The 218,484-nt window shown below is 39.2% G+C and overlaps 1 protein-coding gene and 2 pseudogenes across 4 annotated transcripts; 1 reads left to right on the top strand and 2 right to left on the bottom strand.

Moving 5' to 3' along the window:
- Positions 1–12,979: 12,979 nt before the first annotated feature.
- On the bottom strand, positions 12,980–16,911 carry LOC150002947 (protein AMN1 homolog; annotated as a pseudogene).
- Positions 16,912–80,613: 63,702 nt separating this feature from the next.
- Positions 80,614–217,647, top strand: PTPN2 (protein tyrosine phosphatase non-receptor type 2). Of its 4 annotated transcripts, XR_016512732.1 has the most exons (11): positions 80,614–80,799; positions 131,739–131,829; positions 161,386–161,486; positions 167,835–167,933; positions 177,069–177,206; positions 184,134–184,343; positions 185,240–185,392; positions 196,088–196,269; positions 209,726–209,827; positions 212,644–212,725; positions 217,285–217,647. XR_016512732.1 is itself a non-coding variant. In XM_090285852.1 (10 exons), exons 1-10 carry the CDS (start codon positions 80,731–80,733, stop codon positions 217,304–217,306), a joined length of 1,167 nt encoding a protein of 388 aa, XP_090141978.1. In that variant the 5' UTR covers positions 80,617–80,730; the 3' UTR covers positions 217,307–217,647. The 4 variants fall into 4 exon arrangements, 3 of the variants coding, with proteins under 3 accessions (XP_090141977.1, XP_090141979.1, XP_090141978.1); XM_090285852.1 differs by lacking the exon at positions 212,644–212,725 and having other exon boundaries at positions 80,617–80,799; XM_090285851.1 differs by lacking the exons at positions 212,644–212,725; positions 217,285–217,647 and having other exon boundaries at positions 209,726–210,162.
- On the bottom strand, positions 95,069–95,376 carry LOC150002946 (non-histone chromosomal protein HMG-14 pseudogene; annotated as a pseudogene).
- Positions 217,648–218,484: the final 837 nt, after the last annotated feature.

The following is a 218,484-nucleotide window of genomic DNA, read 5'->3' as shown; positions in this document are numbered from 1 at the left end:
TTTATTGGGGTGTCATTGGTTAACAAATTATCCAGGTTTCAGATGCACAATTCTACAACACACCATCTGTATACTCTATTGTGTTCACCATCTTAGTCAAGTCTCTGTTCATTAACATTTATCATCCTATACCCTCCTCCTCACCACCCCTTGGCTACCACCATACTGTTGTCCATGTCTATGAGGTTTTTCTCTTTTTTGCTTATTCCCTCCATCCCCAAGCTATGTAGTGATTTTAAAACACGGCCACAAAATCTTTGACACTCCTTCAACAGAAATGGTCTCTTCCTGCTGGAGCTGGGCAGTCTGGTGACTGCTTCACATTGCGGAATTGTGGAATTGTGCAAATGATACTATTTAGACCAAATTGTGTCCCCTAAATTCATATGTTGAAGTCCTAACCCTTATGTGATTATATTTGGAAAGAGGGCCTTTAGGGAGGTAATTAAAGTTAAATGAGGTCACTAGGGAAGGGCCCTAATCCAAGTAATGCTGGTATCCTTATAAGAAGAGGAAAAGAGCCTAGGGCTCTCTCTCTTTCTCTGTACACACACAGAAGAAATGCCATGTGAAAGAACACAGTGAGAAGGAGGACATCTGCAAGCTAGGAGGACTGTCCTCACCAAACACCAACCCTTGATCTTGGACTTACCAGCCTCTAGAACTGTGAGAACATAAATATCTATAGTATAAGCCCCCCAGTCTGTGGAGTTTTGTTACGGCAACAGTAGCATACTCATATAAACATTATGATGCTTGTGAAGCTATAATTTAAAAGGCCATGAAGCTTCCGAAAGCTGGGAAGTTCTCTGGGAACACTAGCCTTAGAACTCTGAGCTCCCCTGGCAGAAATCTGCTACCCTGAGACTACCATGCCAGAAGGGTTACTGTAGACATTGTGGTTGAACATACCCATCAGGTCTGGACTTCAACCTCATAGCTCAGAGGCCAGAGATGAGTGAGTGAGCCATTTGGGGATGGCTGTGTCAGACACTGGCCATGGTGGGGCTGAGAGAAGCTGCCCACTGTGCTCCTCAATTCCTGAGTATAGAATCTGTGAACATGAAAAATGGTGGCTGTAAGCCACTGACTTTGGGGTATTTTTTAGTCACACTGCATAGCTAGAACAATACTGTTATGGGCATTCTTGGAGAAGACTTTTTTTTTTTTTTTTTAACCTATTTATTCCTTTCTCTCAAGTACATTGGAGTAGAATTGCTAGGTTAAAGATTAGATGTGTTTTGACTTCCTATAAATTTTTCACAGTTCTACAATATAGTTGTACTATTTTACATACCCAAAACAGCTATATATGAGGGTTTTAGTTGTTCTACATTTTGTGAACGTTGGTGTTATCAGTCTTTTTGATGTTAGCCACTTTAGTGGGTATAAAAGGACATCCATTAGTTCTTTTATCTTCAGTCCTCTGTTATTAATGATGTTGAAGACATTTTCATGTGCTTATTGACCACTCCTAGATCTTCATTTTGAAGCATCTAAGTCTGTTTAAGTCTTTCATCTAGTTTTAAACACTGGGTTATTTGTCTTTTTATTGTTCATTTGTGAAAATTCATATTAAATTCTAGATACATGTCTTGTGTCAGATAAATGTACTGTGAATATTTTTTCCAAATATATGTGACAGAATTCTTTGGGGGGGGGCAGGTGATGATTCTATGGGCAGGTTTCACTTGGACTTCCTAGGCACTGGACCTGCTGAACCTCGAAATTGCCTCCCCTTGGTTTCCATGTCGCTTTTACCCTTTGTTTTTTCCCATCTTATACTAGGTTGAATAGAGTCTCCATTCCTCAAGTTCATATTCACCTAGAACCTCAAAATGTGACCTTATTTTAAAACAGTATTTGTAGATGTAATTAGTTAAGATGACTTCAGTAGTTAGATGGATGAGGCCCTAAATCCAGTGATTGGTGTTCTTATAAGAAGCCCATGTGAAGACATGGAGAAATAAAGAACAAGTGATGACAAGGAATCACAAAGATTGCAAGCAACCACCAAAGCTGGGACAGATTATCCCTCAGAAACTACAAGGAACCAAATGTGCTGCCACCTTGATTTTAGATCTCTAGTATCCTGAACTGAGACAATAAATTTCTGTTGTTTTAATCCACCTAGTTTGTGGTAATGTGTTACGTGACAGAATTCTTTAAAGCTCCCTTCATGTAGCCAAGGTTGAGACCACTGACCTAGTTCTTATTTCCTTCTTTTTTCAGAAAACAAAATTGGGGTTCACTGTGCAGGATATGGAGTCAGACTGCCTGATGTTGATATGGATTCAACAGTTGCCTACTGAGTGACCTTGGACAAGTCATGTTAAAAGATAAGATATGGCATATTAAAATTTTCAAGAGTGTATTTGAGCAAACATCTATTCAAATTGGGTCAAAACAAATGTAGTCAAAGTGCTCTATGGCAGGAGCCAGGGTAAAAAGTTTTTATAGACAAGATGCAGAATCAAAGCAAGGAAATTATTGATTAACTACAGCTTGAGTGGTTGCCTTATTTGAGAAAGCCTAGGTGGCTGTTTGTGATTGGCTGTTCTTAAGTTGCTGTTGTTATTTTTAATTTATTGATTTTGGAGAGAGAGAGAGAGGAAGAAAGAAACACAATGATTTGTTGTTCCACTAATTTATGCATTCATTGGTTGCTTCTTGTATGTGCCCTGAACAGAGACTGAGCCTTCAACCTTGGCGTATCAGTGTATCAAGATGATGGTCTAACCAACTGAGCTACCAGACCAGAGCAGTTGTTTTTAAGTTTAATTTTCTGGGATTCAAGTACATTGTCTCTGGCTTGGGTTTTAGTTTGCTTATGTAAGCTACCAAGGCATGAGAGCAACCCCAGTCTAACAGCCTCCTTGTTCCATTACTTTACCAGTCACGTTATAGCTCTGTACCTCATTTTATTATCTCTAAAATAGAGTTAATAATTGTACAATGAAGAGTGTTGTAATAATTAAAGGACATTAGGTAAAGAACTGATAGTATGGTAACTGACACTACACGCACTATATACAGGCCTGTGTAAGGTTTTAAAATTAAAATTTCTCATATATATATAGAATCTTCTATTTTAGATAAAATTTTCAGGTGACCAATATTTGTCCTGTATAAAAGACCAATGTGCTAAAAGGACAGTTATGCATATAATGTTTTAGACATACAAGGAAATCCTTGGAAACACTGGGTATTTGTTTATTTATTTACTTTTAATATCTTGTGCCTCAGATGGTCTCCAGTTAACAAAGGAAGGAGGTAGGAGAGAGGAAATAGAGGATGAGTGACATTGGCTGACAGTAACACGGAGTCTGGCACTGCAGGTTTTTGAAATGCAAAATTTGAGACTGAAATTGGCACTAGGTATGTCAGCTATTGAGTAGTGCTAAACAGTTCACTCTCATACATGGCTTCTTGTGTGATCAAAGCTCACATCAACAAGGCAACTGTCTAAGCCTATGATAACACACAGTCCTACGTAACAGATCAGCATGGAAATGTAATCCATGTTAAAGGCAGCCTGGCTTTACTATCATAGTGCTTTATTCAGAGTGATGTACAGTTTACAAAAAGCTTTTATTTATGTATTTTAGGTTAATTTGCCTTATAATAATCTTGTGAGGAAAAAATGGAAGAGATGAAGAGCTGGGATTTGGAACTTGCACAGCTGCTAAAACTCAGCAGTGGCCCAAGACACCACATTTTCAGCTCCAAGCCCAGGGCCTTACCTACTACACCAGGGCTTCTCAAACTCTAATGTGTGTCACCTGGGGAATCTGTAAAAATGTAGATTCTGACTCAGTAGGTCTGGATTGGAGCTAAGCCCATGTATTTCTGATAAGCTTGTAGATAATGCGGATACTGACCCATGGACCATACAGCAGGTCCTTGAACAACATCATTCCATTCAATGTCATTTCCTTATAATGTTGATGAGATGCTGTAGAAACTTAACTCTTGTTTATATCAATTACTCTGTGATAAAATTGGTTTTATTACACATCCTTTTGCTTAAAGTTGCAGACCTTATCAAAGATGTTAAGTGAGGACTTACTGTACCTTGAATGGCCAGGCACTACACCACATTCCATTTTAATGCATGAACCAGTCTTAGGCTCCAGTCTACAATATTTGTGCAGTGTTATGCACTACTGACCTCTGAATAAAATCATGTAGAAGTTGGCTTTCAGCAAGGACCACCATACAAGGGTAAGCTTAACTAATCAGCTAAACCACAGGTGTTTTTTTTTAAGATGTGCTCCTCCTTCCCTAGGATTATCTAGAGTTAAGTATAGCAGAAGAATGCATCCTTCTGCCTGAAAGCATCTTACCCTAACCTTTGTCAGTGAATAATACTCACTCTGCACAGGAGTTCTGTCTGAGAGGAAACAAGAAATGATAGAAAAAAATGTGATTGCTGACCTGGAAATAAGGCATGGTTATGTACTGTAGATTACCATTCTTGTTCTGCAATCGATCTATAAATATGAGTATGTATGTCATATGTTAGTGTCATAATGGGCAGTGATTGAAAAGATGAAAACAAAGTGAAAAAGTATTAGACTTCCCTAAAGACAAAGGACATAACTTTTCCACACTAAGAAGACTCCACAGAGGAGGAAATACCATGCATACTTGTAGCTGGATGTGTGAGTTCCCAGATTCCCAAAATCTTCCCAGTACACACAGCTGCCAACTAAAATTCCCTTACAGAAGAAGGTATTGCCAGGCCTAGGGAACAACCGCTGGACAGTCTAAGGGGGGTTCACACCCTCTTTACTCCTCCTGCCTGTTTCTAGAAACTGTGCCTGCCAGGGGCACATGTACAGAACAAGCCAGCAACCTTTCCTGCCTGTTCACTGCCAGCCAGGGAGTTCAGATCCTAGGAGTCCCTGAGGGCCCATCCCACCAGTGTGTCCAAGGTTTGTGTGTGTGTGTCCTGTCTCTCTTTTTCATACTCCTTTCTTCTTATTTCTCCTGTCATCTTCCTTGAGGCTCTTCCTGTCCTGTTATTTGTCCAGATCAGAACACTGCTTCCACATTTCTTTCCGTACTCCATGTCTTCTGAAGTGTCCTGGTTACTCTTTTGTACATAGAAATACAATCAATGAGCTGGGTGGATGGGGACTTAAGGAGGTGGGTCGGGGTTTCAGCAGGACTGATCATTAGCTGTGAAACCCCAGTTCAGCCAGCTGACAGGAATCTATCTGTTCTCATTCATCAGTACACTTGCTGTCCTAGCCTTTTCATATTCGTAATATCTTTCCTAGGTTTGAAGGTGCAGAATTGCAAGCAGCTCCTGTGTGAAACTAGGGAGTTCATGTTGACCACCGGATTTGCAGACAGTACTGTAATCTAGGATGCTCCTGCAACGGGGTGCCCTGCTCCTCATCTGCCCACTGTCTGTCTTGCTGCACGTGAAGGGTTAGGCTTCAAGTGCAACAGTGACGTGGGAGCAGATGGAGAGCCAGGATGGCTAAACTGAGCTAATTTAATGTCTAATTTATGGAGAGAGTAAGGAGTCTGGGCTTCTTTCCTTATGGCCCATCTTTAGAAAAGAAAGGCTGTTGCTTATTCAATTCAGCTTTTACTGTGTCAATATGCTCCTAATATAATAAGAATAGCATTGAGCCATTAAAGAATAACTTGCCAGGCAATTATTAAGTGTTTTCCGGAAGTGATGTTGCTTTGCAAAACATTTTAAAATAAATTGAATGTGCGCTTCCACTCAGAGATAAAGAAAAGCCAATCATTTGGTTTTATTTAATAATAATTCAGATGATGGTAATATGAGCAAGTAAGTTTAAATTAAATTATTGATTCTCATGATTATGAGTTACAAGTCCAATAAGAATTAAACGACACATTTTTCTTCTGTCTGAGTAAATTCTAATTCTTAGAAAGTTTCCTGAAAAACACATATTAGCCACTATCTGTGATACATGGTTATGCTGACATTGTTATTTATAAGGTCCTTGTGCAGTGCAGACCTTTGCAATAAATTAATGCATAGTCATTTCTCTCCAGTGATGCTGAGGACAATGTAAAGGGTTCTTCTGCACAACATCTCTCCCTGCCATTTAGTGGTTGCACCACATAGTGATGGATGTTTTCCAGGCAACTGATAGAACTTGCTAATAATAACTCAATGTTCATTGAGTAATCTGCACTAACAATCAAATTAAATTCAATAATAAACTTCAGTCTACATATATTTTTGTGATTCATCCATCATCATATTGATTCCATTCTCACATTACATCTCATCAAGAGTGTTTTTTAGTATGTTTTATTGATTATGCTATTACAGTCGTCCCAATTTCTTTTACTTTTCTCCTCTCCACCCATTACTCTCCCTACCCTCCAGCAATCCCACTCCCCTTGGTTCATGTCCGCAGGTCATACATATAAGTTCTTTGCCTTCACCATTTCCTGTACTGTTCTTAACATCCCTCTGTGTATTTTGAGCCTACCAATTATTCTTCTTTATCCCTGCACCATTTTCCCATTTCTCCTTCTCCCCGCTCTCAGCAGATAACCCTTCAAATGCTCTCCACATCTATGATTCTGTTCCTATTCTGGTTGTTTGCTTTGTTTGTTTTTGTTTTTATTTTTTAGATTCTGTTGTTGATAGTTGTGAGTTTGTTGTCATTTTAATGTTCATAGTATTTTTTAATTTAATTTAATTTTATTGATTATGCTATTACAGTTGTCCCAATTTTTCTTCCCCCTGCTCCTCTCCACCCTGTGATCCCCCTCCCTCCAAATGTCTCCCCCCCCCTTAATCCATGCCCATTGGTTGTACATATAGTTCTTCTCAATATCTTCCTGTCTACTCCACTCCCTCCTACTATGCCTCTTAATTCTTGCATCATCTCCCTTCCTTTCCCTCTTCCCCCTCCCCGCTGACCTCCCCCCAATATGTTCCCCTTACCTATAATTCTTTTTCCACTCTCATTACCTACTTAGTTTGCCTTCGTTTCGATTACCTAGTTCCTGTTGTTGGTTGTTTTCATTTCATTTTAATGTTCATAGTTTTGAACCTCATTCTTCTAAACAAGTCCCTTTAACATTTCACTTAACAGTGGTTTGGACCTAACAAACTCCTTCAGTTTTACTTCTGGAAACACTTTCTCTTCCCTTCTATACTGAATCACAGCTTCACTGGATAGAGTAATCGTGGTTGTAGGTTTTTGATTTTCATTACTTTGAATATTTCTTGCCAGTCCCTTCTTGCCTATAAAGTCACCTTTGAGAAATCCGCTGATAGTCTAATTTGGACCCCTTTGTACATAATTCTTCTCTTATCTCTTGCTGCTTTTAACATTCTCTCTTTATCTTTAATTTTTGACATTTTGATGATAATGTGTCTTGGTGTGGTCCTCCCAGGGTCCAGTCTATCTGAAACACTCTGTGCTTCCTGGACCTGTAAGTTCATTTCCTTCCCCAAGTTAGTGAAGTTCTGCTTCATTATTTTTTCACATAATTTTTCAATATCTAGTTCCTCTTCTTCACCCTCTGGCAATCCTATAATCAGAATGTTCGTTCTCTTATAGTTGTCCCAGAGGTTTCTGAACCTCTCCTCATATTCTTCATTTTTTGTTTCCTCTTTCTGCACTAGTTGATTGTTTGTTCCCTCCCTATGTTCCGATTTGTTATCCCTCACCACTTCTCTTGTAAGTATTTTTGTTCATTTCAGCAGGACTAGCCTTCATTCCTTCCCTGTCTTGATTCAGCCCCGCTGTTAGGTCTGTAAGCTGCCTCATGACTATAGCTCTGAACTGAGCCTCAGAAGGATTCGCTATTTCTTCATCGGTCAAGGCCTTTATTTGTTTTTTCGTTAGCTGTGTGATTGGTATTTCAATCATTAATTCTGCCATTCCGACCGTTTTGTTTATCTTTCCTTCTTGGGCCGGGCGCTGTCATTCCTCCTACACTATATTGGGCGGAGCCCTGTGCACTTGTCACAATCTGGCGACCTTTCTCACCACACTGTGGTACTCTGCGTGGGGGCGGGGCTCCAAGACGGATTCCTGCTGTTACTCTGCGCTGAGGAACCAGAGCCTCCTACATCCCCACGGTCTGAGACAATGGGGTCTGCCTTCCCCGGCTTTGGAATCGGGAGCTGACAGGTCTGGTCTGCAGCCAGGACTGGCTCCCAGACACTTCTCTCCTCCCCACAAATACGGGTGTCTGCTTACCGGGTCCCGCTGTTTGCTGCTATGGCTGCTGCCTTCAGCACAGTTCGATCATTCAGCTGTGGTTTTGCCCTTCCTACCCGTCCAGACAAGTACCACTTGTTTATGACTTTATATGTTGGACTTCCATGTAGATTTATTTTCTAAGACTTCTTATTATCTTTGGTTTTGCAGGAGTTGTAGTCCTTCTTAGTTGTGGAGGGACACAGAGCGTGTTGGTCTATGCCTCCATCTTAGCCCTATCCCTTAATGTTCATAGTTTTGATCTTCTTTTTCTTAAATAAGTCCCTTTAATATTTCATATAATAATAGCTTGGTGATGATGAACTCCTTTAGCTTAACTTTGCCTGGGAAGCACTTTAACTACCCTTCAATTCTAAATGATAGCTTTTCTGGATAGGGTACTCTTGGTTATAGGTCCTTGCTTTTTATCACTTTGAATTTTTTTTTTGGTTTTTCAATTACAATTGTCCCATTTTCCCCCATTGCTCCCTCCCACCCAGTCCACCCCTTCTCTGACAATTATATCCCTCCCCGTTGTTTATGTGCATGAGTCATTTTTACACGTTCTTTGACTAAACCCTTCCTTTACTTATACACCTTCTCTCCCTCCCCCCTATTGACTACTATTCTGCTCCTTGTCTGATTTAGTTCATTTGTTTATGTTGTTCTTTAGTTTCCTGTATTAGGTGATATCATATGGTATTTATCTTTCTTTGCCTGGCTTATTTCACTAAGCATAATTCTCTCTAGTTCCATCCATGTTGTTGCAAATGGCAAGAGTTCCTTCTTTCTCTCTGCTACATAGTACTCCATTGTGTAAAGGTACCACAGATTTTTGATCCACTCATCTATAGATGGGCACTTAGCCTGTTTCCAGCACTTAGCTATTGTAAACAGTGCTGCTTTGAACATAGGGGTGCATAAGTTCTTTTGAATTAGGGTTTTAGGATTTTTCGGGTATAATCCTAGTAGTGGAATCGCTGGTTCAAAAGGCAGTTCTATTTTTAGTTTTTTGAGGTAATTCCATACTGTTTTCCATAGTGCCTACACCAGTCTGCATTCCCATCAACAGTGGAGTAGGGTTACCATTTCTCAACATCCTCGCCAGCACAAGTTGTTTGTTAATTTGTTGATGATGGCCATTCTGACTGATGTAAAGTGGTATCTCATTGTGGTTTTTATTTGCATCTCTCTGAAGGCTAGTGATGTTGAGCATTTTTTCATGTGTCTATGGACCTTCCGTATGTCCTCTTCAGAGAAGGGTTTGTTCAGTTCCTTTGCCCATTTTTTAATTGGGTTGTCTGTTTTCTTGATGTTGAGTTGTAGAAGCTCTTTATATATTTTGGAGATCAGTCCCCTGTCTGAGACATCATTGGCAAATATGTTTTCTCATATGGTTGGTTTCCTTTTCATCTTGCTGATGTTTTTCTTTTGTTGAGCAGAAACTCTTTAGTTTGATGTAATCCCATTTGTTTATTTTTTCCTTTATTTCTCTTGCCTTAGGAGATGTATTCGTGAAAATATTGTTACGTGGGATACCTGAAATTTTCCTGCCTATGTTTTCCTCTAGGACTTTTATGATGTCATGGCTTACATTTAAGTCTTTCATCCATCTTGAGTTTATTCTGGTGTGTGGGGTAAGTTGATGGTCTAGTTCCATTTTTTTGCACATCCCTGTCCCGTTCTCCCAGCACCATTTGTTAAAGAGGCTCTTCTTACTCCACTTTATGTTCCTTCCTCTTCTATCAAATATTAATTGACCGTATGTTTCTGGATTTCTTTCTGGCCTCTTTATTCTGTTCCACTGATCTATATGTCTGTTCTTATGCCAGTACCAGACTGTTTTAATCACAGTGGCTTTGTATTGTTTGATATCTAGTATTGTGATTCCTCCTGCTGTTTTCTCTGTCTCAAGATTGCTTTTGTTATTAGGGGACTTTTTTGGTTCCACATGAATTTTTGGAGTATTTGTTCTAGGTCTGTGAAATATATCATTGGTATTTTAATAGGGATTTCATTGAATCTATAAATTGCTTTGGGTAGTATGGACACATTGATGATGTTGATTCTTCCCATCCAAGAACATGGTATTTGCTTCCATTTATTTGTATTTTCCTTAATTTCTTTCTTCAATGTTACGTAATTTTCAGAGTACAGTTCTTTTATCTTTTTGGTTAAGTTTATTCCTGGGTACTTTATTTTTCTTGTTGCTATAGTAAATGGTATTTTCTTTTTTTGTCTCTGTATCTGATATTTTATTCTCGATGTAGAGAAATGCCTTAGATTTCTGTATATTTATTTTGTACCCTGCTTTTTTGCCAAATTCATTTATTATATCAAGTAGTCTTTTAGCGGAGTTTATAGGGTTTTCTATGTATACTATCATGTCATCTGCATATAATGATAGTTTTACTTCTTCTCTTCCTATTTTGATGCCTTTTATTTCTTTTTATTGTCTGATTGCTGTGGCTAGGACTTCCAACACTATATTGAATAGGAGTGCTGAGAGTGGGCCGCCTTGTCTTGTTCCTGATTTCAGGGGGAATGCTTTCAGTTTTTGTCCATTGAGTATGAGGTTGGCTTCAGGTTTCTCATATATAGCCTTAATTATGTTGAGGTATGCTCCCTCTATTCCCATTTTGCTGAGTGTTTTCATCATAAATGGGTGTTGTTCTTTATCAAATGCTTTTTCAGCATCTATTGATATGACCATGTGATTTTTGTCTTTCATTTTGTTTAGGTGATGTATTATATTTATTGATTTGTGAATATTAAACCATTCTTGCATCCCTGGGTTGAATCCAACTTGATCGTGGTGTATGATCTTTTTGATGTATTGCTGAATCCTGTTTGCCAATATTTTATTGAGGATTTTAGCATCTATGTTCATCAGTGATATTGGCCTGTAGTTTTCTTTCTTTGTTGTGTCTTGACCTGGTTTTGGGATTAGGGTAATACTGGCTTCATGGAAAGAGTTTGGGAATCCTCCCTCTTCTTGGATTTTTTGGAATAGTTTGAGGAGGGTAGGAGTTAGTTCTTCCCTAAATGTTTTGTAAAATTGACTTGTGAAGCCATCCGGTCCAGGGCTTTTGTGTGCCGGGAGATTTTTGATTACTGTTTCAATTTCCTTCTTTGTTATTGGCCTGTTGAGACTTTCTACTTCTTGATTCAGTTTTGGAAGGTTATATGTTTCCAGAAATTTGTCCATTTCTTCTAGGTTGTCAAATTTCTTGCCATACAGTTGTCTGTAGTAATTTCTTACAATCATTTGTATTTCTGTGGAATCAGTCATGATTTCTCCTCTTTCATTTCTGATTTTGTTTATTTGGGTCTTCTCTCTTTTTTTCTTGATGAGCTTGGCTAAAGGCTTGTTGATTTTGTTTATGTTTTCGAAGAACCAGCTCCTAGTTTTGTTGATCTTTTGAATTGTTTGTTTGGTCTGTATGTCATTGAATTCTGCTCTGATCTTGATGATTTTTTTCCTTCTACTTGATCTGGGCTTTGTTTGTTGTTGTTGTTCTTGTTCTTGTAGCTTTAGGCTTAGATTTTTTATTTGAGATTCTTCTATCCTTTTCAGATATGCCTGTATTGGTATGAACTTCCCTCTTAGGACTGCTTTTGCTGTGTCCCATAGGTTTTGGGCTGTTGTATATTCATTATCATTAGTTTCCAGAAATTTCTTGATTTCTTCTTTGATGTCATTGTTAACCCATTTGTTATTTAATAGCATGTTATTCATTCTCCATGAGTTTGGGTGTCTTTGATTTTTTTCTAGAGGTTGATTTTTAGTTTCAAGGCATTGTGGTCTGAAAAGGTGCTTGATATGATTTCAATTTTCTTGAATTTGTCGAGGCTTGTTTTGTGTCCTAACATGTGGTCTATCTTTGAAAATGTCCCATGTGCATTTGAAAAGAATGTATATTTTGCTTCTTTGGGGTAAATAGTTCTATATATATTAGTTAAGTCCCTGTGGTTTAGTGTGTTGTTCAATGCCTGTATATCCTTGGTGTTTCTTTGCTTTGAAGATCTGTCTATTGTTGATAATGGAGTGTTAAAGTCCCCTTCTATGAGTGTATTATTCTTAATATCCTTCTTGTGGTCTTCTAGTATTTTCTTTATGTATTTGGGTGCTCCTATGTTGGTTACATGTATGTTTATCAGTGTTATATCTTCTTGTTGGATTGTTCCCTTAAGTATTATGAAATGTCCTTCTTTGTCTCTTTTTTTGCCCTTGCTTTGAAATCCATTTTGTCTGATATGAATATTGCTACCCCAGCTTCTTTTTCATGTCCGTTTGCTTGGAATACTTTTTTATATCCCTTTACTTTCAGTCTGTGTAAATCGTTTGTTTTGAGGTGTGTTTCTTGTAGACAGCAAATGTAAGTCCTGTTTTCTTATCCATTCCATTACCCTATGTCTTTCTTTTTTTTTTTTTTTATGCTTTTAGAAATACCTTATTTAAGAATTTATTCATATTGGTACATTTCTTTTACAAAAACTCAAGTGTCTAGATAGGAAAAGGAAATCTCCAGAGAAAACAGGTAGTTTACAAACTTTGTTATTTAAGAAGCAAACACAGTGCCCTCACCCCCACCACCCCAAATCCAATAGTAATCCATACGGTTACTATTCAAAAACAATGACTCATCAAACACACACAGAATAATAGCACTACTGAAACATTTAAGAGTCTGGTAAATGACAAACCATATTACACGTTGGAAAGTCAGTCTCCAAGACCAACATTTCCTGATAGTGTGGAGAACGTAGCTTTGATAAGCATCAATAAACAGTCCACGTCACTTGCTTTAATTTGCTTGGGCCTCCTAATTACTCCAAGACCTCTCGTGAATGATCTGTTAACAGGGGGCATCCATGAAACAGTAATATACGTATCTGAGGACAGTGAGTAATGACAGCTTCTATAGACTCATCAGTCAGATTCACACAATGTTCCATATGCATCTCCTCTAATTTATTGGCACAAGGTCCACTGACGAGTGCAACCACGCCATTGTCAGATACCTGAGTAGCTGAAATACCAACATATTGCAAAAATAAGCAGTTTTCTCCTAATGCACGTAAGGACACATCAGTAATACATAAGCAGCCACCTAAATCGATGATCTTTAGCAGTCGGCAGTTGTGTGCAGGAGCAAGGACTCCTTCGTCAGTGAGATTGCAGCATCTTTTCAGACGAGCCTCATAGAGGTATGAACAAGATGAAGCCACAGCTTTTATTCCTTTTGAGGTTACAGAAACTGTTCTCTTTTGAGGAATTTAAATTTAATTCCTTCAGTTTTCTGCAGTTACACATGTGCAGGAGAGCAGTATCCAAAATACCCCAGGTCTGTAGATACAGAGTTTGGACTTCAGGATGTGAAATCTCAGGTATATTTGAATCTGTAATCTGCCCCTTCACGCTCATTATTCTTATTAGTCTATCTTTTATGTCAGGAGGCAAAAACTTAATGTCTGTGATATATCTGGAAATATTCTTCGTAAAGTACCAAAGGCATCTAGTTCACTGATGGTTCAGTTCAGTTGAAAGCTGATGGGGTTCACTGGGTGTCCAGCTGAATCAGAATTTTTGAAGACAGACAGCAGTACGGGAGACCAGGAGCTTATGGACCCGCCGCATTGCGGCGGTCCGGAAGAGCCTCTTCCGTGGTTCCAGGGCTGCCAGAACCCAGCCAGAGACTCTACCCTATGTCTTTTAATTGGAGCATTTAATCCATTTACATTTAAGGTTACTATTGACATGTATTTATTAATTTCCCTTTGTACCTGTGTTCTTCTCCTCTTTTTTTCTTCTTTTTCTTAAAACATTCCCTTTAGCATCTCTTGCAATGCTGGTTTGGTGGAGATGTATTCTTTTAGTCTTCCTTTGTATGGGAAACTCCTTTTTCTATCTTACATTTTGAACGAGAGCCTTGCTGGGTAGAGTATTCTTGGTTGTAGACCTTTGTTTTTTATTGCTTGAAATATTTTTGACCTTTTCCTTCTGGCTTGTAGTGTTTCTCTTGAGAAATCGATTGATAGCCGTATCGGAGCTCCCTTGTATATTATTTGCTGTTTTTCTCTTACTACTTTTAGGATTCTCTCTTTGTCTTTGAATGTTGCCATTTTAATTATGATGTGCCTTGGAGTGGGTTTTGGGGGGTTATTTTTCATTAGGTCTTTCTGTGCTTCTTGAACTTGCATAACTTTTTCTCTCATCAGGTTGAGAAAATTTTCTGTCCATACTTCTCTTATCAGCTTTTCTATTCCACGCTCCTCTTCTTCTCCTTCTCTTATTCCAATGATGTTGATATTATTTCTTATCATGCTATCCTGTAATTCCCTTACATCTTGTTCATATTTTTTCAATCTTTTTTCATTTTGTTGTATTGTCTGGGAACTTTTTTCTACATTGTCCTCTAACTCACTGATCCAGTCCTCTGCTTCGTTTAGCCTGCTTTTGATTGATTCTACTGTGTTTTTCAGTTCAGAGATTGTGTTCTTCATTTCTTCCTGGTTCTTGTTAATAGTTTCTATGTCCTTTTTTATGCTGGTGCAAGTTCCCTGTAATTTTCTTGGAGTTGCTGGTAACTTCCTTGGAGGTTGTTGCAGTTGTTTGGGAGGTTGTCGAGTATATTGAGCTTCCTCACCACCGCTGTTTTGAATTCCATGTCTGACATTTGGGCTATGTCTATTCCATCCATCTTTCTTTCTGGGGATTTTTCTTTTCTTTCTATTGAGAGGTTGTTTTTGCATCTTACCATGTTGGATTATTCTTTTTTGTTTTTGTTTTTTGGATTTGTCTGCTTTGACTTCCCACCTTTGTGGTATGAGATTTTTTATAGGAGATCTGTGGGTTTCAGTGGTGAAGTCTCTTTGATCTCCTGAGCCTGATGTTCTTGGGATACCCTTTATGTCATTTGTCTATGCTTTCTGGTTATATTTCAGATGCTCTTTGGTAGGATCTTCCCTCTGACTAGTTGATTGAGAGTCACTCTGTCCACTTTGTCTTGAGTTCTTTTGTGGAGATGTTGTTAAAAACATACACACACAGCCCAGGCAGGAAACCCACACCCTCAAAAATATCCCCCACCCTCTATCCCGCTATCGTCAGCCAATGAGCCAATATTAATATAAATATAGAGATATTAGGGCTTTTATACATAGGAAGAATAGATAAGAGCTGTTTTTAAAGAGGAAAAATATTATTTTTGAGAGAGGGGATGATAGATTAATAATAGTAGCAAGTAGTGTCGAGACTATGCAAGACAGTAGGTAATATTTACATTGTATGTTAATAATAATAAAAGAAAAAGAGGGAAGAATTCAGAGTATAGTAAGAAAGTGGAATTGTATGGTATTAGATTTATATAGTAGTTATATTCTATTTATTTAGTGTGAAAGGAAGGCTAAACTAGACAGACAAACAAGTAAACCAAAATTAAAGAGGAAGGATGAGAAGGAGAGATGGTATGAAACAAATTAAAGAGATATATTTTTTAAGAAAAAAAATTTTTTAAGAAGTAAAAATTAAAATTAAAAATAAGAAATTAAAAAATTAAAATCAAATAAAATACAAATAAAAAAACTAAAGTAGAAATAAAAATTTAAAAAATATATAAAAGAAAAGTTTTTACTCGGTTCAGCCTTTGTGTGTCATCTTTTTCAGAATCCACAGCTTGTCTAATGAGGCAGGCCAAAGGTTCCTGTTCCTTGCAGCAGCTGTGTGAGCCCGCGGTGGCCGGTGTTCCTTTGACGCCTTTTGGAGTCGGCCGGGGTGCTTGTGCGCGCATGCAAGGTGGCCTTCAAGTTAGCCTCAGGCCTGCCGAACCGTGCCCTGGGAGTTGTCTCTCGCCCCTTGAGGCGGGGCCCCAGACACTTGTGCACAGTGGAAGTTAGTGTCTGTGAGTCACCCACTGCCAGATGTTTCCGAACTGCAGCTGCCCTCAGTTCCCACACCCACCTAGGGCACGAGCAGAGCCCACGCAAGTGGTCTGTACTCCGGCCTGGTGCCCACTGGAGCTGGCCAGGGGTGTCTGCGCACGGCCTTCTGCATGCCCAGCGGGCCCTCCCTGCGCCCTTTGGGGCACTGATCTTATGTCCGTTTGGGTGTGTCCAAGGGGCACCTGGACGTGCAGCCCCGTGCACCTGGGCCAGTGAATGAGGGCACTTCCCTGTGCACACCCGCGGGACCCAAGGGGAGGGTTGGGGAGTGGGCGAGCGCACTTCTGCGCTCCTCAAGAATGTCCTATCACCCCCGACATTTCCTCTCCTCTCCGCAGTTCACAAGGGGAAAATATAAAGGAAAATCACATTCTCACATGCACAGCAGTATGCTGTTTCTTGTCTTTCAGTGCCAGATGCCACCTGACCCAGTCCTGTCTCTGACAGCAGCAGAGATCCGCTCTCCTCTGGATTCCTCTCTGGGGAAGCCTGTGGTCACCAAAAAGCCTTTGTGTACTTCCAGTCGCAGCTCAGGGTGCCAACCCAGTCAGAAACCCAGTCTTGTCCCTTTTTCCTCCACTATCCTCACTAAATAGGTTGTTCCCAGATGGTTTTCTCTAATCCAGCAGTGCCAAAGCTCAACTCTTGCCAGTGTCCAGCTGCTCACTGAGATGTTCTGTCTGCAATTAGTCCGAACTACAGACAAGTCTCGGGAGCCAGAAAGCGCAGCCTCCCCTCACTCCTCCGCCATCGTCCCCCCCGCACCCGATAGGTATTGTTCTGAATACTTCTTACCAGCCCCTTCTTGCCTGCAAAGTTTCTTTGCAGAAATCTGCTGATAATCTTATAGGCACCCCTTTGTAGGTAACTCTTCTCTTTCTGCTTTTAGGATTCTCTCTTTATCTTAAAACTTTGGTATTTTAATTATAATGTGTCTTTGTGTGGTCCTACTTGGGTCTAGCTTGTTTGGGACTCTCTGCGCTTCCTGGACTATTTCATTTGCCAAATTTGGGAAGTTTTCTTGTATTCTTTTTTCACATAATTTTTCAATTTCTTGCTCTTCCTCTTCTCTTTCTGACATCCATATGATTCAGATGTGGGCACATTTAAAGTTGTCCCAGAGGTTCCTAAGCCTCTCCTCATTTTTTTCAATTCTTGTTTCCTTCTTCTGTACTGGTTGACTGCTTATTTATTCCTTATGTTCCAAATCATTGATTTGAACTCTGGTTTCCTCCCCTTCACCACTGGTCTCATGTGGATCTTCCTTCGTTTCACTTAGTATAGCCTTCATTTCTTCCCTGTCATACTTAATCTTGTCTGTCAAGTCTGTGAGCATCCTTATCACCAGCATTTTGAACTGTGTATCTGTTAGGTTGGCTATCTCCTCGTCACTCAGTTCTCCCACTGGAACCTTGATCTGCTTCCTCCTTTGGGCCATACTTCTCTGCCTCCTTAACCTCATAGCCTTCTGTGTTTGCCTCTGTGTCTTGGGTAAGGCTATAGCATATGTTACATTATATAGGGCAGAGCCTTAGGTATTTGTCAGTGTTGGGGTGACCTGTTTCCCCACATTGTGGTGCTGTATATGAAGAAGGAGTCTGAGAGGGAACAATACCACCTGCTAAGCACTTGCCCCTTTTCCACCAAACAAAGGAACTCTGCTGAAGGACCAGAATCTCCATCCACTGCCCCAACCCAACTGGTTTTCAATCAGAAGCAATGTGGCTTTATTTTCCCCCTATGTTGGTGCCATGAGCTGCCCTGTCTGGCTTGGCACTGTGATAGTTTTCTTCCTAACATTTCCAATGTGTGGGAGCACTTTCCACCAGCCAGCCCCAGCCACTGCTGCTGGTGTTGCTGCTGCTGGTACGGGTGCTGATGCCTCTGGGGCTGCTGCCAGTGTCACCACTCCAGTGCCACTGGAGTTGCCGCTAGTGCTGCTGCTGCTGCCGCAGGTGTATCACCCTGTTTCCTCTCCACCCCGGCTCCAGCCCTCCCACCTGTCTGGATGAGTATTTTCTCTATTTCTTAGTTGGACTTCCTTTCCGTTTGATTTTCTGGAACTTCTGATTGATTTTTATAATTTTTGAGGTAGATGTATTCCTTATTAGTTGTGAAAGGAGACACAGTGTGTCTACCTTTGCCTCCATCTTGGCTGGAAGTCCTCAAGAGTGTAGGACTTTCTATTTATATATGGGTGAAAGATGAGTGTGAGAAGGAAAAATTTTCATCCGCTGAAGTTTACTTGCAGTGAGAGGTATAGAATAAGAAACTCTTATCTATAAACAATTTTCCCATCTCTGGGAATCATGAAAGCAATTTCTGTCAGTTTTTTATTACTCCTTGTGTCTAGATCATACTTTTTTCTGCCTAGAATACATTTTGACAAATGCATTTGTTCAAATCATAAATGAATGAAAGTCAGCTTCATATATTATTTCATGTTAACATTTTACATTGTATTCAAATATATGGGCAATTTATACAGTTTATGTCTATAAGACAGAGACTTCTAAGACTCATGAAAAGTCCTAAATTATACTAAAAATATTCCTGGGATTCTCATTAACTAAATGAGTCTCCCAGGCTCTTGGACTATTTATAGTCTGGAATTTAACTTAAATACTACCCTCTTTACCTTTGTGGACTCACCCATTGTCCAGATACCATAGAGACCTGGAACAAGTTTCAGATCCAGGTCAACAGCTGCCAGACATCTCTGCTGTTCTCCATGTGATTGTATATCTGGTTCTAGCAACCTCTTTAGGGATCACCTACACATGTTCAGTTGACCTCGTTCAGGTGCAACTGAACAGCACTTGGCCTCTGTCATCTCCCTTTGCCTCCTGCCCAAGGTTCTAAGTTGATAATGAGCTAGGGAGGAGTGGACTCACCCCCTCAGTGCATATGCACACAAAACTCAGAAGTATAAGGGGCTATAACTCCCTGTCAGGTAAACTTCTGTTCCATAGGATGGAACTGGTGGACATTTGCTGCCCCTGTCTGTCTGTAGATTCAGTTATACAGCAGCTTCAAGGACTGTCCCACAGACAATCACCTGTACTCAGCAATTCCAACTCAAAAACCATTATCTCAAACTGGCTCTTCATTCTCTGTGTGGCTCCACTTAGCCTTTTCTACTGCTCCTGGGACTGCACTTCCTAATAAAAGAGAGCACGTCATGTTTGCCCAGGCTCTGCTTTCTTAGCCTTTCAGGAGAAAACAAATACATTCCTTTGATTAAGGCTTGGCTTCCCCACTTTCAAAATGAGCTAGTAACATCTACCTCATAATGTTACTTTGAAGATTAAGTACATTTTATTTAGATGACAGTACTTTGTGAAGTTTAATATTACTGTATATGACTGTTCTTCCCACTAGCTCTCTCTTTCAGGCCCAATTTTGAATAATACAATTGGCAGGGTTTTCCTACTACCTATGATGTTCTAAACCCCAGGAAAGAACTCCTCTTGCTTGTCTTGGACCAATTGTGTTTCTGCAATTTTCTTTCTTCATTTTCCTACTTAGCTGATCCACTGAAACTAAACCAATATGTCTGCCACCAATCCAGTGCATCTCATTGTCATTTATGTACCTTTATTCATGTTGAGAAATACTTGGGATACTCTCTCATTTGAAACCTATAATGTCTGAGAAGTCTTTCTAATTACAATGTTCCATTCTGACACCCTTGTCAAATAATGTGATCTCATTTTATTTCCAAGTCACCTGATGAACTGAAGTGGGATTTGGTATATCAGCAAATGACTAAGTGAATTCAAAAGCTGTACATTTATAATTAAACTAGAACTTAAATAAAATACTAATTTTTTTTTACCACATTTAATGTATATATCCATCAGGTTTTTTGGTTGCAATCTTAAACATAGGCAAAATTTAGTGGAGAGACAGTGAAGTTCACAGAATCAGTAGAAGGCTGGAAGATCTGACTTGGAAAATAGGTTGCTAAAGCAACTTAGAAGACATGTGTTGATGTGACTGAGCCACAGGATATAAGTGGACTGAATACCTGAGTCCCTACATTAAAAAGAGATGTCCTAGGTAGCTGCTAAACCTGAAGAAGACTAAGTAAGCAAGAAATATATAGTCTTGTGTTGAGTCACTGAGATCCTGATTTCTAATATCATTCTCAAAGGACACAGGAAGAGCTCCCATGGCCAAAGCTGGAACAATTAGAGAGATAAAGCGAGTAAATTAGTATTAAATTATAACCCAAAGCATAAAATTCAAGCATCATACCAATATTCTTTAAGTATTAAAAAATAAATAAATAAGCCATGAGTGGTGTGGTTCAATTGGTTGGGCATCATCTTGCAAAGCGAAAGGTCACTGATTCTAAACCCAGTCAGGGCACATGCCTGGGTTGCATGTTCAGCCCCCAATTGTGGCACATATGAGAGTAGGAGAGGCAACCAATAGATGTCTCTCTCTCACATCAATGTATCTCTCCCTCTATTTCTTTCTCCCTGCCCCTCTCTAAAAATAAATAATCAAATATTATATTAAAAGAATAAAAGAAAAGTAAGTATATAAGCGAGGATAGACAACTCTTATGTGCAGAATTCCAAATAATTTATGTAGATACTCCATCCTCATAAAGGTAGAGCACAACTTTCCAAACCTTAACTGAAGGCGGCATGTGGTGACTTCCTTTAAAAGAGTGCAATATAGCAGTGAGGGAAAAAGCAACTTTATAGAGGAGAAACATGACAAACACTACCTCAGCCAGGTGATCAAAGCTGACATCAATGATGTCATGTTGGTAGGATGTAGCCTTGATATGATACAATGAGAATAGCACTTTACCTCTGTGGTCTTCCTACCCAAAACACATAACCCCAGTCTACATATGGAAAAAATATCAATCTGGCTATCATTAATCTCCCTGCCCAACCTAATTTTCAGGCCCAGCAAAACTGTTTCTAGTGGCTTTTCTATACCAATGGCCTATCTTGGCTCATGCTTCAGACTTCCTTATAATTTCTCAAACAAATAACATCTGGCCTCCATATGCCCTATATCTCTCACTAAGGGGTCCCAGGCTTGACAGCCAGTTTTGACTTGTAGCTTGGCTTTTCCTGGGCACCTCCAAGTTCAGCACTAGTATTAGCCATCTGCAGATCACTTTGTAGCTTTTCCTGAGAGACTCCAGGCAGAACACAGGCAGCAGGTGACCTTGGCCTGCATCTCTTAGAGGTTCCAGAGCCAGAGAACAGCTTCAGAATACATCAAAACACCACCCAACCATCTCCACAAGTGACACACTCAAGGGGCAGACTCAGTGGACACCAGAGCCCAGCTGAAATAAGTCTCTGCGCAACTGATCCTACAGAGTGGGTGCAGCCACTCCTGGACGCCAAATGGCCTGGGTTTAAATGCTTCCCACTGACATGTCAATAGTAATCAGGGCTCAGGGCTCACCTACAACAGGAGGTTGCATAGAGCCCACATGGGGTTAGGGGTGCACACATGGAGTGCCTAACTTGGGTGAACAAAGAGGCTGTGCAATTGGACCCTACAGGACACGTACTACATTAGGCCATTCTACCAAGTTCTATCTAATACACAAAAACAAACACTTCAGGGAGGCTGCTGAGGTGAGGAGAAAAAACCACCTCCGAAATGAAAGAACAGAAAAAAACTCCAGAAAGAGAACTAAACAAGATTGAATGAAACTAGACCATCAACTTACACTATACACCAGAATAAACTCAAGATGGATCAAAAAATTAAATGTAAGCTGTCACACCATAAAAATCCTAGAGGAAAACAGAGGCAGTAAAATTTCATCTATCCCATACAACAATATTTTCACCGATGTATCTCCTAGGGAAAGTGAAATAAAGGAAAAAAATAAACAAATGGGATTACATCAAACTAAAAAGTTTCTGATCAGCTAAAGAAAACATCAGCAAAATAAAAAGGGAACCAGTCATATGGAAAAACATATTTGCCAATGATACCTGGGACAAGCATTTGATCTCAAAAATACATAAAGGGCTTATATGACTCAACACCAAGAAGACAGAAAATCCAATCAAAAAATGAGATAAGGACATGAACAGACACTTCTCCAAGGACTACCTACAGAGGGCCCATAGGCATACGAAAGGATGTTCAAGATCACTAGCAATCAGCAAGATGCAAATTAAAACCACAATGATATACACCTCACACCAGTGAGAATGGCCATCATTAAAAAATCAACAGACAAGGAACTGATCTCCAAAATATATAAAGAGCTTATATGACTCAACATCAAGAAAACAGACAACACTAATTGGGCAAAGGACCTGAACATCTCCAGATATATATATATAAAAAACTTATACAACTCAACATCAAGAAGACAGACAACCCAATTAAAAAATGGGCAAAGGACCTGAACAAACAATTCTCCAAAGAGGACATACAGTGGGTCCATAGGAATAGGAAAGGATGCTCAACATCACTAACTATCGGAGAGATCCAAATTAAAAAGACAATGAGATACCACCTCACACCATTAAGAATGGCCATCATCAACAAATCAACAAACAACAAGTGCTGGCGAGGATGCGGAGAAAAGGGAACCCTGTTGTACTGCTGCTGGGAATGCAGACTGTTGCATCCACTATGTAAAACAGTATGGAATTTCCTCAAAAAACTAAAAATGGAACTGCCTTTTGATCCAGTAATTCCATTGCTAGGATTATACCCAAAGAATCTTGAAATACCAATTCAAAGAAACCTATGCACCCTTATGTTCATAGCAGCGCTATTAACAATAGCCAAATGCTGGAAACAGCCTAAGTGCCCATCTGTAAATGAGTGGATTAAAAAACTGTGGTACATTTACACAATGGAATACCATTTGCGACAATATGGATGGAACTAGAGAGAATTATGCTTAGAGAACTAAGCCAGGCAATGAAAAACAAATACCATATGATATCACCTAGTACAGGAAACTAATGAACAACACAAACAAAAGAGCAAAACTGAACCAGAGTCATGTAAACAAGGAGCAGACTAACAATTACTTGGGGGGCAGGGAGGAGTGGGTTAAATAAGGGAAGGCTCTAGTCAAGGAACTAGTATAAGTGACCCAGGGACCTGGAAAACAGGGTGGGGATTGACTGTGGGAGAAGGGGTAGGCTGGGTGTGGGGGAACAATGAGGGGAAAAGTGGGCCAAGTGTAATAGAAAAACAATAAATAAATAAATAAATAAATATAAATATAGAGAGAATATATATATATTGCATATATTTGTTTCAGCTTGTTCTATACATATCAAATGATTATGCCTTCACTTTTACCATGTTTGTGGTAATGAAGAAATTTTTAATTTTTACCTATTAAAACTTATGATGTTTTTATTTTATGAATTCTATGTTTGGTTCATACAACAGAAATGGCATCTCTATTCTAAAGCTAGAAAACCATTTTTCTTCATACCTTGGTGAATTTATCTATTTGCATTAAAATTTTAGAACCATTTGAAACCTTATTTTGATTTAAAAAATAAAATAATAATTTTATTTTATTTTTTCTAGAGGGCCTCACTGTATCAAAATCATAAACTGATTCTTCCCCTACTGAGTAAATGGACAGTGTAAAAAAAAAAAAAAAGAATTCTCAAGAAAATTAGTGAGGACCACAACAGCATAAAAATGATCTAGTCAGAAACAAAGGTTATACTAAACGAAATAAAGAACAAGTTACAGAGAAACAACAATAGAATCAACAAAACCAAGAGTCACATCAATGTGTTGGAACATAAGGAAGCAAAAAAACAACCAAAGAGGACAACGAGAAGAAAACAGAATCCAAAAAAATGAGGATAGTGTAAGCAGCCTCTGGGACAACTTCAAGCATTTTAACATTTACATCATAAGTGTGCATAAGAGAAAAAGCAATAAATTGGAAATTTACTAGAAAATGCAATGAAAGAAAACTTCCCTAATTTGATGAAAGGAATAGACATGGAAGTCCAGGGTGCATGGATAGTCCTAAACAAAATAGATGCAAAGAGACCCACTCCAAGACACATCATAATTGAAATGCCAAATATTAAAGATAAAGAGAGAATCTTAGAATCAGCAAGAGAAAAGCAGTTAGTTACCTACAGGAGAGTTCCCATAAGAACTTCAGCTGATTTCTCAAAAGAAGCTTTGCAGGCTAGAAGGGATTGGCAAGAAATAGTCAAACTCTTGAAAAGTGAGGACCAGAATCAAAAGGCAGATAAAGAACTTCCCAAATAAGAAAAAACTAAACGAGTTCATCATCACCAAACCATTATTATATGAAATGTTAAAGGGACTTATTTAAGAAAAAGAAGATCAAAACTATGAGCAATAAAATGGCAATAAATACATATCTATCAACAATTAAATTCTAATAGATGGGAGGGTGTGTAGGTGAATGGGTGAAGTGGTGAAGGGATTAAGAAGTAAAAATAGGTAATTACAATATGGCCATGGGGATGTAAAATCGGCGGCGGCGGCAGCTGTCCGTCTCGAGAGACGATGGTGTAGCTTCTTAAGAGTCTATCTGCACCGCCGAGAATGGCTGTGCAGTCCGACTCGGGAGTGACACGGTATCTGTCTCCTCCCGTGTTGAATCGACATCTTGCGATGACGCTGGAGTGTCCTCTCCAGTGAAGCTGAAGCTACAGAGCCTGGGCAGGGTGATATGGAGGGTCTGCTGTTGCCCATGCAGCAGACCACCCCCTCTCTTCGCAGCTGAAGGGTCCAAGGGAAAGACGGAGTCAATACAGCTTGGCTTCAGGTGCGCCGCAGGAGTTGCCGGTGTTGACTACAACGTCAAACCGCCTTAGGGACTCCGGCTCCGGATTTTCTGTTGGGGTTTACTCCCCTAGCCTTTCCCCTGAAGAGGTATGTCGCAAGGCAGCGGAGGTTTTTTGGAGTCAGAGTTTTCCTTCTCTGATGTGCCCTGACTGGAAGATTGAACCAGCGACACTTAGCTCGCAGGCCGATGCTCAATCCACTGAGCCAAACCAGCCAGGGGGGGATGTAAAATACAGTATAGGAAATGATGTAGCCAAAGAACTTACATGCATAACCAATGAACAATGGTGTGAGGATTGCCTGAAAAAGAGTGGAGCGTGCTGGGTGGAGGGGGACAAAAGGGAAAGATTGGGACAACTATAATGGCATAATAAATAAAATATAACTTAAAAAATAAAGTATCAGTGAGCTCTATACAATATTAAACGATTCAACATACATGTTATTGGTATCCCAGAGAGAGAAGAGAAAAAGAACAGGGCAGAACATTTTTAAAGAAATGATCATCAGGCTTTTGGCAAGATGGAGGTGTACTTTGACATGCTTCACCTCCTCCCACAAACATAAGAAGGATTACGACTACCTCAAAACAAAAAACAACCAGAACTGGCAGAAAATTCAACTGTATGAAAGTCTGACAACCAAGGAATTAATAAGAAATAATCATCCAGATGGGTACAAGGGGCAGAGATACGGAGCCAGGACACGGAGAATGTAGTGTGGCAGAGATAAGGTGATTGTGGCAAGGAAGCGACTGCACTGGCACACTGAGGAGTCCCCATCCTGCATTCACATGTGGTGGATAAAAGCTAGGAAGGACACCTGCAGAGTGATCCCAGTCCCATACTAGACCATGCAGCTCACAGTTCCAGCACCAGGAAAATAAAGTCTCATTGCTTCTTGCTGTGAAAACAAGTAGGGGTTGGGATGACAGAATAAACTGCCCATCTCTCAGGAGAGTTCATTTAGAGGGCCCCCATGGTCCTAGAATATATGCAAACCAACCCACCCTGTGAGCCATCACCGGGGCAACAGCTAGAAGTCATCAGTCACATATGGGAAGTGAGTGAAGAGACTTGTAAAAGGGCGAGTGCCAAGCAAGTGGCATTGTTCCCTCTCTGACCCCTCCCGCACAAACAGTGCCAAAAGGCAGTGAAACATATTGCCCTGCACCTACAAATACCTAAGGCTCCACTCCTTAGAACATAACAGGTGCAATGGCTCTAACTAAGATACAGAAGCAAACTAGGGAGGCTGTCAAATTTAGGAGACAAATACATATGGCCCAAATAAAAGATCAAAAACACAGAAAAAGAACTAAGCAAAAAGGAGATAACCCCAAACTCAGATATAGAGTTCAAAACACTGATGATCAGAATGCTCACAGAAATGATTGAGTATGGCCACAAAATAAAGGAAGAAGTGAAGGTTATACAAAGTGAAACAAAGAAAAATATACAGAGAACCAACAGTGATGGGAAGGAAGCCAAGACTCAAATAAATGATTTGGAACAAAAGGAAGAAATAAACATTCCCCCAGAACAGAAAGAAGAAATAAGAACTGCAAAAAATAAGGAGAAGATTAGAAAACTCTGGGAAAACTTGAAATGTAACAAAATCCAAATCATAAGGGTGCCAGGAAAAGAGAAAGAGCAAGAAATTGAAAACTTATTTGAAAAACATAATGTTGGAAAACTTCCCTCATCTGGTGAAGAAACAAACGTACAAGTCCAGGAAGCACAAAGAGTCTCAAACAAGTTGGATTCAAAGAGGACCACACCAAGATACAGTACATCATAATTAAAATGCCAAAGGCTAAAGATGAAGAGAGAATCTTAAAAACAGTAAGAGAAAAGCAGAGTTGTCTACAAAGGAGTTGCCATAAGACTATCAGTTGATTTCTCAAAAAAAAAAACTTGACAGGCAAGAAGAGACTGGCAAGAAGTATTCAAAGTGATGAAAAGCAAGGACCTACAACAAAGATTACTCTATCCAGCAAAGCTATCATTTAGAATCAAGGTGCAGAAAAGTGCTTCCCACACAAGATAAAGCTAAAGGAGTTCATCATCATCAAGCCATTATTATATGAAATGTTAAAGGGACTTATTTAAGAAAAATAAGAACAAAACTATGAACATTTAAATGGCAATACATTCACAACTATCAACAATTGAATCTAAAAAACAAACTAAGCAAACAAGCAGAACAGAAGGGAGGGGGACCTAATTGCGTTAGGGTGGGGGAGCTAATGACATTAGTATAAAAGAAGTTTTCTTTGTCTACTTCACGCACATGCCCCTGGCTGGCTGTACACCTGACTCTGCAGGCTCATGAATAAACGCATCACTTTGCTGCTCCTGTGTCCTGTGTCCTGGTGTTTTATTGTGAGCATTTCTCACAGTTTCATTTAGAAGTACTCATTTTGTTGTTGAGCATGTATGTTAGCATCAGAATACATGTAATTGCAGATCCACATAAGGGGGCACATTGTATCGAGCAACACACTATGATAAAGGGCAAAACAGGTTTTAGCACAATTGACAAAAGGTGCACACTCTCCAGCTGGGGCTACATTAGTGACTTTTAAGGAAAACGTTTCCCTGTCTTTTAGAATTACCACAGATTCTCAACAATAAATATTGGAGTAGGTTATTTAAGCAAATAAAGTATAATTCCAGGGGAGTACAAACACCTATAAGACATGTAGTGAAAGTTTGTTCAACATATGTTTCTTCTGCAAGACAAAATTCAGAGATATTTAGAATACTTTTGCTAAATATCCCCAAATATTTTCATCTCATTTGAAAGGAACAAGTTCTCGATAACATGGGGCTAAACAAAAGTAAAAAGAAGAATATGTCATTGTTTTTGAAAGATGACTTTCCAGTCTTCTTGACACTCGGTGGTCCATTGTTCCTCCAGTGCTCTCTTTACTCTGATGCAATGAATCCAAAGCTTTATTCTTGCCAACTTCATCACGGTGGGAGTGGTCAGGAGTACATCCCAAGGTCCAGCCCACTTTTTTTCTAGTTGGATTTCTGGAAATCCTGTCTTCCAGGTCTTGAACAGTACCTTATCTCCAGGCTCAAAGAAATGTAGCGAACCTGTACGGGGGAGAGGCCTCTAGTACAAGCAAGGTCATTAGTTATAGCTAAGATCTGACTTAAATGTTGTACATTTTCATTACCTTCATTTCTTGATCTACATACATATCTCCCACTGCAATCATAGCCTGAAATGGTCACCCATACACAATTTCAATTGAGTCCCACTTCAAGTAGCCACCCTTATCCTAAGCAGAGCAATAGGTAAAGCTTGATTCCAATGGAGATGAGTTTCTTAGCACAACTTGGCTATATTTTTCTTCAAGATGTGATTCATCTTCTCTACCTTTCTAGAAGCCTAAGGTCTCTATGCTGTGTAGAGTCTCCACTTGATTCCTAAAAATTTGCTAACCTTCCGTGTAATTTCTGAAACAAAAGCAGGGCTATTATCACTCTGTATACTGCCAAGGAGAAAAAAGCGAGGGATTATTTCCTACAGTAAGGCTTTCACTACCTCTGAGGATTTCTCAGTTCAAGTAGGATAGGCTTCCTGAAAAGATGTCAACAAAGACTAGCAAATATTTCCATCCTCAGGCTCTTGGCATCTGGGTAAAGTCTATTTGCCAGTCTGCAAGAGGACACTGACCTTGGTATTGTTCCCTTCTTTGTTTTTTTTTTAAGTATATTTTATTGATTATGTTGTTATAGTAGTCCCAATTTTTCCCCTTTGCTCCCCTCTGCCCAATACCCCCATTCCCTCCAGCAATCCTGCCCTTCTTAGTACATGTCCATGAGATGTACATATAAGTTCTTTGGCTTCACCCTTTCCTATATTGTTCTTAACTTACCCCTGTCTACTTTGTACCAACCAATTACACTTCTTAATCCCTGAACCATTTCCCATTTCTCCCCTTTCCCCATTCCAGCTGATAACCCTTCAAATGATCCCTATACCTATGATTATGTTACTATTCTGGTTTGCTTAGTTGGATTTTGTTTCTGTTTTTTAGATTCAGTTGTTGATAGTTGTGAGTTTGTTGTCATTTCAATGTTCATAGTATTGATCTTTTTCTTAAGTAGGTCCCTTTGACATTTTGTATAATAATGGTTTGGTGATGATGAACTCTTAGCTTTACCTTGTCTGGGAAGCACTTTATCTGTCCTTCCATTCTCAATGATAGCTTTGCTGAATAGAGTAATCTTGGTTGTAGGTCCTTGCTTTTCATCACTTTGAATACTTCTTGCCAGCTTCTTCTTGCCTGCAAAGTGTCTTTTGATAAATCAACTGATAGTCTTATAGGCACCCCTTTGTAGGTAAAACTCTGCTTTTCTGTTGCTGCTTTTAAGATTCTCTCTTTATCTTTAACCTTTGGCATTTTAATGATGATGTGTCCTCTTTGGGTCTAGCTTGTTTGTGACTCTCTGTGCTTCCTGGACTTGTATGTCTATTTCCTTTATCAAATTTGCGAAGTCTTCCTTCATTATTTTTTCACATAAGATTTCAATTTCTTGCTCTTCCTCTTCTCCTTCTAGCACCCTTATGATTCAGATGTTGGTATGTTTAAAGTTGTCCCAGAGGTTCCTAAGCCTCTCCTCATTTTTTTCAATTCTTGTTTCCTCATTCTGTATTGGTTGACTATTTTTTTCTTCCTTATGTTCCAAATCATTAATTTGAACCCCAGTTTCCTTCCCTTCACCATTGGTTTTGTGTGGATTTTCCTCCATTCCATTTAGCACAGCCTTCCCTTCTTCCTTTATGCATTTCCCATACTTAAGCATATCTGTTGAGCCTGTGAGTATCTTTATCATCAGTGTTTTAAACTATATCTGTTAGGTTGGCTCTCTCCTCATCGCTTAGTTCTCCCACTGGAACCTTTATCTGTTCTCTCTTTTGGGCCATACTTCTCTCTCTCCGTAACTTGACAGGCTTCTGTGTTTTGTTTGCCTCTGTGGCTTAGGTAGAACTGTCGCACCTGTTATGTCTAAGGGGTGGAGCCTTAGGTATGCATCAGTGTGGGCAACCCATTTCACCACGTTGTGGTACTGTATGTGGGGGGGGGGGTTCTGAGAGGGAACAATGCCACTTGATCAGCATTAGCTCCTTTTCCAGGTACTTCTTCCATTTCTGTATGGGACTGGCACCTCTCTAGCTGTTGCCCTGGCCATAGTTCCCAAGTGGGTGGGTTTGAGGATATTCTAGGACCCTGGGGGCCCTTTCAACAAGGGTACTCAACTTAAACCATCAGTTTCTTCCTCTACCCCAAACCCCACTTGTTTGCACAGTCAGAAGCAATGAGGCTTTATTTTCCCCATCTCCGGAACTGTTGGCTGCGTGGTCTGGTCTGGTGCCGGGAGCACTGCCCAGGTGTCCCTATCTACTTTTAAATATGTGTGACTGCACTTTCCACTGCCCTGCCACTGCCACTGCTGCTTCTGCCACCACATCACGTCCTCACCACCCTGGCTCCTCCCCTCCTACCTGTCTGGATAAGTATTTCTTCTTTACATCTTTGTTTGTTGGTCTTACATGAAGCTCAATTTTTTGGAACTTCTAGTTGTCTCTAGTTTTGAGGTAGTTGTATTCCTTCTTAGTTGTGGAGGGAGACGCCGTGAGTCACCTACATCGCCATCTTGGCTGGAAGTCTAACATCATAGTCCCCCCTTCTTTGTTTTGATGGGGATCTGTCTTGGAGTTGTTCTTCTGGCACAAAACACATATAGCAATTATTTCTCATATGGCTTTAGAAATTCCAGGACTTGTGAGCCACAGTTTAATATATGTGGTTAATGAGTCCCTTACATAGTGAGGGACTGGCTCTATTAAATGTTCAGCAAGTAATATAACTCCTTTCTTATTCCTTCTTCATCTACTATCAGCTCCTTCTTCATCAAAATCCCTGCTGTCAGCTTTCTCTAAGTCTGTAGTCAAATATTCAGGACCAAATTGTGTCAAGTCTAGAACAGGTACCAAAGGCATTATAAACATTCCTTTAGCAGCCTCCTTTGCTGACTGATCAGCCAGATTGTTTCCCCTAGCCACTTCAACATCTTCTTTCTGATGTCTAGGGCAGTGTATAACTGCCATCTATAAAGGTACCTGAACAGTTTCTAATAATCTTAATTTCTGCTACATGCTTAATATCCTTTTTATTGGATGTTAACAGTTCTTTTTCCTTCAAAATGGAACCATATAATTGCAAAATTAGGAAAGCTTACCTTGAATTAATATACACATCCACTTTCTTTTGTGCAACAATTCCAATGCCCTCATCAATGCAATCAGTTTGGCTTTCTGAGCAGAGGTTCCCAGCAATAAGGCTTTGGCCTCTACTACTCCTTCAAGAGCCACAACTGCATACCCAGCCTTTTTATTTCCTTCATCCATATAACTGCTTCCATCTGCATAAAGAGTCCAGTCTGCCACTTCTAGAGGATGGTCCTGTAAATCAATTCTGCTAAAATAAACCTCATCAATTACCTCAGCACAGTCATGTATTACCACAGCCAAATCAAGTTCTAGGAGAATAGAGTCAGGATTTAACTTACTGTTTTCAGGGAGATGGTGTGGTTGTCGAGAATAATGGCTTGGTTCCTGCCCTCCACTTCCAGCAGTGAGCCACAAATTTCCCTTTTGCTCCAGCAGGCTCAACACTTGGTGGGGTGCATAAATGGTGATAGGCTGTCCCAAGGAAGCTTTTCAGCTTCCTTGTAAGAGCTTGCATGTGGCCGCCACAGCTCTCAAGCAGACTGGCCATCACTGGGCAGTGTGATCTAGTTTCTTTGACAAATAAGTGATGGGTTCTGAAATGTCACTAAGCATTTGGGTGAGAACTCCTAGGGCAATGTCCTGCCTTTCGTGAAGGTATAACTGAGAGGGCTTTAGTAGGTCTGGTAGCCTCAAGGCTGTTGTAGAAGCCAGTTGTAACTTCAGGGACTTCAAAGCCTGAGTGCACTCCTTTATCCATTCTAAAGAGATATACTCCCTTCTTTTTAGAGTTTTTCCAGTTTAACAGATCTGATTTACAAAATATAGTATATGCCTGATAATATCCAGTGGTCTGCTCTCTGGCCCTTCTCCCCCTGGAAGTTTTCACAAAAGGTATTGCCCTGCCCTGGTAGGGGCTTTTCCTGCACTGAATTTGGTTCCCTGAAGGATTCAAGACCACTTCAGGCTCATTTTCCCCAGTTCCCTCAGTCAAGTAAGGAGGAAGTTCCCCCTGGCTGGAGTGGCCACTGGAACCCTGATCATGCTTGTCATGGCCATAAAATCTAGATATTCCTTGTCCCTTTCCTCTGAGTTTTGGCTATCTGTCACAGGCAAATTCCCTTCCCTCTGTACCATTAACTTATTTTCTTTAATCATGCATCTTTATTATGTAAATTCATAAAAGCTTCTATGTAAGGCATTTCATCCAACTTCCCTGATCTTTGACACAACAACTCTAATTGCAGTATAGTATAGTATAGTAGTTTAAAGACCCATTCAGCAGACATGAGTCTAGAGTATACATAAGCCACGAGTCTAGATTATACATAAGCCAAACAGTGTTACAGTAAAAACGCATTTGCTTTTTAGTCATAGGTTTATAAGCATAGGTTGACCAATCAGCCAAAATTCACCCCAAAGGGCTGCTTTCTGGAATGGATACTCCCTGACCCTCCCCCCATTATACAAGATGGAGCTATGTAATACCACAAAAACCAGATAGCACCTTTAACCAGACAGAGTTCTGTGAACCAGATGGCACCTCACGGCACCGGAAGATGACTTTTAAATAGATAGGGCTCTGTAAACCAGGTGGTAACTTATAGCACCAGAAGATGCATTTTAAACAGACAGAGCTCTCGAAACCAGACAGCACCTCATGGCACCTAAAATCAGGAGATGTATTTTTACCTAACAATCTTAGTTATGACCCAGGATTGTAACGTGAACCAGAAAGTGCAGTGATTCAATCAAAATCAATCAAAGATGAAGATGATGGGAGGTGCCGAGAATTGGAGGAAGAGAGACCCCAAGAGAAATCACTTGGCAGTTGCTAGGGAGTCTCCAAATCTGCACCTCGGCAGCCAATGGGACTCTCCTCCAAATACTCAGACTTACCAGAGAGTCCCAAATTCTGTCCAGACAGAATTGACAAAATATGAAACCAGAAATGCCACTGTTTGTGCTGCCTGTCATCTACCAGACTCAATAAGCAGAGATAGGGATTGAATATTTTGGGTGCTTTATTCACATGGTTGGCAATCTGAGAAGACAGAGGGTTTGTACCCGAACAGACTGTCCTAAATCCCACTATAAATGGGCCCTTTTTATGAGAAGAGTAGGTAAGGAGTTTGGAATTCAGGAAAAAGGTTTATTGGATAAAAGCTGCAGCATTCTTTCATCTGTGCCCTGGGTAGTAGCACTTGTGCCCTGGGTGGTGGTCTTTGTGTCCTGGGGTGGTCACCCTGGAGTACAATGGCTCGGATACCATCTTGATTGCCTGCAGCAAGTTGGGTTATACCTCCAGTTCCTGAAACAATAGCTTTTTACAGACATTGCTTATTAAGCTATTAGTTGTTACCTGAAACTAAAATTTTCCAACAATTGAGTTCCCCATCAATTCCACACCCCAGGCAGAGACACTGTGCCCCTGCATGTGGCTAGAAAACTTTCCTACCCACTTCTGGATCATGGAGGCTGGAGGAAGGGCAGAGACACCATGTAGGTTGAAATAAGTGGAGGATGCCAGCTGAAATTGTCTGGGTATTTGGGTACTTCCACCTCACCTGGGTTTTTGAGGCAAAAGATTTAAAACTGAGGGCAAACAGAAACTCCACTGTTTTCATTTTATTTTATTTTTAATATGTTTTATTGATTATGCTATTACAGTTGTCCCAATTTCTTTTCCCTTTGTTCCTCTCCACCCAGTGACCCTCCTCCTTCCAGTTGCCCCCCGCCTTAGTCCATGCCCATTGGTTGTGCATATAGTTCTTCTCAACATCTTCCTGTCTACTCCATTCCCTCCTATTATGCTTCTTAATTCCTGCACCATCTTTCTCCCTTTCTCCCCTGCCCTCTTCCTACTGATCTCCTCCCATAATGTTCCCCATACCTATAATTATTTTTCCACTCTCGTTGCCTACTTAGTTTGTCTTTGTTTTGATTCCCTAGCTTCTGTTGTTGGTTGTTGTGATACAGTTTTCACTTTATGTTCGTAGTTTTGATCCTCCTTCTCCTAAACAAGTCCCTTTAACATCTCATATAACAGTGGTTTGGACCTAATGAACTTCTTCAATTTTACTTTGTCCTGGAAACACTTTTTCTGCCCTTCTATTCTGAATCACAGCTTTGCTGGATAGAGTAATTGTGGCTGTAGGTTTTTGCTTTCATTACTTCGAATATTTCTGGCCAATCCCTTGTTGACTGCAGAGCCTCCTTTGAGAAATCAGCTGACAGTCTTATTGGGACCCCTTTGTACATAATTCTCTTCTCTCTTGCTGCTTTTAAGATTCTCTCTTTATTCTTAATTTTTGACATTTTGATTATAATGTGTCTTGGTGTGGTTCTCGCTCAGTCCTGTTTTTTTTTTTTTTGAACGCTCTGTGCTTCCTGGACCTATAATTTCATTTCCTTCCTCAAGTTAGGGAAGTTCTGCTTCATTATTTTTTCACATAACTTTTCAATTTCTAGTTCTTCTTCTTCACCTTCTTGCAACCCTATGATTTGGATGTTGGCCCACTTATAGCTGCTCCATAGGTTTCTGAGCCTCTCCTCATTTTCCTCACTTTTCACTTCCTCTTTCTGAAGTGGTTCACTGCTTGTTCCTTCCCTATGTTCCAATTTCTTATTTGATCCCTGGTTTTCCTTCCCTCAACATTTGTTTTGTATGTGTTTTCATTAATTTTAGCAGGACTAGCCTTCATTTCTTCCCCGCCTTGTTTAAGATCCTCTGTTAAATCTGTAAACTTTCTTATAACTATAGCTCTGAACTGAGCCTCAGAAAGATTATCTATCTGCTAGTCCAATAGATCATATATTTGCTGTTTGGTCAGCTGTGTGATTGGGAGCTCTATCATGATCCCTGCCATCCTGACAGTTTTGTGTTTACCTTTCCTTCTTGAGCAAGGCTGTCACACCTCTTACGCTATAGGGGGCAGAGCCCCATGCACTCGTCACTATCAGGCGACCCTTCTCACCACGCTGTGGTGGTTTTTTTTTGGGGGGGGGGGCGGGGTCCAAGATGGATTCTCTCCATTTACTCTCCACCGAGAGAACAGGAGATTCTTCCTCCATCCCCACCACCTCTGGCCTTCAAAGTCCAAGGCAATGGGGGTCTTCCTTCCCCGGCATTGGAATCGTGAGCTGAGGGATCTGGTCTGCAGCCAGGGGTGCTCCCCTGGTGCTTCTCACCTCCCCTTAAATATGGGTGTCTCTGCTTACTGCCATCCTGCCCCCATTGCTGCTGCTGCCGTTGCCAGCACAGCTTAACTTCTCCGCCCCAGCTTCGCCCTTCCTACGTGTTCAGACAAGCACCACTTATTTATAACTTCATATGTTGGACTTCCATGTAACTTTATTTTCTGGAACTTTGCTATTTCTTGTTCTGCAGTAGTTGTATTCCTTCTTAGTTGTGGAGGGAGACAGAGTGTGTCAGTCTAGGCCTCCATCTTGGCCAGAAGTCAACTCCACCCTTTTCTTTGTGATCCTTTCCCCACACCCAATCAGGTGGACTGGGCATTAGTGGGACCTGGCAGATGCTAGGCTCTGGTCATGGCTCTTGCCTTGCCTATGCCCTGCTGGAATTGTTGGGAGCAGGCTCGTGGTGGATGTGCACCTCACTTGTGGCAGTCAGTGGGACACTGCAGTCCCAAGCCACATGGCACAGGTCCTGGACCACTCCCATTTTCTTGCTCTGAGCATTGCACAGACATGTGTGCTGGGAAAGTTCACCAGCCCTGGGACATGAGCAGCCTTGAACACCAGAGCCACATGGCCCCATGGCATGACTGGCTGCAGTGATCTGGCAGTGCACTCCAGCCCCAGGAGAGGGAAGAAGCTGCAGCAGGGCAATGGAGGTGCTGGCCCCATGAGTGTGTGAGAGAGAGAGAGAGAGAAGAGGGAGAGAAGAGAAGAGAAGAGAATGTTACAGAAACACGGGTGTCCAAAAACAAACCCCAGAGTTTGAGGCTGGGGGATGGGGAAAAGGAAGCAGCTTTAAAGATGCCTTTTCATGCCTGGGGCTAGTTGCTAGTGTCTTTGTTATGCAAAATGGCTTTGATACTTCCAAGGCCCAAGAAGATAGGAGGAGTCTTGAACTGTGGAATGGTGCAGAAGGAGCCTACAGAGCCTGCATAGGGTTCTGTGAATGGTAAGAACTGGTTGCAACACCCACTCAGTCAGAGGACACAGTCGGGGATATATAAGCAGCTGCGGACATTTTAGCTGGCTCTCTGTCTCACGCTCTCCCTCTCTCTCTCGATTGTGCCCCCTCCATGCAGCTTGGTGAAGGGGACTTCTCCATGCAGTTTGGAGAAGCTAGGTTCTCCCTGCAGATTAAAGAAGCTGAGTTCTCCATGCGGTTTTGAGAGGGCTCTCCAGGCTGCTTTAAGGGGCTCTTGACATGCAATTTTGAGAAGGAGAGGAGATCCACGCAGTTTGCAGGAAGAAGGCAGTTTACAGGAGTCTGAGAATCCATGCGGTTCTGCATTAAAAGATGGAGGGCACCACAGCACAGAAAGGACCTCCCCAATCAGATTTGAGTGATTGGCAGCTACTGGTAAAGCTGAACTGTGCCTAGGAAGTAGAAAAATGGTGTTTCCAACTTTTCTAAGGCTGGCCTGGTTTGGTAGGGGGAGGCAGAACTATGTGTTTGTGGGTATTTTAAAGAACACCAGACTCAACAACAGAAATCTGCAAATAATCTAAATCTATTTAACTGTTAAATAAACAATTCTTTTCCTTTTCACTAAACTCTACTATTGAGAGTTGTAACTCTGGCAGTGGGCAATCGGGCCCCTATCTAAACGACCTGTGGGTTCTGTTTCAATCGGAGCAGCCCAAAGGTTCTGTTACAAGAAGAGAAGAGAAGAGAAGAGAAGAGAAGAGAAGAGAAGAGAAGAGAAGAGAAGAGAAGAGAAGAGAGAAGAGAAGGGGAGGGGAGGGGAGAGGAGGGGAGGGGAGAAGAGAAGAGAACGGAGAGAGGAGAGGAAGAAAGAGAAAGAGAGAGCCTGGATCTAGAGAGATGGAGAACTAATCTTGTAGCAGCCTTGGACTCCAAAAGGGCAGATAAAAATTGAGGCAGTCCTCTGGGCATGGATTTGAATTTCAGTCTTTTTGTGAACAGAAGAGAATGTCTCTGCTCCCCCACATTGGGTACTGTGTTAATAAAAACCTTTTTCTTTCCCTACCAATTATTGTATTATACTTGTGTATGGTGGCAGGTGGCTGAATCCCACTTTGCCTGATAACAGAACTTTTGCTGATCTACGATCTATCACAAGATTTTTCCAAGAAATATTGTAAATTAAAGTATATTACATGTAGATCAAAGCATTTAATCTAGTCGTCGGCAGCCGTCCATCTCGAGAGACGATGGTGTAGCTTCTTAAGAGTCTATCTGCACCGCCGAGAATGGCTGTGCAGTCTGACTCGGGAGTGACACGGTATCTGTCTCCTCCCGTGTTAAATCAACATCTTGCGATGACGCTGGAGTGTCCTCTCCAATGAAGCTGAAGCTACAGAGCCTGGGCAAGGTGATATGGAGGGTCTGCTGTTGCCCATGCCCGTCCGTCTCGAGAGGCGATGGTGTAGCTTCTTAAAAGTCTATCTGCACCGCCGAGAATGGCTGTGCAGTCCGACTCGGGAGTGACACGGTATCTGTCTCCTCCCGTGTTGAATCGACATCTTACATCTCTCTATTTAATCTAGTAGGCATGTAAAATTTGCAGTGTCTTTGGATATCTGAATGAAGATGTCCACTAGGCAGTTGGATATGTGAGTCTGTAGTTCAGAGGAGAGGGCAGTTGTAGGAGATAGAAATGTGAGTGTTAATAGCATAAATAGTATCTAAAAGCATGCATTTAAATGAAATCACTAAGGGATTAAGTGTAGAGAGAGATAAAAAAAAAAAAAAAAAAAAACAGGGCCCAAAACTGGCCCTGAGGTCATTTAGAGATTTAAAATGAGTAATATTAGTATTGAAGCTGGAAGAAATCCAGGACAGTGTAATATAACAATAAAAATATTATATAATCTGACTTCCGGCCAAGAAGGAGGCCTAGACTGACACGCCCTGTCTCCCTCCACAACGAAGAAGTGCTACAACTACTGCAAAACCAGAGATAACCAGAAGTTCCAGAAAATAAAGCTACATGGAAGTCCAACGTATGAAGTTATAAAGAAGTGGTGCTCATCCGGATGAGTAGGAGGGGCGAAGCCGGGGCGCAGAGGTCAAGATGTGCTGGTCGCAGCAGCTGCAGTAAGCGCAGACACCCATATTTAAGGGAAAGTGAGAAGCACCTGGGGAGCACCCCTGGCTGAGACCAAACCCGTTAGCTCGCGATTCCAACGCTGGGGAAAAAAGACACCCATTACTTCAGACTGTGAGGCCCAGAGGGTGTGGGGACAGAGGAGGACGCTCCTGGTCTCTCAGCGGAGAGTGAACGGCAGGAATCCATCTTGGACCCCCGCCTCCACACAAAGCGCCACAGTATGGTGAGAAGGGTCCCCTGGCAGTGACAAATGCACAGAGCTCTGCCCCCTATAGCGTAGGAGTGGTGACAGCCCTTCCCAAGAAGGAAAGGTAAAAAAAAATTGTCAGGAGGGCGGGGATCATGATAGAGATCCTACTTATTATCTTAAAATGTTGTGTGTCACAGAAATAACCAAATTTCCTTGTCAATTTCACTGTAATCAACTCAAAAGATCTTTAATGATGGGCTTTTTAAAAATTTAATCTTTATTGTATTTTTTTCCATTACCATTTAGTCCCCTTATGTCCCCCTCCCCCCAGCAATCACCACACTGTTGCCCATGTCCATGAGTCCCTTTTCCTTTTTGCTTTATCCCTCCACCCCTAACCTTCCCCACACCTAGTTGTTATACCATGGGTATTTTGAAGTCTTGTCATTTACAGAGAGTTACTGTCTTACTCTGATGTTTCTGTAAAAGTAATACTCAAAGAAAAAAACCTTACCAAATGCCCCGACCCCTAACACTGCTGCAAAATGACAACTTCAATACATATTTCTCGACTAAAACAGGCTCCGTATGACATCTGGTTCTGTGCAAATGCAGGAAACCTCTGAAACAATTAACTAGGAAGAGAAGTAGTTGCCATCACGGTAGACTACTTTCACAAAAGACATTGAATGTGGACTTCATAGCTTAACTAAACACAAAATCCTTCCATTCTTTCTTTCCTTTACTGGCATTGGCCTGGAAAGATAATGTCATCTTTGTAAAGATTTTATTTTATTTTTCCATTTTTTAAATTGTTGTTCTGTTACAGTTGTCCTATTTTTCCCCCATTGCTCTCTCCTGCCCCACCCATCTCCCCCCTCTCCCACAGTCAATCCCCACCCTGTAGTCCATGTCCATGGGTCATTTATATTAATCCCATGACTAGACACTTCCACTTATTTCCCCCCTTCTCCCTCTCCCCACGCCCCTCTGGTCACTGTTAGTCTGTTCCTTGTTTTCATGCCTCTGCTTCTATTTTGCTCATTTGTTTCTTTTGTTCATTAGATTCCTGTATTAGATGAGATCAGATGGTATTTTTCTTTCACTGCATGGCTTATTTAACTAGGCAAAATTCTAACTTTTATTTCAGGCTAGAATATTTATTTCCTGAGTGTGCTAAAAACCTAACTGACCCATGGCTTGAGTGGGCAAATACAATAATCTTTATGAATGAGTGCATTAATAATGCCACCTTAGTGGAAGTAACTTGTGCCACAACATAATTTATCTTTGTGATGGTTATCATTCTTCTTGGGACTATGAATGCCCCGGTGGCTGGCACATAATCAGATAATGCCTCTGAAACTATCAAACTGTACTGATAGTTGGTCACAAATGAACTAAGACACCTCATTTGTCAAGTCCCTTGGGTTTATATCATCAAGTTAGAAAGGACCTACCAAGAAGGCATTCATGATTAAGGATTTACTTCCTTTGACAGATCTCTATTTCCATGGTTAGGAATGAGAACAAATGAGGCTATAATCAGGAATGTCTCCATAACTCTGGCAAGTATTGTGGAATCTGTTGCTAAAGCAATAGACTCCCAAATTTCTTTTCTTTAATTTTTATTGTAATTTTTCTATTACTATTTATATCTCTTATACTCTTTTCCACCTCCACCCAGTTCAGTCCCCCATCAACCAAATTCCTTACACTCTCTAGCCAAAGTTATTCTTAATAATAGGATAGCTCTTAACTACCTTTTAGCTTAATAAGAAGGTAGTGCACAACTTGATGCACCTGGATTAACACTTCTAGGGAATTTAAAACCCAGTTAATGAGATTACTTAACAAGTCACTTGGCTTAAATGAGTGGTTCATTCAATGAGGTTTTTCTATATTTTTTTTTTATTTATTTATTTTATTTTGGTTTTTCAATTACAGTTATCCCCTTTTCCCCCAATTTCTCTCTCCCACCCAGCCCACCCCCTCTCCCGCAATCATATCCCTCCCCGTTGTCTATGTCCATGAGTCTTTTATACAGGCTCTTTAATTAAACCCTTCCCTTACTTATCCCCCTTCTCTCCCTCTCCCCTCCCCCCTATTGACTTCTATTCTGCTCTTTGTTCTATTTAGTTCCTTTGTTTGTGTTGTTCTTTAGTTTCCTGTATTAGGTGATATCATATGGTATTTTTCTTTCTTTGCCTGGCTTATTTCACTAAGCATAATTCTCTCTAGTTCCATCCATGTTGTTGCAAATTGACGTTTGATTTTGATGAGTTTAGTTCTTGAGGACCATAGCTCCAAAATGCACTCCAGACATTGGAAATTATCCTGTTGATAATAATCACAATAGTCTGTATACTCTCAAAACATTTTTTAATTTGATTTTTATTGTTTTTCTATTACAATTGTCCCACTTTTTCCCTCAATGCTACCCGCCACCCAGCCCACCCCTTCTCCCACAGTCAATCCCAACTCTGTTGTCCGTGTTCATAGGTTATTTATGTTAGTTTCTTTACTAAACCCTTACCCTACTTAACCATTTCCCTCCCTCCCTCCTCCCCCCTAATAACTGTTACTCTAATCCTTGTTCAGTTTTGTTCATTTGTTTGTGTTGCTCATTAGACTCCTGTATTAGGTGATATCATATGGTATTTTTCTTTCACTGCCTGGCTTATTTCACTAAGCATAATTCTTTCTAGTTCCATTCATGTGGTTACAAATGGCAGAAGTTCCTTCTTTCTTTCTGCTGCATAATATTCCATTGTGTAAATGTACCATAGTTTTTTAATCCACTCATCTACAGATGGGCACTTAGTTTGTTTCCAGCACTTGGCTATTGTAAACAAAGTTGCTATGAACATAAGGCTGCATAGGTTCTTTTGAATTGGTGTTTCAGGATTCTTCAGGTATAATCCTAGCAGTGGAGTTACTGTATCAAAAGGCAGTTTTATTTTTAGTTTTTTGAGGAAATTCCATACTGTTTTCCATAGTGACAGCAGCAGTCTACATTCCCACCAACAGTGCAGTAGGTTTCCCATTACTCCAAATCCTCGCCAGCACTTGTTTGTTGATTCGTCAGTGATGGCCATTCTGACTAGTGTAAAGTGGTGTCTCATTGCGGTTTTTATTTGGATCGCTCTGATGGCTAGTGATGTTGAGCATTGTTTTATATGCCTATGAGTCCTCTGTATATCCTCCTTGAAGAAGTGTTTGTTTAGGTCCTTTGCCCATTTTTAAAATGTGCTGTCTGTCTTCTTGGTGTTGAGATGTGTAAGTTCTTTATATATCTTGGAGACCAATCCCTTATCTGATGTATCATTGGCAAATATGTTTTCCCTTATGGTTGGTTCCCTTTTCATCCTGCTGATGTTTTCTTTTGTTGAGCAGAAACTCTTTAGTTTGATGTAGTCCCATCCATTTATTTTTCCCTCTGTTTCCCTTGCCTTAGGAGACATATCAGTGAATATATTGTTACATGGGCTATCTGAAATTTTCCTGCCTATGTTTTTCTCTAGGATTTTTATGGTGTCATGTCTTACATTTAAGACTTTGATCCATCTTGAGTTTATTCTGGTGTGTGGCATCAGTCGGTGGTCTAGTTTCATTTTGTTGCACATCCCTGTCCAATTCTCCCAGCACCATTTGTTGAAGAAGCTCTTCTCATTCCATTTTATGTTCCTTGCCCCTTTGTCAAATATTAGTTGACCATATAGACCTGGATTTATTTCTGGCCTCTCTATTCTGTTCCATTGATCTATATGCCTGTTCTTATGCCAGTACCAGGCGGTTTTGATTACAGTAGCCTTGTAGTATAGTTTGATGTCAGGTATTGAGATTCCTACTATAGCATTCTTCTGTCTCAAGATTGTTGTGGTTATTCAGGGTCTTTTTTTGTTCCATATAAATTTTTGAAGTATTTGTTCTAGGTCTGTGAAGTACGTCGCTGGTATTTTAATAGGGATTGCACTGAAGCTATAAATTGCTTTGGGTAGTATGGACATTTTAATTATGTTAATTCTTCCAATCCATGAACATGGTATATGCTTCCCTTTATTTGTATCTTTCTTAATTTCTTTCTTTGGTATTATGTAGTTTTCCGAGTACAGGTCTTTTACCTCTTTGGTTAAATTTATTTCTAGGTACTTTATTATTCTTGTTGCTATAGTAAATGGGATTTTCTTGAGTTTCTATCTTTGACAATTTACTGTTGGTGTACAGAAATGGCTTCTATTTCTGAATATTGACTTTGTACCCTGCTATTTTGCCAAATTTACTTATTAGGTTGAGTAGTTTTTTTCGTGGAGGTGTTACGGCTACATAGGTGAGATTGAACACTCTGAAGCGGTGTATAAAGTTAAGCAAAGGATTTTTAATAATGGCCAGGAGTTGGGCAGACCCTGAGCAGGTCTCTAACATGCTCCAACCTACAATGGAGTCTAAACGCTGGGTTTTTATACTGGTGCAGTCTCTTTGTTTCTTCTTTGGTGGGAAACAGCCTTAGGAAGAGGGGGCTGGGCAGGACTGCAGGAATGTCTTGGCAGTAACAGGAACAGAAATTCGCAAGGCTAAAGGTTATCTTCGACAGCAGCATAGCTCTTCAGCCAGGGACGAACTCCCTGTGAAGCAATTTATTTTCAAAGGGCTAGACATTCTGCAAAGCACAACCTTTACAAATGTTATAAACCAGACACAAGCAAGCAAATGGGAGGTAATAGAGGCTGAAGTCCTTTTAGCTTGTAAATCACTAATTGCTATAACACTCCTTCTTACATTCCTTTTTCCAAGGCCTTTTAGCAAGTCCTTGCTACTTCTTACAAAGAACATTTAAAGCCCTTATGTTCTTACATATTGAAACTTTTTACAGGGACTATTTGGTGTCCCTACAGAGCCTATAGGGTTTTCTATGTATACTATCATGTCATTAGCAAATAATGACAGTTTTACTTCTTCTTTTCCAATTTGGATGCCTTTTACTTATTTTTCTTGTCTGATTGCTATGGCTATAACTTCCAATACTGTGTTGAATAGGAGTGGATAGAGTCGACATCCTTGTCTTGTTACTTATCTCAGGGGGAATGCTTTCAGTTTTTGTCCATTTATTATGATTTTGGCTTCAGGTCTCTCATATATGGCCTCTATTATGTTGAGGTATGCTCCCTCTATTCCCATTTTGCTGAGTGTTTGGTACTTTACCAAATGCCTTTCAGCATTTATTTATATGATCATGTGATTTTTGTTTTTCATTTTGTTTATGTGGTGTATTAGATTTATTGATTTGTGAATATTAAACCATCCTTGCATCCCTGGGTTGAATCTCACTTGATCATGATGTATGATCTTTTTAATGTGTTGCTGTATCCGATTTGCCAATATTTTGTTGAGGATTTTATCACCTATGTTCATCAGCGATATTGGCCTGTAGTTTTCTTTCTTTGCTGTATCTTGACCTGGTTTTGGAATTAGGGTAGTACTGGACTCATAGAAAGAGTTTGGGAGTCCTCCCTCTTCTTGGATTTTTTGGAATACTTTGAGAAGGGTAGGCATTAGTTCTTCCCTAAATGTTTTGTAAAATTTGCCTGTGAAGCCACCTGGTCCAGGGCTTTTGTGTGCCAGGAATTTTTTGATTACTGTTTCAACTTCACTCTTTGTTAGCAGTCTGTTCACACTTTCTGCTTCTCCTTGATTTAGTTTTGGAAGATGATGTGTTTCTAGAAATCTGTCCATTTCATCTAGTTTGTCAAGTTTCTAGCCATCTAGTTGTTTGTAGTAATTCCATACAATCCTTTGTATTTCTGTGATAATGGTTATGATTTCTCCTCTTTCATTTCTGATTTTATTTATTTGGGTCCTCTCTCTTTTTTTCTTGCTGAGCCTGGCTAAAGGCTTGTTGATTTTGTTTATGTTTTCAAAGAACCAGCTCCTACTTTTGTTGATCTTTTGAATTGTTTGTTTAGTCACTATGTCATTTAATTCTGCTCTGATCTTGATGATTTCCTTCCTTCTTCTTGCCCTAGGTTTTGTTTATTGTTGTTGTTCTAGTTCTTGTAGCTGTAGGGTTAGGTTTTTTATTTGAGATTCTTCTGTCCTTTTTAGGTAGGCCTATATTGTTATGAACTTTCCACTCAGGACTGCTTTAACTGTGTCCCATAGGTTTGGGGCTGTTGTGTGTTCATTATAATTTGTTTCCAGAAACTTCTTGACTTTTTCCTTGATGTCATTGTTAACCCATTCATTATTTAATAGCATGTGATTCATTCTCCATGAGTTTAAATGTCTTTGGTTTTTTCCTTGAGCTTGATTTCCAGTTCGAAGGCATTGTGATCTGAGAAGATGCTTGATATAATTTCAATTTTCTTGAATTTGTTAAGGCCTGTTTTGTGTCCTACCATGTGGTCTGTCTTTGAAAATGTCCCATGTGCATTTGAAAAGAATGTATACTTTGCTTCTTTGGGGTGAAAAATTCTTCATATATCAATTAAGTTCCTTTGATCTAGAGTGTTATTTTAATGCCTCAATATCCTTGGTGTTTCTTTTCTTCAAAGATCTGTTCATTGTTGACAATGGGGTGTTAAAATCCCCTACTATGAGTGTGTTGCTGTTGATATCTTTTTTGTAGTCTTCCAATATTTTACTTATATTTGGGTGCACCTATGTTCAGTGCAAATATGTTTATCAGGGTTATAGCTTCTTGATGGATTGTTCCCTTAAGTATTATAAAATATCCTTCTTTGTCTCTTTTTATGGCCTTTGCTATGAAATCTGTTTCATCTGATGTAAGTATTGCTACGCCAGCTTTGTTTTCATGTCCATTTTCTTGGAATAGTTCTATCCCTTCACTTTCAGTCTGTGTAACTCTTTTGTTTTGATGTGTGTCTCTTGTAGACAGCATGTATGTGTGTCTCTTGTAGACAGCATGTATGTGGGTCATGTTTTTGTATCCATTTCGCTACCCTATGTCTTTTGATTGGAGCACTTAATCCATTTAAATTTAATGTTATTATTGACAGGCATTTATTCATTTCCCTCTGTACCTATGTTCCTCTTCCTCTCTCTTTTTCTTCTTTTTATTACAGCATTCCCTTTAGCATCTCTTGCAATGCTGGTTTGGTGGAGATGTATTCTTTTAGTCTTCCTTTGTCTAAGAAACTCCTTATTTCACCTTCCATTTTGAAAGAGAGCCTTGCTGGGTAGAGTATTCTTGGTTGTAGGCCTTTGTTTTTCATTGTTTGAAATATTTTTTGCCATTCCCTTCTGGTTTGTAGTGTTTCTGTTGAAAAATCAATTGATAAGTCTATCAGAGATCTCTTGTATGTTATTTGCTTTTTTCTCCTGCTGCTTTTAGGATTCTCTCTTTATCTTTGAATGTTGTCATTTTAATTATGATGTGCCTTGGAGTGGGCCTTTTTGGGTTCATCTGCATTGGGACACCCTGTGCTTCCTGGACTTACATGACTTTTTCTCTCAGCAAGTTAGGAAAAATTTCTGTCATTACTTTTTCAATCAGGTTTTCTATCCCATGCTCTTCTTCTCCTTCTTTTATCCCTATGATACAGATATTGTTTCATTTCATGTTGTCCTGCAGTTATCATAAACCCTCTTCATTCTTTTTAAGCCTTTTTTCATTTTGTTGCATTGTTTGGGAATTTTTTTCTACGTTGTCCTCTAACTCACTGATCTGATCCTCTGCTTTATTTAGCCTGCTGTTGATGGATTCTACTATGTTCTTCAGTTCAGAATTTGTATTCTTCATTTCTTCTTGGTTCTTATTGATAGTTTCTATGTCCTTTTTTATGCTAGTTTAGTTCTCAGTAAGTTCCTTGTAGCTTTATTGGAGTTCTTTGTACTTTCCTTGGAGTTCTTTGTAGTCCCCTGGAGTCCATTGTAGTTTTCTTTGAGTTTGTTGAGTTCCTTGAGCTTCCTCATTACTGTTGTTTTGAATTCCATGTCTGATAACTTGCTTGTTTCTATTTCATCTATCCCTTCTTCTGGGAATTCCTTCTTTCTTTTTGGTAGAGTGTTGTTTCTGTTTGGTGGGGTGTTATTCTGCCTCCCCATTTTGTGCAGTCGTCTTGTTTCTGCTCCTTAGATTAATCTGCTTTCATTTTCTGACTTCATGGTATGACCTTCTTATATATAGTTGTTGAGCTACTGCCTCCAGCTGACACCACTTAGAAGGGAACAGTCTGCATAAGTGATTTCTCCCGTAGCACTTGGGATGATTCTGTACTCAGACCTAGTCCGCTGCTCTCCTAGCTCTTTCTTGAGAGCCAGCACTCAAAATTTATTACAAAGTACCTCTAGCTCATTTCAGTGTCCTTTGGCCTCAGCTAGAGGCCAGTGCATTCCCTCACATAGGCCAGGGGCGGGTTGACCAGTTGTGCACTGCGGCAGGCAGATTTCAGGCAGACTAGTTGCTTTCCTGTTCTGATGGAGGGGGAGGCCTCTGCAGGCAGATAGGCAGATTTGTTGTGGGCCTATTGGGGTAGTCTGCATGACGGTTTCACGGCTGTTGGGGAGGGGCCACAGGCACCTGTGTGCGGAGGCATTGGGCGCCTTTGTGCGGGGGCGGCCCGCTGGTCTTGGGCCCCATGGGGCGTGGCCAGGTAGCGCCTGGGCACCACAGCTGGCTTATTGGCTTGGCACCTATTGGGGCTGGCCAGGGATGCCTCGGCGCAGTTTGGCGTGTGCCTTGGTGGCGGCATCCGGCCAGTTGGTTTTGCGCCCGTTAGGGCAGGGCCACAGGCACCTGTGCGAGGTGAAGGTGGGTGTCTATGCGCAGTGGCTGGCTTGCTGTTCTTGCGTCCACTGGGGCGTGTCCAGGAAGTACCTGCGCGCAGCGGCCAGCGCATTGGTTTGGCGCCTATTAGGGCGGTCCAGGGGTGCCTGCGCGCGGCGGTCTGCAAGCTAGCCTCGCTCCTGCTGGGGCGCGCCCAGGTGGCGCCCATGCACTGCGGTCCACGAGTTGGTTTTGTGCCCGTTTGGGCAGAGCCACAGGCACCTGTGTGCGGCAGAGGTGGACGCCTGTGCCTGGTAGTCAGCGCATTGGTCTTGTGCCCATTGGGGGTCTCAAAAATTTTTAATACGTGTTCACAGCCACTAACCATCAAGTAAATGATCTCCCTGAGACTGGAATGTTAAAAAAAAAAAAAAAAATGAGAACAATCTCTAAAAATGTGTGCCTTAAGTGGTGACCTGTAAATACCAGAGCAATTCAAACAAAAACAGCATGACTTGAATAGCACACAGAGAATCAGCACAAACTGTGAGAAGTTGGGAGTGATAGCTAATAGTGATGCTAATGCCTTCAATTTTGATCACGTATATTAGTTAAGATGAGAATCTGATCAAAATAAAGAATTGTTTTTAAAAAGAAACTATCCCTGGCTGGTGTGGCTTAGTGGATTGAGCACTGGCCTGGGAACCAAAGGGTCACCAGTTCCATTCTCAATCAGGGCTTATGCCTGGGTTGCAGGCCAGGTTCCCAGTTGGGGGCACTCAAGAGGCAACCATACATTGATATTTTTATTTTTCTTCTTCTCTTTCTCTCTCCCTTCCCCTCTCTAAAAATAAATAAACTTTAAAAAAATAAAAAGATGAAAAAGAGACTAGCTCAAAATGGAGTTACTTGTGCTAAGACTTAATACCAAACACAATTAGAGTTTTAGCCTGTTCCAGAAATGCAGTCTTAACCAGTTGACTGAAATTACCTGATCAGCACAAGTGAGATAATCTGCCTGAGATCCACACTGTCCCCCAAGGAAGGTGCTTTTGCTAGAATAAATTTCTTGTCCTGCCTTCTTCTTCCTACAAGTCTTCCATTTTGTCCAGGTTGTCAAAGCCCCTTTCTGTTTGCTAGATGGGGTACTGTACAATTCATGAATGTTGAATTAAATTAATTATATCTTTAAGTTTATTCAGTTGAAATATTTTAACAGGGAAGTATTAAACAAAAAAATAGGCCCAAAATGGTATCACTTGTGCTAAAGTCTATTATACAAAATGTATATTTTAAACCCAACCTAAGCACTGTCTTAATCTCTCCCAGAAACAATCTTATGCAACCAGCCTATAATTTTCTGGTCAATACCAATGAAGTAAACTGCCAAGTGGGCCTTCTCTATCCTCCATAAGAAGAGGAACTCTGCACAATAAAAACCCTTTTATTCTCTTTTCCCCCCAAAATAAGATGTTCTAGGCCCCAAATAATTTTTTTTTTCTAATAGTTTCTTTGCCCCACCCTTTTTTTCTTTAAGAATCCCTTTTTGTGCAACCTTTTGGAGCATTCTCCTAGTTGCTAGATGGGATGCTGTTCAATTCATGAATGACTTAATAAAGCCAATTAAATCTTCATATTAATTTGGTAGAATTACATTTTTTAACAGATTTGTTGGCAGAGTTGAAACCAAAGCAAACTTCTGATGGCATTTGGGGATAAGCAGAAACACAGGTGTGGCACTCATGAACCTCATTTTGAGTTCACTGTCTTTCTTGCTGTTTAAGATGACCCTTAGTTTAGTTAGTGTAGGCACTAGATGTTAATAAAGGAATGAAACAAAGGAAATTGAATATTGTTAAACATAATCAACTGGGGAGCATGAGCCTGCTTGCTTCACCAAGAAGCTATAGCATTTATAGACTCATTCACACACTCCAGGAAATTACTGCAGAGAATACAATTCTTGGAGCAATCAGAAAATCTCCCAATGAACACTGCCCACCCTCCAGTACCAGATTGTGGGGTAGGGGGGAGCAAAAGGGGATAAGCACATGCACAGTAGAAGTCAAAATTGTACAGGGGAGGTGCTTGACCATACAGGCCTGTCAGTCTAAACTGGGAAAGGGATCAATTGGCTATGTGGTGGACCCATCAGAAGCCTTGTCATTCCCAAGCCCAAGAAAATATAACCCATCTTAACCAAGAAACTCTCTCTCTTTTTATCTCTGTTTCTCAAACTTTGGAAGATGCACTCTCCCCATTCTTTCACGTGTTCTGTCCATAGCAACCATGTGGGGCTAACATCCAGCAACCTCCAAACACAGGCTTTTGGTGGGAGCCTGGGATTCCAAAGCAAAACCAGAAATAGTGCTGAGCTTCCAGACTGGGAACTGAGATGGCTGATGCCAGAACACTAAAATAGAAACTGTAGACAATGGCCTTTGTTTTGGCCTTGCTGAAGACATAATTGAACTTTTTCTATGGTAGGACAAATGGAGATGGGACACAAGGGCAGCCTTCCATATCAACCTGAGTAAATCTTGCCACACTACAATTGCCTGTTTGGATTCATGAAATGCTTTTCTCCCAATCCCATGGAAGAGCCCCATTTCCACCAGCAACAGCTGCAGCTCTGTTCTGTCTTTGTGTTCAACCTCCTACCATAATTGGCTTTCCTTTACAGAGCATGTTAGTTTGAACTGGCAGAAATGATACCGAGAGCTAAATGAGTGGGTAGAGAATTTTATCCAGAGACAATTGTGCTGGGAGAGAATCTTGCCTCGGCCAATTAAGCTTGCAGGTGATCTACTAGGAGCCAGACCTTTAGCCTTTCAGACTGCAATTTCTGGGTGGAAACCCTAGCCCTTAGCTCTGTTCCTGGATTCTACATTGGGAACTGCTGACAGTTACGCCTGCAGTTTTCCATTTGTTTGGAATCAGCATGTAGATCCCATGTTAAAAACTGATGGCAGCTGTAGTTCTCCATTTTGTTTGGAATCAGTTGGTTATCCTCATTCACTGGGGATTCAATCCTTTTCTCAATCCAAGGTTTCATGGAAATTGATGGTTACTGGTGAGGTTATACTGGGTCAAACTTGAGAACCAGACTGATTCTGAATTAAGAACTGAACTAGATTTGATGGAGGAACATGACTGGGGCCAGCATCAGCCTGGGTCTAATTTGAGCTGGACTATGTCCAGCAGGAAAGCCTCATATGAAATTTAAGAAATGAGATTGTCCTGGCTGGTGTGGCTGGTGTGGCTCAGTGGATTGAGTGCTGACCTGCAAACCAAAAGGTTGCCGGTTCGATTCCCAGTCAAGGCACATGCCAGTTTGGGGTGTTGTAATAGAACCCATGGGCTACCTTGATTGAAACAGAACCCATGGGCTGTTCAGTTATGAGGGGCCCGATTGCCCACTGCTAGAAACATAACTCTCAATAACAGAGTTTGGTGAAAAGAATTATTTATTTAAAGGTTATGCAGATTTAGATTATTGATGGATTTCTGCTGTTAAGTTTTATTTTCTTTAAAACACCCACAAACACATAGTTCTGCCTCCCCCGGCCAAACCAGGCTAATTTTAGAAAAGTCAGAGATACAGTTTTCCTACTTCCCAGACACAGTTCAGATTTACCAGCAGGCCCCAATCATTCAAGCCCGATTGGGTAGGTTTTGCCTGTGTAGTGGTGCTCTCCAGCTCTTAATTCAGTACCACGTAGAGTTCCCAGCCTCCCTGTAAACTGCATGGAGTTGTCCCTTCCCTTTCAAAGCTGCATGGATCTCCTCTTCTACATCCTTGCAAATGCATGGTTCTCCTCTCCACAAGCCACATGGTTCTCCCTACTCTACCTCCTTGTAAACTATGTAGAACTCTCTGCAAAATGGCTGCCACCTTACTCTTAAATCCCTGACTGCATCCTGTGATACAGTGGGCAGGGTGACTGGTTCTGACCTTTCACAGAGCCTTGCGCAGGCCCTGTATGCTCTTTCCTCACCATTCTATGGTCAAAACCCTTCTCATCTCCTTGGGATTTTGGAAGAATAAAAGCCATTTGTATAACCAAGACACTAGCTACCAGCCATAGATATGCAAAAGCATCTTGAAAGCTGTTCCCTTCCCCATGCCCAACCACAGGCTCTGGGGATCTTGGGGGACCTGCTCTGTAACAAGGTAAGGGAGGCAATGGATCGATGTATCTCTCTCATATGGATGTTTCTCTCCCTTTCTTTCTCCTTCCCTTCTACTCTCTCTAAAAAATAAATAAATACATAAAATCTTTAAAAAAAAGAAAGAAAGAAAGAAATGAGGTTTTTGCCCTGGCCAGGTTGCTTGGTTGGTTGGAGCACCATCCCATACAACAAAAGGTTGCTGGTTTGATCTTTAGTGAGAGCACATACCTAGATTGAGGGTTAAATTCCCAGTCATGGTGCATATGGGAGGTAACTGATCAATGTTTCTTTTTCACATCAATGTCTGTCTGCCTGGTCTCTCTCTCTCTCTCCCTCTTTAGCCCACTCTCTGTCTCCCCCTTCCCCTTTCTCTAAAAACAATAAATATATTCTTGGGCGAGGATTAAAAAGAAAGAAAGAAACAGGATTCTTCATTTTTTGGCAGGGGGGCATGCTAATATTTTCTGTATTATTTAATTTTTAATATACATGCTGCCAAAGTAAGCAGAAAGCAGTATTCTCTATATCCAAAGAATTGAGTACAACACCTTTTGGCATACCTATTTATTTTATGTTTAAGAACCAGAGTCCTGGAAGCTGAATATATTTGCAAAAGAGGCAAAATCTTGCTGGATACATCCTAGAGTTGCTTGGCCAGTGTAAGAAGTATTTCAGTTAGATAAAATCATTTAAGATGTGCACTTGAAATTAAGGGTGTTCAAATTTAGCAAACAGAATGAGACACCTGCCTCAATTGCCATGCAGAAGCATATAAAAGATTTCAAAATTCGGAAGTAACTTTATTGAAAAATTCATTGCAAGAAGCTAATAAAAAATTAAGGAAATAAAAGGTCCCTAAAACCAAATATTATAAAACTGACTAGTAAGACTAAAATAACTCCTACTGCTCCCCTCTATCTTCCTTTATTTGAGTACTCATTCTAGTAATCCTTTGTTTCAACTGCTTTTCCATTATGCAAATATTATGAACAGTTACCATCTTAAAATAAAACCTTTGAACCTACTGCCAATTTTTTTCAGGTATCTTTCACTAGGTCAGAGACTAATCTAAGGGCCACATGAAAAAATTTCTTGAACTCAGGGAGGATTGTCAAAAGTTTTTGTAAATGAATTACCTCCTGAGGCCAGTGAGAGGGGGAAGTAAAATTTCATATTCTCTTTTTCTTTCCAATTCCAGATAAATTGTTTATTGATTCTTTCTTTGCCAGGGATAGCTATGGCCTTGTTGCTTTTCTCATCTTCTGTATTAAAAACTTGGCTTTCTGCTTTCCTGGAACATGCAGTCTGTCAGTTCTTTCTTTTTTCCCGCCTAACCTCTGGTTCAATTGTAATGTGTTCAGCTCCACATAACCTGTACTGCATCTGGGACTTTCCCCTCAAAACTCAAAAAATATTATGGTCTTCTAATTGAGAGAATTTTATTTTTGTTTCTGCGTATCTCATGGTTTATTGTCAGACTCACGAATTGATACTGTGAGAAATGCTCACAATAAAAACCGGGACACAGGACTTGAGCATCAAAGTGAGGCATTTATTCATGAGTCTACAGAGTTGGACACACCCTCAGCCAAGAGAATGTGTGCCCCAGGTAGACAAAGAAAACTGGTTTTATAGTAATGCGTTTATCTCCCCCTGCCTAACCGATTAGCTCCCTGATCCCCTCTCCTTCTCCCCCATTTCCCCATTACTGGTTACTCCAGAGTTACAATATAACAAGATTATCTAAATGCCCCTTTGTGTTTTGTACATATGCTACTACTGTCAACTACCTTCTCCCATTTTCCCTTTGTCTGGTGATGATTATCTTTCCCCCTTCAGGATGCCCTTTTTGTGATTTGTAAATATGCTAATGCTGTCAACTTCCTTCTCAGAGATCCTCTAATTACATTGGCCCTTGAGACCCTCTGATTACATTTGCCCTTTGTTACTAATGATTTTCTATGGATTTGGGAGTCACTATTTCCTTGTTTCTTATAATACTTCACTAAATGGTTCTCCAGAGCAACTGTGTCAGTTTTCGTTGTTGTTTTTTTAATGGCCATCTTTGTGAGTGATTGGGGATCTTAGGAAAGTAGTAACATTTGCACCCTCTTGCATTCATGTGGTGGTTAATACTGCTAAAGAATTTACTGTTTATCTCAGCTGTAAACTGACAAGATAGTTTAAAGGATTTAATAATTTTTTGTTCAGACATTTAGGCAAATCGGAGGCTAATATCAGAGTCTGGTAGGATTTTTTTCCCTTTTAGGCCTTCTCCCCTAGGTTAAAATTGTTACAGAGTGGGGGTCCTCAAAAATCCCCAGAGCCTATGGATTGGGGGATGGGGAGAAGGGAGCAGCTTTTAAGATGCCTTTGCATAACTATGGCTGGTACCTAGTGTCTTAGTAGCAAATGGCTTTGGTTCTTCCAAGGCCCCAAGGCAATGGGAGGGGTCTTGACCATGGAATAGTGAGGAAAGAGCTTACAGAGCCTGTGCAAGTTCTTGTGAATGGTCAGAACAGGTTACCATGCCCACTGTGTCATAGGCCATGGTCAGAGATTGAAAAATAAGGCGGTAACGATTTTAGGAAGAGGAGAAGAGAGGCACGCAGTTTGGAGAGAGAGTAGGGAGTACGATATGGTTTACAAGGAGGGCAGAAGGAATACCATGCAGCTTTGAAAAGGCAAAGAAAGAACCATGCATAATCCAGTGCAACATGGCACATGATTTCCTGAACTGTTATATGGAGGCTGATGACATTGTACCCGATTCTGAAGGAGACAGCTAACAGATGAGGAATGGGGAACTTCCGTGCATGGTTTTGGCTTCTAGCCTTTTGGGGAGAAAGGAAAGTGCTGGGTCCCATGGGAGAACACAGATCTGAGCTGAAGTGCTCACTGCCCTCCCCAGGTTGGAATATTGTAAATAAAGACTTGTTTTTCTCAATACTAGTTGTTGGGTTTTAAACCAAGGCGCCACGTGAAAGAACCCCCTTTCACTCTGTAACAAAATGAAACAACTAAATAAAGGATTTACTAAGAGAGAAAGAGAAAGATAATGTAGTTAGTTGAATGGATAAACCTATAAGGTAATTTAGGTGGCAACTCAATTCTTTAGGTATTAAAAACAGATGTTCTTGTTTTACAATTCCAGGTTTTACAAGACCAAAGATGTGCTTCAGAAACAATTCAAAGGTCATCAATATTTTTTATCATCAAAAATCTCCCCCTATTCACCTCAAAAGGTTTGTGAATATTGTTAGGAAACCAAAGTACTTCTAGGAGGAGCTTGCATTTCTTTTCCTATTCTTTTGGGAGGAAATATACGGTCTCACTTAGGAACTCATATCTAGGCTATCTTTTAAAATGGAAATTTCAGTTTTTATGCCAGTGTTACAGAGTAGGTACCCCCCCCCAAAAAAAAATCTCCAGAGTCTGTGGTTGAGGGATGGAGAAAGGGAGCAGCTTTCAAGATTCCTCTGCATATCTATGGCTGGTAGCTAATGTCTTAATTATGCAAATAACTTTGGTTCTTCCTAGGACCCAAAGAGATGGGAGGGGTTTTGACGATAGAACGATGAGGAAAGAGCATACAGGGCCTGTGCAGGATTCTGTGAATGGTCAGAACCCGTTACCACGCCCACTGTGTCACAGGCCATGATGAAGGATTTAAAAATAAGGCAGCAGCCATTTTGGGGGGGAGAGAGGGAAGAGAGAGTTCCATGTGGTTTGCAGAGATAAGAGATCCATACGGCTTTGAAAGGGCAGAGAGAGAGAACCATGTGTGATCCAGTACAACACAACACATGTTTTTCTGGACTGTTGTACAGAGGCTGATGACATCGTACCCCAGATCCTGAAGGAGAGAGCTGACAGATAAGGGATGGGGAACCTCTGGGCATGGTTTTGGCTTCTAGCCTTTTGGAAAGCAAGGGAAGTGCTGGGTCCCATATGAGAACAGAGTTGTGAGCTGAAGTGTGCTCACTGCCCTCCCCAGGTTCGAATGTTGTAGATAAACACCTGTTTTGCTCAACACTAGTTATTGGTTTTTATACCAAGGCACCACGTGAAAGAACCCCCTTTTGCCCTGTAATACCAGTACCATGCTGTTTTAATGATTATGGCCTTAAGTATAGTTTGATATTAGGTACTGTGTGTTAGGTTTCAGGGGGTCAGCATGTTACAGAACCCCTGGGCTGCTCCAGTTGAAAACAAACCCACGGGCTCTTTAGTTAGGGGCCCGATTGCCCGCCACCAAAATTATAACTCTCAATACCAGAGTTTGGTGAAAAGAAAAAGAATTGTTTATTTAACAGTTATATAGATTTAGTTATTTGCGGATTTCTGTTGTTAAGTCTTATGCTCTTTAAAATACCCACAAACACATATCCTTGCCTCCCCCCCTTCCAAACCAGGCTAGTTTTCGGAAAGTCAGAGAAACTGTTTCCCTACTTTCCCAACACAGTTCAGCTTTACCAGCAGCTGCCAATCATTCAATCTGATTGGGGAGGTCCTTTCTGTGCTGTGGTGCCCTCCAGCTCTCAATGCAGAACCACCTGGATTCTCAGCCTCCTTGCAAACTGCCTTCTTTCTGCAAACCGCGTGGATCTTCTCTCCTTCTCAAAACTGCATGGCGAGAGCCTCTTAAAGCAGCCTGGAGACCCCTTCTCCAAGCCACATGGAGAAGGCCCCTTCACCAAGCCACGTGGAGGGAGCACACGAGAGCGAGAGCGAGACCCCGAGAGCGAGCGTGCGAGAGAGCGCGCGAGCCAGAGCCAGAGCGCCAGTGAGAGCCAGAGCCTGAACGAGAGCTTGAGAGAGTCAGAGAGTCAGAGTGAGAGCACGAGTGAGAGCCAGAGAGAGTCAGAGCGCCAGTGAGAGCCAGAGCCGGAACGAGAGCTTGAGAGACCCCGCTAAAATGTCTGCAGCTGCTTATATATCCCTGACTGCGTCATCTGACGCAGTGGGCGTTGCAAACAGTTCTGACCATTCACAGACCCTTACGTAGGCTCTGTGTGCTTTCCATACCATCCCCTGGTTCAAGACTCCTCCCATCTGCCTGAGGCTTTGGATGCATTAAAGCCATTTGCATAAGAAAGACAGTAGCCACCAGCCTCAGGCATGTGGAAGCATTTGAAAAGCTGCTTACTTCTCCCCATCCCCCAGCAGCAAACTCTGGGGATTTTTGGACTCCCCTGTTTCTGTAACAAGCAGAGGTAGAGAAGGCCAGCAACCAAATGCTGAATAAGAGTATGCAACACAGTGGGCTGAGGTTGGGGCAGACACCAGCAGTGAGGGTCAGGGCAGAGTACGTTTTTAAGGAGTTCTGAGACTTGGGATACATAAGCAGTACAGGACAGGCTAAGTTGCCCCATTGTACAGCCAGCAGTTGTTGGCTGGACAGTTGCCATCTCCTCAATCACCTGAGTCTAGGGCAGCTAGGAGAACGGGGAGTTGAAGGGGCTTTCTGCAGATAGCTCAGATGGAGGAGCCAAAGTTGATTCTGAAAACAGAGAAGTTGCTGAATTCCTGTCTATAGATAAGGATACCTATGAAGGACATAGGCAGTCACTGGTGTTAGGGGCAGTCGTCGGCAGCCGTCCGTCTTGAGAGATGATGGTGTAACTTCTTAAGAGTCTATCTGCACCGCCGAGAATGGCTGTGCAGTCTGACTCGGGAGTGACATCGTATCTGTCTCCTCCCGTGTTGAATCGACATCTTGCGATGACGCTGAAGCTACAGAGCCTGGGCAGGGTGATATGGAGGGTCTGCTGTTGCCCATGCAGCAGACCCCCCCCTCTCTTCGCAGCTGAAGGGTCCAAGGGAAAGACGGAGTCAATACAGCTTGGTTTCAGGTGCGCCGCAGGAGTTGCCGGTGTTGACTACAACGTCAAACCGCCTTAGGGACTCCGGCTCCGGATTTTCTGTCGGGGTTTACTCCCTTAGCCTTTCCCCTGAAGAGGTATGCCGCAAGGCAGCGGAGGTTTTTTGGAGTCAGAGTTTTCCTTCTCTGATGTACCCTGACTGGAAGATCGAACCAGCGACACTTAGCTCGCAGGCCGACGCTCAATCCACTGAGCTAAACCAGCCAGGGCCAGTAGATTAGGGGCAGTAGATTTACCTATTAAGGGGTTAGACAGCCCATGACACCAGCAGTTACTGTAGGGGCTTGCTAAAACCAGGCCTGGATTCCCAGAATCCAGGTCTTATGCCTAAGACTGTGATTCCTCCAACTTTTTTCTTCTTTCTCAGGATCACTTTTGCTACGTGGGGCCTTTCATGGTTCCATGTAAATTTTTGAAATATTTGTTCTAGGGCAGCAGTTCTCAACCTGGGGTCTCCTGAGACCATTAAAAAACACATATATAATTACATATTGTTTTTATGATTAATCACTATGTTTTAATTATGTTCAATGTGTAACAATGAAAATATATCCTGCATATCAGATATTTACATTACAATTCATAACAGTAGCAAAATTACAGTTATGAAGTAGCAACAAAAATAATTTTATGGTTGGGGGTCACCATAACACGAGGAGCTGTATTAAAGGATCGCGGCAGTAGGAAGGTTGAGAACCACTGTTCTAGGGTAACCAAAATGCAGAGTCTGCTGCCTGCTGCTATGAAAACCAACACTTGAGAGGCAGGTGCTAATGTAAAGGAATGTGGTTTATTTGCAGATTCTGGCCATCTGGAAGATGGGGGACATCTTAAAGCACATCCCCTGGAAAAAGGGGACTCATGTCACAAAGCCCATTACCTCAGTGGAGGTGGAAGATTTTTGTAAGGAGTGAGAGAGGAATAGAACAGAAAGATCACTGGAAGGGGTTGCAAAGTTCTCTATGTGCAGACCAGCACAGTTCATTTGATAACGCAAGTGAAGGTCTGGTGTGTATCATTCTGGCTTAGTCATCCTGGCTGCACATCATCCTCATTTTATGTCATCCTGGTTCCATGGTTGAAGGTCAGCAAATCTCCCAGAGCTGGGAAGCCTGAAGGTCAGCATCTGTATCTAGGATTCTTATACAAACATGCTGTTCATCTACAAGTTACATATTAGTCAGAGTCAGCAGTTGCAGAAACAATGTCAAAAGAATGGTGGGGTGGGTTACAATTTCCCACCTTTACAATTTTCCGGTGTTACACTAGTTCTGTGGAATGCATTGGGTTTCTCAACAGAAATTGTGTTGAATCTATGGATTGCTTTGGGTAGTATGGACATTTTAAATTATTAATTCTTCCTATCTGTGAACAAAGTATATGCTTCCACTTATTTGTCACTTCTTTAATTTCTTTCTTCTGTGTCTTATAAATTTCCAAGTACAGGTCTTTTACATCATGGTTAGATTTATTCCAAATTTTTATTCTTTTTGAAGCATTGTAAGTGGTATTGTTTTCTTAATTTCCCTGATAGTTCACTATTGGCATATAAAATGCAACTGGTTTCTGGGTATTAATTTTGTATCCTGCTACTTTGCCCAATTCCTTTATCAGTTCTAGCAGTTTCTTTTTTTAAAAGTATATTTTATTGATTACACTATTACAGTTGTCCCAATTTTTTCCCTTCTGCCACCCTCTGCCTGGCACCTCTCTTCTCCTCACCAATCCCCCCTCAATTAATTCATGTCCATGGGTCATGCATATAGGTTCTTTGGCTTATCCATTTCCTATATTATTTTTAATGTCCCCCTGTTTATTATGTACCTAGCAGGTATGCTTCTTGATCCCTGTACCTTTTCCGCCATCCTCCCCCTTACCCCACCCCAATGACAACCCTCCATATGATCTCCATATCTGTGGTTCTGTTCTTGTTCTAGTTATTTGTTTAGTTTGTCTTTTTTTTTAGATTCATTTGTTGATAGCTATGAGTTTGTTTTAATTTTAACATTCATAGTTTCGATCTTTTTTAAAAAATGTGTCCCCTTAACATTTCATATAATAAGGGCTTGGTGGTAATGAACTTCTTTATCTTTACCTTGTCTGGGAAGCACTTTATCTGCCCTTCCATTCTAAATGGTAGCTTTGATGGATAGAGTTTGGTTGTAGGCCCTTGCTTTTTATCACTTTGAATACTTTGTGCCAGTTTCTTCTTGCCTTCGAAGTTTCTTTTGAGAAATCAGCTGACAGTCTTATCGGAACTCCTTTGTAGGTAACTCTCTGCTTTTCTCTTGCTGCTTTTAAGATTCTCTCTTTATCTTGAACCTTTGACATTTGAATTATGATGTGTCTTGGTGTGGTCCTGTTTGGGTCTAGTTTCTTTGGGACTCTCTGTATTTCCTGGACTTGTATGTCTATTTCCTTTGCCAAATTAGGAAAGTTTTTCTTTATTGTTTTTTCACATACGTTTTCAATGTCTTGCTCTTCCTCTTCTCCTTCTGGCACCCCTGTGGTTTGGAAGTTGGCATGTTTAAAGTTGTCCCAGAGGTTCCTAAACCTCTCCTAATTTTTTCAATTTTTGTTTCTTCATTCTGTACTGGTTGACTGTTTATTTCTTCCTTATGTTCCAAATCACTGATTTGAACCCCAACTTCCTTCCCTTCACCATTGGTTTCATGTGGATTTTTTTTTTCATTTCACTTAGTATAGCCTTCACTTCTTCCCTTATGCGTTTACCATACTTAATCATGTCTGTCAAGTCTGTGAGCATCACTATCACCAGTGGTTTTTCTTAGGTTCAGTAAGAGCCTCAAAAACCCCTGCTCAATAAGTTGATTAGCAGGAAGTAAAAACCACAAACAATGACTATTGAGAAGTCTAGTGAAAAGTTCCTCAAATTTTGCAAAACACCAGTAGGAGGTAGAAAATTTTTTTACTCCCTTATTCTATTCTTCTCCCCAGCAACATGCCCAAAAATCACCAAGTACCTTCTCCCGAACAACATACCCAACAAAACACCAAGTACCTCGTTGTTCCCACCATTGTTCACGCCGTTACCCCCAGACTCAACCCATTGTTCCTGCCATTACCCCCAGGCCAAACCAATCACTAGGCGCCTTGATACCCTGTTCCAGTCATCCCCTATCCCTCCCTTTAAAACCTTGTCAGCCTGTACGCCAGCTGCTGTTCTCTCCTTTGAGACAGCCCGGCAGGTTCCTCTTAATAAATCTTGCATCTCAGCTTCCTTGATTTCGGTTTTTACTATTGCTAACAGTTTGAACTCTTCATCTGTTAGGTTGACTATCACTTTGTCACTTAATTCTCCGACTGGAGCCTTGATCTGCTCCCTCTCTTGGGCCATACTTTTCTGTTTCCTCACTTGACTGTCTCCTGTGTTTGCCTCTCTGTCTTAGGTAGAGTTGTCACCCCTGTTACTTTGTAAGGGACAGATCCTTAGGTATTCCTCAGTGTGGGGAGACCCCTTTCACCATATTGTGGCACTGTACATGGGGGTGGGGTCAGAGGGGGAACAATTCCACTTGCTCAGCACTTGCCCCTTTTCCTGTCACTTCACCTGCTTCCCATATGTGACTGGAACTGCTGTTGCCCTGGTGATGGTTCCCAGACTGGTTGGGTTTATGAATGTTCTAGGACCATGGGGCTTCTGAACACTCTCATGAGAGACAGGCACTTACTTCCACCACCCTAGCCCCCACTGGTTTTCACAGTCAGAAGCAATATGACTTTATTTTCCTGGCTCTGGGACTGTGAGCTGTGCAGTCTGGCTTGGGACTGGGATCACTTCCCAGGTGTGTCCCCTCTCCCCAGCTTTTATAACATGTGACTGCTCTTTCCAATGGCAAGCCACAGCCACTGCCTTGCTGTCACCACTGCTGCCACCACCACAGCTGCCACACTGGGTCCCCTCTGCTCTGGGCCTGCCTCTTCTACCTGCTGGATGAGTATTGTTTCTTTACCTTTTTGTTTGCTGGACTGCCATGAAGTTCAATTTACTGGTAGTTCTATTTGCTTTTTTGTTTTGAGGTAGATGTAATCCTTCTTATGATTGTGGAAGGAGGCAAAGCATGTCTGCCTATGCCTCTATCTTGGCCAGAAGTCCTCAGAGGGGCTCTAGCAGTTTCTTTTCTTTTCTTAAAGATTTTAGCTATTTATTTTTAGAGAGAGGGAAATTGAGGGAGAGAGGGAGAAACATCGATGTGCAAGAGGAACTATCAGTTGCTTCTCACATGCCCCCAGCTTCGGATCCGGCCTGCAACCCAGGCATGTGCCCTAATCAGGAATCAAACCAGTGACCTTTTGGCTCACAGGCCAGTACTCAATCCACTGAGCCATACCAGCCAGGACCTAGCAGTTTCTTAATGAAATCTTTAGGGTTCTCTATGCACAGTATCATGTCATCTGTAAATAAAGATAGTTTTTTTTTTTCCTTTCCAACTTGGATGCCTTTTATTTCTTATTATTGTTTGATTGCTATAGCTAGGACTTTCAGTACTATGTTGAATAAGAGAGGTGAAAGCAGACATCCCTGTCTTATTCCCAATCTTAAGGGGAATGCTTGTAGTTTTTGCCCATTGCGTATGATGCTGGCAGTGGCTTTGTCATATATGGCCTTTATTATATTTAGGAATGTTCTTTCTATTCCTACTTTGCTGAGAGTTTTTATCATAAATGGGTGCTGGCATAAAAAACAGACACACAAATAAATGGAACAAAATAAAGAGACCAGAAATAGACCCACACCTGTATAGGCAATTATCATTTGATAGAGAAAGAAAGCACATATAATGGGCTAAAGATAGTTTACTCAATAAGTGGTGTTGAGAAAATTGAACAAATACATGCAGAAAAGTTAAACTAGTTCACCTTCTTATGCCACACACAATAATAAAATTAAAATGGATTAAATATGTAAATGTTAGACCCCAAATCATAAAAATCTTTGAAAAAAACATAAGCAGCAAAATCTCAGACATTGCTTGTAGCAATATTTTTTCTGATATATCTGTTCAAGCAAGGGAAACAAAAAGAAAAATAAACAAATGAGACTACCTCAAACAACAAAGCTTTTTAACAATGAAGGAAATAATCAACAAAATAAAAAGACAACCCAATGAATGGGAGAACACATTTGCTGATACATCTGATGAGGGTTTAAATATTCAAAATTTATAATGAACCCATAAAACTCAGCACCAGAATAACAAACAATCCAACTAATAAGTGAGCAAAGGGCTTGAATAGAGACTTCTCCAAAGAGGACATACAGATGACCAATAGATATATGAAAAGATGCTCAATGCCACTAACCATCAGAGAAATGCAAATTAAAACCACAATGAGATATCACTTCACAGTAGTCAGAATGGCTCTCATCAATAAATTAGCAAACAACAAGTGTTGGTGAGGTTGTAGGAAAAGGTGAACCCTTTTGCACTATTGGTGGGAATGCAGATTGGTGCAGCCAATGTGGAAAGCAGTATGAAGTCCCCCCCTCCAAATTAGAAATAGATCTGCCTTATGACTCAGTGACTCCACTTCTGGGAATTACCCAAAAAACCTAAAACACTAATTTAAAAGAACACAAGCACATTACTGTGTTATTTGCAATCACTATGATCTGGAAGCAGTGCGAGTGACCATCAGTAGATGAGTGGATAAAACAACTATGGTACATATACACAATGAAATACTATTTGGCCATAAAAGAAAAGAAAATTTTACCGTTTGTGAGAGCATGATGGATCTGGAGAACATGCTAAATGAAATAAGCCAGTCAGAGAAAGACAAATACTATATGATTTCACTCATATGTGGAATCTAATAAACAAACTGAACTAACAAGCAAAGTAGAAACAGACTCATAGATAGAGAGCAGGCTCACAGTTGGGGGCTAGGATGGGGGTCATTAAGGGATAGAGGGATTGATAAAAAAGGAAAAAGGACTCATGGACATTGGCAACAGTGTGGTGATTGCAGAGGCAGGGAACAGGGAGTATAAGGGGAATAAATGGTAATGAAAAAATAGAATAAAAAATGCAAATTTCAGGAAGATAATACTTATTAAAAGAAAAAAAAGAGGGGAGATTAATTTTGGAACTTGACTTGTCAAAGACAAATACAGATCTACAATGTCCTCTTCACATGTATCAGTAAAAGCCTTAGCCATCTAAGCAGATAAAGTATTTCAACCACCAAATAAGTGTTGACTTCAATTGCTCTTTGATAAACTAGTTTTTTATTTTTGTGCCTGTCTCATGGCCAGAAGTTCTCTATTTGAGTCTCTCTGTGTGCGTCTTTATATGTATGTTGTAAATGTGAGCTATTTTTCTACTTCTGGATGGTGTTAAAATTAACATAATAAATTAAAATTAATTGTTTTGAAGGCAAGTGCTTGTTAGGATTTGGTATTCTAAAATTTAGAAATATAGAGTCTAACCCAAATATTTTTTATTTACTTGATCTAGGATTAATTATTGATAAATAAAAGCTAGTTTAAGTCTGTTAGTTTAATTAAAATAGATATGTATTTATATTTAGAGTTAACAACATAGAATATAATGGAGATAAAAAACTTTAAACTCTGGGGTTTACTAGTCAAATAAGTTCTTGTTCTCTTTTTAAAAAATTATCAGAAAAATAACTTTGCATGACGTGTAGACAAAAAAGGGGGTGTTCTATGGAAAGCAACTTCACAGGGTGATGTGATCATAAATTCCTAACTGAGCAGATCATGGTGGGTAGTCATGTCCCAGTCCTAAAACTTCTTCAGTGAAAGATTTTAAGCCAGCCCTGTTCATTGTTCTTGTGCATCTAAGTTAACACAGCTTTCAAATGCCAGAAATAATACCCCTTGAAAAGAGTACATATCCTGAAGGGAGCACATAATCTTGTTAACTATCCTGTAATCCAGTCTCCACCTTGCTTTCTCCCACCTCCAAGTAATCTTCCTTATGTTCACGTCTTAATTCCAAATTTATAAAAGAAGTTGCAGAACTGTTATTCTCTGCAACATTTGAGATTTTGTTACAGAATGGAGGTGCCCAAAACCCCTAGAGCTTGTGGCTAGGGGAAGGGGAAAAGGAAGCAGCTTTTAAGATGCCTTTGCATGCCTGGGGCTAGTGGCTAGTGTCTTTCTTATGCAAATGGCTTTGATGCTTCCAAGGCCCAAGAAGATAGGAGGGGTCTTGGATCATGGGATGGTACTGAAAGAGCTTACAGAGCCTGCATAATGTTCTGTGAATGGTCAAAACTGGTTGTCACGCCCACTGCATCAGAGGATGCAGTCAGGGATTTTAAAAAGCAGCTGCAGACATTTTAGCGAGGCTTTTCTCCATGCAGATTAAAAGAAGCTGGGCTCTCTCTGTGAGGCTTGGTGAAGGGGCTCTCTCCATGTGCTTTTGAGAAGCTAGTTTCTCCATTCGGATTAAAGAAGCTGAGTTCTCCATGCAGTTTTGAAAAGGTTCTCCATGCTGTTTTGAGAGGGAAACACCACGTGGCTTTGAGAAGGCAGTTTACAAGGAGGCTGAGAATCCACGGGGTTTTGGATTGAAAGCTGGTAGGCACCACAACACAGAAAGACCTCCCCAGTCAGAACTGAATGATTGGCAGCTACCAGTAAAGCTGAACTGTGTCTAGGAAGTAGGGAAACAGTATCTCTAACTTTTCTAAAACTAGCCTGGTTTGGTAGGGGGTGGCAGAACTATGTATTTGTGGGTGTTTTAAAGAACATAAGACTTAATGGCAGAAATCTGCAAATAACCTAAATCTATATAACTAGTAAATAAACAGTTCTTTTTCTTTTCACTAAACTCTGGTATTGAGAGTTATAATTCTGGCAGCGGGCAATTGGGCCCCTAACTAAACAGCCTGTGGGTTCTGTTTCAAATTAGAGCAGCCCAGGGGTTCTGTTACAATTTTACTCCCCAGCATGTCATCAGTTTAGCTCAAATGACTTCATAAAAATTCTATACAGCTTTGTATATTTTTTACATCAACAGGTAAAATTTTCATAAGTAATCTAGATATAATTTAAAAACAAGTAAATTAAATAAATATATGTAGAATAAAATGTTATAGCTCAACTTTTCAATAATTTTCAAGTATTTTTGGTAACTTAAAGCCTTAAAGATTTGCTAAATTAAATAATAAAAATGTACTAAATATCTATATCATTTTTAAATGAGAAAATACTGAAACACTAATTATTATATTCATCATAGGATTATCTACTTTGGGCTTCTTATTGCAGAAGAACTACAAAATAAATTTGGGCTTATTAATAAATGTTTTATGCCATGATGAAAAATTTTTACCAAAAAACACATTTCTATAAATTATAAAATATATTCATAAATTTTACAAAATATATGAATGCTAATGTAAAAGACAGTTCATAGTTGTTTATTTCTTAGTCATCACTAGAAGTTAAGGTTTCTAGTGATTAAGGTTTCCAGTTAAAATTTCAGTTAATATGGAAGGGAATCAATATATATTTTGGTTTTTAAAAAAGGTATGAGACCTAGAGATGCATTTCATTAAAGGGAATGACAGTAAAGCTGTGTAGTTAAGCTGGCTAAAGTTAAATTGTTATTATAAGGGTTTTTATAAGAGTTTTTAGAAACAATTAATTTTTAATATTAATGGTATGCTTCTGTAAAGCTAAAACTTAATTTTCTTTAATCTGCTGAAAGGATTTTCTTTTCAAGTCATCTGCCAAGAAAGCAAAGATTCTGTGTTTTTACAAAATTACTTATTGTGTTTCATGTTGCTGTAATCAGATCTTTTATTTAAAAATACTGAATCTTTTCAGAGAAAGATCTACTCTTCTGTATTTTTCTTTGAAATCTTTTATTGTTACTTTGGTCAAATAAGTAAGTATTGCTTCATAATAATCTATGGTAGTATTTAGTCTAGTGTCCAAACATTAAGCCTTCTTTATGTTATGTCTGTATAAGTATATTTTATAACTGTCCAGAAATTGTGTGAAGTTCATGGAAGTCTGATATATTCTGGTATAAAATGTTGTCTCTCATCAAAATTGAGGCTTACTCTAAAAGGACTGAACCTGAGTATCAGGGGAATATTTTAGCTGATTTTCATGCAAAGCCAGAAACAACAGAACCTATAACGATTGTGACACATGTGGATGAAGTCCATTCTTTTGCAAAAATGGCCCCTCATTGCCAGACTTACGCTATACAGATGTCCTTGTAATATGGCAACAGTCTGCTCCTAAATTAGAAAAACTAAGATAGGTAAACAATGGCTAAAAGTAAATCAATAATTGGCAATAGAAAACCCAAGGCAGATTCTTGGCTTTTCATGGATCCCTGACAAACCCCATTTTTCTATTTTTTCTTTTTTCTTTTTCATCCAGTATCGTGCATTTAAGCTAGACTTCATCCAATTGTCACTTAGTATGAGCTACCAATATGTTCTTGTTGTATGTTTTCCTGAGGAGTTGAAGGCTTCCCCTGCTGCAATGCCAATGCCCTCGCAGAGGTAAAGAAACCGTTAGAGAATGTGTTTCTCACTTGGAGTATATCTTCTACAATCTCTACTGATTGATTCACCCACTTCACTGGGCAAATCATAGGAGCTTTAACAGAAAGCCTTGCCAGCTTCTTGGAATTATCTCTGTCCCTATCACCCTCATCATCAGGCAAGGTCAAGCAAACTAATGGAAAAACTGGATTCAAGCAGAACAAGTCTTAATCACGCGGGGCTGAATGAACTGAGGAGGATGTTCTAATGCTATATTTTTTCTTATTTACAGAAATCTTTTCTCTTAAGATATCAATAATTTGGTAAGATACCTTTATGAACAAAGATGAAACATTTACTTTTCTCCTTACTTGATCCCTCCAGAATATAGAAACCCTCAGTGATTATTCTTATTTTTATGATAATATATTTATTTTTATAAGTCTATTAAGAAACTGTTCTACTTGTAACAGGACACAAGTCGAAATATTGTCTATATTACCAAGGCTTGGATTGGAATGTAATATTTAAGAGAAATGTTCATTGACTCAGATTACAACCAGAACGTGCTTACAAGATTCTAGCAAAGGAGTCTTAAAAAGAACTTACATGTTCAATCACTGTTCTTGCTACACTTATATAAATAATCAAGCCAAGTTTAATGCAAAATTTTTCTTTTACATGATTATCTTGGATTAATGAAAATGAGGACAATTGCAGAGAAAAAACTTAAATTTGTACCTTTGTCTGTATTACATTCTAATCTTGTTAATTGCTTTTAGTTTTTTTTTTTTAATTATCAGAAAAAGTTTATTTAGAAAGTTAACAGAGGTAGTAGAAGTGAGTTAGCTGGGCTGTGCAGATTCAGGAAACAGGTTACAGAAGCAAAAGAAGGGCCCTTGAAGCTTAGGATGTGCAGAGGCATAAGTAACATACTTGGGGGATAGAAGAGGAGAATGGGAAAGGCACAGGTGTGCTCATCTGTTTTATTATGCACCTGTGAGTGGACTAGTTTTCTTAAATATCTGGCTACAACTCTCCAAAATAACATTTCCAATTTTCTCCCAACCTTTTGAATGGGAATCACTAAGCTTTTTAAGTGAACTATACAAGGTCCTCTTCATCACTCAGATGGCAGCCAGACTTCCGGGACTTGAACTTTGGGTATACATATCACAAGTGATGAAGACCTTATCTGACACCTGATCCCGCACAAACACTATTGACCTTCAACTCAATTTGACTGAGAAAAGTAGCTGACATCACTGTAGACTGCTTCCTCCCAACGCACTGAATCAAGACTTTCTAACCCTGACCGATGTGATTCAGTTGGTTGGGTGTCATCCCGCAAAGTGAAAGGTCACCAGTTTGATTGCTGGACAGGGCATATGCCTGGGTTGTGGGTTTGGTTCCTGTTTGGGGTGTGTGCAGGAGGCAATTGATCAATGTTTCTCTTTCACATTGACGTTTCTCTCCCTCTTTTTCTCCCTCCCTTCCCCTCTCTCCAAAATAAATAAATAAAATCTTTAAAAAAAAAACAACTTTCTATTTTACCTAAACATAAAACCCTTTCTTCTTTCTTTTCCTTTCCTCTGGCATTGGCCTGGAAAGATAACACCATTAACCATATTTCCTAGAACATTGCTAAGGAGGTAACCTCTGAAATTTAAAACAACTTTTATTCCAAAAATGAAAAAATCTAACTGACCCCTGCATTGAATACACAATTGTGCCCCAACAGGATTTATTTTTGTCTGCAGTGGTTATTATTTTCCTTGGGTCTATGAATTCCTGTATGGCTGGCTTACAGCCAGGCTTTGTCTCTTAGATTATCTAACTGTGCTTCTAATTATTCTCAAAAGGATCTACCAGGAGACATTCATAATTTAGGAATTGCTTCCTGTGGCAGGCCTATATTTTCCTGGTTAGGAATAAATACAAATGGAATATAATCAGAAACCTCTTCTCAACTCTTGGAGACATTGTAGATTCCATTGCTAAGGTATTAGTTGTCCAGCAAAGATCTCTAGAATCAGACCAAAGTTGTTTCTAATAGAAGAGCCCTTCATTACCTTTAGCTGAGCAAAGAGGTGTTTATGTTATGGTCAACAAAGAGGTGTTGGGGCTATGATCCTACTGTACCTGAATTAACACTCCTACGGAAGTTGAAACTCAGTCACAGAAGATCATTGATAAGCCATTCAGTTTAAAAGGATGACTTTTTCCATGAGGTCTTTCTTTGATTGATTTGGATTCTGGCAACTATGACTTCAAAGTGCACTCCAAATATTGGCAATTATCCTGCTTATAGTTATCATACTAATTTCCTGGTATTATAACTTCTCAAAAGCTTTAAATTCACCCTAGCTGGTGGGGCTCAGTGGATTGAGTGCTGGCCTGTGAATCAAAGGGTTGCCAGTTCCATTCGTTGTTGGGGCACATGCTTGGGCTGTGAACCAGGTCCCCAGTTGGGGGCATGTGAGAGGCAACTGGTTGATGTATTGCTCACACATTGATGTTTCTCTCTGTCTCTTTCTCCCTCCCTTCCCCTCTCTCTAAAAATATAGAAGTAAAATATATTTTTAAAAGCTTTAAATTCATGTTTGCCATCACTTTCTGCCAAGCAAAATGATCCCTCTAAGACTGGATCATCAAAAAGGGAACAAAAAGAATTACTCATTTAAGGATTATAAACCTAGAACTGTGAATTTAAAAAAAATGCTTTATTGATTATGCTGTTACAGTTGTCCCTATTTCCTTTCCCTTTTTTCCTCCACCCAATGACCCCACCTCCAGTTGTCCCCACCTTAGTCCATGCCCATTGGCTGTGCATATAATTCTTCTCCAAATCTTCCTATCTACTCCACTCCCTCCTACTATGCTTCTTAATTCCTGCACCGTCTCCCTCCCTTTCCCACCTTCCCTCTCCCTGCTGACCTCCCTCAAAAATGTTCTCCATACCTATAATTCTTTTCCACTCTCGTTGCCTACTTAGTTTGCCTTTGTTTCGGTTCCCTAGCTTCTGTTGTTGGTTGTTGTGATACAGATTTCATTTTAATGTTCATAGTTTTGATCCTCTTTCTCCTAAACAAGTCCTTTTAACATTTCATATAACAGCAGTTTGGATCTGATGAACTCCTTCAGTTTTACTTTGTCCTGGAAGCACTTTCTCTGCCCTTCTATCCTGAATGACAGCTTTTCTGGATAGAGTAATCGTGGTGGTAGGTTTTTGCTTTTCATTACTTTGAATATTTCTTGCCAGTCCCTTCTTGCCTGCAGAGTCTCCTTTGAGAAATCAGCTGATAGTCTTATTGGGACCCCTTTGTACAGAACTCTCTTCTTCTCTCTGGCTGCTTTTAAGATTCTCTCTATTTTTTTTTTAAAAATAATTTATTTATTTGTTTGTTTTTTATATTTTTATTTTTATTTTTAGAGAGGGGAAAGGAGAAAGAGAGAGAGAAACATCACTGTGTGGTTGCCTCTCACTCGAACCCCCAACTGGGGACCTGATGTGCAACCTAGTTGTGTGCCCTGACTGGGAATCGAACCAGCGACACTTGGTTCGCAGGCCGACGCTCAGTCAACTGAGCCAGAGCAACCAGGGCCTCTTTCTTTATTCTTAATTTTTGACATTTTGATTATAATGTGTCTTGGTGTGGTTCTCACTCAGTCCTGTTTTTTTGGAATTCTCTGTGCTTCCTGGACATGTAATTCCATTTCCTTCCCCAACTTAGGGAAGTTCTGCTTCATTATCTTTTCACGTAATTTTTCTATTCCTAGTTCTTCTTCTTCACCTTCTGGCAACTCTATGATTCGGATATTGGCCCACTTATAGCAATCCCATAGGTTTCTGAGCCTCTCCTCATTTTCCTCACTTTTTGTTTCCTCTTTCTGCACTGGTTGACTGTTTGTTCCTTCCCTATGTTCCAATTTGTTGATTTGATCCCTGGTTTTCCTTCCCTCACCATTTGTTTCATATGTGTTTTCATTTATTTCAGCAAGACTAGCCTTCATTCCTTCCCTGTCTTGTTTAAGATCCACTGTTAGGTCTGTAAGCTTTCTTATAACCAGAGCTCTGAACTGAGCCTCAGAAAGATTATCTATCTGCTAGTCCAATAGATCATGTATTTGCTGTCTGGTCAGCTGTGTGATTGGGATCTCTATCATAATCCCTGCTGTCTTGACAGTTTTTTGTTTACTTTTGCTTCCTGGGCGGGGCTGTCACCCCACCTACGCTATAGGGGGTGGAGCCCAGTGCACTCATCACTACTGGGCGACCTTTCTTACCACACTGTGGCGCTTTGTGTTGGGGGGGCGGGTCCAAGATAGATTCTTGCCGTTCACGCTTCACTGAGAGACCAGGAGCCTCCTCCTCTGTCTGTCCCCACACCCTCTGGGCCTCACTGTCTGAGGCAATGGGGGTCTGCCTTCCCCAGCGTCGGAATCGCAAGCTGATGAGTTTGGTCTGAAGGCAGGGGTGCTCCCCAGGCACTTCTCACCTCCCCTTAAATACAGATGTCTGTGCTTATCTCTGTCCCACTGCTGTTGCCAAGGCTGCCTCTGTCAGCACAACCTTACCTCTCCATCCCAGCTTTGCCCCTCCTACCTGTCTGGACGAACACCACTTGTTTATAACTTCATATGTTGGACTTCCATGTAACTTTATTTTCTGGAACTTCTGGTTATTTCTGGTTTTGCGTTAGTTTTAGTCCTTCTTAGTTGTGGAAGGAGACAGAGCATGTCAGTCTAGGCCTCCATCTTGGCCGGAAATAATTTTTTTTTGTTTTTAAGAATTCATTTTTACTTTTAGATGAAACATTTGGGGGAAAAAAAAAAAACCAGCTACTTCCTACGTCTCTACTACCACTGGGGAGAGCCCAGAAAGCGGTTTAATTGTCTTACGAAACAATTAATCCTTATGACTAAAAATGAACATTTCCACTCATTTCCTGGAATAGAAAATGTGTACAGAGAAGTAACTTTCTCCACATCTCACTGCTCAGTCTCACTGCTCACAAGTCCTGGAGCTCAGAATTCAAGCTCAGAACTGTATGAGTCGAGAAGTTTATTTATTTATTTATTTATTTATTTATTTATTTATTTATTTATTTATTTAATTTTAGAGAGAGGGGGAGGGAAGGAAAAAGACAGGGAGAAAACCATTGATGTGCAAGTGATACATAGATCGGTTGCTTCTTGCACACCCCGAAATGGGAACGTGGCCTGAAACCCAGGCCATGTGCCCTGGCTGGGAATTGAACTGTCGACGTTTTGGTTCACAGGCTGGCACTCAATCCACTGAGCTACACCAGCCAGGGCGAGAGGTTTTTTTTTTTTTTTTTGGGTGGGGTGGTTCCCCGATCTGGGACTATGAATTTAAACGTCACAGAGATTAAGCAAAAACATCATGACACAATGAGCATCAGCAGACCTCCGGAGTGGTAGCTAACAGTGACACTACAACCTTAAGTTTTAAAATTACAATTGACATTTAATATAACTTTATATTAGTTTCAGGTATTCATCACAGTGGTTAGACATTTATATAATTTACAAAGTGATCCCCTCCCAATAAGTGTAGTACCCACTATTGTCTTAATTTTTGATCATACATCTCAGTTACACTGTATGATCAAAAGGAAGAATTGTTAAAGAAGAAAAACCACAGGCTTAAAATAGCCTCACTTGTGCTGATGTATGATACAAAACCTAGATGTAATGCCTGACGTAATTGCTGTTTCAACCTCTCCCAAAAAACATAGTCTGGAATGTTCTGGTAAATACCACGGAGGTAATCTGTCAAGTTGGCCCTCTTCATATTCCAAAGAAGAAAGAGGTAATATTGATGATAAAAACCCTTCCCCTTTTTCAAAATAACTTTTTCTTTTCTTTTGTTAATAACTGTTTTGCCCACTCTTCTTATAAAAACCTTCTATTCCGTACAACCCCTTGGATTGCCCTTCTAATTGTTAAATAGGATGCTGCCTCAGTGAATCTCTCAGTGAAGCCAATTTGATCTTCAAATTTATTAAGTTGAATATTGTTTTTTCACAGTAGTGAGTAGAGTTTGCCCTGAAAAAGGTATACATTACTGATGTTATTCATTTATAGAAGGAGGAGCTTCTTAGATATAAAAGTTGTTTATTTTTTTTCAGTAAAAGAAGGGATTCTAAACTCTTGGTATGTCTCATTTCCTTTGGTCTAGATTAATGGTTCCAACCAGTAGACTGCAGAACCTGAGGGGGCCAAGACATTGCTATAAATTTGAATAACCAATCTGTTAGCAGTGGTGTTAGACCTCAGTCCTTTTATTTATTTTTATTTTTTAAGTATATTTTATGTTGTTACAGCAGTCACAATTTTTTTCCCTTTGCTCCCTTCTGCACAGTAGCCCCCTTCCCTCCAACAATCCCACCCCCCTTAGTTCATGTCCATGGGTCACCCTTTCCTATGTTATTCTTAACTTCCCCGTCTATTTTGTACCAACCAAGTATGCTTCTTAATCCTTGCACCATATCCCCATTTCTCCCCCTTCCCCATCCCAGCCGATAACCCTCCAAATTATACCCATATCTCTGATTCTGTTCCTATTTTGGTTTGCTTAGTTAGATTTTGTTTTTATTTTTTAGATTCAGTTGTTGATAGGTGTGAGTTTGTTGTCATTTTAATGCTCATAATGTTGATCTTTTTTCTTAAATAAGTCCCTTTGACATTTCATATAATAATGTCTTGGTGATGATGAACTCCTTTAGCTTTACCTTGTCTGGGAAGCACTTTATCTGCCCTTCCATGATAAAAGACAGCTTGGCTGGATAGAGTAGTCTTGCTTGCAGGGCCTTCCTTTCCATCACATTGAATACTTCTTGACAGTCCCTTCTTGCCTTCAGTTTCTTTTGAGAAATCAGCTGATAGTCTTATAGGCACCCCTTTGTAGATAACTCTCTGCTTTTCTCTGGCTGCTTTTAAGATTCTCTCTTTATCTTTAAACTTTGGCATTTTAATTATGATGTGTCTTGGTACGGTCCTCTTTGGGTCTAGCTTATTTGGGACTCTCTGTGCTCCTGGACTTGTATGTCTATTTCCTTCGCCAAATTGGGGAAGTTTCCTTCATTATTTTTTCACTTAAGCTTTCTATTTCTTGCTCTTCTTCTTCTCCTTCTGGCACTGCTATGATTCAGATATTGGCACATTTAAATCGTCCCAGAGGTTCCTAAGCCTCTCCTCATCTTTTTGAATTCTTGTATTCTCCTCCTGTACTGGTTATTTTTTTCTTCCTTATATTCCAAATCATTGATTTGAAGTCCAGTTTCCTTCTCTTCACCATTGGTTTTGTGTGGATTTTCCTTCGTTTGATTTAGCCTTCACTTCGTCCCTTATGTGTTTGCAATACTTAAGCATATCTGTCAAGCCTGTGAAAATTTTTATCACCAATATTTTGAACTCCTTATCTGTTAGGTTGTCTATCTCCTCATCACTTTGTTCTCCCACTAGAACCTTGATTTGTTCCCTCTTTTGAGCCATACTTCTGTCTCCTCATTTTGACAGGCTCCTGTGTTTGTCTGCCTCTGTTTTAGGTAGAGCTGCCACACCTGTTACATTGTAAGGGGTGGAGCCTTAGGTATTCATCAGTACGAGTGACCTGTTTCATCACATTGTGGTGCTGTATGTCAGGGAGAACAATGCCACTTGCCCAGCACTTGCCCCTTTTCTAGGCCCCTCTCCCAATTCCATATGGGCCTGGCACCTCTCTAGCTATTGCCCTGGCCGTTGTTCCCACAGTGGGTGGGTCTGGGGATGTTCTAGGACTCTAGGGGCCTTTTAAACAAGCAGACTCTGCTGAGAGACCAGCAGTTTCTGCCCCCACCGCAACCCCCACTGGTTTGCATAGTTAGAAGCAATGAGGATTTATTGTCCTTGGTGCTGGAACCATAAGCTGTGTAGTCTGGTGCTGGGAGTGCTCCCCAGGTGTCCCTCTCGACTTTTTTAAATGTTTGACTATTTTCTGCTGGCCTGTCACTGCCACCACTGCTGCCGCCACCACACCATGTCCTTTCCGCTCCGGCTCTGCCCCTCCTACTTGTCTGGATGAGTATTTCTTCTTTATATCTTTGTTTGACTTCCATACAGCTCGATTTTCTGGAACTTCTGATTGTCTCTAATTTTGAGGTAGTTGTATTCCTTCTTAGTTGTGGAGGGAGATGCAGAGTGTCTGGCTAGGCCTCCATCTTGGTCGGAAGTTCCTAGACCTCAGTTCTTGAATTTAGCAAATAAAGGATCCAGAGCTAAGAACACTAACGAAAGAAAATTATTTAGCTTTTTAAATATTTTCATTTATTTATTTTTAGAGTGAGGGGAAGGGAGGGAGAGAAACATCAACGTGCAACCCAGGCAGGTGTCCTGAGAATCGAACTGGCACACTTTACAGTTTGCAGGCTGCCACTCAATCCACTGGGCCATACCAGCCAGGGCTTACTTAGCTTTTTAAAAAGAAAGTCATCGAGGCAAAAGAAGTGAGCCAGCTGGGCTGCACAGACTAAGGAAACATGTTACAGAGGCAAAGAAAGGGCCCACTGAGCTTAAAAGAAAGAAAGCAAAAGCACATGCCTAAGGAAAGCACAAGGCAAGGGTGTCCTCCAGAGGGAGAGTGAACATGCTGGGTTCATTGTCTTAAGGGTTTTTATTTGTTCTCTAAAGGTGGGATTTTTAGGGGCGATGTCAGGGGAGAATCTCAGTAAAACATTCATCAGTTTTCTAGGTGCTCTCCCTTGGGAGCACTCCTGCTTCTTTCCTGTACCCCTCTTCACCCCAGGGACATTACGTTTTCATTTTTCTCCTCTAAGTTGCAAGGGCCCTTCTTTCGCTTCTGTAGCTTATTTCTTGAGACTGAAAAAAAAAATGTTTCAGAGAATCAGTTTCCAGCTTTTATGCATTTGGAATTACGGAGGGAATATAAGAAAGATTACATGAAGGTGGGAGAAAGCAAGGCAGGTACTGAGTTACAGGACAGTTAACAAGATTATGTGTTAGCTCTAAAGGGTTGTTTAGCTCCTGAGGTATCTGAAAAAGGCATGTCAAAGGTATGTTAATCCAGATGCACAGAAACAATGGAGGCCCTGGCTGGGTAGCTCAGGTGGTTAAAGAATCTTCCTGATACACCCTGGTCAAGACACATACAATAATCAACCGATGAATGCATAAATAAATAAGTGGAACAACAAGTCAATGTTTCTCTCTCCCTTCGCTCTCTCTAAAATCAATATGTTAAAAATAAGATTAAACAAACAAAGAAACAATGGACAGGGCTTTCTTAAGATAAAACTAAACCATTTACTAATGAAGTTAGACATATGTCTGGGCCATGCTTACCCACCATGACCTGCCCACTTAGAAATTTGTGATCAGATCACCTGTGAGCTTTCTTGCCATAGAAATTTTTTTTTACTCACAGGGGCAAATCTTGAAAACTTTTGATCTTGACTTCTAACTGGGCAAAGATCTACATTTAGTGTTTTTTTGAAATGCAAGGTAAGGACTAATTGTGGAGAGTATAAGCTATATCTTTTAATTAGATATATAGAAGTCACCTCTGAGCTTTAGGAAAAGCCTTGTATACCTATTCTTCTAGAGCAATAGTTTTCAAACTTTAACATCCATAAGAATCCCATGGAGAGCTTGTTAATGCCATTTCCTGGACTCTTATCAACAAAGGTCCTGATTCAATAAGTTGGTGCGGGGTCTAAAATTTACATTTCTAACAAGCTAACAGTTCTGCACATGATGCTGGTGTGAGAACCAGGGCCTTAGAATCTCAGTTGTACTCAGAAACTAGGACAAACTTAGTGAGTTAAGCACTATTTCCCCAACCGGGGAGGTTCACAAGGGAACTCTAAAAAGATGGTGAATATCTGGTGAAAAGAATTGTTGCTTTGAGATCAAGGGCTAGTCTTAGAGGAAATGAATTGATTTTAAGGTGGCAAATGAGTTTCCTTTCTTTCATAAAATAGTATATATTTTCAGGTTGAAAAGCAATCTGATAAACTTATTGACGCCAACAATCATGGAGTAACCTGAGAGATACCATGCCTCTAATCTAAATACAGTGTGGGGCAAAAGGTAGATTGAGTTGTGAATATGAAAAAGTTTATTCTTTTATTATTTATTAATTATTGTATTTTTTCACATAAACTGTACACCTACTTTTACCCCGTCCTCTGATCAGTTTTGTTAAAGAAAACCACAGGCCCAAAATTGTGTCATTCATACTAAAAGCTCATGATACCAAAACTAGATTTAATACCTGATCTAATTATAATTTCAACCTCTCCCAGAAACAATCTTAATTATTCAGTATGAAATTTTCTGGTCAAGCACAAGTTGGATAATCTGCCCCAATGGCCCTCTTCATCCTTCATAGAAAGAAGATTCAATCCACATAATAAAAATTCTTTCTCTTCCCCCAAAGAAAAGATGTCTTTGCCCCCAAACAATCCACTTTTCTTTCACTAACTGCTCTCTGGTCCCACCTTTCTTCCTATAAATTTCTTGCATTTTGTATAATTTCTCTAAATGCCTTTCTGTTTGCTAAATGAAATGCTGCCCAATTCATAGATCAATTTTAAAAGCCAATTAGATCTTCAAATATACTGTTGAATTTTTTTTTTTTAATTTACTTATTGATTTTTGAGAGAGAAACTTCAGTCTGTTGTTTCACCCATTCATGAACCCACTGGCTGATTCTTGCATGTGCCCTGACTGGGGACTGAACCTGCAACTTTGGCATATCAAGACAATGCTCCAACCAACTGAGCTACCTGGCTAGGGCTCAGTTGAATTTTTTAACAGTTTCAATGACAGAATTTCAGAAACCAGGACAATTAGATTATGGAGTATTTCTGGAGGGAGTGTTCATATTTAGTAAGTCCTCACTTAGCATCTTCAACTTCAAGCAAAACAACATATAACAAAACCAATTTTACCATAGGCTACTTGATATAAATAAGAGTTAAGTTCCTATGGCATTTCATCAACCTTATAACAAAACAACATTGAACAAAATATTATTCAAGGACTTGCTTTATTCTTAAATTTTACTATTTAAGTAGAAAGGCTAGTTGACTGTTAATATCCTATTACTATTATTTCTTCTAGTGCCCATACCTGACTGTTTTTTCTGATCAATGTTTTCATTATTTTATATGTAGAGGGATATTTTCCCCAAAATTTTAATCCTCTCAGGCAGTTCTGTCCCACAGAACTTCAATGATAGAAATGTGTATGCTGCCATACATTAACCACCAGCCCAAAGTGGCTACTGAGCATTTAAAATATAGCTAGTGTTGCCATCAGAAACCTCAAAACCTGTAGAAATTTTCTGGGTTTATTTGAAGCAAACTGATGGCATGTTAGGAAGCAAGATCTCACATTTTCTAAGAATGACAGTTTCTTTTACACATTTGAAATTACGGAGAGAACCTAAGAAAGATTACGTGTTAACAATATTATGTGCCCCCTTGTGGGTGGTGCAGGGGTTCAGAATGAGCCACCCCAAGATATACCTCAGTGGTGTGTAGTAGGACATAAGCCCCCTTTTCATGCCCTCTTTCCTAGCACTAGCTGAACCCCATAAAGCATCAGTGACCCTAACTGTTTTATGAATAACCTTAGGACTAGGATATTACTGGAAGCGCCCTGAAGGTGCAGAGGCTCCAGGAACTTACAAAACCAAAATAGGACATACCAGACCACAACGACCCAGACCGGTACCCTGCACCCAAAGATAACATTGAAACAGGTTGCAGCCCAACTGAAACATCCTGCTCTACAATCACCCAATTGCCTGATAAAAGCTCAAAGCCCTAATACTGGTGCATATCTCCACACCTAGCCCTTTCCTTCTCTTGGGAAAGTAAAACAAAAACTTTGCTCTCTGCATTTTCTCTTCGTGAATTCTTTTCCAGTCCACATCACAGACCACAACAATCCCCAAACATATGTATTAAATTTGTTTTTTTCTTTTAATTTATCTCATGTCTATTTGATTATTAACATGTTGTGTACCGGGGAATTTAAATGCCTTTTAGAAATTACGAGAATTCTTGCCACCCGTACGCAATGTGTTAAAACCAGCCAGAAGAAGCTGGAGGGTAGAGGAAAGTTTGTTTCACCCTCACAGTGGTTCCGACTGTGATGGATCTGAAAAACAGGATTACTTTGGCATTTCAAAGGTCTGTTAACCTAGAAACACAAGAACAATGGATAGGGCTTGGTTAAGGCAAAGATAAACCTTTCTGTAGGCTGGAAAGTGACTATCCACCGTGACCTACCCAGTTAGGAATTTTATGACAGATCATTCTACGAATTAACTTTCGGTTGGATTTATTACAGAACCCCTTTATTGTTCACACTAGAGCAACTAAGGAACTAAAATTTTAATTTGTTAAAGAAAAAAATTATTCATGATGATGCCTTTTGAGGATAATGAGGCGAGAAAGACTTTAACTGTTGGGAGAACTACTGTGATAGGTATAGCGAATGCTGCAATGAGTCTTGTAGTGGGAGTGAGACTGGGCTTGCTAAAGAAACAATTTAACAAACAAAATTCAACAACTCATAGACTCAGCAAACAGATTGGTGGCTGACAGAGGGAAAAGGGGTTGGGGGGCTGGGTGAAAATTTTACAAAATGGTGTCACTTGTGCCAAGACCTAAGATACCAAACTCAGTTTTAATATCTGACCCAATTGCTCTCTCGACCTCTTCCAGAAACATAACCAACTGGTCAGCAATTTTATGACCACTATCAATGAGAAAATTCGTCAAGTGGTCCCTCTTCATTCCCCTCAACCCCCAGAAGCGATCTGCATATAAACTTATTCTCCCCACCAGCACCCCACCATCCCAACCCCATGACTCCAGAAAAACGTCCTAAGTGCGAAAATAATCTTTTAATAGTTCCATCACTTTCCTTTCTTTTCTAAAAACCCACCATTTTGTACAATCCCGAAGACCACCGTTCTAATTGCTAGATGGAACGATGCTCCAATTCATTGTTTAATAAAGCCAACTTAGATCTTCAAACATACTAGCTTGTTTTTTAACCCTTATTTTTAATGGAGATATGATAACATCATATGCACATAACTTTACCAACAAGTAACACTAACTTTTAAATTGTGTAACACAACCTATATTCTAACTCCTGGACAGGTGGCCTCTCTGTGCTACAGAGATTTGTCACAATTCCCCCAGGCATCAAGGCTCATTCAAGTCTCCAAGAAGGCTGAATAATTTCTTCCCATCGCCACTAAACTGACCTAGATTATGTTTAAAATAAAAGTAAGGGGAAACGTAGAACGAAGGTCTTAAAGAGAACTTTCTTGGCCTGCTGCATTCATGTGACTCCCGCGGTACTCCACCTCTGTCCAGGGACCATTCCTCCCAAGTCCAGGCGGGCCACCTTCTACCCAAATATCCTAAAGGCAGGCTACGGGTGGTCGCTCGGCCCCACCCCTCTCCACCTGGGTCCCCTCTAGATCACGCGTCCCCTGTAAGCCCCGCCCCGCCAGCCGACCCTGCAACGTGCCACTCGGCGCGCTGACGTCGGACGTTCCAGGTACTTTCCCCAGCCGCCGGTCAAGCTAGGCATGGGGGCGGGGCGGGGCGCGAAGTGCGCATGCGCCACAGCGCCAGCACTCTCCCCGAATCGTGCGGGGCCTGAGCCTCTCCGCCGGCACAGGCTCCGCTCGCGCTAGCTCGCTCCAGCGGCCATGTCTGCTACCATCGAGAAGGAGTTTGAGGAGCTGGATTCTCAAAATCGTTGGCAGCAGATGTACTTGGTGAGTTGATGGATCGCGCAGGAGGCGCCGTACTCTTCCATGGACCCAGGTTCGCGCCCGCTGGCTCCCTCCCGCCTCCCCCGCCTCTCGTTCAGGGCGGAAGTGGTGGCGCGCGAGCCACGTCACGGCTGCGCCTGCGCAGACGGACTCTTCGGGCCCTTCTGATAAAAAATTTTAAATGAGGGGGCTGTCCTGCTTAAGCGTAATAGTTGAGTCAGTTCTAGAAGGCGGCGGCGCCACAGCGGCCCCTTGTGGCAGGCATGGAAGCATTTCTCCGCCACCAGTTGGGAGGGGTGGTTTGGGGGACCTGTGTGGCCGGCGTCCCGTTGGTAGTTGGGTCAGTCCGAGAGGCTGCCGGGGCCGGCGACGCTGCCAGTAACAGTGGGGAGGGCTGGGGGCGGGTTGCCAGGCCTTGGGAGCTGGCAGCGGGGGGAGGCTGCGGCTTCGGACTGGGCTTCGCCGTTGCTTGCCCTCATTTACCTGGTTCTGTTCGCGGACACGTTTTCCGCTGGCCAGGTGTTCCGTGGCCGAGTTGGCAGAGGCCGGCCGTAACGCCCATTTCTGAAGGTGTCGCTGGCCCTTGCCTCGTTTGTGTGGATGTTACCTGGGCCTCGAAATGGTAGTGCCTAAACTGTAGTGGTGGCGAGAGGTCCTGGTGATCAGTAGTGTTCATTTCCTCAGCAAGCCCAAGGTCTCACCGTGTGGGTAGTCCTCCACAGAGGTTCCAGAAACGAAAATAGACTTTGGTTGCAAATAGAAATAAGGATGTCTTTCTCTTTAGAGTTTTATTTACTGAGGCACACTTTACATAATAGTTAAATACACATGTATGTAGTTAAACGAGTTTCATAAATGTATAAACCTGTGGAAGAACCATTCAAATCAAAATAACCTTTTCAGCACCTCAGAAGGTGCTGTCTGCTTCCTCCCCCACCGCATAGGCCCCCACTGTGCTGATCTCTTACTACTATGAGTTAAAATAACCTTGCCTGTTCTCGAACTCAAGGAAGTGGACTCACATAATTGAACTCTTTAGTAATTAGCTTCTCTAGCTCAAATAGAACTTGATTTTGTCTCTTTTAAAATTACTTAATTGCCTGTGCTCTACTGTTTAATTTTTAGCATATTATTCCCAAGATTGAATTGGGTGGTTGTGAGTTAAATGCTGCTCCTGCTGGTGGTTCACTATGTGTACAGTAAAAGAAGAAAAAAAAAAAAGCTTTACTGTAAATCTTGATGGTCCTGGGTTTTCCCCCATTCCATTTAATTAGATGACAGTAAAAAAAAATTTTGTTTGTCATTATGTTCATAATGTAACATTTTCCTCTTGAATACAGTAGCGAGAAGTGTAGTAAATATCCTGATTCATATGGGTACAGAGTATGTTAGGGTAGGGCACTAACTTCAAACAATTCTGGTAAGGACTTTCCCAAATATAGAAAATTTTAACTGCAAATTCTAGTAGAAATCCATGTGAGGGCCTGCCAGCTGTGTCTTCTCCAGTTACATTTGTTTTAGCAGAGCCTGCTCGCTCCAAGTTGCTAGTCATATATCAATACAGATTTGGGAAGAGAAAGGTGAATGCTACAAGTTAATTCAGCTTAACATTTTGGTTAAGCATACATACACACACACACACACACACACACATAAATTGAAAATTCAGTGAAGATTGTAATCCCTCTGATCAGAAAAATGCAATTATATCCACTGAAAATTTCACACTTAGTTTCAAGGCATTCAGGACACCCTTCTGTGGATTCCTGCCTAGGTGTTCTTTAGTTTATTGGGTTGGTCAATACTATTATTATTATTATTATTATTTTCGTAATGTAGAACAACAGTATTAGTTTGGTCAGGAGAAATCATTGAATACACACTGGTGTTACAGTAAAAGTAGATCTCAAACTGAGAAAGTTAGCAATGTAGAGCAAGCCTAGAAAGAGTTTAGTGTTTTCCTTGGGCTCTCTATTAAACCATTCTACCAATATGTGCTGAGCACCAGTGGCATTCCAGCCCCTGCTTTGGGCCTTGGAGATTCAGCAGAGAATGCCTCTGAAATAGTTCCTGTTACATTCTAGGATTTGTTCTCTTGAGGGCCTCATTGCAATTCCATATTTTCATTCATTCACTTACAACACATCTGTTATGTGTCAGTGTTAGACTGAGTCCCTGCTCTTAAGTATGCAACCTAGCGGAGAGTACTAAATAGGTAAGCAGACAAAAATGTGAAAGTAGTAAGTGCAAAAGCTGGTGTTAAGCACAGGGTGCTATGTATTTCCCAACGGGGTGCACTGGGAGTTCTGGTGAAACTTCCTGGAGGAGGGAGGGACTTACCTAAGTCTTGAAGGACAAGTTGGCCAAGTGAAGAGAATAAGGGAGGGGGAGAGAATTAGTGTTCCAGAAAAGGAAGGAAGATGTGCAAAGGTACAGAGCATAGAATGCCAAGAGAACCACTAACAATTTAGCCTGATGAGGAGTGTGGTATGAATTTGAGGTGCCCACCAGTAAGAGCCTAAGAAGCTCTTGTAAATCAGACTAAAGAATTTGAGCTAGTTGATAGGTATTGCTGAGGAATTTTAAGCCTGGAAGTCCCATGGTCATATTATATTTACTTATTAGCAAGATCATTCTACCAGTGAGTCGAATGGGACTAAGTGTAGGTAGGTAGCACAGGGAAGTAGTAGTCCGTTGGAGTAAACCTGGAGAGAAATGTTGAGCTCCTGAACTAAGGCAGTGGTAGTAGGAATGGAGGAGACAGATTTGAAATGGTATTTGGTTTTGAAACTGTTAAATTTGAAGTACTTGTAAGACATAGAAATGCAAATAGCTTCATATATAAATTTGGAGTTCAGGAGAGATCTGAGCTGTAAATATGATTTTGGAATTCTTGAGCACAAAGGTAGTCTTTGAGGTCCTAGATGTGGGTGAGTTTACCTAGGGAAAATATGGGGGGTTTGGAAATGCTGAAGGCCAAGGACAGAATCTTGACAGGCAACATTTAAGGGCATAGGTAGAAAAAAATATGTTTGCAAAAAAAGACTGGAGAGAAATAGCCATAGAAGTGGGGAGAAAATCTGTGGCTGAGTTTGGAGGGAGTTGATGGTCAGCAGGACCACATGCTGCAGATGGGACAACTAAGGTCAAAACTGAAAGGGCCTATTGAATTAATGACTAGGAGATCAACAGATACCTTAAAGAGCAATTTCAGTGGAGTACAGAAGTCAGATGCCAGGCATTGAAAAGAGAAGGTGGGAAAAAGTACAAATGAGCAAGTGAAAACTGCTATTTTAAGAAGCCCAACTTAATGAGATGGAGTTGGGAAAGGCAGCTAAAATGAAGCATGATTATGTGAATTCTCTACCTAAAAACTTTAATGGTTTCCATTGCTTGTAATATAAAATTCAGATCACATGTCCTTCCTCTCAATATGACTTTCTTTTCTCTTCCACTAGGTTCTGTTCCTTTTAATGTACATGTCTGTTCTCCCATTGGGCCTTTATAAACGTAGTTCTCTTTGCATTAGCACAACTTTTGCCCCTTCCCTTTTTGCTTAACTACCTCCTACTCATCCCTGAAGTCTCACTTCCTTATGGGGTGTCTTCATAACCCTCCCATGAAGTGTATGATCTCCTATTAAATAGTTCTGTAGCATCCTAGGACTTCCCTTTTCATAGCAGTGCATTGGATCTGTGCAGTAGCAGATTATTTAGGGAACATAATTTGCATTTAGCAAACCATTTTTGCTTGAGTAGGGAAAGGGTGTTTAAGTGGGTTTTCTGCTTTGTATGGCACAACAGTGGGTGATATTTATAATAATGCTTCAGGAGAGTTGTACTGTTTTGCCAATGCTAGCTGAATGAGGAAAAGAAAGGCTTTACTCTTTCTTTTTTACTTTAATATTTTATTTTCTTTTTTTTTTTTAAATTTAACTTATTTTTTCTAGTTTTTTTCTTTTTTCTTTTCTTTATGGAGCCAAAGAATGTGTTCCCGTGACCTGTGGGAATATTTGTCAAATGTCTGAGAACCTGGTAAATAAACGCGAAGGAACCAGTGTTTCTAGAAATGAATATTAATGACTGAATTTGATAACAGGGCAAGGGTCCCTATTGTTTGTGGAGCACTTTCTGGAAACTGGCTGTGGGCAGAGGAGCCCTGTATATGTCTTCGTCCACAGGACCCTCAGAACTATTCTGGAAGGCAGGTGTCCCTATTTTACAGGTGAGTAATTGTGGCTTGCCCAAGGTCACAGGCCTGGATTTCGGAGTGGCTATCCCCTTCACCCATGAGACTGCCACTAAGAGATAGGAGGGGAGGGGGATGGGGACTGGAAAGCATCTGCAGTTACAGCTTGTGTAAGGGGAAGGGGCCCTGGAGACTGAGTAGGTACTTCCCAGAGAGACACAGAATCCTTGATGCTTAGGGACTGACACCAAGGACATGACCAAATGCCATCCTTTCCACTTGAGGCTGTCCTTATTTGAGAATAATTTTTTATTTTCAATTGCAGTTGACTATAATATCAAATTAGTTTTCGGTATACAACCCAGTGATTAGACATTTATTGTATAACTTAGGAAGTGATCACCGTTATAAATCTAGTACCCATGTAACACTATATGTAGTTTCGACAATATTATTGAAGATATTCCCTGTGCTGTACTTCATACACTCACACCCCTCTGACTATTCTGTAACTATGAATTTGTACCTTTTAATCTCTACTTTTTTCATCAATCCCCCCAACCCCTCTTTTGACTGGCAACTGTCAAAATGTTCTCTGTATCTATGAGTCTGTTTCTGGTCTACTTCTTTGTTTATTTTTTTAGATTCTACATATAAGTGAAATCATGGCATTTGTCTTCCTCTGTCTGACTTATTTCACTCAGCACAATACCCTCTAGGTCCATTCATGTTGTAAATGGCAAGATTTCATTCTTTTTTATGGCTGAGTCATACTCATTGTATATGTGCACCTCTTCATTCATCTGTTGATGGATGCTTAGGTTGCTTGCATATCTTGGCTATTGTAAATAGTGCTGCAATGAACATACGGATGTTTACATCTTCTTGATTTAGGGTTTTGAGTTTCTTCAGATAAATACCCCAAAATGGAATTGTTGGGTCCCTCTTTGCCTCTTGTTATATAGCCTTTGTTTTAAAGTCTATTTTGTCTGGTATAAATATTGCTACCTCAGTTTCTTGTCTGTTTTCCTTTACATGAAATACCTTTTTCCATCTCTCTCTCTTTCTCTCTTTTTAAAGATTTAATTTATTTACTTCTACAGAGAGGGAAAGGGAGGGTGAAAGGGAGATAAACATTAGTGTGTGAGAAATACATTGATCGGTTGCCTCTCCTATGCCCCCAACTGGGGGCATGCCCTGAAACCCTGACTGGGAATCAAATCGGCAGCCTTTTTGGTTTGTAGGCTGGTACACAATCCACTGAGCCACACTAGCCAGGGCTCCATTTCTTTTACTTTTAGTCTATATGTGTCTTTTGATGTGAAGTGAGTCTCTTGTAGACAGCATAAGTAAGAGTCTTATTTTGTTATCCATTCAGCCTCTATATGTCTTTTGATTAAAGCATTTAATCCATTTGCACTTAAAGTAATTGTTGGTACATATGTATTTATTGCTATTATAGTCATGTTCTTTATTTATTTATTTTTCTTAAAGAGACCCTCTAACATTTCTTGTAATACTGGTTTGGATGAACTCCTGGAGTTTTCAGATATCTGAGCAGCTCTTTATCAGTCCTTCCGTTCTAAATAATAGCTTTGTTTGGTAGGATAATTATGGTTGTAGGTCCTTGCTTTTATCACTTTGAATATTTTTTGCTAATCTTTTCTGGCCTGCAAAGTTTCTGTGGAGAAACCAGCTGACAGTCTTATGGGAACTCCCTTGTAAGTAACTAACTGCTTTTCTTTTGTTGCTTTTAAGGTTCTCTGTGTCTGTAACTATTGGCATTTAAATTATGATGTGTGTTGGTGTGGGTCTCTTTGTATGCATCTTGTTTGGGACTCTCTATGCTTCTTGGACTTGTCTGTCTGTTCTTTCACCGGGTTAGGGAAGTTTTCTCTCTTTTTTAGAGAGTTTTTATTTATCTTTAGAGAGAGGAGAAGGAGTGGGAGAGAAACATTGACGTGAGAGAGAATCATCAATTGGTTCCTCTCCTATGTGCCCTGACTGGGGACTGAACCTACAACCTAGGTGTGTGTCGTCCTGCCTGGGAATTGAACTGGTGACCTTTTGGTTTGTGAGATGATGTCCAACCAATGGGGCCACACTGGTTAGGACTACATTATTTTTTTTCCACACAGGTTTTTAATTCCTTGCTCTCTGTCTTCTTCTGGCACCCTTCATGATACAAATGTTGGTATGCTGGAAGTCCCAGAGGCTTCTTATACTATCCTAACTTCTTAAATTTTTTTGCTATTCTGATTGTTTTTTGCTTCCTTATCTTCCATATCTCTAATTCAGTCCTCTGCTTCATCTGCTCTGCTGTTGATTCCCTGTAATGTATTCTTCATTCAGTTAATCTATTTATTTCTGACTAGTTTCTTTTAATGTTTTCTATCTCCATTTAAATATTTTCTATCCCTTTGTTGATGTTCTGAGTTTATCTACTCTTCCTCTTAGTTCATTGAGCATCTTTGTAACCAGTGGTTTGAACTCTGCATCTAGTAGATTGCTTGTTTCTATTTTGTTTAGTTTTTTTTTCTAGAGTTTTGTTCTCTTCTTTCATTTGTGACATGATTCTCTGTCTCCTCATTTGGCTGCCTCCCTGTGTTTGTTTCTATATATTAGGTATAGATGCTATATCTTCCAGGCAGTAGAGTGGCCTTATGCAGTAGGAGTCCTGTAGGGTCTAGTGGTATAGCCTCTCCAATCACTGAGCTGGGCACTCCAGGTGTGCCCCTGTGTGGGCTCAGTACACCCTCCTATTGTACCCTCCTGAGCCTTGATTGCTGTTAGCACCTCAATGGGAAATATTTACCCCCAGGCCAATTGGCTCTGAGCATTTACTGTGAGCATTGGCTGCCACCACTGTGGAGGATCAGCTGTGTAGGGCCTGACACTACAGTGCAGTACTTACCTCAGCAGGTCTCTGGTGGTCAATGAGTTTGCCCCTTGAGTGTGTCACTGTGGAGGTGGGAAAGGCTTTACTCTTGAGTAAAAAGTAAATGTAACTAAAAGCTGGACCTGCTTTGTGGTATGAGAACTATTGCTATATACTTTTATTATTGAATGGCTTGCAGGAAAAACTGAATTATTATTTTGAGTCTGAAACTCTCTGGCTCCTTAGTCCTTTTTACCTCTTTTGAACAGTTTCTTTTGTAACAACTTTTGATAATAGGTTTTTTGGGAGTGAATTATTGGGCTGAAGAAGAACAGATAATTTGTTTATCTTTACATGATTAGGGGAAATAAGCCTAAAGAGAGAGGTTGGAGGTTGAAGAAATAGAAAGGGATGATTGTTGAAGCCAGAAACCTTGGAATGCAAGCACTGGCAGGAGCAAGGGCACACAGGTAGAAGAATTGGCTTTGGAAGGAAACAGTTGGCAGAAATGAGATTGCTGGAAAAGTCTAATTTGGTCTCACTGACAAAATAATATTAGTGTCATCAGGAGTTATTTTAGGCTTTTTGGGAAATACTCATGATCATTTTTTTTACCTCTAGTCACTACTGATTGCTGTGTGAATCAGGCTGGGGCATGAGATGGGCAGAGAAAAGGAATGGAGTTTTGTGAACCTGTTGGAACTCTATGGAAATGGCAAAAACTAAATCATGGAATGTTTTTTGTAAGTGGTGGCTCAGAAAGAATTTGGTTGGTTAATTAGTTTCAAAACCACGGAACTCTTAACGGGTCATTTTTCTTTTAAAAAAAATTTTAATAGTGTTTTTCCTCATTCTTCTTTATTAGAAATTAGTAGTTCAAATATTGTCAGAGTAAGATCATATGATTTCACTCATATGGAATCTAATGAACAAACTGAACTAACGGAAAATGAGGACAGACTTGTATATGGAAAGCAGGATGACAGCTAAGGTTGGGGGTAGGTGGTGGAGGGATTGAGCAAAAAAAGTAAAAGGACTCAAGGACATGGACAACAGTGTGGTGATTGCTGGGGGGCGGGGTATAAGGGGACTAAATGGTAATGGGGGAAAAAAAGGTTAAATAAAAAAAATAATACCAAAAATATTTTATTGTATATTTGGTAATTCTTCTTCATTAGAAATTAGTAGTTCAAATATTGTCAGAGTAAGATCAGTTTTATCATTTGTGAGTCAGCTACTTTTTATTTAAGTTTTATTGATTTTTTTTTCTTTTTTAGAGAAAGAGAGGAAGGGAAAGAGAGAAACATCAATTTGTTCCATTTATTTATGCATTTGTTGATTATGTGCCCTGACCAGGGATCGAACCTGCAACCTTGGCATTTTGGGATGATGCTCTAACCAACTGAAGTACCTGGTTAGGGCTATCAGCTACTTTTTAGAAGGTATCAAGCAAACTCTATTCTAGTACTTAACCATGGGTAGATAATTAGGCAGAGTAAATCAAAGCTGTCTTATTCTAAATACTTCCCTTCCAATATCTATTGCACATTTCCTAGTATTGGTTATTCTTAGTGCTAATTGCTTTTACATGGTTGCACAGTCTTATGTGTCGAACACCTTGACTTCCCTTGAAAATCATCTGCTTTCTCACACCTTGGAATCTGCACATGTAGGATATATTCTGCCCACCTTATCTATCTGGGAAACATCTTCAAGACTAAACTAAAATCTCCTAGGCAAATTTATATGCTCCTCCCTCTCTGACTCCTGAGCCCTCTATATTCTTTTATAAGAGTATTAATCACATTGTTTTATTACAACTGTCTACTTGTCTGTCTAGCTCCTTGAAGATTGCCTCATTTTTGTTTCCCCACCATCTGCCTGTAGGCCTGAGACATGTTAGATGCTTAAGTATTCATTAAACAAAAGACTACTGTTCCCCTTTTAAAGTATTAGCACCTTGGTTTATTCCAACTCCCTCGTTTACAGCTGAGGATACAGCAGTTTAAAATGAGGTTGTGACTTATGTCAAGTTACCATATCCATTAGTGACACAGCTGGGACCCAAAGCTAGTCCGTGTGATTCTCATTACATTGTTCTTATTTGCCGGTGTGACCATCTACATTGCTTTCTTCTTATGATGTAGTTGAGATTAATGACACTGAGGGAATCATTTTAACTTTTGGTGGCAAAATGGAATGTGTTATAATAGGTAGGGTCATTTTGGACCAGAAGCCTTTAAAACAGTATCTGGGATCCATGGATAAGACAGGATTTCCAAGTCCCCTGAAAAACTATGCTCAAGTGTGTGTATGTGTGTGTATGGATATTTAGTTTCTATGTGATTGCATAGCTTTTGTCAGATTCTTAAATATCTTAAATATCAAAAGATAAGGACCTCTACCTTAAGGGAAAGGAGTCTTGGGAATGGTGCCCCAATAGAGAATATATAACTAGAAATCATACTCTTTTGTCTTTGACATACGAGGTCTATTCAGCAAAAGTCCAGCCATTGTTAATATAATAAGAATGGTTTGCATGACATTGATGTAACCTAGCAGCCAAGGAGAGTGACTGGAATGCACATGAGTGAATCACAACTTCACTATACTAGTCAGTGGGGGTGGTAGACACCATTGAGTGAGCATGTGTACTGTATGGCTGTCACATTAAAAATGAGAAAGTAGAGCAACGAATCTGCATCAAGTTTTGTGTTAAGCTTGAACATTTCTCTATGGAAACTATTCAGGTGATTCAGAAGGCCGCAGCTATGGGCAACTGGTGATTGGCAGCTTCATTTTGACAACAGATCCACTCATGCATCATGTCTCATGCAGTTTTTTGGTGAAACATCAAATCACCCAGGTGACTCAGCCTCCCTGCAGGCCAGAATTGGCACCCTGCAACTTCTGGTTTTTTCAAAACTAAAATCACCTTTGAAGGGGAAGAGATTTCAGATCATCCATGAGATTCAGGAAAATATGATGGGGTAGCTGATGACTATTGGGAGAACTGTGTAAGGTCCCAAGGTGCCTTCTTTGAAGGGGACTGAGGCATCATTGTACTACATACAATGTTTCTTGTATCTTCTTCAATAAATGTCTCAATTTTTCATATTCCATGGCTGGACAGACCTTGTATGTTCTATAGGTTACTGATACTTATAATTATGTAAATCTTCTGCCTGCCTTCTGTTTAAAAGCCCTCTCCCCAAATCTCACAGTGAGCAGAAGCCAATGGGAGTGTCTAGCTTTACAACCACCATGTTCCATGTTGGCCATATTTGCCTTTGCCCCTCTTTTGGCTGCCCTGTTTAGTAATGGGACAAAGTCTTGAACCACGCATGCTCTGTACAAAGTCCGTTCTGCTGAGTCAGGAGCTGCTCTGCTGCCTCCGGCAATCTTAACTTTCCCAGTGGCTCCTCCTTTCTCATGGTAGGGAGAGGCGTTGGTGGGGGGTAAGCTACTTCTAATCATCATTTTGCCTTGAGTTTTCTTCCCTCCTTCTGCCCTGCAATTTGGCCCAACCCCCTGTTACAGTGCTATGTTAAATGTATTTCATGTCATGTTAATTTAGTGCTGTATTTATGGTAGAGTAATAGTAATGGTTATAGATCATAAACATCTCTTGACACCTTTAAGATGAAACCTGTGAAAGAGATAAATGTGCACATACATAAAGTCCTCCAAAATTTACCATGTGATTTCAAGGGTTTTATAGGCACCCTAAAGACTGAGGTTGATGACCTCCAGGAAAGAAATCCTGGTCAAGAAACTGATTTAAGATTATATACTTTTATCTATGGATTTCTGATATCTCTTTCAAGGTGACAGTTCATGTTTGTTTTAACGTGTTCTTTTTATTCTTTCACAATCTAGTATGATTTGATATACTCTTTGTTCTGTCATTTTCATTTGGTTCGTGGCACTGATCATTTGTAACTTAATTTTTTTTTAAAGATTTTATTTACTTGTTTTTAGAAAGAAGGGAGGGAGAAAGGGAGAGAAACATCATTGTGTGAAAGAAACATCGGTTGCCTCTTGTACACCCCCAGCTGGGGACCTGGCCTGCAACCCAGGCATGTGCCCTCACTGGGAATCAAACCAGCAACCTTTTGCTTTGTAGGCTGATGCTCAATCTACTGAGCCACAGCAGCCAGGGCTCATTTTTTTTTTTTTTGTAAGTGTGAATTTATTGGTTGTTTTGAGGATAAGTACACAGACATTTCAATTTGTACACAATTCTTAACATATGTACCAAAAATATAAAGTCGTAGAGTTGTGATTCTTTTCTGGAGTTGTTCCAGTGACCTTTCAACTTAAAATTTGAGGACTCATTTTCTTAATAGAGTATTCAGTACCAATATCTGCAAATGTTGATATGCTGTTACATCAAAATCCAGCTAATTCACAATTTAATATCATATATACTACATAATCAAACTTTCTATCTTTCACTGCATATTAGTAAGTTACTAGGAAAACTGGACTAGCACAACAAAGATTTTACAGAGTGCGCAGAATTCTGTCAAGGGAGAGCCAGGATCAAGGAGTGATTTCCTTTAGGGAACAATTCTACCAAAAACGTGAGAATATAAGTAATTTAAAATGTTCAACACATAGTAAATGCACAATTGACTCCAAATTGCCATTTAGTATACAGAATTCCCTCACTTATCGGGTATTACATTTTAGACCATCCCCCACCCCCGTGATAGGTGAAAATCCTCGAAGTAGGAACCTTACATTTATTTTAGTATTTATATATATTTTAAGGCTTTATAAACACTTCCCACACACTTATAAACCAATCCAAGTCCCTTATTAACCTTTCCCACTCCCTTATTAATCTTTTCCACACTTTCATAAACACTACTTATGTTCTTAAACATATTCTACACTCTTAAACCTACGTAACTTTAACAACATACATCAGTACCACAAAATCCCGTGATATAGTGAAAAATCTGCGATAAATAATGAAATATAATACTTTAAAAAATCTTGCAATACAGTGAGGCCGCGATAAGTGAACCACGATATAGAAAGGGACTACTGTACTTTGTATTATAGGATATAAAAACTACTGAATGTTAAGCCGACACCCAAGACAAAGCCTCCAGTGACCAATATTCCACTGTATTCTGCCTGTACCAAAGAGTAAACAACCAGCAAATGATTTCACCTCTTTAAAAAAGCATGTACACTTTAAAATAAGATGGGATGAGGTGGAATTCCCACCCCCCTTTTTAAATATGCTTTATTGATTATGCTATTACAGTAGTCCCAATTTCCTTTCCCTTTGTTCCCCTCCACCCAGTGACACCCCCCACCCTCCAGTTGTCCGCCCCCCCCTTAGTCCATGCCCATTGGTTGTGCACATAGTTCTTCTCAACATTTTCCTGTCTACTCTGCTTCCTTCTGCTATGCTTCTTAATTCCTGTACCATCTCCCTCCCTTTCCCCCTTTTCCCCTCCCAGCTGACCTCCCCCCAATATTTTCCCCATACCAATACTTTTCCAACTCTCGTTGCCTACTTAGTTTGCCTTTGTTTTGATTCCCTAGCTTCTGTTGTTTTTGTTGTGATACAGTTTTCATTTTAATGTTCATAGTCTTGATCCTCTTTCTCCTAAACCAGTCTCTTTAACATTTCATATAACAGTGGTTTGGATCTGATGAACTCCTTCAGTTTTACTTTGTACTGGAAGCACTTTCTCTGCCCTTCTATTCTGAATGACAGCTTCACTGGATAGAGTAATCGTGGTTGTAGGTTTTTGATTTTCATTACTTTGAATATTTCTTGCCAGTCCCTTCTTGCCTTCAGAGTTTCTTTTGAGAAATCAGGTGACAGTCTTATTGGGACTCCTCTGTACATAATTCTCTTCTTCTCTCTTGCTGCTTTTAAGATTCTCTCTTTATCTTTAATTTTTGACAATTTGATTATAATGTGTCTTGGTGTCGTTCTCCTGGGTCCAGTTTTTTTGGAACTCTCCGTGCTTCCTGGACATGTAAGTCTATTTCTTTCTCCAAGTTAGGGAAGTTCTGCTTCAGTATTTTTTCATATAATTTTTCAATTTCTCCTTCTTTTTCTTCACCTTCTGGCAACCTTATGGTTCGGATGTTGGCCTGGTTATAGCTGCCCCATATGTTTCTGATCCTCTCCTCATTTTCCTCACTTTTTGTTTTCCTCTTTCTGCACTGGGTGACTGTTTGTTCCTTCCCTTTGTTCCCATTTGTTGATTTGATCCCTGGTTTTCCTTCCCTCACCACTTGTTTCATATGTGTTTTTGTTCATTTCAGCAGGACTAGCCTTCATTCCTTCCCCGTCTTGTTTAATATCTGCTGTTACGCCTGTAAGCTTTCTTGTAACCAAGCTCTGAACTGTGTGTACCTCAGAAAGATTTCCTGTCTGCTGGTCTGTTAGATCATATATTTGCTGTCTGGTCAGCTGTATCACCAGGATCTCTATCATGATCTGTGCCATCCTGACAGTTTTGTGTTTACCTTTGCTTCCTGGGTGGGGCTGTCACACCTCCTACGCTATAGGGGGCAGAGCCCTGTGCACTCATCACAACCGGGTGACCTTTCTCACCATGCTGTGGCGTTTTGTGTATGGGGGCGGGGGTCCAAGATGGATTCTTGCCATTTACTCTCCACTGAGAGACCAGGAGATTCTTCCTCTGTCCCCACCACCTCTGGCCTTCACAGTCCGAGGCAATGGGGGTCTGCCTTCCTTGGCGTTGGAATCATGAGCTGAGGCGTCTGGTCTGAAGGCAGGGGTGCTCCCCAGGCACTTCTTGCCTCCCCTTAAATACAGGTGTCTGTGTTTACCGCTGTCCTGCTGCCGTTGCTGCAGCTGCCTCCCCCAGCACAGCTTGACCTCTCCGCCCCAGCTTCGCACCTCCTACCCGTCCGGACGAGCACCACTTATTTATAACTTCATACATTGGACTTCCATGTCACTTTATTTTCTGGAACTTCTTGTTATTTCTGGTTTTGCAGTGGTTGTATTCCTTCTTAGTTGTGGAGGGAGACAGAGCGTGTCAGTCTAGGCCTTCATCTTGGCTGGAAGTCTGAATTCCTTTCTTCTTAAAAGTGTTTCTAGCGTTACTAAAAAAACTTGCATTCACAAAAGTTGATAAAAATATTCCTCTGGAATGTTCAAGAAGGAAGACAGGGACCACTGAGAAGATGTAATATATGATATTAATCATGCTCGGCTACTTTTTCTTCTGCTTCATCTGAGGCTGGACTTGCCTCATATTTAGTTTCTCCATTTTCCCCAGTTAGATCTTGGTTAGGTTCCTGGCTAGCCCCTTTGGCCTGTTTCCCTTTGCTCCCCTCTTCCCTTTCATTTACACTTTTTTTTTTTTTGTCTGCAGATTCATCCTTTCCTATAGCCTTTTTTGGCTTGGTCTCCACTTTTACAGGAGTAGGTTTAGCTTCTCTGATCTCCTCTTGGGCTCCTACTTCACCACACCCTAAGTGGAGCTGACCTTCCTCTTGGGCATCATGGTGGCAGGACCGGTGTGTGCAGTTTCCTTGAAGGCCCCGGCACACTGATAACCTTTGAAAACGTGAATTGCCTGGCCACTGCCACTTCTCCTGCCTAATGTGTAACTTCAATTCAAACTGCTTTTATTCCTCTGAAGAAAATCTCATACTGAATTATTTTGTTTCTCTTTCACTATATTTGATCAGTTTCATACTCTGAAAACTATCAGTTTCTCTTAACAGTTTACTTAATAGTGCTTCTAGGAATTTCTTAGGTGGGTTAGAGTAAGGTCATAGGCTGCTTGTTCTTAGTTAAGGGCTGGTATGCTGGGGTAACCTTAGAAATTGTTGTCACTCCATGACGATAGGAATTACTTCTGTGCTAATTTATGTCTTAACCAGTGAAGTTATAAAACAGGTTCACATTTCAAGTCTTAAAGTTTCTATTCTTTAAATCTCTATTACTGTAACTTAATTTCCATCATTGTTAGGGTGAAATAGTTATTTCATAATGCTTTATTACATAATATTGAATAATATTTTTGTACTTGGTACATATCTTTGTTCTATATAGTGCACAGAAAACGTTATATCCTTGTATTGGGGAGTATTCTATCTTGAACTGTTGTGATGGAGCAGCAAATAAGAATTAAGATATTGGAAAAGGGTAATCTATTAATTTTATAAGAAAAAATGGGACTTTAAGATAATCTTGAATTGGTAGATTTTTCTACTTATGGGAGAACATAACTAAATTTTTTTCTTTATACTTACGGTCTGTTAAGTGAATTCTGAATTATATGGTGGTTAGATGTTCACTTTATTTAGTCAAATGTTTTTGCATACACTCTATCTAAAGATATTGTGGTGGAACTCAAGTATGAAGCTAAATATCTTGCATACTTCAAAAACCATTATTTTATTAGTGTTCAGGCTTGGTTATGGCCCTTAATATGTCTTAATATGCTTATCGCTGGTTGAGGAGATAAGATTCCTGATGCATCACACTTCTCTTTGAGAAGTTCTCCTCTTTGTGGAAGAAAGTTTAGCCAGGATAAAATAACTAATCTTGACTGAGCTCCTAATATGTATTATGCATATGCCATATACTTTATGTGGATTATTTAAGAAGTGTATACAATTGATAAAACTGAGGATTAATTTTTCCAAAATTGTACTGTAGTTGAGTGGTAGATTCAGATAGGAATCCAGGACTCAACTTTAGAGTACTTGCTTGAAGAAATAAATAAGTAATTTGGTTAGGATTACATGAACATGGCAAAAATTAAACAATACAAAAGGGTATTAGGTAGTGGAAAAGTAAGTCACTGCCCCTGTTCTCCCTAGTTCCTTTTCTATAGGCAATTACTATAACTAGTTTTCTTGTGTATCTTCCCAGAGATACTTTATCCTTATAAAAGTGAGCTGCCGCCTGCTTGCCTCCCTTTCTCCCTATCTACCCCACCCGTGTGAAATAAATATTAGCATACTCTTTTGTGCCTTGCTTTTTTCACTTAATATATCTCAGAACTCCTTCTATACATATCTCATGTGTTTGTTTTAACAGTTAAATAGTGTTCATTAACTACTCATTTATAATGGACATGTATTTTATTTCTACATGTGCATTAGCTATTATAAACAATGCTGTAATTAATAACTTTCCAAAGAAGTTGTACCAATGTACATACATTTCCATCAATAGTTTAAGAAAGCGCCTGTTTCCCTATACCTTCATCTACCCAGTTATATTATCAAACTTTTGATCTGTGTCTGACAGACAAAAAAATAGTCTTACTGTAATTATAACTTGTAATTCTGTCATTAAGTTGAACAGTTTTTCTTATTTTTAAAAGCCATTCATATTTTTTTTGATATGCAGGATATCCTTACATATTGTGGACGTTAAGCATTTGCTTATATTGCAAATACTATTTCAGTTTATTGACTATATTTGGACATGGTTTATGGTATATTTTCCTGAAGAAAATTAAAATTTTAATGAAATAAAGATTTAGGCCTGGCTGGTGTGGCTCAGTGGATTGAGCGCTGGTCTGTAAACCAAAGGGTCGGTGGTTAAATTCCCAGTCAGGGCACATGCCTGGGTGCGGGCCAGGACCCTGGTTTGTGGTGAGTGAGGGGCAACCACACACTCATGTTTCTCTCCCTCTTTCTCCCTCCTTCCCCTTTCTTTAAAAATAAATAAATAAAATCTTAAAAAAAAAATTTATCAGCCATTTCTAGTTTTTTTGTGTCATGGCTTAGAAAAGCCTTCTGTATTCTTTGAGTACAAAAATTATTCTACAGTGTTTTCTTATACAATTTCGTGGTTTCATTTCTTTTATGTTGAAATCATTGCTCAAACAGAACTTTATTTTAGTATGAGGAACGAAGTAGATATTCAGTTAAATTTGTTTGTGGTAAAATATATATAACAAAGCCTGACATTTTTTAAGAGTACTATATAATGTCATTTATTCCATTTACAGTGTTGTGAAACCATCACCACTATTTCCAAAACCCTTTCAGCACCTCACACAGAAACTCTGTACCCATTAAACAATAAATCCCTATTTCTCCCTACCCCTAGTCCCTGGTAATCTTTATATCTTGAATTTGCCTATTCTAAATACCTCATACAAGTGGAGTTATATAGTATTTGTCTCTTTGTCTCTGGATTATTTGACTTACCATAATGTTGTCAAGGTTGAACCATGTTTTAGCCTATATCAACTTCATTCCTATTTATGACTGATTAATATTTCTTGGTATATATGTACCACACACATTTTGTTTATCTATTCACCTGTTAACAGGCATGGGTTATTTCTGCCTTTTGGTTATTGTGAATAATGCTGCTGCTGTGAACATTGGTGTGCAAATACCTATTGGAGTCCCTGTTTTTAATTCTTTTGTATTTGGACGTAGAAGTGGAATTGCTGGATAATATGGTAATTCTATGTTTTGCTTTTTGAGAAACTGCTAAACTGTTTCCCACAGTGGCTGCAACATTGTACCTTCCCACCAGCAATGTGCAAGTGAACCTGAAAAGTCAGTGTTCATGCTGCCTGTTGTTACCAGAACTAATAAGCAGAGACAAAGATTGAATCTTTACAGGAACTCTATTCAGATGCTGGCGATCTGAAAAGATGGCGAGTGATGACCTTAAGAAACCATTTTAAAATCTCATCTCAAGCTGACCTTTTTTTATAAGGAGAAGGAAAGGATCAGTAAGGGGCTTTGAATTCAGGTAAAAGGTTAGTCAGATAAAAGTTGCAGTGCAGTGATTTCCCTAGCATCCCTTCATCTGCTGACTAGTGATTCTTTATGTGGGTCCTGGTTAGCAAACATTCTTTTCCTGGAGCACAGTGGCTCAGATACCATCTTGATGGTTGCAGTCCTCCTGGGACACAAAGGATGAATTGCTTGCAGGCCTCCAGGAGTCAGGGTAGGGCCAGTCATGGATTCCAGTTCCTGGAACAGCTTTCTACATGCATTAATCACTAACACTATTGACTATAACTAAAGCTAAAAAATTTTTAACTCAAGTACCCCCCCCATCACAAGGATTCCTGTTTCTTCACATCCTCATTAATAATTGTTATTTTCCATTTTTAAAATTATAGTCAGGGCCTGTGTGGCTCTGAGTGGGGCTGCCTATGGCCAACTGGTAGTGTGTGGATTCTTGATTTCATATAGGAAAGATTTTACAGCATGAGTCCAGATGACTATGAGGGTACATTTATTAAAGCTGGTGACGGAAAACGAGGAAGGGCTTAGCTCACCTGGGAAGTCAGAGAAAAGGGGGACAGGTTCAGGGGATTAGCTTGGGACGAGCTGCTGTTGCCTATTGCTCCCGATTGCAAGTCTCTGGGTCCTTTAGAGTTCAGGAGATGCATGCCTGAGGAGGATAAGAGGGAAAAGGGAATGGCGCAGGCTGCTCCCCAGTGGGCTGAGTTCTTTGTCTTGAGTCTCTCTCTCTCTCTCTCTTACTCTCTCCCTCTCTCTCCCTCTCTCCCCCTCCCTCCCCCTCCCTCCCCACCCCTCCCTTAGAGGAGGCCCTAGGAGAGGGTTTCAGCAGAATATTCATCCGTTTTCCAGGCGTGCTCTTTCAGCGTCATGGTCCTTACTGATCGGTCAGTTCTAGGCAGGGGTTGTTAGTCATTGCAGCTGTTCTTGGCATTGCCCACCTGGTTCTGCTGTTTCTGGGCCTGGAGCAGAGGCCTGGATGTTATGTCTAGGGAGGTGACCTTCTGTATCTGGCTGGAAATTGCTCAGCCATTTTGTTCAGCTGCCTTGTCTAAGTTCCCCTATTGCAATTGTCCTGGTTTACTGGCCTGTCTCAATGCCAGAAGGTAGGAACTGCTTTCTTATGTTTTAATTTGCATTTCCCTAATGATTAAGGGTGTTGACCATCTTTTTCATATGCTTATTGACCATTTATAACTTTAGAGAAATGTCTATTCAAGTTATTTACCTTTTTTAAAAAAGTTAAGACTTTAGCAAATGCTTGCTAGTTTGATCCCTGGTCAGGGCACATGCCTGGGTTGTGGGCGTGGCCCCCAGTTTGGGTACATGTGAGAGGCAACCGATTGATGTTCCTCTCCCTCTCTTTCTAAAAATAAATAAATAAAATCTTTAAAAAATATAAAATTCAATTAAAACTTTTTTTTTAAACAATACAGCAGTTGTAGGTTCACAGCAAAATTGAAGGAAAGATACAGAAATTTCCCATATACCCCCAGCCCCGACACATGCATAGCCTCCCCCATTATCAGAATCCCCCACCAGAATGGTATATTTGTTATAATGAATGAACCTGCATTGACACATCAAAATCACCCAATGTACATAGATTACCTTAGGGTTTACTCTTGGTGGTATACATTCTGTGGTTCAAGCAAATGTATACATATCCATCATTATGGCATCATGCAGAGTATTTCCACTGCACTAAAAATCCTCTATAGTCTGCCTATTCATTTCTCCCTCCTACCTGCAAACCCCTGATCTTTTAATTGTCTTCATACTACATATTTGCCTTTTCCAGAATGTCATATAGTTGGAACCCTACAGTAGGTTCCTTTTCACATTGGCTTATTTTACTTAGTTGTATGCATTTAAGTTTTCTTCATATCTTTTCATGGCTTGATAACTCATTTCTTTTTAGCACTGAAAATGAAACCAGAAAAGCTGGTGTTCGTGCTGCCTGTCATCTACCAGACCCAATAAGCAGACAGGGATTGAATCTTTATGGCACTTTATTCAGATGGTTGGCGATCTGAGAAGATGGCTGGTTTCTGCCCTAACAGACCATCTTAAATTCCATTATAAACAGACCCTTTTAAAAACAAATTTATTTATTTGTCTGTTTATTTTATTTTTAGAGAGAGGGGAAAGGAGAAAGAGAGGGAGAGAAACATCACTGTGTGGTTGCCTCTCACTGGCGCCCCCAACTGGGGACCTGATGTGCAACCTAGTAATGTGCCCTGACTTGGAATCAAACCAGCGACACTTGGCTCGCAGGCCGACACTCAATCCACTGAGCCAAAGCAGCCAGGGCATAAAGAGACCCTTTTTATAAGGAGAAGAAAAGTGTAAGTAAGGGGTTTGGAATTCAGGGAAAAGGTTAATCAGATAAAAGCTGCAGCATTCTTTCATCTGTGTCCTGGGCAGTGGTTGCCTCACCCTGGAGTACAGTGGCTCAGATACCATCTTGAATTGCTTGCAGTTCTCCTGAGGCACAAACGTGGAACTCCTTATGGTCTCCTGGAGTCAAGGTGGGTCATACCTTCAGTTCCTAAAACAATAGCTTTTTACATACATTGATTACTAAGCTTATTAGCTATTACTTAAAACTAAAATTTTTTCTCCATTTGAGTCCTTTATCACTTCTCTACTGTTAATTTAAACTATCTTATTTCTATGAGATCAGTTTAATTTGGAAGTACTCATTTTGTTTTTGAGCACATATCTTAGCATTAGGAATGCATGTAATTGCAGATCCACATAAGGGGGCACATTGTATGCAACAACACACTATGATAAAGCACGAAATGGTTTTAGCACAGTTGACAAAAGGTGCACACTTTCCAGCTGGGGCTACATTAGTGATTTTTAAGGAAAACGTTTCCCTGTCTTTCAGAGTTACCGCAGATTCCCAATTATAAATATCAGAGTAGGTTATTTTCATATTGATATGCTTAAATAAAGTATAATTTTGAAGGGTTTCCAGGGGAGTACAAACACACCTATAAGACATATAGTGAAAGTTTGTTCAAAGTAAGTTCTCCCTACAAGACAAAATTCAGAGATATTTAGAACATTTTTCTAAATATACCCAAATATTTTCATCTCATTTAAAAGGAACAAGTTCTCAATAACATGGGGTTAAACAAAAAGTAATCAAAAGACTATCAATTTTTTTGAAAGATGACTTTCAGTTCTTGAGGCTCAGTGTTCCGTTGTTCCACCAATGCTTTCTTTACTCCAGTGTGATGAGTCCAAGGTTTTGTTTCTGCCAGCTTCACCACAGTCGGGGTGGTGAGGAGTACGTCTCAAGATTCAGCCCACTTTTCTTCTAGTTGGCTTTCTGGAAACCCTATCTTCCAGGTCTTGAGTAGCTTATCTCCAGGCTCAAAGAAATGTAGGGGACCTGTAAGGGAAAGGTCTCTAATATAAGCATGGTCATTAATTTTAGCTAAGATCTGATTTAAATGTACATTTTCATTACCTTCACTTTTTGATCTATGTACATATCTCCCACTCCAATCTTAGCCTGAAATGCTCACCCATACTCAAATTCATAAGGACTCAATTGAATCCCACTTTGAGGAGCCATCCTTATCCTGAGCAGGGCAATAGGTAAAACATGATCCCAGTGGAGATGAGTTTCTTGGTTATATATCTTGGCTATATTTTTCTTCAGGGTGTGATTCATCTTCTTTACCTCCCCAGAAGCCTGAGGTCTCCATGCCATGTGTAGTCTCCACTTGATTCTTAAAATTTACTAGCCTTCTTTGTAATTTCTGAAACAAAAACAGGTTCATTATCACTCTGGATACCTCTGGATAGGCCAAAATGAGGAATTACTTCTTTCAGTATGTCTTTCACTACCTCGAGGATTCCTCCATTCTAGTAGAATAGGCTTCTCCCTATCCTGAAAAGGTGTCAACAAAGACTAGTAAGTATTTCTACTCTTGGACCTTTGGCATCTGGGTAAAGTCTATTTGCCAGTCCTCAGATGGGCTCTGTCCTTGGTATTGTTTCCCCTTGTTTTGATGGTGATCTGTCTTGGGGTTGTTCTTCTGGCACACAACACATCAGCAATTACTTTTCACACAGCTTTAGAAATTCCAGGACTTGTGAGCCTCAGTTTAATATACGTGGTTAATGAGTCCCTTACATAGTGAGTGACCTCATGGAAATGTACCATGACTGGCTCTACTAAATGTTCAGGAAGTAGCATAACTCCTTTCTTATTCCTTCTTTATCCACTGTCAGCACCTTCTTCATCAAGACCTCAGCTCTCAGTTTTCTCTAAGTCTGCAGTCAAATATTCGGGGTCAAATTGTGACAAGTCTACAGTAGGTACCAAAGGCATTATAAACGTTCCTTTAGAATCTTTTCTTCGCTGTTCTATGAGCCAAATTGTTTCCTCTAGCTACTTCATGTCTTCTTTGTGATGCCCAGGGCAGTGCATAACTGCCACCTGTAAAGGTACCTGAACAGCCTCTAATAATTTTAAAACTTCTACTGCATGCTCAATCTCCTTTTTATTGGAGGTTAATGGTTCTTTTTCCTTCCAGTAGGAACCGTGTGATTGCAAAATTAGGAAAGCTTACCTTGAGTCAATATACACATCCACTTTCTTTTGTGCAACAATTCCAGTGCTCTCATCAGTGCAATCAGATCAGCTTTCTGAGCAGAGGTTCCCAGCAGCAAGGCCTTGGCCTTTACTGCTCCTTCAAGTCACAACTGCATACCCAGCCTTTTTATTTCCTTCATCCATATAACTGCTTCCATCTGCATAAAGAGTCCAGTCTGCCACTTCTAGAGGATGGTCCTGTAAATCAATTCTGCTAAAATAAACCTCATCAATTACCTCAGCACAGTCATGTATTACCACAGCCAAATCAAGTTCTAGGAGAATAGAGTCAGGATTTAACTTACTGTTTTCAGGGAGATGGTGTGGTTGTCGAGAATAATGGCTTGGTTCCTGCCCTCCACTTCCAGCAGTGAGCCACAAATTTCCCTTTTGCTCCAGCAGGCTCAACACTTGGTGGGGTGCATAAATGGTGATAGGCTGTCCCAAGGAAGCTTTGCAGCTTCCTTGTAAGAGCTTGCATGTGGCCGCCACAGCTCTCAAGCAGGCTGGCCATCACTGGACAGCGTGATCTATTTTCCTTGACAAATAAGTGATGGGTTGCAAAATGTCTCTTACCATTTGGGTAAAATATCCTAAGGGAACGCCCTGCCTTTCATGAAGATATAACTGATAGGGCTTTAGTAGGTTCAGAAGCCCTAAGACTGTTGTAGAAACTCGGTGTGCCTTCAGGGTGCACTCCGTCCATTCTACAGGGATGTACTCTGGTCCTTTCACAGTTTTCCAGTTTAACATATCTGATTTACAAAATGGAGGATGTGCTCAATAATATCCAGCAGGCTGCCCTCTGCTCCTACTCTCACTGGAAGTTTTCACAAAGGGTATTGCCCTGTCTTGGTAGGGGCTTTTTCTCCAACAAATTTGGTTCTCTGAAGGGTTCAAAACCAGTTCAGGCTCACTTTCCCTAGTTCTCTCAGCCAAGTAAGGAGGAAGGTCCCCCAGGGCTGCAGCAGTTGTGGGGAACCCTGACCATGCTCTCAGCAGACATAATATCTAGATCTTCCTGACCCCTCTGAGCTTCTGCTATATGTCTCAGGCAAATTCCCTTTTCTCTGTACCATTAATTTATTTTTCTTTAATCCTGCATGTTTATTATGCTAACTCATGAAAGTTTCTAGGTAAGATATTTTGTCTAACTTCCCCAATATTTGACAAAACAATTCTAGTTACAGTCTAATACAGTAATTTAAAGACCCATTCAGCGGCCAGTGCTCTGAGTCTAGATTATACTATACATAAGCCAAACAGTATTACAGTACAAAAGCATTTTCTTTTTAGTCATACATTTATAAGCATAGGTTAGCCAATCAGCCAAAATTCGCCCCAAAGAGCTACTCCCTGGAACAGAGGCTTCCCCACCCCATTCTACCAGGCAGAGCTCTTGTAATATCTCAAAAACCAGAAGGCACCTTTAACCAGACAGAACTCTGTAAACCAGAGGGCACCTAATGGCACCTAAAACCAGAAGAGGCCTTTTTACCTAATGATCTTAGTCATGACCTGGGATTGTAACTTAAACTAGAAAGCGCAGTGAGTGATTCAATCAAAATCAGTCAAAAATGAAGACGACGGGAGGTGCCGAGAGTAGGAAAAAGAGTCCCCAAGTAAAATCACTTGGCAGCTGCTAGGGAATCTCCAAATCTGCACCCCAGGCCCCCCCAGTCCAGGCAGCCAGTGGGACTCCCCGCCAAATACCCAGACTTACCAGAGTCCCAGAGTCTGCTCGGCAGAGGCACCAAAATATGAAACCAGGAAAGCCACTGTTTGTGCTGCCTGTCATCTACCAGACCCAATAAGCAGAGACAGATTGAATCTTGTTGGGCACTTTACACATATTCAGATGGTCAGCGATTGGAGAAGATGTAGAGTTTGTACCCTAACAGACTGTCTTTAGTTCCATTATAAACAGACCCTTTTTATAAGAAGAAAAGTGTAGGTAAGGGGTTTGAAATTCAGGGAAAAGTTAATCAGATAAAAGCTGCAGCGTTCTTTTATCTGTGTCCTGGGGAGTGATCTTTGTGCCGTGGTGGTCTTTATCTTTGTCCTGGGTGGTGGTGTTCTCAACCTGGAGTATGATGGCTTAGGTACCATCTTGCATTGCTTGCAGTCCTTATGAGGCAGAAAGGTGGAACTGTTTATGGTCTCCTGGAATCAAGGTGGGTCATTCTTTCAGTTCCTGAAACAATAATTTTTTACATACATTGATTACTAAGCTTATTAGCTATTACCTGAACCTAAAGTTTTTCCTTCATTTGAGTCCCCCATCAAAAGTAGTTTACTGTCTGCATGTACCACAGACCATCCATTTCCCTACTGAAGGGCATCTTGGTTATTCCCAAGTTTTGGCAGTTATCAATACAGTTGGTATAAACATTCATGTGCAGGTTTTTGTGTGGACACGTTTTAACCTCCTTTGAGTAAATACCAAGGAGCATGATTGCTGGATCACATATGCTAAGAATGTGTTTAGTTTTGTAAAAGCTGCCAAACTGTCTTCCAAAGTGGTTGTACCATTTTCTATTACCACCAGCAGTAAAGGAGGATTACTGTTGCTGTATATTCTGGTCAGTATTTGGTGTTGTAACTGTTCTGGATCATGGCCATTCTAATAAATGTCTTTGCTTATTTTTTAATTAAAAAATTTTTTTGTTATTCTGTTACTGTTCTACCAATTTTTCCCCCTTTGCCCTCATCTGCTCCCCTCCCCCCGCTGTCAGTTCCCACACCATTGTCCCTGTCCTCCATTGGTCATTCATACATGTTTTTTACTAGTCCCTTCCCCTTCTTTCTACCATTATCCCCCTCCGGCCAGTGTGAGTCTCTCTCTCTCTCTCTCTCTCTCTCTCTCTCTCTCTCTCTCTCTCTCTCTCTCTCTTAATTTTATTTTTATTGTTTTTCTATTAAAATTGTCCCACTTTTTCCCTCATTGCTACCCCCAACCCAGCCCACCCTTTATCCCACAGTCAATCCACACCTCATTGTCTGTGTTCATGGGTTATTTATATTAGTTCCTTTACTAAACCCTTCCCCTACTTAACCACCGTGCCCCCACGAAAACTTACTCTGTTCCTTGTTCAGTTTTGTTCATTTGTTTCTGTTGTTCATTGGTCTCCTGTATCAGGTGATATCATAGGGTATTATTCTTTCCTTCCCTGGCTTATTTCACTAAGCATAATTCTCTCTAGTTCCATCCATGTTGTCGCAAATGGCAGGAGTTCCTTCTTTCTTTCTGCTGCATAGTATTCCATTGTGTAAATGTACTGCAGTTTTTTAATCCACTTATCTACAGATGGGCACTTAGGTTGTTTGTAGCACTTGGGTGTTGTAAACAGCACTGCTATGAAGATAAGGGTGCATAGTTTCCTTTGAATTGGTGTTTCAGGATTCTTTGGGTATAATCCTAGCAGTGGAATAGCTGGTTCAAAAGGCAATTCCAATTTTAGTTGTTTGAGGAAATTCCATACTGTTTTCCATAGTGGATGCACCAGTCTTCATTTTCACCAACAGTGCGCCAGGGTTCCCATTTCACCACATCCTCTCCAGCACTTGTTGTTTGTTGATTTGTTCATGATGACCATTCTGAAAGGTGTAAAGTTGTATCTCACTGTGGTTTTTACTTGCATCTCTCTGATGGCTAGTGATGTTGAGCATTGTTTCATATTCCTATGGATCCTCTGTATATTCTCCTTGGAGAAGTGTTTGTTCAGGTCCTTAGCCCATTTTTTAATTGGGCTGTCTGTCTTCTTTGTGCTGATATATATAAGTTCTTTATATACTTTGGAGATCAGTCCCTTAACTGCTATATCGTTGGCAAATATGTTTTCCCATATGGTTGGTTCCCTTTTCATATTGCTGAGGTTTTCTTTTGCTGAGCAGAAACTCTTTAGTTTGGTGTAGTGCCATTTGTTTATTCTTTCCTCTATTTCCCTTGCCTTAGGAGACGTATCAGTGAAAATATTGTTACGTGGGCTATCTGAAATTTTCCTGCCTATGTTTTTCTCTAGGATTTTCATGGTGTCACATCTTACATTTAAGTCTTTGATCCATTTTGAGTTTATTCTGATGCGTGGTGTAAGTTGGTGGTCTAGTTTCAGTTTTTTGAACGTCCCTAACCAGTTCTCCCAGCACCATTTGTTGAAGAAGCTGTTATCATTTCATTTTATGTTCCTCCCCTCTTTTTTGAATATTAGTTGACCATAGAGGCCTGGGTTCATTTCTGGGCTCTCTATTCTGTTCCATTGATCTATATGTCTGTTCTTATGCTAGTACCAGGCAGTTTTGATTACAGTGGCCTTGTAATATAGTTTGATGTCAGGTATTGTGATTCCTCCTATTGCGCTGTTCTGTCTAAAGATTGCTGTGGCTATGAAGGGTCTTTTTTGGTTCCATATAAACTTTTGAAGTATTTGTTCTAGGTCTGTGAAATACGTCGCTGGTATTTTAATAGGGATTGCATTGAATCTATAAATTGCTTTGGGTAGTATGGACATTTTAATGATGTTGATTCTTCCAATCCATGAACATGGTATATGCTTCCATTTATTTGTATCTTCCTTAATTGCTTTCTTCAGAGTTATGTAGTTTTCCGAGTACAGGTCTTTTACCTCTTTGGTTAAATTTATTTCTAGGTACTTGATTTTTTTTTTGTTGCTATGGTATAGGGGATTTTTTTTATAGTTTCTATCTCTGATATTTTATTGTTGGTGTACAGAAATGCCTTTGATTTCTGAATATTGACTTTGTACCCTGCTGTTTTGCCAAATTCAATTATTAGGTTGAGTAGTTTTTTTCGTGGAGCCTATAGGGTTTTCTATGTATACTATCATGTCATCTGCAAATAATGACAGTTTTACTTCTTCTTTTCCAATTTGGATGTCTTTTAATTTTTTTTTCTTGTCTTATTGCTGTGGCTAGAACTTCCAATACTATTTTGAATAGGAGTGGAGAAAGTGGACATCCTTGTCTTGTTCCTCATCTCAAGGGGAATTCTTTCAGTTTTTGTCCATTATGATTTTGACTTCAGGTTTCTCATATATGACGTATATTATGTTGAGGTATGCTCATTCTGTTCCCATTTGGCTGAGTGTTTTCATCATAAATGGGTGCTCTACTTTATCATATGCCTTTTCATCATCTATTGATATGATCATGTGATTTTTGTGTTTCATTTTGTTTATGTGGTTTATTACATATATTGATTTGCGAATATTAAACCATCCTTGCATACCTAGGATGAATCCCACTAGATCGTGGTGTATGATCTTTCTAATGTGTTGCTGGATCCAGTTTGCCAATATTTTGTTGAGGATTTTAGCATTTATGTTCATCAGCGATATTGGCCTGTAGTTTTCTTTCTTTGTTGTATCTTGACCTGGTTTTGGAATTAGGGTAATACTGGCTTCATAGAAAGAGTTTGAGAATATTCCCTCTCTTGGATTTTTTGGAATAGTTGAGAAGGGTAGACATTAGTTCTTCCCTAAATGTGAAGCCATCCAGTCCAGGCCTTTTGTGTTCCGGGAGTTTTTGATTATTGTTTCAATTTCACTCTCTGTTATTGGTCTGTTCAGGCTTTCTGCTTCTTATTGATTTAGTTTTGGAAGATTACATGTTTCTAGAAACTTGTCCATTTCATCTAGGTTGTCAAGTTTCTTGCCATCTAGTTTTTTGTAGGAATTGCATACAATCCTTTGTATTTCTGTGATATTGGTTGTGATCTCTCCTCTTTCATTTCTGATTTTATTTATTTGGGTCCTCTCTTTTCTTCTTGATGAGCCTGGCTAAAGGCTTGTTGATTTTCTTTATCTTTTCAAAGAACCATCTCATACTTTTGTTGATCTTTTGAATTGTTTGTTTAGTCTCTATGTCATTTAATTCTGCCTGATCTTGATGATTTCCTTCATTCTACTTGCTCTGGGCTTTGTTTGTTGTTGTTGTTCTAGTTCTTGTAGCTGTAGGGTTAGATTGTTTTATTTGAGGTTCTTCTATCCTTTTTAGGTTGGCCTGTATTGCTATGAATTTTCCTCTCAGGACAGCTTATGCTGTGTCCCATAGGTTTTGGGCTGTTGTGCGCTCAATATCATTAGTTTCTAGAAACTTGCTGGTTTCCTCTTGATGTTATTGCTAACCCATTCATTATTTTTTCCATGCCTTCACTTTCAGTCTGTGTAAATCTGTTGTTTTGAGGTGTGTCTTTTGTAGACAGCATGTATGTGAGTCATGTTTATATCCATTCCACTACCATATATATTTTGATTGGAGTATTTAATCGATTTACATTTAAGGTTATTACTGACAGGTATTTATTCATTTCCCTCTGTACCTGTGTTTCTCTTCCTCTCTCTTTTTCTTCTTTTTCTTACAGCATTCCCTTTAGCATCTCTTGCAATGCTGGTTTGGTGGAGATGTATTCTTTTAGTCTTCCTTTGTCTGAGAAACTCCCTATTGCACCTTACATTTTGAAAGAAAGCCTTGCTGGGTAGAGTATTCTTGGTTGTAGGCCTTTGTTTTTCATTGTTTGAAATATTTTTTGCCATTCCCTTCTGACTTGTGTTTCTGTTGAGAAATCAGTCGATAAGTCTTATCAGAGCTCTCTTGTATGTTATTTGCTTTTTTCTCTTGCTGCTTTTAGGATTCTCTCTTTGTCTTTGAATGTTGCCATTTTAATTATGATGTGCCTTGGAGTGGGCCTTTTTGGGTTCATCTGCATTGGAACCCTCTGTGTTTCCTGGACTTGCATGACTTTTTCTCTCATCAAGTTAGGAAAATTTTCTGTCATTACTTTTTCAATCAGGTTTTCTGTCCCATGCTCCTCTTCTCCTTCTTTTATCCCTGTGATACGGATATTGTTTCATTTCATGTTGTCCTGAAGTTCTCTTAAACACTTTTCATTCTTTTTAAGCCTTTTTTCATTTTGTTGCATTGTTTGGAAATTTTTTTCTACTTTGTCCTTTAACTCACTGATCCGATCCTCTGCTTTTGATGGATTCTATTGTGTTCTTCAGTTTAGAAATTGTATTCTTCATTTCTTCTTGGTTCATATTGATAGTTTCTGTGTCCTTTTTTATGCTGGTTTAGTTCTCAGTAAGTTCCTTGTAGCTTCCCTGGAGTTCTTTGTACTTTCCCAAGGAGTTCGTTGTAGTTTTCTTTGAGTTTGTTGAGTTCCCTGAGCTTCCTCATTACTATTGTTTTGAATTCCATGTCTGATAGCTTGCTTGCTTCTATTTCATGTATCCCTCCTTCTGGGAATTTCTCTTTTCTTTTTGGTGGAGTGTTGTTAGTGTTTGGCTGAGTCTCTTTTTTTGTGTGTTTGTGCACTTGGGGCTCGTTGAGTCTAGCTGAGAAAATCTGAGAGAATTTATGAAGTTGTGAAGCAGGAGCCAAGACCAGGTATTCATATGGAAAACTAGCTTAGGTGGGCCTGTACGTTGGGTGAGGTGGAGTCTCTGGGGATCTCTAAGGCAGGTTAAGCAGTATTAGCAAGGTTGATGTAGTCTTCAGATATGGCACTAGCTTGCTGATTCTGTGGGGGGAGTATTTAGAAAAGGGACAATGGCCTCTGCTGCTCTTGATGCCAGACACTTCAGTTTCTCTCTGTATAAGACTGGTACCTTTCAAGCTGCTACTCCAGTGCTTGGTGCCAAAACTCAGAAGGAGTGTTTCTTGAATAGGTGATTCCTTGTGTGGGTTCTTTAAGAGGAACTACTTGGGCCTCCATCGACTCAATACCCGCAGGTTTTTGCAACCTGAAGTTGTAGGGACTTAATCCTCCTGTCCCTGGAACCCTGGGCTGAGGGACCTGGACTGGGATTGGAAGTCCTCACTCCAGAGATATCCCTCCTGAATTTTTATCCACTGCACATGTGTGAGGGAACAGCCCATTCATTCCACATTTGTGCCACTCCTATCAGTCTGAATGGATGTGATTTCTTTAATTCCATAGTTGTGAGACTTCCATTCAACTCGATTTCTGATGATTTTGAGTAATGGTTGTTCTATATTTTGGTTGTAATTTTGATGTGGTTGTGCAAAGAGGCAAGCCATGTCTGCCTATGCTGCCGCCTTGACCAGAAATCTCTGGCTTCTTTTTAAAATTGTTTTGTTGTTGTTGTTGAATTGTAGAAATTCTTTATATATTCTGGTTATTAATGTTTTGTCAGATATATGATATGCAAATTGTGTTCCCAATATGGTTTTTTCAATCTGTGGTTTATTTGATACACACAAGAAAATTTTTTTTAAATCGACTTTTCAGAGAGGAGAAAGGGAGAATGAGAGACATTGATTTATTGCTTAACTTATTTAGATGCACCAAAGTTTTTGATTTGATGATGTTCAATTTATTTTCCAAGGGCATGATCTTTGTTTTGTTGTTTTTTGGGTATCTTAATTTGAGAAATCATTGCTAAATCCAAGATTATGAAGATTTTCAGTCCTGTGTTTTATTTTTTAAAAAGATTTTATTTATTTATTTTTAGAGAGAGGGGAAAAGAGGGAGAGAGGAAACATTGATGTGCTAGAGATACATTGGTTGGTCGCCTCTTGCACGCTCCCAAGTGGGGACCTGGCCCACAACGCAGGCATATGCCCTAGCTGGGAATCAAACTGGTGACCTTTGGTTCACAGGCTGGTGTGAGGTAGAAGCCCACCATTTTGAAGCCTGCCATTCTAAACAAAAGCCATCCAAAAGCCCTCAGTTTGAAACAAAAGCCCACCAAGAAGCAGCTCACTCCCTACACTGCCCCACACCCAGCTGCCCTAGACTCAGGCAGCTATCAGGAGGTTGCAGCTGGGCTAGTTGCCAACCTGCTGGCCATATAGGGAGGCAGTTTAGCCTATTCTGTGCTGTTTCTGCACACCAAGCATCAGAACTCCTTAAAACTCACCCCACCCTAACTCTGGCTGCTGGTGCGTTACTCCCAAGACTCCAGCCTGCTGTGTTGGCTCTTGGCTTTCTCTATTTCCGTTGATCCCCGGAAACCTAACAGCCGGCACTGAATCCACTGAGCCACATCAGCCAGAGCCCTGTGTTTTCTTTTATAGTTTAGATCTTTGATCCATTTTTTGTTAATTTGTGGTAAAGGTCCAACTTAATTCTCTTGCATGTAGATTTCCAGTTTCCCCAACACCATTTGTTGAAAGTACTCCTTTTCACATAGAATGGTCTTGACCTCCTTGTTGAAAATCAGTTGCTCAAAGATGTGAGGATTCATGTCTGAGCCCTATGCTGTTCCATTGATCTCTGTCTTTTTGCCATACCACACTGATTGGATTATTGTAGCTTTATATTATAGTAAGTTTTATAATCAGGAATTGTGAATCTTGAGTCCTTCAAGATTGTTTTGACTATTCGGGATCCCTCGAAATTGCATATTAATTTTGGGATGAGTTTTTCTTTTCTGTCCAAATTTTCATTGGAATTTTGATAGGGATTTCATTGAATCAACATATAGCTTTGGGTAGCTTTATTATCTTCATATTAAGTCTTCAGTCTACAAACACAAGCTATCTTTATGTTTGTTTAGGTTGTCTTTATTTTCAGCAATGTCTTTCACTTTCATGTCTAGTTTATTAAGTATTTTATTCTTCTTGATTCTATTGTAAATGGTGTTACAGAGCAAAAGGGGTTCTTTCACGTGGCGCCTTGGTGTAAAACCCAACAACTAGTCTTGAGCAAAACAGGTCTTTATTTACAATATTGCAACCTAGGAAGGGCAGTGAGCACGTCAGCTCAGAACCCTGTTCTCCCATGGGACCCAGCACTTCCCTTGCTCCCCAAAAGGCTATAAACCAAAACCATGCCTAGAAGTTCCCCATCCCTTATCTGTCAGCTCTCTCCTTCAGGATCTGGGGTACGATGTCATCAGCCTCCATATAACAGTCCAGGAAAACATGTGCCGTGTTGCACTGGGTCATGCCTGGCTCTCTTTGCCCTTTCAAAGCCTCATGGATCTCTCTTCTCTCTGCAAACTGTGTGGTTCTCCCTACTCTACCTGCTTGTAAACCATGTGGAACTCTCTATTCTCTCTTTGCAAACCATGTGGAGTTCCCTCTACTCTCTGCAAAAATGGCTGCTGCCTTATTTTTAAATCCCTGACCATGGCTTGTGACGCAGTGGGCATGGTAACTGGTTCTGACCATTCACAGAACCTTGCGCACCCTGTATTCTCTTTCCTCACCATTCCATGGTCAAAACCCCTCCCATCTCCTTGAGTCCTTGGAAGAACCAAAGCCATTTGCATAATTAAGACACTAGCTACCAGCCATAGATATGCAAAGGTATCCTGAAAGCGGCCCCCTTCCTCCATCCCTCAACCACAGGCTCTGTGGATTTTGGGGGGTGGGGGTGGGGCTGCTTTGTAACAATGGGATTGTTTGCTTAATTTCCTTTTTTGGATTGTTCATTGCTAGAGTATAGAAATACAACTGATTTTTGCGTGTTGATTTTTGTTTTGCAACTTTGGTGAATTTGTTTATTAGCTCTAACAGGTTTTTTGTGTATCTTTAGATTCTTTATAGTTTTCTGCATGTAGGTCATGCTGTTTGTGAATAGAGATAGTTTAACAACTTTTTTTCCAATTTGGATCCTAGTATTTCTTTTTTTTGCCAAATTGCTTTGGCTAGAACTTCAGTACTATATTGAATAGAACTGCTAAAAGTGGGAATCCTTTTCTTGTTCCTGACCAATTGATTTTTTTCTAAATACCTGCTTGTTTTTATCATATTGTTTTTTGAATAATCCATCCCTTCTTCCCCCGTCTCACCACCCCCCAATTTGCAATGCCATATTTATAATTTGCAGAATTCTTATATGTGCATTGGGTGAACAAAGCATAAACAAATTCCTGCATAACGGGATCGCTCTCCCTGTTTATCCCCATTTCTTGCATTTCACTCTCTCGTGTACTACGGGTCTTGTTGCTTATAATTCTTGCAAGACATCAGTTATTCTTTCTTTATTGTTTTATGTATTCTTACATCTCTGTGACTTCGTATAAGTTTTTTTTTTTTTTCATGCTTGAACCTGTCTTTTCCAACCTGTTTACATGGAATACTCCTGCTCAGTCGCCAGGTCTATTTATGCAGCGTGCTCTTCTTTCACTCCCTTAGGCAAAAATAAATCCTCTTCCTGCATTTTCTGTAAATGTGACCATACTTTTCTGATGGCACTTAATTAGACTGGTTTCTTGATGGTCTCTAGGAAAATTCAAAGGTCTTATTTTGCAAAGAGAGAGAGAGAGAAAGTTGTCAGACACAAATGCACAAATAGCAGTAAAAATGACTATAAAGGCAGTTATAGAAAATGATAAATGGATATAATTTTCCAGGTCCTTAATCCCATGCAGTAGGAGCTTTTTTAGTGTTCTTACTTATCATTGAAATGTTTAAAACCATGATAAGAAAAGATTTGCATTACTATTTAACGTATTTGGGATTTGGAGGATTTCGACAGTAACGGTGTGACGGTGTGACATACACGAAAGCCAGGCTGAGGGCTGATGCCTGCGGCTTCGTTTTGTAAAGATGAGCCAACCAGTGTTGGCCATGAAAGAACTTCAGCACTGCAAGAAAGTGGGATTAATCGGATCATTTACAGCATGTGAAACAGTATAAGAAATGGAGAAAACTGGAATTCAGAGTCTCAGAATTAACAAGAGCAGGTTTAAAAATAAACTGAGATAGGAAAGCATTCTTAAAGTTATAAAACCTAGTTAAAAAATTCAGGACTCACTAACAAAATAGGGCAGAACCAAGTTAGCTTGAGAAAAATCAGAATTCAGGAAAAAGATTTTAAAACTGAATATTATAAAAGAACATTCAAAACACATGGCAGTCTCAAATCTCTGTGATAACAATTACTGAGAGCACAGAGGACTAAGGTGAATTAGTGGAAGACTATCTCTGAGCTGAAGAAAGCGTTGAAGTTCAAGATCAAAGTGGAATATATTTTAAAAGCATAAAACCTGAGGTTTGTCCTGATGAATTTTCTAAGTATTCAGGACAAAGAATAAACACTGCAAGGTAGAAAAAGAGAACAAATCAATTGTATCAGACTTAGGTTCTCTTGTAACCTAATAGCAAGTGGGGTTCTACTGCCTGCTGCCCAATAGGCAAACTCTTGAGGCAGACGTTTGGTGAAAAAAGAAAGGGGCAGTTTATTCAAGAGTAACACAGTTTTGGAAAAATGACAGGCTTCTGCCTCAGAGCCATTCCCTCTAAAGCACCCGAAGACAAATATCCTCACCACCCTTTGCCAGATTAGCTCAAAGCTGCGCCTGGAATTCCTTCTCCCATTTAAAATGCTTCAGGCGTCTTTTGGAGTCTGTGTGCGCAGGCTGCTGCAGGCTGCTGGAGTTCTGCTTCTTGTGTGCTGCCCTTCCCTATGCTCCTGCCTGCAGGCACAGCACCTGAGCCTTGTCCCTCAGGCTGTTGGTTCACCAGTGTGTCCTTGCACCTGGCTGAGCCGTACCACAAAGTGCAGTGCCAGTCGCCCATGCTACCCTTACTTCTTGTGCCTGGAGGGGACCCCAGGAATGCTGCTTGACCACACGGTCTCCAGGGCCCACTGGGTGAGTGAGGGGAACCAGAGGGCAAATGGGTGGTCCGTGTGGGGCAGACTTCAGTGTCCTGCGGGCCACCATGGTGAGGCATCTGTCCCGAGGGTACAGACAATGCATTGGACTTGGCCTCTGCGTGAGCCATGTCCCCCACAGACACACATCGGTTGAGCAAGAGGACACAGAGTCAAAAAGACTGAATTCTCCACCTGCCCTCCATTTAAAAATCCTCGCCCAAAGTCCTATGTGCTCCCAAAGCAAGTAGAAGGAAGGGCCTTTTCTCTGTCCAGACATTTCACTAAACCTGACACAGGTCATGTGCAGGGGCCTTCTCCTACACACTGTGCTGCAGCCTTTTCAGCCCCTGTGCAGACTTTCTCCTGTGGTGTCCTGAGTCTTGCTAGTTTTTTTCCCCCCTACCCAGAGGTAGGGAAATCTCAGAGCCTACTTCCCTGCTGCTGCCTCTGGCACTTCCTGACCACACCCTTCTCTGGGAAAGGCAGGTTCTTCTGCGTTGCTTCAGGGTTCTTGGCGGATCCCCCCTATAACACTCTGACATTGGATGCCTATAGATAATGGAGAAATGCCACCCAAATGCTGAGAGAAATGGAATAGGTATGGGAAGTAAGTTATGGCAATGAATGTATAGTTAACTAAATAATTATAATTCTAGTTGTGAACCTTACTGCAAATGTTAAAGAAATTTTTTTGAAATAATAGAAAAAGTAAAATAATTGGATCCAAAGTTCTAGATTATTTTAAGAAAATATGAAAGATTGGTCTGTAAGAAGAGGAAAGTAAAATCTATTGTCCAATTTCCATATTGATAGATGCTTTTACAGTAGCAGAAAAATACAAGTTCAAATACTGTTTTACAAGTTTAAAAATTTCTTTTATTTATTGATTTGGGAGGGCAGGGGAGAGAGAAACATTGATTTGTTGTTCCACTTATTTAGATAGTCATTGGTTGATTTTTGTATGTTCCCTGACAGGGGACTGAACCCACAACCTTGGCATATTGGGATGATGCTCTAACCAACTGAGCTGCATTGCCAGGGCCTTACAAAATTTTAAAGCTAATCTCCAGTGAAATAGAAAATGTTATTTTTACTTCTAAATTACTAGAGAGAAAGAGAAACAAGAAAACTTGATTCATACAGCAAGAAAAAAGAGGTGGGGAGGAAATAAGGAAGTATAATGTATAGAAAACTGCAATCTTTACTGATCACTTTTGCGTCAAAGAAGAAATCAATGTGTACTGCCATTAGAGACTCTGAAAATAATGAGATGACAGCATTCTCAACTTAAGAGGATTTAGCCAGTTTTTACAACCAGAGAAAAGAATATTAATGAATTAAGCATTTCATTCCAGCTAAAAAAATATCAGTAAAATGAAACAAAGCTTTAGAAGGACCTATTGAATACAAACAAAAGGCAGAAATAAATGAGTGACCACCTTTCTCCCCTATTCTAATAGGCAGTTCAATTTGACCTATGATTAGAGTCCCAAAATTCTAATATATCGTTAGTGGATATTATCTAGAAATAATAGTATAAAACACCATTCTCAAATTTATTCTGGGAATAGAAAGATGCTCAATATGACGGAGTGTAATACTACAAGGCGGGGCAAAAATAGGTTTGCAGTTGTTCATATGTAAAATAATACAATAATAAATAATAATACAAAAATAAACTGTTTTGCATGCTCAAAACTTTAAACCTACTTTTGTCCCACCTTGTATAGTTGTCTTATTGTTTAAAGGAGAAAAGACATATAACATGATATCGGTCAAAATAGCAACAGAAATTTTTAAGTACTTAAGAATAAACAAGAAATGTGTCTGGTTTATTTAAATTAAAAAGCAACAAGGAAGATTTAAATGGATAGGAATACCCATTATCTAATGGAAGAGTTGGTATTTTAAAGATGTCAGTTTTCACCCTGGCTCGTGTGGCTCAGCGCTAGCCTGTGAACCAAAGGGTTGCCAGTTCGATTTCCAGGCAGGGCACATGCCTGGGTTGTGGGCCAGGTCCCCAGCTGGAGATGTGAGAAAGGCAACCACACATTCATGTTTTTCTCCTTCTCTTTCTCTCTTCCTTCCCTTCTCTCTAAAACTAAGTAAATAAATCTTTAAAAAGAATGTCAGTTTTCAATAAAGAAAAAGAGAAGAAAAAAAAAGATGTTAGTTCTCCCTCAATTGACATATATATGTAATATATATTTATATATATGTGTGTGTATTTTTTAAAAAAAATCAGCCTGAAGATTTATGTTTAAGGGTATCTGAAAGAGTAAATACCCTAGAAAAATCAAGACAAGTTATTTTTTTGTTTGTTTTGTTTTGTTGTTTTTCTATAACAGTTGTCTCACTTTTTACCCCATTGCTTCCCGCCTGCCCCACCCACCCCTTCTCCCACAGTCAATCCCCACCCCATTGTGCATGTCCATGGGTCATTTATACTAGTTCCTTGAAGCACAAATTTTGATGACAAAGATAGGACTTTAGTTCAACTAGTGTTGAGAATGAGGCAAAGCCTCACCCCTAACCTTTCTTGAGAAATATTGGCAAAATATGCTCTTGATATAAGAGTTCCATTTTTAGGAGGTTATCAAGAAATGCTTTGAAATTTCTGTAAAGTCATACTTAAGGATATTTATCACATTGTTTTTTTTGTTTGTATTTTATTGATTATGCTATTACAGTTGTCCCAATTTCTTTGCCCTTTGCTCCCCTCCACTCAGCAACCCCCTTACCTCAGCAGACCCACCCTCCTTAGTCCCTGTCCATGGGTCATGCATATAAGCTCTTTGACTTTACCCTTTCCTGTACTATTCTTAACATCCCCCTGTCTATTCTACACCCTCCTACTATGCTTCTTAATCCCTGCACCATTTTCCTTTTTCTCCCCCCTACCCCCTCCCAGCTGACACCCCTCCACATGCTCCCCATACATATGATTCTGTTCCCACTCTGGTTGTCTGCTTAGTTTGTTTTTGTTTTTATTTTTTAGATTCTGTTATTGATAGTTGTGATTTTGCTGTCATTTTAATTTTCATAGTTTTGATCTTCCTCTTCTTAAATAAGTCCCTTTGACATTTCATGTAATAATGGCTTGGTGATGATGTACTCCTTTAGCTTTACCTTGTCTGGGAAGCACTTTATCTGCCCTTCCATTCTAAATGATAGCTTTGCTGGATAGAGTAATCTTGGTTGTAGGTCCTTGTCTCTCATCTCTTTGAATACTTCTTGCCAGTCCCTACTTGCCTGCAAAGTTTCTTTTGAGAAATCAGTTGATAGTCTTATAGGTTCCCCTTTGTAGATAATTCTTTTCTTTTCTCTTGCTGCTTTTAAGATTCTCTCTTTATCATTAATCTGTAGCATTTTAATTATCATGTGTCTTGGCGTGGTCCTCCCTGAGTCTAGTTTGTTTGGGACTCTCTGTGCTTCCTGGAACTCTATGTCCATTTCCTTCTCCAAATTAGGGAAGTTTTCCTTCATTATTTTTTATCATAATTTTTCAATTTCTTGCTCTTCCTCTTCTGGCACCCCTAATGTTTTGGATGTTGGCATGTTTAAAACTATCTCAGAGGTTTCTAAGCCTCTCCTCATTTTTAAAAATTCTTGTTTATTCCTTCTGTACTGGTTGACTGTTTATTTCTTTGTTGATTTGAACCCTGGTTTCCTTTTCTTCACCACTAGTTTCGTGTGTATTTTCCTTCATTTCAGTTAGTATAGCCTTAATTTCTTCCCTGTCATGCTTAATGTTTTCTATCAAGTCTGGGAGCATCTTTATCACCAGTACTTTGAACTGTGCATCTGTTAAGTTGGCTATCTTGTCATCTGTTAGGTTGGCTGTCTCCTTGTTGCTTAGTTCTCCCACTGGAACCTTGATCTGCCCCTCTGCTTTGGACTATACTTCTCTGTCTCCGTCTCCTCATCTTGACAGCTTTCTGTGTTTGCCTCTATGTCTTAGGTAGAGCTCTCACACCTGTTACATTGTAAGAGGTGGAGCCTTAGGTATTCGTCAGGGCTGCTGACCCATTTCACTACGTTGTGGTGCTGTATGTGGGGGAAGGTCTGAGAGGGAACAATGCTGCTTGCCCCACAGTCGCCCGTTTTCCAGGCACTTCTCCCCCTTCCCATTCTAGACAAGCTGGCTCGGTTAAGAGACCAGTAGTTTATTCCTCCCCAATCCTCTGCTGGTTTTCATAGTCAGAAGTAATGTGGCTCTATTTTCCCCAGTGCTGGAACTGCAAGCTATGTATGCAGTCCATGGTTTGGGGCTGGGATCGCTTCCCAGTTTTAAAATGGATGACTACGCTTATTGCAGTGGCTACAGTCCCTGGGCCGCTGCCACTTGCCGCCACCAAGCACCGCCCCCACAGCTGCTGCCTTGGCACCGCACCTCATTTCCTCTGTCCGGGATCCATCTCTCCTACCTTTCTGGCTGAATATTTCTTCCTTATTTCTTTGTTGAACTTCCATGTAGTTTCAGTTTTCTGGATTTTCTGGGTGTTTTTAGTTTTGAAGTGGTTGTGAGGGAGTTGTAGCATGTCTACCTATGCCTCCATCTTGGCCAGAAGACCACATCATTTTTAATAATCGTGAAGTTTTGGAAATCTAATTGTTGAGGGCAAATAAATTATGGTGTATATAACAAAAGGTTCTGCCTTAGGTAGTTGTTTAAAATGATGGTGGAGGTGTATTGTCAGGGGAAAAATACGCTATTTTAAGGGATTAAAGCAGCTATATAAATAGTATGTCTGTATAGTCTATTTTATTTAACATTTTAAAAATTACATATTAATGTCTACTTATCTGTAAATTCCAAAAAATTTAGATTACCTCTGAATTGTGTGGCAGTGGATAATTTTCTCTTTTGCTGATTTGTCGAGCCTTAAGTTCTGACAATGAACATATTAAAATATTTTTTTCTCTTCTAGCAATTCACATATAAAAACTTTATGTAAAGCACTCTGTAGCCACTTAGTACAGACAGCTGTATTTACTTAGATAATCCTCTGAGGCTGTAATTGTGTTATTGCCCAGTAAATTAATATGTGTAATGACTCATTAAAAGGTTAATTGACATTTTGTATATTCATTGTTTCAGGAGAAAAACAGGTAATGCATTTTAGAAATATTTTCATTAAAACTTAAATATTTTGAACTTTTAAAAATAAGTATCAGTTATTGGAAATTTTACTTATTTATAAAATTGTTTTTCATTTATTTTATTCTATTGTTGTTTAATTACAGTTGTCCCAATTTTCCCCCTCATTGTTCTCCCCTGCCCTGCACCCTGCCTCTGCTCCCTGCCTCTGCTCCCCCAGTCAATCCCCACCCTGTACATGTCCATGGATCCTTTATGCTTGTTCCTTGCTAGACACTTCCCATTTTTTCTCATTATCCCCCTCTCCCCTCCACTCTGGTCCCTGTCAGTTTGTTCCTTATTTCCATGTCACTGGTTCTGTTTTGCTCCTTTGTTTTGTTCATTAGGTTCCACTTATAGGTGAGATCATATGGTATTTGTCTTTTACCACCTGGCTTATTTCACTTAGCAAAAAATTTACTTTTGAAAGAATATCTGATAAGGCTAGATGAATGAAATCTTAGCTCATTAGGGCTTACAAGGGTGAAGAGGAACTCTGGCTAGTGTGGCTCACCAGCCTGCAGACTTAAAGGTTGCTGGTTTGATTTTCAGTCAGGGCACATGCCTGGGATATGGTCCAATTCCTCCGTTGAGGGCCTGGGAGAGGCAACCTGTTGATGTTTCTATTGCATATTAATGTTTTTCTCCCTGCCCCCCTCTCTAAAAATAAATAAGATATTTTTAAAAAAGATTGAAGAGGAAATTGTCACTCACTTGAAGAGACTAACATTTTTCTAGGCATATCCATTTAAAACTAAATGTTTGCATTTTAAAATATATAGCTTATATTAGAGATAGTAAGCATAAAATATTTATTTCACCTCCAGTAATTATTTGTAGTATATTTTTTTCAAAGTTTGTAGTTCAGATCATTTGTAATGTAGTTAGTTTACAAGAGCTATTTCCAGAAGTAATAAGTGTATAATAAATACTGCTTGGTCTTACATTAAAAAAATTCTCACTCTCCTATTCTTAATTTTACAAAATAAATAATTTTAAAACCATTTTTCCCTTTTTGTCCAAAACATGTTGCTGCTTTATATCCAGTAAAGTAAACTTGGATTTGGCTAAATAATTTCTTGTGAGTCTTATATAAACTCTTCATTCAAGCTTCTCTCAAAATATAAGCCATAGTTTACTATTCATTGCTATGATTGGCATTCAAAGATACGTGAGGAATAGGCATATGAAATGAAGAGTAGGTGCATGTTAAAAAGAAAGTGTCTTATTGTTGAATTTCAGCCTAGTATTTTTTGAGCCCCAGCAAATTTGTTTCTCTAGTAGAGTCAGTTTATCATCTTACTTCAAACCATATGTCAAAATAAACTTTTAAGAGAGATTAAATATTATGTGTATAAAAATATTAAAGAGATGAGATAGTAGTAGAGAGTAGAAACATGGAAAATAAATATGTTCAGATTTAAAATTATAATCTTTCTGGAAATAATTATAAGGCCATTGGTTGGAGTGGACCATTTTATAATTTCTAACAATAAGGCTTCTTAAATTATTTTAAATAAAAAATAAAAATTAGCTACCTAATATATAGAAACAGGCACAAGGAGGCTTCCAAAATTAGGAGACAAAGAAACATGGCCCAAATGAAAGAATAGGTCAAAACTCTAGAAAAAGAACTAAACAAAATGGAGAGAAGCAATCTATCAGATGCAGAGTTCAAAACATTGGTTATAAGGATGCTCGAGGAACTTAATGAGAATGTCAAAGCATATAAAAGATCCAGTCTGAAACAAAGGATACACTAATTGAAATAAAGAACAATTTACAGGGAAACAACAATAGAGTGGATGAAGCTGGGAATCAAATCAATGATTTGGAACATAAGGAAGCAAATGACAACCAGTCAGAACAGCAAGAAGAAAAAGCAATCCAAAAGAAAATGAGGACAATGTACGCAGCCTCTGGGACAACCTCAGGAGGTCCAACATTCGTCTCATAGGGGTGCCAGGAGAAGAGAAAGAGCAAGAAATTGGAAATCTATTTGAAAAAATAATGAAAGAGAACTTCCCTAATTTGGTGAAGGAAATAGACATGCAAGGCTGGGAAGCACAGAGTGTCCCAAACAAGATCGATGCAAAGAGGCCCACTCCAAGACACATCATAATTCAAATGCCAAATGTTAAAGATAAAGGGAGAATCTGAAAAGCAGCAAGAGAAAAGCAGATAGTTACCTTTAGGGGAGTTCCCGTAAGACCCCCAAATGATTTTTCAAAAGAAACTTTGCAGGCTAGAAGGGATTAGCAAGAAATATTCAGTTATGAAGAGTGGGGACTTACAGTCAAGATTGCTCTACCCAGCAAAGCCATCATTTAGAATCAAAGGGCAGATAAAGAGGCTCCCAGACAAGAGAAAACTAAAGGAGTTCTTCATTACCAGACCATCATTATAGGAAATGTAAAAGGGTCTTACTTAAGAAAAAGAAGATCAAAACTGTGAACAATAAAATGGCAATAAATCACATCTATCAACAATTGAATAATCTAAAAAACAGACTAAGCAAATAGGAAGAACAGAGACAGATCATGGATACAAATAGCATTTTGATGCTTGCCAGACGGAAGGAGAGTGTGGGGGAATGCGTGAAGAGGTGAGGGGATTAAGAAGTACAAATAGGTAGTTATACAGCAGCCATGGGGATATAAAGTACAGTATAGGAAATGGAATAGGCAAAGAACTTATAGGCATGACCCTTGTACATGAACAATGGTGTGGGGGTTGCCTGTTGGAGTGGGGGGTGCTGGGTTGAGGGGGCAAAGGGGGAAAAATTGGGACAACTATAATAGTATAATCAATAAAATATATTTAAAAATAGGCTTCTTTGAAAAGGAGGTGATGGGCAATCTTATTCTAGTTAACTCAAATGTATATATAAATTTCAAATATGTACAGCTAAGGAGCTTAATCGTCCCAAGTAGCAAATAGTGGCTCAGTTCAGTTTATTGATTTGTTACTCCTCTGTATTTATTATATAGTATCAGTCTAAGAGACAATGAACTGATGCTACTGCTGACATGCTATAAGTACTTGTTTTTTAAATGGCTCCATCATATTTACTGGGATGTATTACAATTTCTTTCACTAGTCTTTTCCCTGTCACTGGATATTTACATTATATCTTGTCTTGCCACATTTATATGAATTACCTATATTTTGGTTCATTGCCACTAGAAAAGAAATAAGTAGTGAATTAATTAATTACACCGGGGAACACAATTTTTGTTGAGTTAGACCTGACACTTGTTTTTGACTAACTTGGCATCTGAATTGAAAAATAACCCCAGTTTTTCTATATCACATCAACTTTCCAAGGTACAGGATACCCTCCCTTTGTCCCAAAAATCATACAAAATGTACATACAAAGGGAAATAAAGAAAACATTACCTGAATAACTGTTTATTTAGAGTTATTTAGTCATATAAAAGCTATATATTGTTACTGTAAGTCAAACTGTGTAGAAGTAGTAAAGTTGTGCTACCAAACATACATTAAGGTATTTTGTCTTTTCAAATGACAGGCCAGGAAATGCCAAAATGAGATACTTGAAACAGTTTCCCTCAGTTGGCAGAGCTTTAACAAATTGCTTCATGAGACCCAGTTTTATGTGCAGAGGTAAGAGTATAATGTTCTTTCTGTCAACAAGTGGCTCATGTAGAATGTTTGGATCACCAAGTTTGAGGTCAGGTCTTGGAGGCCAATTTGACTCCACCAAATGCTTCTCACAAGCCCTGCTGTCCCACATACTCAGAAAACAGGGATACTTGGTGTTTCCGTGTTGCTGACGAAGAAGGAAGCAGACCATTTTAAGGTCAACACAGATGATCCAATTATGCTTGTGATATTGCAACAGACCAATGACTCTCTTTATGTCTTAATATTCTTCACAAAAACAAACTGAATGGCCAACTGGGACTGCACCAAATAAATTGCCATTGTGGAGGAGGACACACTCCAAGCTCTGCTTTGAGTTCTCGTTGAACAGTTGCCATTCAGTTGCGTTATAGATTGGAATTCCCAATTACTCCATTAAACCGTGTATGTTATGGCAATATACAAAGCCACCATCACTTCGAAAGTACTGCAGAAATGCACTTTCTCTTGATTGAAAGTAGAATACCTTCACTCCTTTTTCAAGCAAGTTTTTCTCGTGCAATCTTGGTGCTATGAGTTCTGAAGCCTTTTTGGATAGTCCCAAATCTCGTGCCAAATCATTCAATTCATGCTGATCAAATCCCTTACAAACTGAGTCATCTTCAATTTCAAAATCTTTATCATTGGTGTCACTTAGTTCTTCACCATACTCCTGTTTTTTGAAAGAGGGTAGTTCAATGAAAACTGGCACTAGGATTTCAACTGAATGAGGCACTGGGCGTATAGCTGATGGTAGTCTAGGATACTCTATTTTACATTTATTTTTCTTGTTATATCCTGGCGTTTTCCCTATACAAAAGTAACAGTCACTTGAATGATCTCTGGGCTCTCGCCAAACCATAGGCATACCAAATGGTGATTTATTATGTGTTCCTTTCGTCCACATCCATAAACTCTCGACACACTGCTTGCACACCTTGTGAGGGGCCCAAGATCACCAAGTTTTACTTTAAAATATGCAGAATAGGCTTGCCTGACAAATGTGCTGATGTTTGTACTTTGGGAATGGTGAAACTGCCACAGATATAACAATGAATCAGGATTGTTTAGGCACTTATGACAAGAAATAGCAGAGGCAGACATGATCTGAAAGAAAGGAAATAAGTACATATGTAAATAAAAAAAAAATTCTGCTAACTCCTCATATACAATATTCCCTCATTTATCACTGGTATTACGTTCTAGACCCCCCCTGTGATAGGTGAAAATCCTTGAAGTAGGAATCTTACATTTATTTTAGTATTTATATATATTTGAAGGCTTTATAAACCCCACACACTTATAAACCATTCCCAGTGCCTTACTAACCTTTCCTACTCCCTTATTAACCTTTTCCACAATTTTATAAACACTACTTATGTTCTTAAACATATTCTACACTCTTAAACGTATGTAACAAACAACATACATATACAATACTGCTAAATCCCGCGATATAGCGAAAAATCCACGATAAATAATTAAATATAATATTTTTTAAAATCTCGCACTATAGTGAGGCCACGATAAGTGAACTGTGATGTAGAGAGGGACTACTGTACAGACAAGAACTCGGACTATACTTCAGAATACGATTCACTATATAGAGCGGCACACAACCTCTCACTACACTGTCTCATGTGTAACTGAATAGCCTAGACGAGTATGAACCTGTTTCTGGTCTCCAAGGTTGTCCCCCACCCCTCCCCACTCAAGGGAGGTTTGCTCTCAGCCAGTAGGAGAGCATTAGTGCTTCTCTCGATCCAGGCTCAATCCAGCCTAGAGTGGTTGCATTAAGATAAGCTGAAAAAACTTGATGTGATAGAAGAAAACTAACTGCAGTTTTGAAATCAGCATACCTATTAAGTCTAAAACAGCTGAAAAATTGAACTCAACAGGTATTATGTTAAAAATTGTTCCCCTGTGTTATTCCTAGATTTGTTTGAGCAAAAATCATATAAAAATAAATTTTTTAAATTTGCTTAAATTATCCTTTAAAAATAAAGATAACTTCTCACTTAAATTTAGCTTTCATTAAAACAAGTTGGTATTAGATTAGAACTGTGTGTTGGTGGTGTATATTTGTGGTAAATTTTGCTGTCCAGGGACATTTGGAAATTCCTGGAGAGCCTTTGAGTGGTCATAGTTGAGAGGAGGGATGTTATTGATGTCTAATGAGTAGAGGCCAGAGATGCTACCCCTAAACATCCTGTAATGCACAGAGCAGTCCCCAAAACAAAGAATTATCCTGCCTGTAATATCAGTAGTGCTGAGTTGAGAAGCCTTGGATTAGCAGGTTTTACTGCTGACAGAAAACATTTTTGATGCAGTATTTAGGGCCTATGTAGACTGAGTCCTCTCTGCTGGGAATGTTTTAGCATTAGAACATCAGTAAAGGTTGATTTTGACAAATATGATAGACCTAGTGAATAGTTCAATGCCTGCCTTACCATTACCATTTTGAGAAACACTATGTATTTTATTGCTTACATAAAGTGCTTATAAAATTTTTTATTTCTATGTCTTGGGTATTACTGAAAATGCTTTATCAATGTCAGATCTATTTTTTGTTGAGATTTGGCTGTATTGTGTGTGTTAGAGACCTGCATCTAGCTTCATGGGAAAAAATCAAGCTTAGTATCTGACTTAACAAATAGAGACTTAATTTTCTCATGTAATGATAATTCTGGAGGTAGGAGTCCAGAACTGTTACTGTGGCTTGTGATGTCATTGATTACTCATTCTCTTCTATTTCTGCTTAGCCTTCCTTAGAACATGCGTTTTATCTTGTGGTCACAGACCTATTCTCACCTCTCATCTCTCCACATTAAAACCTGTACTGTGGCAGGCAGAAGTGAGAATGACAGGGGTCAACTTAGCCAGTCCTTTCTATAAAAGTTTTCTTGCAACCAAACCCAGTGATTTCTGCTTATTCCTATTGGCCAGAACTGTTCCACGGCTATTCTTAGCTGCCCAGGAGTCTGGGCGATACAGGTTTTTAGTTGGGGTTATTGTAAGTCAGAAAATAAAACCAAAGACCTTTAGTTAGAATGAATCAATATTGGAATAGGCAACTAATATGTACCTCTGGAGCTGCTTTTTAAAGTACAGGGAGTTCTTGTGTTCCTAAATGCACTGAAATTAAAGAAAGGTTAATGAGAACAAAGAGTAATACTGGAGATTTGAGAGAATGGACTCTCCAAGAGTTTTTTTGTTTTGATAATTAATTGAGAAAACAAAATGTATTTCTTAACTCCAACTAGTTGGCTGTTTTAAGGTGTTTTATAAGTTAAAATCTCTTCCTTACTCCTATACTTGGGCCCTATTCAATTTTATGTTGCCCTGGCTGGTATAGCTCAGTGGATTGAGCGTCGGCCTGCGAGCTAAGTGTCGCTGGTTCGATCTTCCAGTCAGGGTACATCAGAGAAGGAAAACTCTGACTCCAAAAAACCTCCGCTGCCTTGCGGCATACCTCTTCAGGGGAAAGGCTAAGGGAGTAAACCCCGACAGAAAATCCGGAGCCGGAGTCCCTAAGGCGGTTTGACGTTGTAGTCAATACCGGCAACTCCTGCGGCGCACCTGAACCCAAGCTGTATCGACTCCGTCTTTCCCTTGGACCCTTCAGCTGCGAAGAGAGGGGGGGTCTGCTGCATGGGCAACAGCAGACCCTCCATATCACCCTGCCCAGGCTCTGTAGCTTCAGCGTCATCGCAAGATGTCGATTCAACACGGGAGGAGACAGATACCATGTCACTCCCGAGTCGGACTGCACAGCCATTCTCGGCGGTGCAGATAGACTCTTAAGAAGCTACACCATCGTCTCTCGAGACGGACGGCTGCCGACGATTCAATTTTATGTTATTTTTTGCAACATCAATTATGATTTGTTTATAATGTACACAAATAAGTGTGTTTCTTTAGGCTAAAAACTGGAATCAGCTGACATAGACTTAACTTGGAAAATGGGTGTATATGCATAACAGGAGTATTGAAAAAGTGTTGGCATACTAGAGTTCTAACCTCCTTGCCCATTGTTAATTATTTTAATTAAAAATTATATATTCTGGATATTGATTTTTTTATCAGGTACTTGATTTGGTCTGTGTTCCCTTCTCTTGCTTCTTGGAAGTCCCAATGAATGAAAACATGAACAAAAAAGTTAACTGTCCTAGGGCTGGTAGGGGTGGTAGCAGGCAAGAGGGTATGGAACCCACAGTAAGAATTTTCATCAATAAATGGCTTGAATAATTTATTTATGCTTAATTTATAGAACTACATGGTGCCTAACTTTTCAAATGCTTTTTCACACATGTGGTAGTGTAAGCAAAAACCCAAATTAATTTTTGCTGTTAATGCACGCTTTTTTGGAACATATCTGTTTTTACTTGAATTCTTAGAATTATATTTCACATGGGGGGGGAAAAACTGCTGATGTTGGATACAAGTAGCTGAGTGCCTGATGCAAGCATATCCTCACAGAATTTCTTCCATAGTGGAATACAGAGAATGATAAGGGTCATAAAATGAGCCTCAGGCCATGTGGTTGTTGCTAAGCACTTACCGCTTTAGAAATAAAATTTGGAACTTTGGGCCAAAATAGAGGTGGAGACAGACACGCTGTGTCTCCCTCCACATCTAAGAAGGAATACAACTACCTCAAAACTAGAAACAACCAGAAGTTCCAGAAAATCAAACTGCATGGAAGTCCAGACAGGTAGGAGGGGCGGAGCTGGGGTGGAGAGGATGCGGTGTGGTGGCGGCAACAGTGGCAGTAGTGGTAGGCCGGCAGAAGGCACAGTCACACGTTTTAAAAAGTCAGGACAGACACCTGGGGAGCGTTCCCAGATCCACACCAGACCTCGAAACCCAAGGTCCCAGCACTGGGGAAAATCAAGCCTCATTGCTTCTGACTGTGCAGACCAGTGGGGGTTGGGGTGGAGGCAGAAACTGCCGGTCTCAGCAGAGTCTGCTTGTTTGAAGGGCCCCCATGGTCCTAGAACGTCTGCAGACCCACCCACTCTGGGAACGACGGCCAGGGCAGCAGCTAGAGGGGTGCCAGTCAGGTGCAGAAGTGTGAGAGGTGCCTGGAAAAGGGGCGAGTGCTGGGCAGGAGGCATTGTTCCCTCTCAGACCCCTCTCCCACATACAGCACCACAACGTGGTGAAACAGGTCGCCCTGTACTGACAAATCCCTAAGGCTCTGCCCCTTATAACAGGAGCAACAGTTCTACCTGGGACGTGGAGGCAAACAAACACAGGAGCCTGTCAGAATGAGGAGACAAGAGAACTATGACCCAAAAGGGGAAGTGGATCAAGGTGCCAGTGGGAGAACTAAGCGATGAGGAGATAGCCAACCTAACAGATGAGGAGGTAGACAACCTAACAGTTCCAGAATTCAAAACACTGGTAATAAAGATGACTACAGGCTTGACAGATATGCTTGAATACGGCAAACGCATAAGAGAAGTAGTGAAGGCTATGCTAAGTGAAACGAAGGAAAATCCACACAAAACCAATGGTGAAGGGAAGGAAACCGGGGTTCAAATCAATGATTTGGAACGTAAGGAAGAAAAAAACAGTCAACCAGTGCAGAATGAAGAAGCAAGAATTTAAAAAAATGAAGAAAACTTCCCAAATTTTGTGAAGGAGATAGATATGCAGGTCTGGGAAGCACGGAGGGTCCCAGGTGAGCTGTACCCAGAGGGCACCACACCAGGACTCGTCATGACTGAGATGCCAACGGTGAAAGATAAAGACAAGAGTCCTGGGAACAGCAAGAGAGACGTGGAGAGTTGCCTACAGGGGGCTGCCTATAGGACTATCAGCTGATTTCTCAGAGGACACTTTGCAGGCAGGAAGGGGCCGACAGGAAGTATTCAATGTGATGAAAAGCAACCTGCAACCAAGACTACTCTATCCAGCAAAGCTATCATTTAGAATGGAAGCACAGATGAAGTGCTTTCCAGACAAGGTAAAGCTAAAGGAGTTCATCACCAAGCCATTATTATATGAAATGTTAAAGGGACTTACTTCAGAAAAAGAAGATCAAAACTATGAACACTAAAATGACAACAAACTCACAACTATCAGCAACTGAATCTAAAAATAAAAACAAACCAAGTGTTGCTGGTTCGATTCCCAGTCAGGGTACATTACTAGGTGGCACGTTAGGTTGCCAACTGGGGGCGTGTGAGAGGCAACCATACTGTGATATTTCTCTCCTTCTCTTTCTCCTTTACCCTCTCTCTAATAAACAAACAAACAAACAAACAAGTAAATAAATAACATATAAACAATTATAAAAAAAATAAAAAATAACAAAATTCCACTAAGCAAAACAGAATAGGAACAGAATCATAGGTGTGGGGATCATTTGGAGGGTTATCAGCTGGTAGTGGGGAGGAGGAGAAATGGGGAAATGGTGCAGGGACTAAGAAGCGTAATTGGTTGTTACAAAATAGACAGGGGGATGATAAGAATAATATAGGAAAGAGTGAAGCCAAAGAACTTATATGCACAACCCATGGACATGAACTAAGGAGGGTGGGGTTGCTGGAGGGAAGTGGGGTACTGGGCAGAGGGGAGCAAAGGGGAAAAAATTGAAATTACTGTAATAATATAATATACTTTTAAAAATATATAATTTGAGGATATTTCTGGACTTCAAGTAAAAGTTATGTGGCATAAAGATGAATAGATTAAAATTTTAAGAAAGAAACTCTGAAATATAGGTAGATGTTACCAAGAAAATTTAGTCAGAAATTTGAGTATGATGTAATCTTAGATACCTTCATTGCATTAATTCTGTGTGACATACAGTGTTTAATGTTGCCTTGTAAATGTTGAATATAGTGTGACAGTAAATAAACATATCAAGAGCAAAGACTTGTGATAGACTTTGGTTCAGTCCTGGAGTCTGCCACTTATTAGCTTTGTGACCTTTGGCAGGTTGTTTAAGACTGTCATCCCGCACATATAATTTTGTGAGAATTGAATGAGATAATGTAGATAGTGGGCTTTGCACAGTACTTAGCATATCATAAGTGTTCAATAAATGTTATTTTATACTGGTTAGGAAAGTATTTGTTTTGCTATATAAAATTTAAGAGGCATATTAAAATTTTTTTTGTTTATTTTAAGGAAATTCGCAATGAATCCCATGACTATCCTCATAGAGTGGCCAAGTTTCCAGAAAACAGAAATCGAAACAGATACAGAGATGTAAGCCCATGTAAGTACCTGTTGGTTTGTGTGCATATTTATGTTTGTTGGTTTGTTTCAGGAGGCAGGATACTGTGAAAAAGAAGGTTTGGGGTCAGAGTTGATAAATACAGTGATTTTTTTAAATATTAACACAATACACATTCAAGGCATAGAATATTACAAGGAAGAAAATTGCCTATAATTATTTCATCCACACAACCACCATTATTTTGATGTATATTCTACCAATCTTTTTTCTTATGCATAATTTTCCTTTCTTTAAAATAATTGTAATTTTATGTGTGTGTGTGTTCATATATACATACTTTCTTCTCGTATTATTCCATAGACTTTATTAGTATTACTTAAAATATTAATTGGTGTAGTTTGTTTCTTTCCCCCCAAAGTACTAAAGTAGTATGTACTTACTATAGAAAACTTTTAAAACACAGAAATGTATGAAGGAAAAACTTCACAGTCTAAAAATAAAACCTTTTAGGTTTATATTATTTTGATTTTTTTCTGTATAAACATATGTATATTCTCTTAAATTCACAATTATAATCTTTCACATACTAATCATAGCTCTTTTTGTACTTAAACATTTTCCTATCATAAACACAGTCTTTTCAATGGCTCCCGTAGAGACTTTTGATATGCCATTCTTTCACCTAACAGTCCCCCATGGGTCATCATTTAGATTCTGATAAATACACATACACGAACACCCACAACTTTGTGAACAATTGTAATACCAGGGTTTTAGAAATATGTTCATCATTAGGTTATTTTTTGTTCTGATTGATACCACTTGCTCAGATATTAAATTAGTTGTCTTACCACTCCAAAATGTTTCTCCATGTTTGATTTTAGTGGGTCAGACTTAACTATTCTGTTTTAGGGCTGCTTGTTAGTAGGGACTTTAAAAAATAAACTGAGGACAACGCACACAGGAGACTTCCGGCCAAGATGGAGGTCAGACTGACATGCTCCATCTCCCTCCACAACTAAGAAGGAGTACAACTATCGCAAAACCATAAATAACCAGAAGTTCCTGAAAATAAATGGAAGTCCAACATATGAACTCAAAAAGAAGTGGTGCTTGTCCAGACGGGTAGGAAGGGTGAAGCTGGGGCAGGAGGTCAAGCTGTGCTGTCAGCAGCATCAGCAGCGGCAATGGCGGCGGGATGGCTGTAAGCACAGATATCTATATTTAAGGGGAGGTGAGAAGTGCCTGGGGAGCACCCCTAGCTGCAGACCAGACCTGTCAGCTTGCGATTCCAAAGCAGGGAAAGGCAGACCTCCATTGCTTTGGACTGTGAGGCCTGGAGGGGGTAGGGGTGGAGGAGGAGGCTCTCGGTCTCTCAGCGGAGTGTGAAGGGCAGAAACCCATCTTGGACCCCCATCCCCACAGGAAACGCCACAGCATGGTGAGAAGGGTCGCCCGGTTGTGACGAATGCATGGGGCTCTGCCCCCTATAACATAGGAGGTGTGACAGCCCTTTCCAGGAAGCAAAGCTAAATACAAAACTGTCAGAATGGCACAGATCATGATAGAGATCCTGGTGACGCAGCTGACCATACAGCAAATACATGATGTAACGGACCAGCAGATAGATAAACTTTCTGAGGCTCAGTTCAGAGCTTTGGTTATAAAATAGCTTACAGACATAACAGCAGATCTTAAACAAGACAGGGAAGGAATGAAGGCTAGTCCTGCTGAAATGAACAAAAACACATATGAAACTAGTGGTGAGGGAAAGAAAATCAGAGATCAAATCAACAAATTGTAACATAGGGAAGAAACAAACTATCAATCAGTGCAGAAAGAGGAAACAAAAAGGAAAATGAGGAGAGGCTCAGAAACTTATCGGACAGCTATAAGTGGGCCAACATCCTAATCATAGGATTGCCAGAAGTTGAAGAAGAAAATCTCGAAATTGAAAAATTATGTGAAAAAATAATGAAGCAGGACTTCCCTAACTTGGGGAAAGAAATAGACTTACAGGTCCAGGAAGCACAGAGAGTTCCAAAAAAACTGGACCCAGGGAGAACCACACCAAGACACATTATAATCAAAATGTTAAAAATTAAAGATAAAGAGAGAATCTTAAAAGCAGCAAGAGAGAAGAAGAGAATTATGTACAAAGGGAAGAAGAGAATTATGTACAAAGGGGTCCCAATAAGTTTATAAGCTGATTTCTCAAAAGAAACTGCAGGCAAGAAGGGACTGGCAAGAAATGTTCAAAGTAGTGAAAAGCAAAAACCTACAACCACGATTACTCTATCCAGCAAAGCTGTCATTCAGAATAGAAGGGCAGAGAAAGCGCTTCCAGGACAAAGTAAAACTGAAGGGGTTCATCAGATCCAAAACACTGTTATATGAAATGTTAAAGGAACTTGTTTAGGAGAAAGAGGATCAAAACTATGAACATTAAAATGAAAACTGTATCACAACAACCAACAACAGAAGCTAGGGAATCGAAACAAAGGCAAACTAAGTAGGCAACGAGAGTGGGAAAAGAATTATAGGTATGGGGAACATTGGGGGGGGCAGGTCAGTAGGGAGGGGGAAGGGGGGGAAGGGAGGGAGGTGCTACAGGAATTAAGAAGCATAGTAGGAGGGAGTGGAGTTGTCAGGAAAATGTTGAGAACTATATGTACAACCAATGGGCATGGACTAAGGCGGGGGACAACTGGGGAGAGAGGTGTCATTGGGTGGAGGGGAACAAAGACAAAAGAAATTGGGACAACTATAACAGCATAATCAATAAAGCATATTAATAAATAAATAAATAAATAGAATCTTTTGCATTTTAGTTTCAGCTTATTTGTGTTTTAGTCCCTTCCTCTAGTAGGCAAGGGTTTGGTGTTAGTGTGCCAAGGCCTCCTACATAGGCTTAGTATACTCACTCTACTCAAGGCCATAGATTGTATACCTTTATAGATGATGTATTCCTTCTTGGTGGGTATGGGTATACCACTGAAAATCTATCAGATACTGGGGGCAAGGGGATATGTTTATTTTTATATGAACAGAATGTTTATCTTTATGTTAATTATAAATTTTCTCATTATATATTATGTTTCTCTTACATGTTTTTCCCTTGCCAGTTAGATGTGTTTGTAACGTAGCTGGGGGAGAGTAGTTTTCCACTCTTCTTCAGTGTCAGCACACTTGAAGATTTGACAGTTTTCCTCCAGAACCTGTGGCTCACTAACAACTGTTCTGGTGTGAGTGTATGTTCAGGGAATGGGGGTAAAGGCAGTAGTTCTGACATTTAGGTACTCCTTTACCCTCTCCAGATTTCTGGTTGAGAATCACTGAGCTGGAGACCAATTCTCTTGAGTTTACTATGAGTTTTGAAGACAATATTTTTCAGTTGTACACCTTGCTTTGTTGCTTTTAATTAGAAAGTAAAACTTCTTATTTTGATAATTGTAAATTTTCATTCAGTTGTAAGAAGTAATACTCAGATTCTGTATACTCTTCATCCAATTTCCCCCAGTGGTAACATGTTGCATAACTGTAGTAAAATAGTACAACCAGGACATTGACATTAAAACAACCCATCCAGTTTTACATGCACTCATTTGTGCATGTCGTTAGTTCTGTGCAGTTATATCACATGTGTAGATCCATGTGATCTCCACCCTAGTCCAAATATAGACCAGAGGAACAGTTCCATCAGAGGTCCCACTTGCCACCTTTGTGCAACCACAGCCACCTTCCTCCCCCCATGTCCCATGTTGCCTTTAATTTTTATTTATCTATTATAATTGCAATCATTGGTTGTGATAAGCTAGATTTGAATCCCCTCATTAGTTTTATCAAATTGATCTAAATGGAAGAATTTTTAAAAATTGTAACTGAGACATTGTTTTTAAGTAAAACATTTGCAATTTAAATTACTCTAAAGTATACAAGTCAATAAAATTCTTGTGATTTTTCTCCTAAGCATTAGATTTATATATCCAACTGCCTGTTGGACATCTCCAGTTGAAGGTTGCAAGGAGACCTGTTTTACTTTATACTTATCAACCCTGCCTCCATTAGCTCAGACTCTTCTTCCTGTATGTATGCCTTTTTAGGAAGAGAGCCATTCACCTCGTGTTTGTACCTAGTATTAGGAAGAGACATTTCTTTCTTTGAGGAGATGATGCTGGGTGCCTCCTCCGGCCACATGGCCTCCCCTGCTGCTTTTATTCCACTATGTCCCCTGGAGCTACACACTGCTGTGAGCATGGCAGGCAGTGAATCCTCTACCCAGTTCATGCTAGTCGAAACCTGCCTCTCGCCTTAGTAAACTATCTTTCTGTCTCTCAGGTGGGGGCTGCTCGTTCTTGCTTCCCACATAACCACAGAGTTTCCTAGTCTAAGCCATTACTTTTCAACTTGCAAATTAAAATTATTTCCTCCAAGGCTCTTGCTGCCCAGACATGTCACATTACTGCTATTATATCTATCCTCTCCTGACTTCATAGTTAGTTCCTGTCTCATAGCCTCTTCTCACACATTTACAGAAGGTGTGTCAGGGATGCCATTTACTGTCTTTCTTGTTGTCCTCCTCTTTTCCCAGTACCTTTTTCATTCTGGGTGACATCATGTCTCTGGGAAAGAGCCATATGACATGATAGTCTTATTGTTCTCCACCTGTTCAGCCCTCAATCTTAAGTCATCTTCGCCCTGAAATATTACACCAACTGCTGCCTTGAGGGCTACTTTCTGTCTTTCTAGCTCTTTGACTTCATAAGATCTTTAGTTCTTTGACCTTTTTCCTTTATTGTAGTGTATTTCTTCCGTACCCTACTTATTATTTAGTAACTTTCTTACTGTTTTTATATATTAAAAAATAATTTCTGTGGATCTTTAATTCTACCCACCCTGTGAGACCCCAACCTTGGACTAATCAGCATTTAACTTCTCTAACCTTTGGGCTACGGTGTGTGTGCCTTGGATATACTCCTGTATTAACTGGGCCTAGTGTGCCTTGCTGTCCTTGCTAATCCCACTGCCATTTACTCTGGACCTTCCCTGAATTAACCATCACTCAGACTCCACCCTCTCCCTCTCATCACTCAAAATATGATCTTGCCTTCAATTCTGCGGAAAAAAGTTTAAATTAGAAAATAACTCTTCAAATTCATGTTCTGCCGCCTGGAAACTTATTTCTGTTTGCACTCATCTTTTGCTGAAATCTCAGGAGAAAAGTCTTTGCCCCTCCTGTTTTAGGTTTGTATCCCAGTTCCTCTTTTCCTTCTCATGGACCTTACTTTCTGTTATCACCACTCTTCAGGTCTTTAGCCTCTTTCTCTGTAAACTCTTTTCCATTATTATTTAAATGTGTTTCAGTTTTTTTCTATCAACCCTCATATCTCACTCACCTCAGACTCCACTTTATTGCCTACATGGATATATGTACTTGCAAGTGCATGCATATAACATATGAACAAACAGAATCTTGAAAGAATACACCATACTGTTTCTTCCCGTCTTTATTACCTATGTATTCTTTAGCCTGAGGTTCTTCCCCAGACTCCCCACTTGAACTTTTATTCTTAAGTACTAATAGCTTTCCAGTTTTCAGATGCAATGAGGGACTCCCCAACTGGTTTCTTTACTTATTCCTCTGACCTTTGACGTTGTTAGCCGTGCCTTCCTTCCATAATGTTCTTAAAATCTTGCTATTGCTTCTCTGGCTGGTCACCCATTCTCAGAGCTTCTTTTCCTAAGTTTGCCTTTGTCTTCTTTAGGTCCATAGGTCCATACTACTTCTTTCCTGGGTTATTATGGCAGCCTTCTAACTAGTCTCTTTGTTTCTACTCTATTCCCACCCACTTCAATCCATTCTCCATTCAGTATCCAGAGTAATCTTTCTATAATGCAAGTGTGTTTTCCACTCCCTTCTCCAGCAGTGTTTCACGGGTTTTATGAAAAGTTAAGGTTGTTTAGCATTATCGTACAAGGTTTTTAGCAGACTGATCCTTTACACATCCCTCAAGTTTTTTTTCTAGCCATTTTCCTATAAATTATTCATTTTTGGTAAAACTAAATCACTTAAGAGTTCTTGCATCATGACTAGTTTTTGATACCTCGGTGTCTTTAAATATGTCATTCCCTTTTTGGTATCTTTTCTCTCTGACCAACTTCAATCAAAGTCCTCTTCCTCTAGATATCATCTCAACTACCACTCTCACATACATGTTATTCTCACACAGTAGAGGAGGTCATGGAGGTGGTGACTCTTTTTACTAAATCCAGATAGGCCCAGGAAAGTGTGTTTTTTAAAAGGTCCCATGATGATACCTTTCCTAATAGATAGTCATTATATCATTTAAAAATGTATTTTCATACATAGAACTTTACAGCAATCATGACCAATAATGGGGCATATCACATTGAAATCCTGAACCACCGATAGAATGCACTGAGCATGGAGCAAAAATGGGAAACCTGAACTCATTCATGGGGAAATATCAGACAACTCATATAGATTGATGCTCTTTAAAAGGTTATAAAAATCTTTCCCAGATAAGGCTGAGGAATGGTTTCAGGTTGAAAGAGACTAAAGAAATATGACATCTAAATGCAACATGTGATCCTGTATTGGATCCTTTTGTTTAAAGGACATTATTAGAACAATTGGTGAAACTTAAATGGTGTCTGGATTAATAAAGTGTCACTGTAAATTTTATGATTTTGATGGCTGTACTGTAGTTAAGTAGGATTGAGTACTCATTTGTAGAAAATACAAAAATATTCAGAGATAATCAGGTATCACGTTTGCAACTTCCTGATATAATTTAGGGAAAAAGATTCTTTGTACTTTTCTTGGAATTTTCGTTAGTTTTGAAATATTTCAAAATACAAACTTAAAAAAATGTATTTAAAATTATTTTAACCCACACATGAAGGCAAGAAAAGGAAATAAAAGGCATACAGATTTGAAAGGAAAAAGTAACACTGTCCATATTTGCAGATAACATGATAGCCTACAGAGGAAATCCCAAAGAATTGACCAAAAAATCTCCTAGAACTAATAAGTGAGTTACACTCGGTGTCTGGAGATAACATATAAACATTAATTATCTTTCTATATGCTAGCAAAAGAACAGGTGGAAACCAAGATGAAAAATACAGTGCCATTTCGAAGCAAAGAATAAAGCCTCTGCCCTTTCCAAAGCCAAAGCTAAAGCAGTGGCTTTGAAGGCAAAGAAATTAGTGCTGAAAGACGTCCACAGCCACACACATGTGCACACACGCACACACACACACACACACACACCCAGATCCCCATGTCATCCACCTACCAACAAGCTGGAGACACTGCGGCTCTGAAGGCGGCCTAAATATCCTCAGGAGAGCACCCCCAGGTGAAATGAGCTTGGCTACTGTGTCATCAAGTTCCCCCTGACTGCTGAGTCAGCCATGAAGAAGATAGAGGACTACAGTGCACTTGTGTTTATTGTGGATGTCAAGGCCAACAAACACCAGATCAGACAGGCTATGAAGAAGCTCTGTGACATTCACATGGCAAAGGTCAACACGCTGATCATGCCTGTTAGAGACAAGAAAGCATATATGTATGTTCTACTAGTTCCTGATTATGATGCTTTGGATGTTATCAACAAAATTGGGATCATTTAAACTGACTCCAGCTAGCTGATTCTAAATATAAAAATTTTACACTGTAGAAAAGAAAAAAGAACACAGTGCCATTTTATAATTTATCTAAAAAAAATTAAATCTTTTGGAATAAATCTTACAAAGCATGTATAGGATATATATGGTGAAAACAACAAAACACTAATAAAAGAAATCAAAAACAATAAAAGAAATCAAAGAAGATCTAAATAAATGGGAAGACATATCATATTCATGGATTGGAAGACTCAACATAGTATAATAATAAAGATGCCAGTTCTCTGCAGATCTATAGATTTAACACTTTTTTTTTTTTTACTTGGAGAGAACTGATTTACCACAGTTCCTGGCACATATTGAGCCTACAGTAAGGTTAGTGTTACCATTCCTCCTCCACCCCCACCCCCAAAGATTTTAGTTATTTATTTTTAGAGATAGGGGATAGGAGGGAGAAAGAAGGAAAGAAACATCAATGTGTGGTTGCCTCTCACTCGCCCCCAGCCAGGGACCTGGCCCACAACCCAGGCATGTGCCCTGATTGGGAATAGAACTGGTGACCCTTTGGTTTGCAGACTCGCATGCAGTCCACTGAGCCACCCTAGCCAGAGCTGTTTAACACATTTTCTATCAAAATTTCAGGAAGATTTTTTTGTAGATGTAAACAAGCTTATTCTTAAACTTATGTGAAAAGGCAAAGGAACTAAGATAAAATAGCTAAAACAATTTTGAAAAAGAAGAATAAGGTGAGGAGGAATCAATCCCCAATTTTAAGACTTACAGTTGACCCTGAAACAACACAAGTTTGAACTGCACAGACCACTTATACATGATTTTTTTCTAATAAATATTGTAAATATATTTTTCTTATGCTTTTCTCAGCATTTTCTTTTCTCTAGACTACCTTATTGTAATACAGCATAATATCAAAATATGTGTTGATCAATTGTTTGTGTTATCAATATGGCTTTCGATCAACAGTAGGATATTAGTAATTAGGTTTTGGGGGAGTCAAAAGTTATATGCAATGGGTGAAAAAAGTGAAGGAATTGAGATGTATGGTTCTAGTTAGGTATTGGAAATATCAGGGTGAACACTTTGTAAAGTATATGATTGTATAACCACTGTGCTGTACCCCTGAAACTAATACAAAATAACATTGAAAGTAAACTGTAATTGAAAAAGAATTAGAAAAAAAAATTATATGCAGGTTTTCAACCATGTGGGAGAATCAACACCCCTAAGCCCTTCGTTGTTCAAGGGTCATTTGCACTGTATGACTATAGTTATCGAGACAATGTGGTATTGGTAGGAGGATAGAAACATAGTTGGTGAAATTGAGAACCCAGAAATAGACTCACAAGTACAGTGAACTGATTTTTGACAACGGTACAAAGCAATTTAATGGAAGAAGGATAATCTTTTCAACAGTTGGCATTGGAGCATATGGACATCTATAGGGGGGAAAATGAATATCAACCTAAACCTCACACCATAAAAATTAACTTAAAGTGGATCATAAACTTAAATGTAAAATGTAAGGTATAGGCATTAGTGAAAGTAGGTTTACAGTGTACAAATAAATAATACAGTAATTAATAAATATTAATACAAGAAAATAAATTATGTGTTTTACGTACTCACAACTGTAAACCTACTTTTGCCCACCCCTGTATAAAAGTTTTAGAGGAAAATAGAAAATTAAGAACCTAACACTAGGTGAAGAGTTCTTATTCTTAACATGACATCAAAAGCACAATCCCAAAAAGAAAAAGATGAATAAACTGGGCTAAACCCAAATTAAAAACTCATGGTCTGTTAAAGACCTTGTTAAGAGGATAAAAAGACAAGGACAGACTGGGAGAAAATATTTATAAACCACAAAAAAGTCATAGCTAGAATATATATAGAACTTCCAAAATTGGTCAGTTAAAAAAACAGTTAATGAGGAAATGAGCAAAAGATTATAAACACAGAAGACAGATAAGCACATAGCATGTGAAAAATGTCATTAACCATTAGGGAAACATCCTTAACTGCTAGGGAAATGCAAATTAAAACCTTGGTGGTGAGATATCACTACACATCTTCTGGAACAGCTAAAATAATGGTGCTCCAGTACTCATATAAGGATCTGAGAATGCAGAGAAACTGGATCTTATGCAAAGCTAGTCAAAACCTAAAATGGTGTGGCCACTTTGGAAAATAGTTTGGCAGTTCCTTCCTTCCTCCCTTCCTTCCTTCCTTCCTTCCTTCCTTTCTTTTTCTTTCCTTCCTTCCTTCCTTTCTTTTTCTTTCCTTCCTTCTTTCTTTCTTTTTCTTTCTCTTTTCTTTCTTTCTTTCTTTCTTTCTTTCTGTCTGTCTTTCTTTCTGTCTTTCTTTTTGGTCTCACCTGAGGACATGCTTATTCATTTTAAATATTTTATTTATTTTTAGAGAGAGGAAGGGAGTGAGAGAGGAGAGAAAAATTGATGTAAGAAAGAAACATTGATCAGTTGCCCCTTGCATGTGCCCCAACTGGGGACCTAACTTGTAGCTCAGGCAAGTGCTGTAACTCAAACCCATGACCCTTCAATTTATGGGACAATGCCCAACCAACTGAGCCACACTGGCCAGTGCAGTTTAGCCGTTTCTTAAAATACTAAGTATAGATTTACCTTATACTACCCAGCCGTTGTACTCCTGGACATTTATCACAGAGAATGGCAATCTTATGTCTACACAGGAATGTATACAGATTTATTTGTAATAGCCCCAAATTGGAGACAGCTCAAATGTCCTTCAATAGGTAAGAGGTTAACAAACTGCAGTATATTCCTACCACAGGAAACTATTCAGAAATGAAGGCGTAAACTATTGATATATTCAACAGCTTGGATGTATCTTAGAGGACTCATGCTGAGTTAAAAAAAATTAGTATCAAAAGATTATATACCATGATTCCATTTATATAGCTTTTATTTTTTAATATCTTCAAAGGATTTTTTTTTTTCATTGTTTTTAGAGAGAGAGAGTGGGAGAGGGAGAGAGAAGGAAACATTGATCGTTTGCCTCTCGTACATGCCCCTTCCAGGGGTCGAACACGCAACCTAGGCATGTACTCTGAACAGGCATCAAACCCACAACCTTTAGGTCTATGAGACAACATTCCAGTACTATGGCCATTTATATAGCATTCTTGAAATGATAAAATTGTGAGATGGAGAACATGACTATAAAGGGCTTGCACAGAGGATCTTTGTGGTGATAGAACATGTCTGTATCTTGATTGTGGTAGTTACATTGATCTATATATGTGATAAAATTACATACACAAACGCACAGATGAGTGCCTATAAAACAAGAATTTGGAATATCTAGGTTATACAAGAGTCTTTCTAGGTTTCTGAATTTGATGGCCTTCTTGAATTGGGGACTGGACATAGCACTGTGCCAGGTAGTGGGAATATGTGGTGAACATGACAGGTCCCTGGCCACAAAATGTTTAACCCTAAGAAAGAAGGCTGCAAATGGGTGGAGGACTGAATGCTGCTGCCACCCATGGGCTAGGTGTGTCAAAATCTTGCCATAACAATAAGCAGCCTTTTAACAGAGACCCCTAGTGTAGGTACTGCTCATTATTTTGAAAGCTCTGTTGTAAATTACTTATACTGGGGACTAGAGGAAGGAGGAACAGAGTATACTGGGAGGGTCATGGGGAATACATCGCACATCTTCCAGGACCATCAGAATTGAGGAAGTGGGAAGTTTGTCTATATATTAAAATACAGAGAGATAATGCAGTAGAATTTTAAAATAAAGTAAAATTTTAAGATAAAATAGGACTTTTCAAAGAATTTGCACTTGATACCTTTATGGTATTAATGAGAGTCAGTCAGTAAAAATAATAGAGAAGGACTAGTCCAGTCTACTCATTTTATTTTATAGACAAGAACACAGAGATCCCCATGAGTACTAATGACTTGGCTGTTATCACAGGTCGTAGTGTTTAAGTAGCTTGGATACTAACATTTCTCAAGTAGTAGGTTTTGTTTTTTTTTTAAGTATATTTTATTGGTTATGTTATTACAGTAGTCCCAATTTCTTTTCCCTTTGCTCCCCTCTGCTCAGCAACATCCCTCCCTCCCGCAATCTCCAGCCCCTAGCTCATGTCCATGGGTCATGCATATAAGTTCTTTGGCTTCACCCTTTCCTATATTATTCTTAATATCCCCCTGTCTATTTTGTACCAACCAATTATGCTTCTTAGTCCTTGCACCATTTCCCCATTTCTCCCCCTCCCCCCTCCCAGCTGATAACCTTCCAAATGATCCCCATACCTATGATTCTGTTCCTATTCTGGTTTGCTTAGTTGGATTTTGTTTTTATTTTTTTGATTCAGTTATTGATAGTTGTGAGTTTGTTGTCATTTTAGTGTTCATAGTTTTGATCTTCTTTTTCTTAAGTAAGTCCCTTTGACATTTCATACAATAATGGCTTGGTGTTGATGAACTCCTTCGGCTTTACCTTGTCTGGGAAGCACTTTATCTGCCCTTCGATTCTAAATTATAGCTTTGCTGGATAGAGTAATCTTGGTAGTATGCCCTTGCTTTTCATCACCTTGGTTACTTCTTTCCTGCAAAGTGTCTTGAGAAGTCAGCTGATAGTCTTATAGGTACCCCTTTGTAGGTAACTCCCTGCTTTTCTCTTGCTGCTTTTAAGATTGTCTCTTTATCTTGAACCTTTGGCATTTTAATTATGATGTGTTTTGATGTGGTCCTCTTTGGGTCTAGCTTGTTTGGGACTCTCTGTGCTTCCTGGACTTGTATATCTATTTCCTTCACCAAATTTGGTGAGTTTTCTTTTATTATTTTCTCACATAAGCTTTCAATTTCTTGTTCTTTCTCTTCTCCTTCTGGCACCCCTATGGTTTGGATAATGGCACGTTTAAAGCTGTCCTGGAGTTTCCTAAGCCTCTCCTCGTTTTTTTTAATTCTTATTTCCTCATTCTGTACTGGTTGACTGTTTTTTTCTTCCTTATGTTCCAAATCATTGATTTGAACCCTTGTTTCCTTCCCTTCCCATTGGTTTTGTGTGAATTTTCCTTCGTTTCATTTAGCATAGCCTTCACTTCTTCCCTTATGTATTTATCGTACTCAAGCATATCTGTCAAGCTTGTAAGCATCTTTATCACCAGTGTTTTGAACTCTTCATCTGTTAGGTTGGCTATCTCCTCGTCTGTGAGGTTGACTATCTCTTCATCATTTAGTTCTCCCACTGGAACCTTGATCCATTCCCCCTTTTGGGTCATACTTCTCTCTCTCCTCATCTTGACAGGCTCCTGTATTCATTTGCCTGTGTTTTAGGTAGAGCTGTCGCACCTGTCATATTGTAAGGAACGAAGCCTTGGGTATTCGTTAGTACAGGGCGACCTGTTTCACCACATTTTGGTGCTGTATGTGGTGGAGGGGTCTGAGAGGGAACAATGCCGCTTGCTCAGCACTTGGCCCTTTTCCAGGCACTCCTCCCACTTCCATATGGGACTGGCGGCTCTCTAGCTGTTGCCCTGGTTGTCGTTCCCAGAGTGGGTGGTTCTGCGGATGCTCTAGGATTGTGGGGGCCCTTTAAACAAGCGGACTCTGCTAAGAGACTGGCATTTTCTTCCTCCGCCCCAACCCCCACTGGTTTGCACAGTCAGAAGCAATGAGGCTTTATTTTCCACGGCAATGGAACCGTGAGCTGTGCGGTCTGGTCTGGTGCTGGGAGCACTCCCCAGGTGTCCCTCCCAACTTTTTAAAACATGTGACTGCAATTACCACCAGCCTGCCGCTGCCGCCGCCACCGTTGCCGCCACCCCACCATGTCCTCTCAGCCCTTCCTACCTGTCTGGATATTTCTTCTTTATATCTTTGTTTGTTGGACTTTCATTCAGCTTCATTTTCTGGAACTTCTGGTTGTCTCTAGTTTTGAGGCAGTTGTATTCCTTCTTAGCTGTGGAGTGAGACGCAGCATGATTGGTTGTCTTGTCTTCCTTATGTTCCAGATCATTGATTTGATTCTCAGCTTCATCCATTCTACTGTTGATTCTATTTAAATTGTTCTTTATTTTAATTAGTGTATCTTTTGTTTCTGACTGGATCTTTTTTATGCTGTTGAGATCCTCACTGAGTTCCTTGAGCATCCTTATAAGTAGTGATTTGAACTCTGCATCTGATAGATTGCTTATTTCCATTTTGTTTAGTTCTTTTTCTAGAGTTTTGATCTGTTCTTTCATACGGTCCATGTTTCTTTGTCTCCTCATTTTGGCAGCCTCTCTGTGTTTGTTTCTATGTATTAGGTAGAGCTGCCAGCATGGTCTAATGTAGTAGATGTCCTATTGGGTCCAGTGGCTGAGTCTCCCCATTACTGAGCCTGGGTACTCAAGCTCGGCCCTCCATGTGGGCTGTGAACACCCTCCTCTTGTAGTTGAACCTTGGTTGTTGTTGGAAGATCAATAGGAGGAGTTTACCCAGGCCAGTCAGCTGCAAGGTTTGGCTGTGACCACTGACCTCCAACCTCTGTCCTCTATGGAGGATTAGCTGTATAGGGGCAGGGTCGTGGTTTTCTGACATGGTCTGTAGCAGTCCACTGGATGTACAGGCCCTGGGGTTTCCCAGATGGTGCAGGTCAAGGTCAGCCCCAACCTGTGTTTTGCCTGGGGCACCCTGCCTGAGTTATAAAGGAATCTGAGATGGCTGCTACTTGTGCTGGGCTTGGAGATTCCCAGGTGAAGCCAAGCTGTGAATCTAGACTGGCTGCTGCCAGTGCTAGGCCTGAGGCCACTTAGCAAGAGGTATGGAGGCTGAAGGCTCACTGAGGCTGGCTGTTGCTTATTTGAGAGGATTTAGGAAGTGTTAAAACATGAGCCAAGACCAGCCATTCATATGGAAAAGTCACTGTTAACAGCTTTACATTGGGTGGAATAGAGCCTCAGCTGATCTCTGTGGTGGTTGGGCACACATTGTGAGCCAGGTTAGGTTGTTGGAGTCTCAGAAATGGCACCTGCCTGCCAGCTCTGTGGCTCTGTCGGGGGAAAGGTTCAGAAAAGGGGCAATGGCCTCTGCCCACCTTTCTGTCTGGGAGAAAGCTGTCTCCCAGCTCTCACCTTGATGCCAGACAATTCAGTTTCTTCCCATATGCCACTGGTACCTTTCAAGCTACTACCCCTGTGTTGGAGCGCAGAGGGAGTGAGTCTGAGTAAGTTTGTGTGTGAATTCTTTAAGAGGAACTGCTGGGGATCCTGCAGTTTCTTGCACCAACTCAATCCCCTCTGCTTTTTGCACCTAGATGTTATGGGGTCTTATATTCCTGGCTCTGGAATCCTGGGTTTGGGCAGCCTGGTGTAGGGCTCGAACCCCTTGCTCCCAAGATATCCCTCCTGAATTTTTATCCACCTATGTGGGTGTAGGAACAGCCCTTTCCACATCTCCATGTCTCCATCCCTTCTACCAGTCTGGATGGATGTGGTTTCTTTAGTTCTGTAGTTGTTGGACATCCATTCAACTTGATCTCTGATGGTTCTGAGTGATGGTTGTTCTTTATCTAAGTTGTAATTGTGATGTGGTTGTGCAAGAAAATGAGTGTTGTTTACCTATGCTGCCATCTTGACTGGAAGTGATGACTCCTTTTTGGAGACCGTGATCTTTGCAAGAGTATGAATGGGTTCCAAATGACTAGAACAGTGGTAGAAGGTATTTATTTAATAAATATTTGATGTACCTTGTTTCATGGTGTCCATGGACTTTTGGATATAAGGAAAGTAACATTCTTTCCCTCACCTCTCTCTATCCTTAATTTTTTAGACTCTGTCTAGTCTAAAAGGAGAGGTTCTGGGTTCAGAGAATGGTGAGATGCTTACTGATTATATTAACCCGAAGTTTAGTATGTCTTATTTTGTACAATCCATCAAAGAGAAAAGGTATCCATGTTCCACATTACATTAATGAGTTTTACCTAATTTGTAAGGATACTACCAGGTGTTCTTTCCATTGCAGAGATTCTTGAGGTTAGATTAAAGAGGCCCTTTTCAACTTGGAGATGTATGGAAGCAGAATTGACATTGTCTTATGAAGTTTAGGAACTGAAATCATGATGGATTGAAAGAGGTTGAAGTCATCGGAAAATGTTCAACCTACTAGATGATTCCAAAACAACATATGCGTATACTTTATTAGCAAGTCCACGATTGCTTGTGCCTGGGAAATGCTTCATTTGTAACACTTTTCATTCTCACTACCACTGCCTGGTTCAGTACCCATTGCCTCTTGATTAAACCGTTAGTGCATCAGTGTATCATCTTCCTCCTTATTTCAGTCTGTCCCCTATATCGCTAGTAGTTATTTTCTTGAAAAGCAAGTGTGCTTGTCTCTGAGGCTGCCTGTGCCTCTGGCACACCACACAAGGCCCTTCAGAATTTGGCCTCAACATGTTTGGAACCTTGCTCATCTACCCAGATATTCAGCCTTCCTGAATTTGCGAGTACTATGTGATCTTCCATTTCCTTTTATTCTTCTTTATGTGTGCTCCTTCTGCTGGAATTTATCCTTTTCTTCACCTATGTAGCGAAGCCTGCTCATCTCACTAGGCCTACTCAAGCAGGCTTCAGTTGGTCAGCTTCCTACAACACAGTGCAACAAAGTACTGGGAGTTATAACAATATTTTTTTTTATTGTAAAACGTTTTAAAGATACAATGTTTATGTCCGAGTTGCCTGGTTCCTAAAATATATTTGTTGACTGAAAATTCTATATGAATTTTGAAGGTATTAAATATAAAGACAGACCATCACGAATTTGTCTGACCTAACTAATGGCTCAGCGATCCCTTCCTTTCTTCCCTGTGGTGAAGCCATCCCTTCCTCAGCCTGGAAGGGACCATCATCTGAGGCTGCAGACACATAGGATAAGGGTGGGGTGAGAGGTGACTCCTGTCACTCTCTGCTCCCCAGCTTCAGTTTCATACATGGTGTGACAGAATTCCTTGTTGCTTGGTCTCCAATGCCTTATTACTGTACAGTACTTACCTTATGCGTTAGTTCACAGTGGATGCCTCTGCCCCCTGGAGTCAGGCCCATGTAGGACTCTGGAGACTGTGCTTTGACATTGTAATAGAGACTTACAGAACCAAAGGCCCCTGGCTTTGCTTATTAACAGAATGCCCCTTGAGGCCAGTGTGTGAGCCGACTCTGGGCAGCTGGACAAGGAAGAGGATCACAGCTTATTGTCTTCCTAGCCTTTCTAAACCAAAGTTCTGCCATTCCAACCAGCCCATTCTTGCTGCTGGTTTTTTTCTTTTGTTTGGGTATTTGCACTATTTGGGGAGCAGGTTTTTCTATGCAGGAGCTACTTTTTTGTATAAGGAGTAAGTTGGGGTTTTTTAGGGAACCCTATTTGGTGCCTCCTCCCTTATTATCTTTCCTCAGTCTCTGCAGGCTACTCTGGCTGCTATCATCTCCTGGGATGCCAGAGCGCTGCCATGTCAGCTGTTTGCCCCAGGGCTGTAAAGCCTCCTAGAGGAAGGGGGCACAGGAGTTCTCTAGCATGGCCCGAGGTATGGGTGAGGTATAGGTGTGCAAGCTTGGTGGAGGGTAGGGGGAGGTAGGGAGAACTCATTGTCCCTTGATGCTTGTTAAGGAGGGTTAGGCTTAGGGCTTAGAAAGTGCTGCTTCTGGCAGATTTGGAAATTTTCAAATAAAGTCTTGTTTATTGTTGGTTAAAATAAAAACGGGCCATCACAGTGGGGTTCCATCAAAGGAGCTATATAGAAAAAATAGGTCACAGGCTGAATCTTCAAGGAAGTGAGGTTTATGTGACAGAGATGAAGATGGAAATCATACACAAGGTGAAGAACAACATGAAAGGCAGTGCCAGGGACTACTTAGGGTGTGTGGAAAGGATGGTAAAGGAACCAACTTGGATGTATCTAAGAGACACCATGCTGTGTGGCAGTGTGTAATCTCTTAGGTCATACAAACCTAGGTCTTCTTTTTGCCCATTTTATGTCTTGAGCTCTGCTTTGGTGTAAGCTGTTGAGGGTAGCTATGATGAATGTGAGTCCTCCATCCTATTTGACATGGTAGACTTTGCAAAAGGAGATGTCTTTACAATAATGATAAACTAGGTGAAACTGGAGGAGGGGGGTGTTTTGTTTTTGTTTGTTTTGTTTTAAGCTTATTATGACAGTATTGAAAGAGGAAGCAAATCTCTTTTGTCAGCTCAGACCATGGCTAGAGCTAGTCATTTCTTGATAGATGAAACCATTTCTCAGAAAACATGTGTTTGAGGGTAGGAGGTGAGGGAATCTTCATCAGAAATATGTTTAATTTTTATCCAACTTATAAGGTACAGTTCTGTTTGGGTTTGAATTTCTTCATACACTTAGTGACAAGAATTAAGTATATGTTCTTGATAGTTATGCTCTTGGTGTTATTAGATGTTGAGAAACAGGATTTCCTTTGAAGTGTGGTTTGTTGCTCTTGTGGTGTATCACAATATGGTTTGAACTATCTTCATTTTTCTTCCTTTATTGGATCCTTTAAAAGATAGGAAAGAAGAAGGTAACAATATACTTAAATAACGATAAAATACTGTGGGCCTTGGGGCTTATTTATAGCCCAGAGATTATAGGACTCTGTCATTTTAATAATCTCATTTCAGAGGTTCCTGGGCAGAAAAAAAAAAATGAGAGAGAAGAAAGAATGTAACTTTGTGGGTTTTTTTTTTTCTTTCTAATTCAGAAGTCAAAAGTTTGATTTCAAGTAAACAGTTCACAGATTTGGGGCTGACTGATAGTAAAGGGGCAGGGAAAGCAGACATCTGACTCCAAGGTTGTAAGAGGACAACCATGTCCAATCTCACAGATGTTTTAAACCATGCATTATGTGACTCTTAATTGGAGAAGAGGCACTGTTCCTTTTTGCTATCTTTGCTAGAAAATATAATTTATAAAGTTACAATTTCTCATGAAAAAGGTTTCACAAATATGTATACTTACTATCTTTGTAGATAATTTTAGTGATATATTTAATATCAGAATCTCTCACTTTTTCTCTACACAGATTCTCATCTGAATCAAAACGTTACATGCAATTTTATTTTTATTAATTTTCTTAAGTATATTTTATTGATTATGTTGTTACAGTAGTTCTAATTTTTTCCCCTTTGCTGCCCTCTGCCCAGTACCCCACCCCCGTTAGTTCATGTCCATGGGTCGTGCCTATAACTTCTTCAGCTTCACCCTTTCCTATATTATTCTTAATATCCCCCTATCTATTTTGTACCAACCAATAATGCTTCTTAGTCCCTGTACCATATCCCCATTTCTCCCCTTCCCCCTTCCCCTTCCCAGCTGATAACCTTCCAAATGATCCCCACACCTATGATTCTGTTCCTATTCTGGTTTGCTTAGTTGGATTTTGTTTTTATTTTTTAGATTCAGTTGTTAATAGTTGTGAGTTTGTTGTCATTTTAGTGTTCATAGTTTTGATCTTCTTTTTCTTAAGTAAGTCCCTTTGACATTTCATATAATAATGGCTTGGTGATGATGAACTCCTTTAGCTTCACCTTGTCTGGAAAGCATTTCATCTGCCCTTCCCATTCCAAATGATAGCCTTCCTGGATAGAGTAGTCCTGGTTGCAGGTTGCCTTTCATCACATTGAATACTGCTTGCCATTCCCTTCCTGCCTGCAAAATGTCTTCCAAGAAATCAGCTGATAGTCCTATAAAGTTCCCCCTGTAGGCAACTCTTTGCCTCTCTCTTCCTGCTCCCAGGGCTCTCTCTTTATCTTTCACCTTTGGCATCTCAGTCATGATGCATCCTGGTGTGGTCCCCTCTGGGTCCAGCTCGCCTGGGACCCTCTGTGCTTTCAGGACCTGTATGTCCATCTCCTTCGCAAAATTTGGGAAGTTTCTCTCAATTTTTTCAATTCTTGCTTCCTCATTCTGCACTGGTTGACTGTTTTTTTCTTATGTTCCAAATCTTTGATTTGAACCGCGGTTTCCTTCCCTTCACCATTGGTTTTGTGTGGATTTTCCTTCATTTCACTTAGCATAGCCTTCACTACTTCTTTTATGCGTTTGCCATACTCAAGCATATCTGTCAAGCTTGTGAGCATCTTTATCAGCAGCGTTTTTAATTCTGCGTCTCTTAGGTTGTCTACCTCCTCGTTTGTTAGGTTGGCTATTTCCTTGTCGCTTAGTTCTCCCACTGGAACCTTGATATATTCCCCCTTTTGGGCCATACTTCTCTGTCTCCTCATTCTGACAGACTTCTGTGTTTGTTTGCCTCTGCGTTCCAGGTCTTTATTCATTTTCTTAATAAAACATAATTAAAATAAATATCTAATGATGTAAGTGTGTTTCAAAGTTTTGTTTTTAATCAGTCATGAAGAAAATATACAGGCTTAGCTAACATTTATGGACAGTTATAAATAGCCATACAGTTCTCCAAAGGATTATCCTTTTTTGTCTTCTCTGCTAACAATATTTTCTAAAAGAAACTTTCCCCTAGAAAATTCAGTGTTGCTTTGCCTTTGCTGACTCTATATAAATATTAGAGGGAAGCAGGGCCACTGCCTGGGGACAGGCTCTGCATGACCCTGGGTGCCTTTCATGTGGCCCCTGCTCCCCATTGGTCAGACACCTGAGGCTCCAAGGAATAGATCTGTTCTTTAATGGTATGTGATTCTGGTGTTTTGAATGAACTGGAGTGATACCTGGTGTAGATTCTAAAGCTAGAGTGAAAATAACAGTCCTGTGTCAGGGTGTCCAGTACTTAAAGACCACTGACAGTCTTTCTCTAGGCTTTTTTTCCCTCCAAAGCTGTCGAAGGTTCTGAGATGGTGACATGCAGGATAACCGAATTCCCAGCACCCTCAAGAGGAACCTTCCCAGTTTTTATGGATTCTTGCATCTGTTGGCCAAATTGTTTTTGTTGTTGTGCAATAGATATGATTAACTAACTTTGGGGTTTGTGTTCTTTCTATGATTACAACATGACAAAGTGCTTTCCTCTGGTGTTATATTTTAGTGGATCTTCAATTTTAGAGATCATGTAACATTCTAAAAGCATGCATTTTTCCTGATGTACGTTATCTAGGAGATACATGGTCTTTATTTTTTATTAATTAGATAGCTGATCTTTTTACTATCTCGTGTAATACAACAGTTAAAGGGTGACTGTTCAAAAAAAGTGTTTAAAAAAAGTGCTTGCTGACATCATCTTTCTGAGAACACTAGTGTAAGTGATTTACTATAACAAGATTTTAGTTTTTCCTGTTGGCAAATGACATGTAATATTTACAGAGGTCTTGGGTTCAGTCCAGCAAAAACGTCTCAAATAAATTGATGTGTGAAACTAAAATCATTTAATGTTTTCTTTCATGTGGATATAATGTAAATAGTTTTTTGTTTTTTGTTTTTAATTTAAAAGTAGGAAGAGAATGGATGTTTAGTATAGATTTCTTTGGAAACAGTTTATAATAAAATGTGTCCTCCAGAGTGAAAAATCAAATATGTATTCAGTTTCTAATTCAGTTATATGCTTCTGACAGTTGTATAGTTAGGATTATAAATTGTTAATTTTGTTCTTATGCCTGTTTCATGCTTCTTTTCTTTTCCCATTCAAATGATACAATGTAAAGCTTTGTACTCAACATTTAAATTAGCATAAGTTCTAAATCTGTGAGATTTTTTTACTTTTAAAAACTAGAAATACAACAAAAATATTATAACACAACTTAGTAATGAAGCAACTTTGGTTGTCTTTGAAAGAATTGGAATATTACAACTGTATTTAGATATATTTAGCATTTATGGTTGAGTGCTAAAAATTATTTAAATATACAGTCGTCCCCCCTTTTCTGTGATTTCACTTTGAGGTTTCAGTTACTTATGGTCAGGATTGGTCCAAAAATATTAAATGGACAATTAATAGAAATACACTATTCATAAGTTCTAAATTGTGTGCCCTCTTAAGTAGCTTGATGAAATTCCCTATTTCATTCCACCTGGGACAGACTCCTCCCTCTGTCCAATATCTTCATACTATAGATGCTATCCACCCTTTAGTCTCTTAGTAGCCCTCTGGTTATCAAAAAGACACTACTTTCACATAACTTTTATTACAATATATAGTTATAATTGTTCTATTTTATTATTAGTTATTATTGTTAATCTGAGAGAGAATCTGGGTTCATTGGAATGGATGAAGAAACTACTCAAGACACCATCTGAGGAAGGAAGGGAGGGGGTTTTTCTGAGGAAAATCGCCCCTGTTTGTTTATTAGCCAGGGTTTTTATCTACTTTCTACATGGGGAAATGTACAAGAAAAACACATAGCCCTTCACCAAATGGCTGGGAGTAATATCAAAGGGAAATGCATATCAATACAGGGTTGAAACGCCCAGGTATTTTACACAAGTTCAAAAACACTCTTACTTAATCCTTCCATCTTTCACATTCTACTGACAAGAATTTGGGGCTATTCAGAGAAAAACAGAGTAGGTTCCCTTTTCCTTAAAAGCCACTTTGTATTTCTATTCTATCTTTAAAATCCCCTGGAGGGTGGGATTCATAGCAAGCATGAAAGACAAAAAACCAGGCGGTTAAGACCTAGGGCGGGCTCCACACAGCTATCAAAGTCTTTTGAGCCATGCCTGCCCACATTAATCTCTTACTGTGCCTAATGTAGAAATTAAACTTTATCATAGATATGTGTAGACAAAACATCATATACAGATTGTTCAGTACTAGCTAAAGTTTCAGGCATCCACTAGGGGACTTTCAGTATATTCCCAACAGATAAGTAGGGACTAAAATAGTTTAATGCAGGTTTATTAAGGGATGAAGAAAATGAAATGTAGTTACTGTAGAAATCTAGTCTCATCTATTTAAGGCCCATTCCCCCTTCTACCCTTTATTTTGGTAGGTACCCCTATCAAGTCATAGGCACCCAGAACCTAAATGATCCTTTTACTTTTAGGAAAGCAGATGCTTTATTTCTTTTACAATGTTTTACATTTTGGATGATTTTTCTAGTTATAATAGTCAGCAAACAAAAGTTCTTCCAACACCACAGTAACAAACAGAAGAATTACATTTTTGTACTTCCTTTACAAAAAAGGAATAATTTGAAATTTGACTCTACTCTCCTGTGGTGGTAATTTGTTTATTCTTTGTTTCTTATATCACTTTATTATTTTTAAATATTTATTTTTAATTACAGTTCACATCTAAAATTATTTTGTACTAGTTTTAGATATACTGTTACAGAACCCCTGGGCTGCTCCAATTGAAAACAAACCCATGGGCTCTTTAGTTAGGGGTCCGATTGCCCACCGCCAAAATTATAACTCTCAATACCAGAGTTTAGTGAAAAGAAAAAGAATAATTTATTTAACAGTTATATAGATTTAGTTATTTGCGGATTTCTGTTGTTAAGTCTTATGTTCTTTAAAACACCCACAAACACATATCCTTGCCTCCCCCCTACCAAACCAGGCTAGTTTTAGAAAAGTTAGAGAAACCGTTTCCCTACTTTCCAAACACAGTTCAGCTTTACCAGCAGCTGCCAATCACTCAATTCTGATTGGGGTGGTCCTTTCTGTGCTGTGGTGCCCTCCAGCTCTCAATGCAGGACCGCCTGGATTCTCAGCCTCCTTGTAAACTGCCTTCTTCCTGCAAACCGCGTGGATCTTCTCTCCTTCTCAAAACCGCATGGCGAGAGCTTCTTAAAGCAGCCTGGAGACCCCTTCTCCAAGCCACATGGAGAAGACCCCTTCACCAAGCCACGTGGAGGGAGTACACGAGAGAGCGAGAGAGAGAGAGAGAGAGAGAGAGAGAGAGAGAGAGAGAGAGAGAACGAGCGAGAGAGAGAGAGAGAGAGAGAGAGAGAGAGCGCCAGAGAGAGAGAGAGCTAAAATGTCTGCAGCTGCTTATATATCCCTGACTGCGTCCTCTGACGCAGTGGGCGTTGCAAACAGTTCTGACCATTCACAGAACCCCACGTAGGCTCTGTGTGCTTTTTCCATACCGTCCCCTGGTTCAAGAATCCTCCCATCTACCTGAGGCTTTGGATGCATTAAAGCCATTTTGCATATAAAAGACACTAGTCACCAGCCTCAGGCATGTGGAGGCATTCTAAAAGCTGCTTCCTTCTCCCCATCCCCCAGCCACAAACTCCGGGGATTTTTGGAACACCCCGTTTCTGTAACACCTACTTTCCAAACACAGTTCAGCTTTACCAGCAGCTGCCAATCACACAATTCTGATTGGGGAGGTCCTTTCTGTGCTGTGGTGCCCTCCAGCTCTCAATGCAGGACCGCCTGGATTCTCAGACTCCTTGCAAACTGCCTTCTTCCTGCAAACTGCATGGATCTCCTCTCCTTCTCAAAACCGCATGGCGAGAGCCTCTTAAAGCAGCCTGGAGACCCCTTCTCCAAGCCACATGGAGAACTTAGCTTCTTTATTCCACAAGAAGGCCCCTTCACCAAGCTGCATGGAGGGGGCAAGAGAGCGAGAGAGCGAGAACGAGAGAGTGAGAGAGCGAGAGCGAGAGAGCCAGAGCTACAATGTCCACAGCTGCTTATGTATCCCTGACTGCGTCCTGTGACGCAGTGGGCGTTGCAAACAGTTCTTACCATTCACAGAACCTTAGTAGGCTTTGTGTGCTTTTTCCATACTGTGCCCTAGTTCAAGACTCCTCCCATCTACCTGAGGCTTTGGATGCATTAAAGACATTTTGCATAAGAAGGACACCAGCCACCAGCCTCAGGCATGTGGAAGCATTCTAAAAAGATGCTTCCTTCTCCCCATCCCCCAGCCGCCGCAAACTCTGGGGATTTTTGGACTCCCCTGTTTCTGTAACAATACAACACAATAGTTAGACAGTCACATACTTTACTAAGTGTTCCCCCTCATATTTCCAGTACCACCTGGCACCATACATAATTATTTACAGTGTTATTGACTGTATTCCCTATGCTGTACTTTACATCCCCATGACTGTGTTGTAGGTATCAGTTTGTATTTTTTTAATAGCTCATTTTTTATTGTCTTTTTCTATTACCATTTATCCCCATATACCCTCTTCCACCTCCACCCACCCACTCACCCTCCCTACCAATTTTTACTTCTTTTTTAAAAGTATATTTTATTGATTATGTTGTTTCAGTAATCCCAATTTTTTCCCCTTTGCTCCCCTCGCCCCAGTAACCCCCTTCCCTCCAGCAATCCCACCCCCCTTAGTTCATGTCCATGGGTCATCCATATAAGATCTTTGGCTTCACCTTTACTTATATTATTCTTAACTTCCCCGTCTACTTTGTACCAACCAATTATGCTTCTTGTTCACCGCACCGTTTCCCTATTTTCCCCCCTCCCTCCTCCCAGCTGATAACTCTCCAGATGATCTACATACTTATGATTCTGTTCCTATTCTGGTTCACTTAGCTGGATTTTTATTTTTTAGATTCTGTTGTTGATAGTTGTGAGTTTGTTGTCATTTTATTGTTCATAGTTTTGATCTTTTTCTTAAATCAGTCCCTTTAACATTTCATATAGTAATGGCTTGGTGATGATGAACTCTTTTAGCTTTACCTTCTCTGGGAAGCACTTTATCTGCCTTTCCATTCTAAATAATAGCTTTGCTGGATAGAATAATCTTGGTTGTAGGTCTTTGCTTTTCATCACATTGAATACTTCTTGCCAGTCCCTTCTTGCCTGCATAATTTCTTTTGAAAAACAGCTGATAGTCTTATAGGCACCCTTTTGTAGGTAATTCTGCTTTTTTTCTTGCTGCTTTTAAGATTATTTATCTTTCATCGTTGACATTTTAATGATGATGTTTCTTGGTGTGGTCCTCTTTGGGTCTAGCGTATTTGGGACTCTCTGTGCTTCTTGGACTTGTATGTCTATTTCCTTCACCAAATTTGGGAAGTTTTCCTTCATTATTTTTTTACATAAGATTTCAATTTCTTGCTCTTCTTTTCCTTCTGGCACCGTTATGATTCAGATGTTGGCTTGTTTAAAGTTGTCCCAGAGGTTCCTAAGCCTCTCCTCATTTTTTACAATTCTTGTTTCCTCATTCTGTACTGGTTGGCTGTTTTATTCTTCTTTATGTTCCAAATCATTGATTTGAACCTCGGTTTCCTTCCCTTCCCCACTGGTTTCGTGTGGATTTTCTTTTGTTTTATTTAGCATAGCATTCACTTCTTCCCTTATGCATTTGCCATACTTAAGCATAGCTGTCAAGCCTGTGAGCGTCTGTATAATCAGTGCTTTGAACTCTACGTTTGTTAGGTTGGCTATCTCCTCATCGCTTAGTTCTCCCACTGGGAACTTGATCCGTTCCCTCTTTTGGGCCATACTTCTCTGTCTCCTTATCTTGACAGGGTCCTGTGTTTCTTAGCCTCTCTGTCTTAGGTAGAGCTGTTGCACTTGTTACATTGTAAGGGGCAGAGCCTTAGGTATCCTCAGTGTGGGTGGCTATTTCACCACGTGTGGCATTGTATGTGGGAGAGGGGTCCGAGAGGGAACAATGCTGCTTGCTCAGCACTCACCCCTTTTCCAGGCACTTCTCCTGTGGAATTGGAGCCTCTCTAGCTGTTGCCCTGGCTGTGATTCCCAGAGTGGTTGGGTCTGCAGACATTCTAGGACCATGGGGCCCTTTTAACAATTGAACTCTACTGAGAGACCAGCAGTTTCCTCCTCTGCCCCAACCCCCACTGGTTTGCACAGTCAGAAGCAATGAGGCTTTATTTTCCCCAGCACTAGAACCGTGAGCTGTGTGGTTGCTCAGGTGCTGGGAGCTCTCCCCATGTGTCCCTCCCTACTTTTAAAATCATTTGACTGCGATTTTCCTGGCCTGCTGTTGTCACCACCACACCGTGTCCTCTTCGCCCCAGCTACGACCCCATACCTGTCTGGATGAGTATTTCTTCTTTGTATCTTTGTTGGACTTCCATGCAGCTCGGTTTTCTGGAACTTCTGGTTGTCTCTAGTTTTGAGGTAGTTGTATTCCTTCTTAGTTGTTGAGGGAGACACAGCGTGTCTGTCTAACCTCCATCTTAGCTGGAAGTTCCAATTTTTACTTCTTAATCCCTTCACCCTTTTCACATAGCCCCCTAAAGCCCCCTCCACTCTGGCAACTATCAATCTGTGCTCTATATCTATGAATCTGTTTATTTTTTGTTTGTTCATTTATTTTGTTCTTTAGATACCACATATAAGTGAAATCATATAGTATTAGTCTTTCTGTGATGTAGTTAATTTAACATAATACCCTCTGGATCAGCGATTTTCAACCCTTTTCTTCTCATGGCAAACTAATTACTAAAATTCTGCGGCACATCAAGAAATACATTTTTTGCTAGTCTGACAAAATAAAAAAGGTATAATTTTGATTCATTTACACTGGATGGCAGTTGTGTTGGCTCTTGTCATTTTTATATTTGACTGTCTAAGGGAAAAGAGACCAGTGCCCCTGACTAAATAATCAGGTATTGCATGTTTTAAAAATTCTTACAGCACACCAGTTAAAAATCACTGCTCTAGGTCCATCATGCTATTGCAAGTTATAAGATTTCATTCTTTTTGTTATGGCCATATAATATTGAATTGTATATACTAGGTTTGTCTGGAAAAAGTCAAGCCATTTTTAATATAACGAGAATGGTTCATGTGACATCGATGTCACTTAACCAAGGAGAGTGGACTGTAACAATGATGACTTCACTGTACTAGTCAGTGAGGGCAGTAGACGCCATTGAGTGAGCACGTGTACTGTGTGGCCGTGCATTCAAAATGACTGAGCAAGTAGAGCAACGAATCTGCATCAGATTTTGCATTAAAGCTTGAACATTCCTCTGTGAAAACTACTGAGATGATTCAGAAGGCCACAGCTATGGGCCACTGGTGATTGGCAGCTTCATCACGACAACGTGCCCATTCATGCATCATGTCTCGTGCAGTTTTTTTGTGAAACATCAAATCACCCAGCTGACTGAGCCCCCTTACAGCCCAGATTTGGTGCCCTGCGACTTCTGGCTCTTCCCCAAACTAAAGTTACCTTTAAAAGGAAAGAGATTTCAGACCATTGATGAGATTGAGGAAAATATGACTGGGCAACTGATGGGGATTGGGAGAGCTGTGTTTGGTCCCAAAGTGCCTATTTTGATGGGAACTGAGGCATCACTGTCCTATGTACAATGTTTCTTGTGTCGTGTATCTTCTTCAGTAGATGTCTCTTTTTTGTATTACATGGCTGGATACCTTCTGGACAGACCTTGATGTATATATTACTTCTTCTTTATCTGCTCATCTATTGATGGGCACTTGAGCTGCTTCCATATCTTGGCTATTGTAAACAACACTGCAATGACCATAGGGGTGTATATAGTCTTTCAAATTAATGTTTTGGGTTTCTTCAGATATATAACCTGAATTGGAATCACTGTGTCATAAAGCAGTTCTGTTTTAAATTTTTTGATGAATCTTTGTATTTTTTTTCATAGTGAGTATACCATTCTGCATTCCCAACAATGGTGCATGAGGGATCCCTTTTCTCCACATCTTTACCTAACTTGTTGCTTATGGATTTATTGATGGTAGCCATCCTGACAGGTGTGAGGTGATATCTCATTGTGCTTTAAATTTCCATTTCTCTGACAATTAATGATGTTGAGCATCTTTTTATATGTCTAATGGCCCTTGATACCTTCTTGGGACAAGTGTCCATTCAGGCCCTCTGCCCATTTTTTAAATTGGATTGTTTTTTTTTGTGTCTGTGTGTGTGGTTTTTTTGGTGCTAAATAATATGAATTCTTTACAAACTTTGGATATCAACCCTTATCAGATGTGTCATTGGTGAATATCTTCTCCCATTGAGTAGGTTTTCTTTTCATTTTGTTGATGGTTTCCTTTTCTGTGCAAAACTTTTTAGTTAGATGTAGTCCCATTTGTTTATTTTTTTTTCTTTTTTTTCCCTTTCCCCAGAAGATATATCAGAAAAAATATTCTGAAGAGAAATGTCTGAGATTTTACTGCCTATATTTCTTCCAGAAGTTCTATGGTTTCAAGTCTTAACACTTAAGTCTTTACTTCATTGTGACTTTATTATATGGTGAAAGAAGGTGGGCTAGTTTCATTATTTTTGCATGTTTCTGTCCAATTTTCCCAACACCATTTATTGAATAGACTGTCTTAACTCCATTGTACCTTCTTGCCTCCTTTGTCAAATATTAATTGATCATATAGTTGTGGATTTATTTCTGGGCTCTCTATTCTGTTCCCATTAATCTATAATATATGTCTGTTTTTATGCTAGTACCATGCTGTTTTGATTACTATTGCATTGTAGTATAGTTTGATACCAGGTAGCATAATACCTCCAATTTTTTTTTTCAAGATTATTGTGGTTATTCATGGTCTTTTGTGTTTCCATATAAATTTGTGGATTATTTGTTCTAGTTCTGTGAAATACATCATTAATATTTTGATAGGAATAGTGCTGAATCTATTGATTGCATTAGGTGATATGGATGTTTTAATGCTGTTAATTCTTCCTATTCATGAGCATTGTATATGCATTCATTTGTTGTATCTTCTTCAGTTTCTTCAATGTCTTATAATTTTTTAAGTACAGGTCTTTTACCTTCCTGGTTAAATTTACTCATAATTATTTGATGTATTTAGAAATGGGATTATTTGCTTAGTTTCCCTTTCTGATAATTTATTATTGGTATGTAAAAATGCAGTCAATTTTTGAGTATTTATTTTGTATCTTGCTACTTTACTGAATTCATTTACCAGTTCTAGTAGCGTTTTTGTGGAATCTTTAATGTTCTCTTTTTCTTTCGTTTTATAAATACCTAAAACATTAATGACAAGTTGAAGTGACAGTTATGGCTTATCATTCTCTTTTACAGATGATCACAGTCGTGTTAAACTGCAAAATGCTGAAAATGATTATATTAATGCCAGCTTAGTTGACATAGAAGAGGCGCAAAGGAGTTACATCTTAACACAGGCAAGTGGTGTTATGTTGAACAGATATCTGACAATGAAGTTTTTGTGATTGGTCTACTTTAAAATATAGCTAAAAGAATGTTTTGACTTCTTTTGGAAATGAGATGCTATTTCAGTTTTTTTCTGTTTCTGTGTCATGTAATGAGTTATATAAATTATAATCTTGCAGCTTTGTATATTTAAGATAAAAGTAAAGTTAATTTTAATGTTATACATTCTATGAAGAAAAAATGTTTATAATGAAATGGCTCTGGCCAGTTCTTTCAGGCAAATTATCTTCTTTGCTTTGTACTTGATACAAAGCCTTGTTAATCTTCCATTTCTCTTCAGATAGCCTGTATAATAACCAGATATCCTTTGAAAGTTCTTCTGTACTCCTTTCACTGGGATTTATATTTAGAGTATGGACATGCTCTAGATGGCATCTGGTCTTTCTTCAGGGAAGAGAGGGGATGCTGAGACTAGGTGTCCATAGGACTGGCTAGGAGAAAGAATAGAGAGCCTGGGGTTCCCTTTGGGATTCTGCCTGATGGCTTCTTGACACATTGGCCACACCCATATTCAAGTATTGCTTTTCTTTTATTCTGTGATAATAGAAATTATTTTGGTTTATCTGCATCAGCTACCTTTTATTTATCAAATAACAGAGACCTTATTAACAGTAATGTAATTACCTCTAGTTAATGATCTTTAAATACTCCAAAGAAAGTTGTATATTCATAATACTGAGATTTTTAAAAACTCAATTTGGATCAGAATATGGTAAAAAGATGTTAAAATGAACGTAGCTATAAGCTATTATGGGTCTGCTGCATGGGCAACAGCAGACCCTCCATATCACCCTGCCCAGGCTCTGTAGCTTCAGCTTCACTGGAGAGGACACTCCAGCGTCATCACAAGATGTCGATTCAACACGGGAGGAAACAGATACTGTGTCACTCCCGAGTTGGACTGCACAGCCATTCTCGGCGGTGCAGATAGACTCTTAAGAAGCTACACCATCGTCTCTCGAGACGGACAGCTGCCGACGACGACGATAAGCTATTAGACTATTTCTAATGCACAGGAAACTAAAATTAATTTCTTTTGTTCGAAGTAAAACAGTTCCTGTAAATCAAAAAGAAAAGGAAAAACAATCTGTGAAAAACTGCTAAAGAACATAAATTCACAGATCAAAGAAAAAGAGAAAAGTAGGTAATATACATATGAAAAGATCCTCAATTTTTCTAGTAAGGTAATACAAAGTTATCACTTCTTACTTGTCCGAACAGCAGAGACTTAAGAATTTATAATACTCAGTAGTCAAATAAACATATGTGTAAGGGTGTTTATTACAACTTAATTTTAATAGCAAAGGACCAGGAATAATAGACTGAAGTAACCAATAAGGGACTGGCTAAATAAAATACACATAAACCATTAGCTAGTTTCTGGGAATTATGAATAGAGACGTTTATTTGCCATTTTCTACCTTTCTGTAGTATTTTAAGTTTTTTTTATGATCATTAATGACACTTTAAATAAAATCATTTTTAGAGTTAAAAATTTACTATTTGGAAAAACTATAATATTAAAAAATAGAAAAGAATAATTACCCCAGATACATTTAAAAATTATTTTCATGTATTATAGTTAACACACAGTATTATATTATTTTAGATGTACCATGTAGTGATTAGATATTTATATAACTTACAAAGTGATCACCCCAGTAAGTCTAATGTCCATTTGACACCATGCATAGTTATTACAATATTATTGACTATGCTGTATTTTATATCCCTATGACTTTTTATAACTGGCAATTTGTATATCTTAATTCTTTCTCCTTTTCCACCCATTTCCCCCAACCCCCCCTTTCCATCTGACAGTCATCAAAACGTTCTCTGTACCTCTGAGTTCGTTTCTGTTTTATTTATTTTATTTTTTAGATTCCACATATAAGTGAAATTGTATGGTATTTGTCCTTCTGTGTCTGACTTATTTCACTTAGCATAATACCCTTTTAAATCCATCCATGATGTCGCAGATGGCAAGGTTTCATACTTATTTATGGCTGAGTATCACATCTTCCTTATCCATTCGTCTTCGATTGGATACCATATCTTACACTTAGACTGCTTACATATCTTGGCTATTGTAAATAATGCTACGATGAATATAGGGATGAATGTATCTTTTCAATTCAGTGTTTTGCGTTTCTTCAGTTAAATAACCAGAAGTGGGATTGCTTCTTTGTCTCTTATTATAGCTTTTGCTTTAAAGTCTGTTTTGTCTGATATTAGGTATTGGTAACCCAGCTTTTTCTTATTTTTTCTTTTTTAAAAAAATGTTATTATTTATTTTTAGAGAGAGGGCGAGGGAGAAAAAGAGGGAGGCAAATGATGTATGAGAAAAACGTCCTATTGGTTGCCCCTGGCACACTCCCAGCTGGGGATCTGGCAATCCAGGCATGTGCCCTGACTGGGAATCGAACCAACAACCTTTCGGTCCAAAGGCCAGCAGCACTCAATCCACTGAGCCACACCAGCCAGGACACCCCCTCTTTTTTTTTTTTTTTCTTTCTCTTTTTTTCATTTGCATGAAATATCTTTTTCTATCTTTGTGTGAAGCAGGTCTCTTATAGAGAGCATATATATGGGACTAGTTTTCTTATCCATTCAGTCTTTTGATTGGAGCATTTACTCTGTCTACAATAAAAGTGATTATTGATAGGTATGTAGTTATTGCCATTTTATTATTTATATGTTTTATCTATTCTTTTTAAACTCCCTCTGACATTTTTTGTAATGCTGGTAATGAACTCCTTTAGCTTTTTCTTATCTGGGACACCCTAGATCCTTATCGCAACCCTTTCTATATTTTTCTAATCTCATTTATCTATTTTTTCATCCTAGTCCTTAAAAATGTAGGTGTTGCTCAAGATTCTGATTTAGGTTTTGTTACACATCTCCAGTCTACACTTGTGACTTCAGCTCTCTGGAACCATATTTTCAATCTTTGTATCCTAAGAGAGAGAGAGTCTTTACTCTGGATTCACAGTATCTGTGCTCAAATCCTGGTCCCACTACTTCATTCAATCAACAAATCCATTCATCCAATGAAGATTTATTAAGTACCTTGTTTTGTGGTAGGCATTGTTCAAATAAAACAGACATTAATAAAAACCCTGCCATTATGAACTTTATAGCCTAGTGGGAAGTAAAGTCAATAACAGCTAGTAATTCTGTAACATTTTTCTGTATTTTATACATTTTGTATAATTTCAGCCTCAGGATAATTCTCTGTGGTAAATACTGTTATTACCTTTATGTTATACACAAAGGATCATCTAAAAGGACCCAAGGACACTAAATAACTTTACTAAGGTCATACAACAAGATGAGGCCAGGATCCATGGATCCATGGTTTATACTCTTCAATCATTCAACTCTACTGTCTTAAAATTACTATGTGACCTTGAACAAGTTACTTAATTCCCCAATCCTATATGTCTATGTTATTGATATATATATTATCTATAGAATGATATTGAGAGAAATTCATATAGTAACTGATACTATGGTAAGCACTCCATGGATTATATGCTGTGGTATTTGTTATTGCTTCTTATTATTAGCAGTAATAATAATAATACACTATTCCTTCACTTATCACGGGTATTATGTTCTAGACCCCCCCACACACAAAGTAGGAACCTTACATTTATTCTACACTCTTAAACCTACGTAACTTTAACAACATACGTATACAGTACTGCAAAACCCCGCGACATAGTGAAAAATCCGCGATAAATAAATATAATTTTTTAAAATCCCCCGATACAGTGAGGCTGTGAACCGCAGTATAGAGAGGGACAACTGTAATCCTTTTATAAAATACTAAAATTCCATCAGGGTATAAAAAATGTCTGATTAATACCATAGTGATAATGTTGAAACCTCCTGTCCCTGTTGAACTGTTTCTGTGTGTCTGACAGGGCCCATTCACTCATTTGGAGCACAGGAGCTCAGAAGCTTGTCTTCAGCTTTTTCTTTCTTCCTGAATTCCTCCCCTATATTCCAGGTCTATACTTAGTATTTTTACCCAAATGACTCATTGACATCACAAATTCCACATTTTCTATATCTGACTCCTTTTTTATTTTTTAAACCAAGCCTTTAAAATTTTTTTTTACCTTTTTTCTATTTTTCTTACCTGGGTTAAAACTATCCCCATCATCTTCTGGATCCTTTACTTTCATTTTCTGCCTCTGCCCTGTTCTAGACCTCTCTTAAATTTTATTTGTTTTAATGCAATAGCTTTGTAACTAATTTCTTTGTCACCAGTCCTTCCCTTTCTAATCCATATTTAACAATGCCACTAGAATTGTTTTTGTAACGTACAAACCTGATCATATCACTTCTTTAAAAATGTTTGAAGGCTATTCCCTGAATGTAAGACCCTTTACACTCTACAGGTGTAGTTTTTTACTACATACTTCCCCTTTGCCCTCACTGAGTTACTTGTCTTTTCTCAGGTGTTCCCTAAACATGCACATGCCTCGCCTTATTCTTGGAATGGACAGCGACTCCCTCCCCCTCTCTGAGTCAGTGCCTCCGTATGTTCAAAGCTCTGCTGTAATATCTGTCCTACTCCCAAAGCTCAGATAGTTTACCCCTTACTCTTGTGGCACTTGATGTGTTTCAGTTAGTACTTCCTGCCTCCTTTGTAAGCTCTTTGAAAGCTGAGACCGCTCTTGCCCTTGTACCTAGTATGTTGGAAAGAGAACATACTCAGAAAATATTTCAAATGATAGAGAAAATTTGAGATGCTGAATGTTTATTAAAACCTCAGCTGTCCTGATTGCCCTTTATTGCTTTTTTTTGGTTATCTTTTCCTCTGAGTTTTATGACTAAAAAAAAGATATATCATTCTCTTGGTATAAGTCTCTTATTTTGCAGAAGAAAGTTGGTAGTATTGCTGGTAAGTGGAAGAGCTGAGAGGTAAACTTTAGTGTATACACTAAGGAGTGACTTCATTGGTGGATTGATATATCCATTTTTTTTTAGCTGAAAGAAAATATTTATTTTACTGGGGATTTACTCTGCTATTTTTACCTTTACAGTGTCTGTTTTGTTTTAGAAGTAGATCAAGCAATAAATAGTATATGTTGAGTGAGAAAAGTATCCTCAAACATTAGGTTGCAGATTCTCAGGATTCTCACTAAATTTTTGGTATTTTAATAACTTAGAAGCTTAGAGCTTATTAATTCAAATAATATTTAAGGACATCCGCTATGTGTCAGGGAATACAATTGCCTTAAAGGTGCTGCAGTCTGGTATCACTTGAATCACCTTGATTTACTTGTGGAGCTGAAGTTCCAGGCTCACTTGGCCCCAGTGTCCTCACTCCACAGTGCCCTATGAAGTGACTGTAGGCAGTCACTTTAGGTACATCAAAACCTCATTTATTTTAACCTTCATGTACTTAAAATTAGTTATAATTTGGGAATGCCTTTCATCTCTTATTTGCCCTTTGTTCTGCCCTATGCTGCCATTAAACACAATGTAAAAATAATTGGAGGTACATAATATGATTTGATTTTTTTCTCTCATGGCAATATTGTAATATGAAACAGTGTCCCTTTAAGTCTACTATTGAGATCACACATGCTCTAGGTTTGTAGATTAATATTTTTATTGTGGTTAAGGTACTTTGAAATTTCTGCTTTTTCTGGAAATCTTTTTTGTAGTTATCTTGGGTTGGTTGGCTGGTCAGCAGTGATAGCACAAACTTCCTCTTTTGCTGCACTTCCCTGATCTGTGGGAGGCCGGGTCTCCTCTCTTTCTGCTGTGGAAGCTGAGGGAGACAGAGATTCCCTTTGCCTATATCCTTTGCAGCTAGAACATGAGCAGCCAGATATTCCCACCTGTACTTTTGACTCTGGTTTGCTTATAGGTTATGTGTGAGTAAGATAGCCACCTTTGTATGACAGGGCCAGCAAAGCAAAGTGATAGATCTGACAGTATTAGGAGAACTGTGCAACCCAGGCTGACTCTTCTTCGGGTAGAATCTTGCGTTGATATTTGCTTCTACCCAAGCCAGTTCTCCATTTCTCAACTCTGAAAGTGACCTGATAGCCTGAAGAATTCCTTTTCTGCCTAAGTGAATAAAAGTCGGTTTTGATCATTTATAACTGATTATCCTAACTAGTACAGACATTTTTTAATTTAAGTGGATTTAAAGTCTTGATTTGCTAATTATAATCAATACATTTTTCTTAAACCAGAGCATACTTGAAGGAGTTTTCCTTGAGTCTCGCTCCATCTCCTTTCTCTTATCTACATTTTCTTGGCTGTTCTTACAGGGCCCACTTCCTAATACAGGGTGTCATTTCTGGCTGATGGTTTGGCAGCAAAAGACAAAAGCAGTTGTCATGCTAAACCGAGTTGTGGAGAAAGAATCGGTGAGTATTACTTAATATTTATAATTTAGTGTACTGCTTGTCATCATTAGCTTATAAATATTTTCATATTTCTTTTGGGATATTTATTCATAACTTTTGACCTTTAATTACTGAAGTCTAGTAGTCAGGGTGTTTCTGACCCAAAGAACTAATGTATCTTTTCCTTTTCTACCTTAAATAAGTAAGTAACAACTGCAGATAACTGTCCTCCAAGATATAAATATAATGGACCAAAACTAACTAGTAGTATACCTAAAACTTGGGAACACCTAGGCTTTATTAGAATTTTTACAATTTTTTATCAAAATCTTGGACTAAAGTGATAGGATTTTTAAAATCTGTATAAATTATTATTGGCTCTTAGATCATGAAATAGTGGGACATTTTTGAAATTTGAAGTATAATCTAACACAGTGCTAACTAGTGGTATAACTTCAGTTAAGTTATTTAACTTTTGTAACTTTAGATTTATTTTCTGTCAAAGAAGCAAATTGGAAACTATTATTATTAAGGTATGTTCCAGTCTTAAGATCTTGGACTATTCTACTTGTTCAGATTACTGATTCTTACTGATTTCTAAATTTATAGTTGCAGGTTTTCTATGGTGGTGAAAATTTTTCTAATTTATTTCTAACCTGAGGTCGCATCGACATACCAGAATGTCCAACATTCATTTACAGTGGCTTTTCCTGGTTCCCAATATGACTTAAAAATTAAATGATGACAACATTGTCAGCATTGCAAACTAGATGATTTATTAGTTACATTCCTCACTTTGATGTATTATTACTGTATTAATAAGGTAAAATTGCCATCAGAAATTGGAAATCTTATTTATGGTGGTTGGAACTAGATACCTAATAGGATTCAGATAATTATTTGAGGGATAATTATTTCATAGGTAGGTGGTGGTGTTTTGTTTATAAAGAGGCCTATACTGTCTGATTGTTGTTTTTCTTTTTCCCTAAAAAATTTTTAAAATTGTTTTTCTATTACAGTTGTCCCATTTTTTCCCCATTGCTTCCCCCTACCCTGCCTGCCCCATCTCCCACAGTCAATCCCCACCACATTGTCCATGTCCATGGGTCATTTATACATGTTCCTAACAGGACCCTTCCCCGTCTTATCCCTCTTCTCACCCTCCTCCCTTGTCACTGTTAGTCTGCTCCTTGTTTACATGCCTCTGGTTCAATTTTGGTCATTTGTTTGTGTTGTTCATTAGTCTCCTGTATTAGGTGATACCATATGGTATTTGTCTTTCATTGCCTGGCTTATTTCGCTAAGCATAATTCTCTCTAGTTCCATCCATGTTATTGCAAATGATAGGAGTTCCTTCTTACTTTTCTACTGCATAGTACTCCATTGTGTAAATATACCACAGCTTTTAAAAAATAATTTATTTGTTTATTTTTAGAGAGAGGGGAAAGGAGAAAGAGGGAGAGAAACATCACTGTGTGATTGCCTCTCACTTGCGCACCCAACTGGGGACCTGACATGCACCCTAGTAATGTGCCCTGACCGGGAATCGAACCAGCGACACTTGGCTCACAGGCTGACGCTCAATCCACTGAGCCACAGCAGCCAGGGCTTTGTACCACTGTTTTCTGATAACACTCATCTACAAATGGGCACTTAGGTGGTTGTCAGCACTTGGTTATTGTAAATAGTACTGCTATGAACATAACGGTACATAGGTTCTTTTGAATTGGTGTTTCAGGATTCTTCAGGCATAATCCTGGCAATGGAATTGCTGGTTCAAACGGCAGTTCCATTTTTAGTTGTTGGAGGAAATTCCATTCTGTTTTCCATAGTGGCTGCTCCAGTCTGCATTCCCACCAACAGTGCACTAGAGTTCCTGTTTCTCCACATCCTCGCCAGCACTTGCTGTTTATTGATTTGTTGATGACGGCCATTCTGACCAGTGTGAGGTGGTGTCTCATTGTAGTTTTTATTTGCATCTCTCTGATGGCTAGTGTTGTGGAGCATTCTTTCATACGCCTATGGGCCCTCTCTATGTCCTCTTTGGAGAAGTGTTTGCTCAGGTCCTTAGCCCATTTTTAAATTGGGTTACCTGTCTTCTTGGCGACTTGTCATATAAATTCTTTATATATTTTGGAGATCACTCCCTTGTCCGAGGTATCATTGGCAAATATATTTTCCCATATGGTTGGTTCCTTCTCATCTCGCTGATGTTTTCTTTTCCTGAGCAGAAGCTCTTTAGTTTGATGTAGTCCCATTTGTTTATTATTTCCCTTGCCTTAGGAGATATAAGGGTGAAAACATTGCTACGTGGGATATCTGAAATTTTCCTGCCTATGTTTTCCTCTAGGGCTTTTATGGTGTCACAGCTTACATTTAAGTCCTTTATCCATCTTGAGTTTATTCTGGTGTATGGTGTAAGTTGGTGATCTAATTTCATTTTATTGCATGTCCCTTTCCAATTTTCCCAGCATCATTTGTTGAAGAAGCTCTTCTCACTCCATTTGATGTTCCTTCCCCCTTTGTCAAATATTAGTTGACCATATAGACATGGGATTATTTCTGGGCTCTCTATTCTGTTCCATTAATCTGTATGTCTGTTCTTATGCCAGTACCAGACTGTTTTGATTACTGTGGTCTTGTTTGGTATTACGTACTGTGATTCCTCCTACTGTGTTCTTCTTCCTCAAGATTGCTATTTGATGTCTTTTTTGCTTCCATATAAATTTTTGAAGTATTTGTTCTAGGTGTGTGAAATATGTCATTGGTATTTTAATAGGGGTTGTGTTGAATCTAAATTTACTTGGGTAGTATGGACATTTTAATATTGATTATTTCCGTCCATGAACATGGTATATGCTTCCATTTATTTGTATCTTCCTTAATTTCTTTCTTCAGTGTTATATAGTTTTCCAAGTACAGGTCTTTTACCTTCTTGGTTGAGTTTATTTCTAGGTACTTTACTTTTTTATTGCTATAGTAAATGGGATTTTTTTCCAGTTTCTATCTCTGATATTTTTTCGTCAGTGTACAGAAATGCCTTTGATTTCTGAATATTGACTTTGTACCCTGCTATTTTGCCAAATTCACTTACTATGTCAAGTAGTTTTTTAGTGAAGTCTATAGGGTTTTCAATGTACACTATCATGTCATCTGAAAATAATGACAGTTTTACTTCCTCTTTTTCAATTTGTTTGCCTTTTCTTTTTTTTTCTTGTCTGATTGCTGTGGCTAGAACTTCCAAGACTATGTTGAATAGGAGTGGAGAATGGACATCCTTGTCCTGTTCCTGATCTTACAGGCAATGCTTTCAGTTTTTGCTCATTGAGTATGATGTTGGCTTCAGGTTTCTCGTATATGGCCTTTATTATGTTGAGGTATACTCCCTCTATTTCCATTTTGCTGAGTGTTTTCATCATATATGGGTGTTGTACTTTATCAAATGCCTTTTCAGCATCTATTGATATAATCATGTGATTTTTGTCTTTCATTTTGTTTATGTGGTGTATTACATTTATTGATTTGTGAATGTTAAACCATCCTTGCATCCCTGGGATGAATCCCACTTGATCATGGTGTATGATCTTTCTAATGTGTTGCTGGATCCAGTTTGCCAATATTTTGTTGAAGATTTTAGCATGTATGTTCATCAGCATTATTAGCCTGTAGTTTTCTTTCTTTCTTGTGTCTTGACATGGTTTTGGAATTAGGGCGATACTGGCTTCACAGAAAGTTTGGGACTCTTCCCTCTTCTTGAATTTTTTGGAATAGTTTGAGGAGGAGAGGAGTTACTTCTTTTCTAAATGTTTTGTAAAATTCACCTGTGAAGCCATCCAACCCAGGATTTTTGTGTGGCGGGAGTTTTTTGATTACTGTTTCAATTTCACTCTTTGTTATCGGTCTGTTCAGGCTTTCTGCTTCTTCTTAATTCATTTTTGGAAGATTATATGTTTCTAGAAATTTGTCCATTTCATCTAGGTTGTCAGATTTCTTGTGATACAGTTGTTTGTAGTAATTTCTTACAATCCTTTGTATTTCTGTGGTATTGTTTGTGATTTCTCTTCTTTTGTTTCTGATTTTGTTTATTTAGGTCCTCTCTGTTTTTTCTTTTTTTAAGTATATTGTATTGATTATGTTGTTAGAATAATCCCAATTTTTTTTCCCTTTGCTCCCCTCTGCCAAGTATCACCCTTCCCTCCAGCAATCCCATTTTCCTTAGTTGATGTCCATGGTTCGTGCATATAAGGTCTTTGGCTTCACCCTTCCCTATATTATTCTTAACTTCGCCCTGTCCACTTTGTACCAACCAATTAAGCTTCTTAATCCCTGCACCATTTCTCCCCCTTCCCCCTCCCAGCTGATAACCTTCCAAATGAGCCCCATACCTATGATTCTGTTCCTATTCTGGTTTGCTCAGTTGGATTTTGTTTTTACTTTTTTGATTCAGTTGTTGATAGTTGCGGATTATCATTTTAATGTTCATAATTTTGAGCATCGTATTCTTAAGTAAGTCCGTTTGACATTTCATGTAATAATGGCTTAGTGATGATGAACACCTTTAGCTTTATCTTGTCTGGGAAGCACTTTATCTGCCCTTCCTTTCTAAATGATAGCTTTGCTGAATAGAGTAATCTTGGTTGTAGGTCCTTGCTTTTCATCACATAGAATACTTCTTGTCAGCCCCTTCTTTGTAGAAATTAGCTGATAGTCTTATAGGCACTGCTTTGTAGGTAACTCTTTTTTTTTTTTTTGCTGCTACTTTTAAGATTCTCACTAAAACCTTTGGCATTTTAATTATGATGTGTCATAATGTGGTCTTCTTTGGGTCTAGCTTGTTTGGGACACTCTGTGCTTCCTGGACTTGTGTGTCTATTTCCATCACCTAATTTGGGGAGTTTTTCTTCATTAGTCTTCACATAAGCTTTCGATTTCTCGCTCTTCTTCTTCTCCTTCTGGCACCCCTATGATTCGGATGTTGGCCCGTTTAAAGTTGTCCCAGAGGTTCCTAAGCCTCTCCTCATTTTTTTATATTCTTGTTTCCTCATTTTGTACTGGTTGACTATTTTTTTCTTTCTTATGTTCTAAGTCATTCATTTGAACCTCGGTTTCCTTCCCTTGCCCATTGGTTTTGTGTGGATTTTCCTTCGTTTCACTTAGCATAGCCTTCACCTCTTCCCTTATGTGTTGGTCATACTCAAGCATGTCTGTCAAGTCTGTTAGCATCTTTATCACTAGCGTTTTGAACTCTATCTATTAGGTTGGTTATCTCCTCATTTGTTAGGTTGGCTGTGTCCTCATCGCTTAGTTCTCCCACTGGAACCTTCATTTGTTCCCTCTTTTGGGTCATATTTACTCTGTCTCCTCATCTCGACAGGCTCCTGTGTTCATTTGCCTCTGTGTCTTAGGTAGAGCTGTTGCACCTGTTATGTTGTAAGGAGCAGAGCCTTAGGTATTCGTCAGTACAGGGCAACCCATTTCACCATGTTGTGGTCCTGTGTCAGGGGGATGGGTCTGAGAGGGAACAATGCCGCTTGCTCAGCACTTGCCCCTTTTCCAGGTACTTCTTCCACTTCCATTTGGGCCTGACGCCTCTAGCTGTTGCTCTGGCCATTGTTCCTAGAGGAGTCGGTCTGTGGATGTTCTAGGACCGTGGGGGTCTTTTAAACAAGCAGACTCTGCTGAGAGACTGGCATTTTCTACCTCCACCCCAACCCCCACTGGTTTGCACAGTCAGAAGCAATGAGGCTTTATTGTCCCCAGTGTTGGAACCGTGAGCTGTGCGGTCTGGTCTGGTGCTGGGAGCACTCCCCAGGTGTCCCTCCCAACTTTTTAAAACATATGACTTTGCTCTCTGCCAGCCAGCTGCTGCTGCTGTCGCTGCTGTCACCACCACACCATGACCTTTCCACCCCTGCTTCACCCCTCCTACCTGTCTGGATGAGTATTTCTTCTTTATATCTTTGTTTGTTGAACTTTCATGAAGCGTGATTTTCTGGAATTTTTGGTTGTCTCTAGTTTGAGGTAGTTATATTCCTTCTTAGTTGTGGAAGGAGACACAGCATGTCTGTCTAGGCTTCCATCTTGGCCGGAAGTACCGGCCTTTGTTTTTCATTGCTTTGAATATTTTTGCCATTCCCTTCTGGCTCATAGGGTTTCTGTTGAGAAATCTTATGATAGCCTTATCGACGCTCCCATGTATGTTATTATGTTATTAGCTGTTTCTCTCTTGCTGCCTTTAGGATTCTCTCTTTGTCTTTCAATTTTGTCATTTTAATTTTGGTGTGTCTTGGAGTGGGCCTGTTTGGCTTCATCTTCATTGGGACCCTTTGTGCTTCCTGGCCTTGCATGCCTTTTTCTCTCATCAAGTTAGGGAAGTTTTCTGTCATTACTTTTTCAAACAGGTTTTCTATTCCTTGCTTCTCTTCTTCTCCTTCTGGTAGTCCTATAATATAGATATTATTACATTTCATGTTTTTCTGTAGCTCTCTTAAAACCTCTTCACTCTTTTTTATTCTTAATTTGTTTTGTTATACTGTCTGGGAATTTTTTTCTACGTTGTCCTCCAGCTCACTTATTCGATCTTCTGCTTCCTTTAGCCTCCTTTTAATTCCTTCTGCTATGTTCTTCAATTCAGAAATTGTGTTCTTCATTTCCTCCTGGCTTTTATTGGTAGGTTCTATGTCCTTTTTCATGCTGGTGTAATTCTCAGTAAGTTCCTTGTAGTTTCCCTGGAGTTCTTTGTAGTTTTCTTTGAGCTTGCTGAGCTCATTGAGCTTCCCTATAATCCATATTTTGAATTCCATGTCTGATAGTTTTCTTACCTCCATTTCATTTAGTACTCTTTCTGGGGATTTCTCCTTTCCTTTCAATGGGGGATTGTTTCTCTGTCTCCCCATTTTTATGACTCTTCTTGTTTGTTTTTGCTTCTTAGATTGATCTGCACTTCCTGGATTTTCGCCTGGTGGTGTCAGATCATTTACCAGTCTGGGTCTAGGCAGCCTGTTGGAGACTACCAGAGATCTACTGCCTTTGTCTGTCTCCTTTAGTTGTTAATCTATTCAATCTGTGATCAGCCATCAGAAGAATCAGGCATTTCTTTAAGGAGTTTTGCTACTGGGTTGTTCATTGTTTTTAAAGCTTTTCAGTGAACAGAGCTAGAGAAAAATGTGATTGTGTGTTGAGATAACAATACCTCGAGTTCATACTAACATTTCTGATTCAAATTTAGGACTATAGGGGTTAGCTTAACCCTTTCTACCTTATATTTGTTACCTTCTTTTTTATACCATAAATCCGTTTTCTCAAAAGACAGTAGGGATGTAGAATTACCTTATAATGACTCATTAACTGTGTCCCAAATTACACGCAAAGATTACTCATAAAAACAATATCAACTCCATCAACCAAAATAATTACTGAGAAGATTATTTTTAATTTTTTTATGTTTTCCTCGTTCTTTTTCTGTTTTTTTTTTTTTTTTTTTTTTTAAGGTGTACTTTATCTACAGTCTCAGAGTATATAGTATAGTGGAGTCTCTCTTATATTCCTTTGAAAATCTTAGTTCTACATGTAAATGTGTATTTTATATTCACTACCAGTCTTAATTGATGTCTCTACATTTGTTCTGTCTATAGCTCATTCTCTGGTGGATCCTGAGGAAAGACTGTCGGGCAGAACATACTCCCTGATTTCCTACATGTTGATGACAGTTTATCTACTGTCCTAATAGCTTAAAAGTCGGTTTGGCAGGACATAAAATCCTAATGTTACATTTGCTTTTTTTTAAGCAACTTAAACATATTACTGCATTTCTTTCTGGCATTACAAACTACTGTCAAAGTCAAATGGAAATCTTATATTTTTTCTTTCATAAGTCACTTTTATAAAATAAAAAATAAAAAAACTGGGTTACCCAAAGGATTTTTTTCCTTCAGATTCTATTAATTTTACCCAACTATGTTTTAGTGTTGGTCTTCCTTGGTCAGTTTCTCCAGAGGCATAATGTACTCTTTCAATCTGTGATTTGAAATATTTTTTCCTTTTTTTAAGAAAAATTTATTGAATCATACTTTTAGTATTTATTTTTCCCTTGCTTGCTTTGGTGTTCTTTGGGTCCTATTATACATATCTTAGATTTTCTTTGCCTATTTTTGTATTTGGCACGATGTCTAATTCTATTTGTTACTCTCTTCATTTCTTTTTTTTCTTTTTAATTAATTTATTTGTATAGAGAGGGGAATAAAGGGAGAAAAAGAGGGAGAGAAACATCAATGTGTGGTTGCCTCACATGTGCTCCCAACTGGGGGCCTGGCCCACAACCCAGGCAGTACCCTGACTGGGAATCGAACCAGCAACCCTTTGGTTTGCAGGCCAGTGCTCAATCCAGTGAGCCAATGTAGCCAGAACCATTTCTTTCTTTCTTTCTTTTCTTTGTTTTTAATTTACTCCTTTTCCTTTTAAGACATTATCTATTCTGTTTATTCACACTTTCATTCCTTTTAATTTAATTAGCCTTCTTTTCTGAAGTGAAATGACTCTTATCTCACCTTGCCTCAGTCTACTGGCTTCATAATTTGGCTTTTGGGAAGATGCTTGTATTGTCACAAATAAATTTTATATTAGTAGTTCTGCCAAAATGTAACAAATCTAGGTAAAGGGAGCTTATCTTTTATTTCTCTTCCCTGACTTAATGAGTAAATAACACAGTGTTATTTCTAGATGTGTAGTATTTAGTAGCACATTTATAGATATTTATGAAAAATACTTGTAAAATAGAGCCTTTTAAATATTTTTGGAATATAAAGATTTTTGCAAGAGTTTGATACTCTGGGGAACATAAAGTAAATGCCAGTATGGTGTTAAATTATAGGTTGTCATGCTTTAGAAATGACAAATTCATATTTATTTTATGAACATTATATCTGTTTATGGCTTTTTTAGTGTATAAGTTATAGGAACATTTTATAAACCTGCTCTTATAAAATGTCCATCTGATTAAAATATATTAAACATCAAATATAGTGTGACTGTTCTTATATTTGGGTGGTTGAAAACAATAGCATGTATGCATGTGGTTTGTTTTTATTTTCCAACTTTTTCTGGTTTTATAATATCTATATACTAAAAAAATATATATATACATATTCTTAAATTTAGGTTAAATGTGCACAGTACTGGCCAACAAAAGACGACCAAGAGATGCTGTTTAAAGAAACAGGATTCATTGTGAAGTTCTTGTCAGAAGATGTGAAGTCATATTATACAGTACATCTACTACAATTAGAAAATATCAATGTAAGACTTTTCATGTCCCAAAGATTGGATTTTATATGAAGATTTTAAAAATTATTCTTTATTATATTTTTTAAAAATTATAGTTGACAACAATATTATATTAGTTACAGGTGTTCTTTATTATTAGATTTGAAGTTTGGAGGAGCATATACATTTTGATCATAATACCTCCCTTTCAGGACTGTTATGGAGATCCAGTAGAGATGTGTATACAAAGCATCTGATATAGATTAAGCACCCAATAAACGACAGCTGTTGATACCTAACTACTCTTCAGAATAGCAAGCTGACCTTTCTTCCCTTTTTTCCTCTTACTTCTTTTGCCGTATTTGTGTTATTGTTAGAATACCTAGAAAAGATGAAATGAGAGTGATTTTGACATGCAATTAGAAACTAAGAAAACTAGAAACTAGGAAAATGTTTGCCATTAAATGACTTTTAGAATGTATTTAATTTACAAAATGAGATACTGTTTTAGTTAACCATTAAGCAGGTTAATTAACATGATTATTAACAAAAAATAAAGCTTTGTAGAGAACAGAAGGGTTATACATAAAAGTGCTTTTTAGATACATAGAAATACCTTTTATGGTTGATCTCTTGGAACACCTCTGTTTTTATTGCATACTGTAAGCACAGGTACATACCATGTGCTTAAGGTCCAGGTCAGCTACGCATGACATCCATAAGCAAGCTTATTATATGATCTCTAGGTCATCTAAGAGGGCTCAGGGATGGGAATTATAAGGCTTACCCTTTTTCAATTTCCCTAGCTGTGCTTATTCTTCACCAGCAATTACATTTATATATGTCTTAAGCTGTATTGAGACATATCAACAGCTATTTGATACTGGCTTGTACAGCACTATTCCTAGAAACAGAACTGCATTTCCATAAACTTCTCATGGTTCTCTGAATAATCTTCTCTTGGTATTTATCCTAGGTACCTCATCTACTATGGCAGTAAAATGGAGAAGGGCATAGATGCCTTTCTCTGTTTCTGAAACCTAATTGAAAATTGATCATATCTCAAATAAGAAAATAGAATGGCACTTGTATTTTGTTTGTTTACAAAGCACTTTCACATACATACCAATGTCAACAGAGTAAATATTCTTAATATCCCTATAATTCATATATTTTTTAAAAATCCTAAAATCCATTAGGTTATAGGATTTTTTTTTCTATAAATAATTACTTAGCTAATAAGTGGCAGATCAGAACTCAAATCCAGATTTCCTAACTTCTAATGATATAGAGTTAAGTCTTTTCAAAAAAGATGCTAATTGTTGTAAAGGAGGATTCTTGGTTCTAAAGCATCTTTCTGAATGAGGTCACCATGTGACGTGGCCAACCACTATGCTTTAGTAGCTGACAACTGTGTGATTTCTTTCTTGCCTGGGTTCAGAGTCTACCATAATTAAATAGCAATAATTTGTTTATATTCTGTTTTACAATCTTTAGTAAGAACTAGGAATGTTAGAAGAAAAAAGTAGCATTTCAGTTTGAGAGGCAGAATTGCATTGGTTAAATATTTAGACTCCAGAACCAGATTGCCTGAGTTTAAATCCAAGCTCAGCCATTCCTGGCTGTCTGATTGGTCTCATTACTTAACCTCTGTACCTCAGTTTTCTCATCTACGAAATGAGGATAGTGATGTATACCTGTCTTAGGGGGTTTGTTATAAGGATCGAGTGAATTAATACTATAACAGTGCCTAAGACTCAGTGCAGGATCCACAGTTACTAGCTTTAATTGTCTATCTGTTTCCTTTGTAATATTAATAAATTGGAAAAGCCTGCAGAAGCAAGGGCAGTTGAAAGGATCAAGTTGAGGGAAATATAACTAGGTAGCGAGAGGTGATGAAGTAGGGGAGTGGTAGCCAACCTCACATGCAGATTCCTGAGCTGCAGAGAGCCAGTTGGCTTCTAAAAAAGTCTGGCTTGTATCTATTAACAGATCCAGGTCCAAAGCGGTCTCTGCAGGCCCTGCTCTTTTGTAGACCCCTTGTCTAATGGAGCAGTAAAGCTACATACCAGCACTTTTTTCCAGTGTCTTCATTAGAGCTAAGAGTTTGAACTTTTGCCCCTGAATGAAGAGATTCCATTTCTGCTTTTAAAGTGGCCCTGTGGCTTAAGCTATGAAGATAGTTGTGAGGGGCTTTTAAATTATAAGGTCATCTAGGGTACTTATTTATCTTTCAGTTTTTTCTTTTCAGTTGCCCTTCACTATTTTCCATAATATTGTTGGCCAGTTTTGTTTATCAAGTTCCAGGAATACTAGTGTAATACTGGCGGCCAGCCTTCTATTCCTCTGTCCCTGTAGATTTGCCCCAAACAGATGAGTGCCTAATTATGATGATGTTTAGGTGGAATTTGAGTCAAAATAGCTTAAAGATTTATCTCACCTGGAATGTCCTCTCGTCTCTTCCTAATTATAGCCTGCTGATCTTCAGGCACTACCACTTGTGCCCCATTTCTTACTTAGGTCTCAATATATCTGTGATGCATTTATTTCTAACAGCTACGAGCTTCTCTCCTTAATTTAAATTTTAACAGTTTACTGACTTATTCACTACTTCTGTGTGTATATATTTTGACTTTACAGGACAAGGTTTTTAACACCCCCAGGGACAGGGTTCTTACCTGTTACCTTGGAACTCCCCTCTGTTATTGCATGAGTTCATTGTTAATCACACTTCAACTGAGTGGTTATCTCAAACAGAGGCATGATTCTTCCGCCTCGCTCTAAAAATCTTCAGTGGCCAATGCAGAGGTCTGTGACCCAGCCCAGGCAGGTACTTGCCTCCTTGTCTACCTCATCTTTAGGCACTCAGGATTTCTTCTTGCTAAAAGACTTGCGCTTCTTACACAGGTTTTTCCTTAGGGGCCCATACCTTTGCGTATTGCTTTTCTTTGCTTAGAATGAAATCCTTGTGCCTAACTATTCCTATCATTCTCCTCTTCTGCAGAACTGGTGAGCTCTATTAATCTTTTAAAATAAATCAGAGTAACCAAATATTTAACATGGACAATATGATGATCCTGGCAAAAATAATGGGAGTCTGAACTAAGGCAGTGACAATGAGGGTACAGATTTGATTCAGTAAATCTGTATTAAGGAGATAGGGTTAACAAACTTTGCTGATCTTCAGGTGCAGAAGAAATATTAAGTGAAGAGATTGAAAGTGTGGAGAGTTTTAAATTTACTGGAGTTTATTAGGAGCTACAATAAATTAGTGAGCATAATAGTTTGAGAAATAGCCAGTATCTGTTAAGCTTTCTCATGTGCAAGCATATGTTAGGCACTTTGCATTCATTATTTCATTTATTCCTCATAATACCCTTCTAAGGTAAGCACTATTTTTAACCCTATTTACAGATGATGAAATTGGGACTTATGAAAGTCTTTTGGAAACATAATCTTGGTACATTTTATATATGTCTAAAAGTGTAAAAATAATTAGACTGGAGCCATATAGCTATATAGATTTTTATATGAATTATAAAATATCTTATGTATATTGATGATAAAAGTAATAGTTAACTTGAATGGCTTTAGATGACATATACTTAAGTTGCCATTACAATAAGCCTAACAGCTCCCCATTGTCTTATACCTACTCAACTCATAGATTATCTATCTTTTTAGCCTCCCTTTACAGGGTGGGGCAAAAGTACATTTACAGTTGTGAGTACAGGAACCAGAGTTTATTCCTGTATTATTATTTATTAATTATTGTATTATTTTTCATACAAATTACTTTTGTCCCACCCTGTATAATGAGTTTGATATCCTTAAATTTAAAAGATTTTGAATTTTGAATTCTCCTTCAAAAAATGTAAATGAGATTTTTGCCTTAAGAACTGAACCACTGACATTTTTGTGTAGAGCGTGGTATACATAATGCAACATTGTACAGAGAGAACTGGGCAGGCATGTATGGAGCAAGTGGAGAAGGGACAGCTATGCAATTGAGGATGCAAACCAGGTGTCTGTGGGTGTGAGGTGCAGCTGTGGGAAAGTGATGGGAGGGACCACCTGGGCATCACCAAGGGAAAACTGATTGACTTGGTGACATAGGAGAAGGAAAGGGTGCTTCCACAGTTTTACAATAAGGAGTTTGTCAGATATTCTAAAGTCTAAATGTAGAGCTTGTTTGGAATAAAGATGAATTTTGCTTCAGCTCTCTGTCCTCTGGCAAGCCTTTTTTCCCCCATGTGAAAAAGAGGGAAAAGGGGTCTAATCATGCATGTAAACATTTCTTTTATACCACAGAGTAACATAAGGCTCTTACTGCTTTATATGTTCTTTTGGGATTTATATGATTTGTGAGCTCTGTTTTTCTGAGTCTTTTTTTTTTTTTTTTTTTTTTTCAGTAAGAGTAAATTAATAAAGAAGTTTTTTAGTTTGCTCTGGTAGAGAAGAAAAAGACTGATTTTCAAAAATCAATTAGTGAAGAGGACTGTATTATACAATAGCTGTAAGCATTTCTGGGAACTGGCTTTGAATATCCCAGACAGCATGACCTGAATTTGAAAAAATTGAACACGGGACCACTACTAGTCTTGAGCCAAAATCATACAAGCATAGAAAAAGCAAGCAGTCGTTTGGTAACCATATAGTTTTGAGCCAGGAGGTGATGCAATAATTTAGCATACAATCCTTAGGAACCCTGGGCCACACCCTAAGGAGCACAGCTCCTACACAGGTAGGGTCTTGCCCACTGTGCCCCACTCCCACCCCCTGTCCTGGGAGATCCAGCTGGTCCACGCTCACATGGACAGTGTGACCCTGCTGTACATCGTTAGAATTGCATGGTAGCTGATGACCATAGCAGGCAGCTGTCAGGTTGTCACCTGTCCAATTATAACTTTGTAAAGCTTTCTTAATTTGGAATGTTTTAAATGCCTTTTTTTAATACAGTAAATTTAATTCCCTTTTTTACTTATAGTAAGATAGTCTATTTGGCGTACAGTTTTATGAGTTGATGGTGAATTCAGTTGTGTAATACTTCACCCCCATCAAGATACAGAACGGTTCTAGCACCACCAACATTTTCCCCCAGTTTTTATGCTGCTTGTCTATAATCATCCCTTGCCCCCCTCGCAGCTCCTCGCAATGACTGAGCTGACTTCTGTTCTTATAATTTAGCCTTTTCCAGACTCATATAAGTGAAATCATATAGAATATATCTTTTAGAGTCTGGCTTCTTTCCTTTACCATACTTGAAATCTTTTGAAGTTTATTAACAACAATGATCATTTTAGTTAGTAATACAAAATCTGCTAGTACCCCAGTATATTGAGAACCTATGTATCATGATATATTTGGAATTATGAAAGCTGGATATTTAGAAAAAATAGTCACTAGAACTATGTAATTAAACGTTTTAAAGTATAATTTAAAAATTTCTACAGTGTTATCAGTGCTATTCCTGATATAATTTAGTCCGGTACTTAGGACTCTCAATTTCTATTGAAAAGGGGGAAATTTAATTTTAAAAAAAATGAACACTGACTTTAATTTTGAAAATTTGTATTGAAAGCAGGATGCTATACAGTATTCCCTCACTTATCGTGGGTATTATGTTCTAGACCTCCACCCCCCGCGCGATAGGTGAAAATCCACGGAGTAGTAACCTTACATTTATTTTAGTATTTATATATATTTTAAGGCTTTATAAACCCTTCCCACGTACTTATAAACCATTTCTAGTCCCTTATTAACCTTTCCCACTCCCTTATTAACCTTATCCACACTTTTATAAACATTGCTTATGTTCTTAAACATATTCTACACTCTAAACCTACGTAACTTTAACAACATACGTATACAGTACCGCAAAATCCCACAATATAACGAAAAATCCACAATAAATAATTAAATAGAATATTTTTTAAAATCCCGCGATACATTGAGGCCACAATAAGTGAACCGCGATATAGAGAGGGACTACTGTAATACTGTTTAGCTGTTAACCATTCAAAATATCATTTTTATGTTAATTCTGTGGCTTCTTCCTCCAAAAAATTTTTATAATAAAACTGAAAAATTGTGCAAAGACATGTTCGTTGACAGAAATGAAGAGTATAAAGCACAAAAGTGCTCTTTAGGGCAAAAGGCAATTGGCAAAAGTTAAGGAACATTTTCATAATGAGTAAGTCAAAAATATAAGATCATCAGGAATATCCAGGAAGTGATAGTGAATGCCAGGCAAGCTTTAAGAGACAGGAAACATTTAGCATGTTGGTAAACCATTTTAGGACTGGAAATTATTACCATAGGGAAAAACAGCAATTAGAAGATTTTTTAAATTCTTGAACTGTTCCTCTATGACTGTGTAACACAAAATAGAAGATAATTTATAGAATGGGAAAGATTATATCTAAAAATTTTTTGGAATTCTTAAAAAGAAAACCATTAAAGAATGTAAAATTATACTGATAGGCATTTTTAAAAATGGAAAAAAAGAATCCACTTGTCATCAATTAAGAATTAATAAAAGTATATGCAACATATATGGTACCGATTTAGTGGTTAAGAACTTAAGTGCTGCACCAGACTGTTTCTTCAAATTCTGGCTCAACTATCTTCTAAATGTATGACCTTGGATAAATTACTTAACCTTTTGCCTTAGTTTTCTCATCTGAAGACTGGCTTTTAAATAGAATTGTTATGTGATTAATATATAAAAAGCTTAGAACACACCTGCAAAATAATTTTAGCTATTATTAATATATTCTAAAATTCTCCCAAAGAAAATCTTTTCAAACTTGTGTGATTATCAAAAACCAAAGGAAAAGTCATGGTACAAAAATCCCATAGAATTAAAACCATTACACAAAACACATAATCATTCTGAAGTAATGTTTTTCTAAAAAAAATTAGAACTAACTTTTTCCCCTTGATTTTTACTTTTTATAGAGTGGTGAAACCAGAGCAATATCTCACTTTCATTACACTACCTGGCCAGATTTTGGAGTCCCTGAATCACCAGCTTCATTTCTCAATTTCTTATTTAAAGTGAGAGAATCTGGTTCCTTGAATCCTGAACACGGGCCTGCAGTGATCCACTGTAGTGCAGGCATTGGGCGTTCCGGCACTTTTGCTCTAGTAGATACCTGTCTTGTTCTGGTAAGTGCTTCTTATGATCTAATTTTAGGCTTGTTTACTTTTGTATTGTTTCCATTGGTAGAAGTAAGCTCTAATGTCATTATCCTAGAACTGCTCTTTCTTGGGGAAAACCTAAAAATTTCATTTATATTCCTTCGGCTGCACTTGTAGGGTATAAGAACAGTTGAGTCTTAACATATCTACTGTATTACTTTACTACTCGGGCTATATATAGTATACTTCAGTCAAAAATTGGATCTGTGCATTAAAGGGAACTTGGACATGTTTAGAACTCCAGTGTCTGTTCTGTTAATGATGAATATTAAAATTGAATCATGTGTGTGCCTGTTCCCTCCCAAACATACTTTCAACAACTTTCTTTTCCGTTTGAGGGAGGAATATGGTGGTTATAATACCAGATCAGTAGTCTAGGGCTGGTGCAGTGGCTCAACAGTGTCATTGTGGATCTAGGCTCTTTTCTATCTTCCTTCTTCACCATCTCCAGAAGGCTACTATACACAGACATGATGGCAAAAGGGCACTGGGCAAAAAGTTTTACTCCTGCCGAGAAGAACAATTCTCCCTTACATTAAGCCAGACTGGTTAGTCATAAATCCTTCCTGAGACCAAACACTGGCCACAGTGAATGAGGTTGTTGTGATGGTTTGGAATCAGTTATGAATTAGCTAAAGGACTAAAAGTCCTCCATCTACTACTTGAACCGTTGAGGTGTGAGGAGGGTGGGTATCTGGGGATGATGGTTTTGTACATAACTTACAGCTTCAGTGATAACTTACTCCTGTTTTTGAGGAAGAACATAGAGCATAACAAAACTCTTAGCATTATCCTGTATTGCTTCTCTTTCCTGGACTCTAAAACAAAAGGCTTGAATAATTTACTTTCTACCTTTCTTGCAGATGGAAAAAGGAGATGATATTAACATTAAACAACTGTTACTGAATATGAGAAAATATCGAATGGGACTTATTCAGACACCAGATCAACTCAGATTTTCATATATGGCGATAATAGAAGGAGCAAAGTTTATAAAGGGAGATTCAAATATACAGGTAAACTTTTCAGGGGGAAAATAATACCTGTGTAATAAATATGATTAGCATCAAATAACTGCACTTCAGTTAAGCACTAATATTCTCCCTTCCTTTCAAAAAGCAGTACATTAATGCCATAAATCCAGATGGCCATCTTAAAATTATAAAATTAAGCTTACTTCCTCATCACATCTCAGCCTCGTGTGAAATCCTGCCTGTTACTCTGAAGTCCTATTGGGAAGAAGATTACATGAAAGAAAATATTTTCATGTAAGGAGGGTTTAAGCATTTAATCATTCAAATAAACCTGAAAATTTAGGTGCTTTTACCCATTATGAACTTGACTTGGGATTATAGAATACTTAGTTTATATAACAGGTGTTTCATTTTATAACAATAAGCAAGTTGAGTCCTTATGGCAGACATAGTAAAATTCCAGTAGAATGTTATATTTTCTTGGGTTGGTGGTTTTATTCTCATGAAAATATTCTTATTCCACATTTGGAAAAGCTAAGTTAAATGACTGACTGTCAGAAGTCATGTTATGTACTAATGTAAAATGTAAAATAGAGACAAAGAAGCAACAAAAGATCCCCATTTCTTGTCTGGTCTGATCACATGGGGTTGGACATAAGTTAATAGAATATCTTTCTTTATATTTTTCTTATATGAACCTATTTACCAGCTCTTTAATTTCTGTGATTACTAGCTAAAATAATATTCTTAATAAGCCTTTTAAGTTTCATTGAAAACTTTAAAAAAATCTTTTCATAGAATTAAAAATAATTTTTATTGAAGAGAAACATTAGGTTACTCAATGCTATCAGTCAGCAAAATAGTATGTAAGATTAAGCCCCACAAAACACGAAACTGTACTTCAGAAGTCAGACTTTCAGAACATCAGGTTTGGTTGGCATTGAACAGTGATTTAGAAGTAAAAGTTATCTCAAGTGTTTTAAGATTTGAAAATATCTTTTTATTTTTACGTCACTGAGCATATACCAATCTGGAATTTTAAAAAAGTTAAGTAGTTGTACCAAACTTTTCCACCCACTTTTGTTGCTTCCCTTGTCACCACTCATTGCTTGTTTCCTGGTTGTTCTTACAGACTGAGTAATTATAGGGAAAGTGCACTGTCCTTTGGATAGTGTTCTTCCCCACCATTTGAAATTTTTTCAACTTCTGTGTTTTTTTTTCTTCTAGTTTTAGAATATATATGTACTTTCTTTGAAGATCTTTCTCACTACAGAGATGAGTTTCATGGACACATTTTTAGTGGTTTTTTTTTTTAAGTATATTTTATTGATTATGTTGTTATAATTGTTCCAATTTTTCCCCCTTTGCTTCTCTCTGTCCAGTACCCGCCTCCCCCCAGCAATCCCAGTCCCCCTTAGTTCATGTCCATGGATCGTGCAAATAATTTCTTTGGCTTCACCCTTTCCTATATATTTTTTAAATTTATTTATTTTTTAATAACAATAAAAAATAACAATTACCCCCCTCTCAGACTTAAGACCCTTTGTTATCATATAACGGACAATGGGCAGTGGTCTCATGCTCCTCTAGCTGCTTCAAGCTGGACATGGTCATTGTCCTACCTACCCTTGGGTCCAGAAATCCCTAATAAGAGTGGGGGTGTGGAGGGGAGGGTGACCTTCCCACATGGGGAAGGATCTTGCAGACTCCAGGTCAGCTGGCTGTCCCCAGACAGTGGTATGCTTGGTATAACATGCAGGCATCCTTGTTCTATTCTGGGGGCAAGAGATTTGGCAACAGGGTTTAAAAAAGCATCATTCAATCCATAACCACTAGATGACAAAAGGCAGGGATTAAGTTTTCAATGTCCGATGTTAGGGGGGAAAAAAGGCTCTTTGGAGAAAGGTGTGCAAGGCACGTCACACCTATCCAAAAACCTTTTACCCACTATACTTAGTTTGGGCTGAGGGGAATATTTTGGTTTCCCCCCATCTCAGACCTCTGAGCCTTTTCTGTCCAAGCCATTGGGATAGAAAAGAGAAACCAGTTGTAAGTAGTGAAGCCCACAGACAACCCCATTCTTCACCAACCCAGCCACTTAGTTCAGCCAAATCATTGAGTCTCAGGAGGCAGCAATGCAGACAGGATTAAGTGAGGCCTATATGTACAATGACTCGGGTAATGAGATCATAGGCTATGCCCTACGAAAACAGAAAACACATGTTAATTTATGCAACATAACCCACAAACCAGTCTCTAAATCTGTAAGACAGTCTTATTGGAAAGACATCCAGTTGCAAGGCATTTGACATTCTTCTTGCCTGTAAATTAAGCATCTTTGATCATGTCACAGACCTAGTTTAACTTCCAAGTGAAAACAAACTTTAAATGAAAATAAACTTTAAACATAGTTGTACTACTTTATAATCTGCCACTCAGCATTGTGATTTTCCTTGACTCGTGATTTTTCTCCTTAAGATTACCCTCCTTGTCATTAAAGGGACTGCATTAAGTCCAGTTTTAAATTTCCTGTTCGTTTGCATAAACCCAACAAGACCTGCAAATGATCACATATGATCTTTATGTCTGCTTTGCTGGAACTTACACAAGGAACCTTTAGGGTGACTTTCAGTCTGCCCTTCAGGGCACAGAAGCTAAAGCACATACCTGCCATTCAGCCTTGCCTGTAAACACCTGTCTTTTCCAAATCCTTTGGGATTTCCATTGTGCCTTAAGGTCCCTTCTAGCCATATTTCAGGAAAGCAATCTTCGTTCCTTCCCTGGAAAGATTGCCATGGACCGCACAACCAACCAAGGTACCAGGCCTTTTTTCTCTTGGGCTTTTGTTACCTTGGAAAGTCAATCCCAGTTCCTCGGGGCTTTTTGGTAACAAGGAGAGCCCAAGCATGTCTCCTTTAGGCATGATATTCCAGTCAAAGTCATGGTCAACAAAACCTCTATTAACAACTGGTATTATTAGTTTTATGCAAAGAACCTTATGTCATTACTTCTTCAGAATGTAAATTCTGGAGGGATCGGGTAGGGAGAAAAATATACAGTGTGAAGGAAAATCCTTGTCCTAATAAGCACTAAAATTGCATTTCCATACTTTTCATTATTTTTTGTTCACTTTCCTACATGTGAGGCTTTTGGGGGGGATGGGGGGTTTGCTGGCTCATTTGTTAATTTATTTTGCTTTCATTTTACGTCAGTGAGCATATACCAATCTGGAATTTTTAAGAAGTTAAATAGTTATACCAAACTTTTCCACCCACTTTTGTTGCTTCCCTTGTCACCACTCAATGCTTGTTTCCTGGTTGTTCTTATAGACTGAGGAATTACAGGGAAAGTGCACTGTCCTTTGGATAGTATTCCTCCCCACCAGTTTAAATTTTTTCAACTTGTTTTTTAGTTTTAGAATATATACGTACTTACTTTGAAGACCTTTCTCAGTACAGAGATGAGTTTCATGGACACATTTTTTTGTGGTCTTTATTATTATGACATTACAGGTTGTGGCTTGGAAGAATTTTTTTCTGTCACAGTTTATCTGATATGTCATAGCCATCCGACTCTCAATTTGGTATCATTAGCACCCCATTCAAACCCAAGGCATTCTGTGCCCACATATACAGAAAGGACATTGGAAATGTTTCTATATTTTTCAGGTGCCCAGAATCATTGTTACACATTTGTTACCAATCATGCTATCGATTTGGAAAGGCCAGTTTCCACAGAAATTATTTCAGCAAGACCCTAATAATTTATGAGGTGCTTTGAGGTTTTTTATTATAAATATGATTAATGAGTATATGTTGGATATAAAAGAGCATGGAAGTATGTCATATACAAAGTGGAAGTCCTTGTTAACTTACCCACCCCAAATTTGTAACAGTTTTGGCATGTATGTATTCTTCCAGGAATGTGTGTGTGTGTATATATGGACTTGGTTTTTTTACATAGATCTTTTTTCCTCCTAGAACTCCACTATTTAACATTATAGCCATCAACTACATGTACTATTGAGTGTAGGTTTCCCCGCCATCTGAAAATGGAACATTCCCCTGAAACTTTCTGTAAGCTGAAATGGCATAAAGCAAAGAAGCAATTTCTATTATTTTATATGAAAACATTTTTCCGCATCCTCAGACCCAAAAAATAACCTACCAAACCATACCAAATAATACATTAAACCTAAAATAACACTAATATATACAGGGGTGTGCAAAAGGTTTACAGTTCTGATTATGTGAAATAGAGTTTATTTTTGTATTATTATTAGTGAACGCTGGTAAGTTGAGCACTTACAAGATTGCACCTAAGTGCACTGTGCTGTTGTGACATTCTTTTGAGTTAATAAAGCTATTGTAATAATCATAATGTGCTTGTCTTTTCCATACGAACAACTGTAAACCTACTTTTGCCCTCCCCTGTAGTGAAAACTGCCATTCTTGCTGCTCAGTATGTATGCTTCCTCTATACCAGCTTGCTGCAAAACAAATACTGAACGCTATTTTTGCAGAAGTGAAAATCCTCCAGATTTCTTCGTTAGTGAAAACTGACTGATGTAGGTCTTTTTGTATAAGCAAAGCAGTGTAATGTGAACTTCTGAAAAACGGGATATCTGTGCTTGAATTATGGCTAATCTAAATCGAGATCTGCTTAAAATGTAAAATACACACCAAATTTTGAAGATTACATAAAGGAAGAATGAGTGTAAAATGTCTCAGTAATTAAAAAATATATGTTTAGATGGTAATATTTTTTAAAGTATTCAGTTAAATAAAATGTTAAAATTTATCTTCCTTTAAAACATGGCCAATAGCCACTTAAAAATAATATATGTGGTTCACATTATATTTCTATGGACAATACTATACTAGAACCTAAGCTTAGAATAGAAAGCTAAGAGATGTAAAGTTCCCTGAAATTTTAATCATAAAACTTTACTGTTACAAAGATGTAAAGTTACTTTTTATATGTAGATGCCCCAAAATGAATAATATAACTGTACCCATAAAAGTATCTCCTTTTTTATATATGGACATGCTAGCCAAGTTATGAAATTCTTATTTCTCACTATACACTTAACTCCTCTTGCCCTGTACATTTTGGGAAAACAATATTTATAAGAAGAAAGAAGGAAGCTTCTTTCTTTTAAGTATATTTTATTGATTATGCTGTTACAGTTGTCCCAGTTTTTTTTCCCTTTGCCCCCTTCTGCCTGGTACGCCCCTTCCCTCCATCCATCCCACCTCCCCTTAGTTCAGGTCCATGGGTTGTGCATGAAGGTTCTTTGGCTTCACCCTTTCCTATACTATTTTTAACATCCTCCTGTTTTGTTAACTACAAATTATACTTCTTGATCCCTGCACCGTTTTCCCCTTCCCCCTCGCAGCTGATAACCCTCCAAATGATCCCTTTACCTATGATTCTGTTCCTGTTCTGGATGTTTGATTAGTTTGTCTTTGTTTTTATTTTTTAGATTCAGTTATTGATAGTTGTGAGAGTGTTATCATTTTAATCTTCATAATTTTGATCATCTTCTTTTTCTTAAGTAATTCCCTTTAACATTCCTTAAAATAATGGCTTGGTGATGGTGGACTCCTTTAGCTTTACCTTGTCCAGGAAGCACTTTTATCTGCTCTTCCATTCTAAATGATAGCTTTGCTGGACAGGGTAATCTAGGTTGTAGGTCCTTGCTTTTCGTCGCTCTGAATACTTCTTGCCAGCCCCTTCCTGCCCGCAAAGTTATTTATTTATTTATTTATTTATTTATATTTATTTTTCAAGAGAGGGGAATGGAGGAAAAACAAAAATGTGTGGTTGCCTCTCACATGCACCCAACTGAGGACATAGCCCACAACCAAGGCATGTGCCCAGACTGGAAATCCAACCATGACCCTTTGGTTCATAGGCTGGCACTTAATCCACTGAGCCACATTAGCCAGCGTTCAAAGTTTCTTTCGAGAAATAAGCTGATAGTCTTACAGAACTCCTTTGTAGATAACTCTCTTCTTTTGCTGCTTTTAAGATTCTCTCTTTATCTTTAACCTTTAGCATTTTAATTATGATGGTCTTGGTGTGGTCCTCTCTGGGTCCAACTTATTTGGGACCCTCTGTGCTTCCTCTGTGCAGCCTGGATTGAACGGTGTTAGCCAGGTTGATGGAGTCTCATATACGGCACCAGCTTGCTGGCTGTGAGGGGAGAGTAAAGAGACAATGACCTCTGCTCACATGATGCCAGACACTTCAGTTCCTCCCTGTATACCACTGATGCCTTTCAAGCTGCTGCCCCAGTGCTAGAGCTCAGTGGGAGTGAGTCTGAGTAAGTGAGTCCATGTGTGGGTTCTTTAAGAGGAACTGTTTGGGGCTCGTGTAGTTTCTTCCACCGACTCAATCCCCACTGGTTTTTGGAGCTAGAAGTTATGGGGACTTATCTTCCTGGCACTGGAACCCAGGGATGGGACTCCTTGCTCCAGAGATATATATCCCTCCTGAATTTTTATCCATCACACGGGGGTGAGAGTCCAGCCCATTCCGCATCTGCGCCCCTCCTATCCACCTCTGTGGATGTGGTTTCTTTAATTCTGTAGTTGTCAGGCTCTATTTCTGATGGTTCTGGCTGGTGGTTGTTCTGTATTATCATTGTAATTTTGATGTGGTTGTGCGAAAAGGTGAGCCATTTCTGACTATGCTGCCATCTTCAGAAGCTTCTTTCTAATGTGAGCACGACAGTAGGGGGTAGGGGGTATTTCCTGAACCTGTGTATCTCCCTCCAGAGAATGGTCTTTTCATAGCACCTGACCTATGTAATTCTTCATCTCTGGTACTTTTTCCTAAAAGTGGACATCTGTTTTCACCTTTAGTCTTAATTTAAATTTATGTGATGCAAGTGATGTTTTCATGACTGAATACAAGTGAAGGTGTCTGGCATATGTGGATATAAAGTGATTTAGGACCTGTCAGGGCAAAAGAGGACCATTAATATTCAAATCTAAAGTAAATACATCTAAAATCAATAAATATGCATATGTAATTATAATAATATAGCATGTATTCATTTATAGAAATCTTCAATGACCTTGACCTACCTAGATAAATATAGATAACTTCTAGTGGTCTCTAATAAAGATAGCAGTTACCTTACATCTTTCTTGGTACAAGGTCAGACGTAAAAACACAATGCAGTTACTGGTATTACCATATATTTATTAGTACACTTCTAGTATCAATGATGAAGTAAACCTCACAGAGTAACTAATCCAGTCTGGCAGTTCAGAGTTGGTATTGAAGATCTCTGGCTGGTAATTTGACACTACTGATAAAGTATTTAGTAAATTATATACTTTTAACACGTTACAAGGGGTTTTGCATTTAATTGCATCACTTTACTGCTTTGAAGGGCTTTCTTTAGTGAGAAATGCGTGGGGTTGCAGGCAATATGTGTAGGATTGCTCAGAGAAGCCCATGACATGTGGGGACGTGGTTCAGCTTGAGAATAGAATTAGAAAGAAAGATGAAAACCTGTCAGTCTAGATAGCTGTACGTCAGGCCGCAAAATTAGAGCTTGAAGGAGGTGGTAGCTGAGTGCAGTATTGATTCTTGGCTTTCCTAGCCAGCAGTGACAAGCCATGACAGGTGATTTTGGAGTACATACTTAATTGAGTGAGTTTATAGCCCAGAGACATGGCAAACAGACTTTTTTCCCCTTAATCACCAGCATTAATCTCCCCCAAGTTTGCTGAGTGCTTTTCTTGTGACAGATTCTGAATTTGTTGCATATTCTCGGATGTAGCCAGGAGGTCTTGATTTTTGGCATCATATTGTAATGGAACCCACAGGCTGCTCCGATTGAAACAGAACCCACGGGCTGTTCAGTTATTAGGGGCCTGATTGCCCACCGCCAGAATTATAACTCTGAATACCAGAGTTTGGTGAAAAGAAAAACAATTGTTTGTTTAACGGTTATATAGATTTAGATTATTTGCGGATTTTTGCCGTTGTCTTATTTTCTTTAAAACACTCACAGACACATAGTCTGCCTCCCCCTACCAAACCAGGCTAGTTTTAGAAAAGTCAGAGATACAGTTTTCCTACTTCCCAGATACAGTTTAGCTTTACCGGCAGCTCCCAATCATTTGATCCTGATTGGGGAGGTTTTGCCTGCATTGTGGTGCCCTCCAACTTTTAATGCAGAACTGTGTGGAATTCCCAGCCTCCTTGTAAACTGCATGGAGTTCTCCCTTTCCTTTAAAAGCCGCATGGTGTTCTTCCCTAAAAATGTCTGCCGCTTATTTTTAAATCCCTGACTGCGTCCTGTAACACAGTAGGCATGGTAACCAGTTCTGACCATTGACCGAACTTTACACAGGCTCTGTGTGCTCTTTCTGTACCATTCCATGGTCCAAAATCCCTCCCATCTTCTTGGGATCTTGGAAGTATCAAAGCCATTTGCCTAACAAAGACACTAGCCACTAGCCACAGGCATGTGAAGGCATTTTAAAAGCTGTTTTCTTTCACCATCCCCCAACCCACAGGCTCTGGAGATTTTTGGAGACCCCCATTCTGTAACAATATCATTTACTGATATTTTTGAGTTTTGTCCAAGTATAAGGCCAAGTTGCTATAACTAGGTCTTAGTAAAGGATGGAAACTTCAGAAATCAACCAGCATAAATTTAACTTTTTTTTTTATATTGATTTTTAGAGAGAAAGAGACTGATCAATTTTTGTTGTTGTTGTTGTTCCCCTTATTTATGCATTCATTGGTTTATCCTTGTATGTGCTCTGACCGGGGATCAAACCTGCAACCTTGGCATGTCTAGACAAATCTCCAACAACCTGGGGCCAATCTAACATTTTTATTAGGTACTTTCTTAAACTATCTGGTGTCTGAAGTTGATATGCTTTTTACAGATAGTCACTAGCATTCATAGGATAGTTAACCCAGAGTACCTGCATTAAAATTCTGGCCCTGCTATTCATGAGCTGCATAGCCTTGGGCAAGTTACTTAAACTCTCTCAACTTGTTAGAATAGTAGTAATACCTACCTCCTAACGTTCTTGTGAGGATTGAGAACTAATACATTTGAAGCATTAGAACAGTATGCGGTGTAGTAAGTGCTTAGTAAATATTTCCCAACATGCATCTTCAACATAAAAAAATCTTTGGACTGAGCAACAAAAATTTAAAACAAGGGAAGAAAGGAAATAACACAGTCATCTAAAGCAAAAATATTTTACTCTTATGTTCTATTATAGTAGTTTCTCAATTGTTGGCAAAATATTCTTTTTTGTTATGGTTTAAGTCCTCTTAGGTCCTTGCTCAGGAGAATTCAGTTTCACCCCATTGTTTCTCAAATGAAGTTTACAGTCTTTGAGGTGTGCCTGCTTTTTCCCTTGTCTCTTAGCTCTACATATTCTTCTAGCCAAATTGTACCAAACTGTACTACTCACTGTCTTCCACATACAACAAACTATAGAATTTTATGTTCTCTAAATCTTTTGTGAATCTACTATAAAACAAAAGGATACATTAATATGCAACTTAATAAAATAGACACATAGGAAAGATAGAGTGCTGTAAAATTCCTTTTTATTTTTAATTACTCTGTTGTTTTGTAATGAGACAAGTTAGAAACTAGTTTATCAGTGAATCAATAAATCTTCCAGGATTTTAAAAAATCTAAATATGCAAAGATTGTTTTTAACAATGCTGCTTTGCACTACAGTAACTCCAAGGAGTGAGTATTGCATAAGTTCCAGAAAAGTATGAGTTGCATTATTACATTTCTTTTCAAAATCATTAAAATTGTGAGAAAATACCTATAGAGTTCCTTATTCATTAGATTCAAGACCATCCTTCCATGATAGGCTCTTCAAAGAGGGCCACACTGTCTATGGCAAGTAATTTTGCACCAGTATAAAAGTTACAAATAATCAAAACCATTGGATCTCCCTGCTGCCTCTTCTACTACTCTTGTTATTGGCAGGGAGATGGATGGTTATTTCCCAGCCCTTGAAAGACTTGAGAGCCAGTGGTCCTGTGTCGACATTATACTTGCCTTCTGCCATTCTGGCTTGTACTTCGTCACTGCCTTCATCTTCCAGAGACTCTTAAACTCTTCACCTTTTCTTCCTCGTCCTCTAGGGGTGGTGTCATTAAGGGCAAAGAAAACTAATGTTTGCCAGACATGAAGCTAGACCCTTTGACATGTATCTTGTTAATCACAGCAGGCTTCTGGGGTAGGTGATGACATTCCGCTTTCATAGATGAAGAAAAAGTAATTTCTCTTCATCATGTTCTAAATCCTGCCTACATTGAAGTCTAGGCGTGCTAGAGGAGTTTTCCCTGACCTGGTGGTGGACTAGCTACCTCGAGCTGCTAGTATGCCTGGTAGGGACAACCATATTCAAACCCTCTGGTGTCATGGGGACCAGCTTGAAGATCTCACCGTGGGTTCTACATTAGATTAGACAGTGCCAAGGAACAAGGAGATACTAGGTGACTTCTTCCAGTGTTATATATCTGTGGATTAGGAGTCCAGCAAAATCTGGCTTTGGCTAAAATCTTCTTAATATGACTGATATTTTAATGAGGTCCTTTTTCATTCATCTGAGAATTAGAGGGCTTTCTTAGGTTGACTAGAATTTTAATTCATAAATTCTTCTAATATTAAGGAAAACCAAAATTTGAGTGTTTGCGTTTGTTTTTTTATTTCTCTTCCTTACCTAGGAACAGTGGAAAGAACTTTCTAAAGAAGACCTGTGTCCTGCTTTTGATCATTCACCAACCAGAATAGTGACTGAAAAATACAATGGAAACAGGATAGGGCTAGAAGAAGAAAAACTGACAGGTGACAGATACACAGGACTAGCCTCCAAAATGCAAGATACTGTGGAGGAGAACAGTGAGAGGTAAGAATAACATGCTTGAAAAGATGAGACTGTATTTTCTAAACATTAATAAATGTGAACTAATGGAGGCCCTCTGTTTTTTTAATTAATGTAACTAATTATTATATTGAGTGTATTTCAATAGTATATGATGACATCATTGATCTCAAAGAGCTTTCAGTTCTAAAAAGAAGCCAATACTTAGAGACAGTCACCAGTTGGAAATGGTGTAACAAAATACTAATTGAGTACAAAAGTTAATATGTAGTATAATTAGATGCTAAAATATATAGCATGGTACAGTAAATAAGTGGTATGAATACCTGCTGTTTGTACAATTATGTAGCGTTTGTACTATAGTTATAATGTAATTGGTAATATTACTTCTATAAAATTGTAAAATATTTAATTGAATACAAAAGCTTAATTCCACTATTGGAAAAAGAAAAAGGTTTTTAAAAAATCACATAAATTGCCTTTTTATACTTTTGAGTTTTGAATCTATAGGGATGTGTAAACTATTCAACATTTTAAATTAAAAATTATATATATATATATATATATAAATAAGACTTTAATTATCCCACATGCATTAGAAAGCTGTCCTGTTATCCTGAGGTATGAGTCACTTAGCAAAGTAAATGAGCTTTTTCTTATTCTCTTCGGTATCTCTGAATGGCACTTTTTGTCATATAATGCATTTTGTTGTGGAAAATCTTTATGTGGTAAGTATATTTGTTATATTGGGATCTTGGGGTGTGCCATGAAATTAAGGTCTCCTATACATGTGGCTTCACTTCTGTATTTCCTCAATATGAAAATTACCTGAAATTTTATAAAAAGTAACAAACAGTACATAATATATGTTATTATATATTATATTGAAGTTTATTATGACTTAACAATACTACTTACTTATGGCTTTAGAGGTTTTAGACTGCAAGTTAAAGCAGAAAGTTGTTTACTTTTTCCTTTCATCTTAAATATACTTTTGTATCAAGAAATAATATTGCTTTAAACTATCTTATCTTTTTTAGTAATAAGATTCTCAGATTCTTGATGTTGTAATTTTGGCTAGTTCTCTTTGCAGAATTAAGTGGAAAATAGGCTTAATGATAGAATCAGTACCCTTAGCATTTAAGAGGTGTTGAGTTTTAATCTTTATGGACACAGCCCAACCATACTAACACAGCCATATTAACAATTGCAACAAGGCAAGTCACTCATCCAAGTTTGGCAGTACAGAGTAGATCAGTAAAACCACTCAGGAGTTAGAGAGTGATTGTAGAAGGTGGCGTTCTGGAGGAGGGTGAGGGAAGAGGAAGCAGCATTTGTATGTGTTGTTGTTTTCTTCCTTTTGGGAGGATGAGACCAGAGCATGTTTGAAAGCAGAGGGTAGGGTATCCATGGGAAAGTAAGGATTGTGAGTAGAGATGACTAATTGAGGGAGCAAGAAAAGTAAAAAGTATAAAATAAAGGTTACCCTGAAAAATTTTATTGTTTAGTCTAATAAATTTTAATACTGATCTATAGCTTTGCATTGGAGATGCTAATAAAATAAATCAAAATCTTATTGAAAGGATTTCAGTTTAAAAGGAATAGAATGCAATACTTCATTTTTTTCATTTTCATTATTAAATATCCTTCAAACCAGTGTTTGTTTGTTTTTTTTAATATTGAAGGTCACATTCTTATAGTCATGAAATCAATTTTTTAAATAATAGAATAAAATAAAATTGATCAGTTAAATTACAGAATAAGATAGGTCAGAGTATCACAAATAGTAACTATTTCAACATTTTAAAATATGTACATGTTATATGTAAATTCTGTCTATTCATATAGATGTGCCTATTTTTTTATTTTAAAATCATTTTTGGGGGGTAGCAATGGGAGAAAAAATGGGACAACTTTAATTGAAAAACAAAATAGAAATTCTATATAGAAAAAATTAAATAAAATAAAATCATTTATATTTTTCAATTATAGTTGACATACATTATTATATTAGTTTCTGGTATACACCCCAGTGATTAGACATTACGTAACTTAGTAAAGTGATCATTTCTATAAATCTCACACCCATCTGACACTATACAGAGTTATTAGGCTGCTATTGTTTATATTTCCTATGTTGTAGTTTATATCCCCGTTACTATTCTTTTTTTATTAAATATTTTATTGTTTTATTACAGTTGTCCCAGTTTTTTCCCTTTTGCCCTCCTCTGCCCATCCCACCCCCCACTCCCACAGTCAAAACTTACCCCGTTGTCCATGTCCATGAGTCATTCATACATGTTCCTTGACTAGTCCCTTCCCTGAAGGTGAGGATTGGGCATGCCTGCCTGTGAGGGGACCTGCCTGGCTACAGCAAATATCAGACTTTTGGCTCCCTGACCGTCCAATCCTACCCTGTTGCTCTCACAGGAGACGCCAGTGGAAGTCTCCACTCTGCACAGTCCCCTGCTCACCCGCCATGCTGGTTCAGGTCCCACAGTCCCTTTAGTGTGAAACTGTCTCTCTGAGTTCTTTGTTGGCAGAGCCACTGCATGCACATGCATTCAAGCACAGGGTTCCTGCCGAGCCTTGAGTCTCCCTCAACTCCTCTGTTAAGAGAGTTTTTGTGTGGCCCCCACACTGCAGCATTAAGTCCTGTGGGGCCTGTTCTAAATAAAAGTTTCTCTCTGGATCTCTTCTGGATGGCACTAGGAAGAGTCCAGAGCAATACTATAACACGGGGCAGTGACGGGGTGCTCTCACCAATCCCTCTAGTGATGCTCAGCCTCAGGTGGGCCTGGTCCCACCACCCCGTTTCTGCAGCCAGCACTACCCTGGAGGTCTCTTTCCTCTCACGGAGCTTGCAGCTCTTGAGCCAATCTGCAGCCTCCTCAGTCAGATTCTGTTCCATTCGCAGTTCCTGTGGTACCCAGGGTCAGTGAGGTGACAGCCCCTTCCGCAGTAAGTGTTGCAGTCTCTGGATCCTGGCTCCTGGCAGTGGGTGGGGTGCACGGCACAGAGACACATCTGGACGCTGAGGTGCAGGCACTCCAGACGCTTCTTCCCAAGGAGGATATTTTAAATTTCTCAAAATGGCACCCACCCTAAATCTGCACAGCCAGAAGTGCCAGGTCAGGCAGTGACAGCAGTAGCTGCTCCACTAGTATTGCTCTGGCTGCCTGCTCTGGAGTGCCCTGAAGGTTCTTGCTCACTCACACACACTCCACACACCTGTCGATGTACACGCTCACTCACTCTCAGCTGGGTTTTCAAGTTGATTGCTCTGTGGTTTGGCTGTAAGACTGGAAGCAAGTGGATGGAGCTTCCAGCTACTCTGCAGCCATCCTGGATCTCGCTCATGACTATTCTCTAACAACCAATTTGTACTTCTTAATCTCTTCACCTTTTCCACCAAGTCCCCAAGTCCCTCACCCATCTAGCAGCCATCAAAATGTTCTTCATATATATGAGTCTCTTTTTGTTCTGCCTGTTTGTTTATTGTCAATATGTATTTATTGCTATTTTATTCATCTTTTTGATCTTTTCTTCTTAAAGAAAACTCTTTAACATTTCAAGTAATACAGATTTGGTGGTGATGAACGCCTTTAGCGTTTTCTTGTCTGGGAAGCTCTTTATCTGTCCTTCAATTCTAAATGATAACTTTGCTGGGTAGAGTAGTCTTGGGTGTAGGTCCTGGCTTTTAATCACTTTGAATATTTCATGCCAGACCCTTCTGGCCTGCAAGTTTCTGTGGAGAAATCAGCTGACAGTCTTATGGGACCTCTCTTGTAGGTAACTAACTGCTTTTCTCTTGCTGCTTTTAAGAAGATTCTCTCTTTGTCTTTGACTTTTGGCATTTTAATTATGAAGATGTCTTGGTATGGGCCTCTCTGTGCTTCCTGGACTTGTATGTGTATTTCCTTCACCAGATTAGGAAAGTTTTCTGTCATTATTTTTTCAAATAGATTTTCAATTTCTTGCTATCTCTCTTCTCCTTCTGGCACCCACATGATGTGAATGTTGGCATGATTGAAGTTGTCCCAGAGGCTCCTCACACTATTCTCATTCTTTGGATTCTTTTTTTTTTTTTTTCTTGCTATTCTGATTGGGTGTTTTTTGCTTCCTTATATTCCATATCTCTGATTTCATTCTTGGCTTCATTCACTCTACTATTGGCTTCATCCACTGTACTGTTGATTCCCTATAAGTTATTTTTCATTTCATTTAGTATGTCTTTTATTTCTGACTGGTTCTTTTTTTATGCTGTTATGCTCTTGAGTTTTTCACTAAGTTCATTCAGCATCTTATAACTAGTGTTTTGGACGCTGCATCTAGTAGATTGCTTTTTTCCATTTTGTGTAGTTTTTTTTTTCTGGAGTTTTATTCTGTTCTTTCATTTGGAAGGTTGTGGGTCTTTTTTCTTCTCATTTTGGGAGACTCCCGTGTTTGTTTTGATGTATTAGGTAGAGCTACTACATTTCCCAGGCTTGGTAGCGTGGCCTAATGTATTAGGTGTCTGTAGGATCCAGTGGCACAGTTTCCCCAGTCACCCAAGCTGGGCACTTGAGGTACAAACCCTGTTGGGCTCTGTATGCCATCCTCTTGTAGTTGAGCCTTGAGGCTGTTGGGACATCAACAGAAGGGATTTATCCCCAGGTTGGTCAGCTGCAAGGACTAGCTGTGACAACTGACCTCTGATCCTTATGGTGGATCAGCTGTGCAGGCACCCAACCCACAGACCAGGATTTACTTCAGTGGGGGGTCTCAGGGGCTTGGTGCCCATTGATTCTACCCCTTGAGTGTTGTCGCTTGTGGAGGTTGTTGGGTGGTGATGCTTCTACATGGTCTGAAGCTATCCACTGGGTGCACTGGCTCTGGGGCCTGCAGGGAGGTGCATGCTGAGGTAAGCTGCACCCATCTTCTGCCCAGGACATCAGCATGAGCTACAAAGTACTCAGAAGAGGGCTGCTACTTATACTGGGCTTGGAAGTGTCCAGGTGAGGCCAAGCTGTGAACCAAGGCTGGCTGCTGCTGGGGCCAGGTGTTGCTTGTTCGAGAGATTTTAGGAAAATATGAAGTATGAGCCAAGACAGGCCATTTGTATGGAAAAGCCACTGGAAACAGCTTGGGTGGGCCCAAAAGTTGGGTAGGACAGGGCCTCAGGAAATCACCAAGGCAAGGCAAACAATGTGAGCTAGGTTAATGGAGTCTCAGGTATGTTGCCCATCTTACAGCTCTGTGGGGTGGTGGCTTATCAAAGGAACAGTGGCCTCTGCCAGCACTTCTTTCTGGGACAATGCTGCCCATTCCCCTATCCCACCCGCAAGCTCTTGCCCTGATGCTAGACAATTCAGTTCCTTCTCATATGTCTCTGGTGCCTTTCAAGCTGTTGCCCCAGTGCTAAAGCTCAGGAGTGAGTCCAAGTTAAGTTCATGCATGAGCTCTTTTAAGAGGAATTGCCTGGGATTCCAGAAGCCCTCCACCTCCCTCAGCTTCAATCCCTGCTGGTTTTCACAGCCAGAAAAGTTATGAGAACATCTCTTTCTGGCACTGGAACCCTGGGCTAGGGGACCTGATGTGGGACTGGGACCCCTTGCTCCTCAGGGGGTACCTCTACAGCCAAGATATTCCTCCCAATTTTTGTCTGCCACATGTGGTTGTGGGACCATTCTATTTGGTGTCTCTGCCCCTCCTACCAGTCTCGATGTGGCTTCTTTAATTCCTTTGTTGTAGGACTTCCATTCAGCCAGATTTCAGTTGATTTTGAATGATGGTGGTTCTGTAGTTTAGTTGCAACTTTGGTATAGTCATGGGAGAAGGTGACTACCGTGTTTACCTACACTTCCATCTTGCCCGGAAATATATATATATGTGTGTGTGTGTGTAAATATATATATAGTTTACCTATTTAAATGTGTGTGTGCAGTTACTCTGTTGTGATGGTGAGATACTTCTTGTTATAGGTTGCCATCAAATTTTGATAGCCGCTATTGTCAATTGTTGTGCAATTCATAAACCCAAGTTGCTGAGAGTGGAGAATAGTTTGGATAAATGAAAAGTCACATTATTTGGATTCTTCCCCTGTGTATTTGCATAGTATAAAGGACACTTGTTGAGGCATGTATGGACAGTAGCCTGGTGTGTGTGCCACCATGAGGAATTTTGCATGATCTTACATAGGCAAGGGCCCACAGGAGACATTCCCTGGCAGTTTATGGCCAACGTTGTATAAACATATAGGAAAGCCTGGCCAGGTTTTGCTTGGCATATTATTACATGGACATAATTTCCTTAGGCCTAACTGTGTAAAAAGATTTTATTGAATCAAATTAAGAGTAGTCTTTACCTCTCCGGAATTGCATTATTAAACTAAGTAGTAGCATCCCTTAGTATTTATACTCATTCCATTCCTGAAAAAATATCTATAGAACATTTTTGGAAAGCCAGAGCCTCTATTTTGTTATTTTTAATGGGAAAGATTGCATTCTCAGCCCAGCCAAAACCATAACCAATTTCCCCCCAAATTATAAAAATACTCTTCAATAACTGCATAACAAAGTATTTAAAGTATAATTATCGTCGGCAGCCGTCCGTCTCGAGAGACGATGGTGTAGCTTCTTAAGAGTCTATCTGCACCGCCGAGAATGGTTGTGCAGTCCGACTCGGGAGTGACACGGTATCTGTCTCCTCCCGTGTTGAATCGACAACTTGCGATGACGCTGGAGTGTCCTCTCCAGTGAAGCTGAAGCTACAGAGCCTGGGCAGGGTGATATGGAGGGTCTGCTGTTGCCCATGCAGCAGACCCCCCCCTCTCTTCGCAGCTGAAGGGTCCAAGGGAAAGGCGGAGTCAATACAGCTTGGCTTCAGGTGCGCCGCAGGAGTTGCCGGTGTTGACTACAACGTCAAACCGCCTTAGGGACTCCGGCTCCGGATTTTCTGTCGGGCTTTACTCCCTTAGCCTTTCCCCTGAAGAGGTATGCCACAAGGCAGCGGAGGTTTTTTGGAGTCAGAGTTTTCCTTCTCTGAAAGTATAATTATATAATCATGTAAATGTGTGAGTCCCTATTGGTAAATGCCAGCACTAGATAAAAATTATAATTGTTGTTTTGTACTGCAGTGTTAAAGATTGCATCAAAATTAGAATCTGATTGTTGGTGGTTCCAGACTCCTGGCAGAAGCAAATATAGGCAACCCTTGAAAGGCTTTCCCCTCAAGTGGAAGCTCTGTATTCTTTCATGTATTTATATATATATTTTTGCCTGTGCTTAAATGCAACTTAAGTTTTTTTACTGACAGGTACACACATATTTGTTACAGTGACTCTTCAGTTCAGTGAGTGAATTCTGGTAATAATTTTTGCATTTCATTTTAGCAAATATTCTGATAGAGTTCAGACAGCCAGAGGTACCTGTGTATATAAGTGAAAGTTTAAAAAAAAGACATTAGAAATCACCACAGGGCATACAGAGATAAGCAAAATAAAGTCTCAAAGTTGCTAATGTATTATAAAACAAGAACCCAAATTAGCAGCATAAATTATTTGCTATAAATTAAATGCCATAAGATAAAAATAGAAGGGCTCTAGAGGATGAGAGAAGGGAAAATTGAAGAACAGAATTGAAATAGAGGACCAGAGAGAAGAGAAGGTTTCTGAGTTAGAGGATAACAAATTCAGAGAACAGCAAAAAATCATTTGGATAAGAGCAAAGTTGTACATAGAAGAATATTAGAAGGTTTTGCATGGACATAAGTTTCAGTTCTCTTGGGTATATATACCTAGGAGAACAATTGCTGTGTCATATGGAAAATCTATGTTTGACATTTTAGGAACTGCCATTTAGGTTTCCACAGCAGCAACACCATTTTACATTTCTACCACCAATGTCTGAAGGTTCCAGTATTCCAAAGAAATTTAACATTGATAAAATAATCTTATATATAGTCTATTCATATTTTTCTAGTTGTCAAAAGAATTCACATAACTTTGAGCTGTAATGTATATATCTTTAAGTTTGTTAATTTAAAGTTTACAGTTCTTCCCTGACTGGTGTGGCTCGGTTGGGTATCTTTCTACAAAACAAAAGGTTGCCAGTTCAATTCCTGCTCAGGGCACATGCCTGGGTTGCAGGATTGGGGGAGTTGGGGCACCTCCAAGAGACAAACAATCAGTGTTTCTCTCACATCGGTGTTTCTCTCCCTTTCTCCTTCCCTTACAGCCTCTCTAAAATTAAATAAATAAAATCTTAAAATATAGTAAAGTGTATGGTAAGGCTGTCTGTCTCCAATGCCCCAGCTCGCTTGGAAACTCCCTGTCCAGCAGAGGTTTCAGGATCACAGCTGATAGAACAAATTTATCCAGGACACTGTTTTGTCTGGAGAAATGGGAGGTGGCTAATCTCTCCAGAGGAGAAGAGCGCAGAACTTCTGATCCCACGCCTTTTATCAAGGAGGGGATTTGGGAGATACAAGGTCAAGACTTATGAATCATCAATAAGCTTTCAGACGCTTGGGTTACAGTTGACAGTTACTGATTACAGACATCAATGTAAAAAACACAGTGACCAGTCTGTGTCAGGGTCTGCTGAACATCCTGATGCCATGTTGACATCAGGTGCAGGGCTTCATACATTTTTAGCTACAGATTGTTTATAGTTAACTAAGAGATAGGAAAACCAGAGCAAGCTCTAAAGCATAATATGCATTCTTTAAATCCAATTCCCATGGGAACCCTCTGAGTGGCCTTCGGTCCTGTCTGTCTCGTAGCCTTCCGGTTTTCTGTTGAGTCTGGGAGTGGGGGTGGGGGGTGGGGGTGGGGTTCTGGCTCACGGCTTGGGTGGTCCCCTACAGTACAGTTCTGTAGATTTAGTGTATTTACAGAGTTGTGTAGCCATCACCATAATCTAATTTTGGAACATTTTTGTGATCCCATCTCCATAGTTTTGTTTTGTTTGTTTTTTAATTCAAGCCCTAATTGAGGATCATGCCTTGTGTTTTTGTTAGTGTAATTCTTTAGTCTCTAATCTGGAACTGTTTGTCACTTCTTTCTCCCTTGCTTGGCATTGGCATTTTTACAGCTTCTAGACCAGTTGCCTTTTAGAAAGCCCCACAATCTGGATTCTTCTGATTGTTTCTTTTTTTTTTTTTTTAAGTATATTTTATTGATTATATTGTTACAGTAGTTCCAATTTTTTTTACCCTTTGCTCCCCTCCGCCCAGCACCCCCCTTCCCCAACAATCCCCTCCCCAAGTCCATGCCCATGGGTCGGTCATACATACAAGCTCTCCTGCCCCACCCTTTCATATATTCTTCTTCTTTTTTAAATAATTAATTAATTAGTTAAATATTTTAACAATAAAAAATAACAATCCCTCCCTCTCAGACTTAAGACCCTTTACAATCTTATAAAGGACAGTGGATGAAGGTCTCGAGCTCCTCTAGCTGCTTCAAGCTGGACATGTCGTCGTCCTACCTACCCTTGGGTCAAGAAATCCCTAATAAGAGTAGGGGTGTAGAGGGGAGGGTGGCCTTCCCACAAGGGGAAGGATCGTGCAGACTCCAGGTTGGTTGGCTGTCTCTAGACAACGGCATGCTTGGTTTAACAGGCTGGCATCCTTGTTGTATTCTGGGGTCAACAGGGTTAAAGGACATCATTCAATCCGTAACCACTAGATGACAAAAGACAGGTATTAATTTTTCAATATCCCACATTAGGGAAAAGAAGCGCTTCTTTGGAGGAAGGTATGCCAGGTACATCTCACCTGTCCAAAACCCTTTTGCCCATTATACTTAGTTTGGACTGAGGGAAATATTTTAGGTTTCCCCCCTCTCAGGCCTCTGGGCTCTTTCTGTCCAAGCCATTAGGATAGAAAAGAGAAACCAGTTTTAAAGTGAAGCCCACAGACCACCCCGTTCTTCACCAACCCAGCCACTTAGTTCAGCCACACCATTGAGTCTCAGGAGTCAGCGATGCAGACAGGATTAAGTGAGGCCTATACGTACAATCACTCAGGTAATGAGATCATAGGCTTATGCCCTTTGAAAACAGAAAACACATGTTAATTTACGTAACATAACCCACATTCAAGTCTCTAAATCTGTAGGACTGTCTTATCGGAAAGACATCCAGTTGCAAGGCATTTGACATTCTTCTTGCCTGTAAATTAAACATCTTTGATAATGCCACAGACATAGTTTAACTTTCAAATGAAAACAAATTTTAAATGAAAAGAAACTTTAAAGACGGTTAGCTGCACTACTTTATAGTCTACCACTGGGCATTGTGATCTTCCTTGAATCGTGATTTTTCTCCCTAAGATTACCCTCCTTGTCATTAAAGGGACTGCATTAAGTTCATTTTTAATTTATCCTGTTCATTTGCATAAACACAACAAGAGCAGAAAATGATCACTTATGATCTTTAGTTCTGCTTTGCTGGAACTTACGCAAGGAACATTTAGGGTGACCTTCAGTCTGCCCTTCAGGGCACAGAAGCTGAGCCACATACCTGGCATTCAGCCTTGCCTGTAAACACCTGTCTTTTCCAGGTCCTCCTGGTTTTCCATTGTGCCTTAAGGTCCCTTCTAGCCATCTTTCAGGAAAACAACCTTCATTCCTTCCCTGGAAAGATTGCTATGGACCGCTCATCCATCCAAGGTACCAGGCCTTTTATCTCGTGGACTTTTATTACCTTTGAAAGTCAGTCCCAGTTGCTCATGGCTTTTTGGTAACAACCAAAGCCCAAGCATGTCTCCTTTAGGCATGACATTCCATTCAAAGTCTTAGTTAAAAAAAACAACAAAAAACCTCTATTAACAACTGGTCTTATTAGTTTTATGCAAAGAAACTTAGGTCATTACTTACTTCTTTAGAATGCCAAATTCTGGAGGGATCCGATAGGGAGAAAATATATACAGTGTGAAGGAAAATCCTTGTCCTTCTAATATTCACTGAACTTGCATTTCTATTCTTTATATTTTTATTTTTCCCCCCCACTAAAAATTTTTCTGTTTGTTTGTTTTTCCATTACAGTTGTCTCACTTTTTTCCCCCTCTTGCTTCCCTCCACCCTGCCCTCCCTTCTTCCACATTCAGTCTCCACCCAGTTGTCCATGTCCATGGGTCATTTATACATGTTCTTTGACTAGACCCTTCCCCTTCTTACCACTTCTCTCCCTCCCATCTCCCCCTTTGTTACTGTTAGTTTATTCCTTGTTTACATACCTCTGGTTCAATTTTGCTCATTTGTTTGTGTTGTTCATTAGTTTCCTGTAACAGGTGATAGCATAAGGTAATTTTCTTTTGTTGCCTGGCTTATTTTGCTAAGCATAATTCTCTCTAGTTCCAATCATGTTGTTGCAAATGGTAAAAGTTCCTTCTTTCTTTCAGTACCTATTCATTGTCATTTTCCCCCTTTGTACTCGTGTTCCTCTCTGTCTGTCTCTGTTTCTTCATCTTCTTAAAGCAGACCCTTTAGCATCTCTTGCAATGCTGGTTTGGTGGAGATGTATTCTTTTAGCCTTCCTTTGTCTTGGAAACTCCTTATTTCACCTTCCATTTTGAATGAGAGTCTTGCTGGGTAGAGTATTCTTGGTTGTAGGCCTTTGTTTTTCATTACTTGGAATATATTTTGCCATTCCCTTCTGGCTTGTAGTGTTTCTGCTGAGAAATCTGATGATAGCCTTATTGGAGCTCCCTTGTATGTTATTAGTTTTCTCTCTTGCTGCTTTTAGGATTCTCTCTTTGTCTTTGAATGTTGGCATTTTAATTATGATGTGTCTTGAAGTGGGCCTGTTGGGGTTCATCTTCATTGGGACCCTCTGTGCTTCCTGGACTTGCATGATTCTTTCTCTCTTCATGTTAGGGAAGTTTTCTGTCATTAGTTTTTTAAAGAGGTTTTCTATCCTTTGCTCCTCTTCTCCTTCTGGAATTCCTATGATACGGATATTATTACGTTTCATGTTGTCCTGCAGCTGTCTTAGAGCCTCTTCAGTCTTGTTCAGTCTTTTTTCGTTTCGTTGCACTGTCTGTGAGTTTTTGTCTACATTGTCCTCCAGCTCGCTGATCCGATCTTCTGCTTCCTCTAGCCTGTTTTTAATTCCTTCTACTGTGTTCTTCAATTCAGAGATCGTATTCTTCATTTCCTCCTGGCTCTTATTGATAGCTTCCATGTCCTTTTTGATGCTGGTATAATTCTCAGTAAGTTCCTTATAGTTCTTCTGGAGTTCACTGTAGTTTTTCTGGAGTTCTTTGTAGTTTCCGCTGAGCTCATTGAGCTTCTCCGTAATCCATGCTTTCAATTCCATATCTGATAGTTTGCTCCCCTCTATTTCATTTAGCACTCTTTCTGGGGACTCTACCTTTCCTTTCGATGGGGGGTTGTTTCTCTGTCTCTCCATTTTTGTGACTCCTATTGTTTGTTGGTGCTTCTTAGAATGATCTGCACTTCCTGGATCTGCCCCTGGTGGCGTCAGATCCTGTACCAGTCTGGGCCTAGGCAGCCTGTTGGAGACTTCCAGGGATCTACTGCCTTTGTCTGACTCCTTTAGTTGTTAATCTATTCAATCTGTGATTAGCCGTCAGGCTTAAGGACTGTGGGTGTGGCATCTTAATTCCTGTAGGCAGGGCTTTTGTTTCCCCTCAGGCTGCCGCCACTTGACCGGGAATGGTCTGCCTGCAGCACTGGGGATGAGTCAGCACTGGGACCCCGCGGGCCGCTTCCCCAGCTCTCCCCTCAAAGCCACCACACCAAACTCTCCCCAAGCATTTCCTGTCCTCTCTGTCTTCCCTCTGCTTGTGCCCAGGGTAAGTGGGGGCAGAATATTTTCATATGTGATCTGCTTAAGAGCTCTTTTTCTCCAGCTGTTTCTCTCCGGCTAGCAAGAAACCCTGTGGCTTTTCGCTTTTCTCAGCTGGATACTATTTTACTTTCCACTCTGTTGCTGTAGTCTGGGGAGCTCAGCTGGGGGTTTTAGACCCTGCCCTTCTCAGGGGGAACCCCCGGCTGCTGAGCTGTTTCTCAGTCCCTTCAGCTGCTACACAAAAGGATAAGATGTGAGGGGACCTGTTTGTCATCCCACTTCTGGCTGGTTAACAAAAAAAGAAAGAAAACTGACAGTCACCAGTTCACATTTCAGGAAAGAAGGCACTGTGCTTCTAATCAGGTCCTACTAAAAGTATTTATTAATACAAAACTACACCAGAAATTGTCACTGAATCATCAGAATACATCTTTGGGCTGTTTAGAAGAATGAGGCTTCTTTTGGGGCGGGGGGGGGCGTTGGGGAGTTTTTTGTTTTTGTTTTGAGAATTTTTTATAAGAGTTTATTTGAGCCAGATTTTTTCTTTAAAAAAAATTTCAGTGTTTGAATGAGTTGAAAAATGTGTGGGGGATGGAGGATGGTTATTTGAATTTAGGTCCTCTGTATTAGAGTAATTACGTACTGCCAAGCGTTTCTTATCATTTGTTTTTATTTATTCACAGTGTTCTCCGGAAACGAATTCGAGAAGACAGAAAAGCTAACACGGCTCAGAAGGTGCAGCAAATGAAACAGAGGCTAAATGAGACTGAACGAAAAAGAAAAAGGTGGTTATATTGGCAACCTATTCTCACTAAGATGGGGTTTGTGTCAGTCATTTTGGTTGGCGCTTTTGTTGGCTGGACACTGTTTTTTCAGCAAAATGTTCTATAAATAAAACAATTTTGCCCAGCAAGCTTCTGCGCTAATAGCTGACAGCATTGCATTAATCACAAGGCTTTTTTCTGTTAGCAAACTCCTCATACCCCAAAAATGGACCAGTAGAATAGACACCAACTAGATAAATGGTATATTCAGTCCTCAGCCCAATATCTCAGGGCTCTGCCCCCAAACTGTAAACGGCGATCTAAAATAAAGACTTTAATGCCTGTTAAAAACTATATTTTGCAATTGTATTCATACACGTTAAACATAAATGATCACATTGAGAAATATCCTTTATGGAAAGGATTTGTTTTTGAGGCTATCTGGATTTTAACCTGCACTTGATACAAGCAATAAATATTGCGGTTTTATCTACATTATTACTGAAAAGAAAATGACCTTTAAGTAATGTGTGTAATATATAATGTACTATTAATATGAGCATCAATAATTTATATTCTTAACCATTTCAGGGTAAATATATTTTATAAGTACCTATTTAATCTTACTTTTGTAGTTAAATGTACTTTTTTTAAAAAGCTCAATTTGAAAAGTCTGTTACCATGAAAATATTGTATGTTGCTTCAATTGTATTGGCTACATTTTCATAAAGAGAAGTTTGATATGAGAAGTTAGAACTCTGAGTAAGCATTTTTTACCATATGTTTGCATTTCTTTTATGTTTTACAATTTTTCCAATTAAAAAGAAAACATTTTCTTTAAAAATATCTTTGAAAGAAAATTCTTCTTACTAACATAGGTAACAGTTGGTTAAGACTTTGTAAAGAAATTGGTTTCTGTAAAGCCCATTATTAATATCTTTATTTTTCACAAATATTTCAGTGTAACTACCCTAATTTATAATAGAGGTAAATCATGATTTAGGAAATAAAAATAAATAGCAGCATTTTACTGCCATGATTTCGGTTTACTAGACTGAAGTTTTTCAAGTTCTTTCTACTTTAATAAATAGTATGATGATGCACAAATCTTACATTGTCCCTTCAACTTCTTAATGGATATATTTAAAATATATCGATTAATTAATTTAACTGCTGATTTGAATGGTAGCTTTTTTCAGACTCCAACATTCCATTAAATTAAATAGTTGTTATAAATTTAATTGCTGAAATAATGAGATAACATTATTTCAGTGGTTTTCAAACTAAGCTTATTAGATTTCTAGGGACCACCAAGAAGTGGTAGGAAAGACTCCAAGCTACCAGTCTTTACTATCAGCCATACCATCTCTCCTTTATCTATTTTATATACTTCATAAGATTTCTGCATGTGGTTTAATTATTTTAAGGGGTCAGTTATAATTTAAGAAACGATTTGAAAACCATTGGTATAGAGAGGTGTTTTGAATTAATTTGAGTAGCCTTCTTGAATATGTTAAATTGTGCTGCAAGTATGAAAGTAGGATGGAGGTGGTACTACATATTAAATAAACTTCTGCCTGTGTCCTAATTCAGTGTTACTACTGTGTCCTGTAACCTTTAAATGGGAAGGAGGTAAGAGGGACATTTTCTTATGTCTGTCTGCATTAAATCTGTGTTCAATCACCAAGACTTTTATGTTTTAAGTCATTATGATTTAAAAATCTTTCTTTCCAATTTGCCTTGCTTTGCTAAAATACAGTATATTATTCTGCAACTCAGATATGGCTAGACCATATTAAATTTTCCATTGAAGGTAGCCTTGCTTTAACGAAAAGGTAAAGGCTTCTTATAGAAAACGAATTCTGTTAATGATGCACATGGCCCCATTGCAGGTGAATGTGCTTCATTGGATTCAGTATCACAGCTTTGCTTTTTGTCTGCTTTCTGTCCTTCTGGGTGGTGTTTGTTGTAACATATTTTTAAAATTATAGTCAGTGTAGTAAACATTTATTGATGAATTTCTGCAACCTTTAGTCTTCTTACCTCTTCCAAGCAGATCCTTGCGGATAGTATGTTAAGTTTTTACCAATGGTATTTTTGGTGGGTGCTGTGTACTAATTATTGAAAATATATGGCAATGTGCTGCATGCAGTTCCTGTGGTCATCATCCTGACTCTTTATTGAATGAGGTGGGCTAGTCAGAGAGAAGGACACAGACTTGGCTTCTGCCTTCTCAGTAACAGCCAGAGGAAAAAGCTACTAATCCATGAACAGATTCTACATCTTTACAAAATTTGTGTATTCTTAAGTCTTCATAATATTTTTGAATTCTTACAATTTTCAAAGTTGGTTACATAATTTCACTTTAATGTAGTGTTATTTTTAATAGGTTAAGGAAGAAAAAAAGAGACTTAAAGCCAGACAGAGCCTTTATTATTTACTTTAAGAAAAGAACATTTACATTAATATCTAGTTCATTTGTATTCATATTTATCCCTGCTAATAAACTAATACCATCTTCTTTGGCTACAGCAACTGGATACACACATGTTTTTAAGTTTAGCCAAGTATTTTATGCTATCCTATATTTGTTATCTATGCATGCACATAGATAATGTGTAAAAATATAATTCTCCATATTTAATTTATCCATATATAAAATTAAAATAATATCCTTTTCCTGAATTCTTGTAATATGTACAAGTGCATAGAGAGCTTCAGAATGATATAAAGACCATTTCTCATGTTTATAGAGAATATTTTAAATATTTGCTTTGTCCTTTTTTTTTTTCTATCTTTCTGGTCCCCTTCACTATGTATTTATATTTCTACCAAAGAATGAACAAGAAAAGAGAAAGAAAGTAAAAAGCAAAAACAAAAACTTGTTGATTAAAAAATAAACCAGCTCTGCTTAACCAGGTATGTCAGAGGACAGAGTTGTAACTCATAAGTTGATTTTATGTATACTTGTTTTAAATAAACTGGAATTGATGGTGTGAATCAAAAAATACATATTGATTTAAAAAGTAGTTTATGACATGGAGCAGAATTTAGTTTTAATATAATTCCTTCTTTGCTTTTAACATCAATTCAAACTGATGGTTGCTACCATTTATTGGTTGTTTACTCTGTGCCAAGCACTGTGCTAAGCACTTTTCATATGTTATGTTATCCTATTTAATCCTCACAACAAGCGTTTGAGGTAGGTGGTGTTATTATTAAGCCATAACCAGCCTGAGACTTAATATTTCCACATTCTTTTATGGTGATATCATTGCAAAGTCTCATGTGTATAGTATATTTCAGAATTGGATAACTCTCGAAGACTTCCCTTGTGGAAGTCACTTCCTTCTTAGAAAAATATCTCTGAATTGATTCTATATAAATAGACACAGACCAGAACCTGATTATATTAGAAATATTTTTATTTACCATTTTATACTCTTATTTTAATGAGCATCTACATTTTCAAAGTGTCTGCCTAGTTATTGTACAGATTTTTAAATCTAGTCATCCTTGATTTTTACTTTCAGATACAAATTTTATAAAGTTTTTTTATGTAGTCTATTATAAGCCTTATGCTTACACTATGTATCCATTTCTTTCTGTGTTCAGGCAAGAGTCTAGCGATCACACTTTCTATCAACACTGATTTATTTTCTTCTAGCAGGTCCATGTGGGTTTGTCAGTGGGATAGGGAGTGTGGATCTCTCGATCTGCTGCACACTGGCAGTGGGTGGAGGGTGGCCGAGGTTGAAACTTGGTGCGTTGATCCTGATCTGGAACTAAGTGCATAGCAGAAATGTCTTTTCTGCATTCCTGGTTCTCATTTCTACTTTAGCAGCTAATTATGTCTCTTTTACTTTTAAGAACCTCTTGTTTAGGTTTGACTTACTTAGATGGTAGCAGCGTAAAATCTTATAAATAAAATTTTGAAAAATAGAAATGTAGTATTTTTCCATATAAAATGAAGTTCTCCCAACTTAAAATACAGATCTCGGTCATTCTTTCGATGATTTATTCTGGAGTTGACCTTTTTCTTTCATCTTTTTTCCTAGTTCAGTTGTTTGGATTTGATTCCATTTTTCCTTATACCTATCTTCAAAACACTGTTTATGGGACAACAGTACCAACAGTTGCCGTCCCCTCCCCACCCCCCCGCCCCTCACCCCTCCGCACAACAATGGATGTGTTAGAAATGCCAGCCATCTCTTGTTCCATTGAATATGTATAAGTGATAACATTTATGCCTTGGTAGGAAGAAACTCAGGTTGTATAATCACCACGATGTCTGTTCCACCCAGGAATCCTCAGTCCAGATACTGTGTACTTATGCCTATATTCCATGTACCTGGCCATAATGTAAGCATTTCATTGTTTATCCACATTTGGGAAGTTAAGCTTTTAAGATTTGGAGATTTTATGCTACCCACTGTGTTAGGTAGTATTCTAAAGAAAAAACTTTTAGGAAAATTGTATGAGTTTGCCTATCTCATTTTTCCCTCAACAGTAGGAATATTCACCACATTCAGGTTGCTCCAAGAACAGCATTGAGCAGTTTTGCACAGTGTTTTCTCTCAACACTCTTCAGAGAAGAGGTTATCTCCTTTGGCTACTTGATCTGGAAACTTCTTTGGGGAGAATTTTTCTTCACAGTCAACACTGATGTTTTATGCTATTTACTCTATCACAGAGCATTGCCTAATGTAAGCAGCGAATCAGACAAGAAGCCACTGCTTGGTTTGAGAGGCTTTGTCTTTATCAGTATCATTTAAAGTGGAACATGAGCATGATAGGATTTAGGAAGGATATTACTTACAGAGTCTATTTTAATATTGTCTGGTTTTCCATTGCATGATATGTTTTGGGGAGCTCTAAGGAGAATTGCTTAGGAATTACTTTCTTTCTAGAGACCATTTCTTAAAGAAAACCAAACTTTTTTTCAGTGCCCTAATTCGGTCTACGTGTTTCAGATACGTGATTATGTTGCTATTTCAAATTTCTATTATAAAAAAGTTATTTTGAATTTGGTGAATTCAGGAGAGGGAAACTGTATAAGTTCATTTTGTTTATAAGGCAATGCTTTGCTCACCTTAGAGAAGTTTTTATTATTCTTTTCAATAAAATATTAGTGTGAGTATCTGGTGGCAAAAACTGTTCTGGGTGCAATTTGACTTTGTTACTTCAGGTGTGGAGCCAGCTTGGGAAGATTTTGCTCTTTCTGTAAACTCAGCCCTTGCATTTGCTCTAGCATTGGAATGGTTGGCAGGACATGAAGGCTGCTTTTGCAAAGAACCCCAGGCAAGGCTTACTGCACATGATTTGTTTGAATCCATTTTCCTTTAGTCTTGTTAAATAAAACAGCAAAAAATTATTTGGGTGAACATTTTTTCCCCCTAAAATGAAGCCCATTTGTCTTTTCAGTCTTGCAAATAAATAGTCTTTTAAAATACTGAAAACACTCCTTATGACTTCATTGTATTTTATTTTTGTCCCCTGTAATAATACTTACAAAGAAAAAAATGAATTTTTAAAAACATTTGTCAGTTTCTTTTAGTTGTTCTAAATGGTAAGTTTTCCTTGTTAAGTGTGTCTTTAATACTCTGCTGGAGAAGAAAACGTTGTATGTTGAATACCTACAGTTCTGCCAATTAGTATAAATACATAACCTAAATTTAACTCCCATAATACCTCTTCTGGATACACATTACCTCTATTTCCATATAATAAACTGAGTCAGAGGATAAGTACCTTGTTCAAAATTGCACAGCTAGTAAATAACAGAGATGAGATTCCATTAGAATTCCATTAACTCCAGGCCTCTTACTTTTTCTGTTACACCACACCGAGACTGTTTATATGCAATATTTAAACCAGATATTTAAGTGGGAAAACATTAGACACTACTTTTACTTGTTAAAGTTTAAAAGAACCCTCTATTTCTTAAGTTAAACAATTTTTCCCTCCAAAAAGACCACGTGACACAGTTTGAACACTAACTAGGGCCAGAGAAATGCTGGGACATCAAAATATTCTTTAACCTGTTATTTCATTCACTTTGGCTGGAGTGAGTTCCTTTGTTTTAAGGAGTTTTCTGAATGTGTGGGAAATAAATATGTATTTTGCATCAGTCAGAATCAATAAGTACCTTTCCTTACTGCAGCCACTTGGGATTCAGGGCTCTGTGGAACCCTGCAATAAGCAGCCATTGTAGATCTTGTGGCCCACAGACATCTAATGGGAATATTTTCTTGATATCTTGACATTTCTCTATCAGTGCTGGAAAATCAGAGAAAAGGCGTACAGTATTCCCTCACTTATCACGGGTATTACGTTCTAGATACACACACACACACCCGCGAAGTAGGAAACTTACATTTATTCTACACTCTTAAACCTACATAACTTAAACAACATACATATACAGTACCACAAAATCCCGCGATATAGCGAAAAATTCGCGATAAATATATTTTTTCAAATCCCATGATATAGTGAGGCCGCAATAAGTGAACCATGATATAGAGAGGGACTACTGTATTCAGAACACTAAGGTGCTTGGTACTGTTATTCTTTCCTTCCATAGTAAACAGGAAAAGGCTCAATTCACAGTATTTTGGGGTTTTTGACTAAATGTTTTGGATAAATATGTGGGTGTGGCTTATATTTCCTATATAAATGTGTAGATGCAATAGTGACAAATATTTAGATTTGGGTTTTTTGGTTGTAGTGAGGGAGGTTGAGGGAAGACTGGAAATACATTTATCTCAAAAGTTTAGTTATTTCATCTCTCTGTCACTTGTTTAAACTTTTATCTTCACTTTTTGGCATTAAAATACAATAAATTTGTCAATTACTTTATGTCTGTGTTTTATTTTATATCGGTGGTAATTAAGTTGTGTCCCTTCAGTTCTATATTGTTTCAATCATTAGTATTATCCTTCAGGACAAAAAGCATGCTGTTTACAGTCTGTGATTTAAAGATATAAGCCAACTTTATGTTCAAACATTACATTCATAATATTTTTAGCAGTATGATACAGTGGAGGTCCAAATTGTGTTAAACTTTTGAAATGAACGCCAAAGTATTAGTAACTTTAGCACACACTTATAACTTGCTGAACCATTGTGGGTACTTTTTTTTTTTTAACTGTCAGTATCTCAGATGGGGGTGATTTCTTGAGTAATACAGGATGACCTAAAAAATTTGGAGTTACTAATTCTTGAAAAGCAATGTAAGTTTACAGCTTTAACACAAGTCTCCCTCACACCACCAATTCTGTTTGAAAATCTAGCACTTTAGCAATTTTACCAAGATAATGGTGAATCACTTAGTGTGGTTGGATATGATATGTTGGAATGTTTTTTGGTTGCCTTTTTAGTTCATTGTTAGTCCTTTTACATTTCTGTGTATCTATGTACGTCTCTGTGTTTGGTAAATATGAATTGAATAGATGACTTCTTATTTTATATTTTAGGCCAAGATTGACAGACACCTAAATATTCATGACTTGAGAATATTCTGCAGCTATAGATATTGAACCATTGATGTGCAAAGCAAGATCTGAAGCCCACTCCGGAAACTAATGTGAGGCTTGATAAACCTGTAGATTGCCTCACATTTGTCTGTTTACAAAGTAAACTTTACATCCAGGGAAAGAAGAACACCACCAGCAGAAGACTTTGCAGAACCCTCTAATTTGATGTATTGTTAAGTTTTTTAATGTGTGTATGAAATGTGGAAAGATGTAAAAGAAATAAATTAGGAGACTGTATTGTACTGCCATTCCTACTGTATTTTTATACTTTTTGGCAGCATTAAATATTTTTATTAAATAGACTATGTTGGTTTGTGTGCATTATCTTAGGACAACTCTACTTCAAATAATGTTTTCTTAAAGATATACTCTAAAATTTTTATAACTAAAAATTGAGAGTTAAACTGAAATTGGTTCATAACACTGCTCACTTGCTTCTTAAGATTTTAGTTACCCCTCAATAGGCTATCAATATAGATTAGGTGAAAACAATAAAAGTTATAGTCTCTTTTTTTTAAAGATTTTATTTATTTTTAGAGTGAGGGAAAGGGAGGGAGACAGAGGGAGAGAAACATCGATGTGTGATAGATACAATGATTGGTTGCCTCTCACTTGCCCTCAACTGGGGACCTGTCCCACCGTCCAGGCATGTGCCCTGACTGGGAATCAAACTGGTGACCTTCTGGTTTGCAGGCCAGCATTCAATCCACTGAGCTTCACCAGCTAGGGAAAATATTCTTTTTTTGCCCTGAAAAATATTAATATGGGTAATGGTATTAATTTTACATAAGTACAGCCACCCAGTGCAGTTTTTAAAATTATAGTGTTATTTATCTAACATAGTATTTTGTATTAGATGTGCTTTCTTTCCCTAAACATTTTCTATTATAAAGAGACCAACAGTTCTTTCCTGAGTGAGGCTTTTGACTTCTTTACCATCTAATTTCCTAACTAAATGATGATTTTGGGCTATGTATCCAGTCAGTTGTCAGGTTATTGGTGATGTTTTTGTTCAAAGATATTCAAGCCTCCGCATCACATAAGCATTGCCTTAAAGGCATAACAACTCAATTGTTTTTGTTTTGCCAACTGTGAAAGTTTTATAACTGTTCATTGAATACATCTGTTTCATCTTTAGTA

Source organism: Furipterus horrens, unplaced genomic scaffold (genome assembly GCF_987537825.1).
Source record: "Furipterus horrens unplaced genomic scaffold, mFurHor1.1.pri manual_scaffold_8, whole genome shotgun sequence".
NCBI lineage: Eukaryota > Metazoa > Chordata > Mammalia > Chiroptera > Furipteridae > Furipterus > Furipterus horrens.
This window is presented reverse-complemented; position numbering and strand designations above follow the sequence as displayed.

Coding starts and splice junctions, on each gene's coding strand:
- PTPN2 (XM_090285851.1), top strand. CDS start 80,731: ATGTCTGCTACCATCGAGAAGGAGTTTGAGGAGCTGGATTCTCAAAAT. Junction 80,800..131,738: donor GTTGGCAGCAGATGTACTTG/GTGAGTTGATGG, acceptor GTTTATTTTAAG/GAAATTCGCAATGAATCCCA. Junction 196,270..209,725: donor GTGGAGGAGAACAGTGAGAG/GTAAGAATAACA, acceptor ATTTATTCACAG/TGTTCTCCGGAAACGAATTC.